The sequence below is a fragment of the Sinohyriopsis cumingii genome, chromosome 16 (assembly GCF_028554795.1).
Source record: "Sinohyriopsis cumingii isolate HCF-2022 chromosome 16, ASM2855479v2, whole genome shotgun sequence".
NCBI classification, from domain to species: Eukaryota; Metazoa; Mollusca; class Bivalvia; order Unionida; family Unionidae; genus Sinohyriopsis; species Sinohyriopsis cumingii.
This window is the reverse complement of record NC_142976.1, coordinates 99,813,074-100,080,074: the sequence shown is the minus strand read 5'-3', so window position 1 is coordinate 100,080,074 and position 267,001 is coordinate 99,813,074. Positions and strand designations below refer to the sequence as shown.

General features: G+C 37.8%; 2 protein-coding genes, 1 non-coding gene and 1 pseudogene across 6 annotated transcripts; 1 reads left to right on the top strand and 3 right to left on the bottom strand.

Annotated features, from left to right (window-relative positions):
• The first annotated feature begins 69,039 nt into the window (after window positions 1–69,039).
• Window positions 69,040–163,920, top strand: LOC149781062 (protein Abitram-like). 3 transcript variants are annotated; one of them, XM_089938201.1, is made up of 6 exons: window positions 69,040–69,175; window positions 70,848–70,896; window positions 85,982–86,108; window positions 94,329–94,475; window positions 154,434–154,566; window positions 157,922–163,920. In XM_089938201.1, exons 1-5 carry the CDS (start codon window positions 69,091–69,093, stop codon window positions 154,551–154,553), a joined length of 528 nt encoding a protein of 175 aa, XP_089794327.1. In that variant the 5' UTR covers window positions 69,040–69,090; the 3' UTR covers window positions 154,554–154,566; window positions 157,922–163,920. The 3 variants fall into 3 exon arrangements, with proteins under 3 accessions (XP_089794327.1, XP_089794326.1, XP_089794328.1); XM_089938200.1 differs by lacking the exons at window positions 154,434–154,566; window positions 157,922–163,920 and adding an exon at window positions 116,353–117,883; XM_089938202.1 differs by lacking the exons at window positions 154,434–154,566; window positions 157,922–163,920 and adding an exon at window positions 113,998–116,266.
• Trnas-cga (transfer RNA serine (anticodon CGA)) lies at window positions 114,176–114,252 on the bottom strand. Its single transcript has one exon. It is a non-coding gene; the product is annotated as a tRNA-Ser (tRNA).
• A 480-nt stretch (window positions 163,921–164,400) lies between the features above and the next one.
• LOC149781060 (growth/differentiation factor 8-like) lies at window positions 164,401–219,284 on the bottom strand. Of its 2 annotated transcripts, XM_089938198.1 has the most exons (4): window positions 219,060–219,284; window positions 190,380–191,705; window positions 168,192–168,568; window positions 164,401–166,299 (listed from the first exon to the last, which is right to left on the bottom strand). In XM_089938198.1, the coding sequence occupies exons 2-4, from the start codon at window positions 191,044–191,046 to the stop codon at window positions 165,910–165,912; spliced, it is 1,434 nt and encodes a 477-aa protein (XP_089794324.1). In that variant the 5' UTR covers window positions 191,047–191,705; window positions 219,060–219,284; the 3' UTR covers window positions 164,401–165,909. The 2 variants fall into 2 exon arrangements, with proteins under 2 accessions (XP_089794324.1, XP_089794325.1); XM_089938199.1 differs by lacking the exon at window positions 219,060–219,284 and having other exon boundaries at window positions 190,380–191,814.
• Window positions 194,179–195,282, bottom strand: LOC149781061 (uncharacterized; annotated as a pseudogene).
• Window positions 219,285–267,001: the final 47,717 nt, after the last annotated feature.

Genomic DNA, 267,001 nt, shown 5'->3' with positions numbered 1-267,001 from the left:
CATTCAAAAAGGCACAAACGTCTATGAAATAATATAAAACATAAAAGCGATTGTGGTTGCAGATAAGATAAAACAAATTTTACAGACCCCCATTACCTGATAAAGCAACAAAACAATAAGGATTGTATAAAAACAACTTCAATATTGGATTAACAATTAATTACAGAATCATTATTACAAATATGACTACCGTGAACACGCTCTAACAATTCGCGCAACCATGAACTAAAACTGAAAAGATGTGCTAGAGAAGCAGAGTTGTTTACACAGTTAAGAATCACAAACGAACTACGGCTAGTGGTGAGAAAACTTTCATTGGATGAACCACAGCTGGTGACGAGAAAAGCTGTGAACCAGCTCAAACAATTTGCGTGATACCGTAAAATAAAGATAACGAGATGAGTGAGAAAATCGGATTTTGTTGCGTTATTATGACTCGTGGATGAGCCGAAAACGACCAAGAACCAGTGTTTCGTGAAAAAAGCAGGCTAGTTACATATTACGATTCCTCCACGGACAAAGAATGTGAAATCACAAGAATGGTTGTTGATCAACAAGACCACTGCCGCCGTATCACAGCCACTATTGCCGCATATGCTGCTGCACAAGCATTACGACTACCAGTTTCAGAGTTTAGATTACACAAGCGCGTTGGTGCTTGACAAAATTATCGTGCCATTATTCCCATCGAATACGCACCTGGCAATTAAGCTGTGAAGATGAGTCTGAGAATCGTATTAACATTTCAGCAAGCGGGTACCTCCGTTTGCAAGATCAACAATACTACTTACCGACGGTTCCGACGATGGTTGTAATAGCATGCGCCAACACTTTCGATATGGGACCCGCAGTATCATGAACCGCGAAGTCATCCAAACCATTAATTATGAAAGCGATAAAGGTTTTGCATTGATCCTTGAGAGTTTTGACACTTACACTTATGGACTCTGTGCAAATGCGTGGAAGTTGATGTTTCCCCCCATAGGCCTTTTCGTGGATCAAGTAAATTCTAACATCAAAATTATGTTCATCCGCGGTCGTCCATAAACGTGATAAAAGATGACACCCAGTGTCTTGCATGGGGGTTACTGTCCGTGTTGGATCCCGTGCGTGATAATACGGATCAATCTCGAAAATACCTACAATGCCTGGATAAAATAAAATTATGTAACCGAATTTCTTGCAAAGGCTTCTGATGCCATGATGCCATATTCGAAGAGCATGAAGAACTCAAACCTGGTATAGCCGTCAATGTATTCTCTTGGGACAAAAACTTTCATCATCAGCAACTATCCCTACATGTATATTTCAAAGATTTATATGGTTAGACTGAGGTTGATCTACTGTTGCTGAATAACATTGATGGTCCAGAGGTGCACCACCATTATGTTTGGATAAAAACATTTCCCTGTCATTTTCCGACCGAACACTCATAAGAGGAAAAAGTTACCGTGTCCAAGCTGTCTGCATGTATTTACCACCTAACAGCTGCCTACCGGACACAGCTTTTTTCTGCAGGGGAGTTATCAAAAAGCTGAAATATGCCATCATGCCGGCAAGAATATTGTGAAATTGAATGAGATGCAAGGGATGATAAAGTCCCATATGTCATATTTACACGAATTCTAAATGCTCGTGGTTGCTGCCCAGTGAAATACGATGAAACTGCAGAAAGTCTCATGCGGATTGAATTATAAATTGGACGGAGCGAATGAGTTGACAATTTTATACCACGGCAAGAATTCAATTAATGTGTCTTTTAAAACGCTCGAAGTTATCACGAAATGGATCTAGCAACCTGTACAAGTATATGAGCGACATGGAGAGGATCTCTGGAACTCGGTTGCCACCTATTGATGCCGTCTCTTAATTTCCGACGACGACTACGCGCACGCGAACAATGTCTTCTCCCCGTTTGGTTGTTGTAATCCCGGTGACTGCGATAATCTGTACCTACGCACCGACGTGCTACTGCTCGTGGATATCTTTCAGCCATTTCGCGATATTGCCTTCCACTTGTACAAGCTGGACGAGAATTACATTGAAACTGCTCACTGATAAATATTTATTCGTCAAACATGGTATCTGTGGTAGGTTTTCACTGGCGGACCATCGTTAGTTCTTGCAAATAACCTGGCTGTAAATGGATACAATCAGAGGAAATCAAACAGTTACATTATATAATTAGATGCTAAGAATTTAAAAAGGGGGGATGATGATGCAGGTTACCAACACATAAATTTCGACGGATGGATCAAAACTGCTACCATCCGAGTTTTACTATGAAACGCTTAAATAGAGGTACCGTTACCGTGTCAAGATTCTACACATGGACACAGAGCTGTTACTGATGGACATAACCACCGATGGCGTGTACTCGGATATGGGCGGGACGTTGCTGATAAACAGTTTGACACCATTGAGTGCCCGAAGGACCATCTACTGCTCATCAGAGTCTAAAAGAAAGTCGTTGCAATATTCATAAACTAGTGCACAGGAAAGCGCTTCTATGTATACATGAGATTGTGACCCAAATTGTACTCGATCATGGTAGGAACGGTAGCCTGCGGTTCCACGGATGGAGATGAAAGTTCCAGATCTGCAAAGAATATATATTAATAAAGCCAAAGGAGTCCCACGTATGTTTATGCAAAATGCTCTCAGGGAAGACATGCAAGTAAATTGCTTGGCGACCGGTGTGAATTCATGCAAGCGGAAAACCTTAAAAGGTCGAGGAAAGAGCACATCGACGTATACCGTTGCACCAAGGCGAGTTGGTCCATCCGAGACAACAGGCAATAGATTTTCCCTGACGAGATCACCACTCACGCGCACAGGCACCAAGCGATCGAGCGCTGACTATATTTGCCGACGAGAGTTCTGCATTAGCGCGAATGTCTTGTTTTTGTTCACATACGTATGCCCTGATTGGTGGCTTTGCCGCTCGTTGTCACAAAGCTGATAGATGATAGAGTTCTTTATTTACTGAAATATCAATCTGGCTTGATGTCATCTATACATCAACTGATAGTACCGTTGCACGACGTTATCCTCTTTCAAGCTCTGCCGAGGAGCACAGGTACCGAACCAAATTCATCCGGACGGGTCTAACGATGATGGATAAAACCATGTTTTATGAGGGAGATTCCGTCACAGTGTTCCAGCCTAATGACGGGTGTAATTTCATTGTTCAACGCTCATCACCCACCAAAAAAATACGATTCACGATTCATCATCAATTCATGCACGTACTGGTGTCCGATTAATCGTTCCACACGTGTACGGTACAACCGCTCTACGATGGCTTGGTCGCAATACATGCCATGTTTGTCATACCGAGCATTTGCCTCCACGTGCAATCTTGACCTTCATGCATCCTTTGATGATCGATCTCACGTTTCTTTCTCTGAGTGTCGGGTTAATTGAATTCAACTCATGGATGAGACACACGGCACCACGTTGATCCACATGGATAGTGTCTGATCCTTTATACACGAGATCATGTCAGTAACATGCAGCATAGACACGGTTTATATGTTCTTCTCCGAGATTTGTTTGGTCACTGAAATCCAGTCAGATATACAGTCGTGTTCTAGATCAGCAAGAATAGTATATAGATCCAGGAGGGATACATATATGGATACATACTCCACAATATCCCAAAATACCCGGGGAGTTTAATCAGCACAGCAGCATATCACCGTCGAGATTTTCTTAACCAATGGACCTGGGCTGATCACCCACGAAAATAAGCAATTTCTCGCGATTACCACTCGACCATTACGTGTTTGAAAACGTGTTGGATTCGGGGTATGTGTTTGTGGAAAGCATCAAAGCAATAGCAACTCATGACGATTTGTATATATCACAATCACATTTGCAAATTGCAAGTTTTCTATTTTAGTTTCTATTTTTATTTACATTGATTAAATCAATATAAGACACACTTATGATTTATACTTGAAAGATTGTTTTTATGATGAACGTAGAGCACTACGAACACACTGAACGTTAAAACATTCACGTAACCCGCTGGCACATGGAAATTAGCCTGGATTAGAAGCTAAGCGAAACGACGAACCATCAAGAGGTAATTTAAACATTTTAATATATTTACAGTTGATCTATGATATTATTCTGCTTTAATTAACATAACTACTGACCATAAAATTCTCTCTTTCTCTCTCTCTCTCTCTCTCTCTCTCTCTCTCTCTCTCCTTTTCCTTATGACGGTTTAACTTAACTTTACCATCATTCATAGGTCCAGAGACATTGTCGTATGACATAAGCGAAAATCTCCAACGCTCGTATTTTCATGGATTTTCCTCCATATCTTGCTACGATGGTCCAGGGAGGAGGGTTTGCCGTTTGTACATTTCATATTTAATTAATAATAATCGATTTTTGGAACATTATAATAGGTTTAAGAAACAACAAGAACAACAATACATCATTAGATACGTTGTTGTTGTTGTTGTGGGGTTTAACGCCATTTTTTAGCACACGATAGGTTATACATGGCGGCCAGTATTATTGGTGGAGTAAGAACCAGGAAAAACCCCGGAAAGAACCAAAGACCCACGAGAAACTACTGGCAAGCTTTCTCACATATCCACATTAGCCGAATCCGAGACTAGTATTTTTTGGTGGTATATATATATATATATATATATATATATATATATATATATATATATATATATATATATATATATATATATATATATATATATATATATTGTAAACATGTATGTATGTGTATATATGTATTGGCCGAATCCGCATTAGATACGTTACAGTATGTAAGCTTGGTAACCGACAAATTAACTTATAGTGTCGATCGGCTATTGCAACTATGTATCATTGATATTATGAACACTGTAGATCGATCCAAAGGAAGGTGTAAACACACCTATACGACAAGCCATATTCTTCTAGGTTACTTGGCGCAAAATCAGCTTTAAGGTTTTCGTCCAATCCTAACTGTTTTCCTCTCTCACTCCATTTTTCTGCGTTTGTTGCCCCTTATGCATTATAGGGGAGAGGGGAACTGAGAAAAGAAAGGATTCCGATGAAATTGTGTCCCATTTTAAATTCATTTCTAAAACTTGGACGATTAATACTTTTTATCGTTATTTTCTTGCGTCATTAATGAGTAATGAGTGAAAATTCATCATTGATCTCAGTTGAAAGAATGTTTATTTATTAGTATTTATGCGCCATGGGCGGATCACAATTTGATATACCAATAGTATTGGTATGTCAATTGGCTTTATACCAACACTTTAAATGTCACGTTATTTTAATGTACGTGGTACGTGTGAATGTTGCACTCTGCCGTGATGCATATGGCTACTGTCTGTCTGCGGGGCAATTATACTTAGTAATGACATTATTGACTGAAGAACTGTGGTGGATCCTCCAAAAACCCAACGCCAGAAATAATTTAAGTTAAACAACAGCTGCGAGACAAAATCTTCGCGCGTGTGTTATTGACGATGCAATATGTGAACTCGCCGCAGCGACCACCGTTGGCCCTTGGCGTGGAGAGAATGACGACCACGATAACAACCATAGGTACACCAATTGGAATTGCTGTCGGTGATATATCGATAGCAACTGGTGTCGCATGTGATGCTGAACAAAATAATTTAATTACGATTGTATTCTCAAAACTTGTCGATTCAGATATTCTCGCGGCTATTGATAATCATCAACCAAACCAATAATAGTTTACTGGACGAAAATTCGAAACCGGGGACACATTTGCGCTTCTCTCGCGAGGAGGGCAAAACGGCTAACGTAATTGACCGGATCTGGAACGCAAATCTAAAAGACTCAATGCCACACTATTAAAGGTTTGGGAGCCCCCTACCACCCACTTCACCGCCGAAAGAAAATAAAAAATAAAGAAAACAATAAAAAATAATGTTTAAAGTATGAGCGTGAAACAACTGCAACGTTTCCAAGAGTATGCTTACTTTTAACGTTAGAGGGCTACAATTATGATTTCAATGCTTCAAATGCAGAAGCTCCTGAGGGCTTTGCCCTCTATGCCCATTGCACGGGATCCAATCCCAGAAACCCCGTGTCTTCTTGTTTACGCACACCAGCCTCCCCCACCCCATCGATATTCCTGGATAAGTCCCGCTAGACCATACGGGATTAACAAACGGTAGTTAAAATGGAATTAACCGAAATAAAAAGGAAGTTTGTTCCTATTTCTATGTTTTCTCCCTGAAAGACGCTAACTTCATTTCGATTTTTCATGCAGAATAGTGCAGAAGATCTATTGCCTTTATACGGCGTCAATGTTGATACTGTTGTCTTCACATATGAGGGTGGGGGTATACTGCAATAACGTTAGTTTGTGCATGCATTCAAAAGAATTAAGCTTTTTTTCAATCAGAGTTTGGTCGTTGCGACCAAGATTTCATGCTTTATTAAGTAAAATTACTTTTTGCGTGTAAATTCATGTATGCAAGAGTGTTGCCCTTGTTGATACGGACTTCATTCTTTATAAATCCGACAGCTACGTTTCTTTTTGACTAAATGCTTTATTCTATTAAGACTGTTTCAACGCATCGCGACTGATTTCGTACCATACCACTACAAGTTATTATTTTAGACTTAAAATCCTTTCACACTGAATGCGTTATCATAAGATATTTAATAACTGGATGGCGATCCGTCCTTTAGGTATAAAGTTTAATCATCATTCCTTTTGTTCACTCCTTCTGATTAAATTGCCAGTGCTACAAATATTCATTGAAAAGGAATGTGTAAAAAACGAATGATTCTGCTTCAATGATTCAATAGTAAATAAAAAAGTGAGACTTTGTGATTCGACTGAGCGTAAATAAATCAAACGTTTTCATTGCAGTGCATCATACAGTAGCTGAGCTTAATGAGTTAAGACTGTTGCTAATGAAAAACGAATTATCGGCCCTAAAAAAATTTAAAAAGATGTAACGAACGTGATAAGTAAGAACATATAAAGAATTAGTGTATGTTGACCTTCTCAACAAGCTGCTTATTTTTTGTAATTAAATAATTTCTGCACTAATACATGAGTGACAAATATCAAAATTGACTTCGATGGCTACGGCACTAATTGTACTCTTTAAAGGTCCTCTAAAGCGCATCCCATTAATTTTCGATAGTGCTCCCTATATGGAAAACCGGTACCGGGCATACAATAGTTATGTATTTGTTCTCTGTCAACCTTCTTGGCGATTAAAAGCAAATGGGCTGCTTTTTGCATTATCCTTTGAAGCTTGGACAACGTCTCCCACCAATGCGCTTGGTCCTGGTCCATCAACCAGGTATGTCGCTGTTAAAACCGGAAACAGAACCAATGACGATAATGGCGTTTTCGAGTTCATCCAAGATATGGGAAATTGCATAAGTTGAAAACGATTTTGTTTGTGGGGATATTGAGGATGAATCGTATGTTAAGCTGCCTTGTTCCAGTGCCTTTTCATAAGTGGAATAATTAATCACGTAAATCGTAAAATCTGAGCGCTTTCACTGTCGATACACCCATCCTATTTTGTTATATCTATCACACAAATAGACACTTAATGGCAGAAATTTTGTCATCAGCTACTATCGGACAGTATTTATAATTTACAAAAGCGGATATGAAGAACCAAGCGACAATATTTTGCATAATACCTGCAGATTTTCTAGAGTGAAACCTATACAACAGTGTGAATTAAGTTGGAATCAATATTTTATTCAGGTTGGATGACATAGACATGTTAATTAAATGTAACTTTATAGATTGCTGGATCCAATTATCTCATGCTTTATTACACTATTGTTGTTTTACAAGATATATGAAATAGTTGCGATACTGAAGTTACCTTTGATATAAAGAAAGCACTTTAAATGAATGGTCATCGAATATAGATAGCCTCACTTATATATTTATCTATTTTCGGGGTGGGGGACGGTAGAAAAGGAAAGGCTTCTTTTATTAGAATGTTATGATATTTTCTCTAAATGTTTATTGAAAACATTTAAGTTCACATATGTACAAATAATCACTCTAACCAACTGGAAAATGTAAAATGTGAAATTTTCGATAAGGTAAATATTACAGCAAGGCTGTTTGTGAGTTTGTTGACGTTTTTGCTGTCTCGGGCAGCTGTTTTCTTAATTTTTCTTTGATGTTTATGATTTATTTAAAAACAATCAATACTTACTGGAGAACTATTTGTTTATTCAATTAATTAACAACCCAAATGAAATGAAGCGGTGTAGTGCAAGTGGAGGTTACATACCTGTCTGATAAGTACACGTCAATGTTTTTTCACTTTCAGCTGAAAAGGTAATAATGCTGTTTTTTGGTTTTCAAAATACCCAATAAATGTAGCCAGGTGCTGAATTAATCAAAATTTTAGGGCGAAAAGCAAATCCAATTTTCCTACACCTTTATCTAGCGTTTCTGAGTGTGTGAATTTCGTGAGAGAGGAAATGCAAATTTGAACATATTTGAAAAGTGTACCTTGATTTAAATCTGATTGAAAAGATGCGCATAGTTCAACTGGAACATCCGATGCCTTTTTCATGAAGCCAAGAAAGAACCCCGGATGTAATTCGCCGCCATTGAGAACTAAATTCGGGACTATAGTAGTGAAAGGAGACGAAGTAACTTTTAGAACGTTATTGCCTTTTCGGTCGGAAAATATATGGTGAACTCCGCGAGAGGTAAATCAAAATCCATCAAATGGATGTAGTAACGTTGTCCTCTTAGTAATAGGTGTGGTTAATTGGATCTGGCTGGCGTTATCTAGAGGATGACCTCCCTCGATATTATAGCCCGGTGGGAGTGGAAAGATAGAATTTAAACAGAGAACTGTGCAAGACTATTGAGAAGAAATAATGTAATACGAGCCCCTTCGACAAGAAAAATAACAAAATTTAATCAACAACAATTAATATCAGCACCTCCAATTCAATCTAAGTTATCTCAACAGAATTTAATAGCAATGTCTAATTTAGATTTATTTCATCATAATAACGAGTGGCGAATAGAGTCCAATGTCCACGACTGATTGCATCACATTCCTCCGTTGACCGTGTATTTTCGTCTTCCTATTTCCTCGAGCCTTCTTATTCTGTACGATTCACCTCTTCCGGGACTTCCTAGTCCTTTATTCTGAACTCGTCACTTTTTTTCGGACTGGCGTCTTCGGACTGCCCGTCTGTCCCGAGAAAGCTGTTTCTTAAAGGACAAAATTACCTCTAAATCTCTATACTCTATATGTACCACTTTCCATACGTACATAACCTTCCCTCACTTATGTTACTCAGAAGCATACAAGCTATCCACACAGCATAAATTCTGACGTAATTGGATAGAACATCACCCTCGCTTCACAGCGACCGGCATAAATTAACACGTGAGAGGTATATACAACATTACCGTATCTCTTTATCTACGCTATCACATACTCGATTACTATTGCGTAAAATTCAGAAACTTCTAGCTCGCAGCAATCCCTAACTTACAAGATTATTTAAACATTACAAAATCAGATATAAATTTGCGATTACCATTAACTCACGGTAATCAGTATCGTCCTAATAGACCAAGAAAATTATTTCATATAACCCTACGAAATACTAAAAATATGAAAATTTGGATAGCATGCAATCGTCAATACTATCAATGAACTAGTTACTGTGAAATTAAAGAGACAAATTGCCTCACAACTCTAGCATCAACATATGTCCATGAAATTGAATAAACAGTACGTAATATGAATCCTAGTCATATCAAACACATTTGCACAAAACGAACAATCAAAATAAAAGATTATGTGGAAAATTAAAATTGCGCACCTAAATGCTGTTCTCTTTCAGAAATTGTGCGTCATAGCACTAAACCATGTCTTTTCATACAAGACAGCCACCCGGTCCTCTTTTCTTGTTTAACGAGGAAAGCACTATTCTTTTTAGGCTCCCTCGGGGTAAAACTACTCTCTCTCTCTCTCTCTCTCTCTCTCTCTCTCTCTCTCTCTCTCTCTCTCTCTCTGTCTCTTTCTCTCTCTCTCTCTCATGAATTTTAAGACTAAAGAATTTCGACCAAGGTCGTCACTTTAAATTCACATTACTTCTAAAGTGTACGCCTTAATTTACTCTGACCAATCGTAAGCAGCGGTTCCTAAATTATCACAAGATAATCATTTCGTTCGTCAGATTTTAGATAGCCTGGAATCTGTGAACTACGGTGCACATCAATTTCCCTTTAAAAAATGATAATTTGACATGGGTTCCTATCAAGCGGTTATGGTTGGTAGCCCAAATGTTTACTTTCTCAAGACAGCGTAGCAATGACCTGGTCAATATCACTGAGTCATGCATGCTAGCCTTTCAAGTTTTAACACTGACATGGGTGGAAGAAAGAAGAAAGATCAAAGTGACCCTTCACAAAGACTTTTCTGGCTTAAATGTGATAAAATTGTAATACTCAATGCATTATAATTTAAGGTTCAATACAATTCAAAATTCGACACTTTATATTGGCCCCCGCCCTTTAAGTGTAAAATCTAGGATTTTGCTCTCCGAATTTTGAAGTTGCATTTTAAGTTATTGCTGCCATGTCTCGAAGTGTCCCCTCCACATCAGAATCAATTAGTCTGCTCAGATAATCTGCTCATACACTGGCGCTTCCCCTCATGAAACTCAATTGAACTTGATATTGCTGAAGAAATAATGACCATCTCATTAAACGTCCATTTGTCAATTTAACTTGGGCCGGATAAGCAAGTGTTTGGTGATCAGTTTCCAGAATAAACTTTCGTCTATACAGATAGTGCTAAAATTTAGAGATCCCAAAGATAATCGCTAGGCTTTCTCTTTCGGTAACAGAATAATTACGCTCTGCTTGCGACAACTTCCTGCTACCATGAGCAACCGGAAATAAGTTCCCATCATGCTCCTGTTGTAAAACTGCACTAAGACCCCTGTCAGAATCATCGGTACGAAAGACAAAGTCCTTTGTCACGTTCGATAGTCTCACTACGGCGTATGAGGTCAACCTATTCTTCAACGTATGAAATGCTCTCTCACACCCGTCTGTCCAAAATACCTTCGTCGGAGCCTTCTTCCTTGTCAATCAGTCAACGGATTAGCAATAACGCTGACGTTTGCGACATTCTTACGATAATAACCTGCAAGGCCTAAAAAAGATTGCAAAAAAGATTGCACTTCTGTCTTCGTAGTTGGACGTGCGGCGTTCCGAAGTTGGTCGACTTTAGTACTGTCTGGGGTTAATGTATCTTCATTGAGTGTATGTCCTAGATAAGTCAGTCTCCAAAATCATATGTGACATTTAGATGGTCGGGCAGTGAGCCCTGTCTAAGTCGTTCCAGAACTTTGTTCATTAAGACCAGGTGTTCTTCCAAAAAAAAATCGTTCATGAAATTTGAAACTCCGGCTCCTTTTAGAGGTTCTCCTCATCAATCAGGTGCAGATGTTAGGTGCATTCTGGACCACGAACGGCATGACTACCCATTGGTATGTCCCTTCTGGTGTTGCAAAGACAGGTTTTGGACGGTCTTCCCTACGAACTGGAATTTGTCAATATCCCTTGGACAAGTCTATTTTAGAAAATATTTGGCGTTGGTTACTCAGGCAAATATGGACTAAGGATCCGGTAACATTTCGACCTGAAATTCTGTGATCCTGTCTAATTTCCGATAGTCATTACAAAAGCGGTCATCACCTGCCTTCTCCTGGACCAAAACAACCGGTGAACTATATGCAAATTCGGCTGGTTGAATGACCCCTGTGTCAGGCATAGTTCTAATTTCGTCCCGTACAGTTTCTAACTTCGCATGAGGTAGTGGATACGGTTTCAGTTTCACAGGCGTTTCATGCAGCAACTTCAAACTGACCTCTTCCAAATCCGCCATGCCTGGTCTTTTTGTAAAGACATTTGAGTAGTCGTGGAGTATCTCATCCATGTCTTCACATTGTCTGACGTTAACGTTACGTCAAGAACAACATCGACGTTGGTTTCATCTTTCTTCAAAGGACAACTAGGAAGTGCTTCCCCCACTCCTCCGTTGTCGTCGGGTTCTTCAGTCACAACTGTAGCAGCCACGAACCCAGTGGTTATCTCCCTTTCAGGATAGGATTTAAGAAGGTTAACGTGCTACAATTTCTCTTTGGGGGCTCTCACCAGTTGATATGTACTTTTGAGAGAGTGACGTATGTAAGGTGAAGTTGTTCGCATTTAAAACATGCACAATGGAGAGAATGTTGGCATACCTCTATACTACATTAATGTAATGTGGATGATATTTCTTTGGATATTGTACTTTTGATAATTGTACATGATTTAAACACACTGCTAACTAAAATGACTGCTCCCTTGTGCTAAAAAATCAGCCTGAATTAGTCAAAAGTACACTATCCATAGCAGCTATTAAAATAGGGAAAATGAATTTTGCCAGACTAGACAATACCAACTTTTGAAAGTGCAATGAATGAATTACCAAATATATCAAATGTAAAAAGTTATCGGCTCTTTTTTATACAATTTACCTCTGAAGTTGAGGAAGTGAAAATGACGAAGTAGAGTTAGCACTTTTTTGAAAGGTGCACATCTGGAGTAAGGCCAAGCTGTATACTCTATAACCCATATTACACCCATCAATCATACATCAAAATAAAGGGAATTAAAGGTTCTTTGAATTATACCTAAGATATACAAGGTCTTTTTTAAACAGCCAGTATAACCAGTAAGGAAAGCCGAGGAAATTCTTTAACTTTAAAATTCTAAACCTATGCAAAATACGAAATTGTAGAGCGCCACCTTTATCTCCTACCTGGAAAATATCGTTCTGTCCATTCTTCTGTTTCGTTACAACGAACGGTCCCCTCCAGGATACTTAAATTTTGTTGTGCTCCAACGGTAACAACAACAACAGCACCTTGTCACCCACTTCAAACCTGACGACCCCGTGCGTCACAGAGATTCTTCTGGGCCAAGTTGCAAACTTCCTCCAGCTTGTTACGGAGATCAACAACATACTGATACGGTGTTCGTACTTCCTCGGAAGCCTTTTCATCCGTCCGTAATTGTTTCAATACAGCCATGGGCCCTCTCACTGTCCCTCCATAAACTATTCCGAAAGGTGAAAATCCTATACTAGCTTGGGGTACTTCGCGTTACGCGAAAAAGTATCGCGGGAAGGTATCGACCCCAGTCCTTGGGTCGACCATCGCACAACTGCTTCCGAGCTTGCTTCAACGTCCCATTGAAACGCTCTTCTAGACCATTGCACTGCGGGGATACGGGGTAGAAGTCAGGTGCCTAACGGAAAGTAACTGGTTCACTTCTTCCATCACCTGGTTAACAAACTGCGTCCCTTGGTCAGTTAGTATCTCTTCAGGAACAACAACTCTGGACCAAACTTCTAACAAAGCCTCAGCCACCGTAACTGAATCAATGTTTTTCAACTCAATGTCCTCCGGGTATCGGGTAGTGTAATCAACAATCGTTAACACATAACGATTACCACGTTCTGACACAGGTTTTATCGGACCTATCGAGTCCATCGACACCCTCTAGAAACGATTATCAATCAATCAGAGTGGTTCCTAGTGGCACTGGGTGATATGAGAATTTAGGTGCCACCCGCTGCCACTTTTCACACAACAGACAAAACCTTCTTACATCCCCATACACACATGGCCAGTAGAATTTCCTCACTAACCTATCTCTCGTCTTTGTCACGCCCATGTGACTACCAAGTAGACTCTCGTGTTTTGCCTAAGCACTTCTCCCTTAGAACGAGGTACAATCTCTTCCTTTTTCTTATGTCACGTGTTTGGTCTCGAATAAACAGTAACACAAGAAAGAGTGAAAACAACAAGCTTTGAAAAAATATAATAAATTTTGGAAAAATTCTGCAAAAATAAAAACAGTATGAACTTATGGTTTTATAGAATCAAATCCAAAATAATCCAAGAATAATCCAAGAATAACATTTTTTAAGTCCTAATAACAAAATGTTCTACTGATTTCAGGTTCGAATCCCGACGAAGAATTCAAGATGGAAGACGATAACGTATGCTGCAATATGTAGTGTTGAAGTCTACAGTTCCTTGTAGAAACAAGAATTATCACTCCGTTTTCGGATATTTGAATACATTTTTATCTTTTAAAAAAACTGTCTTTGTTCAACAATTTCACATGAGCACACGTATTTTCCAGAAAAATAACAGAACTAATTCTTTTGAATCCAAGTAATTTGAAATAACTCCAAACAGCACAACATACAACTTCCAGTGTAAGAGAACGCCCAGCTGAAACTGAGACTAATTCTCCAACACAGAGGTTATATCTTCTCCTAAAACGTAAACAAGGGATCACGTGGTCATGTTCTAAAAGCTTATAGAAATTGGGTACTTGTTAAAGGTCACGTACACCCAGTGTGACCCTGACGAAAACCAATCATTTTACTCTAAGAAATAAAAAAATAAATAAAATTGTTTACATTTTATACACGAAGTCGCATCATGACCTCGACAACAACCAATCATTTTAAAATATATAAAAAAATTGTTTACGTAATTGCTACAAATTTTGAAACTTGTTCGGGATTTAGAATAACACCTGGTGTTTATAAACGAACAGTCAAGGTCAAACCATTTTCTGAAAAAGTATGATATCTTAGGAATACATTTACATTACAATATCATGTAATGAAAAATTAAAAACTGACAAACAATTAAATTGAAAAACAATATTTATTAAATCAGATGTAAGTAAATCAAACATACATAACACTTTTGAAAATGATAATTTGACATGGGTTCCTATCAAGCGGTTATGGTTGGTAGCTCAAATGTTTACTTTCTCAGGACAGTGTAGTAATGCCATGAAAAATCTCGCTGAGTCATAAATGCTAGCCTTTCAAATTTTAACACTGACTCGGGGGAGAAAAGAAGAAAGGTTGAAGTTACCCTTCACAAAGACTTTTCTGGATTAAATGTGATAAAATTTTAATGCTCAATGCATTAAACTTTTAGGTTCAATACAATTCAAAATTCGACACTTTACAGTGGTAATAAATCACAAATGATTACTCCCAAAGAATCAACCACCAAACCGTTTCGAGATTACTAACACATTACAGTTCTGACTCAAAATTGTTGATCTCATCCCTTTGATCCACCACTCTCCATCGAACTAAAGATGAGACATACTCACTAATCGACTACAAATAAAACATATAAAAACCAGAACAAGCTCAAATAAACATAGACATTGTTTTGGCTTGGTATATCAAAGCTGCAAACTCTCTTATGTTCATAACAGGTTAAAAGTCCATTCAAACAAATGAAGATCATCTGAAGCTAACTCATTAAAAAAGAAAAGACGACAGTCACGCCAGAGTAACTTCGATATCTTACTAGTTGTAAAGACGATAGTCACGTTAATGTAACTTCGATATCTTATTAGTTGTAAAGACGATAGTCACGTTAGAGTAACTTCAATATCTTATTAATTGTAAAGACGATAGTCACGTTAGAGTAACTTCAATATCTTATTAATTGTAAAGACGATAGTCACGTTAATGTAACTTCGATATCTTATTAGTTGTAAAGACGATAGTCACGTTAGAGTAACTTCAATATCTTATTAATTGTAAAGACGATAGTCACGTTAGAGTAACTTCGATATCTTATTAGTTGTAAAGACGATAGTCACGTTAGAGTAACTTCAATATCTTATTAATTGTAAAGACGATAGTCACGTTAGAGTAACTTCGATATCTTATTAGTTGTAAAGACGATAGTCACGTTAGAGTAACTTCAATATCTTATTAATTGTAAAGACGATAGTCACGTTAGAGTAACTTCGATCTCTTACTAGTTGTAAAGAAGATAGTCACATCAGAGTAACTTCGATATCTTACTAATTGTAAAGACGATAGTCACGTTAGAGTAACTTCGATATCTTATTAGTTGTAAAGACGATAGTCACGTCAGTGTAACATAGATATCTTACTAGTTGTAAAGACGATAGAGTAACTTCGATCACTTACTAGTTGTAAAGACGATAGTCACATCAGAGTAACTTCGATATCTTGATTGTTGTAAAGACGATAGTCACGTCAATGTAACTTCGATCACTTACTATTTGTGAAGACGATAGTTACGTTAGAGTAACTTCGATATCTTGATTGTTGTAAAGACGATAGTCACGTCAATGTAACTTCGATCACTTACTATTTGTGAAGACGATAGTCACGTTAGAGTAACTTCGATATCTTATTAGTTGTGAAGACGATAGTCACGTCAGAGTAACTTCGATATCTTCTAATTGTAAAGACGATAGTCACGTTAGAGTAACTTCGATATCTTATTAGTTGTAAAGACGATAGTCACATCAGAGTAAATTCGATCACTTACTAGTTGTAAAGACGATAGTCACGTCAGAGTAACTTCGATATCTTCTAATTGTAAAGACGATAGTCACGTTAGAGTAACTTCGATATCTTCTAATTGTAAAGACGATAGTCACGTTAGAGTAACTTCGATATCTTATTAGTTGTAAAGACGATAGTCACGTCAGTGTAACTTCGATCACTTACTATTTGTGAAGACGATAGTCACGTTAGAGTAACTTCGATATCTTATTAGTTGTGAAGACGATAGTCACGTCAGAGTAACTTCGATATCTTCTAATTGTAAAGACGATAGTCACGTTAGAGTAACTTCGATATCTTATTAGTTGTAAAGACGATAGTCACATCAGAGTAAATTCGATCACTTACTAGTTGTAAAGACGATAGTCACGTCAGAGTAACTTCGATATCTTCTAATTGTAAAGACGATAGTCACGTTAGAGTAACTTCGATATCTTCTAATTGTAAAGACGATAGTCACGTTAGAGTAACTTCGATCTCTTACTAGTTGTAAAGAAGATAGTCACATCAGAGTAACTTCGATATCTTACTAATTGTAAAGACGATAGTCACGTCAGAGTAACTTCGATCTCTTACTAGTTATAAAGACGATAGTCACGTCAGTGTAACTTAGATCCCTTACGTGCTATAAAGATGATAGTCGCGCCAGATTAAATTATATCTCTTACTAGCTGTAAAACGATAGTCATGTCAGTTTAACTTCGATCACTTACTTGGTTTTAAAGACGATAGTCACGTCAGAGTAACTTAGATATCTTACTAGTTGTAAAAACGAAGTCACGAAATGTAACTTCGATCACTTACTAGTTGTAAAGACGATAGTCACGTTAGAGTAACTTCGATCTCTTACTAGTTGTAAAGAAGATAGTCACATCAGAGTAACTTCGATATCTTACTAATTGTAAAGACGATAGTCACGTCAGAGTAACTTCGATCTCTTACTAGTTGTAAAGACGATAGTCACGTCAGTGTAACTTAGATCCCTTACGTGCTATAAAGATGATAGTCGCGCCAGATTAAATTATATCTCTTACTAGCTGTAAAACGATAGTCAAGTCAGTGTAACTTCGATCACATACTTGGTTTTAAAGACGATAGTCACGTCAGAGTAACTTCATTATCTTACTAACTATAAAGATGATAGTCACGTCAATGTAATTTCGATCACTTACTACTTGTAAAGACGATAGTCAAGTCAGTGTAACTTCCATCACATACTTGGTTTTAAAGACGATAGTCACGTCAGAGTAACTTCATTATCTTACTAACTATAAAGATGATAGTCACGCCAAAGTAAATTCGATCACTTACTAGTTGTAAAGACGATAGTCACGTCAGAGTAACTTATATATCTTACTAGTTGTAAAGACGATATTAACGTTAATGTAACTTCGATATCTTACTAGTTGTAAAGACGATAGTCACGTCAGAGTAACTTCGATCACTTACTAGTTGTAAAGACGATAGTCACGTCAGAGTAACTTCGATCACTTACTAGTTGTAAAGACGATAGTCAAATCAGTGTAACTTCCATCACATGCTTGGTTTTAAAGACGATAGTCACGTCAGAGTAACTTCATTATCTTACTAGCTATAAAGACGATAGTCACGTCAGAGTAAATTCGATCTCTTACTAGTTGATCGAAATCTCGTCGACAGCTTCTTCCTTCTGCTACAGCTCTACACCCTCCGTTCAACCAGCACGTGACTAACAATTTGACAAACACTAGGTAACCTCCTACCACCAGGAAAAGATACAATACATAGAGTGATGATGCCAGTTCTTATGTACAACACAACATTTTTCGGCGTAAACCATGGCATATTGTAAACTTCCTACTTTTGACAAGTTTGCGACATCACATCCTCTCTGCCAGCTACAAGTCACCCCAAGACAAAGGCAACGAAACATGGTGCTTCCAAATTAAACATCACCTAAAGCACTCTGTCGCTTTTGGACCATGACACGTTGCACTGCTGCTCACATGCATATATTCACGTTACCATGACAGCCAAGAAGCTGCCTTGGAAAGTTAAACTCTTCCACCAGTATCAGCTCTGCCAACAGCGATGCTGTCACTCCTGATGGTACTTCCAAAAGAGATCCCGACATGCTCGAAGTAATTCAAACCAAACCATTCCGTCATTCTCTGACCGAACCAAGACTTCTAACGTATGAGAGCACATTCCAAAATGCAGTCAAAACATAATATGAAATAGATTGTAACAAACAGTCAGGAATATGCAGTATGACCTCTCCAATAGCAGAAGAAACAAGTTATAATCATACGAGAGAGAGAGACAGACAGACAGACAGAGACAGAGAGAGAGAGAGACAGAGAGAGAGAGAGTTAGTTCTCGTATCTGAAAGTGCACATAAAGCAATGGTTTCATGAAATTTTCGACAAGTAAAATTCGATTAACAAGTTAAAGAGGAACATTGGAAATTATAGACCGAATTAAATGCTGGGAAATTTAAACATATTCTTCTGAAAACGTCAGATACATTATTCCTTAAAAATATAATTCATTTCCTTGAAACAAAAATGACAATCCATAAAAAAATAAAATAAATGTATCCACAATCAGCTGCTAACGTAACAGCTACATCCTGAAACAGAAATTCATTTAATACTGTTACATCGGGCAAATGAACAGTAGTACATATACATATATTGTCTCTTTTAAAGTTAGAAACTGTTCAAAAATGTATCCTTGTCATTCATTCGATTGCTAGTGGCAATACAAAGTCAATCAAAATGTAAGTATTTCATATGAAATACAACTGTGACAGGTCATCAAACCTTGGAAGTATATCATATAAAAGACGCAATTGACGTGGATGAGTTTTTATGACCAGATTAATAAACATCATTTGACAATGGATCTTGGTAATAAAAAAGCAATAAAAAAACAGCACGTTTTAGATCATCACATCTTTTGTTAAAGCATTAACACGAAAGAGAATACAAATATTCGTCATTGATTTTTCTTCTTTAAATACATTTAGGAAAGTGTCGAAATTGTCTTTTTTCCAGATAAGTAATAAAGATAACGGTTTCGCTCTATTGACACACGAGAACTTGATAGCATCATTGTGTAGGAGGAAGAAATTTAGATGAAAACGTGCTTTTAATATTCAATATGATAGCTCTCTGCGCAAATTGCTTCATTTTCTATTTTAAAAAAGTTGAATGAAAATAAATTTTAGCAAGGAATACAAAGGAGATAATCTTTGGAGAATATTATTCCGTGTGTAATAAGATTTAGGTTTGCCAGTAAAAAAATAAAAAGAAAGAAAGAAAGAAAGGAAGAAAGAAAGAAAGAAAGAAAGAAAGAAAAAGCAACTGGTTCTATGTACATAGCTTTACGCTTAAATGTACCCATGGCACCCGGTTACTAACTACCCCTTTAAATTGTGGACCCCTCTCAAGCTTTTAACTATGTTAACTAATAACCGTGGAGTTGTCCTCTCTTGGTTTAGGATGCTAACCATTGCTTGGGTGTTGATTGATTGATTGATTGATTGATTGTATTTTAACGGCGCATCAGCACTGTTTGGCTTTTTAGTGCCATACAAAATATTATATGTATAATCTTTTAAAAAATATAAAATATCTCATATCAACCGGCGAAATAAAAACCAGATAGTTGAATTTAAAACGTTAAGATGGTAACGGTGAAAAATAAAGCTTCCCGATCAACGGGGGATGTAAATGGTGTATGTTAATGAAGAGTGATAAAAGGGTATTAAAAAAATAGATAGTATATATTGCATAAAACTGCTCTAGGTGATAGCATCAAAGTTTAGAGTAAATGTTCACTGCTTTCAGGAACTCTATAATACAAGTGATGTTTATTGTATCAAAAAGTTCCTTCATGTCATGCACATTGTAATATTGATTGCGCGTAGGTTGCAAGTCAAAACACTCTTATCATAAAGTGCTTAACAGTGAATGGTTCATTGCAAGAAACGTACTCTGGTGGGTCTTCACCTTTTAGGATGTGGGAGTGGGTTATATAAGTATGTCCTATTCGAATTCTTGCAATGACTACCTCCTCTCTACGGATAATTCTATAGGAAGGAGTCCATTCTCCTAGAGTTGGCTTGATTGCATGAAGTTCGTTATTCACTGCATCATTCCATGATGCCTGCCACTTTTGACGTAAGGACTTTCTGATACTTGGTTTAAAATCAGTATACGGTGTTTTAAAATAAGATGGTTCATGAGATAGGGCCATTTTAGCAGCAGGATCTGCTTTTTCGCTACCTTTAATACCAGTATGACTGTGTAACCAACAGTATATTATATTGTGGGAGACACTCAGCTCGGTTCTTTTGACGAGTATGTTTTTCAATAATGGATTTTCCTGTTTTCTATTGTGTAGTGACTGAAGTCCTGATAGTGAGTCGGAGAAGATGATGCTGTTTAAAATAAGTTTGTTTTCGATATATTACAGAGCAAGATCTATTGCTCTGATTTCGGCTGAAAAACTTGATGTGCCATTTGGTAAGCGAACTTGCGTTGTGTGATTTCCACAAACGAAGGCTGCAACAGTCTTTTCCTCATCCTTTGATCAGTCGGTGTAAATTCTTGTGTAGTTTTTAAATTCGGTGAGGAGTTCGTGATAAGAGTTGTGGAAGACGGAAGGGTTTGTCTCAGATTTTGTTCCATCGTGTAGCGTAAAAAGTACTTTTGGTTGTTTAAGTAGCGGTGGTGTTTCAGAGATGGACGTTTTCTGAATTTTAGAAAGATCAATTTTTGTACTCTCAAGGCTGGATGATATTCTAATGCCAAAGGAAAGTATGGCGTTTGGTTTATTTTCGTACAAGGTTTAATATTTGGGTTGAAAAACAGCTGAAACAGCAAGGTTCAGAGGGTTTGATTTTAATTTGAGAACATACTGTGCGGAAAGCATTTCTCTACGATGTGATAACAGTGTTTCGTTCGCTTCAGACATTAGGCTTTCACACGAGGGTGTCTTAAATGCTCCCAGAGCGAGTCTTATTCCCTGATGATGAATTGGATCAAGCATTTTCAAATATGACTTTCTGGCTCAACCATACACAACGCAACCATAGTCCAGTTTGGAGCGAATAAACGTTCTATATAAAGTGGGTATGACTTTTCTATCAGCACCCCAGTCAGTGTGCGCTAATACTTTAAGCAGATCTAGAGATTTTAAGCATTTAGCTTTTAAGTTCTTTAGGTGTGGAATAAAATAAAAGTCAGTTTTCTGTCGAAGATAATACCTAAAAACTTTGTTTCCTCAGCAACTGGAATAGGTGTTCCGTCGAGCGTGAGTTTAGGTTCATCGTGTTGCCTTCGTAACTGACAGAAATGCATACGGTATGTTTTGGATTTCGAAAATCCGAAACAGTTAGTACTGGCCCAATTTTGTAACTTGTTTATATTTTGCTGTAGTTGTCTTTCAATTGTATGCATGTGCTTTGATCGATAACATATTAGAAAATCATCAACGTATATGGAGCAATCAACACCAGGAGCCAAACACTCGGTGATGCTATTAATTTTGATGTTGAAAAGCGTCACAGATAAAATACTTCCCTGGGGCACACCCATCTCTTGCTCGTGCAGATCTGAGAGAGTAGAGCCCACTCGTACTTTGAATTCTCTGAGAGAAAGTTTGATATGAAATAGGGTAGACGGCCTTTTAGATCTAGATCGTGCAGGTCATTTAGTATCCCGTACTTCCATGTCGTGTCATAGGCCTTTTCTAAGTCAAAGAAAACAGCTACTAAATGTTCCTTCTTGATAACTGCATCGCGAATAAATGTTTCCAGTCTAACCAGGTGATAATTGGTACTCCGGCCAGATCGGAAGAGACTTTGGAAAGGAGATATTAAAGCTGTTAGTTTCCAAGTACCATACAAGCCGAGAATTGATAATTCGTTCCATCGTTTTGTACACACAACTTGTGAGTGCAATATATCGGTAGTTGGCAGGATCTGCGCTATCTTTACCTGGTTTGGGGACTGGTAATACTGTTGCTTCTTTCCAAATATTAGATAGATTACCAGCAATCCATAAATCATTGAAGATTTGCAAAAGAGGTGTTAATGATGATTCTGGAAGGTGTTTCAATAACTGGTAATGTATTTCGTCAGGCCCAGCGGATGTATCATGGGCCTTGTCTAAAGCCTCCATAAGCTCCAATAAAGAGAACAGTTGTGTATAAGTTTCTGAGTTGTTGGATATGAATTTTAAACGTGACTTTTCTGTTTGAGGTTTTTATCTTCGGAAGGCTTCTGAATAATTAGATGATGAGGAATTTTTAGAGAAATTGTCAGCAAGAATATTTGCTATGTCTCGTTTTGAACTAAACGTGTTTTTGTTAAGTCGCAGATGTCGGAGAGAACTGTGTTTTTTTCTTTCCGTTTATTCTACGAATAGTGTCCCAAACTTTCTTAATAGAGGAACGAGGAACGAGAGCTTAAAGAAGAAATATATTTCTTCCATGATGCTCGTTTACTTTCTTTTATTGTGCGGCAAGCTTTGGCCAGGAAAATACGATATGAACTTAAGTTTTCGGGCGTCAGACAATTGTGTATGTACCCGTTCCTGGGTGTAAATATGTCGGTGTTTTGGTGTTATATAGACACAGATCGTGTCTAGAAATAAAGTCTTCAACTTTGTTACCTCCGTCCTTTATATGATTTGATCCCCATAAAATGTTATGGGCATTTAAATCCCCGAGTAAAACAAAGGATGCGGAAGTTGTTTAACAAGATTGTCTAATTCGTTTGGTACTAGGTTGGAGTTTGGTGGTATATTAATAGAACAAAAGGTAATCACTCGATGTAGAGTGACGCTTACACCAATGGCTTGTTGTTGTTGTTGTTGTAGGGTTTAACGCCATATTTCAGCACACGATAGGCTATACATGGCGTCCAGTATTAATGGTGGAGGAAGAACCCGGGAAAAGCCCGGAAAGAACCACCGACCCACGAGAAGCTACTGACAAGTTTTCTCACATACCCTCATTGGACGAATCCGAGACTCGAACTCGAACCCACGCAGACAGAGGTGAGATGACAGTGATCCGTAACGGAGAGCGCTTTAGACCACTCGGCCACTCGGGGCCCCGCAATGGTCTGTAAATTTGTGTTTAAAGGGATGACGCTATGAGGGGGTCTGTTGTTCACAATAACAGAGACTCCTCCTGATGCCCTGTCAACATTTTGAGAGTAGGTGTTAAACAGGGAGTAGTTTTTAAGTGTGATGTTATCCGTATCTTTCAAAAACGTTTCCTGAAGGTGTAGTACTACAGGATCATGTTCGTTTAAAAGCAGAAGAATATCATGGTAGTTGGCTTTAAGTCCTCTACAGTTTCATTTTATTATGGTGTTCTTCATTACAAGTTTATACTGAAGATTCTGGAGCTAGGTTAGACCTTTCTCAGAGGCAATCTGTTTGGTTATTTCTCTGGAGGAAGTACGGGGGTATATTTTTTGTTGTTAGATCTGGAGCCACCTTGAGGACATGGAGCAGTTTTTTCTGCATCCATATCCTCAAAGTCTCCAAACCAATTGTGTAGCTTTATGGGGTCATCAGACCCCTTTTGCTCCCTATTTGTTTGCGACTTTGTTTTACTGTTTGGTGATACTGGCGGTGGAGTGTTGTTGAATGTTGTTTGAGTCGATATTGAGTTTTTCGGGGGTTTGTAATGCAGAATGTTCGAGCTGGAAGGGGATTCAGGTGGGTTTGTTTTGGTTTGGGAGTCTCTCGTTGCTTTTTGGTTGCTTTTCACTACAGTTGAGAAGGACGGGCCGGGGAGTGATGTTCTAGCCTGTACAAGCTTCCTGGTCTCTGGATAGGGGATGTTTGATGTGTATTTAATCCTCTGTATTTCCTTCTCCTGTTTCCAGGTGTCACTTTCCTTTGAATTAGCATGGTGTTCCTTTCCGCAGTGGACGCAATGCGAAGTGGCTTTGCACTCGCATTCCCGATGAGAATGGTCTCGGCATCGGCCACATATTTGGCTTCTGGACCATCGGTCTTCATGATGACCGTATTTTTTACATTTGTAGCATCGGAGGAGATTTGGTATGTATATCTCAACCTTAACTTGTAGGAATCCAACTTTGACCACTTTAGGTACTGTTGGTTTGTTGAAGGTGAGTATAATGGTGTTGGTGTCCTGCAGATTGTTGTTTCGTTTGATACGAATTCTACGGACTGCAGTGACACCTTCATTTTTCATCCCCTCGACGATTTCTTTGTCGCTGACTCCGGCTAATTCACGGCAACGAATGACACCTTTTGATGTATTAAGTGAAGAGTGGCCGAAACAGGTTACTGGAAGATCGTGAAAGGTTTTAATTTTGTGGGTATTATCGGTATGTGCTTTGCGCTCGCACTCTACAAGAAGGCCACCTGATTTTAGTTTTTTGACAGTTTTTGGCTTGCTGACTAATCCAAGTCTTTTCGACTATAAATGACGATAGTGCAGTAAGTGGTTTAGATTCGTCTTTTGATTTGGATGACCATGAAGCGATGAAAGGATTCCACACTACATGGTTTATCATCCGACTCAGATCCAGTTTCAGTGCGTTTATGTTGATTTTTTGTTTGATTTTCCATGTTGGATTGTATAAATTTCAGCACCCATGCTCCCCACCCACCATGGAGCCCAACAAGGGGACACTTTGCAAGTGCCAGGGATACACAGATGCCATACTCAGTAGATAAAATTACCTATGATTGACCCGTGAAGAGACCACGTACTAGGGTCGGTAAAATTACCTCCTGATTGACCCGTTAAGCCACAGCCTTCTAGGAAGTCTTCTAAGACTTGGGAGAGGGAAAGATATAGGAATAGAATGTAGGGGTAACGGTGGTATCAAGAAAGATAGAAAAAGAAAGATAAAGAAGGTGAGCGAGTAGATAAAAAACTTCCTAGGGCTCGGCGTGACCAGCCGATTTGTCGAGACAGGGCCCATCCCAACCACCCGTCTAAGAGAAGTAGAGGCCAAAGTAGTGTAATGCATCGGAAAGCCTCTGCTCAACTACCAGGATCCTTTCCTCCCCCGACACGGGATGCAAACCCACGGCAAACAGGTTGCCTCTACTTAGTCGCCTCTTATGACACGTAGTGAGGCAAATCGGGCCAATTCTACAACCCCCGACCCGCAGAGAGTACTTGGGTGTTGTTGGTTTAATGTATTTATCAGATCAAATCCTATGAAAATTGACGTTATCTCACGCCATAATAAAGTTTCACTGAGCCGTACAACGGGGCAGACGCACACACTAAAGTAAGTGCTTTTAACATCAAACTTCCTAGCAAGCATAGGAACAAACCGGAAGCTGAAGAACGAGACAAGTTCATAAAAAGTACGTTCATGTCCTAAATTTTTTTGTTGTCTCAAACTTCGTCCCATTTTAGGACTAAAATATTAAATAACAATATATTCCTCTATACATTTGGTGGTTCTACATAGATGTTTCTGAATGCGGACACCTGAATGTGGACACCTGAATGTGGAAGCGAATTAACACATATAATAGCTTTCCAGAAAGCTTCAAGGAACCACTTTCATTCATTGCTTGGAAAAGAAAGAAAGAGGTTGTGTTTTTTTAAATAATTGGTCGGGGGAAGAAGAACAGCACAAGTTGGTCGGGTAGTCTAATAATCTATTTAAGGCAGGGATAGTTTTGTTATTGTTGTGCAGTTGCGGGATCGTGCTTTTAGTAGGAATGCCTATATCTGTACAAATGAGGAAATAGTGACCTACTTTTATGCATTAATGATCACATGTACATATATTTAGTTGCATACTTAGGCTGAATAGGTTAACTAGTACAGTTGGATGTTACCTCCCCTATCTATTGGGTAAACATAAACGTCAGAGATAAGTCCAAGCATACATATTAGTCTAGTGCCTTGTATTTAAAGTTATTACCCAAAATTCCTCGGTGCGTGAGATAACGTCGATGTAGATCCTGCGAATATAATTCTACCAAAGACCGTGCTATATGACCTTTTAACATTTCTGAATGCAAAATAGACTGACATCACTGGTTCGGATCTTGTACATATGTCAATATGTATAGAACCCAAATCGGTGAGTGCAAAAAATTTGGACCTGTTTGCAATTGACACGCTTAGCTGTATCTAATGTAAGAAAAAGCCCGTAAACCCGGATATTTGGCGGTAATACCCCATTGGACGGATATAAAAGCTCAGTCTTTATCCTCACAATAATCATGCAGTTTCGAACCACACCTGTTGATTAAAACTTGTTAAATACAGAGAAAGTGCTTTTAAAGTAATTACAAAAAGACAATGTCTTACAAATTTTTTACATAAATGTCCGGTTGCTATGTAACGTTCTAATGTCGTAAAAGACTATGGTATGCACGACGTTAAAGACCGAACCTTTTAATGTGCCGATTATCGCAGTCACTCCTAAACGATAAAATAACAAAATACCACCCCAAAAAGAAAACAACCCAGTCTATAACATCATTCAAAACTGAGGGGGAAAAAAATTGTTCTTTTTATAAAATTCTTCATGGGACCAAGATAACAGAACCTTTGTCCCAGATTTCTTTTGCTAACGTTTTATCGTGCAATTCCCACTACTATCGTTCTGTACATAATAATAAGCTCAGCGTAATGCTTTTGCAAAAATGAAAAAAAATCAGTTGCTAAGCTGTTTGGGCTTTCTTTGCGGCTGGGGGTGGTGGTATTCCAAATAAAACAAATCCCTTACAACTGAAATTTACTTGGCATGTTTCATTTTTGACTGAAAACAAGTTATCTCGTTATTGTAATAAAAACTGAGTACACTAGGCGGGTCTCACGATATCTAACGTAAGCTAATAAAGTGATCTGAAGTCAGGGTAACAGGGCGAGGGCAGCATAATCCACCCTATCAGTAAAATGATCATGTTGTCACTTTAACACAAATTACAGCATTGATTATCTTAGAGCACGGTCTTTATCGACCACTCCAGCAAGTGTTTGATGGGGGCAATACTTTATCACACTCTAGATAGGGTTATCATATCGGAACCGTGGCTAGCGAAGATGGGTTTTCATCTGAATTTATAAACAGTCTCCTTTTAGACCCGTGTCTTGTTTGCATGTCTTAGGTCAATCTCCATGATTTTGTTTTTCTAGAAGAAAAACATCGACTGAAAAAACCCACTGATGCTAATTAAGTTGGTAGAACATTAAAAGTAGAAAGTTAATCTAACAAGAAGGCGGAGCATTCTTCATAATACACATAGGTCAAGAAACGTACATAATTAAACTAATTAGTGGGTGAAGCATTCTCTGTTACTACAATAGGTCAATGTGAAACGTACAGAGTCAGGCTAAGTGTGGGCAGAATATTATTATTCCCAAAGATCAATAAAACGTAGAGAAAAGAAAAAAGAAAAGAAAAAGAAAGTAAAGGAACGATGACATACATACTATTCGAGCATTCCTCAACGAATACAGAAGACGGTGACAAATACTGGCAGAAACCGATTTTTCATATCGTGTTCTTTCACATCAGATGGAAAGGTCCAATTAATATATATCTGTGTGAATGTGATCAACTTGATCTTTTAAAAGATGTTTTTTTTAAAAAAACGCGGCTTTCAAGGCAACGGAAGAATCGTTTTGATAATTCTGTCTCGGTGCTTTATAGAATTTATTTCAAAAGGAAAGATACAGTAGCTTACTTCAGCATTCATTAGAGGATGCGGGTGGTCGTGGGTTCGAACCCCGGCCAAACATACCATAGACTCACAAAAATGGTACTAACAGCTGCCTCGCTTGGCGCTCAGCATTAAGAGGTTAGTGTTAGGACTGGTCGGCCTGGTGTCAGGAAAATGTGACCGGGTGGGACATCATGCTACGTGTCTGCGGCATGATGCCCCAGTGCTAGACATGACTATAAACTGCCACACTGGGGACATCGTAGCGATATGACTGAAAAATTGTTAAAAGCTACGTTAACAATCTTAATCACAGACACACACACGCAAACACGCATTCATTAGATAGGATTTATAAATAATTGCACATGCCACGAGGCGATAACATAACAACAATAACTTTGCGTAACTAAATAAGACACTAATCAGTAATGCTTAGTTTAATATCACAATTTAATATACATTTTTTTATATAGTACAACGTTATAAAACTTGCGATAATAAAAAAAAATGAAAACGTGTCGCTTACCACAAAGTTTGGACCAATGAAAAGTGTCTGACAGATGTCTATTTCCTGCATGCATAATTGGGTGGTCATGTGATCATCTGTGGTTGCATCACGCACACCCTATCTCATGTATGCAAACTGCAATTATGTGAAATGTTAAAACTGTGAAGAAGAAAAAAAATACCCACAAATATGTGAAAAAGTTAAAACTCTTTGGGGAAAAAGACAACCTACAATCCGAGTTAAAATTGTATTCTTATGTGAACAATCCTGCTTCATCTGGTACGACAGGTGCGTTTTGATTATGTCGGTCAATCTAAAATATGTGAATAACAGCACAGGGGATCGTATCACTGCTTACAAATTAAATGATCAGTCATACATATAGTATATTGCATAAAGGAAGACACTTCTCTCCTTTCTCGCGCGACCTATTTAAGAATCAATGCTGATATTTCAAGCTACATTTCGCACAGCGTAATGAATTTGGTACCGATGTTCAGGCATTCGACTCTGTATGCCTATCCAAAGTTTGACTTAGAAACTTATCTTTAAGAAATGCAAGACCATCTTCACATGATACTTCTTGAGTGGTCATGATCGTGCCTACTTAATAGGCAAGAGAAATCCAGCTGAATGGAATACTGTGCTCTCATTGGTTAAAAGAACATGACGTGCTGCATTTATTTATTACTTATTTTCAGTTGGCCAATGAGAAGGCATTGTTCCATTAAGCGCGTTGTTCTTGTATATTAAACGAGCGCGATCCTGGCCATGTCGAGCAGTAGCTTGTGAAAATGTTTTCGTATAGTACACTAATGTATGGTAAACACAAGGCCCAATTTTGGCACCATTGTATTATGTTTGGGGCAATAAAACATTTTTTCATAATTGTGCGCGATTTTCACAATGGATTGATGTCATATTTTCTCAGTCATCATTTGTTTTAATCGTTTCTTACTTGCCTTGTTCGCACCACGGCATATGCACATTTTTATAAGAGTTTGACATTGGATAAAATCATATCATGTGACTCAAGAAAAATCAGTCATTAGTTCATGTAACCAGAAAGGAACTACTCATTTGTTCATGTGCCCTTCTTAATATGTTTGTAAATATTTATTATCAATGATTAAAATATGCTGTTATTTGTTTCTTCAGATTCGTTATTATTTTTACTATTTGTATTTATAAAAATCAAACTTCTTATTTTACAGATTTATGACGTCATAAAGCTCCTAAAAATATGAAGTTCAATCTGAAATGAAAACCTAAATATCCATTTTATTATCTTGCGTAATTTCGTCAGCAAATTTCTAGTCAAGAGAAACCAAAACAATACAGCTATCTGCATGCTTTTGCGGTGTATTGCAGATTAAAAAACATCTTTTTTAAATGTATCAGATATATATTTTTTAATCTTCTTTCAGCTTAGTAAAGTCTGTAGGCGTAAAATTACAAAGAAAACGCAGGATGTATGCATCAACTGGACATTAATAGTGGAAGTAGAAATAGTCAGGATTAATATTTTTCCGGACTGACCATTTTTCTTAGTCCCCACTAGGCATTAAAGTTTCATTATTTTATTCTTTCTTCATGACATAAATTTCATAATTCTAATTACGTCTTTTGACCAGATTATGGATGATTTCAATTCCTGACTTTTTTTTAAAGCAATTTATTGACTGAATGTCAGTCTTTCTAATATTATCTTCATAAAATGTCAATTTTGTCACAGTTGCGTACACACCAAGACCGAAAATGCATGCTCTATTGCCAGTATCTCCAAACTGAACTCGTTAATGAGTAGAATATGGCGAAATATGGAAAACTGTCCATCTCTGATAACACTATTCGTAGGGGAAATTATTGAATTCAATTAAATATGGACCCCTACATCGCTTGTTATCTTTTGTCATGGCCAATTTGGCTAAAGATCTCGACTGTAAAGCATTGACTAAGAATTGACTTTAAGCATACCAAACATACTGATGTTATGGCACGTGCCATAAATTGACACGTACCAGTATGAGAAGATATGGGGGTGAGGGTGTATAGAAATAAGATTTCACTAATTTAATCGTATCAGACCCCAAATTATTTTAAATCAATCTAATATTTCAATCTAGAATTGGAGAATCAATATCTGAATTCTTCGTTGTTGTACATTGTTTTTCTGACTTAAAATTCAAGTGTTCTTATTTGCCCGTAGTGTAGAAAACTTAACGTAAATTCTAGGGCCGGTGTTCAAGACTTAACGTAAACTCATTCTAGGCCAGATGTACAAAACTTAACGTAAACTCATTCTATGCCAGGTATACAAAACTTATTGTAAACTCATTCTAGGGCAGGTGTACAAGACTTAACATAAACTCATTCTAGGGCAGGTGTACAAGACTTAACGTAAACTCATTCTAGGGCAGGTGTACAAAATTTAAGGTAAACTCATTCTAGGGCCGGTGTACAAAACTTAAGGTAAACTCATTCTAGGGCAGGTGTACAAGACTTAACGTAAACTCATTCTAGGCCAGGTGTACAAAATTTATTGTAAACTCATTCTAGGGCAGGTGTACAAGAATTAACGTAAACTCATTCTAGGCCAGGTGTACAAGACTTAACGTAAACTCATTTTAGGGCCGGTGTACAAAACTTAACGTAAACTCATTATAGGGCAGGTGTACAAGACTTAACGTAAACTCATTTTAGGGCCGGTGTACAAAACTTAACGTAAACTCATTCTAGGCCAAGTGTACAAGACTTAACGTAAACTCATTTTAGGCCAGGTGTACAAAACTTATTGTAAACTCATTCTAGGGCAGATGTACAAGACTTAAGGTAAACTCATTCTAGGGCAGGTGTACAAAACTTAACACAAACTCATTCTAGGCCAGGTGTGCAAGACTTAACGTAAACTCATTCTAGGCCAGGTGTACAAATCTTATTGTAAACTCATTCTAGGGCAGGTGTACAAAGCATAACTTAAACTCTTTATAGGCCAAGTGTACAAAACTTAACGTAAACTCATTCTAGGCCAGGTGTACAAACCTTATTGTAAACTCATTCTAGGCCAGGTGTACAAAACATAACGTAAACTCATTCTAGGCCAGGTGTACAAAACTTATTGTAAACTCATTCTAGGCCAGGTGTACAAAACTTAACGTAAACTCATTCTAGGCCAGGTGTACAAAACTTAACGTAAACTCATTTTATGGCAGGTGTACAAAACTTATTGTAAACTCATTGTGGGCAGCCCATGGCGTACGAAACATAATGTAAACTCATTATGGGATAGATCAGGGTGTACAAAATCTATGTAAACTCACTGTGGGCAGCCCAGGGTGTACAATTTAAACGCATTCTTGGGCAGGCTTACGGTGTACTTAAAGTCAACTCATTCTGGGACATCCCTGGGTGTACCAAACTTAATGAAAACGCATTCAGGGACAGCGATTGTAAATGCATTTCATGTTATTTCTATATTTAGTCATGTTGCTCTCTCTCTCTCTCTCTCTCTCTCTCTCCGTCAGGATGTACAGATTTTAAATTTAGAACGTCAAGTACGCATTATGCAATCAATGACGTATTCTGCCAAAAACATTATTTGTAAAAACAACTCCAACACACCAAAATCTACCTCTGAAACAATCAATGAGCACCAAAACTCTCCACGCAGAATCAGAAGGGAAAACATTGCACCACAAAACGTACCCTCGAATCAGGAAACAAAAGAACCAAAAACTACAACCCACATTGTAACAAACCATGACCACCCTGATAACACTCCAGATACAAACAAAACTGTCACCCCAAACATCCCCAAATCTAACACACACCCCAACACAGAATTAATACAGGAAGTAATGAACCTAACAAAACGAACCATAATGCAAGATCTCAGTAGCATAATCAGAACCCTCAAAACCATTTTCACCATACTAGCTGATTGGACCACAAGACTAACAGATAAAGACAACGTCAAAAATGAATAGTACAAAAACTAATAAAATCACCATCTGGCAATGGAACTGCAGAGGAATCTTTAAAAACCTATCAGAACTGCAGAACAAACTGAATAATACGGCCATAAAACCAGACGTAATCTGCCTACAGGAAACCCTCATAACACAAGAACAAAAACGCCTGCCCAAACTACAAAGCTATACCCAGGGAATCTTTAAAAACAGACCCATGGGGCAGAAAGGGGGTGGACTAGCAATTTTTTTAATAGATACACTAATCTACTATGAAGTAAAAGAAGTACCCCCTAACCTAAACATCAATAATAGCATCGAAATAATGTCAGTAATGATAAATATAGGAACCACAAACATTCAAATAATAAATGCATACGACCCAAGGGGTACCTTCTGCCCTACCAACCTAATCTCACTAAAGGCAATCACTAATAACAACAACAACAATCTAATGATCTGTGGCGACTTCAACGCACACAGTGAATTATGGGGAGGTAAAAAGAAAGATCAAAGAGGAAAAATGGTTGAAAAATGGATAACTGAGAACATTCTGGTCACCTTAAATGACGGGTCGAACACTAGATTAAACCCTGAGGATGGCACTCTCTCAGCCATAAACCATCACTACCCCAAAATTGGCTCAAATCACAAATTGGTGGGTGGATCAGGAAGATACGTTAGGAAGTGACCATTTTTCCATCACAATCAATATTCAAACAAAAACTCAACACATTCCTAACGAAACCCCACCTAAATGGAGGTACCAACAGGCAGACTGGGACCAATTCCAATTATTACTAGCTAGAGTAAATCCAGATAACTTAGAAAGCCCAAGTATTGACATGTATTATGATAACATAACAGACACAATTATAGAAGCAGCTAACCGATGCATACCAAAGACAACTAATATCCAAAATAAAAACCCTGTACCATGGTGGACTAAACAGTGCACTATAGCACATAAAGACAAAAAAGGGCCTTAAATAAATATAAACGCACCAAAAATTCTATCTACTTCCAGCAATATAAAGATAAAGAAAAAGCACTAAAACAAACTATAAAAACTGCTAAAATTATTCTATGGCAAACCTTTTGCTCTAAACTGAGTCTAAAATCAAACTCAAAACAAATATGGGACAAGATAAAAGCCATAAAAGGGAAAGCAACTACCTCAGCCCCAAAAATTAAAAATGCCATAACAAATAAAGATAAGGCAGACCTCCTAGCGAAGCATTTTTCGAACATGAGTAGCAACAATAATCACACCAAAAACTTTCAAGAACACAAAAAACTAATGGAGGGAACCCAACCTCAAATGTTTCAAGACCAAGGAACAAAAGAATCTCACCTAAATAGCGACATCACAGTACATGAATGGAAGATAGCCCTACGATCCAAAAACGAAACATCCCCTGGTAAGGATTACATTATCTACAAAAAACTACCTATCAATATAACAATAGCCATAATCAAACTCTTTAATAGGATATGGGATAAAGGCCAACTACCCACCAAATGGAAACAGACCATAGTAATACCAATCCCCAAGCTAGGTAAAGATCCCAACAACATAAATTCGTACCGACCCATCTCCTTTACAAACAATATTTGCAAAATAATGGAGACAATAATCGCAAATAGGTTAAAACACCACCTAGAAACCAATAACCTACTCTCCATAAATCAATGTGGCTTTCGGAACAAACGGTCCACAACTGACCAACTTCTCAGATTGGAAACAGACATCAAACTCGCTTTTAACGCACATAGGAAAACCGATCGCAACCTCGTAGCGGTTTTTTTAGACCTAGAAAAAGCGTTCGACCTAGTATGGACCAATGGACTAATGGCCAAATTAAACCAATTCGGAATAACTGGACGCTTGTTCAACTGGATTGGCGATTTCCTCACAGGCCGGAAAATTACCACAAGAATAGGTAACACCCATTCGGAAGAATTTTCACTTGAAAATGGAACACCGCAAGGCAGTGTAATAAGTCCGTTACTATTTAACCTAATGGTAAACGACCTTGACCTCAATGTAGCCTCCACAAAAATAAACTTGTCACAATTTGCAGATGATAGTGGCATATGGAGGAATGGAAATCCTGCCAATAACACAGTAGTTAAAGAAATCCAGCAGAGCCTAGACAACATAGGGAGATGGGCGGATCAATGGGGTTTCAAAATATCTCATGAAAAAACTGTGGCAATCATATTCACCCCCAAACGAAATAACAACCTAGTCTATCCAAACTTCTATATACAAAATCAATTAATCAAATACGTAACAGTAGTAAAATTCCTAGGAATGTTCTTTGACAACCACCTCACATGGAAACAGCACATTGAACAACTCACCCAGAATTGTAACAAAGATCTCAATTTACTCAGGAACATCACAGGGACTGACTGGGGATCCAACCAGAAAACCCTCCTCACGATATATAAAAGCCTAATTAGATCAAAACTGGATTACGGTTGCCAAGCATATAACTCGGCTAAGCAGCCTGTACTACAAAAACTTGACACTATGCAGCGAAAAGCCTTGCTATTATGCACAGGAACACTCCCCTCAACATCATTAGAAGAACTACAAACACTAACAGGAGAACTACCCTTAAAATTACGTAGGCAAGAACTGCTCTTCCGATACTCCATTCGATTAGATACCCACCCAGACAATCATCCCACCAAAATAGCTATAAATAAGTGTAAAGTTGTCTTCAAACCCAAAATCATACCTATCACACCACGTGGCAAGGTAATCCTTGAACTAAGAGAAAAGATACCTCTACTAAAAAAAACAGGTAACAAACAATACAGACCAGAACAAATCACCATGGTTACAAAAACCACCAAGGATTAACATTGAACCTGTACTGGTAAACGAAATCAACCAAAAATATCCGGACTATGTTAAAATATATACCGATGGATCAAAAACAAACAACCCACCAAGAACAGCAGCAGCAATGGTCTTCCCTGAATTCAATATACAAACGGGATCCAGATTACCTGACTATTGCTCCATTTACACCACTGAATTCTGAGCTATACTTGAATCACTACAATGGAGCAATGACAACCAAATACCTAAAGCAGTCATTATAAGCGATTCCCTAAGCGTTATCAAATCGATCCAAAATCGCAATACACACTCTAAGGAACAATTCCTCGACAGAGCATGCCAATTAATCGACGATATCACCACAGCACATCAATTAGTCGAGCTCATGTGGATACCGTCGCACATTGGAATCTCTGGCAACGAAACAGCAGACAAAATTGCAAAAACCAAACTTGGAGATCAAAACTCTATCAAGCTTAACTATAGCTCTACAGAAGCAATAAGCTTCGCACAAACATATATAGACCAAACATGGCAAGATTTTTGGAACTCCTCCGCAAAAGGTAAAAAGCACCATGAAACCCAAAAAAACGTAGATAGGAACATACAGCTACATAAGGTACCTATTTAGAACAGAAAACCATAAACAGGATAATAACTGGAAAAACTAAACTAGCAAGCAGTTTTGGAAGGTTTATAAGACCCAAACCAGCAACCATTAACTGCTTTAACTGCCACACCACCGAAGATCTACACCACGTATTCAATATATGCCCAAAATATCAACCCGCTCGGAAAATATTTATCAAAAACCACCACACACATACCCAGAGTTACTTATGGACTCTAATAAAAATAAACAATCAGCATATAAAAATATAAATCAATTCATAGACTCAGCAGGACCTAGGAACAAAATATAATTACTATCCCCACAAAACCAAAAGACCCACTAACTAGCTAAATAAATTTAGAAGCCACCACATAAAAAACCATAACATATCATTCAATTTTATAAAAGTATTAATAAATAATTCACTTACGAAGCACCTATAAAAAACTAAAGAAACAGCAAAATCGGATGTCCTAGATGTCCTTAACGAACCGAGTAATCAGCTAGGATTCCTGTCCTAGATGTCCTTAACGAACCGTGTAATCGGCTAGGACTCCGGTTTCTTGCTAAATAAAGTATAAATAACATTCAATCTCTAAAAACATCAATTAATAAATAACTTAAAGAGGTAATATCTAAAACCTTATAAATAACATAACGTAGGAAACACACCCTAAACACCTCGACTAGTAATACCATAATAACCTTGAAAATCTCTCTTCATACATGATATCTACTAAGAACCTCTATAAACAGCATAGAACATCCCCCCTCCTTTTAGAACATTTTGAAGAAGAAAAAAAAATCTCGAAAAAAACAAACACCAGGCAAATGCAACAAGAAACCAGCGATGTAAAGCAAGCAGAACCGTTCCCGAGCTCTCCTTCCCACTAATGACAGCCAACCATTCAACTGTAGGGACCTTTATGGACCCACAGATTGAGGCCAAACTATCAGGGTTCCTTGAATCCATAAAAGCCTGGGGGAGGTGGCACCATCCCCTTCCCCAGGAATAACTAGCAGGCTGCGGTGCAGTCAGAAAAAAGTGGCACATGCACAATTGTGCGAACGCTACTATAATTAAACTCAGCAACAACAACAACCATCAAGAAATACCCCAGAAAAACAGCAGTCTAGTACGCATTATACAATTAATGACGTACCATCAAGAAATACCCCCCAAAAAACAGCAGTCTAATATGCATTATACAATCAATGACGTACCATCAAGAAATACCCCCCCCAAAACAGCAGTCTAGTACGCATTATACAATCAATGACGTACCATCAAGAAATACCCCCCCCCAAACAGCAGTCTAATATGCATTATACAATCAATGACGTACCATCAAGAAATACCCCCCAAAAACAGCAGTCTAGTACGCATTATGCAATCTATGACGTACCATCAAGAAATACCCCAAAAAAACAGCAGTCTAATATGCATTATACAATCAATGACGTACCATCAAGAAATACCCCCAAAAATAGCAGTCTAGTACGCATTATGCAATCACTGACGTACCATCAAGAAATACCCCAAAAAAACAGCAGTCTAGTACGCATTATGCAATATGTGACGTACCATCAAGAAATACCCCCAAAAACAGCAGTCTAATACGCATTATGCAATATATGACGTACCATCAAGAAATACCCCCCAAAAACAGCAGTCTAATACGCATTATGCAATCTATGACGTACCATCAAGAAATACCCCCAAAAACAGCAGTCTACTACGCATTATGCAGTCACTCACGTACCATCAAGAAATACCTAAATAAAAAACAGCAGTCTAGTACGCATTATGCAATCTATGACGTACCATCAAGAAATACCCCCCAAAACAGCAGTCTAATACGCATTATGCAATCACTGACGTACCATCAAGAAATACCCCCAAAAAACAGCAGTCTAATACGCATTATGCAATCACTGACGTACCATCAATAAATACCCAAATAAAAAACAGCAGTCCAGTACGCATTATGCAATCTATGACGTACCATCAAGAAATACCTAAATAAAAAACAGCAGTCTAGTACGCATTATGCAATCTATGACGTACCATCAAGAAATACCCCCAAAAAACAGCAGTCTAGTACGCATTATGCAATATATGACGTACCATCAAGAAATACCCCCAAAAAACAGCAGTCTAATACGCATTATGCAATCTATGACGTACCATCAAGAAATACCCCCAAAAACAGCAGTCTACTATGCATTATGCAATCACTGACGTACCATCAAGAAATACCCCAAAAAAACAGCAGTCTAATACGCATTATGCAATCAATGACGTACCATCAAGAAATACCTAAATAAAAAACAGCAGTCTAATACGCATTATGCAATATATGACGTACCATCAAGAAATACCCCCAAAAACAGCAGTCTAATACGCATTATGCAATCACTGACGTACCATCAAGAAATACCTAAATAAAAAACAGCAGTCTAGTACGCATTATGCAATATATGACGTACCATCAAGAAATCCCCCCCAAAAAACAGCAGTCTAATACGCATTATGCAATATATGACGTACCATCAAGAAATACCCCCCCCAAACAGCAGTCTAGTACGCATTATGCAATCTATGACGTACCATCAAGAAATACCCCCAAAAAACAGCAGTCTAATATGCATTATACAATCACTGACGTACCATCAAGAAATACCCCCAAAAAACAATAGTCTAGTACGCATTATGCAATATATGACGTGCCATCAAGAAATACTCAAAAAAACAGCAGTCTAGTATGCATTATGCAATCACTGACGTACCATCAAGAAATACCTAAATAAAAAACAGCAGTCTAATACGCATTATGCAATATATGATGTACCATCAAGAAATACCCCCAAAAAACAGCAATCTAATACGCATTATGCAATATATGATGTACCATCAAGAAATACCCCCAAAAACAGCAGTCTAGTACGCATTATACAATCAATGACGTACCATCAAGAAATAACCCCTCCCACCCCCCGAAAAAAACCAGCAGACTTCGATCATTAACTGTTTATAATTAGTTTTGTACATGAATGATGGAAATTGCCAGTGACTGAACTTGCATGACCTGTTACTATGTGTCGCCAATACAGTATTGTATACATGTAATACTCCATGACAAAAGCTACAAATTTGTGACGGAAAAATATCGTGTGTAAATATTGTATCGCACTTATTTAAGGATCGAGTTTAACTCGCACCACAGTCATGTTTGAAAACGATGGATAACTCTCGCGTTGATTAGTGTTGATTGCAAACCGACGTGATGTAGCTGTTAAATACACTGGCACAGAATGCAACAACAACAACAACAACAAAACCCACAACAACAAAAAACATGCATATCGGATGCTTTTGCCTTAAATATATATATAAGAAAAAGAAAATCTACGCCTTTAAAACAAACATTTCACGAGTGAAGTGGAAACACTGTAGTGTCACGAGAGTCATCATGACTCAAATATTTCCGTCTCAAAAAACGTAGATATCCACTATTTAACATTGTATTCTTTTATTATTTTAATCTTAGGAGGTTTATATATTACGAAGACACTGCATCTTGATCAATCCCCACACCAACCCTCCATCCCGATATATGGGGGGGGGGGTAAGGAAGATCAGTATTAAACAATGCTTATGCATGCAAATTGATTAGTTTTGCCATTTTCCCTCATGATTAATCAATAGCGTAATAAAACCATATCGGCAATGCTTTATGTTTTCCTGTTTTCTTCGTTTATGATGAAAGAAAAGTTAAAACCACGTAACTAATAAGCTGTATGCGATACTGTATCGATATACACGTGACCAATAATCTGTGTGCTGTACTGTATCGATAAATTAAGACAAGTTGATTGGAAAACACCCAGATATATGCTTTTTAGGACGTCATACCTCTGTTGTTTCCTTCTGGGATGGAGGAGGTACGAAGAAATTTAGTTGTCTTAAAATGACATTTTTATCAGAATAACTTTAATTTAAAAAGATAATCTTTGTCAAAAATATGCCTTAAAAAATTTAAAATTTATATTTTCTTCCAAAATATTCTAAACATTTGCTCCTCGTTTCTTTTTATATTGACTGATTCTTTTTTAAAGAAAGAAGCCACAATTAATAAGAAGAAGAAGAAGTAGAAAAAGAAGAATAAAGCGGATGGGTTAAAGAAGGAAGAAGAAGAAGAAGAAGAAGAAGAAGTAGAAGAAGAAGAATAAAGCGGATGGGTTAAAGAAGAAATGAAATAGCTAACCCATGGCACTCTCAGGACGAATATAGCCGTCAAAAACTGTTATAAAAGAAAGAAACATGTACTCTTCTGAGAAGAGTTACGTTGCTTGCGATCTTCCGGTAAAACTGCGAAGCTATATTTCGTCGACCTCCTTATTACATCCTATTTTTTGTTTCTCAATAAAATTCATATTTGTATATATATTCATATATATATATATATATATATATATATATATATATATATATATATATATATATATATATATATATATATATATATATATATATATATATATATATATATATATATATCTATATATATAGATATATATATCTATATATATATCTATATATGTATATCTATATATATATCTATATATATATATCTATATATATATATATCTATATATATATCTATATATATCTATATATATATAAATATATATATATATATATATCTATCTATATATATATATATATATATATATATATATATATATATATATATATATATATATATTCGTGTGGTACCCCAAAAAAACGTGATATTTTAACGAATGATGCAGCCACGAGTCAAAATGTCGTCGTTTGTTTGAAATACATGAGCTATGTTACTGCGGAAAATGGACTTTTCTTTGAATTATATGCCAAACGTGCTTCTGAGTCAGATTTCCAAAAATTAAATTCACTCTTCAACACGCCAACCTTTTCATAAGTTCACTTTAATTTCAATCGAATTTATCTGGTGATTATTAAAATATTCAGAGGTCTGAGACGAATATAGGGTTTTCGACAAACAAATTCTACGTCATATTTTCATATTGGCGCCTTGACTAGTCTGAAATAAAATGTTAATTGTCTCCTGAAATTTAATGCTGAAGTAGTTTTACCAAACTGTTAATTCATTTTTGCTGAATGATTTGTACCTTAGTTGTTATTACAAAACTTTCGGACGAAAATTATCGATTGCTATGGATTTTGACAATGGCAGACTAGATTGGCATTCGCTATTTTACCTTTTATTACAGCAGAAGCAAAATCCATCTGAGCGATGCAGCAAACCTGATTTGTTTACATTATTGCCATGGGTGTTAAAATTAAATAACTTCCCAACAAAGCAAACACATTCGCAACTTCGAGGTCAGTCACACGGATCATGCTTTAAATGTATGTCGATAGCTACCATTCGGATTACTGCGGATATTTACGAAACAAAGATTGACCGAGATCTTACGAATGAACGAACATTTGTTTTAATTAGTAACCTTCTTGTCAACCATACAGCGAATCCAATTATATAAAAAGTGGAGGTAATGCGAATAGATTGGTTTTCTTTTTGTATAGATATTTCCAGCGAACAAAGTACATGATTTTTATGTTGTTTACCGCACCGACATATATCCGAATCAAAATTTTGTCTCGTATCGTCGTCACGCGATAGATTTTGTAAATAAGGACGAACTACTTTTTATTGCTGGCAATCAAGAGAACGGCTGACCATTTAGATGCCGACGTCGGCGTCTTCGATCTTTGGGCACCTGAACAGCCCGAGGATCTTCTTGTTGCTTTTGAAGCTAACCTTGAAGCAGTTGTAAATGATGTTAATAAATCGAGGGTCAGAAATATAGACTATAGACCTATACACTTCATAGCCTCCTAACTCTCTTAACAACTATGGACAACTTTGTAACAGCCAGAAACGTGTTATATCAAACATGCTTTTTTTTCTAACTTTGTTAACCATCTCCATTGTGCCCAGGTTGAATCAAAAATATACCTACAATATTTAATGACAAATAATACACTTACCAGCCAGAAGGAATCATTTATCCGTCAGCACATAATTCCATAAGCAAATTTCACTGTAGCACTTGCTATATTTCCAGTACAGAAAAATAAATGTTCAAAGAATCCGTGAACTTGAAAGTTTAGCACATGGTTATCTGCTAGAGTCCGTTTTTGGAGGGTCTTTTATAAACGGGGGTAATTTTAAAATCAATATTAAGGACAACACAAGTATGTCACAAACAGTTTCAACTTCTCCAAAGAAAAGAACAGTTATATACGACAGTGACACAGATCTCTAATTACTCATGAAAAATCTAAAGAAAGATGTTACTCTTCGTTACAGACTGTACTAAGTATAACTACAGTAGAGCTGAGTAGCCAATATCGTTTTATTATTTACAATATAACTTTACAAAATTGGAACTGATGAAAATAAAACAGTTTCTTGTAATAAATAATGATTTAATGTCAATTTCAAATAACATCCATATATTAAATGTGATAATACCTCATTATTATGCTACGTTTTATGTTCTTATTTTATTTTTGCTCACGCGTATAAACAGTGTACTTCGGACGCAACGATCACACCACAGCCCTCATTAACATATTTATATTCATGCGCCGCATGTAAACATTGGACGTGAACGCTACCTAGTGAAGAATTTTGTTTTTACTTTAAAGGAAAATATTGGGTGAGAAAAATAATCTACGTTGGGGTTTGGACCGAGACAAGGAAATCTCAGTCGCGGGTGTATATTATTTGTCTCCCCACGAGGTTTGCCCGAGTGGGGAGACATATAATATACACCCGCAACTGAGATTTCTTTGTCTCGGTCCAAACCCCAACATAGATCCTATATGTCAACATTCTTGCAATATTACTAGAGCAGACGCCGTTTGAAACAATTATCTTGCGTCCTTTTCTTCCTCTTGCATCCTTGTGATTGCGTCTGTCCTGATCACTTGTTTGGTTGGCTTTTCGTCATGGTCTTGAAATCTTTAGCTGAATACGTTGCAAATTTGTCCGTATCGTTGCATTTTTCCGTTTCCGAAAAATCGGTACCATCGATGAACGCTTGGAATTCTTATTTTAACTGTGACGTCAGGGTGAGATATTATTCGGAGGTAAAAGAGGTGTCCGTTGTTAGTGCCAACGATGAAAATCCATCCAACGTTTTTAGAGCACTAAATCCAGCATTCATTCTTCCGTGAGATTCCTAGAAACACGTATGACGTCTATCCAGAAAAAGGGGTCGTTTTAATTTTCTTCCTGCTTATTTCTTGATGCTTCCGAACACTTGTCCAATAATCCCCATCCCTCAAACAAAGGAGCAGCCACTCCGTTTTGCAATGTTCCTATCAGCAGGGATAGAAGTTGACCCCGTTGCACCATCATTTGTGTTTCTTTTTACTCTTGGTCGTTTTCTTTTTGACCATTGACTAAGAACATTTCGATGCTTTCCTGCGCATTCTTTCTGGTACTCGGACAAAGGTACCGTTACTTTCAAGACAATAAAATAACATTCACACACGATATCGGTGATTTCTTTAGGCGCTGTCTAAATGGTTTGTTTTCGCTCGGTGGGATAAACGTTGGTCAGTACTAACAACACATCAGAATGTTTGGCTAATTGAAGTCAGTCCCTTTCTTTTTCCTTTTTTTTCGGAGAAGAGTGGTGTTGTGTACTTCTTGGAGTGACATCGTTTTGTTTAGGATTGAAAAACACTGAAATTCTACTCTCATTACGATAATGTTCTTTGCATGTAAACCAAAGTTTTCTTCGTCTTCTCTTAACATATCATCGAAGATGACCCAATGTGTTTGACTAGAATCAAACACGATCCTGTCGTCTTCGCGAGTAATGCCTTCGTCAAAGACAATGGATTCTCCTGTAGGTTCCTTTTAAATTTTTAGTTTGTATTCTAGGGAAATTAATTATTTGTTGAATTTTACTAAACTTGTTGTTTTCGCTCCTTTCTGTTCCTTTGTTTAGGACCACAGAATCGTACCACTTTGCACATTCGTAAGAATCTAGATGGGTTTTTGTAAGCAAAATAGTCTCAATCTCTAACGGTTCTTTTCTGACTCTGGTCGTGTGAGTTATTAAGTAGAAGAGATATCAATGTCTGCGACAGGAGTGTGCAGCGAATTTAAATAGAGTGCCTTAGCGACCCAAGAGTTCTTTTTCTGTTTGAGTAGACATTTTTTATTCCTGCTTTCATTCGTTGAGGACTTTACTGGTTGACCAATCCTTTTTGTCAAAGTTCTTTTCCTTGACTCAATGCGCAGATTGTAAAGGATGCAATCCTTGAGTGATCATAGGTTTCCACATTTTTAATACCGTACAAACAACAGACTTTAAAGTATCTCCCCAACCACGTCATCTTTTCCAAAACCATCTCATTTTTCCCAGACCCAAACCACCATTGCCGAGCTACTCAGATTTATCTGTTATAATTCACTGGATAATCTTTTTCTTAAACGTAGTTTCAGGGTGATTTTACCCTTTGTAGAATAGTTTGTCCTCCATCTCCTTTTACACTCATACTGATACAGCAAAAATGAAAGACAGTGAATTTCCCTTTAACACTTCTCCGCTCAGAATTTTCAATTAATAGACAGACGTTTCGCGTCCACGTATTGGCTCTGTGACAGGAAAAATTATGTCGTCTAATTGGGTAAATAACCTTTGTTAAAAGTGCATGCTGATGTTCGAATGAAAACACAATCTCCCATTCTTAACACTTTTTTCTTTTTAATATGTTTACTGTTGTAAACAATTTATCAAACGCGTTCATTTTCGTTTTGAGGTGTCACTTCTTCTGTTGTACATCCGATGTTATTATGTTGCAAATGAGTGTTCGCTTTGACCTAGCATTTCAACAAGTCCGTGTATTAACTGATAGGTGCAAAATATGTTCACATCTCAGACGTTCTTTCCAAGCCTTCCACGACTTTGGATTTTGTTTCAGCATTGTCAGTGGTGAAAAAATCAATGTGTCTTTTTCAGTTCTCTTTTGAAAAACTTGTTTTAGAAATTAGAAGCCTTAGTCTGATTGCCATCATAGTTGGTGTCAACAACTTTGTTTCAAGACAACTTGTAGGGCATTGACTCTGAACTTCCGTTAGAAGCCTAAGGAACAACGCAAGCTGATTTGGATACGACATGGGTGACACAAAACAAATATTTGAAATCTAGGTTATACGAAACTAAACGAGAGATATAGGTTGATTATCATCGTTTGACCCAGGCCAGGCTTTCAATTTGTCTCTTCTAGGAGTAGTTTCTTTTTTTTTTCTTCCATCCAAGCGTTTGTTTCTATCAAAGTGGTTTTCTTTGCTTTTCTTGATTCCTGATATCTTCCAGAGTTTAGGCACCTGATCAGAAGCTTTTTGATGAAACGTTTCAAGTTCTTGTAATGATTGGCCATAGTGTTTTCTGACAAATCTGATACATCAAAGAGTGTTGGTCTTGTTGTAAATATGACATTACAGTGAGATTGTGATTCGGTGGTAAATGTGGTATTCGTTGTTCGTACCAATGATGGAATTCCGTCCACTGTTTGGTAAATATGTATAGGTAATGTTCGTCCTTCCATAAGATCCACGGTACAAATGAATTTCCAGGAAGTGTTTCTCCTTATCCCCATTTCATCACTCTAATCCTTCAAAACAAAGGATTCGTTAATTTTAGCAACAGCATGGGTAGAAATCCTCTTCGCTGAACACGGATTTTTTTTTCTTTTGACTGAATTAAATTTTCAATTTTTCCCTTTCTTGAAAGCGTGACAATTTCATCCTAACTAATGTTTCTGTCTCCGTATCGATGGCACAGTTCCTTTCAAGAAACTGAAACAACGCTCACCCAAGGTATCAATGTTTTTATTTTATGCTTGTTTTATTTATTTGATTTTGTATCGGAGCATTGGATTTGGTAAATACTGGCAAAAGATCCCAATGATTAACTAACTTAGGAGTGAGAACATATTTTCCTTTCTTGGAAGGTTTCTTTGGACGATGGTGTGAACTTTAAGACGTTTTGGTTCAGGAGTGAAACTGGAGTAAATCTTGTTCAACACTTCTTTCAACTTAAATTCGTCTCCACTGATTATGTCTGCTTGATTTTAGGCATTATGGTGTTTCCAGTGGTCTAAATCGTGCCATTTCTTGCTTAAACAAACCAAGCACACTTTGTGAAATTCCTGTTCTGTCTTGTACTTTTATCTTAGGACAGGCCACCTGTTTGACTGCAGCGGCAGTCCTAGATCAGAAGAAGAAGACGTCGACAAGTAGAAGTTTCCCTTTTCTTATAAAAATGTTGTTAGTGAATCGGGTTTACATGGGGTCATTATTAACATCGGTAGAATGAAAGGATCGACAGTTGTAATGTGACCTTTTCGCTGAAGCATGCGATACGGACTTAGTTATGTCTTAAAAGAAAATAATAATCGTAAATGCTAACCCGAGTGCTGCATCACATAAACACAAAATTAGATTAGAGTACCACATAGGGATCAACTATCGTATCCGACATAGCGTGGTGTTGGCTTATTATATTTACAACGGTGACGTCATCAAATCTTGTGTTCCCGCTTTCGACTGAAATCGATTGATCCACGGATGTCGCATATCAACATCGGATTGATTCGTACACATGTAAAAAAATGGCAGGGTTTCTCATGTTGAAGGAGAAATTACAAGGCACACAATGTGAATAAAGTCGATAATATCTGGTTGTAATACTTATGACCAATATATTTAAAGATTCAGTATTATTCAGATGAATTGGCATATACGACTTTTTGCACTTTACGGCGGCATTGGGGGTTTAAGGCGACATCTTTTTACATTGGTTATACGAGTCATTGGTGTATATTCTGTAGGAAATATTGTAGTGTACAGTGATTGTATACGAATTATTGTTGTACCAGAAGGTATATTCTGTGGGAAATATTGAATGAACATTAAAAGGATGTAAAACTAGGTAAATAATGCGAAATATAAAAGCAGAGATTTTGTGTCGGCCAGTTACAGCAGCCAGAAATTACAAGGATTTACGTTCATGCATCTGACCTTTCCATTGGACGATGTAGCTCAATGGCTTATGTGAAGTCCAAACGCATTGTGTATATATATAACGCTCAACGGCAATGAATATGTGTCACCCAGTGGTATCACATGCAGTGAAAATTCACTATCACTACCTGTTATATATATTTAATTTTATTATTTTTTGGCTTTTCTTAATAACTGTATGTCATGTATATCTGTGTTTTGTACTTGACCTTGTCCAGAATCAAGTTCATGGTGTATCTGTCGAGTGACATTGATTTTATAAACAACACTGCTAGTACTTCTCTTTGAGTGTGGATCATCATTCGTGTAAACATGCTTACCTGAATTTTAGTTCAAATGACGCAGTCCTGATTCTGACTTTAGAATCTTCTAGAATGGAAAATTCCATTAAGTAACATAGTATTTCCAGAAAATGATAATTGCGACTTAGGTCAGGTAGAGTGGTATATAATTTTGACTATCTAAAATTTATTCATTCTTGCCTTAGCATCTCTAGTAGAAGCATTCTTATTATCGTTTTTTTTTTCTTCTTCAGTTTTTTTATTCGGGTGGATTAATTCATTCATAATATTATTCACTGGAATAACAAAGTACTCATCTATAAAATTATTGAACATTATTTTGGAATATTGGTCAATTCAGACAAGGACATTTTTGGATTATATTATTGTAATACATCGAAAGACTATTCGCACATCATCACAGTAGTGAAGGGGGGCACCCTACGGACAATGGGAATTAGCATTACAGGGACCCCTGGGTCACTCTACGGACAATGGAAATTTAACATGGAGAAAAATCGTGGGTCACTCTACGGACAAGGGGAATTAACATGGAGAAAATCGTGGGTCACTCTACGGACAAGGGGAATTTAACATGGCAATAAATCGTGGGTCACTCTACGGACAAGGGGAATTTAACATGGGATTTTTTTTTAAAAATTTTTTTAAAAAAGGGGTAGGCAATTCAAAAGACTATCTCTTTTCGAGAAATATGGCTGGCCCTGAAAAGGGCCTTTGGGTTTTCTTCTTCTTCTTCTTCTAATTTCTCCTTTTCCTCCACCAACTTCTTATTTTATCTCCAACACTCTTTCTCTTCTTTTTTTTCTCCTTCTCTTCTTTCTTCTCTTCCTCCTCTTCTTTCTTCCTCTTCTCATTTTCCTCTTCTTTTTCAATTTTTTCATTCCATTCTCTCATCCTTATCCTTTCCTCTTCATCCTCCTTTTCCTCCTTTATTTCTTTCAACAGATCACTAATGATTACCTTCATTTTTCGTAAATTGTTTATCTCCATCTTCACTCTATGGGGACTATATGAGTAGTGATCCTCGTTTAGGTTAACCAACATTTGCTCAAACATTCCTAAATTGTCCATCACGTTTTGCAATTTTTCCATTTTGTTAAGGTGGTTTGATGCCATCTTCTTTTTATTCTTTGCAGAATGGTTTGAACAACTAATACTGTGGGTTCTTATACGAAAAGCGCGAACGTGAAGGAAAACATCCCCTAAAAACATAAAATGGATCTTACCTAGATCATGACCCAACAACGCGCGGACGTGAAGGAAAACATCCCCCTACTTTCTCATTTCATATAATATAACCCTAACTATACTCTCCACATTTTTGCTAAGAAACCCATAATCTACTATTCACACAAACTTACCTGAGCTCTTACTAACACACAAACACATACACTTCTACTATTAATAAAGAGTTAGTGTTTATTTTCACACTACTCTACCTACTCACATTGGCAAATTAATAGTTATTTCTTTTCTAGAGTATTGGGTAGCCCTAAAAAGGGCTGTTTTTTTTAAACTCCAGATGCACCTATCTAATGGTTGCACCTTCCTGGCCTTGCGCCGCACACGCATCTTCTTCCCCAGTCTTCTTTCACCTTTCTTCTGGGGAGCGCAGAGGGAGGATGGTTCGCTTCAGCACCCCAATCCTCTGTTTCAGGAATATTAAATGACATCCTCTCTTCTCTTTTCTTTTCCTCTTCTTCCCTCTGTCTTCTCTCCTCTTCTTCCTTCTTTATTCTTGCTTCTTCTACTATAGCCTCCGCTGATAGTTCGTTTACTATCCGCCTGGCATATTCCAGGTGCATCTGGAGTTCTAACAGTTTCACTATTCTGCTAGTCATTCTTCTGGCTGTGTTGATCAATCAACAAGGGTAGCTGGACTGCCCAACGAGTTTCAATTTATACTGAAAGCGCGGACGTGAAGGAAAACATCCCCCTAAAAACATAAAATTTATCTTACCTAGATCATCACCAAAAAAAACAACAACAACGCGCGGACCTAAAAGAAACACTCGCTCACTTTTTTATGCTACCCATCACTTCAATAGACTATCCACATACGCAAAGCAATCCAATCTAACCCTAATATACACCTCAAACAGCCCAAAAAACAAACATCATTTTAATCTACTATCCACACCAACCTACTTTATCACTTACAAACACAATCACACAAACTCATACGCTCACATTTTTTTTAAAAAAGAGTTAGTGTTTATTTTCACACTACTCTACCTTCACACATTGGCAAATCGATCGTTATTTCTTTTCTAGAGTATTGGGTAGCCCTGAAAAGGGCTGTTTTTTGCTATGGCATTCTTTTAGTTTCTAAGAATGCGATGTCCTCTGAGGATAGACTTTCTGGCGATAGGTCTGCTTCTTCGGAACGAGAAGAAGAATTCTTTGGTGTCGATACGACAATCGACAAAGCCCCTGTCAGCTTCAGGTTGCTGCTGCTGCTGTTGCTGTTGTTGCTGCTGTTGCTGCTGTCTCTGAAGTCTGTACTTTTCTGTCCATTCTTCTTTCTCCCTGTTCATTTCTTCTCTGAAGAGCTCTTCTATCAGGTCTTCAGTGATTTTTAACATTCTCACATTCTCTATTTCTTCTGGTTTCGGTATCAGACTGTGTCTGACCCTATGCAGATTCACGTAGGCTTCGTTGAGCTTAGCTAGTTTGGAGCACATCTTCTTAGGAGGATGAGTCGACAATGGATGGCTAGACTGGGAACAACCCGGTTCTTAAAGTGAAAGCGCGGACGTGAAGGAAAACATCCCCCACACGGTTTTCGAGCCGCAACGTTCATGAGAGGGATAGTAAGAAATGAAAGAGCATCAATTCAACATTCTTATAGCTAAACAAACCACAAAGGCATTTTTTTTCAAAACACAACATTTTTTATTCAAAAAATCACTTAACACTAACTAACAACAACATTTTTAATAATAAACCAACACTATAACATCAAACCATTTTTTTTTCAAATCACAAACACTTTTTTTCTTTAAATGCAATCTACTTTAAACAAGGCTGACAACGTTGTGAATGAAATTGTGATTTCCACTGTTGGAAATCATTAGGCCATTGATGGACACTACGTTTCCTAGCTTGAGACAAAAGATAAGCATAATGGTCACAAAACCATCGATCTACTTTCACATCGTTTCTAGCAGAAGAACGAGGATCGAAATGAGTCACTAAATGTTCTAAGGAATAGCCCAGGCTGCGATGATGCAGAAAATACACACAATATTGTCCACACACCAAGGAATCTGTGCCTTGTAATTTCACGTTATTGAATCGGGTGGTTTGAGCATTTCTTCTCATAAAGTCGATGATATCGTCTTCCAAAGGCGGCAATCCGTACGAATCGAAATATTCCACACATCCTTCTTGAGGAAAGTAGACGGCTACCCAGTGGGTTCCTGGGAGATGACTATCGTCCGTGTTGATCACGTAAGCTTGATGGTCTTTAGGTTTGCGATGAGGGAGTTCATCTTTAGCACAGACGACGGGATTCCAAGAAGACGTATACGAACTGTGGTTCAAAAGGTAATAAAGTTCCCAGGTATCCATTGTTTTGTGTTTGTTTTCTTTACAGGTAATAATAAGTCGTCAATTCGATCCTGACTTTTTGCTTGAAAATGTCTGACGAATAAACGGTTATTCGTTCTGTTTCTTCACTCTGATTCAGGAGAGCTTCGATACGATGGATCTCTTGAGTGGTTAATGGTGGACAAGAATGTTCACGCAAGTCTTTATACCACTGGTGCAACACGTCTTTGTTCGAGATGAGACTCCAAGCTTCGTCCAGATACTCGTCCAATTTTTCTTCTTGACTCAACATCAGGCATTTATCGTGTTGAATTTGACTGGGATGATCGTTTTGACATCCATAGCAATTTTTCTTGATCAATTCCGTCATTTTGTCCACCAAGTGTTTGGCAAAACAGGAGACTAAATGGGCTTCTTGTTCTGGCCATCTCGACTTCATCAAAACTTCTTCGTCTTTGTCTTGAGATTCTTCTCCTTCCACGGTCTCCTTACATTCCATCTCCAAAGTTTCTCCACTAGGTAAAGAGGGATAACAGTCTTCCATGGCTTTCTAATAATCTAGAATGACTTCTCTCAAACTGTTGATTTCTATGGTATTATCGAATTCTGCATACAGGATGACGTTCACTGTATGGTCCAGTTGCTTTGCAAACTGAAGTTCCACACGAATCTGGCCAGATTTTATAGGGTGGAAATGTCCCTCGTCGCTGCCTTGGTCTGGAGTGAAATCGAAAGCCCACAAAGCATAGCCTCCTGCATAATCGTCATACTCAATGCCGTGACTGGTGTTGGTTCCTAACTGACCGGTGGCTTCGTACAGGGACAAGTACGATCTCAAGTAATTCATTTTTGTGGGATCAAAGTTAGGTTCGAAAGGTCGGGTACACAAGGTCTTGCCATCACGACTGACTTCGATCTTGGTCACGTCAAAGTGTTGAAAGTTGAACGGATTTAGTTTGATGGCTCCGTTGAAGGCTGAATTCGAGACCATACCAAGGATTAAACGCTTGGGTAGCTGTCCTTGGAACAGATGATCTTCGGTTATGGATTGCAGTCCAGCTGAAATGGTGAACGTTTTCACTTCCACACGTCGGATGGGATACTTGGCTGTCGTTCTGCTCAACGTTTGACTGATGTCGTTTGCCACTTTAGGTAACACTTCTACGCGTCGTACGTAGAGTTTGGCTTCTTGGATTATGCTTTTAGGAGCCTTGTCAAGATTAGCAGCCTGCAAATGGAAAGTGGCACTGCTGCGATTCAGTCTCAAGCGGACATTGACCCCGTTCAGCAAATATTTCTCTTGCAACCACATGTCCAAATGCAAACGATCCATCAGTTCTAAACTCTTCTTGTCTAAGATTTTGTTTTCTCTTGCCTCAAAGCCTTCATTGCTTGTATCTATTGTGTCGAACTTGCCCGCTGTGTCATCTGCCCACAGCACACAGGCATTGAGATGACTTGTCTTGGCATCTGGTCCGTACGTCAAGAGATTTTCCAGGTAGGCACGGTAAGGGTAAGTATCCATGCTGCTGCTGACCAGTTTGTTATTCAAGTACAAATCCACTGAGCTGAACAAGGAATGCATGAAATTGTTGACGGGAGCTATATTATCATCGTCTTCTACTCCTTTATTATCTGTTTTTAGAACTTGGACTTTCAAGTACAAGTAACTGCTATTCAGATCGATGTAATCTTCGGGCTGTCCTTTGATTTCAAACTCGATGGGAGCGGAATCGGTCAATGAGGAGATGGGATGAAATTCCACCCATTGGGATTCTTGCATGGTCATCATGGTGGGGGGCATGGCAAACAGATCCAGTTCCGTCTTGGAACAGGCGCAAGACTCTCGGTGCATCATTTTGTTTTGTGTTTCAATAATCGAAAACGTCTAAGTCTCGAACGGTTCTTCTTTTCTTGGCCTTTCTCGCTTGAAGTCTGGTGAAAGGGTGTTTTCTTCTTCTTCGTCTCTTTCTGCCTTGTCCTTGCTGAATGCTTGACTCGGTAGCGTGCAGGGCATTTATAGGTGTCTCTCGTCGGCCTAAAATGTCTTTGTCCGTTTGCAGCAAGACATTTTTGCCTGCCCTCATGAAGGCTTCTTTAGGGTTTTGTTTGTCGATGATGACATTTTGGAGAAATTCTTTGCCTTGTGTCAGTGCCGCATCTTTCAAGGCGTGCAATCCTCGTGTCACCATCGGTTTTAACACCGGGGCCACCGAACGAAAGGCCGATTTTAACATGTCTCCTAAACCGTGTCCTCGCTGTCGAGCCACCCCTTGGTACACTGGATACATGACTTGCTTACGAGTCGTGAGAGAACCGTTTTCGAAAATGGAGTTTCACCGTGACTTTTCCTTTGGTGAATGGAATATTTTGTCCCAAATCTCCTTTTATAGTAATGTTGACCGTGTCCAAATACGACTTGCTGACCGGCAAATAGTGAGGATGGACAAATTCGCGGTGGACGTGATAAGTGTTTCCACCTTCCTCGTCAGCGTTTGTGGCAGAATCCACTTTGAAAGGAATGACACGCAGTAACGGCACGGAGGTGTGTCCCACCACGTTGTACTCCACCACATCGGAATACACGAAGATCAAATTCAGTCCCTGGTTCAGTTCTACCGGGAAACGAAAATACCTCGCAAAAGAGTCGTTGTCATGAATGACTGCTAATTCGGGGCTTTTTTTTCGTTCTCCTATCTTCCTCATCTCCGTGTCACCACCCAATATGTCAAACAATTCAGGACAAAATAAGAAAGACATGAATTTTTTGGACCCCTCAGAAAATTTCATCAGAAAGCGACGAGCTATTTTGTGGTATTCCAGGGTGACACTTTTTTGGACATTACTCAAAGCTTTATGGAACACGCCATTAAACCTGGAGGCTATGGCGCTGACCAAATGATCACCACTGAAATAATAGCCTGGGAGAATGGACAAGTTGTAGGTCCATGTTTTAGTTTTGTCATCATAGGTTTTATTGGTATATGTGCCAATCTTATCCAACTCATCTTGCAATTGTTTGTCATAAACTTCCACCTTAAACCAATTTTGCTGGGCAGTGATATTGTGGACTTGGGTTGGGTGAATCATTTCTACTAAAGCCACTTCCCAATGGGCTTCGTGATCTAAGGGGATGGCTTGAGGTAATTTGGCCGTGTAACAGCACAACGTGTTGTTGGGAAACACCTCCATGGAACTGTCACTGGGTAAGGTTAAGTAAAATTGGTTTTGGTGACTCATAATTCCAGAGTTCTGTGGCTGTCCGAGGGAATATTAGTGGATGTCAGAGGTGTGTCTCCGCCCAAAATGGGGTTCTGATTGTGGTTGGAGTGGTGACTGGCACTGGCACTGGACACAACGTTCCCGTTCGAGGAGAATTTCAGGGAGGGATTGGGAAGCAGGTAACCGATGCAACTGCTCAATAAAATGGTCCACAATTGTTTGTCTCCTTGTTGCAAACTCAAATTGGCGATGGCTGCCCCGATGACACAATACACCACGAAGATTTGGCAGAAAAAGACGATTTGCGTTTTAGGCACACGTTCTCCACACCACACCCACAAGGGTTGTTTTTGTAAATCTTGCACAGAAGAACTAGGGGAAGAAGGAGTGGTCGACGTAGCTGCGTCTGATGTGTGAAAGGGCATGATGGTCACTTCTTCTTTTTATAGTCGATGACTTGCGAAGCGTCGATCCAAGAATCGAAACTGGGTGGATATCCTTTCCAACGTACTTTGACTTCTTTGACACGTCGTTTGCCCACTTTACGGGTTCTGCGTTCGAGAATGCTTTCGATGTCGTACACGTCGTCTTCTTTTTTGGTGACACGTTGTAACTCGGGCAAATAAAACGTTCCTTTGAGTACTTCTCCGTTCATGTCTTCCAATTTATAGACGGCAGGATGACGGCCATGCACTCGTCCAGTGACGCGAAACAGTTCGGTCGTCCAGTTAGGTAAGTAACCTTTGTCGAAAGTGCGTTTGGTTTTGCCAATGCGCACCCAATCTCCTACGGCCAACTCTCCACTTTTCTTGGGGACAGCCCTCGTCGGGGACGTACCAAACAGGCGCTCAAACACCAACACTTCGTTGTCGGGAGTCACGTCTTGCGGGGCACGTCCGATGCTTCGATGGTAAGATTGGTTGTACGCTTGCACCAGGTGCGGTAAGATGTCGATGTACTTCAGAGTGTGGTGATGCGTAAAATATTTCCACATGCGTTCTTTCAAAGTGCGTTGAAAACGTTCCACGATGCTGGCTTTGGTTTCGGGATTCTCGGTGGTAAAAAAATGAATGTCACGTTTCTTTAATTCTTTTTGGAAAGCTTGGTTCAGAAATTCGGTGCCTTTGTCCGTTTGCCATCGAAGAGGGTGACGACCGCTTTGTTTCAACACTCGTTGCAGGGCTCGCACTAACTCGCTGCTCGATTTGGAAGTCAAGGGCACGACCCAGGCAAATTTGGAAAAGACGTCGATGACACAAAACAAATATTTGTAGCCGCGATTGTAGCTGGCCAAATGAGAGACATCGGCTAAATCGGCTTGCCATTGATGATCGATGCCTTCCACTCGGGTGCGACTTCTGGCAAACTTGCGTCGAATGGGTTTGTGTAAAGTGTAGGTAGCTTGTTCTTGTAACCATCGTTGCACTTGAGGTAAACGGAGACTTTTCAGTCGCGTTTTGGCAGCACGATACAATTTTTGAACTCCTGCGTAACCTGCAGGATGCGAGGGATCGTAGTAAATGCTGGCTAAGACTTTTTCCATTTTTGTGTTAATAAGTCACCCACTCTTCGGTGATGCTACTTTGGGTGGGTCGAAAGGGTGGTTTGGAAACGGATTTACGTGTCCGATGGGCTACGGGAGTAGAAGTCGAAGGTAGTGGTGACGGTGGAGGTGGCAATGGAATGGCTTTGGTTTTCTTTTCTTTTTTCGCTTCTGGTTTCCCTTCTTTCTTTTTCACTTCTGTCGAAGGAGGCGTGGACATCATCTTTTTAACCCAAGCTTTCATTTCTTCTCGTTGGGGTGTGGGGGACGGGGTCAATAAGGATGCTGCAATCTTACTCGAAATGGGAGCTGCTGACGGTGTTTGAAACACTTCGCGCATCTCTTCTTCCTCAGGTCTTTGTGGGGTAGCATCTCTGGTGACCCTTGGGGATGGTAGTGGTGGTAATGATGATGATGGTGCTGGACTTTTCATCAAGGTCTTAAAATCTTTTAGAGTGGGTAAAGCTGTTTCGTCTAAAGCTTTCTGGTGAAAGAGTTGCAGTCGTTGCAAGAGTTGACCGTACTTTTGCGATTTTTCTGTTTCGGACAAATCTTGGCGATCCATCAAGGACTGCAATTCGTGTTGTAACTGGGACATCTCGCTCAAATTGGGATTGGGAGGTAAATGCGGGGTGCGTTGTTCTTGCCACCGATGGTATTCCATCCATCGTTTGTAAGGCACTAAAGCTAGTTTTCGTCCTTCCATGGGGTTGTCAGGGGTGAATTCTGAGATCTTGGGACTTCCGAAGGCCTTTTTATCTTGCTCCCATCAGTCCTCCCAACATGGTTCCCAAGACTCCTTTTAGTATGGGGCCTAACAAGAGAGGTAAAATGCCTCCACGTTGGACCAACATCTTCTTTTTTTGACGAATGGGAATTTTCTTTTGAACCATTTTCCGAAGAACGTGACGATGTTTGCCTAAGCATTGTTTCTGGTGTTTGGACAAAGGGATCGTGCCTTTCAAAACGTTCAAACAACATTCGCACACGGTATCGATGACCTCTTTGGAGGCTGTTTGAATGAGTTTTTTTCGTAGGGGTGGAGAAGCTTTGGACAGGACAGATAACATGTCCCCATGTTTGGCTAAACGTGGTGGCAGTCCTTTCCTTTTTTTTCCTTGGGGTTTTCTGGAGGGTGACATTTTTTTGCTTGTGGGTTCCGGGACATTCACCGAACAGACACTAACGTCGATGACTTAACGCACACCCTTTTATCTTTTTTTTGGGACTATCGCTTTGTCATAAAGGTAACAATGTTTTTCCGAAAATCGCCAAGGAATCCTCCCCTTTGTTGGCGCCTCTTTTTCTTGGAACGACTGTGTCTTTTTTTAGGGTAACGTCGATGCTTGGCTAAGCGCTTTGTCGGATGACGCGTCTGCCTTTGTCTCTTTCTTTTGTGGCTTTTTGGAGGTGACATCTTTTACAAGTTCACTGATACCCCCGACTTGGTCACAGGTCTTTTTATACTGGAACGCGTCGCCACTGATTGTCTTTACGTTTTATCAGTTTGAGGACAGGCATGACACGTCGTGCAGGGGTACGTAACGGACTAAATCGAGCCAGTTCTTGTTTGGACAAATCCAGTAAACTTTGTAACATGCCCGATCTTTCTTGGACTTTGATTTTGGGAGAAGGTACTTTGTGAGCAGCAGCCACTGCCGCTAAATTGGAAGGTCCTGCCACTGGGGAAGTTCTTTTGGGGGTCATCAACGGAGAAGTTCTTGGTGTAATCAACGTCTCCAAGTACTCTTCAGTTCCTGGTGACATCAACGGAGAAGTGGACAAACGTGAGGCTGCCGGAGACGCTGTGGCAGGTCGTGGCTTGCGAGTGTAAGGTTGCGTCCTGGCCGAAGTGCCTCTCTTGCGACTAGTTTTCTTCTTCTTCTGTGGACTTTTCTTTTTCTGGGGACTTTTTCTCTGTTTCTTTTTCTGGGGGCTTCTTTTCTTTTTCCGGGGTGATGGTGGTGGTGTCTGGTAAGAGGAGGGTCCTGCCACTGGAGAAGTTATTCTTCTTGGGGACCTGGTCTTTTTCTTTTTCTTCTTGGGGCTTCGTTGGACTTTTGTCTTGGGGATAACTTTGGGGGCATTAGGATCCCATCTTAAGAGTGAGCGAATGATGACCCCTCCTAGAGTACCGCTCCCTCCAGGTTTCAAAATGATTTGTTTTTTGGTTTGAGTGTCGATGCGGGGATCGGCCAGTTGGACCAAAGCGACTTTGTTTCGATCGAAAAAGCGTTGGGTTTGATGAGGAATCTGAATGATTCCTTGGAGTAATTGACGTGCCGTCACCGTGAACCATCGTAAGACTTCTTTGAGACTAGCTTCTAAGACACGAGCTCGTGTTTGTGGATCTTTTTCTCGGCTGATGCCATACAAGGCACGAATCAATTTGACGGGAAGATGCGACTGAAGGGACGTCATGTTCACACTGTGTGAGACAGACGAAAAAGGGTCTGAGGTTTTTATAGATTTTTTTCATGGGAGGAGTGAAATGAAGTCGAGGACGGAGACGTGTACAGGACAGGCCCTCCGTCTTGGCACCAGTGGTGAAACAAGTGGGTACGAAATCGCAAATCCTCGGGGGTCGTAGGTTTCAAATCGACGAGTAAATAGGCGTGTGGAGTTTGAGTGGCATCGTCGTACGCCTGAGTCAGCCAAGGCGTTCCTAACTGTTTGGCTAAGACTTGCACTTGCGATTTATCTCGAGGGCTTTTAAACAAGACCACGTAATGCGCATTGAGACTGATGGTGCGATGGGCTTTACTTTGTTGAAACAAATTTTGGGTGATGTAAACGACACTGGCATTACGGTGATGCCCTTTGCGCGTGAACCACAATTTAATTTCTTCTTCGTCTTCTCCTAACATGTCGTCGAAAATGACCAAATGGGTTAGACGGGAGTCAGAGACGATGCCATCGTCTTCTTTAGGAATGCCTTCCACAAACACGATGGAATCGCCTTGACTTTCTCGCAAGAGGCTGTACGCCGATTGCCACTCTTTGTAACACCACACGATCCGTTGAGGGGGTCGATCGATCAAATGATGTTTATGTTCGATCAAACGTTTGACGAATTCGGTTTTGCCCGAACCGCTAGGTCCAGCAATGAGCATGTTAAAGGGATGGCGAAGATACAAAGCCTCCCAACTGGCACGATCTAAGTGTTCGTCGATGACTTTGACAGTAGAGGAAGAGGGAGCAGAGACAGCAGAGGTAGCCATGGTGTGAGAAATGTCACTTGTGACACGAAAAACAAACAAGACAAGAGTTTATATACTTTTTCAGAACACGTTTATTGAATGTTTCAAATATGAACACGAAAGACAAAAATACATACAACCCAAATAGTGATGTACAGGAATATAAAACACAGCAAAGCGATCAAAGTGAAATATAAACAAGTGTCTGTACAACATGTTTTGGGTAACCAAGATGTCCTAGGGACAGTGTGTAATGTTCTTACAGTCTCTACATGAGGTATTGTCACACAAGTGCCCTCCCGGAATGACCTTTCAGGCATGTCCATGACAGTCCTGTCCTGAAGCGAGTGGTTGTTCTCGGTGACGGGTTCTTCTGGCACCGTCACTAACACAGGTTGAAAAGTAACTTTTTTCCTTGAACAACTCTTGTGCATACTGGGCCACTTCTTGGGTCCAAGCCTCAAAACCCCCCTTTTTCCAATCACGAACATCTGTCCAATGAGGGTGTAAGTCACAAGCTACACACACATCGTCATACACGTCTTGGGTCGCTAAAAGTTGACGAATCTTTTTTTCCTGTTGAGGTCGAGAAGTATCCAGATGAAAACGCAAGGCTTTGAACAAAAGGAGTTTTTCGTGACCATTTAAGGCCATGGAGGTGGTAAGTACTGATCGTAAAGAGTCCACAAAGAATCGGCTGGTAAACGAAATCCCAGAAAACAAGTCACTAAGACACACACCACTTGTCGTCCCAAATTGAATGGATACAGTTCTTGTAATAATTGATGGTAATGATCCACGGTTTGAATATGGTCATTGAGTTCCTTCCACGGAATCTGTTGGATGACATGTGACATAAACCGTGGCATGACAGCCTCTTTTTATATTCTCTTTTTTTCGGATGCAATACACGTACTTTCTAGCCAGAGATCTTCGTTCTCCAGTAGGGAATCTAAATCTTTCATACTGTAACCGAAACGTCAGAGTTCGTTTAGGTGTTTCCTCTTCCTCTAAGTAGATTCCACGTGAAATATGTTGGTAATCCTTTAACTTGTCTTCCTCAATGCATTGCACTAGCTGAATCTCGAAGTAACCATAATCATGAACATGTCGATCATTAGCGACCTCAAAGTTTTGAACAATGTCTGACCATTGAAAGAATTTCTGACGAATCAGTTCTCTTATACCATTCAGGTACCAGTGGTTAAAGATCTGGTGACGTATCGGATGCAATTGTTCTTTACGTTTCACTTGTATTTTGACCAGCTCTCGGTAAATGCGTTCTCTCAACTCCACAGGCAAAGCACGAATGTTCTCTTGTAAAGTATCCATGAATAGGTCATACTAAATCCTCTTTGGTCTGACACAAGAAATGTACTCTTTGCACAAACATGGTTTCACTTCAGTGTCGAATTTAAATCGTTGAGTCACTAATCTACACATTACAATTCGTTCAGAAGTTTCCTCTTTCACCAAGTTGACATTGTGTTCAAAAAGTTTGTAATTCGTTAACTCTTCCTCTGGAATTCGATGCAGTACGTTTACAATGTAGTAGATAGAATCGTCAATACCAAACCATTCCTTTTTATAACCAGGAGGTCGTTGATCAATGTCTGTCCAATGGAACACTTTCAATTGAATCAGTCCTTGTATAGCCTGAAGGTACCAGTGGTTCAAACACCGGTGACGTATCGGATGCAATTGTTCTTTACGTTTCACTTGTATTTTGACCAGTTCTCGATAAATGCGTTCTCTCAACTCCACAGGCAAAGCACGAATGTTCTCTTGTAAAGTATCCATGAACAGATGATTATGGTAAAAAGTTTCTTCAATGTCTCGGTCCCACTAAGGGTAAGTAATGACAATTCGGTGACCATCGAGCATGTTCAACGTAGGCCGAATCTTGCGGTTCCCAGTGGTGAAGTGACACACCGCAACTGAAGCACTTGACTTTATCTCCTTCGCCCAAGTAGAAAAATCCGGCTCTGGCTAATTCTTCGGGGGTCGGTCCTCCCAGATACTTTGGCCATTTTCCTTTGAACGATTGAAGACGATTTTCAAAGTCGCAGTATTCCGACAAACGCACAGGAAACGAATATTCGTCTTTCACAGGTTCGTTTCGATAAGGGTTGGGTGACAGGAACAGGAGTTTGCTCAGGGCTGGATGACATCCGTAGGGGGGTAGACGTGAAGGTGAACATTCCCCTTTAAACCCGGTAAAATGTCTAAGAGGACGAGCGGCATCGCTTTCGCATCCCTCAGGTTTGACACGCACAGCATCACTTTCCATGACAGGGGTAGTGAAAACAAAGTTCCCATGATGCTTTACGGCATCACTCAGGTCACAACGTGCAGCATCGGTCCCATCGCAAGGCTCACAATCGCACTCGTCTGCAAACTCCGTTACGCAATTACAATGGTAACCACATGGACAATCGCAGTTTCCTTCCGGACATTTTCCGTCGCAATGCATGGGTCTTATCCATCCAGTATTAGTCACACTAGAGGAAGATACAACTTTTTTACAATCCCCAAACTGGAACGATGTCTTTTTCAAAGTATTCATCTTGTTCGCTCGGTCTTGGTAGTCACAATGAACTATCGATCTTGACCATAGCCCTTTTTTATACTAGTCTCAATGCAGTCTCCAACTTGTACATCTTTCCTTTTTTACGTTTTTTATGTCCTGTTCTGGAAGGTACCGTCTCTAAGGTACCGTCAACATTGTACCGTAGTGTGATGGATGGAAAGGCCATAGAAAGGTAAGGGCAATTCGGAGACCATCGAGTATGCTCCAGAATAGCTGAATCTTTATAGATACATAGATCCATTCGTAACTTCAGTCCGCAAGCGAAACACTGTACCTCGTATCCCAATCCTGACTCAGGTCCCAAGTAGACAAATCCTGTTCTAGCTAAAACATGCGAAGAAGGTAATCCTTCCCTATCCGTAGGCCATTTCTGAAACGTGTCCAATCGACGGGCACAATCACAATAGTCAGGTAAGAAGACTGGAAAATGGTAGGGTTTGAACTTGGAGTTCTCATCGGGTTTCTCACTCGATTCTTGCTGTGGCGAAGTCATCTTTCTGGTGGGTGGCTATCCTCTTACAACCAATGTTTTATACCAACGTGTCCATACGGTAAGGTGAAATGATTGGGAAGTCGAACTCGCTTCTGGTATACAATTTGATAGACTTTTTCCAAGGGTCGACTGACGATGTGGTGAGTGGGTAAACGTACAATCTTGTTAGGTTGATAGGTGGTCACTTTAAAGTTTCCATCCTCTCCCGATTGCAAGGCTTCTTTCATTACCCCAAAGTTGACCACTCGACTGGTACGATAATTCAGAGTCAGTCCTTTCACTTTGCACGTCGTGTGCACTTCTCCTTGTTTGTCACGGTATTCGTAGCCGTAATTTTTGGGACCGCCACTGACAAAACTTAGAATCTTGTCGTCGGGATGCTCGTCTGTCCAGGCTCCTAAACGGTCTCCTTCGATGCTAGGGTGATGTTGAATCGGGTGATGGATGTAGATGCAACTGTCCGTGTCAAAGTACAGGACGCGTTCTTCTAACAGTTCTAAAGCTTCGTACAATTTTAAGCGAGCATGGGCTGTCACGTAAGCCGCAATGATGACATTTCCAAAAGGGTCGTCTTGTACAAAGTCCAGATCTTCTTCGTAATTGACCAAGATCAAATTCTCTCGAACGACGTCCACGTGTTTCATGTATTTGGTTTTGTCGTGAATCATCTGGAAGTAGCGGGAAGGTTCTGTCAAATATTCCGTCTTGGGTAAACACGGCCGTTGTGCCATTTTACCCCACAAGCAATTTAACATCACTTTGGCAAACGATCGCCTGCCTTCGTTTTTCTCGATGTGGTCTAAAGTGATGCCTTCTTGTTCGTAATATTTCTCTTTGAATTGTATTTGGTCTTGGGGAGTGTGACACCAGGAAGGATAGCCGCTAGCTTCTTGCTTCAGTTTCAAAAAGGCATCCACGTAGTCGGCGAAAATGCCTTTCTGAGTGGGGTCACCCTTGCGATACTGTTGTGTCTTGGGAAAGTGGCAAATTTCGTACACTTCTAACAGTTGGTATCCCATGTCCAGAGCTTTGAACAATTCCACGCTGACCCAGGTTCCCGTCAAGGCCCGTTCTTCCTGGCTGTGCTGACAAGGCTGGTCTTGGTTGCACGTTTCGGCACAAGTACGGCACAAGGGAAACATCAGTTTGCCTTGACAATGGTGAGGTAAGACGGGATGGTATAGGTTCGTGGGAGGCAAAACTTTGCACTTGATCAAGCCTTCGTATTGTCGAATGTTTTTCAGGTCGATGTGTTCCGTCAGCAATTGCGGGTGCCCTACGGGAAAGCGACAATATTTGCACACGTAGGGATACAGCGAACACACGTCCAAGTATTTGATTTCTTCTCCTTTCTCTTCGTCGGCTTGGTACAGCAAACAGGTGGCATTGGTCCTTCCTCCGTACAAACTATCCCTCGGATTCAGCGGGTCCACGAACTGGTAACTTTCCACGGCACGTTTAAACTTGGGATCGGTTTTCATACGGTGATCGTACTCGTGTTCCCACATTTCCACCACTTGGTATCCTTGCTGTTCTAACTTTAGGCGTCGCTGACAAGTGTCCTGGTACAAGTCTTCCATGGTTCGTTGCAAAAACTGATTTTTAGTGCCACGGTCAGGGTAACAGACGGGACATCCGTGAAATAAGCAACCGTTAAACTCGTACACGATCTTGGGGTTTTCTAAGTCCCAGCCATCGACCGAATACGTTCCGATGGTCTTTTCACCCCCTCCGTTGCGGGCATGCTGAATCCACTTGTCTTCCTTGTCGCACAAGTAATGTAACCAACGTAGGGCTTTGACCGAGTATTGACGTTTGACAAAGTGGGTCGTTTGAGGACTGATGACAGCCACGGTCTTTTCAGGCATGAATCGTTGTCGATACACTAAGGAACACGCTTTGGCAATGGTGCAAGCTTCTTTCAAAGGATCGACCCCTCCGTGTTCCATGAACAGTTCTCGAAATTTTCCACAGCAACGCCGTAAAATGTCCACGTCGGAACGACAATACTTCAGCATTTCTTCCTGAAAGTCGAAAGGGTCCGAGGCGTGAGCCTGGTACCAAGCGTAGAAAGCTTCTCGTTGTTCGGTACGCATGTTGTCGGGGTCGTAATAGTGAGCCTCAGGTAAATGGGGTAGAACGGCATGTTGATTGGCTTCCGTATTGAAAAAGTGTGGAAAGTACCCTTTAGCCATTTCTGTCATTCCAAACGTTTTAGGCATTCGACTCAAAGGCATGGCCAAATAGCTCATCGAATCTTTAAACTGTACTTGTCCCACTTGCATGAAAATGATTTTGGCCCCGTTCAAAGTCACTTTAGGACGTTCGGTGCCTTGTTCCGTATAGTACCTCAAAAGAAACTGTCCATCGTATCCGGAGAAATTGTGAGCCATCACCGTGGCATGACGATGACAATCTCCGTAACGTTCGATGTCCTCTTGGCTCCACGTCTTGTCGACGGGGTCTAAGACCCATTGGGCAAAATCGGCTAACGTGTTTGGTCCCCGAAAGATTTTTTCACGCCCTCCAGGAATCTTGCTGCAGTGAGGGCAATGACTGAAGATAGGTTCTTGAATGCACTTCTCGCACGCTCGATGAGACACGCAGAAATTAGGAATGTGAATGCCAGTCTCTTGCATGCATTCGAAATCGAAAAAGATGAAATTGCCTTTCTTCTTGTGACCGTCCTCTTTCTCTGGTGGGGGTTGGTATTTTTGCACGTAACATTGGTGTTCCAAGTCCACGATGTGGTGACAAATGTGACATTTTTTCTTTCCTGAACATACGTGTGCCTTGGTATTATTGGTACGTATGACTTGTTCACACGTAGAGCACAATCTCAGCAGTTGACAAGCACATTTCTGCTGTGAACCTTGCGTCTTCAAATGTTGTTGGTAACATTTAGGGCTGACAAACGTGCGCAGACAAGTGGAACAAGGCACTGGTTCTTCGCTCAGACAGGGTGGAGAGGCCAAACATCCTGAGCATTTCCATCCACAATGTTTGTGTTGCTCTCGATTATTATAACCATGGTCACATTTCTCACAATAATAAACATATCTCAGGAATCCAGTGATACTGGTAATGGTATCGAAATGGTCATCGTGATGATAAAGGTGAATGTATTTTCCGTCCTTAAAGTCTTGGCCTCGAAACAACAGAGGTCCGCGCACTTCTTGAGGGTGCACTTTCAAGGTGTAGCGTGGAGCTAGGGCATCTTGCAATTTTTGCATCTCAGGAATGCCACAGGGTGTGTCTTTGGGCAGTCCGGCTTGTTGTAACAGGAGTTCTGCTTCGTTTCGTTGTTTGGCTCGGTCGGAACGTTGAATAGTGTCCCAGGTTCTTTTCCATTCTACCGTGTCGTTCTTGTTGGCATAGGTTCGTCCCACCACGATGGCACGGGCTAAACACATCTGGTCATGAGGGTTGTTAATTCGGACGAGACTCGTTTTGGTGTTGCGAAGGTCGTCCACCAATAACATCTTTTTGCGTCCTGTCCCTTGAGGAGGAGAGACGTGGGTCATGTCCAGTGTGGCTTTACCATCGGTGATGTCAAACTGATCGTTAGATTGTTGTACGTGTTGAATCTTGTCCATGACTTTGGAAGCAGTCAATTCTGCAGGGGTGCTAAACTCGATCCAAACAGGGGATTTCAAACCGTCGTGTTGTATGGAAAGTCTCAAGCGATCGTCTTCTTTGGGTTGACATTGCTGCTTGAGTGAAGTGAGCAAAGAATCCCACACCTCGGTGATGAACCCTTCTGCTTTCTCTAACGGCACTTCAGCCTTGAAATCTTTAAACTTCACCGTGTATTTGTAAGCCGTGGTTCTAAATTTTCTAGAGGAGCGCTTTTCCGTCTCTCGAATGGAATAGTACTTTTCAGGGTTGACTAAGGGTGGTGAACTTGGTTTAGAGGGTTCTGATTCTGGTTCACTCATGTCCTCTTCAAAATCACTGGCATGAATTTGTGCCAAGATTTCAGCCCTGGTACGAGGCGATAGATCACGTTTCTGCCTCTTACTTTCTTCTTCTTCTTTCTTCTCGAATGAATGGGATCGTTTCATCTTGAAAGCAAAAAGTCAAATGACTCAAGTTCAAACACCATAAACTACTTTATAGTCATAGCAAACCAGCGTATATAAAAGGGTGTGTGTCTTGTCCTTTCACTATTCATTTCACTCTCAAACCAAGCACAACGATGGAAGAGACTGACCAGATGGAACGTTTCGTCAGAGCTTTGCGAGGGGTCATTAGAAAATTCTCTTCAGACCAGCCTACGGACTACTCTCCTTCCTTTAGAGATAAAAGTCAAGATACTTGCTATATCTGTCAGAAGAAAGGGCATTGGTCTTCAGAGTGTCCAGACCGTCAAAAAAGAAAAAAAACAGGGGATAAAAAAGACAAAAGTCAAGATACCTGTTATTATTGTAAAGAAAAAGGACATTGGTCTCCAGATTGCCCAAAAAAGAAACAAGAGGAGTCAGAAGAAAAGAGGAATTCTTCAGAGGAAGAGAGGGATTCTTCTGAGGAAGAAAGAAGACAGGTGAAGAAACAGGAGAAAAAAAGAAGAAGGGAAGAAAGCGAGGAGGAAGAAGAAGAAGAAGAGGAAAAGAGTGTGACGGTGAAGAAATTCAAAAAACAGAGAGACTAAACAAGGAGAAAAGAAGAAATTAATGAACTTTTCATTAAAGTGTTGTGTTATAAATTGTGAATTGGATTGTAAAAAATGGAGAAAAGAATAAATGAATGATATAAGGTAAGTGTCTTTGAGTTGTGATTTTAAAATAAGAAGCTACACTCACGCACTCATACACAGACACGTACTAAAAGGGTAACATGGGTGAGTTTTTTTGAGTTATTGGCAAATTGAAATTGTATTTCTTTTCGAGAAATGTGGGTGGCCCTGAAAAGGGCCTTTTTTCTTCATGGTGTAGGGGTGAGTTTAAGCAATCAATTTTAACTGCCTTAAGCCTTTGCCACGGCCAAGGCCTACTTCTGGACTGCGTAATGTTGATGATGATGATAATGATTGGGTTGAAATAACTAAGGGTGGTACGGTAGGCTTAGTCACAGGGTTGACGTGTTTAGCTCGGGAAGGTCGTATTCTCTTCGGTCGTGATAAAGAAGTCTGATACATTTGTTTCAGACTTCTTAACTCCGCTAAAATGTCCAACAGTACCGTGACCGTTTGATTTTCACCCTCTTGTTTCTTTGCTGCTACTTCTTCTTGCTGTTGTTGCTGTTGTTTTTTTCTTACCTCTTCTTCTTCTTGTTGCTGTTGCTGTAGGAGAAAAGTCTGTTCCGCTTCCTTTTGTCGTTGTATAAATTTCTCCAATTCTTCTTTCTGTCTCTGTCTAAAATTCTCCACTTGCGGTAATGAAGAAAGTAACGAAGGTTCCGGAACAAATTCTTGCGAGGAGAGAAAATCCACAAAATCCCAATTCACCTCTTCTGAAAGTAAGTCCGGGTTCCCTTGGGCAGTCTCCCCTGCTGGTGCACCCCACTGGATCGTTTTCTGAGTTTCCGTCATGTTGAATCACTGTCGCATAGATTGACTGCACACAAGCGCTAGCGAATCTATATTGACTACGTGACGTCACAGACTGCTCTCTTCGAATTGGATGCGGCTGGCTGAATTTTGTAACGCGTGTTCGGATTGGTAAATGAACTCAATCCGTTTCAATCCTTCCTCCGCCTATAAATAAGCGCCGTTGACTGCATTGATTCACCTGTTCTCGTCGCTTCAAGATGTGGACTACAGTTGAGTCATCCACCCTTGTGTCTTCCATGATGTTTCGGACAGACTTGCTCATGTATGTCCGATCGAAGTGGACCGTTGTCCACAGGACCAACACCAGCCTGTGGATACGTAGGATCTACGTTGAAAGACAAGGATGCCTAAAAAGAGTGCTGATGTACGGACCAACAGTGAGACGTAGCCTAAGAACAAGAAGAAGACCAATGCGGTGCCATTTATGTTAATGAATACATTAACATAAAACCCAAAGGCCCTTTTCAGGGCCAGCCATATTTCTCGAAAAGAGATAGTCTTTTGAATTGCCTACCCCTTTTTTAAAAAAATTTTTTAAAAAAATCCCATGTTAAATTCCCCTTGTCCGTAGAGTGACCCACGATTTATTGCCATGTTAAATTCCCCTTGTCCGTAGAGTGACCCACGATTTTCTCCATGTTAATTCCCCTTGTCCGTAGAGTGACCCACGATTTTTCTCCATGTTAAATTTCCATTGTCCGTAGAGTGACCCAGGGGTCCCTGTAATGCTAATTCCCATTGTCCGTAGGGTGCCCCCCTTCACTACTCATCACACTCCAGGTCATTGGTAAATTAGCTGGTTCGAGACTACAGGCACATTTACAAATTATAGGACACACGGTACTAATGGTATGTAAAAATGGGAACCAGCCTGGAAATGGGTAACCTAAAATAGAGTATAGATGGGTTAGGCTGACCAGGATTGGTTAATAATGTAAGTTATGTTTTAGGAAAAACGATCTTTTGAGAGCTTATCTTAGTTGTAAGTGGGGGAAAAAATAGAGACATCGTTTTATTAACGGAATTTCAGTCCTTTAACAGTCTTGAGTTTGGAACACTCATTACTAAAATTAGCTCCGGACTCTTTGGTGCGGAATTGAAAGCACATGTTTCAAACACGTGCAGGTCCAGAAAAAGCCGCGGCTCATATCCTTTCCTCAACACAGAAGCTGGCATACAGGTTTCATCTATACTGATAAATATAGGTTTGATCACGAGCACTAAAAATTTTTAAGTTATTTAATTTTTAATATCATGGTGTTTGCATAGGTTTACTATGGGAACTGAATTAGTACCGTGCGTCTTTCGAGTTCGAAGTTATTCGACTCGCATAGGAAACAGACCATAATGTTCCGAATGTTGAACACGCGTGTGGTTAAATTTTTCAAGGGAGCTGACTCTTTTAAATTCACCGATTCTAAAAAAGTTACCGTGAAATGGAAGTTACAAAATCTCAGGAATCACATCAGCAGAGATATCCTTCTGTTGTAGACAGATACTTCAAAAAGAAATACTATTTACGTTAGTAATTGGTTTTTGTTGGTGATATTATTCTCATGAAAAACCTGATTTATTATTTTCACTACGAAAGTTATATATTTTCGCGGTTATTATTATTATGTTACTGTATATGTTCTAATCCCCTTTTGGGATTTTGGCTCACAATTTTTATATGGTTTTTCAATGGCAATCCATAGGATGTATTCATAATCAAAAACAAAATAAGCTGTGATTCTGTGATTTTGATACTACGTTTATGGTTTTTTTTTGGTTTACCTATTTATTGCAGTTTCAGTGAATTTGTGCACAGGAGTCTGACATTTTATCAATAAAGTCAATGGGCTACTTCCGTCTGGTGGGTTCTGTATGAAAGGGTTTGTGACTGCAATGGTGAAAATAAAGGTTAATTCGCTGGATTGGATTCATGACATAGTTGTCAGATAGTTATGCATTGGTACGTCGCTGTCTTTTCAATTTATATGTGTAGTTTTTCAGTCTCCTTACGATTCTGAAGCGATAAAAGACGCATGAGAAAAGTCGAATCGAGCAGAGGGTTGTGGTCACCATTGCACTCCTTTGTTCATTTATATTACCGATAAGGTGATTTCATGTCGCAGATTTCGCCATACTTTATTGATAAAACGACTCCTGTGGTTTATGTAATGACATCACTCGGTCGTAGTTTATTGAGAGATAATGAATGATGAAACAAAACTGAATGAAAGCAAAAAGTTTCAGAATCCAGACCAACAGCTTCTAAAAGATTTAAGGCAAATACATGGTATTATAAACAAAACTAAACTTGCTGATCATGCATGTATTGAAATGTTCATTGTCATAATATTGAGATTCATTAATTTTGTTCTCAATCTGTTATAAGCATATTTAAGAAGAAGGAACATTAATATAAAAATAAATCAATCAACTAATGTACAGGAATAATATGAATTAACAACAACTGAACAACTATAAATGTTTCTGATTAAGAAAAGAAATAAATTGTTTCGCATTGGTCAAAGACATTTTATGCAGTGTAATTGCCTGTTTCTTCAGTAAATATAATTTTGTTGAATGCTCAGGAAGACTGTTATAAAAAAATTGTCTCAGTTTAACTAATTAGTCATTATCTTCCTATCCCAAGGAATTTTAATTGTAGATTTTGTCATATTGACTTTAATGTTTATCTCAAAGTCCACAGAAGGAGTATAATTTTTGGATAAGTTTTATTTATCATCCAAAAATGTTCACTTTACAGAAAGAAAACAAAATCAGTAAAAAGTTGCCCATCTTTATATTTTTTGATTAATTTTTCAGCCAAATACTTTCTACGTTTGTCTGTTGACTGATCCTAGATTGCACCACATTATCCAGAAAAAGCAATTGGTGACATGCTAATTTATTTTATTCATTTTACTGAGCCACTTGCACAATATAATTTCAGGAAAATTGCAATTGTAAATATGAATAGTGTAATTTGCTCAAAGCCTTTTAAAAAGTCTGATACCAGCAAGGTGGATGGACACTGTTAATTCTCACATTTTATGACATTCATTATAGGTGAGACCAGAAAACACTGGATCTCAAACAGAATGCTCTTGGGAGCTAGTGATTTCCAAAATGGGGGCAGAAATTCATGACTGTACAAATCTGCATCAATATTTGTTTTATGGGTACATTTATTTTATTGTTACAGATGAAAACAGACAGAAGGAAGCATTCTGTATTCTAGTCCATTCCAATAGGTAAGAATATTTATTTCCTAACATCAAAGGGAATAAAAATAATTTCTCTTTTGTAACCTGCTTCTATAGAGACTGGCATAGAAAACAACTGTACCTTTGTTTGAGTTTATATTGTTCATCCATTAACATATGTTGTTATTGTTCTGCTAAATTACTCGGAGGATTGCCATGAAACTTTACAGATGCATTCATTATTGTACATGGCCTAGGTGGTCCTGAATGAAGATGGTGTAAATCTAGCATCCAGTATGTATATCGTGGCTGCCATCTTAAAAATCTTGTTGTTGCTCCTTCTGCATGGATGGTCATTAAATGTGGGGTTTTCCATAAAAGACTTTATGAGATCTAGTTGAATCTTGCTGAATATGGTGCCCTCAGACATCCAGTGTGGTTGCTGCAGTGACCATTTTAAAATCCTCTTTGCGCTTGCTTCAACATATTAAAAGACGTCTGTGATGTCATGTTGGTCCTAAATGAAAATGTTGGATTTTGGACTTCCAAAGTAGCTGCCATCTTGAAATTCATGTTATTGCTGCTGATTCTGACTTTATTGTCATGTGTGCTTTTGCTTTTCACTGCAAGACTTCATATAATGTCCTGATGCCAGTCAGAAAATGTTATTGCAGCTCCCAAGGTTGGCGTTGGCTTTAAAAAAAAGTTGTCGTCCCAAAAATCGCCAACCTTAATATTTTGTTGCCAATTTTCATAATACAGTACTATCCATTTATCTCGACATACTCAGGACCAAGGTAATATTGTCGACAAATGGATGTTTACTTGGGGGGGGGGGCTGAAAATAAATTGAAATTTAGCATGCAAGTGAAATTTTTAAGAGATGACCTGTTGTCAGTGACTAGGATTTACACAGAGAGAAAAAAATGGAAATTTTGATTAAATGGAGACAACTAGTCTGAAATACACTTGTGTATTGACAGCTTACTTTTGTGTAATACACTCCACAATGTGTTAACTAATATACATATGAAAAATCCATGAATTAGATTATGTTATAAAATTCATGTATAATTTCAAGTCCCATTAGAAAACACAACTAAAACTTATATACAAAGAATGGTAGTTCTCATTTGATCTGTATTCCGTTGTCAATAAACACGTTTCACAAAACAATTCACTCTGATATTTATTATCCTAGTAGCTACATGTACATGTTCTCAAATTGGCCTAGATTTTGGTCAGCCAGATTCAACTACCATGATGTAGAGGCTGCCAAGGGGATGAGGCTATTCATAGGGAAATGACAACATGTCAGTAAATTAAAATGTTTAACATCCTTGCAAGATGAATCACCTTCATTTAACTCGATGGCCAGATATCTGTGGTTTCAAAATATTACAAACTTAATTTGGGTTTTAGGGGCCCTGATTGGTCTAAAGTGCTCTGTATTATGGATCACTGCCATCTCACCTCTGTCTGCATGGGTTTGAGTCTCAGATTCGGCTAATGTGGGTATGTGAGAAAGCTTGCCGGTAGCTTCTCATGGGTCGGTGGTTCTTTCCGGGGTTTTCCCTGGTTCTTCCTCCACCATTAATACTGGCCGCCATGTATAGCCTATCATGTGCTGAAAAATGGCGTTAAACCCTACAACAACAACAACATTTGGGTTTTATGCTGCCATTGGTAGCAATTCTTTGTTTTAACAGGAAACATTCACAACACAATAAATATGTTCCAATCAGTATGAAAATGAAACATTGTTTTTATTTATGTTTGTTGCTGACTTCCTTTGATCAAAGGTCTTCAGCTTGCTTTGATGAAGGTTCGTGTATTTTTTAAGGTGTCACTAAAGGACCTTTCTGAAGGACCAAACAAATGCCAGTTCATTATTACTGCAGCAACATCAAATAAATGAAAAATATTGTCTGAGACAATTTTTGTATTTCATTTCATTAGTATATATATAGAACGAACAATGCTTCAAAAGTAATAAGTTTTCTCTGAAGTTTCAGCAAAACTATTTTTGTCTGGTATATTTCTCAACACAAAAAAAATTGCCATCGTCTGGTAGATTGGTTCTCGCTTTCAGAGGTGGCCAACTTTAGTTAGTCAGGTAGCCTGACTATTTGGGTTATATTACAGCAGACATCAATATAAGTGGATTGTGGTATAACAATGCCATTTTAGGGTTGTTTGTCAATATGAACAAGATATTTGTTTATGTAACAATAGATTCCAGTGCAGTTTTAAATCCAAGTTTGCAGCTTCCTGTCATGGGGCCTTTGAATTTGTCAAGTCCAAGAATGTACAATTTTTAACGGCCAAAAATGTTGTCACCAAAAAATCGCCAGATGGTATATTTTTGTCATCAATAAGGATAAAAAAATATTGCAGTTTGCAATATTGGTGAAGCCCAGCACAATCCCTGAACTCCTCTTCATCAACGTTCATCTCTACCTGAAGTTTTCATGAAAGACTTATTATGATACCTATTTGGTTTTTAAAAAAAGTCATGCTGTTATTTCGAATATGGAGTCCATGGTATCAGTCTTGAAAATCTTGTTGTCCAAGTGAATGTGGTTTTCATATCAGCTTGAAGTTTTCATTAAAACAAACTTTGTTCTTGGGAAAAATAAAAAAATTTTATGAATCGGATATCAAATACCATTGTTGTGGTGGCTGTCTTGAAAGTCTTGTTAATACTACTCTTACTGAATGGAATTATATTGACATATCACCAAAAAACTTTATGATTTCTAGTTGGTCCTAAATGAAACAGGTGCTTGTCAAACATTTATTATGGCCAGCGCAAAATTTATGGTCACCATGACATCCATTATGGTCACCATGGCATCCATTACGGTCACCATGACATCCATTATGGCCACCTTGGCGTCCATCTTGAAAATATGCTATCGCAAATTCCTCCTGAACAGATGTTCATATCAACATGGGCATTTCACTAGAAGATTTCTAATTATGCCTAGTTTGGTGTAATGGGGGGAGAATTGTCCCTGGTGGGTGTCCCGCCAAATTTGGTTTTCGTTATCTAGGGGTTGACCGCCCTCAATGTTATTACCCGGTTTGAGTAAATATAAATATAAGTGGTGAAACTTATAGGTGAAATAGATAGAGATCTGAGCAGGTATATAGAACAAACCAACATGAGCCCCCGTACATGTAAACAAACAATTTAATCAATTACATAAAAACACTGTGAAAATTCATTACATCAGGAATATACTCTGCTTTTAGAAATTTAAACTTTCACCGAAATACAAAGAAAACGTAAATAGATTTAAATAAAATAGCCGATCTGTTTACTGATGGATTTAGTTCATCATAGGATCGAGTGAACAATCGAAGTCAACGTCTTGTACAATTGCATAACCTGTTCATCCTCAGTTGTTCTGCTGCCACTGCAGCTGTTCAGATACTCGGATCTCAGGACGATACTTTCCACCATCCGTCTCAGGATACTCTCATAATACGTTTCAGAAATTAATACGTCGCAGGATTGCGTCACAGGATTATACGTCTCACTGCACTTCTCTCTATACTTCTCAGTATACATCTCAGAATAACATCACATCATACATCCCAGCATAATACGTCTCAGGATTATACGTCTCAGGAGCTGTTTTCTCCCTTTTAAATAAATATAAACAGAGACAACCTAAATTTCCCGTTATTTATGAAACAGTTAATTCTTCATTATTCTCCCTCGTTATCAAATTTTATTATCAGTGCTCGACAGATGCTAAGGCTATCAATTGACTCCACATGTTCTATAATGACCCTAGTTAGTCAAATGGCTAATTTGTTACGCCTTGACCTTACACATTAACACATACGCAAGGCCTGGGGTTCTGAGCCAGCCTCAATTTACACAGCGAATAAATAGGTTACATCACATCAATCAATTACTAGATCATTCCAGTCAATGCACACTTATTCTTAATCATACTTGAAATCTTCTAAATTCGGCGAATTCACACGGATTCTTGTAATCAAATTAACTAATGTAATGTATTAAATTCTTAGAACATAATTCTTATGTGAACAAGACGACAAATTCAAACAATTCGTCAGACTTATCTAAAGAAGATTAATGTACGACTTCCTATGCATAAACTCAACACAGTTATACTTCATAAAGCAAATTATTACACAAATGTAGAAAAAAGATTCATGCAACTACAAGTAAATAACCTCAGCAAAGCATTATATATGGCATCAACAAATTACATGGAATTGTCACACTACCTTTGCTTTCAACGTTCCTCCCTCTAATCGGTAAATTAGTTCGTTGGTTCCTTTCGACAATAGTCCCCTTTGGACAACAGTTCTTTTACGAGGAATTTCTTGCAAATCCCAAGGAGTCCTACTTTTTGGGTTTCCTCTTATAGGAAAAGCTTAGACTGATTAGAATTTCTGATGTGGGAATTTTTAAAACCTAGAAATTTTGTGTGGGAAACACGCTCCTTATTTAATGTAACCAATCAGAATCAAATATCTCTGCCGCCCTTTTCCAGAGGCACCAAAGTCAGGGTCAGCTGGACCTGGTAGTTTGAGTAACAGAGTTTCTGCGATTCGTCAATTGTGACAGCTTTACCATGAAAATGAAGTTTTCCTTGTCCCTAATAGTCCGCTTGGCTGCTGTATAAACAAATGCTTAATTAGGAACAAAATTCTCCCTCTAAAGGACATTACCATACACGGTAGTATGGCGATATGATATGCGCTTGTCTCCATAAATCTAATTAATGGTTCTCTGGTCTCAACTAACGTATTCTTGTTAGATCACCAAAAATTTGCCACTTCACATAGGCCCCTCCTTGAAGAGTAAAATCAGGGATTTTGCTCTCCAAATTTTTGGAGATCTAATCTTATTCAGTTACACGACCTCAGGTGAACCTTTCACTTCAGACGTCCCTAGTCTACTTAAGCAGTCAGCTCCTACATTCTCACTGCCTTTAATGTATCGTACCTGGACTTGGTACTGCTGTAGAAATAATGACCATCTCATTAGTCATCCATTTGTCAACTTAGCTTGAGCTAAATAAGCTAGTGGTTGGTGGTCAGTTTCCAAAATAAATTTTCGTCCATACAAGTAACGTTGAAATTTAGTTATCCCAAAGATAATTGCCAAGTATTCTTTCTCAGAGACTGAATAATTGCATTCTGCAGTCAACAATTTTCTGCTACTGTAAGCAACTGGGAATAAGCTTCCGTCATGCTCTTGTAATAACACTGCCCCTAAACCTCTATCACAAGCGTCATTACATAGGACAAAATTTCGTGTCACATCAGGCAATTTCACTACTGCGTCTGACGTCAGTCTGTCCTTTAACGTCTGAAATGCTCGTTCACATGCGTCTGTCCGTATAACTTTCGTCGGAGCTTTTTTCCAAGTGAAGTCAGTTAAAGGGCTTGCAATAGCGCTGAAGTTTGCAAATATCAACGATAATACCCTGCCAGTCCCAAGAAAGATCGAACTTCCGTCTTAGTGGTCGGTCGTACTGCGTCCCTAAGTTGGTCGACCTTTGAGCTATCTGGGGTTAACGCGTCTTCGCTGAGGGTATGACCTAAGTAGGTTAGTTTTCTAAACCCTATATGGCACTTAAATGGTCGTGCGGTCAGTCCCGTTTGTCGAAGTCACTCCAAAACATTTTTCAGCAGAATGATATGATCGTCCCAAGTAGCTGTCGCTAACAGTAAATCGTCCATGAAGTTTAAAACTCCAGTCCCTCTTAATGGTTCAAGTAGTTTTTGCATCATATGTGTGAAGACACTCGTCGCATTCTGGACCCCGAATGGCATGACTACCCACTGGTAGATCCCATCAGGAGTTGCGAAGGCGAGTTTTGCTCTGTCTTCACTTCGAACTGGTATTTGCCAGTATCCCTTGGACAGATCGATTTTCGAAAAATACTTCACATTGGTCACCCCGGCAAATATGGACTCAGGGTCAGGCAAAAGTTCCACTTGAAATTCCATGATCCTGTTCAACTTCCTGTAATTGACGCAAAATCTGTGTGTACCGTCTTTCTTCTGCACCAGCACAACAGGAGAGCTATGCGCCGACTCTGTGCGTTCTATAACTCCCAAGTCTAACATAGCTTGAATTTCATTTCGAACTGTTTCTAATTTCGCATAGGGTAGCTGATATGGTTTTAACTTCACTGGTTTCTTATCCAGTAATTTCAGGGTGAACTCCTCCAACTCCATCTTGCCAGGTTGTTCTGTCAAGACGTTTAAATAATCTTGGAGTAATGACTCCACTTCCTTACGTTGCTCTGACGTTAACGTCCCGTCAAGCACAACGTCGACGTAGGTTTCTTCCCTTGTCAAAGGACAACTAGGGAGTGCTTCTGCCTCCCCTCTGTTGTCGTCGACTTCTTCCGTTACAACTGTAACTACCACGAACTCTGTGGGTGTTTCTCTTTCACGATAACGTTTCAGGAGATTTATATGGTACAACTTCTCCTTGTCTCCTACCCGGATACGGTAGTTCTGTCCACCCTTTTTCTCTGTTACCACGAATGGTCCCTTCCATGAGACTTGAAGTTTGTTGTGCTCTAACGGTAGCAACAACAACACCTTGTCGCCCACCTCGAAGTGACGTTCCTTCGTCCTTTTGTTGTAATATTTGGCTTGATGCCCCCTTCCGTCACAGAGATTCTCCTGAGCCAATTTCTAAACCTCTTCCAGCTTGTTGCAGAGATCAGCAACATAATGGTATGTTGTTCGCACTTACTCCGATGCTTTCTCATCCATCCATAATTGTTTTAACACAGCCATGGGTCCCCTGACTGTTCTTCCATATACTAATTCAAAAGGTGAAAACCCCAAACTTGCTTGTGGCACTTTTCGATACGCAGACAGTATCGCGGGAAGGTATCGATCCCAATCCTTGGGTCGACCTTCACATAGCTTCTTCAGAGCCTGTTTTCTGATGTCCCATTGAAACGCTCCACCAAACCATTGCACTGCAGGTGATATGGGGTAGTCATCAGGTGTCTAACAGATAGTAATCTATTTACTTTCTCCATCACCTGGCTCACGAACTGCGTCCCCTGGTCAGTCAATTTCTCCTCAGGGACACCAACTCTAAACCAAACTCCTAACGAGGCCTCAGCCACCGTGACTGAGTCAATGTTCTTCAAGGCCACTGCCTCTGGGTACCGGGTGGCGTAATCTACTATTGTTAATAGATAACGATTACCGCTTTCTGCCGCCGGCTTTATCGGACCTACCAGGTCCATTGCCACCCTTGAGAAAGGCTCGTCAATCAGTGGGGTGGTTCCTAGTGGCACCGGGTGATGGGAGGTCTTAGGTGCCACCTGCTGACACTTGTCGCACGACAAACAATACCTCCAAACATCCCCATACACACCTGGCCAGTAGAACTCCCTTGCTAACCTATCTCTGGTCTTAGCCACGCCCATGTGGCTTCCAAGTAGACCCTCATGTGCCAGCCTAAGCACTTCTGCCTGCTTCACTCTGGGCACAACAACTTGCTTGAATGTATCGGTCCCTTTCTTGGCGTACCGATACAAAATACTGTGTTTCGTCGTGAACTTCACCTTGCCATCTGGCATTCTTCGTATAGACCCATCCTTTGTGTACCTTGTTGAGAGACAAATCTTCCTCTTGAAGTTCCCTCAACTCGCCAGGTAGCAAATTGTCTATGGGCGAAGTCGTGGGTCGTAGTGGCTTTGACCCTGACCTACGCTTCATAGCCCTCGTCTCAACAGACCCGACGTATACAGGTGTACACGTCATTGGGTTAGGTTGCGGCAACACATACCTACACCCTAATATTACATCATAAGACAGTCCCGACAAACACGATGCTTGAATTCGTCCCTTTACATACGGCGAATCAAGATCAATGCTGACGACCGGAAGCGAATCCTTTGTCCAGTTAGCAAACTGGACCTCAACCGTCTCGCCTGTATAATCCCCAGGCTTGACATACTTACCATCCACCAAGGCAGGATAACTGCAGCCAGTATCATACAGGACGGTTGCCCTCTCACCGTTAACCATAGCTACCGCTCTGTTAGTCAACCCCACTGTTTCTTGTCTCTTAACAGCATTCGGAGTTACCAAATTAATTGTTGTCAGACGATACTTCCTACAATCCTTAACAACATGGCCTGGTCTGTTGCAGCCGTAACACACCGGCTCACCTTTCCTCCCCGTGGCATCTTTCTCTACCCCCTGAGTCTTCCCCGACCCACAGAAATGTTCTCGGCTGGGATTTCCAGCCCCTGGCCTCCCACCATTCTGTACATTCCGTCTTTGCTGTGCCACGTCAGTGGTCTTTCTATGCTTGCCGATTCCATATCGGTCCCTGCCACCCCAGGTGGTTGGATGCTAGTGCACGCTTTCATAGCCATCATGCTTATGTCATCCAAGGTCGAGAACTCACGCTCCGCTAAGAACACTATTAAGTCCTGCCTGTACGTACTTAAGACATGCTCTTTCAAAATTTCTTCGCGTATGCCTTCATACGTTAGTGTGGTGCCAGACATTTTCATCCATTTATAAAAAATTATGCGTACTCGGCTATGGAATTGCGCGTGCGTTTCGGTACCTGTCTTCGACGATTCTCTAAAGAGTTTCCAGAATGTTTCTGCTGACAGCTTATAGTGCCGTAGTAGTTCTTTCTTCAGAGCGTCGTAGTCGTCTATCTCCTCCAGTGTCATATTGTGGTAAATGTCTTTCGCGGCTCCCTGTAAGAATGCTGAAACATTGATAGCCCACTGGTCTCTGGGTAGCTAATGAACCAGTGCCAACTTTTTGTACTGTGTCAAAAAGTTGTCAACAATTTCGTCCTTGTCATTGAAAATGGGCATGGTGATCTGTATTGGTCGTCTGTTTTTAGATGGTCTGTATTCGGACCCTGGACGTTCGTTCATATCTTCACCCCTCCTGAAGTCGGCTTTGATCCTTAGTCTCTCCATGGCTAACATATGTTCGCGTTCTCGATTTCTCCTCGGCCTGTAATCTGGCTAGTTCGAGCTCTTGCTCACGCTCAGCTGCTTGTCTGTCTTTCTCTCGTTCCCTTTCCTTGGCCTGCAATCTGGCTAGTTCGAGCTCTCGCTCATGCTCAGCTGCTTGTCTGTCTTTCTCTCGTTCTGTGGCTAATTGCTCCTTGTGTTCCCTAACACTTCTTTCGACAAATTCAGCTAACTGGGTCCCATCGTAACCTAACTCTTCTTTTCCTATTGACTTAAATTCCCTAACAAATTGTCTGTCGCCATCCTGGTCTACTTGTAAGGTGACACAAGAATGAAGTCTTTTACCTATAACTTAAGTTTTACTGTCCTATTTGAAAATAGCACCTCACGTATTTATCATATGCCTGACGCAGTGAAACCAGACGGTCCCTGTACCAATCAGTCAATAAATAAACGGGCAGTACACAGCTGGAATGCCTCCCCAAATTAACGCAGCGCTTACCCACTAACAAGGCGTAATTTATTACTGCGGGCTTTGCCTAAATATCTCTTCTCACAAGAGAATACAAAGGACATTTCCCACTTGACTCCACAAATTTAGAATACGACTTGATAGCAAAGGTATGTGTCTCAATTCTTACAATATTCTCATCACAATATGAAAAGAAATGGCAAGAAATTAGCATGCACAATATATATATATATATATGGAAAAAAAAATAGCAGACAATGACACGATTCACTCTGATCCTTATTTCTTATAGTAATAATGGAATTATTACTATATAGATACTGATTTTGTTCTATATTTGCTCAGACTTTTTTACGCGAATGAAAAAGTTCTGATATCCCGGACGAAAGCTCCCAACTTATAATGGGGGGAGAATTATCCCTGGTGGGTGTCCCGCCAGATTTGGTTTTCGTTATCTAGGGTTTTACTGCCCTCGATGCTATTACCCGGTTCGAGTAAATATAAATATAAGTGGTGACACTTATAGGTGAAATAGATAGTGATCTGAGCAGGTATATAGAACAAACCAACACGAGCCCCCGTATATGTAAACAAACAATTTAATCAATTACATAAAAACACTGTGAAAATTCATTACATCAGGAATATACTCTGCTTTTAGAAATTTAAACTTTCACCGAAATACAAAGAAAATGCAAATAGATTTAAATAAAATAGCCGATCTGTTTACTGATAGATTTAGTTCATCATAGGATCGAGTGAACAGTCGAAGTCAACATCTTGTACGATTGCATAACCTGTTCGTCTTCAGTTCTGCTGCCACTGTAGCTGTTCAGACGCTTGGATCTCAGGACAATACTTTCCAACATCCGTCTCAGGATGCTCTCAGAATACGTTTCAGAAATTAATACGTCACAGGATTGCATCACAGGATTATACGTCTCACTGCACTTCTGTCTATACTTCTCAGTATATGTCTCAGAATAACATCACATCATACGTCCCAACATAATACGTCTCAGGATTATAGGTCTCAGGATTATACGTCTCATGAGCTATTTTCTCCCTTTTAAATAAATATAAATAGAGACAACCTGAATTTCCCGTTATTTATGAAACAGTTAATTCTTCATTATTCTCCCTCGTTATCAGATTTTATTATCAGTGCTCGACAGATGCTAAGGCTATCAATCGACTCCACATGTTCTATAATGACCCTAGTTAGTCAAATGGCTAATTTGTTACGCCTTGACCTTACACATTAACACATACACAAGGCCTGGGGTTCTGAGCCAGCCTCAATTTACACAGCGAATAAATAGGATACATCACATCAATCAATTACTAGATCATTCCAGTCAGTGCACACTTATTCTTAATCATACGTGAAATCTTCTAAATTCGGCGAATTCACACGGATTCTCATAATCAAATTAACTAATGTAATGTATTAAATTCTTAGAACATAATTCCTATGTAAACAAGACAACAAACTTATCTAAAGAAGATTAATGTACGACTTCCTATGCATAAACTCAACACAGTTATACGTCATAAAGCAAATTATTACACAAATGTAGAAAAAAGATTCATGCAACTACAAGTAAATAACCTCAGCAAAGCATTATATATGGCATCAGCAAATTACATGGAATTGTCACACTACCTTTGCTTTCAACGTTCCTCCCTCTAATCGGTAAATTAGTTCGTTGGTTCCTTTCGACAATAGTCCCCTTTGGACAACAGTTCTTTTACGAAAAATTTCTTGCAAGTCCCAAGGAGTCCTACTTTTTGGGTTTCCTCTTATAGGAAAAGCTTAGACTGATTAGAATTTCTGATGTGGGAATTTTTAAAACCTAGAAAATTTTGTGTGGGAAACACGCCCCTTATTTAATGTAACCAATCAGAATCAAATATCTCTGCCGCCTTTTTCCAGAGGCGCCAAAGTCAGGGTCAGCTTGACCTGGTAGTTTGGGTAACAGAGTTTCTGCGATTCGTCAATTGTGACAGCTTTACCATGAAAATGAAGTTTTCCTTGTCCCTAATAGTCCGCCTGGCTGCTGTATAGACGAATGCTTAATTAGGAACAAAATTCTCCCTCTAAAGGACATTACCGTACACGGTAGTATGGCGATATGATATGCGCTTGTCTCCATAAATCTAATTAATGGTTCTCTGGTCTCAACTAATGTATTCTTGTTAGATCACCAGAAATTTGCCACTTCACATTTGGTTTGAATGAAAATGATCACACTCTGACATCCAGTATGGCTGCCATGGCATCCAGAATCTTTAAAATCTTGTTATAGCTATATTGATGTGTATTTTCACTGAATGACTTCTTATGGTATCTGTTTGCAGTCATAAATGAAAATGGTGTACATCTAACCAGCCCTTGGACAGCCAATATGGCTTCCATGGAGGCCATCTTAAAAATTTATCATTACTGAGGTGAACCTGACTTTGACATGGGGATTTCATTAAAAGACTTCTTGTCTAGTTGATTGTAAATGAAAATGGTGGCATTTAGACATTAAATATGACTGCCATCTTGAATTTGTATAGACATCTAAACATTTGCTTAGCTAATGGAGGTTTCACTTACAGATATGGTGTCTAGTTGGTCCTAAATGGGAATGATGCTGATCTATCAAACATTAAGGACACCATGGCAGCCATCTTTAAAACCTTAACGCTGGGTTTTCAGAAAAGGACTTCTTATGTCTAACTGGTCCTAAACAAAAATGGTGCCCCATACACATCCAGTATGCCTTCACAGTTGAATTCTTGAAAACCTTCTTACTTCTAATCCACCTGAAGAGATATTCATATCTGTAATAATCCTCATATCTACATCGCTTTTTAATAAAAGACTGATGGTGTCTACTTGGTACTTAATGAAAATTGTGCTTATCAAACAAACAACCAACTTGGCTGCCAATTTTAAACAAATGGACAAAGCTGCAGGGTCATTTTTGGCAAAAGTATTTTGATTGGTTGATATTAAAGACAAGGATGCTGATCTTACATAAAGTATGGCTAACATGTGGCATTACGAAATTTTGTCATGGCCACTTTTCTTAAATGGATATCTGCAGCAATATGGGTTTTTTGCTAACCAATTTATTAGCATGTCTTGTTGGTCCTAAATGAAAATGATGTTGATCAGACCTCCAAAATCGCTGCCATTGTAGTCATTTTTAAAATCTTGTTATAGTTGATGTATTTGGTCATGCAGGCATGGGGTTTTCACTCAAAGATTTCTTATAATATCTATAAAATTGATAAAGCTATTTTAAAAATTCATCTAACACACAGACACACATACACACACACACAGAGACACACATATACACACATTAAAAGATTTCTTATAATATCTGGTTGGTCCTAAAGAATAATGATGCCAATCGTACCTCCAGTATGATGGCTAGAGTGGCCAGCTAAAAAATGTTTGTATCACTAGTCCTCTTGAAGGGATTGTCTTACTGACGTGTGGTTCTCTCTAAAACAGTTTTCACTATATGATGCTGGTCCTAACTGAAAATAGTTCCTGTGTGACCCCCCAAAATTGGAGAGCTCTGATAAATACTTGTCCAGAATTGGTGGGCCTAGTGACATTTTTTATTAAATTTCATATTTATCTTTCAGTATCAAAACAATGTTGACACAACCTCCTAAATGGCTGTCTTGATAATGCTTTCAGGGCTGTGTGGATGGTCATCCTGATGTTATGACTCATTGGTCTTAAACTAAGTAACAGAAAAGAGCGAAAATCAAAATTTCACTCTTTTCTGTTCCTTAGTTTAAGACCAGAGTCATAACACTGGAAATTCATTTTCATCAGTAGAGTGTCAGTCTCTTTGTTTAGTTAGCTAGAACTGTGAAAAGTATTATTATTTAGGCATGTAATCCAAAGCTTCATAATGTGTAGCAGTCCTAACATGTTACTCTTCCAGTCGCCTTAATCGGATATACCTAGGTAGGAGCTTCTGAGTGACAGGTGTGAGGTTCATTTGTTTGCATTTACAGCATGTACAATGAAGAGAATGTGAGATTAGGCACATTCTGAAAGTGCAATGAATGAATCACAATATGTATAAAAAGTAAAAAAGTTATTGGCTCATTTTTTGCAATTTACCTTTGAAGTCCAGAATGTGAAAATGACTAACTGGAGCTAGCAGTTTTTCTTATGTGTGTACATCTGAAGTAAGACCACACTGTTCCTATAACCCCAGTTGCACACATCAACCATACACCAAAATGATTGATTGGTTGATTAATTGATTGATTGAATATATTTTTATGGTGCATCAGCAGGTTTGGGCTATTTAGCGCCATATAAAATGTTATATGTAGGGTTATTTAAAAGTGGTAAAAGGTTTCGTATCAACCCAGCGATATAAAACCAAAGAGTTGAATGTAAAACAACAAGATGGAAACAGTAATAAATAAAGCTTCCCGATCGACGGTGAATGTAAACGATGTATCTTTATGATGACAGATGACACCAAAATAAAAGGAATTAAAGATTCTTTGGACAACATATAAGATCTATGAGGTCTTTTTTAAATAACCATTATAACCAGTGAAGAAAACAGGGGAAAGTCTGTTTCTTTAACAATTAAACCCTATGCAAAAGACAAAACTGTAGAATGCCACCTTAGTTACATTACGTTGTTTGGCCAAGGGACAATAATCCATTTTAACATTACGTTGTTTGGCCAAGGGACAATAATCCATTTTAACATTACGTTGTTTGGCCAGGGGACAATAATCCATTTTTACATTACGTTGTTTAGCCAGGGGACAATAATCCATTTTTACATTACGTTGTTTGGCCAGGGGACAATAATCCATTTTAACATTATGTTGTTTGGCCAGGGGACAATAATCCATTTTAACATTACGTTGTTTGGCCAGGGGACAATAATCCATTTTTACATTACGTTGTTTGGCCAGGGGACAATAATCCATTTTAACATTACGTTGTTTGGCCAGGGGACAATAATCCATTTTAACATTACGTTGTTTGACCAGGGGACAATAATCCATTTTTACATTACGTTGTTTGGCCAGGGGACAATAATCCATTTTAACATTACGTTGTTTGGCCAGGGGACAATAATCCATTTTAACATTACGTTGTTTGGCCAGGGGACAATAATCCATTTTAACATTACGTTGTTTGGCCAGGGGACAATAATCCATTTTAACATTACGTTGTTTGGCCAGGGGACAATAATCCATTTTAACATTACGTTGTTTCGCCAGGGGACAATAATCCATTTTAACATTATGTTGTTTGGCCAGGGGACAATAATCCATTTTAACATTACGTTGTTTGGCCAGGGGACAATAATCCATTTTTACATTACGTTGTTTGGCCAGGGGACAATAATCCATTTTAACATTACGTTGTTTGGCCAGGGGACAATAATCCATTTTAACATTACGTTGTTTCGCCAGGGGACAATAATCCATTTTAACATTACGTTGTTTGGCCAGGGGACAATAATCCATTTTTACATTACGTTGTTTGGCCAGGGGACAATAATCCATTTTATAAGGAGAATAGGTTATAACCATGACCTTTGTTCTTTCATGGTCCCTTGCTATGGTCTTAACGCCTTAAGAGATTTTCCATCCATTACAGTTCTCAATGATTCTTTTATTTTTCTTTCAGGATTTGTATTGTGACATTAGGAGAAACACATCCAATTCTGTCCCAAAGCAAGAGTATACAGAGCATCAGCTTTACGATAGGTGATGTCAACAGGCTGGACAATAAAGTCTCAGGGAAAGCCAAGCGGGTAAACATGCATAACTTCTGGTTTGTCTTATTAATTGGTCTTTTAATATGTAGAATATTTCTGATACACCCTTGTGTCTGTTGTAAGAATTGACTTATGTACTTCTTTTTATGCCCAACTTGCAACCAAAAGGAAGTGAGTTTGAATCCTAGCTTCAGATCAGTCCAGATCGACTACTGTGGTATGTCCTTAGTATTTAGACAAAATACTTTACTACACATCTCTTGGCACATAATACTTGATGAAGAAGTGGGTATATTATTTTTTAGTCCATACATTTGGTTGTCCTTGTGTAACATCCTTGATGAAGTGTGGGTATATTATGTTATAGTCCATGCATTTGGTTGTCCATGTGTAACATCCTTGATGAAGTGTGTTGTCCATGTGTAACATCCTTGATGAAGTGTGGGTATATTATGTTATAGTCCATGCATTTGGTTGTCCATGTGTAACATACTTGATGAAGTGTGTTGTCCATGTGTAACATCCTTGATGAAGTGTGTTGTCCATGTGTAACATTCTTGATGAAGTGTGGGTATATTATGTTATAGTCCATGCATTTGGTTGTCCATGTGTAACATACTTGATGAAGTGTGTTGTCCATGTGTAACATCCTTAATGAAGTGTGTGTATATTATGTTATAGTCCATGCATTTGGTTGTCCATGTGTAACATCCTTGATGAAGTGTGTTGTCCATGTGTAACATCCTTGATGAAGTGTGGGTATATTATGTTATAGTCCATGCATTTGGTTGTCCATGTGTAACATACTTGATGAAGTGTGTTGTCCATGTGTAACATCCTTGATGAAGTGTGTTGTCCATGTGTAACATTCTTGATGAAGTGTGGGTATATTATGTTATAGTCCATGCATTTGGTTGTCCATGTGTAACATACTTGATGAAGTGTGTTGTCCATGTGTAACATCCTTGATGAAGTGTGTTGTCCATGTGTAACATCCTTGATGAAGTGTGGGTATATTATGTTATAGTCCATGCATTTGGTTGTCCATGTGTAACATACTTGATGAAGTGTGTTGTCCATGTGTAACATCCTTGATGAAGTGTGTTGTCCATGTGTAACGTCCTTGATGAAGTGTGGGTATATTATGTTATAGTCCATGCATTTGGTTGTCCATGTGTAACATACTTGATGAAGTGTGTTGTCCATGTGTAACATCCTTAATGAAGTGTGGGTATATTATGTTATAGTCCATGCATTTGGTTGTCCATGTGTAACATCCTTGATGAAGTGTGTTGTCCATGTGTAACATCCTTGATGAAGTGTGTTGTCCATGTGTAACATCCTTGATGAAGTGTGGGTATATTATGTTATAGTCCATACATTTGGTTGTCCATGTGTAACATCCTTGATGAAGTGTGTTGTCAATGTGTAACATCCTTGATGAAGTGTGGGTATATTATGTTATAGTCCATGCATTTGGTTGTCCATGTGTAACATCCTTGATGAAGTGTGTTGTCCATGTGTAACATCCTTGATGAAGTGTGTTGTCCATGTGTAACATCCTTGATGAAGTGTGGGTATATTATGTTATAGTCCATGCATTTGGTTGTCCATGTGTATCATCCTTGATGAAGTGTGTTGTCCATGTGTAACATCCTTGATGAAGTGTGGGTATATTATGTTATAGTCCATACATTTGGTTGTCCATGTGTAACATCCTTGATGAAGTGTGGGTATATTATGTTATAGTCCAAGCATTTGGTTGTCCATGTGTAACATCCTTGATGAAGTGTGTTGTCCGTGTGTAACATCCTTGATGAAGTGTGTTGTCCGTGTGTAACATCCTTGATGAAGTGTGGGTATATTATGTTATAGTCCATGCATTTGGTTGTCCTTGTGCAACATCTTTGATGAAGTGTGTTGTCCATGTGTAACATCCTTGATGAAGTGTGGGTATATTATGTTATAGTCTATTCATTTGGTCATTCATGTGTAACATCCTTGATGATTGTTGTTGTTGTAGGGTTTAACGCCATTTTTCAGCACACGATAGGCTATACATGGCGGCCAGTATTAATGGTGGAGGAAGAACCCGGGAAAACCCCGGAAAGAACCACCGACCCACGAGAAGCTAATGGCAAGCTTTCTCACATACCCACATTGGCCGAATCCGAGACTCGAACCCACGCAGACAGAGGTGAGATGGCAGTGATCCGTAACGGAGAGCGCTTTAGACCACTCAGCCACTTGGGGGCCCCCATCCTTGATGAAGTGTGGGTATGCTATTTTTTAGTCCATGCATTTGGTTGTCAGTGTGTAACAATCTTGATGAAGTGTGGGTGTATTATGTTATAGTCCATGCATTTGGTTGTCCATGTGTATCATCCTTGATGAAGTGTGTTGTCCATGTGTAACATCCTTGATGAAGTGTGTTGTCAATGTGTAACATCCTTGATGAAGTGTGCGTATATTATGTTATAGTCCATGCATTTGGTTGTCCATGTGTAACATCCTTGATGAAGTGTGGGTATATTATGTTATAGTCCATGCATTTGGTTGTCCGTGTGTATCATCCTTGATGAAGTGTGTTGTCCATGTGTAACATCCTTGATGAAGTGTGTTGTCCCTATGTAACATCCTTGATGAAGTGTGCGTATATTATGTTATAGTCCATGCATTTGGTTGTCCTTGTGCAACATCCTTGATGAAGTGTGGGTATATTATTTTTTAGTCCATGCATTTGGTTTGTCAGTGTGTAACATCCTTGATGAAGTGTGGGTATATTATGTTATAGTCCATGCATTTGGTTGTCCATGTGTAACATCCTTGAACTCCTTCATAGTTAAAGCTATACACATGAAACTTGGTTACATTATAGTCCTTTGGGTGTGGATTGTTCCCATATGTTGATAATTTTGTATAGATGTAATGAATTATCAATAGTATCAATACTTTTGAGTGTGTGTGATTTGGATTTTTAACATAGCTTTAACAATGTTTCAGTTATATGGTATTGTCTGCATTGTGGTAGTTTACAGTGATGTCTAGCACTGGGGCATCATGCCACAGACATGTAGCATGTCCCACCCTGTGACATTCTGATTCCAGACGGACCAGTCCTAAATCTAACCTCTTAGTAGCTTCCCTTAGGTCAGTGGTTAATCATAGGGTTTTCCAGGATTCTTCCTCCACAAAATATACTGGCCACCATTATAGCCAGCCTGTCATGTGCTGAAAAATGGTAGTAAACCCACAAAAAACAAGTAAAACAGTACCCTGATGGTAGATCAAGTTGTAGGGATGACTTTTAAATTCAAATAAATCCTGAGTTATTTATCTGAGGATTGGCCTGTGTTACCAGTGACCCAAGTGTAAAAAATAACACACTTTGACTATGTCTTTCCAAACCTACCCCCACATAACTTAATCCCGTGGCATTAAAACCATTGAGATCTCCATCATGTAACCATTTATTAACTTTCTGAGCATGACAAGGAAAATGTCTACATGTTACAAACATTGACCTTGGAGTGTCTGCATGTTACAAACATTGACCTTGGAGTGTCTGCATGTTACAAACATTGACCTTGGAGTGTATCCTAACACTCATTGACCTAGTCCTAGGGTCACACCTTGAAGACTTGTGAGATTCTCAACTTGTGACTACATATGCACATGAAAAGACAAATGTATGCAACTGACATTGGCCTTATGGTCAGACCCCACCCACCCCACCCTCATGGGACTTAACCCTTGCATGACATCTTGGAAACCATCGAGATCCTCACCTAATAACAGTATAAATAATTATTGAGCATGAGAAGATGGGGGTGTCGGTAAGAATGAAGGCAGAGAAAACATTGTTGGGGTCAACATCCCAGAGGTGGATATTCTAAGAAGGTGGCATGGTATAGGTGCATTAACCCAAGTTACTGTCTTACCTTGATGGAGAAGTTTTAAATTAGATTTAACACTTTTTAATTGTTATATACTTTTTTTTATAAAATTCATATTGATAATTTATATTGTGGGATTTTCATTTCTTGATCTTATGGGTTACATGCTGTTAATAAGGAAAAAATGTAAGATGCAAATCTGAGAGAAAGAAGTATGAGAATATGCAGGGTTTAGAAAAATATGGGGAAAAACCCACAATGTGTAAAACTGAAAGCAATGTTAGTAACAAAAACACCTACAAAGGGGAGACAATCAGAGCATCATTATCCATGTATTATTGTGTGGAAAAGATTCTGAGCAAAAGATAATATACTCAAAAAATATTTTATATGTGCAGAAACTGTTACAAATTATAAATAAATTACAGATCCATTTGTTAAAAACATTGGACGAGGTAGAGTCACCTTCAGTAAATGTTTAATATACTGTATGACACAGCATGTCTGTTTTATTCATATTGTATTTTATGTTCATTTTTGTGTGAGTTTATATTTTGTGCAGTATTTAGGTTCAAGTCCAGGGGTTACACTTCCAGGCAAAATAGGTGACTGAACCACTAAAAAATGGGAAACTTTGTGTCCTTTTATTAGCAAAATGAATATAACATGCTTTTTAAAATGTACACTGAATATAGTATTTTACAACACTGAGCTGCTTCCACTACCCAGTATTGTCGTACCCACCTGCAAATTGTATTGTAGCCTTGGACTGACCATTAAAATGGAGTGTACATGTGTCATGTGTTTTAATAGCTTACTGACACTGTGGTATGAATTGATGAATATTAGGTATGAATTAATGAACACTGGTGTATGAATGGATGAATATTAGGTATGAATTAATGATCACTGGTATGAATGGATTAATACTGGTATGAATGTATTAATACTGGTATGAATTGATTAATACTATGGTGTAAATATATGCATACTATGGTATAAAGATACCTTGTGTTGCCATGCACATCATTAAAGGTGCTGCTTGAAAAACTTCTTTGGAAATGTTTTTTTTAAAATTCTGGTCATTTTCTGGTGAAGTTTTAGAAAATTAAAAATTTAATTGCTTGTTTAAGCCGCAGTGTTTCTTTTACCTGTTTATACTTACAGTGTTTGTAATCTAAGTACACCTATATGTTAAAATTAATTACAAGGTATAGTTTCTTCTCATTGAAGATATATGGCCAAAAATAACATTGCTTATATTTTTTGTCATACAAACATATAAACTTTCAAAATATAAATACATTGCATGTGAATATGATACGTTCATACACTTAACAAAATGATTTTATTATAAATACGACACAGAGAATTCTCTACTGTCCAAATGAAGTCACTTCTTCCTACAGTTCAAGTCTAGCTAAACCTCTTAAAGTATAAGAGAAATATTGCATATTTGCCCACATGGCAGTCTTTGTTCTCAGGGACGATCCAAAAACCACAATTTCATGGGTATGTCAAAATGATGGATATTTGAACCTTTGGGACATTTTTTTCCTTCTCAGGAACCTTATCCAAGAAGTTCAGACTTTGTTGTGAATCAGAATGCATTTTATGGCAGTCTTTACTTTTAGAGATCTTTCGTGGTGAAGTCAGAATGTTGGAAATATGCCTTTTGGGGCAGTCTTTTCTCTCAGAGATGTACCCAAAAGCTTACATTTCGTGGTGAAGTCAGAATGTTGGAAATATGCCTTTTGGGGTAGTCTTTTCTCTCAGAGATGTACTCAAAAGTTTACATTTCTTGGTGAAGTCAGAATGTTGGAAATATGCCTTTTGGGGTAGTCTTTTCTCTCAGAGATGTACCCAAAAGCTTACATTTCGTGGTGAAGTCAGAATGTTGGAAATATGCCTTTTGGGGTAATCTTTTCTTTCAGAGATGTACCCAAAAGCTTACATTTCGTGGTGAAGTCAAAATTTTGGAAATGTGCCTTTTGGGGCAGTCTTTTCTCTCAGAGACCTAATCAAAAAGTTTACATTTCATGGTGAAGTCAGAATGTTGGACATATGTCTTTTGGGGCAGTCTTTACTCTCAACGACTTGCCAAAAAAGCTTACAGTTCATGGTAAAATCAAAGTGGACATATGCCAGTTAGGACAGTCTTTACTCTCAGGGACTTACCCCCAAAACTTACATATCATAGTGAAGTCAAATGGAGAAACACAATGATATTTATTTTATAGTCTCAGAATTCTGGTGTATTTATTTGCTGGTACATTACAACAAGCAAATTTCCTAGTGAAACATTTTTTATATATTTGGGTTTGGGATCTTTAAGTCACTGACCTGATATATCTTTTAAGTTAATTAATGTACAGTGGAACCCCGCTATAACGCGCCCTGCCATAACGCGAATTCGGATATAACGCGGTTGTAGCATGGCTCCCGAAATTTCGTATATTCATTCACACATGGAGAAAAAAATTTGGAGAAAAGTAAAAAAAAACAAAACAAGAAATTAACTTCATTTTGGGCATGAGATTAGTTGTGACTTTTAAAATAATATGATCGTGGCATGGTTCCTGAAATTTGAAATTCATTTACGTGTATTTTTATCGGACCGTGAAAATATTTGTTTAATATACGAGAAATAGTGTGTAAAACGTTTATTATAATTTGGTGGAAGAATTCGCGTATGACTTTTAATAATAAACGATCGGAACTTAACAATTTATCCAGGTTCTTTAAGTGATTTTGGAGAAGTGATCGTGTATGAATTCTAAAATAATACGATATATATAACGTATGAGAAATAGTGTGTACAACGCTTGGCTTCTGAAATTTATCAATTTGAACAGGTTGTGGTGAAGCTCCGTATTCTACTCTAGAAGAGAAAACTGGTTTCATTAGGTTTTTGAATTGTTAAGCCGAAGTAAACATTATCGGAAGTGTTACTTATTACGGATCCATGAGTAAAGCCAGTAAATCGTCTTTGTGATTGTCTTCCATGAAATCTGTATACAGTCGTTGCTCAAACAATAGCCGACATGGGCTTCTTATTTAACTGCAATCACAGCCAAGCAGCAGACAAAGCTGTGGTTGATACAAGAGTCGCACAATTTAATAAACATCAAAGGATGAAAACCGCCAACATGTATGCTGTGCTTGGCGGTGTGATCAAACAACAAACAGTTGAAAGTAAATAATATCCACTTTATTATCTGTAAATTAAAAGGGTATGAAATTGTACATCCGTTCAGCTTAATTTTGTTTTATATAAAAAGTGATTCGTAACCATTGCAGGCCTTCATTACTTAGTTATCGAGCTTTATCTGTGTACGTTGTTTGCTTATATAAAAAAATATTTTACTGTTATGGAAAAGCAAGTTCAAAAACGCAAGTCGTTTTCTGCTAAAGAGAAACTGTGTGCCCTAGATCAACTAAAGACTTTGCGCAATGATTAATTTAGCAGTTTTCACATGTTTCTTTTGATGTTCACAAAATCTGAAATAAAAGTTATTTGCACGCTGAAATCATGCGTTGATTGTTAATTATTCTTGCAGTTGTTGCATATGATAAAATTTTAGCGGTATGAAATTTGTACAGACACCGTATGTAGACCCGGGAATAGCTGCATGCAATGACCGTACGATATCAGACGGCAAGTAAATGGTTTCAATATTTTGTTCATCCTATATTTTACACGACGAATTCAGACTATTACAAAATTATTGAATATTTTAAATCTGTACGATTTTCAATGAAATTACATCCATTATGGATGAACTGCATGCCACGACGGCACGGTAGCATACGGTGTTGATACACTTTTCATGATATAGCGATAGTCTGGTATTATCGGTCAATCTGTATTATCGTTCAAACAAATAAAAATTAGTAAATGTTTTTAATGCACAGTAATAACCTATAAATATATTAGCCATCGATTATTTTGAATATATCTTAATTAATGCATTCCAGTTAATATTCATCTGATGATAAGCCGACTTTTGATCATTGTACATGTATACACATATATGTTCTCGGAAAAAAAGTTAAATATTGTAAAACCCCGCATTAACGCGACCCCGCTTTTAACGCGATCCGATTTTATGGACCCCGATCATCGCGTTATAGCGGGGTTCCACTGTACATTGCTGATTAATGGTGTTCAAGTCATTAAGGTTTAGAATTTGGTTTAATTTATTTTATCTGTATTTTAGTTTGTCTAAACGACACAACTGCTAACCTGCTTCATAAAGTGTGTTCACATAATCGTTAAATGGTTTTTTATTGTTCCATTACAATAAGCATAACTCAATGCATTTTTGTATTAAATTTCTGTATTTTTGCCTTAAACTAGGGTGCCCAGACTTTAACAGCCACTTCCCCACTGTGTGAGATTACATGTAATGATGGGGAGAAATATGTTGTGCCGGCGGGCATGAAGGGTCAACTTGTAGAGGTCAATGCGCAGCTGTTAAACAATCCAAGTCTTCTCACCCTAAAGGTACATTTACTTAAACATAGACATTTGGCTTAAGCATCATAATCACTCCTGTGGCCTAGTGGTTAGAACATTTGTATTTAATGTGAGAGGTTGCAAGTTCGAATCCCAGCCAAGTCATACCAGAGACTTGTAAATATGGTACTTGCAGCTGCCTCAGTCAGCTCTCAGCATTAAGAGGTTATTGTTAACACATTAACCCCTAGCAATGACTTAACGGGGCAGGAGGTGGTAGCCTACTGCCGAGCTCTGTAGCATCATGGTCATGCATGATACACTAAAGTGGGTGGTATTATAGAAAGGTAGACAGATGTAGCCAACAATGATACCAAATAATCTAGAATATCTAGTTGCACTACAAAGTACAGATAAAAAACCTCGATTTTTGGACCTGACTTTTTTCTACCAAAAATTTTCCCGTGGTCAGAATCCGACTTTGTGTCTGGATTTTAGACTTTTTGGTCTCAGATCTAAGGCAAACCAGTATGAACTGCAAACAGACAGATGAGCCTTTGGAAGAAGTACAATACGATGGGCATTTGGAATAAAGAGTGGTCTCCATACAAAAAAATAGCTCCGTTTATCAAAAAATAAAAAATAAAAATAACTCCAACTTTTACCCTTCTGCTGATGCACTAGTCAAATAGCCAATGAAAAATGATGTTTCTAACACAACTAGGCAGTATGTTATTGAAAACTGACCTGGGGATTTGATGTTTTCGAGTCTATTCAGAAATAGCTTTCAAAATGTGTGTCCTACTCGATTTTCAGGCAAAAATAACAAAAAGCTCCAGGGGTTAATGTGTTAAACAGTGCATTTTGATGACATCACCAAATTTGAATATTAATTGCATATTTAATCACTTGTGCAACAACATTGCACATAAATTACAAATTTAGTAATTCCTTGACGATTTGTATTTAAAAAATCCTTGTTAACACATTAACTCCTAGCGACGACTTAATGGGGCAGGAGGTAGTAGCCTACTGCCGAGCTCTGTAGCATCATGGTCATGCATGATACACTAAAGTGGGTGGTATTATAGAAAGGTAGACAGATGTAGCTCTACAATGTTACCAAATGATCTGGAATATCTAGTTGCACTACAAAATACAGATTTTAAAAAACTCATTTTATGGACCCGACTTTTTTCTACCAAAAATTCGCTAGTGGTCAGAATTCGACTTTGTGTCAGGATTTGAGACTTTTTGGTCTCGGATCTAAGGCAAGCCGGTATGAACTGCAAACAAACAGATGAGCCTTTGCATAAAGTAGGATAAGATGGTCATTTGGATTAAAGAGTGGTCTCCATACAAAAATAATGACTCCATTTAGCACCAAAAAAAAAAAAAAAGAACTCTAACTTTTGCCCTTCTGCTCATGCATGAGTCAAATAGCCACTGACAAATGATGTTTCTAACACAACTAGGCAGTAAGTTATTGAAAGACCGGGTTTTTGATGTTTTCAAGTCTGTTCAGAAATAGCTTTCAAAATGTGTTTCCTACTCGATTTTCAGGTGAAAATGACACAGCTCGAGGGGTTAATGTGTTAAGACTAATTGACCTGGTGTCAGGATAATGTACTTGAGTGGGACGTCATGATACATGTCTGCAGCATGATGCCCTTGTGCTAGATGTCACTATAAGATGCCACACTACAGACATTGTAGCAATTTTACTTAAAATTTTTTAAAGCTATGTTAAAATTCCAAATCATACACACATTTACTTCAATTTAGGGGAATCTGTCTCACTTTCCCATTGTTCCATACTCCTGGGTTTTGATGTGTGAATTTCATATTTGACCTGAAACTGATGCTTGTGTATTCCGACATATTTGTTGTTTAATTCACAGAAATTTTGCCTAAAGCGTCAAGCGCTCTAATTAGTACCAAGTTATAACCTTTGTCATTTTTGTTATTTGAATGCTGGTGCCAATGCACCTACATCACCCACTAATTAATTAGCATAATTAATTAGCATTGTTTTCATGAGTAGTTGTAAGTCATGAAGGGTTATCCAATAATTAAAATAGACGTCAGCTTTGAACTTTTTTTTTGAGATGATAAATGCACAATTTTAGAGGCACATCTCCAAATAATTTAAATTTTAAACCTCTTTGTTAAGTAAGAATGTGAATCAGTCATGATGACTAGAAATTGAAAATGGTGGACAGAAGTTAAAGAGAATAGGTTTGGGATAATGTGTTTTGATGATGTTATATTATACTTTTACAAGAATTATGATTATCGATTTCAGTTGATTCTCTTTTAAATGGTTGTACTTCTGGTTTAAGTTAATTATTTCCTATTTGATCTTTTCCAATGTTACTGCTATATTGTTTACATCATTCTATTGTTGATATCGCAACATCATGTTTCAATTAATTAGACTGTCGGATTGACATATTACATATAAATAGCATTGCTATGCAGCTTGTTTCAAAGAGAAATGTCGCTATGATACTATTAGTAACAAATATAATGAAGACACTTCTTCAAAATTCACACGAAAATTTGAGGATGTGTGGAAGAAAACTGCATTGCTTTTTTCGTAAGTGCTATACAGATTGTTGTAACTTATGTATCAGTTCATAATACAAAATATTTTTATGTGGTGTTTTATAAATACTATAAAATGTTATTTTCTTCTTAGATAATTTTTTGTTACAGTTGTGTTGTTTGTGTAATTGCCTTCTGTGTTCGACAATAAATGTAATTGAGTTTTAAAAATATGTTTTCTTTCTCCGTGTCATTTGTAGGACTGTTGGGTATACAGTTTTCACTCTTAATCTTCAAAATAAATTTCCGCACATGAGTCAGAGACCTGTCTGTTTCAAGCCATAAGGGAAATCCTGCTGTCTATTCTTAATACCCTTTGGCTTGTTGTGATCAGAAGATGTCCAGACTAGGCAGTGAATTAGATTAGAAATGGACATTGTATCTCAATTTTGCTCTGTTGTTGCTTCACAATGTATAATGAAATATAATATATAACTGATGCCATACACAGTATAATATACAGTACAACCTGCCTTAGTGGACACCTGTATAATCGACATCTCTTCAAAAAGACCTTAGTGTTATGATCCATTGACTTTCCTTTAATGACAGTTGTCATATTTTGCTAGGATCTTGTTGGATGGATTCTGTGTAGTTAGGTTGCTGAATGCTGGAGAGTTTCTATTTAGCCAGGTTGTGGAATGTTGAAGTGTTTACATGTAGTAGTGTTGCTGAATGCTGGAGGGTTTCTGTGTAGTAAGATATGGTTGCTGAATTGTAATTTTGGAAAGTGAAGCTTCATGAATATAGCATGACAGTAAGAAAAAGCAAATGTCAATGCCAGAATGGAGTGACATCTTTATGATTTAAGAATATTCACACGGGTAACTTTAAAATCCCAGTAACACAACAAAGTTTTAAACATAAAAATCTTGCGTCAGATGGATAACCATTTCTGGAAAGTGCAATGCTATGATCGCATACATGTATTAAAATGATGCTAATTTTTATGGAGGTCCAATGCTATGATCAAATACATGTATTAAAATGATGCTAATTTTATGGAGGTCCAGTGCTATGATCACATACATGTATTAAAGTGATGCTAATTTTATGGAAGTCCAGTGCTATGATTACATACATGTATTAAAATGATGCTAATTTTATGGAGGTCCAATGCTATGATCACATACATGTATTAAAATGATGCTAATTTTATGGAAGTCCAGTGCTATGATCACATACATGTATTAAAATGATGCTAATTTTATGGAAGTCCAGTGCTATGATTACATACATGTATTAAAATGATGCTAATTTTATGGAGGTCCAATGCTACGATCACCTACATGTATTAAAATGATGCTAATTTTATGGCGGTCCAATGCTATGATCACATACATGTATTAAAATGATGCTAATTTTATGGAGGTCCAGTGCTATGATCACATACATGTATTAAAATGATGCTAATTTTATGGAAGTCCAGTGCTATGATTACATGCATGTATTAAAATGATGCTAATTTTATGAAAGTCCAGTGCTATGATTACATACATGTATTAAAATGATGCTAATTTTATGGAGGTCCAATGCTATGATCACATACATGTATTAAAATGATGCTAATTTTATGGAAGTCCAGTGCTATGATCACATACATGTATTAAAATGATGCTAATTTTATGGAAGTCCAGTGCTATGATTACATCACTGTATTGAAATAATGCAAGTTTTATGGAGGCCAGAAGCTACAATATAAAAATACATAGTCTATGCTCTAATATCTTTAGCGACCACTCTGGTGGCCTAAGTGGTTTAAGTGTATATCTTGGATGCGAGAGGTCCCGGGTTTGAAACCCAGCAAAGTGATCACAAAGACTTATAAAAATGTTACTAGCAGCTGCTTCACTTAGTGCTCATAATTAAGATGTTAGTGTTATAACTGGTTGGTCTGAATAATGTGACTGGGTGGGACATCATGCTACATGTCTGTGGCATGATACCCCTATGCTAGACATCACTATAAACTGCCAAGCTGCATACATCATAGTGATATGGCTGGAGAATTTTCGAAGTTTTGTTAAAAGTACAAATCACATACATGTACATATATCTTTAGTTTTGATTTTTCACTTGTTCACATTTTTATTGCAGAAATACCTACTGTCAAATATGATTCCTTAAAATTAATTTCAGTTTAGAGAATGAGAACCTTCCGTCCACGTTTGGAAGCTGATATGTGCTATACGAATTTGACACCTTTATTTATACCTTTTGTATTCATTACACCATTTGACACTGCCAGAAAAGAGCATATTTTGTAACAAGAATTTAAGACACAAGAGATATATTGTGATTCAAAACTAAAATTGAATGCCTAATTATAGCGTTCCACTCATAATTACAATTAAATAACTCCTTGCCTACGATGTCCTGCAGCAAATGCTGGACTCCAGCCAGTGGGTGGGTGGGAAATTCACATATTCGATATTGCATGTCACCGTAAGTAGATTATTGTAATGTTGGTATTTATTTTATTTTAAAAAAAGTACTTATTTTAATGTTAAGTATAACTTATTCCATGCAAAAATTTGTTTCACAAATAGCCTGTTATTGTGAAACTACACTTAGATGCATCTCTTACTGAAAGTTGGAGGTGCCTCTGTGGCACAGATTGCATCCAAAATCAAAATGGAATATGGTGTAAAATACATATAGAATATAGATCATTTGTCAGCTATCTGGAACATGAATTTGTTAGAATAAATATTATATTTAAACAATGTAAACAAATGATGTGAACAAAATGTACATGTGATTTGGACTTTTAATTTAGCTTTACCAATTTTTCAGTCATCGCTATAATGTCTGCAGTATTGCAGTTTATAGTGATGTCTAGTACTGGGACATCATGCCGCAGACATGTAGCATGATGTCCCACCCAGTCACATTATCCTGACACTGGGCTGACTAGTCCTAACACTAACCTCTTAATGCTGAGCGCCTAGCAAGGTAGCTGTTGGTACCATTTTTATAAGTCTTTGATATGACTCAGCCAGGGTTTGAACCTGCAACCTTCTACATGCAATGCTGATGCTCTAACCATTAGGCCACCAGAGCAGTCGACCAGGAAATGGTACAGAACAGGGAGTAACAAGAAATTAAAGAAGTAAACAATTTGAATTCCAGTGAAATTTACCACACTGTTAAAATCCATGTTAAAATGTCTGAAATGTTCCTGCAATTGTAATATAATGTTAAAGTGACTGAAATGTTCCTGCAATTGTAATATAACGATAAAGTGACTGAAATGTTCCTGCAATTGTAATATAATGATAAAGTGACTGAAATGTTCCTGCAATTGTAATATAATGATAAAGTGACTGAAATGTTCCTGCAATTGTAATATAATGATAAAGTGACTGAAATGTTCCTGCAATTGTAATATAATGATAAAGTGACTGAAATGTTCCTGCAATTGTAATATAACAATAAAGTGACTGAAATGTTCCTGCAATTGTAATATAATGATAAAGTGACTGAAATGTTCCTGCAATTGTAATATAATGATAAAGTGACTGAAATGTTCCTGCAATTGTAATATAACGATAAACTGACTGAAATGTTCCTGCAATTGTAATATAACGATAAAGTGACTGAAATGTTCCTGCATTTATAATGTTATGATGTTTGCTATAGCATTTATTGCACTATCTTTATAAAAGTTTTTAAAAACGTGCTGAAAAAGTCATTTTAAAAGCTGGAAAAAAAATTGTTGTTCACCAAGTACATACATGTATGTTAGTAAGCAGATTTCATATGTACATACATGTATGTTAGTAAGCAGATGTCATATGTACATACATGTATGTTAGTAAGCAGATGTCATATGTACATACATGTATGTTAGTAAGCAGATTTCATATGTAGATACATGTATAAGCAGATGACAAATGTACATAGATGTATGTTAGGAAGCAGATAACAGATGTACATACATGTATGTTAGGAAGCAGATAACAGATGTACATACATGTATGTTATTCAGCAGATAACTAATGTACATGTATGTTATTCAGCAGATGACATATGTACATGTATGTTAGTAAGTGGATGGCATAAGTACATGTATGTTAGTAAGTGGATGGCATAAGTATGTCTGTTAGTAAGCAGATGACAAGTATATACATGTACCTTAGCAGACAACATAAGTACATATATGTATGTTGGTATGCAGATGACATAAGTACATGTATGTAAATAAATATATCTATGTTAGTAAGCAGATAACATAACATTATTTAATCCTTGTAAGTACATGTATGTATGTATGTATGTTACAGCCATTTTAGAGGCACTTTTTCAGAGATGAATTATGTGACTTTTAGATGAAGTAAAAGTACAGTCCCATTATGAACCATGTAATATGTATATTTTGTTTTATTTTAGCTGGATTGTTTTGCACTTTTTTTTAAGAACAATGACAACAATAATGCAGTCTGACTAGAAAACACAACACAAAGTAGAAACAAGGTTACAAATAAGATTATAGCCGTGATCAGTAAAAAAGTAAACACTAGTTTTTAGGTTTTTTGAATTTAACTTTTTTGTAACATTAGCACCTTGTTCCACAGTAAATAGACATATTGTTTCTGACATCAGCACACAATTACACTGAGAACAGCGATATTGTTTTTTTCTGACATCAGCAAGTAGTTACACTGAGAACAGCGATGATGTTTTTGTCTGACATCAGAAAGTAAGTACACTGAGAATATTATTTTTGTGTGACATCAAGTAATTCCACTGAGAACAGTGATATTGTTTTTGTCTGACATCAGCAAGTAATTACACTGAGAACAGTGATATTGTTTTTGTCTGACATCAGCAAGTAATTACACTGAGAACAGCGATATTGTTTTTTTCTGACATCAGCAAGTAATTATAGAGAACAGCAATATTGCTTTTGTTGGACATCAGCAAGTAATTACACTGTGAACAGTGATATTTTTTGTCTGACATCAGCAAGTAATTATAGAGAACAACAATATTGTTTTTGTCTGACATCAGCAAGTAATTACACTGAGAACAGCGATATTTTTTGTCTGACATCAGCAAGTAATTATAGAGAACAACAATATTGTTTTTGTCTGACATCAGCAAGTAATTACACTGAACAGCAATATTGCTTTTGTCAGACATCAGCAAGTAATTGCACTGAGAGCAGTGATATTGTTTTTGTCAGACATCAGCAAGTAATTCCACTGAGAACAGAGATATTGTTTTTGTCTGACATCAGCAAGTAATTATACTGACAACAGTGATATTGTTTTGTCTGACATCAGCAAGTAATTACACTGAGAACAGCAAAATTGTTTTCATCTGACATCAGCGAGTAGTTACACTGAGAATAGCAATATTGCATATGGCAATGATGTAACTCTGGTCCTAAATGGAAGGGGATCCAAATTGAAATAGGATGGTTTCTCCGCAAAGCTAGTATTTACACTTATTTCATGTGAATGTTATAACTGACAGCGGCAATAAACATTGGGTACATTCTCTTTGTCAAACAAGGGAAGTAACAGTGCTCAAATACTGTACAAAGGCTGAATCAGATTTATGTCCCTTGTATTTGCTGCGTAGGCTGCAATATACAGGGACTATGTTTGTTAGTTTTTAATTTTGTTTTTAGATGCAGTTATTTACAAATGATTGATCTGCATCACTTCTAAATAATTTGCTTATTTAGAATGCTCATTAAGCCATCGAATTGCTAAACAATATCAGAGATTTAGGGTCTTTTACCAGTTAAAAACATAAATAACCAACCATGAATTTTGGAATTGTTCTTACATTTACTTATATTCTGAATACTTTTTTTATAAACCGCTATGGAGGTAGGGATATACAGTAATCCTAATTTGCATCTCTCTCTGTTCTTCCATCCAGATACAATCTCGTTAGCATAAATTTGGAGTAAATAAACATATTGATGAAAGAAACAAATAATTATGAATAATGAAAAACAGTATTAGAGGTTCATTGTGTTTGCACATGAAGAGACAGTTTCATATATCAAGTATAGGTGAAGATTGTTAAACAGAATAAATTGTGTCAAGGAGATGCATGTACTGCCTTTATGTACATGATATAAATAATGGACTATTGGCCTTAAGTCAAACTTTTTTATATGTCAGCGTTGGACAAAATATGAATTAATGGATAACGGCATGAAAAAACTAACAAGCAGTACCCACATTTTTCTTGTTCTGAAATTAAGTTTGATGACACATTAGTCAAACTTACTGTACACACTTAAAGATGTTTTAGACATATTTCAGAAGAGAGCTATAGGGACACTGAAGTTAGTATTTTGCCTACAAAACATTAAACCATTTTTTGTAAATACACGTAAAATTGACATCAGTGAATATATAAATAGGTTCAGATTTAACATTTTAAAAAAGTTCACATTAATCTAAACATAGCAGTGTGGATACCAGTGTGTGGTTGTGGTATGTCGTACTAATATTTATAAAACAATGGAGTTCAAGGGTTAAACCTGTTTACATATTCATGTTTACTTCTAGATACCAAAATTAGGAAAATACTTTTTTATCAGGGCAAGGTCATTGTGAAATATACTTGTTGACTGGTTATGCAATATATGCCTTGCTTGTAGGCCTTCCCGCCATTGGTCAGCAGGTGATGATTCAGGGACCAATCAGGATTCACTTTATATGACTAATCAGAGATGCAAACAATCACTGATTGCATCGTCTTATTCTGTATCAAATCTACACATGAAACATAATGGCTACATCAGATTTCAAGTATCTGCCATTCTGTTTGAACCCACCACGGAAAAATTGTTCAGTGATGTTAAAATAATTAGTAATTGTCTTGCCATAATGTTTTACATAATAGAGTATCGTCATTATGTGTTTTTGTTCATCGGTTAAATCATCTTACAGAAAACTTTTTAAAAATAAATACAAGGTTTCCACGCTACCGGGAATACGTCAGGAGAAATGATAATTTTATCCCGATTGTGAAAAGTCCTTGAATTTCGCAAAAATTGATGAAAGTCGGGAAAAACTCGGGTATTTTCCGCCACCACTTTGACGCCCGAAACAATCACGTAATTAATCTTCAGTTAAATGTATAGAGTTCTAACCAAAATATTCGGAGGGTGCAGTATGGATCATTTAGTTGGTAATGGTTGCTTACAATAAACATATGCCGAGTCAATCCAAATTTCCAGTGGATTTGATTCGTCTAGTAGACTTTTATTTTAAAAGTCAGCTTTTTTCTTACATGGAAGGTATGAAAACCAGTCTAGCATTACAAGAGGCCAATATGGTGCTGAGAAAGCGTAGCCCCTTACCGCATGGCCTAGCAAACTTGAAACGTTGTTAGGTCGAGTGATACATGCATGAAATCGATATGAAAATTACTTATTTTCGCAGAAATTGTGAGTAGTAAAATCGTTATGTCTTTAATCTGCTGAAAGTCAAGATAAAACTACGCCGTTGATGAAATGTGACCTGGTACTCGTGATTTGCATTGCTAGTCGCATGAGTACGCAAATCTAACATCCCACATTTTCAAATGTAGTAGAGAAGAAAAAAAAATATTAAATGACTGGTTGTAATAAAAATTAAAAAACGAAAGAACATGAAATAATCCATATTTATATATTCCGAGAATAACTTCTGGAGTGTTGTTGTATTACGTGACTACCACGTTGACATGTGTGCTCTACTTGATAAATCAGACTGGCCAGATTGTTGATTTTTACAAAACGTATCTGACTTTCATCTAATATAATTAAATTTCTGTACAACATTATACAGGATTTTGTTGTTGATATCACGTGACTAGTGGACTTTTGATGTCGTCATTTGAGATTTGTGAAGTCATGTGACTATTAATGCAAACGGCGAGTACTGCGTCAGGTTTCATCTATGCCTTAGTTTCGTATAGTCTGTCAGCGGATTAAAGACAAAAAATTTATAATACTTGCCATTTCTGAGAAAATAAATCCTTTTCCTATCGATTTCATGCAGGTATGAGTCAATATAACATAAGTTTAAATTTGCTGGGCCGACTGGTAAGCGACTACCATATGGCGCTACCGCACGGTTGCGACAAAATTCCAAATTTTCGAGATGCAGTTGCAATGACCCACACACACACACACACACACACACACACATCCCCCAACCTAAATGTCCAAATTTCACAAATGGGGTGGGAGTATTCGGAGGAAACTCGGATTAGAAAACGGACTGATATTTGTTTTAAGCCAAATGTGTAGTCCAGATTGTTGAATCTCAGAGCTAAAATGTGATATTGTCGTCCCTTGTATTATATTAAAAACGGTACGTGTCCCTGTATCAATACAGGTTTGGGGACTGGTTTAACGAATTGCAAGAAGACAAGTTAATTTTAGAGAATATTCAGTCCTTGTTTATACAAAAGTATATAACTTTGAAGGGTCTTTTGTCAAAATTTAAATCATCCCTTTTGAAAAATTTTTTTTTTAAATGATGGATTTTTAACCAGATCGTCTTAAGGATATTCAGTTCTTTGAAAAATCTTGTTTGGGATTTTTGTTGGCACAGATAAATTCAGGGTTAAACTCTTTTCGTTACAAGACAAGATTCTAATTATTTGCTTTTTTGTTTTTTATACTGTAAAACGAAATGTTACTATCCATATCTATATATCTATATTTTTCTTAAGAATTAAAAGTTTGAAAGGGAGAAAAAAAAAACTAATTTATGTTCATTCTGTTGTTCTCACTTGGCAACATAATGCAGGTCAGCAAAATAAAGTTAGAATTTTTATTCTGTACATTGAAATGACTTTACATGTCAATTTATAGGAATATAATCAAACTTGTGTCGTGCGATACATTTTGTGGTTTTGTGCATGATCGTGTTTTCTGACTTCGATGTTTTTGGAGAGTCTTGAAAGAGAAACATCTTTAGATTGAGAAAATGCATATTTTATAATCTAAAATATTCTTTATTTCCATTCAGTAATGGTCACATGTGAACCTTGAAAAAAGTAATTTCATCCTGTAAAAACCCTGGAAATGACCTGGAAGTTTATCTTTAGAAAAGCGTGGGAACCATGTAAGTAATCGCAGTTATCATCACCATCAGGTGATTAAGGCTGTGATTAATCATTATACATTGTTGCTCCATGACAATTCTGCATGGTAGGTGTATGCTATTTATCAGCTATTCAGATAGCTAAGAAATGGTCAGTAAGCTTTACAATTCCCTCTACTGTACTAAATGCCCACAGTATTTATTGGATCAGTAGCTAATGATCTTGCATTTACAGGAAGTAACTGTAAATAAAAATTATTTGATGCTGATTAAGTTGATGAAGAAAACAAATATTAGATATTTAAAAAAATTATTGAAAGACTGCGACATTTAATAAAAGTTGATGAAATTTAATGACAGTCTGAAAGTTAATGAAAGACTGGGAAATTTAATGATTGTCTGGGAAGTTTAATAAAAGACTGGGAAAACAAGGTTTGGTGGCTCGATATTTAAACGAAACTGGATGATACTTTTGTTCTATACACTTCTACTTGACCCTAAAATAATATAAAACTTGAAATAATTAGGACCATCTAAACTTAGTGGCCTTTACTAACATTTAATTTAAAGACATACATTGTCAATGCACTTGTGATGGGTGCTAGAATATAAGTTGCTTACTAGTTCTTGTAGTTAATAATTTTTAAAAAAATGTCACTGTATTATAAGTATGTAAACACTCTTAAGCAGAAAGAGATGTTACCTAACATCAGTATATCATTGTAGGGGCCCCGAGTGGCCGAGTGGTCTAAAGCGCTCACCGTTACGGATCACTGCCATCTCACCTCTGTCTGCGTGAGTTCGAGTCTCAGCCTCGGCTAACGTTGGTACGTGAGAAAGCCTGCCAGTAGCTTATCGTGGGTCGGTGGTTCTTCCCGGGGTTCTTCCTCCACCAATTATACTGGCCGCCATGTATAGCCTATCTTGTGCTGAAAAATGGCGTTAAACCCTACAACAGCAACAACAACAACAGCATATCATTGTATCATAAACACCTTGACCAACATTAAATCAGATTTTTTTTAGCAACTCCACCTTTAAGCCATTTTTTAGTACATGATATGCTGTACCTTGTTGCCGGTATATTTGATGGAGGTAGAACCCTGGGTGACCCCAGGAAGAACCACCGACCCACAGGAAGCTACTGACAGACTTTCTCATGTACCCACTTTGGTCAAGTCGAGACTTGAATTGACGCTGAGATGATGTGTGTGAGTGACCTGTAAGGGCAAGTGTTTTAGACCACACAGCACCCTCCCATCAAGTGTTTGAAGGTTAGAATGTGCCATGATAACAAGGAAGTACTGGTAATCATTTTCGAATATATTGTTTAGAACTGAATTGGATTTGACTATCGACACATAGATGTAGTTGTTTCATGAACATTTCGCAACTAAGCTCATCCGCCTTGGATGCGAGAGGATGCGGGTTCGAACCCTGACCGAGTCAGACCAAAGACTTATAAACAAATATGGTACTAACAGCTGCCTTGCTAGGTGTTCATATTTAAGATGTTAGTGTTAGGACTGGTCGGCATGGTGACAGGTTAATGTGACTGGGTGGGGTATCATGCTACATATCTGCGGCACGATGCCCCAGTGCTAGACGTCACTATAAACTCACACTGCAGACATCGTAGCGATACAACTGAAATTTTTTTAAAGCTGCATTAGAACTCAAAACACACACACACAAAAACACACACACAGAGAATTAAACATATAATCATTGCAATAAATGTAATTCCTCAGACTTGAAATTGTGGTAAGTGCCTGTTTACATTTTTCATTGCCTGTTTTTCTAGACAGCTATTGTATAGATTGCAGCATAAATCTCAAGCCGTGTTCAGACCCAATTGTCCTTTTGAATATTGTGTTTATTTCCTTGAAACCATTACCTATGAAGTTCCTGCTAAATGAAATATATTGTCATTGTTTGATATGATTTTTACTGGATAATTTAACAACTATTTTGACCAGTCAGGTTATAAATGAACAACAGCATTTGTGTGGGGTAATTAACATTCTAAATTGCATTCCTTATCTGTTGGGCCTATGCATTTTACATGTTAAGCATTTGTGTGGGGTAATTAACATTCTAAATTGCATTCCTTATCTGTTGGGCCTATGCATTTTACATGTTAAGCATTTGTGCGGGGTAATTAACATTCTAAATTGCATTCCTTATCTGTTTGGCCTATGCATTTACATGTTAAGCATTTGTGTGGGGTAATTAACATTCTAAATTGCATTCCTTATCTGTTAGGCCTATGCAGTTACATGTTAAGCATTTGTGTGGGGTAATTAACATTCAAAATTGCATTCCTTATGTGTTGGGCCTATACATTTACATGTTAAGCATTTGTGTGGGGTAATTAACATTCAAAATTGCATTCCTTATGTGTTGGGCCTATGCATTTTACATGTTAAGCATTTGTGTGGGGTAATTAACATTCAAAATTGCATTCCTTATGTGTTGGGCCTGTGCATTTTACATGTTAAGCATTTGTGTGGGGTAATTTAACATTCAAAATTGCATTCCTTATCTGTTAGGCCTAAGCAGTTACATGTTAAGCATTTGTGTGGGGTAATTAACATTCAAAATTGCATTCCTTATGTGTTGGGCCTATGCATTTTACATGTTAAGCATTTGTGTGGGGTAATTAACATTCAAAATTGCATTCCTTATCTGTTAGGCCTATACATTTACAGTTTAAGTGATCATGGCTTTCTGAATTAGTTTTCAGTTAATTCTGTTCCACAACTGTAGCATGTTTGTTAGGTTTAAATGTTTTTAGTTTTTTCTGTAAACACCGTGGTTTTGAATTTATTGGCCTTAATTTTGGATTCGTACCTAACGTATTGTACATTACTTTAATACAATCCTTGTCTCAGGAGACGAACAGTTTTTATGATGGGAATCGATTTTGAGGTATGTAGTTGTTTCTATTGACAGGCTTGCTCTTGGCACAATATCTGCCTTTTGAATTGTACCAAAATGGCGTGTGCCATGGGAACATCATTTGGGGCACACCATTTGTATCATACTTCCAAGTTTACAGGACTATCTTACGTAACTTTTAATTAGTGTATACATGTATATAAGTTAAATTACTAGCTAAGAATTCTCATTTTGATTCTTTTTAACGTTTGTATATTGTTGGAACAGGAATTAAAGGTGTCGGGTTTCATTCCTTGCTTTGATATTGTTTTATCAGTTATAAAAGGTTTAATTTTAGTTTATTTAGGAGAGGATATGGATATATATATATATATATATATATATATATATATATATATATATATATATATATATATATATATGATCATTTCAATACATATTTAGCTATTTTGCGTTTCTTTTACCTACTATTTACTATGTCCACAATTGCATCATTGATTATATGTAATGTTACATTTTGCGCAGGTGGAAATCATTTGGACTTCAGCATTGCGCCATTATGTTTACGTGCTGTAACGCAGAATGCAAAGCGGAATAATTGTTAGGATTTTAATTTGTGCATTATACAATAGTTTCTGTGTCTTGTTTCGTAGAACTCAAGTTAAAGTCATAATTGGGATTTTAAGATGTATATTTCATAACTATTTAAGTGAACCATGAAGTTGAACTGCAATAGACATTATAACTATTAGCTAAATGTGTATTACGTCACTGTTTATGTCAGCCCAGCTTTTCTGTAAGTTTTTAACCCCACTATTTCCCCAAGGTGCAATCTCCTTACCTTACTGTTACTTATTTATATTTATGATTTATGATTTTTACATAATGGATATCCAGTTCAACTGATGGTGTTCATGCTGTAGGGAAATTTGCATACGTCTTACTCTGGGATAAATAATTTTTGTCAGTGGAAGCAACTGGTAATAGCATAACTATCCCTTCCAGCACACTAGATTTATCTCTCTTGGTCATTTAGGTCGCTGTATTTGACTCATTTGTATGTCTTGCAAATAATTTCAAATTGGTGTTGTGCTTTTAAAATATCCTTCGTAGTGTGAGAGGCCTTGTAATTATGACTGGTCCAAAACCGTTGTTATATCCCTACATCAGATTTTAAGTGCGCGACAGATATTAGTGGTCTAGTTAAAAAAAAAAAAATCGTTTAATTTCAACTTTTAATCTCGAATCTGTAAAAACGCAACCACTTGTATGAACGTAAATGTTACTTGCATAGTTTGTAAAACTACACGAACAGCTCTAAAGGAACTCAGTAGTAATATGTATTATGATTGATTCAATCAATTTGCACCCTATTAAATCAACCTTCGTCTCCATAGCAAACTTGGTAATAGCCTATTATCAGTATTTCTGTAAACATTGGGCAAATATGATTGATTGATTTTTTTTTAAAGGAAGAAACATTCCTCATGACATTTTAACAACATTATTTTTCTTGTTGCACGACCATTTGGCGTATATAATAATCGTGTGTCAAGTATTTATTTATTCCATTGTCAGAACTAATGTGTCGGCTATTATCATACGTTGTGAGAATATATCCTTCCTCGCTTTCTGCCAAATAAATAACATGGAGCCTCTGTTTAAAGTCTCCGTAGCAGCCATTTGTAAAATCTGTGTTCTGCCATCACAGAACTGCCGTATATTGATAAGCTATATTAGATACTGTGTGTTACGACGAGCACGAAGGCCAAGCGGGTTGTTTTATCCCGTGAAAATTAACTCGAAATCTCCACTAGTATCGTGGAAATTTGAGATATTATCTTGACTCAGTATAAAAATTTCGAGCTATTTTTTTCAACATAGTATTTGTAAATTATGAACTAATAGCTCGAAATGCTAACGGGAAATTTAGAGAAATTAGTTCGAAATTTACAAATACAGACTCAACGTTAAGAGATACTATCACGAAATTTCGAGATAAAAAGCCGAACTTGACAGTAGACACAAACATGACGTTTTGAGATTGTAAGTAGAAATTTTGACTTGGTATCTCGAAATTCTGACTTAGTATCTCGAAAATTTGACTTAGTATCAAATTTTGACTTAGTATTTTGCGGGAACGAAGCTGTTGGGGCCCAATGCGGTTTTGTTGTTATGGGGGAAAATTTCCGCGTTTCATTTCGTGACTTCTGCAACTGGTTGACAAAGTGCACAAATTCAGCTTGGCATAACTGAATATAAATAATGGAAGTTGCAGACTCGCTAAACGTAAGCATACCATTGTTCCTAATTGTATATTTATGAAAACTGTGCCCATTCAAAATTGGCCAGCATTCATTGTTTGGAAGAAATCAACTCATGTCACGTGGCAGTAAACGAAAGTGTTTTCGGTAGAATGTAAACGTTTTGCACATCCTTCATTTTGGAATTAGACAGTGTTAGCGCTGTTTAACTCCGCTGGACTTAGTTTTTAACAGAGTCATCTGATGCAATGTTATACGAAAAGCCGAAGACATTCTTTATACTAAATACGTGGAGGATGCCTGAGTCTGAGTCTTCGAGATATAAATTTTAGGGTAAAATTAACGTTTTCTGTATGTATAAAAAATATAAAAATAAAATAAAAACCGTTGTTTGCATAAATAATCTCATCTTTTTAACTCTGTGCATGGGAGCCATAAATGTGGTACGTGTTTTATGTGCGGATGGCATAATCTGAGGCAAATTGCAATAAATTTATGTTGTGATAAGTTCAGCGAAAAAGTGGAAGAGAGTATTTATTGATCTAGCAATCACATTTCAGTTGGCCTTTCTGAGTTAAGAAACAAAAAGTGAAATAAATTTAATAGCATCGATGAAGCAAGATTTCACCACCTCGTGGGCTCCGTGTCCATACCCGCAATATGAGAGTGGCAGTAGTACTCTGAGAGGCGTTATAACGAGTGACCACAATTTCATTTGCTTTATCTTGTGCAATTATTTTTTGTACTCAGTATTACAAATATTCATACGAAAACACTGCCAGTGTTGGTTCCTTTTTAATGCTTTAAATTTATGTCATTCAAAAGAGATGTGTTTCCTTTTTTTCCACCTCACTAACCCTTGTGGATGAGGAATGCATCAGTCGAAAAGTAAGATGGTTTTTACTATACCATTCCTCCCAAGGAAGAAAAAAAAAACTATTTAATCTGAGATATGAGTCTGATTCATTTTTCCTGATAGGGATGTGTCGTAAATTACATATTTAAAAGATAAAATATTTGAATGTACCTATATTTTTCTGTAAAACTGGCTCCTGAATGTATATCAGAAATCCATTTAGATAATATGATTTAAGGCAAGATGTCATGTCAGTAACTTACTCATGCCCTTTGATTTATTCCTCACCATTTATGTTTTTGTTTATGTAATATTCCTTACTTCGTAAGATGACGTATCAGTTTTTTTTTTTATCAGATCGAAGACACATCGCATAACTCAGTTCTGTATCAAATTTATGACACATCTCATAACTCAGTTAAGAAGGGTCAACAAAGGGAGGTAAATTGTTCCCGCTGCGGTACACTTTATCTATAGAGCCTATCTTTTGCCTGTCCCTTCATTTCGTTTTGTCAATTATTCATCACCTAATTAGTTTCAACTTCCTTTAAACCAGTGTTAACGTAACCATGAGAAAGGCGGCGATAAGGTATATATATATATATATATATATATATATATATATATATATATATATATATATATAATTGTAGAAGAGCGAGAAATTGTACATTCTAAACCTCTAACCTAGTTATTTATCTCCCATTCAGTCACCACTTTGGTCTTCAGCTGCCAAATGGTATTTTTTTATGTCGACTTAAAATACCTACTCCTAGCTGATAAGCGTGAACAGTCTAAAACTACATGATTGTGTATATCTTTTTTCTTCATTTCCTCAGTTGGTTACATTTTTGTAGAAATGATTCAAATAAATATTGTCCACTTTCTTATCTCCCTGACATGTGTTGGATATAAGTTCATGGAAAAAATAGTAAATTCTAACGTGAAGTTGTGGTCCGTGTTTCATATAGTTAGCATGTCCGCTGCATGACTGACTAGTCGATTTAGACTCGCAATATACCATAGCTTTAGAATGTGTCACTTATTAGAGGTCAAAAAAATTCATGAATTAGATCTGCGGTAGACCAGTTGATAGGGCGTTGGACACGGAATTCAAGGGTCGTAGGGATTTTACATATCCGCCAGTACTAGCCCGCGATTCAACCTTAGTGCCATTTTGAGAAAGGCATTAGTTGCAATTTTCACGGCTTGATATAGTCAGAAAATAATCTAAACATGAAAACCAGTCAACAATCAATCTCTCTCTCTCTGAATTTCTTTTTATATATATATATATATATATATATATATATATATATATATATATATATATATATATATATATATATATATATATGGTGGGAGTGTAAAAGTGTAAAAACGAGATCGAAGAAAACAGGGTAGTGGTTATAAATGTAAAACAAGATCAAATGAATCGAACCAGCAAGCGAAGCTAAGCGTATATGAGAGGTAGGCGCTGAGTGTCGTTACTAGCAATGTGGGTTGGATTCCTGTATTAAATAAAGTCTCAAACCGGTTTGATTAAATATGTGTGAAATTTATTTCATATAATCATTTATCCATAGATGTGTGATCCAGCAGGGATAAGCGTATTCCTCTATTTGGTATATAGCTTGGCCTTGGTTAGGTGTTTTACGGTACGGCAGCAGAAGCAATTAGAGTAATGTGCCTTGCCGAAGGACACAATACGGTACTCAACCCCGGCTAATACAAGAGCCATTGTGTGCAAATGGGCATATTCTAAATGCATGGTCTTGCAGTGTTGTTCGCGAGGGAGGGAGGGAGAGAGACAGAGACAGAGAGAGATTAAATGAGTGATTTGTATTTTTAACGTTGCTTTAACAATTTTTCAGTCATATCGCTACGATGTCTGCTGTGTGGCAGTTTATAGTGATGTATAGACATGTAGCATGATGTCCCACCCAGTCATAGTATCCTGACACCAGGCCGACCAGTCCTAAGACTAACCTCTTAATGATGAGCGCCAAGCGAAGCAGCTGTTAGTGCCATTTTTTAAAGTTAATTTTGGTATGACTCGGCTGGGGATTGAACCCACGACCTCCCGCATTCGAGGCGGACGCTCTAACCACTAGGCCACCGGAGCGGTCGAGAGAGAGAGAGAGAGAGAGAGAGAGAGAGAGAGAGGGAGAGAGAGAGAGAGAGAGATTAATTTCTCATTTGTTAATAAAAGCTCTTAATTAGTAGAAATGCCATTTCAATTTTAATTACATGTCACGCTGACGACTTTCAGGAATATGCAAATAGGAATAATATATTATTTCAGAACAACACTTTTTGGTATCGAGCATGCTTAAATTACATGAGAACAGGAAGATTTATAGTAGTTTTCGTTCTTTACTTTTTCTGTGGTTTTAAATTTCCGTAACATATGATTCATATTGCTTTCCTGTATAATAGCCTGCCTGCCAAGTCCACATTCACTGCTGTCATGATTGCATGATTTTCCAACCACATGCCATACTTTCTCCAGTTTAGTGTCCCTTGCCACGATTTAAATAAAAGTTTAAACTGGAAATATTTTTTACATTTCCATCGTTTTTAGCTAAAAGAGAATAAAATCTGTGTATCAGGAAGGGTTGATGTGTTGGTCAGGTGTGAAATGCACGAGCAATACACATCAGAGGTAATGAGTGAGAGCTGACAAAGGTAATTGCAAAGAAACACATTACGACTACAGCATTCAGAGGGTTAAATTTAGTCTAAAATTATCTCAGCAAAGATCCGGGCACAGAAAAAGGATTTCCACCTGTATACAACTGCCAGTTGTCATGATGTCTAAATTTTACCCGATAATTGCCAGTTATACAGTATTGAGATTTTTATTGGAGCTTATTACGGGAATGGAGTAATTCAACTACGTAGTTCAAAAACAAAAGACATAACCCTTTGGATAGAAATAGCTCTGCATTAGTCATTATTTTCTGTGATTATGTGCGTTTGTGTTGCGGTTATTGTATTTTGCTTGGGATTTTATGTTAGAAAGTAATAAAGAATACTCACACCGTCCTAGTTTTAACTTTTAACAACAAAACGGAACGGGATAAAAGCAAGTCTACATAACTACATACCTACTCACCTACCTTAATTATGTATGCAGTCTTACATTCAAACTTACATGCAGCTGCCGGCACACATTGATATATCCATGCATAAGTATACGTACGTGCATAGCTATGATCAACTTTTACGTAACAACATTTGAGTTCGCCTTCCGGCAAAGACAAACATACTCTGGCAAAGACAAACAGAAAAACTTATTTTTTATTAATTAGAAATATTAATTAGAAAATAAGCAAGACATATGTTCAGGATACAAGCTTCTTGGCATTGCGGAGAGACGGCCTCGTACAAATTAAATACACGTGCACAGCACAGGTAACCAAGATCGTGGTTCAACATCCAAAATTTCATAATTCTTAAGGCAGCGTATTGACATGGAAAACATAAGCGAAACAAAACCAGAAATGAGTGGAGAGAGATGAAAGGTGGTGCGGGGTTCTTCAAAATACTTGTTGGAGAGAGAGAGAGAGAGAGAGAGTCTTTGACAGGTTAATTGCAGTTAATCACATAGTGAAGGAAGTGTAGTGATTAGAGCTCATGATACATACAAAGATGTTCAAGATGGCAGGTGTTGAGTTTCGTTTCATTCAAAATATGCTTGGATTGTTTGTTGCGTGTCAATAATGACTGATCGCTTTCGTACCGCACATATTGCTCCAGACCTTACGTCACATGTCTGTCTTTTTCCCATTGTCATATACCGTCTATCAGTCTGCGTAAGATTGCACAATTAACATGCATAACCCGCGCATGCCTACCAAATATTCTTCCAGCTTGCCTGGATATCTCTTGTATATGTTAAAAAGCTATTCCAAACTTTATTGTCAAACATCTAACACTTTTTGTTATTTCCCAATATTAATTTGTACTTCAGAGTCCAGGGAAAGGATGTATTTCGACGTGCAGTAATGTTACTTAATGGGTGACAGTATTGTGGATGTAGTTTTTATTTCGATTACATGGTTTCGAACTTTAGAAAGATGTTAAAATTTCATTTTTAAATGCGCATAATAATTTTTCATGTTTTCAAAGTTACTTAACAAGAACATTTTAATATTAAATTATGCTTGACAAAATGTGTTGCTTGTGTTGTATTTGTTGTTGTAGTGTTTAACGCCATTTTTCAGCACACGATAGGCTATACATGGCGGCCAGTATTAATGGTGGAGAAAGAACCCGGGAAAACCACGGAAAGAACCAACGACCCACGACAAGCTACTGGCAATCTTTCTCACATACCCAGTGTAGCCGAATCCGAGACTCGAAGCCACGCAGACGAGGTGAGATGACAGTGATCCGTAACGGAGAGCGCTTTGGACCACTCGGGGCCCCAGTTGTAGTTGTTTCTCTTGTCCTTGTTTTTTATTTGCCTCTGAAAAAGATTCATTAAAAGACAAAAGCGGTTAGGCTAGTTAGATACTAGTTTTGCACTGTTCGCTGTCAGTTTGTGTGTGTGTGTGTGTGTGTGCAGCAATTGATATTTTAATCCCAGTTAAAATACAACAGAAACAGCTTTCTTTTGTTGGCAAGTAAAGTAAGTTATCAGTCTTTCTTGCAGTAGAACATGTTTCCTGTATGTCATATAATGGCATGTTAATTTGTCAATGACAGAATATTTCAGATTATTTTCAGCATATGCTTTTCTTTCTGCACTGAAACCAGTTACCGGAGGAAAGGTTGCCATGCCTTTGTACCGTCTCTGTGTCAACATTTGCATGTCCCGCACCCACCTCCCAGTCCAATTCCTCCATAGTTAATAAGCGATGTTGTTTTATATTATAATAATCTCTCCTTATGCATTAAATTGTGTAGAAACGTTACACCATGTATTTGCACGTCCCTTCTCTAGACCTAAAAGGTACGAGACCTCATACAAGATGGGCTTGACTGGAAAACATAGGAAGCAGTTGTACCAGACCGTTTGGTTTTAAGTTTTACGGCACATCAACACAAGCAGGTTATTGTTTCAAGGCAGTTGGAGTAAGGTGCCTTGCCCCAGCACACACTGTGATCGCCGACCTCGGCTGTTAGCCTATCTGGGTTGATGCTATACGCGATTTCCGTCACGTGTCTGACACACTCCTGAGCCATAGTGGCTTCAGTCTCATCAGGTCGAGGAAAAATGTATTTCCCATATATCTTAAACAGAAGAAGAAGAAAAAAATGTCTAGCATGATGTCAGTTCCCATTGGATTTTAAACTTGCGATTTTGTAACGTCAAGTTTTGCTCAAAGATCATACTTACACGTGCCGATTATTTTCACGTTTACTTTTGTTTGTATTTCTGTAAACTCCTTTTTGCAGAAAATTTATAAAGAATGTGACCTTCGGTAAGAATAGCATTCATGCACATTTAAGTTCGATACAACACGTGTTGGAAATTTTCAAAAAGACTTTGAAACGCCAGTCTTCGGTCTTAATCTTATTCTGTTTGTTACAATGTTTGAACTGAACAAAGTGTATAAGACACACTGATATTTTAAAAATGCCTTGTTCGGGGTGATGCTGGTTTATTTTGCTAATATGTCGTGGACTTTAACGAGCATGAATAAAAGATCATTTTAATGTAACTTTAGTTCTAAAACATGGATTTATGGGCATAGTGAAGCTAATCGTAAAAAACATGAAGCACTATGATCTGTGAACCGATCCGGTGGCCTAGTGTCATATCAAAAAAAACTTTTAAAAAATGGTACTAACAGCTGCTTCGCTTGGTACTCAGCATTAAGAGGCTGGTCTTAGAACTGGTCGGCCTGGTGTCAGGATACTGTGACTGGATGGGACATCATGCTGCATGTCTGCCGCATGATGCCCCAGTGCTTGACATCACTTTAAACTGTCACACTGCAGACAACGTAGCGATATGACTGAATTTTTTTAAAAGCTACGTTAAAAATCCAAATCACACACACACACACACACACACACACACACACACACAAATACTATTATCTGTGTCAGAAACACTGCTACATGGATATTCCCTGTAGACTTTTCTATGTTTGGAAGGTGCACTTCTAGGAAAAAATAATGAAACATATTTGTATTTTATTTTATTTTTAAAAATCTTTTGCATCTACATTATCGTTGAAGCTGACGATCGATAACTGTTGATTTTGAAAAGAATTTGTCGTCTTTTCGTTAACATATTTTTTTCTTCTCAAAAACCCATCTCTGATTCAGACCAAATTTGTCAGAGAGCCTGCTGGCACCATGGACTGTCACGTGTGTACAAAACTATAAATTACACTGACCTGACACTCACTATTCCTTGCAAAAAAACTAAACAAGTTTTGAATTAATTCTAGCTATATTGAGGACAAATACAGTGTCAGACATTGCCGCCATCACTAAAATCGAAAATCAAAATTGTATCGACTTCTCATAAGCATCCAGAAAAATGCGAAATAATTTTACAGAATACATTGAGGCAAAAAACACGTTTCAAACTGAAGAAAAATGAAATCCATCCATCCACCCTCAGTAAACATAATTAACGAAATTTATAAAAGCCATTTTAGGAAGAAAATCTCTTCAAATGACCATTTAAAATATACTGAGAGATGAACATGTAATACAAGTATAGTCAAATCTTTCGCTTAGACACAAAGACACGGTGATCACATTCAAGAGGGCTCTCAAAACTCACTTATTTCGACTGCAAGAACAAACTTAAAGACCTAATAATGTTTCCTACCTGAAATATTATCAGCATGTTTTTTATTTTTTTAATATTTTTCTGGTTTCATGGTGTTTGTTTTTGTAATAATATTATATGTTGTTTTTTTTATCGTATAGGTGTTGTCTAATGTTGTAAAGCGCTTAGAGCTTCTAAAGATTAGGCGCTATACAAAGTCCTCGTTATTATTATTATTATTATTATTGCATATAAGATATTGATAAATACAGTAAAATATTTGAATACGTTATAAAACGTCTTAAATTTATTAATCCTTTAAGCATGAGTAATAATAGACACATATGAAGTTCAGCGTGCTAAAAATATATGATATTTTTGGGAAGTTCTAAAAACATAAAATTGATAATTATTTTAAGGCCACCATGAATAAAACTTTAAAATTAGTATTTCTGTTCTAGAACACCACCATCGCATTGTTACCATAAAAAAATCAAGTTCTAGAAAAATAAACCCCAATGATGTTCAATGTTTTATACGCACGGCCTACTCAGGTGAGATTGGTTACTCGCTTAAATTGTGTAAAACGTTGCGACTTTGTTTATGTGTAAAGCAAATTGGGAAACTTATCAGATATGAACTAGATCAAGAAACTGTAAAATGATTTACCACCCGAAAAAAATATTGGCCTTCTCAAGAAAAGATGGTATATATAACAAATTGTGACCATATATTTTAAGTGTTTCACGGGTGTTTTGTTTATGTTTGTTTTTTAAAATGCCTTTTACATATAATATTAACATGTTTGTCCTTTTATATTTTATGGTGTTGTACTTCATGCATTTAGTTGGATGCGTTTATCTTTTTACATTTATGTGCGATTCTTTATTTTTAAAATGTTTGGAACGTTACCTTTAAGTTGGCACCATATATCCACTGTTTAAGTTGGCACCATATATCCACTGTTATGTTGAGGTACCGATATCAGCATCAAGTGCCACGTTAGAATCATTCAGATAAATAATTGTCAAGAATCCAGCAGGAAGAAATAAACACTCAGAAACAAAACATAAATAACATGGAAAATGAATGTGTACTGAGTGCATTGCAATCAATGCATATTTGAAATTCACCCAGTTGTGGTGAAGATCAGTAGGTGGAACACCTGACATTTTAACATTGCATATGATTAGACTTTTCTTATTGAATTCCAGTAACATTATAGTTTAAACTTCTATAATTGCGCTATTTTTCTTTCCAGTACTTTATCGTCTTTACTCTAGTGTTCTGTGTGTGTGTCTGTTTGTGTTTGTGTGTGTGTTTCTTTCGTTTGTAAGGCAGTCTTTATTTTCTTCTCCAGTTTCATGGACCAATTCATACACGTGATTTCCCGTAACAATGACGTCATTTATTTTCTCTTTCTTTCGCATTTTGAACATGTCTTTGCATCCATAGCGTATATTGTAGTTTTTTCGCATTTTGAACATGTCTTTGCATCCATAACATATATTTTACTATTTTGTTTTAATCAGTTTTTACTGTTCATTTTCAGTGTGACTAAAACAAAATACTTACAATAGAAAAAGATTAGATAAAAAAAGATTGATAATTTTTTTAGATAAAATAGATTGATAAAATAGATTGGATAAAATATATCCGTTTATAAACTAGACTGGATAAAATACATAATAAAATAGATTGGATAAAATACAGTGCTGACTAATTAATAATCAGCTTTGGAGTCATTTCGCAGTAGTTGTATTCTTTCGTGAAAGAAAAGAAAGTATACCAATAAACACCTTTGTAGGCACAAATAAGACTGAATCAAACGTTGAAACAGTAACTGCACTAAAGAACACAACATCTGCATAGAGTTGACCATGAAGGCAGTTTTGATTAAGATTTTAAAAAGTTGTTTGTAAAAAGTAGAAAGACTTGACAAGAAAAATCAACAGCAGATAAAAATGGTGAAGAAAAACGTTTGTTCAAACGAGTGCGTGTAGTGCTGTATAGGAGGTTACATTCATTTTCCTTGTTATATACAAAGAGCTCAGTTCGCTACACTGTCAGTACCTCACACACCAGTTCGCTACACTGTCAGTACCTCACACACCAGTTCGCTACACTGTCAGTACCTCACACACCAGTCCGCTACACTGTCAGTACCTCACACACCAGTTCGCTACACTGTCAGTACCTCACACACCAGTTAAATTAGTTACTTTAACAAAAGAATAGCAGAACCCTAATCCAAACAATATTGCTTGGAAAGTGGAACGTATTGTGAAATTAGATAGGAATACACAAGCGAGGCAAGCACTATAATTAATATAATTAACATAATTAATATAATTAACATACAGCATATCCAAGCTGTATCATATTTGATTGCATGTCTTTGAAATTATATTTGGGATGAGAGTATGTTTTGTATTTTGTCAACAATTAAGGACTATTGTTTCAGTTTCATTTTCGCAGTTTGCAGTTGGTTTCTTGGTGCACCACAGTTGATACTACCGAGCAAATAATTCAGTTTAGCTGCTTGTTTCATTTGCATAATTGGTAGATGAATAACGCAAATTATACTGATGGCTGCCATACATGTTTGCGAAGCTGATCATACTCAAGTTTGCACAGCGTTTGTCCGGTTCATAGTTCAGTGAACGTGAGAAGAAAAAAAAGATCAATCCTTATTATTAAATTTTTAACTAGTAAAGACAAATATCTAAATTCATTTAGAAACTGTGTTAATTAGATTATTCAAACCTTGTATATAGCTGTGCATGAATATATGCAAAATAGTAATTCTATCCGTAATTTGCATCCAACCAATCGGAAGAGAGTAAACAGTTCGCTCACAACATGGCACAAAATGACCCCCTGGTCATTATAGCATTTTATGAGAAGCCTTCATTGAAATATGTAGACCAAGTACCCAACATTCAATATTAAAGTTTTTTTTTAAAATTCCTTAATATTGTTTATAGTATATTGGGTTTTTATCATGATCTTTTTCAGAGAGAGAGAGAGAGTGAGAGAGAGTCGCATTTGTTTAAGGACCTTACCCACACATGAAGTGATCAAAACATTAGGACTTGAATCAATTGGAGTTGACAAGAGCTGGTAGCAACTCTTTTTTTTTTCCGAACACTTAAGCGCATGGGGTGGATGTGGTTGCTCATGATTATTACCAATGAAGAATTGTTTGTTAAACAAAAAAATCAAAGCAGTTATGTTGTTTAAAAATATACTCCATAAATGACAAATTAAATGGCAGCATACAGTTTGGATTTGTGGACTTTGATAGACAGCGTGAATGTGGGAAGATATAGTGCCAGTAGGCGAGGCGAAATTATGTTTCTGTTATGAGACGGTTTGTATCATAACCTTTTTCTCATCTCTTGCTATGAGAAGGGATTACTCATACGTTAAGAAATGTCTTTGCCCATGGTTAGAGAGAGAGAGAGAGAGAAAAAAAAGAAGTAATTCAGGCTCTCTAACAAGGGTGTCACCAATAACCGTGAAGATACGACTACATCTTGGGGAATGAAGTACGGAATCGCTGTAAGGAAAAGACAGAGCTGTTCTGACTGGAGCAACGAATGAATTCTTCGTAAGCCTGATTCGCTATTTATACGGTTTTTTTTCCTCGTTGGCCCAGTGTTAGTGAAAACATGCCCCTTTGAACTTTTCCATGGCGATCGTGTGAACCATCTGCGCAACGCATCCAATATTGATATAATAATTTGTATGTTCTGCAGCTTCCCCCCAAATCTAAATTGATGACATTTAGATACGAGCGAAATGTATTTTGTGCTGGCAATTGTTGATTTTTAGTTACGAACGAAATATATTGTATATTTTGTGCTGACAATTTGTTGATATTTAGTTACGAGCGAAATATATTGTATTATTGTATGGGTTTCTGCACCTGCTTGTAAAGTGCGATCTTTATAAAATAGCATACGGTTATATTTCACAGATATATAAATTTTATCTCCATATGTTTTAGTGGAAAATTATTTTCAATATAAATTAATGAAAAATTACTTTTAATGCAATTAAGAATAAATTTCAATCGTAATACTTTTACTTAAAAGTTCTGTCCTAATATTTCTTTTCGGTTCATACATGTGAAATTTCAAAAGGACCTGGCCAGGAAGATTGCTGGAAGTCGTCATAACTAAAAAAGAAGAAAGAAAAAAAAAGAATTAGTGTAGATTTAATCAACCATGCATGTAATGATATATTATCATTGTCTGAGACAAGGTCGGTCATTTCATATCCATTATTAATCTGGTTCAGGATAAAAGGCTATCACGTGGAATTGTATAGCTACTTTTATCTTGTCAACATGCTGTCTTGGACAAGTAAGAAAATACCTTTGTTACCACACTTGGTATATTGGAGTTCCTAAAGAATATCAGGTCTCAGTACTCAGAAACAAAAAATAAAATTAAATTAAATTAAAAAACCCCATAAGATAACGGAAGAGGACCTAGCTTAGACTGGTATAATTTATTTTTATACAGTGGAGAGTCAGTCTCCTGGAAGGGTTTCTTGTTTATTCTCCGTCCTTACCAAACACAGAATTCTGTTTAATCTTTCTTTTTAAAAAAATTTATGTTGGAACACATATTGAAGATTAACAAATTTTCTAAACTCATTTGTTGTGATCTTGCATCAGTCGTGATTTATTGTACTGTACAACCTACTTTTCTGTAAGCAAGAACTGAACTTTTAATCATAGCTTTTCCGTGTTCATGTATAATATTCTTTAGGTTTTTTTCTCACATGATAAAATTTCCACCACTATAATACCCACTTTACTTCATAATACTTTAATACATTTTACATCTGTTTTGTTCTTCCACTTGCGTAATTGGTTTGCTAATGTTACACTTATAACATCTAATAGTTGTCAGTTATGTCACTTGTATATTTGTTACAGTTGATCTAATATTTAATTATTTTCTATGGTCATTGTACGACAAACATTTAAAAATAAATATGAGAGAATCAGTTTCTGGTGCCCATTGAAGGCATTAAATAGAAAATTAAAAAATTAAAATATATTCAGTTTAATGAATTGTCATCCAGACAATCTACCTACAGATTACAAAACGTACCAAAGTAGGTTTCCATAGAAACAGGGATAATGTTAATGACATTGATTCCTTATGCCCTAATGGCATATGTATCTTTTTCAATGTGAATTCGAACTGTTTTGTTGCTGATGTGTCAGCTGGGATTTTCACTGCTGATACATCTTCCATGGTTGTTATTATTTTGTACTGGTAATCAATAACAGCGTGTAGAAGTGTTGGCATTATTTTGTACTGGTAATCAATAACATCGCGTAGAAGTGTTGGTATTATTTTGTACTGGTAATCAATAACATCGCGTAGAAGTGTTGGTATTATCTTGTACTGGTAATCAATAACATCGTGTAGAAGTGTAAGCATTATTTTCTACTGGTAATCAATAACAGCGTGTAGAAGTGTTGGTATTATTTTATACTGGCAATCTATAACATCGCGTAGAAGTCTTGGTATTATTTTGTACTGGTAATCAATAACGTCGTGTAGAAGTGTTGGTATTATTTTGTACTGGTAATCAATAGCATCGGGTAGAAGTGTTGGTATTATTTTGTACTGGTAATCAATAACATCGCGTATAAGTGTTGGTATTATCTTGTACTGGTAATCAATAACATCGCGTAGAAGTGTTGGTATTATTTTTGTCCTGGTAATCAATAACAACGCGTAGAAGTGTTGGTATTATTTTGTACTGGTAATCAATGACATCGCGTAGAAGTGTTGGTATTATTTTGTACTGGTAATCAATAGCATCGTGTAGAAGTGTTGGTATTATTTTGTACTGGTAATCAATAACATCGCGTAGAAGTGTTGGTATTATTTTGTACTGGTAATCAATAACATCGCGTAGAAGTGTTGGTATTATTTTGTACTGGTAATCAATAACATCGGGCAGAAGTGTTGGTATTATTTTGTACTGGTAATCAATAACATCGCGTAGAAGTGTTGGTATTATTTTGTACTGGTAATCAATAACATCGCGTAGAAGTGTTGGTATTATTTTGTACTGGTAATCAATAACATCGCGTAGAAGGGTTGGTATTATTTTGTACTGGTAACCAATAACATCGCTTAGAAGTGTTGGTATTATTTTGTACTGGTAATCAATAACATCGGGTAGAAGTCTTGGTATTGTTTTGTACTGGTAATCAATAACATCGCGTAGAAGTGTTGGTATTATTTTGTACTGGTAATCAATAACATCGCTTAGAAGTCTTGGTATTATTTTGTGGTGGTAATCAATAACAACGCGTAGAAGTGTTGGTATTATTTTGTGGTGGTAATAAATAACATCGTGTAGAAGTCTTGGTGTTATTTTGTACTGGTAATCAATAACATCGCGTAGAAGTCTTGGTATTATTTTATACTGGTAATCAATAACATCGCGTAGAAATGTTGGTATTATCTTGTACTGGTAATCAATAACATTGCGTAGAAGTGTTGGTATTATTTTGTACTGGTAATCAATAACATCGCGTAGAAGTGTTGGTATTATTTTGTACTGGTAATCAATAACATCGCGTAGAAGTGTTGGTATTATTTTGTGGTGGTAATAAATAACATCGCGTAGAAGTCTTGGTGTTATTTTGTACTGGTAATCAATAACATCGCGTAGAAGTCTTGGTATTATTTTATACTGGTAATCAATAACATCGCGTAGAAATGTTGGTATTATCTTGTACTGGTAATCAATAACATTGCGTAGAAGTGTTGGTATTATTTTTGTCCTGGTAATCAATAACAACGCGTAGAAGTGTTGGTATTATTTTGTGGTGGTAATAAATAACATCGCGTAGAAGTCTTGGTGTTATTTTGTACTGGTAATCAGTAACATCGCGTAGAAGTCTTGGTATTATTTTGTACTGGTAATCAATAACATCGCGTAGAAGTGTTGGTATTATTTTTGTCCTGGTAATCAATAACAACGCGTAGAAGTGTTGGTATTATTTTGTGGTGGTAATAAATAACATCGCGTAGAAGTGTTGGTATTATTTTGTACTGGTAATCAATAACATCGCGTAGAAGTGTTGGTATTATTTTTGTCCTGGTAATCAATAACAACGCGTAGAAGTGTTGGTATTATTTTGTGGTGGTAATAAATAACATCGCGTAGAAGTGTTGGTATTATTTTGTACTGGTAATCAATAACATCGGGCAGAAGTGTTGGTATTATTTTGTAGTGGTAATCAATAACATCGCGTAGAAGTGTTGGTATTATTTTTGTCCTGGTAATCAATAACATCGCGTAGAAGTGTTGGTATTATTTTGTACTGGTAACCAATAACATCGCGTAGAAGTGTTGGTATTATTTTGTACTGGTAATCAATAACATCGGGTAGAAGTCTTGGTATTGTTTTGTACTGGTAATCAATAACATCGCGTAGAAGTGTTGGTATTATTTTGTACTGGTAATCAATAACATCGCTTAGAAGTCTTGGTATTATTTTGTAGTGGTAATCAATAACATCGCGTAGAAGTGTTGGTATTATTTTGTACTGGTAATCAATAACATCGCGTAGAAGTGTTGGTATTATTTTGTGGTGGTAATAAATAACATCGCGTAGAAGTCTTGGTGTTATTTTGTACTGGTAATCAATAACATCGCGTAGAAGTCTTGGTATTATTTTATACTGGTAATCAATAACATCGCGTAGAAGTGTTGGTATTATCTTGTACTGGTAATCAATAACATCGGGTAGAAGTGTTGGTATTATCTTGTACTGGTAATAAATAACATCGCGTAGAAGTGTTGGTATTATTTTTGTACTGGTAATCAATAACATCGCGTAGAAGTGTTGGTACATCTAAGTGTAATTCTGAAATAACATTCGTTTTATCTTAATCCTTTATAAACTAACTGATAGTTTTAGTAAATATTGATAGAACCTTTATGTGCATTTTTTCTCCGTAAATCGTATATTCATAGTATGTGCTTTGTCCTTATATATGTGCAGTATCCAGGTTAAATAGGTTTCGCTTTTTATTTATCCAGGAATCAGCACTACCTTATTTACAATCTTGTTATTTGCATATTACTTTAAAGACCGTGATAAATTACAAGTGGATGGTAATAATTTCTAAATTCTACAACAAACTATTAGGTGTCATGTCGATTGAATAATTTATCTGATTACACAATCTCATAGGTTCAGTTGATGTTAATTAATAGTAGAAATTATTTAAACACTTTTTTTATAAAAAAAAAAGATACTTATGTTTTTGTTGGTCTTAAATGACGCCAATCTTGATAAATCATTTATTCCACAATATCTTTTTCTCCGTCAAGTCAAATCCTGTCAACGGGGATCCCTTTCTGTTTCGCTCTTTTTGCCCATTCTTATGTAGCATATGTGTTCTCGTACACATTGACAGCTATAGCAGATTCTTTCTTCAGACTTATCTTTATAGTGTATCTTTATTGGGCACTTGTTTAACTTGTGTTCGTGCATATTAAGGTTTTGATAGTCTGTAGTTGTTATCTGCAGGAGGCGATAAAATTGTATGAGGATTTATCCCCATTATTTTTAACAGTAATACGAGCTTTTCTCCTTTGACCCATCTTCTAATTATATACGTCATATTCCTCTACCAGGTTGCACTTAATGCTTAGTAATACGTTGTTGGCTTTTTCATTTTTTTTTTAAAAACCAGTCTGTGTCTACTTATTTCCTGACTCACATTTTGTGTGCTGATTTTTTAATACACTGAATCAAATTTTGTGTACTAAACTTTTAATAGGCTATCAAATACATTTTTTGTTTCATTTTTATTTATTATATTGAACTCATTGTTTTCAGTGGTACCTGGTAATAGTGATACCTGTTCTTTCCTGTTGGCATCTATTATTTAGTTGCGAAAGAAAAATCTAGCAGACCTTTTCACGATACAAGTCTCCGAACCTTGTAGTAACTATCTTTCGTCAACGTTGTTTTGATTATCCTTTTTTTCGTTTTGTTCAATCTTTTCTTGGATTTTACGTTGGAACACGTATTAGAGGTCGGACTAATTTTATTAATTAGTGTATTTTTTTCTCTCGTATTTTTCTCTTTGCATCGGATATTTAGTAACCTTCTGGAAAACTTACTCTTGCCATGAACAAGAAATTATTCTTTAATTGTAACCTTTCCACGTTCACTTGTAATATTCATTTGATTATTTGTTCATGTGATAATATTTTATTTTTCTACTCTAATACAATACTATTGACGTGATTTTTCGAAACCCCACGCTTTGTGGTATGAGACGAGAGTGGAGAGGATTAAGAAAAGAAACTCCATCATCTCTCTACTTGTCCTTTCGGAGTTGCCCTGGTATCTTGCAGATAACAGCTCTTGACACACGCTTTCTCGCGTAGTCTCATCCTATGACCACAGACGTGCCTTCCGTATTATGGGCGTGGTTTAATGTATATATGACACCCTCCCAAGCATGCTCTAAAGAGGTTGAGAGAGAGAGAGAGAGAGGCACCGATTTATTTACATCGTTATCTTTTTCAGAAGTACTTTGTTTACTTTTTCATTCTGACAAAAACTCGATCATTCAGTTAATTATAAACATTTCCTAATTCTGACGAAGAAAATTTGATACAAAATTCTAAATCAGTTTTAGATAATATTACTATAATGACATATTCCTCGCATATTGTATTAGTACTAAATTTTGCGCAACGAATCTAATGCTTTTTTCAGTAAGACGTTATCGGAATCCACATATGCATTCATGTCTTTTTTTCTGTTGCAGTTTGCGTAATTTACTTTTTTAATGATCATATTAAAGTCGGTTTTATTGTACTCCATGGAGTGAAAAGAATGATAAACGTTGGACAAATTAATAACAAAATCGCATTCATACCTGGCCGAAGTGAAACAAAATCGTACAAGTTCCTATTGTTGGGATGGTTACCCCATGCACGAGTTCTCATTAATGTACAATTTCTTCTGACATCCAAATCACATCATTATTGAGGGGTAATTGAAATTTGAGAAAGCATTGTTCTGGCGGATTGTTTATGATCATGCACAAGAAAAATGTACTACTAATAAAAGCATTGTTAAGATTTCGTATCTTTATTTGGGTTTAAACTCCCATTTTGTAATAATTGTCAATGTGGAGAGTGGTTTCTTGTCGCAAAAGGTCATCCTTTGTGCATGTAGGTTGACACTGTTCGAAGGTAAATGTTGATTTGAAGATTAATAACCTTAGAGAAGAGAAACCAGCAACACAGTTTTTCTTTGCTATTGACGTGTTAATTTCATGTGCGAATTGATAACTTGAAAGCACGACAGCTGCTGTTCTGCTTTTTTTGTTTTCTTTGCAGTTTGTGTTAACGATAAAACTTTGTACTCGGGGATAAGTGAATCACATCATAGAACCACGGGTTATTCCCATGTTTAATGCCCGTAAAAGAACAATCGCTGATTTTAAAAAATTGTTTAGGAACGAATCAATACACTTATTATAAAGTGTAAATGTATCTTTCTTTTCTTCTATTCCTTGCATCAGCCAGGTCAGTTATTTAAAACCGACAATGGTCTTGCTCGTCCGTCTGTTTTTAACAATGAGACCTATATCATTCGATCATATGGCTTCCGTTCTGTGAAACTACCTTTTATCAAAATTAATTCTTGCCTTTTACAACTTTACCAACATAAAATATAAGTAACTATTTTATGCAAAATATCAAAACTTGCTTGTACATGGATAAACATATACCCATTTATTGTATGTAAATACTGTAAATCAATTACATATTCACAGTAAATACTGTACATTTAGTTACACATAGACTGTAAATAATGTACATCGTAGAAAGTAAATACATCTGTTTATAAAGTCCGAGTTTCCTCTGACCCATGACACCCCATTTTTGATATTTGGACAATGATGTTGGCTTGTAGGGTCAGAGTGTACTACGTATCGAAAAGTTGGAATTTGCCGACACTATTTGGTGTCGGCATAGGGTAGCCACTTACTAGCGACATTTGTAATGTCATGTGACTCGGAATGCAAATGACGAAATCCGGGTCAAATTTCAGCAACAATGTACTTTCGTCTTGTCTGTCAGCGGATTAAAAATCTAATAAATGCTGTGCTTGCAATTTCTGAGAAAATATTTCATATTCCTATCGATTTCATGCAGGTATATCTCGATGAAAGTTCGTTCAAATTTGCTAGGACGGCTACTAAGCAACTACCCTTTGCCGACACCAAATAGTGTCGGCGAATTCCAACTTCTCGACTGGGAGTGGACTCTGACCCTACACCCGAACATCAGTGTCCAAATATCAAAAATGGGGTGGCAAGGGTCAGAGGAAACTCGGACTACTATTCATATAGACAATTATGGACATGAAATGTCAGTAGTTAAGGGGGATCTTATAGCGTCAATGGGAATTAGCATTACAGACCCCCTTGGGAACATATAGCGTCAAGGGAAATTTAACATGGAGAAAAATCGTGGGAACATATAGCGTCAAGGGAAATTAACATGGAGAAAAATCGTGGGACTGTTGAGCGTCAAGGGGATTTGAACATGGGAATAGGGGACTGTATAGCGTCAAAGGAATTTAAACAGGGTGGGACTGTATAGCGTCAAGGGAAATGGAACATGGGATTTTTTTTTTTAAAAAATAAAAAAGGGGTAGGCAATTCAAAGACTATCTCTTTTCGAGAAATATGGCTGGCCCTGAAAAGGGCCTTTGGGTTTTCTTCTTCTTCTTCTTCTAATTTCTTCTTTTCCTCCACCAAGTTCTTATTTTATCTCCTACACTCTTCTTCTCTTTCTTTTTTTTCTTCTCCTCCTCTTCTTTCTTCTTCTCTTCCTCCTCTTCTTTCTTCCTCTTTTCATTTTCTTCTTCTTTTTCAATTTTTTCATTCCATTCTCTCATCCTTATCCTTTCCTCTTCATCCTCCTTTTCCTCCTTTATTTCTTTTAACAGATCACTGATGATTACCTTCATTTTTCGTAAATTGTTTATCTCCATCTTCACTCTATGGGGACTATATGAGTAGTGATCCTCGTTTAGGTTAACCAACATTTGCTCAAACATTCCTAAATTGTCCATGACGTTTTGCAATTTTTCCATTTTGTTAAGGTGGTTTGAAGCCATCTTCTTTTTTATTCTTTGCAGAATGGTTTGAACCACGAATACTGTGGGTTCTTATACAAAAAGCGCGGACGTGATGGAAAACATCCCCTAAAACATAAAATTGATCTTACCTAGATCATAACCTAACAACGTGCGGACGTGAAGGAAAACATCCCCACTTTTCTCATTTCATATAATCAAACCCAAACTATACTCTCCACATACTCTAAGAAACAATAAAGAAACCCATAATCTACTATTCACACCAACCTACTTCATCATTTACAAACACAAACTCACAAACACATACACTTCCACTATTAATAAAGAGTTAGTGTTTATTTTCACACTACTATACCTACACACATTGGCAAATCGATAGTTATTTCTTTTCTAGAGTATTGGGTAGCCCTGAAAAGGGCTGTTTTGTTTGGAACTTCATGGGCACCTGGTTAATGGTGGCACCTTCCAGGCCTGGCGCCACATACACATCTTATCCCCCAGTTACTTTTTACCTTTTGGGGGGAGAGAGCAGAGGCAGGATATGTCGCTTCAGAATCCCAATTTTCACTCTCTGGGATTTTGAAATTTCTTCTCTCCTTTTCCTCCTCCTCTTCTTTGTTTCTTCTTTCCTCTTTATATCTTCTTTCTTCTTCTTCTTTGTTTCTTCTTTCCTCCTCTCTTATCCTTCCCTCCTCGACAATGGCTTCCGCGGCCAGTTCATTTAATATGCGCCTGGCATATTCCAGATGCACATGAAGCTCCAACAGTTTCTCAAGTCTCGTGTTCATTTTTGGTGTTGATCAATCAACAAGGGTAGCTGGACTGCCGAACGAGTTTCAATTTATACTGAAAGCGCGGACGTGAACTAAAACATCCCCTAAAAACATAAAATTCATCTTACCTAGATCATGACCAAGAAACAACAACAACGCGCGGACCTAAAAGAAACACTCGCTCACTTTTTTATGCTACCCATCACTTCAATAGACTATCCACATACGCAAAGCAATCCAATCTAACCCAAAATATACACCTCAAACAGCCCAAAAAACAAACATCATTTTAATCTACTATCCACACCAACCTACTTTATCACTTACAAACACAATCACACAAACACACAAACTCATACCTTCACATTTTTTAAGAAAGAGTTAGTGTTTATTTTCACACTACTCTACCTACACACATTGGCAAATGGATCGTTATTTCTTTTCTAGAGTATTGGGTAGCCCTGAAAAGGGCTGTTTTTTTGTTGTTTTTTTTGCTATGGCATTCTTTTTTTAGTTTCTAAGAATGCGATGTCCTCTGAGGATAGACTTTCTGGCGATAGGTCTGCTTCTTCGGAAAGAGAAGAAGAATTCTTTGGTGTCGATACGACAATCGACAAAGCCTCTGTCAGCTTCAGGTTGCTGCTGTTGCTGTTGTTGCTGCTGCTGTTGCTGTTGCTGCTGTCTCTGAAGTCTGTACTTCTCTGTCCATTCTTCTTTCTCCCTGTTCATTTCTTCTCTGAAGAGCTCTTCTATCAGGTCTTCAGTGATTTTTAACATTCTCACATTCTCTATTTCTTCTGGTTTCGGTATCAGACTGTGTCTGACCCTATGCAGATTCACGTAGGCTTCGTTGAGCTTAGTTAGTTTGGAGCACATCTTCTTAGGAGGATGAGTCGACAATGGATGGCTAGACTGGGAACAACCCGGTTCTTAAAGTTAAAGCGCGGACGTGAAGGAAAACATCCCCACACGGTTTTCGAGCCGCAACGTTCATGAGAGGGATAGTAAGAAATGAAAGAGCATCAATCCAACATTCTTATAGCTAAACAAAAGACAAAGGCATTTTTTTCTAAACACAACATTTTTTATTCAAAAATTACTTAACACTAAACAACAACATTTTTAACAATAATCCAACACTATAACATCAAACAATTTTTTTCAAATCACAAACATTCTTTTCTTCAATGGACAATCTACTTTAAACAGGGCTGACAACGTTGTGAATGAAATTGTGATTTCCACTGTTGGAAATCATTAGGCCATTGATGGACACTACGTTTCCTAGCTTGAGACAAAAGATAAGCATAATGGTCACAAAACCATCGATCTACTTTCACATCGTTTCTAGCAGAAGAACGAGGATCGAAATGAGTCACTAAATGTTCTAAGGAATAGCCCAGGCTGCGATGATGCAGAAAATACACACAATATTGTCCACACACTAAGGAATCTGTGCCTTGTAATTTCACATTATTGAATCGGGTGGTCTGAGCATTTCTTCTCATAAAGTCGATGATATCGTCTTCCAAAGGGGGCAATCCGTACGAATCGAAATATTCCACACATCCTTCTTGAGGAAAGTAGACGGCTACCCAGTGGGTTCCTGGGAGATGACTGTCGTCCGTGTTGATCACGTAAGCTTGATGGTCTTTAGGTTTGCGATGAGGGAGTTCATCTTTAGCACAGACGACAGGATTCCAAGAAGCCGTATACGAACTGTGGTTCAAAAGGTAATAAAGTTCCCAGGTATCCATTGTTTTGTGTTTTTTTCTTCTTCTTCACAGGTAATAATAAGTCGTCAATTCGATCCTGACTTTTTGCTTGAAAATGTCTGACGAATAAACGGTTATTCGTTCTGTTTCCTCACTCTGATTCAGGAGAGTTTCGATACGATGGATCTCTTGAGTGGTTAATGGTGGACAAGAATGTTCACGCAAGTCTTTATACCACTGGTGCAACACGTCTTTGTTCGAGATGAGACTCCAAGCTTCGTCCAGATACTCGTCCAATTTTTCTTCTTGACTTAACATTAGGCATTTATCGTGTTGAATTTGACTGGGATGATCGTTTTGACATCCATAACAATTTTTCTTGATCAATTCCGTCATTTTGTCGACCAAGTGTTTGGCAAAACAGGAGACTAAATGGGCTTCTTGTTCTGGCCATCTCGATTTCATCATGACAATTTCTTCGTCTTTGTCTTGGGATTCTCCTTCCACGGTCTCCTCACATTCCATCTCCAAACTTTCTCCACTAGGTAAAGAGGGATAACAGTCTTCCATGGTTTCTAATAATCTAGAATGACTTCTCTCAAACTGTTGATTTCTATGGTATTATCGAATTCTGCATACAGGATGACGTTCACTGTCTGTTTCAGTGTTTCTGCAAACTGAAGTTCCACACGAATCTGGCCAGATTTTATAGGGTGGAAATGTCCTTCGTCGCTGCCTTGGTCTGGAGTGAAATCGAAAGCCCACAAAGCATAGCCTTTGTCATAATCTTCGTACTCAATGCCGTGACTGGTGTTGGTTCCTAACTGGCCGGTGGCTTCGTACAGGGACAAGTACGATCTCAAGTAATTGTTGTTGGCAAAGTCAGGTTCGAAAGGTCGGGTACACAAGGTCTTGCCATCCCTACTGACCTCGATTTTCTTCACTAAAAAGTGTTGAAAGTTGAAAGGATTTTCTTTGATGGCTCCGTTGAAGGCTGAATTCGAGACCATACCAAGGATTAAACGCTTGGGTAGCTGTCCTTGAAACAGATGATCTTCGGTTATGGATTGCAGTCCAGCAGAAATGGTGAAGGTTTTCACTTCCACACGTCGGATCGGATACTTGGCGGTCGTTCTGCTCAACGTTTGACTGATGTCGTTACCTACTTTGGGTAACACTTCCACGCGTCGTACGTAGAGTTTGGCCTCCTGGATTATGCTTTTAGGAGCCTTAGCAGGATCAGCAGCCTGCAAATGGAAAGCGGCACTGCTGCGATTCAGTCTCAAGCGGACATTCACCCCGTTCAGCAAATATTTCTCTTGCAACCACATGTCCAAATGCAAACGATCCATCAGTTCTAAACTTTTCTTGTTTAAGATTTTTTCTTCTCTTGCCTCAAAGCCGGAATTGCTTCCATCTATTGTGTCGAACTTGCCCGCTACGTCAGGTACCCACAGCACACAGGCATTGAGATGACTATCCTTGGCATCTGTTCCGTACGTCAAGAGATTTTCCAAGTAGGCACGGTAAGGGTATGTATCCATGCTGCTGCTGACTAGTTTGTTATTCAAGTACAAATCCACTGAGCTGAACAAGGAATGCATGAAATTGTTGACGGGAGCTATTTCGTCAGCGTCATCTACTCCACCATTATCTTTTTCTAGAACTTGGACTTTCAAGTACAAGTAACTGCTATTCAGATCGATGTAATCTTCGGGCTGTCCCTTGATTTCGAACTCGATGGGAGCGGAATCGGTCAGTGAGGAGACGGGATGAAATTCCACCCATTGAGATTCTTGCATCGTCATCATGGTGGGGGGCATGGCAAACAGATCCAGTTCCGTCTTGGAACAGGCGCAAGACTCTCGGTGCATCATTTTGTTTTGTGTCTCAATACTCGAAAACGTCTAAGTCTCGAACGGTTCTTCTTTTCTTGGCCTTTCTCGCTTGAAGTCTGGTGAAAGGGTGTTTTCTTCTTCGTCGTCTCTTTCTGCCTTGTCCTTGCTGAATGCTTGACTCGGTAGCGTGCAGGGCATTTATAGGTGTCTCTCGTCGGCCCAAAATGTCTTTGCCCGTTTGCAGCAAGACATTTTTGCCTGCCCTCATGAAGGCTTCTTTAGGGTTTTGTTTGTCGATGATGACATTTTGGAGAAATTCTTTGCCTTGCGTCAGTGCCGCATCTTTCAAGGCGTGCAATCCTCGTGTCACCATCGGTTTCAACACCGGGGCCACCGAACGAAAGGCCGATTTTAACATGTCTCCTAAACCGTGTCCTCGCTGTCGAGCCACCCCTTGGTACACTGGATACATGACTTACTTACGAGTCGTGAGAGAACCGTTTTCGAAAATGGAGTTTCACCGTGACTTTTCCTTTGGTGAATGGAATATTTTGTCCCAAATCTCCTTTTATAGTAATGTTGACCGTGTCCAAATACGACTTGCTGACGGGTAAATAGTGAGGATGGACAAATTCGCGGTGGACGTGGTAAGTGTTTCCACCTTCCTCGTCAGCGTTTGTGGCAGAATCCACTTTGAAAGGAATGACACGCAGTAACGGCACGGAGGTGTGTCCCACCACATTGTATTCCACCACATCGGAATACACAAACATCAAATTCAGTCCTTGGTTCAGTTCTACCGGGAAACGAAAATACTTGGCAAAAGAGTCGTTGTCATAAATGACTGGTAATTCGGGGCTTTTTTTTTGTTCTCCTATCTTCCTCATCTCCGTGTCACCACCCAGTATGTCAAACAATTCAGGACAAAATATGAAAGACATGAATTTTTTGGACCCCTCAGAAAATTTCATCAGAAAGCGACGAGCTATTTTGTGGTATTCCAGGGTGACACTTTTTTGGACATTCCCCAAAGCTTTATGGAACACGCCATTAAACCTGGAGGCTATGGCGCTGACCAAATGATGACCACTGAAATAATAGCCTGGGAGAATGGACAAGTTGTAGGTCCACGTTTTAAGTTTGTCATCATAGGTTTTATTGGTATATGTGCTACTAGTCTTATCCAACTCCTCTTGCAATGGTTTGTCATGAACTTCCACCTTAAACCAATTTTGCTGGGCAATGATATTTTGGACTTGGGTTGGGTGAATCATTTCCACTAAAGCCACTTCCCAATGGGCTTCGTGATCTAAGGGGATGGCTTGAGGTAATTTGGCCGTGTAACAGCACAACGTGTTGTTGGGAAACACCTCCATGGAACTGTCACTGGGTAAAGTTAAGTAAAATTGGTTTTGGTGACTCATAATTCCAGAGTTCTGTGGCTGTCCGAGGGGTTAGTGGACGTCAGAGGCGTGTCTCCGCCCAAAATGGGGTTCTGGTTGTGGTTGCTGGAGTGGTGACTGGCACTGACACTGGACACAACGTTCCCGTTTGAGGAGAATTTCAGGGAGGGATTGGGAAGCAGGTAACCGATGCAACTGCTCAATAAAATGGTCCACAATTGTTTGTCTCCTTGTTGCAAACTCAAATTGGCGATGGCTGCCCCGATGACACAATACACCACGAAGATTTGGCAGAAAAAGACGATTTGCGTTTTAGGCACACGTTCTCCACACCACACCCACAAGGGTTGTTTTTGTAAATCTTGCACAGAAGAACTAGGGGAAGAAGGACTGGTCGACGTAGCTGCGTCTGCTGCTGTGTGAAAGGGCATGATGGTCACTTCTTCTTTTTATAGTCGATGACTTGCGAAGCGTCGATCCAAGAATCGAAACTGGGTGGATATCCTTTCCAACGTACTTTGACTTCTTTGACACGTCGTTTGCCCACTTTACGGGTTCTGCGTTCGAGAATGCTTTCGATGTCGTACACGTCGTCTTCTTTTTTGGTCACACGTTGTAACTCGGGCAAATAAAACGTTCCTTTGAGTACTTCTCCGTTCATGTCTTCCAATTTATAGACGGCAGGATGACGGCCATGTACTCGTCCAGTGACGCGAAACAATTCGGTCGTCCAGTTAGGTAAGTAACCTTTGTCGAAAGTGCGTTTGGTTTTACCAATGCGCACCCAATCTCCTACGGTCAACTCTCCACTTTTCTTGGGGACAGCCCTCGTCGGGGACGTACCGAACAGGCGCTCGAACACCAGCACTTCGTTGTCGGGAGTCACGTCTTGCGGGGCACGTCCGATGCTTCGATGGTAAGATTGGTTGTACGCTTGCACCAGGTGCGGTAAGATGTCGATGTACTTCAGAGTGTGGTGATGCGTAAAATATTTCCACATGCGTTCTTTCAAAGTGCGTTGAAAACGTTCCACGATGCTGGCTTTGGTTTCGGGATTCTCGGTGGTAAAAAAATGAATGTCACGTTTCTTTAATTCTTTTTGGAAAGCTTGGTTCAGAAATTCGGTGCCTTTGTCCGTTTGCCATCGAAGAGGGCGACGACCGCTTTGTTTCAACACCCGTTGCAGGGCTCGCACTAACTCGCTGCTGGATTTGGAAGTCAAGGGTACGACCCAGGCAAATTTGGAAAAGACGTCGATGACACAAAACAAATATTTGTAGCCACGATTGTAGCTGGCCAAATGAGAGACATCGGCTAAATCGGCTTGCCATTGATGATCGATGCCTTCCACTCGGGTGCGACTTCTGGCAAACTTGCGTCGAATGGGTTTGTGTAAAGTGTAGGTAGCTTGTTCTTGTAACCATCGTTGCACTTGAGGTAAACGGAGACTTTTCAGTCGAGTTTTGGCAGCACGATACAATTTTTGAACTCCTGCGTAACCTGCAGGATGTGAGGGATCGTAGTAAATGCTGGCTAAGACTTTTTCCATTTTTTATTTTGTGTTGGCGTTTTAATAAGTCACCCACTCTTCGGTGATGCTACTTTGGGTGGGTCGAAAGGGTGGTTTGGAAACGGATTTACGTGTCCGATGGGCTACGGGAGTAGAAGTAGAAGGTAGTGGTGGTGGTGGTGGTGGCAATGGAATGGCTTTGGTCTTCTTTTCTTTTTTCGCTTCTGGTTTCCCTTCTTTCTTTTTCACTTCTGTCGAAGGAGGCGTGGACATCATCTTTTTAACCCAAGCTTTCATTTCTTCTCGTTGGGGTGTGGGGGACGGGGTCAATAAGGATGCTGCAATCTTACTCGAAATGGGAGCTGCTGACGGTGTTTGAAACACTTCGCGCATCTCTTCTTCCTCAGGTCTTTGTGGGGTAGCATCTCTGGTGACCCTTGGGGATGGTAGTGGTGGTAATGATGATGATGGTGCTGGACTTTTCATCAAGGTCTTAAAATCTTTTAGAGTGGGTAAAGCTGTTTCGTCTAAAGCTTTCTGGTGAAAGAGTTGCAGTCGTTGCAAGAGTTGACCGTACTTTTGCGATTTTTCTGTTTCGGACAAATCTTGGCGATCCATCAAGGACTGCAATTCGTGTTGTAACTGGGACATCTCGCTCAAATTGGGATTGGGAGGTAAATGCGGGGTGCGTTGTTCTTGCCACCGATGGTATTCCATCCATCGTTTGTAAGGCACTAAAGCTAGTTTTCGTCCTTCCATGGGGTTGTCAGGGGTCGATTCTGAGATCTTGGGACTTTCGAAGGCCTTTTTATCTTGCTCCCATCAGTCCTCCCAACATGGTTCCCAAGACTCCTTTCAGTATGGGGCCTAACAAGAGAGGCAAAATGCCTCCACGTTGAACCAACATCTTCTTTTTTTGACGAATGGGAATTTTCTTTTGAACCATTTGGCGAAGAACGTGACGATGTTTGCCTAAGCATTGTTTCTGGTGTTTGGACAAAGGGATCGTGCCTTTCAAAACGTTCAAACAACATTCGCAGACGGTATCGATGACCTCTTTGGAGGCCGTTTGAATGAGTTTTTTTCGTAGGGGTGGAGAAGCTTTGGACAGGACAGATAACAGGTCCCCATGTTTAGCTAAACGTGGTGGCAGTCCTTTCCTTTTCTTTCCTTGGGGTTTTCTGGAGGGTGACATTTTTGCTTGTGGGTTCCGGGACATTCACCGAACAGACACTAACGTCGATGACTTAACGCACACCCTTTTATCTTTTTTTGGGACTATCGCTTTGTCATAAAGGTGACAATGTTTTTCCCAAAATCGCCAAGGAATCCTCCCCTTTGTTGACGCCTCTTTTTCTTGGAACGACTGTGTCTTTTCTTAGGGTAATGTCGATGCTTGGCTAAGCGCTTTGTCGGATGACGCGTCTGCCTTTGTCTCTTTCTTTTGTGGCTTCTTGGAGGTGACATCTTTTACAAGTTCACTGATACCCCGACTTGGTCACAGGCTCTTTTTATACTGGAACGCGTCGCCACTGATTGTCTTTACGTTTTATCAGTTTGAGGACAGGCATGACACGTCGTGCAGGGGTACGCAACGGACTAAATCGAGCCAGTTCTTGCTTGGACAAATCCAGTAAACTTTGTAACATGCCCGATCTTTCTTGGACTTTGATTTTGGGAGAAGGTACTTTGTGAGCAGCAGCCACTGCCACTAAATTGGAGGGTCCTGCCACTGGGGAAGTTCTTTTGGGGGTCATCAACGGAGATGTTCTTGGTGTGATCAACGTCTCCAAGTACTCTTCAGTTCTGGGTGTCATCAACGGAGAAGTGGATGAACGTGAGGATGCCGGAGACGCAGTCACTGCTGTGGCAGGTCGTGGTTTGCGAGTGTAAGGTTGCGTCCTGGCCGAAGTGCCTCTCTTGCGACTAGTTTTCTTCTGTGGACTTTTCTTTTTCTGGGGACTTTTTCTCTGTTTCTTTTTCTGGGGGCTTCTTTTCTTTTTTCGGGGTGGTGTCTGGTAAGAGGAGGGTCCCGCCACTGGAGAAGTTATTCTTCTTGGGGACCTGGTCTTTTTCTTTTTCTTCTTGGGGCTTCGTTGGACTTTTGTCTTGGGGATAACTTTGGGGGCATTAGGATCCCATCTTAAGAGTGAGCGAATGATGACCCCTCCTAGAGTACCGCTCCCTCCAGGTTTCAAAATGATTTGTTTTTTGGTTTGAGTGTCGATGCGGGGATCGGCCAGTTGGACCAAAGCGACTTTGTTTCGATCGAAAAAGCGTTGGGTTTGATGAGGAATCTGAATGATTCCTTGGAGTAATTGACGTGCCGTCACCGTGAACCATCGTAAGACTTCTTTGAGACTAGCTTCTAAGACACGAGCTCGTGTTTGTGGATCTTTTTCTCGACTGATGCCATACAAGGCACGAATCAATTTGACGGGAAGATGCGACTGAAGGGACGTCATGTTCGCACTGAGAGTGAGACAGACGAAAAAGGGTCTGAGGTTTTTATAGATTTTTTGATGGGGAGTGAAATGAAGTCGAGGACGGAGACGTGTACAGGACAGGCCCTCCGTCTTGGCACCAGTGGTGAAACAAGTGGGTACGAAATCGCAAATCCTCAGGAGTCGTAGGTTTCAAATCGACGAGTAAATAGGCGTGTGGCGTTTGAGTGGCATCGTCGTACGCCTGAGTCAGCCAAGGCGTTCCTAACTGTTTGGCTAAGACTTGCACTTGCGATTTATCTCGAGGGCTTTTAAACAAGACCACGTAATGCGCATTGAGACTGATGGTACGATGGGCTTTACTTTGTTGAAACAAATTTTGGGTGATGTAAACGACACTGGCATTACGGTGATGCCCTTTGCGCGTGAACCACAATTTAATTTCTTCTTCGTCTTCTCCTAACATGTCGTCGAAAATGACCAAATGGGTTAGACGGGAGTCAGAGACGATGCCGTCGTCTTCTTTAGGAATGCCTTCCACAAACACGATGGAATCGCCTTGACTTTCTCGCAAAAGGCTGTACGCCGATTGCCACTCTTTGTAACACCACACGATCCGTTGAGGGGGCCGATCGATCAAATGATGTTTATGCTCGATCAAACGTTTGACGAATTCGGTTTTGCCTGAACCGCTAGGTCCAGCAATGAGCATGTTAAAGGGATGGCGAAGATACAAAGCCTCCCAACTGGCACGATCTAAGTGTTCGTCGATGACTTTGACAGTAGAGGAAGAGGGAGCAGAGACAGTAGAGGTAGCCATGGTGTCAGAAATGTCACTTGTGACACGAAAACAAACAAGACAAGAGTTTATATACTTTTTCAGAACACGTTTATTGAATGTTTTTTATCAAACATGAATACGAAAGACAAAAATACATAAAAGCCAAAGGCTTAAGTACAAGAATAAGAGGCACATGATAACGATGAACGTGGAATAAACACAAGTGTCTGTACAACAATCACATGTTTTGGGTAATGTTCTAACTAGTTCAACAGGGGGTAAAGTCACACAAGTGTCCTCCCGAAAAGGTCTTTCAGGTCTGTCCACGACAGTCCTGTCTTGGGTGACGGGTTCTTCTGGCACCGTCACTAACACGGGTTGAAAAGTAACTTTTTTCCTTGAACAACTCTCGTGCATACTGGGCCACTTCTTGGGTCCAAGCCTCAAAATCCCATTCTTTCCAGGCACGGACATCTGTCCAATGGGGATGTAAGTCACAAGCTACACACACATCGTCATACACGTCTTGGGTAGCTAAAAGTTGACGAATCTTTTTTTCCTGTTGAGGTCGAGAAGTATCCAGATGAAAACGCAAGGCTTTGAGCAAAAGGAGTTTTTCGTGACCATTTAAGGCCATGGAGGTGGTAAGTACTGATCGTAAAGAGTCCACAAAGAATCGGCTGGTAAACGAAATCCCAAAAAACAAGTCACTAAGACACACACCACTTGTCGTCCCAAATTGAATGGATACAGTTCTTGTAATAATCGATGGTAATGATCCACGGTTTGAATATGGTCATTGAGTTCCTTCCACGGAATCTGTTGGATGACATGTGACATAAGTCGTGGCATGGCAGCCTGTTTTTATAGTCTCTTTGTTTCGGAAACAATACACGTACTTTCTAGCCAGAGATCTTCGTTCTCCAGTAGGGAATCTAAATCTTGCATACTGTAACCGAAACTTCAGAGTTCGTTTAGAAGTTTCCTCTTCCTCTAAGTAGATTCCACGTAAAATATGTTGATAATCCTTTAACTTGTCTTCCTCAATGTATTGCTGTAGGTGAATCTCGAAGTAACCAAAATAATGAACATTTCGATCATTCACTAACTCAAAGTGTTGAACAAGGTCTGACCACTGAAACAATTTCTGACGAATCAGTTCTCTTATACCATTCAGGTACCAGTGGTTAAAGATCTGGTGACGTAACGGATGCAATTGTTCTTTACGTTTGACTTGTATTTTCACCAGCTCTCAGTAAATGCGTTCTCTCAACTCCACAGGCAAAGCACGAATGTTCTCTAGCAAAGTATCCATGAATAGGTCATACTAAATCCTCTTTGGTCTGACACAAGAAATGTACTCTTTGCACAAACATGGTTTCACTTCAGTGTCGAATTTAAATCGTTGAGTCACTAATCTACACATTACAATTCGTTCAGAAGTTTCCTCTTTCACCAAGTTGACATTGTGTTCAAGATGTTGGTAATTCGTTAACTCTTCCTCTGGAATTCGATGCAGTACGTTTACAATGTAGTAGATAAAATCGTCAATACCAAACCATTCCTTTTTATAACCAGGAGGTCGTTGATCAATGTCTGTCCAATGGAACACTTTCAATTGAATCAGTCCTTGTATAGCCTTCAGGTACCAGTGGTTCAAACACCGGTGACGTATCGGATGCAATTGTTCTTTACGTTTCACTTGTATTTTGACCAGCTCTCGGTAAATGCGTTCTCTCAACTCCACAGGCAAAGCACGAATGTTCTCTTGTAAAGTATCCATGAACAGATTATTATGGTAAGAAGTTACTTCAATGTCTCGGTCCCACTAAAGGTAAGTAATGACAATTCGGTGACCATCGAGCATGTTCTACGTAGGCCGAATCTTGCGGTTCCCAGTGGTGAAGTGACACACTGCAACTGAAGCACTTGACTTTATCTCCTTCGCCCAAGTAGAAAAATCCGGCTCTGGCTAATTCTTCAGGGGTCGGTCCTCCCAGATACTTAGGCCATTTTCCTTTGAACGATTGAAGACGATTTTCAAAGTCGCAGTATTCCGACAAACGCACAGGAAACGAATATTCGTTTTTCACAGGTTCGTTTCGATGAGGGTTGAGTGAAATGGGCAGGAGTTTGCTCAGGGCTGGATGACATCCGTAGGGAGGTAAACGTGAAGGTCGACATTCCCCTTTAAAACGAAACCCAGTAAAATGTCCAAGAGGACGAGCAGCATCGCTTTCGCATCCCACAGGTTTGACACGCACAGCATCACTTTCCATGATAGGGGTAGGGGCACTAAAGTTCCCATGATGCTTTACGGCATCGCTCAGGTCACAAGGTACAGCATCGTATCCATCGCAAGGCTCACAATCGCACTCATCTGCAAACTCCGTTACGCAATTACAATGGTAACCACATGGACAATCGCAGTTTCCTTCCGGACATTTTCCGTCGCAATGCCTGGGTCTTATCCATCCAATATTAGTCACACTAGAGGAAGATACAACTTTTTTACAATCCCCAAACTGGAACGATGTCTCTTTCAAAGTATTCATCTTGTTTGCTCGGTCTTGGTAGTCACAATGAACTATCGATCTTGTCTAGGGTTCCTTTTTATATACAGACCAATACCGACGTGACCGTACGGTAACGTAAAGTGATTGGGAAGTCGCACTCGCTTCTGGTACACAATTTGATAGACTTTTTCCAAGGGTCGACTGACGATGTGGTGAGTGGGTAAACGTACAATCTTGTTCGGTTGATAGGTGGTCACTTTAAAGTTTCCATCCTCTTCCGATTGCAAGGCTTCTTTCAATACCCCAAAGTTGACCACTCGACTGGTACGATGATTCAGAGTCAGTCCTTTCACTTTGCACGTCGTGTGCACTTCTCCTTGTTTGTCCCGGTATTCGTAGCCGTAATTTTTGGGACCGCCACTGACGAAACTTAGAATCTTGTCGTCGGGATGCTCGTCTGTCCAGGCTCCTAAACGGTCTCCTTCGATGTCAGGGTGATGTTGAATCGGGTGATGGATGTAAATGCAACTGTCCGTGTCAAAGTACAGGACGCGTTCTTCTAACAGTTCTAAAGCTTCGTACAATTTTAAGCGAGCATGGGCTGTCACGTAAGCCGCAATGATGACATTTCCAAAGGGGTCGTCTTGTACAAAGTCCAGATCTTCTTCGTAATTGACTAAGATCAAATCCTCGCGAACGACGTCCACGTGTTTCATGAATTTGGTTTTGTCGTGAATCATCTGAAAGTAGCGGGAAGGTTCTGTCAAATATTCCGTCTTGGGTAAACACGGGCGTTGTGCCATTTTACCCCACAAGCAATTTAACATCACTTTGGCAAACGATCGCCTGCCTTCGTTTTTCTCGATGTGGTCTAAAGTGATGCCTTCTTGTTCGTAGTATTTCTCTTTGAATTGTATTTGGTCTTCGGGAGTGTGACACCAGGAAGGATAGCCACTGGCTTCTTTCTTCAGTTTCAAAAAGGCATCCACGTAGTCTGCGAAAATGCCTTTCTGAGTAGGGTCACCCTTGTGGTATTGTTGTGTCTTGGGAAAGTGGCAAATTTCGTACACTTCTAACAGCTGGTATCCCATGTCCAGAGCTTTGAACAATTCTACGCTGACCCAGGTTCCCGTCAAGGCCCGTTCTTCCTGGCTGTGATGGCAAGGTTGGTCTTGGTTGCACGTTTCGGCACAAGTACGGCACAATGGAAACATCAATTTGCCTTGACAATGGTAAGGTAAGACGGGATTGTATAGGTTCGTGGGAGGCAAAACTTTACACTTGATCAAGCCTTCGTATTGTCGAATGTTGACCAGGTCGATGTGTTCCGTCAGCAATTGCGGGTGCCCTACAGGAAAGCGACAATATTTGCACACGTAGGGATACAGCGAACACACGTCCAAGTATTTGATTTCTTCTCCTTTCTCTTCGTCGGCTTGGTACAGCAAACAGGTGGCATTGGTCCTTCCTCCGTACAAACTATCCCTCGGGTTCAGCGGGTCCATGAACTGGTAACTTTCCACGAGGCGTTTAAACTCGGGATCGGTTTTCAAACGGTGATCGTACTCGTGTTCCCACATTTCCACCACTTGGTATCCTTGCTGTTCTAACTTTAGGCGTCGCTGACAAGTGTCCTGGTACAAGTCTTCCATGGTTCGTTGTAAAAACTGATTTTTAGTGCCACGGTCAGGGTAACAAACGGGACATCCGTGAAATAAGCAACCGTTAAACTCGTACACGATCTTGGGGTTTTCTAAGTCCCAGCCATCTACCGAATACGTTCCGATGGTCTTTTCACCCCCTCCGTTGCGAGCATGCTGAATCCACTTGTCTTCCTTGTCGCACAAGTAATGTAACCAGCGTAGGGCTTTGACCGAGTATTGACGCTTGACAAAGTGGGTCGTTTGAGGACTGATGACAGCCACGGTCTTTTCAGGCATGAATCGTTGTCGATACACTAAGGAACACGCTTTGGCAATGGTGCAAGCTTCTTTCAAAGGATCGACCCCTCCGTGTTCCATGAACAGTTCTCGAAATTTTCCACAGCAACGCCGTAAAATGTCCACGTCGGAACGACAATACTTTAACATTTCTTCCTGAAAGTCGAAAGGGTCCAAAGCGTGAGCCTGGTACCAAGCGTAGAAAGCTTCTCGTTGTTCGGTACGCATGTTGTCGGGGTCGTAATAGTGAGCCTCGGGCAAATGGGGTAGAACGGCGTGTTGATTGGCTTCCGTATTGAAAAAGTGTGGAAAGTACCCTTTAGCCATTTCTGTCATTCCAAACGTTTTAGGCATTCGACTCAAAGGCATGGCCAAATAGCTCATCGAATCTTTAAACTGTACTTGTCCCACTTGCATGAAAATGATTTTGGCTCCGTTCAAAGTCACTTTAGGACGTTCGGTGCCTTGTTCCGCATAGTACCTCAAAAGAAACTGTCCATCGTATCCGGAGAAATTGTGAGCCATCACCGTGGCATGACGATGACAATCTCCGTAAAGTTCGATGTCCTCTTGGCTCCACGTCTTGTCGATGGGGTCTAAGACCCATTGGGCAAAATAGGCTAACGTGTTCGGTCCCCGAAATATTTTTTCACGCCCTCCAGGAATCTTGCTGCAGTGAGGGCAATGACTGAAGATAGGTTCTTGAATGCACTTCTCGCACGCTCGATGAGCCACACAGAAATTAGGAATGTGAATGCCAGTCTCTTGCATGCATTCGAAATCGAAAAAGATGAAATTGCCTTTCTTCTTGTGACCGTCCTCTTTCTCTGGTGGGGGTTGGTATTTTTGCACGTAACATTGGTGTTCCAAGTCCACGATGTGGTGACAAATGTGACATTTTTTCTTTCCTGAACATACGTGTGCATTGGTATTATTGATACGTATGACTTGTTCACACGTAGGGCACAATCTCAGGAGTTGACAAGCACATTTCTTCTGTGAACCTTGCGTTTTCAGATGTTGTTGGTAACAGGTAGGGCTGACAAACGTACGCAGACAAGTTGAACAAGGCACTGGTTCTTCGCTCAGACAGGGTTGAGAGGCCAAACATCCTGAGCATTTCCATCCACAATGCTTGTGTTGCTCTCGATTATTATAACCATGGTCACATTTCTCACAGTAATAACCGTATCCCAGGAATCCAGTGATACTGGTAATGGTATCGAAATGGTCATCGTGATGATAAACATGAATGTATTTTCCGTCCTTAAAATCTTGCCCTCGAAACAACATAGGCCCTCGCACTTCTTGAGGGTGCACTTTCAAGGTGTATCGTGGAGCTAGGGCATCTTGCAATTTTTGCATCTCAGGAATGCCACAGGGTGTGTCTTTGGACAGGCCAGCTTGTTGCAACAGGAGTTCTGCTTCGTTTCGTTGTTTGGCTTGGTCGGATTGTTGAATAGTTTTCCAGGTTCTTTTCCATTCTACCGTGTCGTTCTTGTTGGCATAGGTTCGTCTCACCACGATGGCACGGGCTAAACACATCTGGTCATGAGGGTTGTGAATTTGGACAAGGCTACGCTTAATGCTGCGAAGGTCGTTCACCAATAACATCTTTTTGCGTCCGGTCCCTTGAGGAGGAGAGACGTGGGTCATGTCCAATGTGGCTTTTCCATCGGTGATGTCAAACTGGTCATTAGATTGTTGCACGTGTTGAATCTTGTCCATGACTTTGGAAGCGGTCAATTCTGCAGGGGTGCTAAACTCGATCCAAACAGGGGATTTCAAACCGTCATGTTGTATGGAAAGTCTCAAGCGATCGTCTTCTTTGGGTTGACATTGTTGCTTGAGTGAAGTGAGCAAAGAATCCCACACTCCGGTGATAAACACTTCTGCTTTCTCTAACGGCACTTCAGCCTTGAAATCTTTAAACTTCACTGTGTATTTGTAAGCCGTAGTTCTAAATTTTCTAGAGGAGCGCTTTTCCGTCTCTCGAATGGAATAGTACTTTTCAGGGTTAACTAAGGGTGGTGAACTTGGTTTAGAGGGTTCTGATTCTGGTTCACTCATGTCCTCTTCAAAATCACTGGCATGAATTTGTGCCAAGATTTCAGCCCTGGTACGAGGCGATAGATCACGTTTCTGCCTCTTACTTCTTTCTTCTTCTTCTTTCTTCTCGAATGAATTAGATCGTTTCATCTTGAAAGCAAAAAGTCAAATGACTCAAGTTCAAACACCGTGAGCTACTTTATAGTCATAGCATACCAGCGTATATAAAAGGGTGTGTGTCTTGTCCTTTCACTATTCATTTCACTCTCAAGCCGAGCACAACGATGGAAGAGACTAACCAGATGGAACGTTTCGTCAGAGCTTTGCGAGGGGTCATTAGAAAATTCTCTTCAGACCAGCCTACGGACTACTCTCCTTCCTTTAGAGATAAAAGTCAAGATACTTGCTATATCTGTCAGAAGAAAGGGCATTGGTCTTCAGAGTGTCTAGACCGTCAAAAAAGAACAAAAACAGGGACTAAAAAAGACAAAAGTCAAGATACCTGTTATTATTGTAAAGAAAAAGGACATTGGTCTCCAGATTGCCCAAAAAAGAAACAAGAGGAGTCAGAAGAAAAGAAGGATTCTTCAGAAGAAGAGAGGGATTCTTCAGAAGAAGAGAGGAATTCTTCAGAGGAAGAAAGCAGACAGGTGAAGAAAAAGAAACAGGAGAAGAAAAGAAGAAGGGAAGAAAGTGAGGAGGAAGAAGAGGAAAAGAGTGTGACAGTGAAGAAATTCAAAAAACAGAGAGACTAAACAAGGAAAAAGAAGAAGTCAATGAACTTTAAATTAAAGTGTTATGATGTGAATTGTGAATTGGATTGTAAAAAATGGAGAAAAGAATAAATGAATGATATAAGGTAAGAGTCTTTGAGTTTTGATTTTAAAATAAGAAGCTACACTCACGCACTCATACAAAGACACGTACTATAGGGTAAAATGGGTGGGTTATTTTTTTTTTTTTTTTTTTTTTGAGTTATTGGCAAATTGAAATTGTATTTCTTTTCGAGATATGTGGGTGGCCCTGAAAAGGGCCTTTTTTCTTTATGATGTAGGGGTGAGTTTAAGCAATCAACTTTAACTGCCTTATGCCTTTGCCACGGCCAAGGCCTACTTCTGGACTGCGTAATGTTGATGATGATGATAATGATTGGGTTGAAATCACTAAGGGTGGTACGGTAGGCTTAGTCACAGGGTTGACGTGTTTAGCTCGGGAAGGTCGTATTCTCTTCGGTCGTGATAAAGAAGTCTGATACATTTGTTTCAGACTTCTTAACTCCGCTAAAATGTCCAACAGTACCGTGACCGTTTGATTTTCACCCTCTTGTTTCTTTGCTGCTACTTCTTCTTGCTGTTGTTTTTTTCTTACCTCTTCTTCTTGTTGCTGTTGCTGTAGGAGAAAAGCCTGTTCCGCTTCCTTTTGTCGTTGTATAAATTTCTCCAATTCTTCTTTCTGTCTCTGTCTAAAATTCTCCACTTGCGGTAATGAAGAAGGTAACGAAGGTTCCGGAACAAATTCTTGCGAGGAGAGAAAATCCACAAAATCCCAATTCACCTCTTCTGAAAGTAAGTCCGGGTTCCCTTGGGCGGTCTCCCCTGCTGGTGCACCCCATTGGATCGTTTTCTGAGTTTCCGTCATGTTGAATCACTGTCGCATAGATTGACTGCACACAAGCGCTAGCGAATCTATATAGACTACGTGACGTCACAGACTGCTCTCTTCGGATTGGATGCGGGCTGACTGAATTCTGTAACGCGTGTTAGGATTGGTGAATGAACTCAATCCGTTTCAATCCTTTCTGTCCCTATAAATAAGCGCAGTTCACTGCATTGATTCACCTATTGTCGGAGCCTCAACATGTGGACAGACGTTGAATCTTCAACCCTTGTGTCAACAATGATGTTCAGGACGGACATGCTCATGTATGTCCGATCCAAGTGGACCGTTGTCCACAGGACCAGCAGCAGCCTGTGGATAAGAAGAGTCTATATAGAGAGACAAGGTTGCCTCAAGAGGACTCTGATGTATGGCCCTGCTGTAAGACGAAGTTTGAGGACAAGAAGATGTCGCAAATGCCCTTTATGTTAAGGGCATATTAACATAAACCAAAGGCCCTTTTCAGGGCCAGCCATATTTCTCGAAAAGAGATAGTCTTTGAATTGCCTACCCCTTTTTTATTTTTTAAAAAAAAAAATCCCATGTTCCATTTCCCTTGACGCTATACAGTCCCACCCTGTTTAAATTCCTTTGACGCTATACAGTCCCCTATTCCCATGTTCAAATCCCCTTGACGCTCAACAGTCCCACGATTTTTCTCCATGTTAATTTCCCTTGACGCTATATGTTCCCACGATTTTTCTCCATGTTAAATTACCCTTGACGCTATATGTTCCCAAGGGGGTCTGTAATGCTAATTCCCATTGACGCTATAAGATCCCCCTTAACTACTAATGTCAGTTTGCCAAAATGACTAGTCCATACCGCGTTTAAAGAATTTTAGCGAATTTGAATGTATTTATTCATACGGACCGTTAAAATTGGTATAAAGGATGCCGTTCTGTCATAATTTCAGTTAAAACCAAGATATGGTCGACGTTTCTAACAAGAAGAAACCCTTGTGACGACATCTAAGAGCATCTAGGAACCATTTGATTCACATGACCTTGATTGTTGTAATATAGTTTTAGTGCAAATGATCTCTCTTAACCGTCAAATCTTACCATATTTTCTAACGCATAAGAAACCGACAGGAGGAATACTACATAATATGAAAAATATAACATTCCAGACAACTCTGGGGAATTGTAGTCCTTGTAGGAATAAATTTTCTGACCTATAAAGTACTGCCAAACACTTCGATTTACATAGATAATCGAAGTCAGTGAAAAGTGTCATCGTCGGGTTTTAGTTCTATAAATAGGGCATGTGAATAATATATACATATTCGAGCAACTCCTGTAGCTACCGTAGATGCTGACCCCATATGAATATGAATGTCGAAGATCCTCGTCGTATAAGAAGCTAGTTTTATTAGGTATGATCGCCTGTACAGATGGGATTGGCTTCATCAAGGAGACTCAGAAAGAAGATAGTGCCACAGTTACAACGAGAAGTAGAACACGTATTACAAATGGAGGATATTAATGATATCGTTGATAGCATGATTTCCAATTAATGTTTGCAGCTAATTAAGATGATAATGGTAGATTTAAATAAATTTGTGATCGAGAAATGGATGCTTTCGATATAATGGATATGATTTCGATATAATGGATATGATTTAGATATAATGGATATGATTTCGATATAATGGATATGATTTCGATATAATGGATATGCTTTCGATATAATGGATATGATTTCGATATAATGGATATGATTTCGATATAATGGATATGCTTTCGATATAATGGATATGATTTCGATATAATGGATAAAGCTATTATTACTGGAACTTAACGCCGTGAAAGTGTACATATACCCTTTTGACCCTTAAAACTCGGTGCATGACTATGGTGCATACTGTCTGCATAACCAGAAACTGTTTCTCATGTCATTACTTTTATTTAATTCAGAAAACTCTTACTGCAAAACTCCAATTTAATTACTTTGCTCAACATTTCTTCATTATGCGTGGAATGTACTGCAGATGCATTCAGCACGGTATCTTACTTCATAAATCTGTTTTAGTTTATCTTATTTCTTCATTATTTTTCGGGATTAACGTCGCATTAAAGACACTTAAAGCCAGTGTTGAAGAGAACTACTCAAGCAAATATAACAGAGACCTGACAGTTGGAGAGAACTACTCAAGCAAATATAACAGAGACCTGACAGTTGAAGAGAACTACTCAAGCAAATATAACAGAGACCTGAAAGTTGAAGAGAACTACTCAAGCAAATATAACAGAGACCTGACAGTTGAAGAGAACTACTCAAGCAAATATAACAGAGACCTGACAGTTGGAGAGAACTACTCAAGCAAATATAACAGAGACCTGACAGTTGGAGAGAACTACTCAAGCAAATATAACAGAGACCTGACAGTAACTCTCGTATTTAAGAATCCAAAACTCATGTGTCCATTTAAACTCACTGCGACCTTAGCTTACATAGAAGTGTAGTTGTTATGGTGAATGATTCTTTGTATACTTTTACTCTGATGCATCCAAATCAATAGGTTTTGTTTTCTGTTTACAAAATACATTTAGAATGGTTGTTTTTATGAATGTTTCTGAAGTCTTGCTATACAGTATCGTACTATAGATAACAACTGCATTATTATTATTTAAAATCGCCATTAGTAGGTAAAAAATAAAGTTGTATTGCTGCCATCTTTAGTGGACTTCAAATACCTAGAGCGGTGTTTCCCAAACATTTAACATTGGCTTACCCCTGTTGGGACATCGGTCTTATCGGCAAACCGATTCTTCCAAAGCTGTACTGTATATATTTTTTTCGTGCGAATTCTAGTGGTTTATTTTCTGCCGCTTACCCCCATGGTTATCGTTAACTAGAGTAAAATCGACTACGTAGTTATTGCCCGGATCGAGTGCATAATCAAAATATAAAATTAATGGAAGGAATAAGTATAGATCTGAGCAGAGATATAGAATAGAAGAACACACCCCACCCCCCATGTAAACTATAACAGCTTAATCAATTATACTAAAAAAATAAATTGTACAGGACACTTGAATGATAAACTTCAATTAGGAAATAATTACCAAAACGTTAGTACAAAATACAATTAGCCATTCTGTTTCTACCGATGTGACAAATTTCATCAGAAAATGGAGTGGGCGATCGAACTCAATTGTCCAGCATGCCAGTATCATGTTTTGTGTCAAGGCTGAGACTCGCAAATTCTCGTGTATAGCGAGATGAAATAGTGAATATTCATGCATTATTGACATGCCACATAACTAGAACACACTTTTATGGTGCAGTTTTAAATGGCATTGTCATTTGTTATGGCTGGGCTGTAAATCAGATAAAATATCAAGGTCCTGACTGCAAAGTTAAAGATAACGTTATTAAACATCATACAATTTTATATTTCGACTTTTGTGATTTTTTTTTAAATTATAATTTTATCCACAAAGTTACAGTCGCATACCATTATACTTATACTTCTTGCCAGGTTTCAAATGTAAAATCCATATTTACAGAGATGAAACTGGCTATGCTGATATTCAGATATTCATAATAACCAGTGTTTCATATATCACTTTATGGTTCTATTTTTAATGTTATGGCATGCAGTTGTTGTATCCAGGCTGTTGTTCTGAAGCTACTTTGGATATTAGGAAGAATGTGTGCATTGTGCTGAATAGAGTGTGTTGCATAACATGTTTTATTATATGCTTCTTTTCTTTCTCCGTTAACTATACATTGTCAGAATCGTGCAGTATTCTACGATATTGAACACCTTGATATTGCACGCACGTGTACGACACTTGTGCCTAAATATATTATAATGTATTAGGAACTAATTTATTTACAAACCATGTACATTCATGATTTAGTTTATTCGATTTGTTTGTGGATGAACTAAAGCATCTGTTTCGTCTATTTGAAAGTAGAGCTGAAAAAGTGAATAATTTGGACTAGTTTACTGAGTCACAAATTAAGCTTTCAAACAAGCAAATGAATGAATGTGTTATTCGCAGTGTCCACAACGAAGAAGCTTTCCTCTGCCAAATAAAACGCGATTTACAGCCGTTTTAGATCGACCACAGGATTAATTTCAACATTATCGACATTTGGAATCTAACAGAAAATACGAAATGATAAAGCAGAATAAAAATAATGACAGTGTATGCAGAAGTGCACATTAAATTACTGTTATCGAAAAACAATTTTTACTTGACTAGTTTTAATTAAATTTGCGATAGTACATGGGCATGCAAACGTTTGAAGTTCGTGCATATGATTTATTTTGTGTTTGATATAGCTGTCATCACGAAAAGCGTAAAAGAATTAAAGATTTATAGAAAAGATTGACTAGTTTAAAACTTAATGGAGATCGGGCTGCACGAAGCTGAATGCCAGTACATGTTACGTCAGGTCCTTATGCGCTGGAAATTCAGCCAGGAGCGATCTCTGGCCTACCGACGTTTCATGATTTCAGTTTTCAACCTTTGTTGAGACAGTATCTGACTGACATCGGCTGCATTGATAACTGTACGAATTTTACTACAACATTCCTTTTTACAGTGGTGTATGTATTATTGGATGAAATATTTAATTTTCTGTTCATAAATATATACCCTCAGTGCAGGTCACGAGTCATGAACTCAGACTTTTAACAGAATGAAAGTAAAACAATATTTAATGAGTGTGTTTTATCTTTCGTTTTATCTTTCGATTGGTTGTGTTTTTCGAGTGATTGTGTTTTATCTTTCGACAGCCACAGACCAATGGCTACATTGCCATAATTTTACCGAAACTAAAGGAATTCGAAAGTGAGATGGAAAGGTTGTTAACACGTGAACAATATTTGTCCGCTGCAGAAATGACACCAACTTGATGCCGTATTGCAGGTAACTTCTTTAAGGGGTTTCACTATTATTGATACAGAAAATTCACAGCCATTAGCAGAATTAATATACATTTCCCTCCACAGTGTCGTTCACATTTTTCTCAAATTTTCACTATTGACACAAAGCAATGCATAATAAGATTAGAGAATATCAATTTTTACTGTTTAAAAGCAACAAGAAAAAGAAATACGGGACAAATCATGGTAAAATAAACAATTTTTGCAGTATTACAAATTGTAATTTTGGAAAGAATTGGCAGAAAGAACGTGAATTCTGATACACGTGTCGTTTCCTCCATAAGTGTACGACCATACACCGTGTGTATTATGTGTTAAAAGTGCCGTCAAAATCCATGAAAAACAATACCAAGTATTCTATGCCCTAAGGTTATGAGCATCTATTACACAATTTGATAAGTTTCTTTTTTTTTTTAAAGAAATCCAAGCTTTCCAGTCGTAAGACTTTTTAACCTAACCTGTTAAACCATGTGAATAATGCTTGGTAAGTGCTCAACAGATGGAATAACAATTCTATTGCAGGGAAAAATTTCGCCCAGAATAATACATTAAGCAGCAGTTTCGTGTGTCTGTATGTATTAGACATGTTTTCTCGTCTGCAAGAATTTGGTCAAAAAAACCTTCCAATAATTTTGAGGTTTCATAGTCTGAAGTCTTCAGGAAAACGGACGCTTCAAAGTCTTTCTTTAGTCTTCCGCAAAACCACGGTCTATGAGTCTTTCTTTAAGTCGTCCGGAAAACTGATGGTTCAGTCAATTATGTCTTGCAGCAAAAGTTTGAAATGAGTTGTCATGTATGGTCCAACTATATTTCAATCATATATGAGACCTCTCCAGTGGCCTTAGTGGTTAGAGCGTCCTCCTCGAACGCGAGAGGTCGCAGTTTTGAACCCCAGCCGAGTCATACCAAAAGCTTATAAAAATGGTACTAGCAGCATTAAGAGGTTAGTGTGTTAGGACTGGTCGGTCAGGATTATGTGACTGGATAAGACATGATGCTACGTGTCTGCGGCATGATGGCCAATTGCTCGACATCACTATAAACTGTACACTGCAGACATCGTAGCGATATGACTAAAATTGTTGAAGCTACGTTAAAAATCCAAATATCACACACACACACACACCTGACTTGGAGAATGTGACATTTTTTCACACAAAGTCTATTAATAATACTATTAAAAATAGATATTCCCACAACCATTTTTGTAGAACTTTAGTTCGTTGACAGTCACACGAAATTGGTTTCAAATATTCAAACTGTTAAGACTAAATTATATTATTTCACTTCCACATAGTGCTGTAACTAAGATACCAATCCTTGACCAAGTTTTAAAATTTGTATCAGATTTTATGTTTTTATAATTATGTAATGTTATACGCTGTAAATATAATCTAGTGACGTATCTAATGCGTTGCGTATAATATTGTTATCAAATCTGTTTTGAAAGGTCAGAGGTGTTTCCATTTTTCATAAAAAAGCTAGTCATTTGTCGTTAACATGCTATGCATGAGTTGGTTACTCTAAGTATATTATATTTGCTGCTATTGAGAGATTTAACTTTCTCTTCATAAAAATTACTGCTCATTATTTCAAGCACTTGCAGAAGCATTGTTTCCATGAAAACCAGAAAACTTCCTTAATTAGCTATGGCAAACAGTTTGCGTACACTTTAACAGAGCAGTGCTAGTTTTCAGGTTCCGATGCTGTGTTACTCACGTAAAGCACTGCGACACACTACCATTTTCATCAATTTGTCTTTAGAAATTTAGCATCCCTATCGCATGACTAGCTTGATTAGCACGTTAATGACACTATATTCAAAGCAAGATGCCAGAACTGATTAAAAGTAGATTGTACTGTATTGCACCAGCAGTCAATTTACTTCATGGCTCCTAGTGCACCAATTACATGTAATAGCTCTAAATTGACGGTTTGCAGCTGTCCTCATGCGCGCATTTAGTTCCTTGCAGATTGCGCGTTTACTGAAAAAGGTGGAGAGAAGGTAACTTTTGTACATGAATTTAGGTTTTCATCCGGTCCATGATCAAATCTTAATTGAGTTGGATTTTTTTAAAAACCCTTACTAATTGAACCATGAACCGTGTGATAAATTATTACGAAGTAAAATCAATAATTTAGTTTTCAGAGAAACCTTATAGCTCATTGACTTTCTGATCTCTCCAAAACTATGTATGTATGTATGTATGTATGTATGTATGTATGTATGTGTGTGTGTGTGTGTGTGTGTGTGTGTGTGTGTGTGTGTGTGTATTTATGTGTGTGTGTATGTATGTATGTGTATGTATGTATGTATGCATGTTTGTATGTATGTATGTATATCTCCAAAACTTTTTTTGAGGATTATAAAAATTAGAAACTAACGTCCAACTTAATTTTTCATACTGGATCGCTATCGCTTGGGATTCAGTTTTTTTTTATATATCAATGCACTCGTTAATCAAATACAAGCACACGTGTTAATAAATCACCAATTTATAATGATGACATTCGATCTATATAAAATATCTTGCATTGCAAATGTATTTTTTAAAAGGAAAAACTGTAATTTTTATCCTCAGATTAAGGCAAACTAAAAAAAAAATGACTAGATGAAAATGTTTCAGATAGTACAAATTACATAGAAATCTAATTTAAGTTTTCTTTATTATAATTGGATTCATACGTTGCCTCTGTTGAATACTGGTGGAGCCCAAAAGCTATTATGCTAACTGCTTATATTATTTCTACTCTCAGCGTAACACAGTCGTGTCCTTAGTAATTTTATTGAATTCTACACAAGGTTTGCTGTATGTGCTTGCTTATAAGTCGAGTAAAACTGCAAAACAACAAGGATCCTGATATGCCGTACCATAATGCGGATACAGATCAGGGTCTGTGTTGTTTGTTCTACTGATTACTCATATCAAACTGCATAGACCCATATATGATGGCGTATTATACGACGGCAATCAGGGTCTGTGCAGTTTGTTGATGGACTGGAGCTATAAGTGAGTACACACGATACGTATGTCAACTTTTTTACTTGACATAACATTTAGTCAGAAATATTGAGTGTAGGACAATCTATCTTCCAAATTTTAATATCCGGTATTTAAAAAAAATAAACTGACGGAACGATCATTAACGCTAATTAGCTCAATTAGCTTGCGTTTTTCACGCATATAGTTATCCCAGTTTGCATTTCAATATAGTTTCCAAACTCGGAACACCGTCACTAAAAATATTTTATATTACAGCATTCACGCGTACCTTAAAACTAAATAATTCCAATACGACAAAAAACTTCCATTATGAAAATATCTTTCTTTTTACAGATTTGCTGTTTTGGAATGTGCCAGTGAAGATTTGCAAACCAGAAGGCAATTTCGCCTCTTGCTTTTAGTTCTACTCCAATGATTTATCTGGATTAAATTGGCTTTGTCGGAATATGAAGCCCTCCTCAGTTCATCTTTTCGTTTTCTCATAGGACATCATACAACCAATTTGGACAATGTCAAGGTCAGGAGAGGCAACTGAACGCTATCGAAAGGTCAGATACGGTACACTGGTAGTGAATCATTTCTTGTACGTAATGAGGTGTTTATGGCACATGTTTAGGCTTCTGTTGTTCATTCAATCTAAAACGTACAAGGAAACCTGATCTTGAGTTATCTCTGATGTAAAACCAGATCCCTATTAGCGGTCCTTCCTAAATGACCCGTTACTCCAAATTAATGCGCCACTCTTTGAAAGAGGACTTACTCGTAACTTCATCTTGTTTCTCTGATTATTGTTTTACAAATCCAATTTCGTTTTACCTGCGTGAATACCTTATTTATCTAAAAACACGCATGTATTTAAATTATTTCGGTTATTGGCCATGTATTTCAGTGTATGTATATTCGTTGATCTATGTTGATGCAGTGAATCTATCTTATACATTTATAAATCGAGTTCATGGTCTAAAAAATCTTGTGAGCGAGAATAGCATTCATAAAATGGTTCAGCCGATAATAACATATTTCCGTCTGCAACTACGCAGACATGTTTGACTTGTATGAAAAATTGGGCTTAACTTTTATGAAAAATTGGGTTTGAATTGTTTCCTGTCGCGTGTTCGTAATATTTCCCTATTTTATAACTTTTATGAAAAATTGGGTTTGAATTGTTTCCTGTCACGTGTTAGTAATATTTCCGTATTGTTTTTAGTTTTACATTATATGCTATAGCTATGTTCATACGTATACATTATATACTATGTTTATACGTATACATTATTTACTATGTTCATACCGCTCCGGTGGCCTAGAGGTTAGAGTGTACGCCTTAGATGTGGGAGTTCGTGGGTTCGATCACCGACCGAGTCATATCAAAGACTTATAAAAGTGGTACTAACAGCTGCCTCGCTTGGCACTCAGCATTAAAAGGTTAGTGTTAGGACTGGTCGGCCTGGTGTCAGGATAATGTGACTGGGTGGGACATCATGCTACATGTCTGCGACATGATGCCCCAGTGCTAGACATCACTATAAACTGCCACACTGCAGACATCGTGGCGATGTAACTGAAAAATTGTTAAAGCTACGTTAAAAAATCCAAATCACACATACACACTTAATATGTTCATAAATATACAACATATACTGTGTTCATACTTGTACATTGTATACATTATATACTATGTTCATACACATACATTATATACTATGTTCATATGCATGCATTGTATACTATGTTCATATGCATGCATTGTATACCATGTTCATATGTATACATTATATACTATGTTCATACGTATACATTATATACTATGTTCATACGTATGCATTATATAACTATGTTCATATGTATCCATTATATACTATGTTCATACATATACATTATATACTATGTTCATATGTATGCATTGTATACCATGTTCATATGTATGCATTATATAACATGTTCATACGTATCCATTATATGCTATGTTCATACGTATCCATTATATACTATGTTCATACATATACATTATATACTATGTTCGTATGTATGCATTATATACTATGTTCATATGCATGCATTGTATACCATGTTCATACATATACATTATATACTATGTTCGTATGTATGCATTATATAACTATGTTCATACGTATCCATTATATACTATGTTCATACGTATACATTATGTACTATGTTCATACGTATGCATTGTATACCATGTTCATATGTATGCATTATATAACTATGTTCATAAGTGTCCATTATATACTATGTTCATGCGTATACATTATATACTATGTTCATATGTATGCATTGTATACCATGTTCATACATATACATTATATACTATGTTCATACGTATACATTATATACCATGTTCATATGTATACATTATATACTATGTTCATACGTATACATTATATACTATGTTCATACGTATACATTATATACTATGTTCATACGTATACATTATATACCATGTTCATACGTATACATTATATAGTATGTTCATACGCATATATTGTATACTATGTTCATATGTGTACATTATATACTATGTTCATACGTATACATTATATACCATGTTCATACGTATACATTATATACTATGTTCGTAAGTAATTAGTAATGCTTCGACTTTCATAAATTTTCATTTTCTTTACAATTTGTATTAATGTAGAGAAGACAATTAACGTCATGTGAATAATAAATAAGTAAAGTAATACATAAATAAAGTAATAAATAAATAAAGTAATAAATAAATAAAATAATAAATAAGTAAAGTAATAAATAAATAAACTAATAAATAAGTAAAGTAATAAATAAATAAAGTAATAAATAAGTAAAGAAGTCTTGGGCTTTAAAAATTCTAAATTAGTTCAACTCATCTCGAATTCCAATAGACCGTCAAAACGTTTTCCAAGAAGGTTAGCTTTTCTTTCTTTTTAAAATGATTTATTTCTTGTGATTAAATGTTAGGTTATATTTTGTGTGATACGTGGTATCAAACTGTAAAAAAAATTCCTAAAATGACTGAAATTGTTTCTGTCCCGCTCTGACAAACGTACAGCCGATCACGAGGATGCAGTTTGAAGCCGAGGATTGAAAATTTCCATACTGCTTCTGCAAACATTTACCCGATAACGAATTGAGTTGGAATCCGAGAATTGAAAGTCCTTCCATAGCACCTCGGCAAACGTTTGCCTAATCACAAGGAAAAATGGAACCCAAGGATTAAAAATTCTTCGCCTAACGCTTCGGCAAATTTTTACACGATCACAAGGAAAAATGGACCCCCAAGGATTAAAAATTCTTCGCCTAGCGCTTCGGCAAATTTTTACCCGATCACAAGGAAAAATGGACCCCCAAGGATTAAAAATTCTTTGGCAAATTTTTACCCGATCACAAGGAAAAATGGACCCCCAAGGATTAAAAATTCTTCACCTAGCGCTTTGGCAAACTTTTACCCGATCACAAGGAAAAATGGACCCCAGGATAAAAAGTCGTTGCCTAGCGCTTCGGCAAACTTTTATCCAGTCACCTTAATATTGCGCTTCGGCAAACGTTTGCAAACAGCAGACCGTATAGAATTGTTATTGTTCCATGATCAGTATTTTATAAAAGTTTTAGTTTTGTTTTCAACGGATTTGTGTGCTTCTGTTGTGTGTTGTTCTGTGTTTGATTGTTCTGTCGTTTCCGTCATTTATGTGATGAAGAGGTAAGCACGATGACTCTATTTTGTCGTTGTTGTTCTTGGTTTAACGCCATGCATACGATAAATGACGGCCAGTATAACCTCGATGAGAACCAACTTCCCACTGGAAGCTAGGGGCAAGCTTTCTCACAAACCTGAGAATCCAACCCATGCGGACAGCGGTGAGATGGCAGTGAATGGCACACGGACACTCGTTAAGTTTCATGAAAAAAAAAAGTTTGGGGTGACAATGACGTTTCTGAAGAAGCGAGAACACCAGTTGACATGCAAAGTACTGTCAGAACTGACTCCGTGACATGCGTCACTCTCTTTGACGTAGTTCTTGGCAAATTTACATTTTTGACTATTTTTCTACGTATTTTTCAATTTTTTTAAAATGTGGGTGCATATTTTAGGACATAAATGGTGGCTTTACTGTCGGAAATATCCATTTTACAGCCAATATATTGATGTCGTCGAATAAAAATACTTAATTTACGATAATGTAAGCACTATTCATATCGTCAGATAAAAAGCCGGTTAATTTGAGAACGCGTAAACACTATTCATGTCGTCAGAAAAAAAGCCTGTTAATTTTAGAACGCGTAGGCACTATTCATGTCGTCAGATAAAAAAACCTGTTAATTTGAGAACGCGTAAGCACCATTAATGTCGTCAGATAAAAAGACCGTTTGATCCTAATAGTGGTGCGAAGTTAATGGATATTCAAAAAATCTTACATTACTGCAAACCCATCAAGATATATCACGCATACGAAAAATAGTCTGGAATGTAATCTTTTCTGAAATTCAAATACCAACAACGACATGAAGAAAACATGACAAACAAAGATGAACCATTGAATACTTTATTTCATCTGAGCATCACTAACAAGGAGCCATTATTTTATGCTAGGCTGTGAGTTACTGGATTTTCCAAGAGAAATGATTTTGATAATTCACTGAGTGGAATACCTGGAATATTTTTCACTGCACCGTAATTAGACATTTACATCATTATGGTCAAGGCATTCTAGCAAAGTTTAGCCGCCCACTTTGTCTAATGGTAACTCTGGCGACCTCACATGCAGGCGAAACAAATTCAAATCCACAATGTAGTGTTTGACCTAGTAGATGAAATATATTCCTTAGCTCTTTTCAAGCAAATATCCTCACTAGATTTAATTTTAAATTTGGAAATACCTTTGTATTTTAATATGTAACGTGCCGTGCAAAGTCATACGTTAATTAAATACCCAACATCGCATGTTGATAAAAAAATGTACAAATTGAGTGAGTAACATTTTATTTGTAAAAATGGAGAATTATATAAGCTGTTTAGTTTCTGTTTAAGAAGCACAATACATTGTAAATTGCACAAAATAACCAATTTATTATTTTTACAAATGAAAATATTCGAATAGTGTTAGGTAATTTAGTTGACTACGTACATTGTCTTTGAATCGTTAAACAAACTGTGGAGGGCTCAATTTATTTGTGCATCGGTAATGTTTCTGACGTCCTATTTTCTGATTATAAAGTAAGGACTGTATGCAAAAAAATAGTATGACCATGCTATTATCTTTACAGCTGTACTAAATTCCTCGACGCGTTTTTTTTTTTGTTTTTTTTTTAGTTTTTTGTTTGTTTGTTTGTTCCATTTGTATCAATAACTAAAACAAAAACATTTCTCGTCGTAAATAAACCTTTCTTGACAAATCCTGTTTTATTGAAAGCGTCCGATGAAGTGTCCAAAGATAATACAGTAAATAATTTTAATTCATGTTGGGATTTTAATTGTAATACAGTAATTCATTTTAATTCATGTTGAGATTTTAATTGTAATACAGTAATTCATTTTAATTCATGTTGAGATTTTAATTGTAATACAGTAATTCATTTTAATTCATGTTGAGATTTTAATTGTAATACAATAATTCATTTTAATTCATGTTGAGATTTTAATTGTAATACAGTAATTCATCATAATTCATGTTGGGATTTTAATTGTAATACAGTAATTCATTTTAATTCATGTTGGGATTTTGATTTTGATTGTAAGACATGTAGTTGTAAGTATTTTGATGGTTTCTATGACAGTCTATTTAAAGCTGTAAGTCTTAAGTCACTGATTGCAAATGTCTTTAATTTTCATAAAGTTTATTGATTACAAAGGACATCAGTTCCTATGTCTTTGGTTTATTCGATCGTTTGATCGTAATTGTATATGTTCTTATTATACAATTGTATGTTGCTGATATGACACATCGCGCTTTATCTAAGAGAAAGGTTAACTTTCTTTTTTTTATTGTATGATGAGAACGTTAAAGTGAACTGAGGGCGTCCTCTTACATTTTTTTTTTGGGGGGGGGTATAGTTGTTTATATATTTGCACTATAACATAGCTTAGAGTTGGTTTCTTGGATGAGATTCGATGTGTCAAATGCACTTGGGTTTCTAATAAGGAAGATGATTGGTACATGTTTTTAAGTTAATTTAAACAGAAATAGCAGTAAAAATTAGTGAGATTTTACTCATAGTATAATCTCGATCTTGACGTTGCAAATAACAGTGGAAAAGTGGAAAACAGCCCATTACTTGCCTATTTTTTAGATGATCATTTTGTTTTTGAAAGTGAAATATACGAACATGTTATATTCCAAGTGTTTTGTTCTTAAAACGAAACGAATTAAATTTGTATACCTTGCTATTTACCCTCTAATTTGAGGAAACAGTAATGAAACTCAAGCGTAATGAAGAATTAAATATTTAACAACAATTAAAGCTACCAAATTTATTCTAGTGGCTTTAGACGTTAAGACACAAAGACGTGCTTCTTGTAATAATGCCATTTTGGTCATTTGAATATCACAGTCGGTTTGTTTCGCATGAAACCAGTTTTGCATCATTTTATTGTTTTGAAAGATCCTTTCCAACTCAGTGATCGAAATGTATTCGATGAAATTTGGCTCAGAACTTATGATACTTTTTAAGCACAACTTAATTGTTGAACATTGCACGTGGTTACGATTGCACGCGCCAAGTCGGAAATCATGACAGATACCCATAAAATGCAATAAATGAACATAGTATCACAAACAGATAAGAAATTCTGCCAGCAAAATATCGTCAAACAATTTTTATAACAAAATATTTATTTTCATGTATATATGCATTTGCCTTTAGCCAAGGTCAAACATGTAACTCTTATCTCCTGTCTTGGCTTGCGTCGATTCTTTAAGTGTTGCGTTTCACGTCTTCATTCGTACTAGCTTAAATTATATACGCATGCGCACCCTCCTTGTCAGTTTTCACCACGACATTTCATGCCTTTATAATAGGAATGCAGTTTCAATGCTATACAGTGCAAATGTACATTCTAGTTAGGCAAATTTTTATATGCACTTATTTGGAAAGACTACTTGATTTTATATCGATATAATGGCTTGCGCCACGTCATAGAAAATCTCAGTGGTATGATACGATCTGGTTGAAGCATAGTAAATTTGCATTGGCAACACATATTGACAACGTACACGCTCATGGTTAATTATGTACGTTGAAAAATCAACTTAAAGCTTATTATACATAATAAATAATATACATATGGTAGAAAACAACAAATATTTCTATACATTTAATACTCCTCTGTCTGAGACGTCAGAGTACACATTTTTATCAACTTTTGGGTGTGTTGAAGAGAAAAGAAATTCCTCTTGCCTGTGACAGTATCACCCATCTGACGTCAGAACCGGATATTCCAGTGGCATAACATCACAATTTGCAGTCCCAGGATCATTTACTAGATAATGTTTTGTCCCACAATTCTTTCGAGATCCATATTTCATTTGCCTGACACTTAACACGTTTAGAACAGGCGTCCAGCACATCATAATCCTAAGCACTGATACCTGGGGTTTTCCGATTTCATTTTTCTGGAACAAAGTCCAACAGTATGAGGCGCATACATTGGACAGACTGTCTCAACACAAAGATATCGTGTGAATTTATGCTTGAAGCGTGTCATTTGTCCTCACATCCGTCATACTACCGAAAATGTTTGTTTGCACCAAATATAGCACTATTACCTCTGTTACGAGCAATACTAGCTGAGTTCTGCAATGTTCCTTCCCTGACCAAACAACTGCAGTTATGCGGACATTGTAACCAAGCTCACTTCGCCATATTCTTAAAAAAAGGTGTAGTATTTTCATACAAAGCATTTGCAACATATTAAAATGTCGTTTTCATACTGTTTTGTTTAGCCCTTTCAATATGCTACCATTCTTTGCTTGGTTTTACAATTCGTATATCTTAAAGCTGCTCTTACGAAGTGGCTTGGTTACAAATCAGCTTTTAAAGCCTTTGGGCTTGTGACTCGTATACAAAACAATCATCGGTGAACATTCAGTACATCTTTGAGCCTCATACAAGGCACAAAATCACGTAAAATAAACCCTTGAAGGGTCTTGGCATTAGCAAAATATTATTATTTTTTTTTACATTTTCTAGAGAAAATGGCATGTTGACTGTAAACAGAATTCTTGCTGAACAGATTTCTTGGAATCCTTGAGGGATCCCGAAATTTTAAACTAGATAACATTAAAGCAAGCACCATCTGTACTCGTACAGTGTAAACCAAGTATTTATGCACAACCACAACGAACAACAATCATTCTTTGCATATATGTATATAACACGGTATGGGAATGGTCAAAGTATAACAATGCCAAAGGGGCCATTTTTGTTGGAGTACAGCATGGACCTCCGCCGTCTATGTTTTTATCAGGAGCTTGCTGCAGAACCCATGAAAACACAGAAGAGTCCTGATGCCGGTATTGACACTCCCCGGTACAGTAATTTGCCACATAACCGGTAGGTGCTATGACCCAGTCCCATCCAAACTGGACAAAGTCCACTGTTAGAGGGTATCTGCAACATGTCTCTATCTTTTCTTCTTCCGTGCATATCATGGGATATGATCTTTTCACTCGGCGTGAATGGTATTCCACCGTTTTCATTTCGAGCATGGGGACCTGAAAGAAAAAGCATCTTTGCTGCAATGGATTTAACTCTAACTTCAGAACTAAACAGCTTCACAAAACTTTAGTTTTAGTGTGCCATGTGTTTTGCAGCTGCAGTGACCCTGTAGTTTGCATGTTGACTCCTACACAGTGGATTACGGGTTCGAATCCTGCCCAGAGCAAGCCGACTTGGCTGCTGTAGTGTGTATGGGGTGAAGGCACATTATTCCTTTTGCCTTTGCACCAAATATTATTTTTATATGTAAATGTATCTTTAAACACCAGTTAACCGTATGAAAACGGTGAATTTCGAGATGTACTGAAAACAATACAGCAATATAAAAGGTATTGAAATCGTCATGTTCCTATGTATCACCTGTATTTGCAGGACATTCCTCTACTTAGCCGACATTCCTTAATTCTGAGATGAAGGCAAATGTAAACCAAATTATGTGACGAATTAGAAATAAGATTGTCTGGTGTTAATTCAAATGGATTTCATATCGTCCTAGTTTCATTTGTATTTAATTAGTTCTTCTTTATGTTTATTTCAAATAGCAAACAATTCAGCGTAAAAAAAAATCTGCCAAGATCTATGAATACTTTACTAAATCCTTTAAGAGGTTTTGTAGTTCTTTATAAGAAACCCCATTGGCTAAATTATAATTGATTCCCCCCCCCCATGCCCCCCCCCCCATCAAACATTGATCACATTTAAGTTCACATGTATGAGATAACATTGACTGAAAGTGATGCTGACATTTAAGTTCACATGTATGAGATAACATTGACTGAAAGTGATGCTGACATTTAAGTTCACATGTATGAGATAACATTGAAAGTGATGCTAACATTTAAGTTCACATGTATGAGATAACATTGACTGAAAGTGATGCTGACATTTAAGTTCACATGTATGAGATAACATTGACTGAAAGTGATGCTGATATTTAAGTTCACATGTATGAGATAACATTGACTGAAAGTGATGCTGATATAAATGAGATAACATTGATCATCATTTATCCATCGCTTCTGAAATGTTATTGGCTGAATCTCACCAATCTTTTCCTTTTTCAAATTATTTTTTTTTTACGGTAACAACAGACCTGTTCAGAATAGTTTAAGGAATCTATCAGGTTTCGTGACAATGTCTTATTAAAAACATTCACCCGTCTTATTCGCTGCTTTTAATAGTATACCTCAGTGTGCAACCGCTGCTTTGTTTTAACATGAATGCTAATTTTTCATGGGAAATTTTTAAGAGTACTGGAAATCCAAAAGTGAACTGCCAACAATTGTAATTAAGACTGTAAAGAAGCGCCCACTATACATGGACACCACCATTCCGAAAGTTTATCTGCTTTGACCTTAATTTTAATTGTTGACTTAATAACATATTTAGACTAATCCAACATTTCGGAGATACTTCTGACATCTTCGGCAAATCAGAATACTTGTAATCTGTAATCACATGTCTTGTTGTCTCCTCGTTTATAATTCCCGGAATTTATTTTTCCTTGAATCAAGCTGCCATGCAAGTTTTGAAGTTGAGTGTACGATATTAAGCTGACTCTATCGGATCTAGAGACTTCAAAAGGAAATTTGCAGTTTCGAAAGGTGAGAATTATATTAAAACAAACACTTTTATGGAGCTCGTTTTCAATCACTACAAGATATTTATTATAGTTTTTTGGAATTCATGGCCCAATTCATAAGAAATTTCTGTACCGTATGCTTCAGAAATCATAGGAATGCCAGCTGTTATTTATTGCTGTAACAACCGTGGACAAAAGAGACTAGAAGCATGTAAAAATTCAAACACTCTTTTCCACAATAAAGATAAGCACGAGTTTAAAATATGAATAAGAAATGGTTTGCACATCTATCATGAGAAAACTTACATAGCTTTCATCATCAGCTCTGGCGTTTCCTGGTGTAACTACAATAGCTTTTTCTCTCTTGTCGATGGCTTGTATGTAGAGGCCATAGTTCAAGTCTGGATGACGCATCCAATGATGAACAATATGACCAACTTCAAATTCATGCCATCCGTAGGAACTCACTTTCTTGTAGCGAATGGGGCTTCTTATTAGTTTGTCCCCTTTCTTCTTGGGAGGTAGCAACTTATAGACAAACAATTCAATAGGCTGTTTCGGTTTACCTCGGTGTGGAAGGAGATATATCCAGAGTGTTGCATTCTGAACCTTTCTTGATGAAACTGACTGTGAGATTTCGAAGTATACAATGTCGGGTATTGGTGCCTCGAATTCGGCAGGGGCTGCAAGGTAAGTTAAGAAAAGCGTAATGAAGTGAAAAATCTATGAACCAGATTCTTAGAATATTGAATGGCCGGTATGTTATTGAAATATAAGGTCTACATAATTTCTCCTTGAACCAACAGCTCTAAAGATTTCTCAAATGGACCAACAAAATCCCAGAATGTTTCGGAGTAATAGGTTCTTAACTCGGTTGCCGTCATCGCAAACTTTGTTTCAGATGGTCCTTGACTTTTTTAAATGCTGTCAGTATTTTTAATTGTATTGCTATGAAAGGAAAAGGTTTATTTATTTTGTTGCTAATGCGAAGCCGGATCAGTGGCGTCTTCCCCATTAGGCAGACGAGGCAGCTGCCAGAGAATCAACATTAACGAAGCGGCAGATTACGAAATACGAAAATCTGGCACTGCAAGAAAAAATATTTATTTTGTAAAATAAAAAAACTATGATACCACAAGAAAGAAAGGGTCTAGTTAAATTTGCCTTTATATAAAGTACAAGTCTTTAAAAAGTTCATGTTTTAAGGCTTTGTTTTGGACGGGGTTAGGCGGCATTGAAAGTGAAGAGGAAGGGGGGCGGTAAAATCATAAATCTGTAACCGAGCTAGATATCAGTCACATTTTTCCGACGGTGCCGGCATCGTCAGAAGTTTCAGGTTTTTGTTTTAAGTATTTCATTTGCATATATTTGTTACACCCCTTATGAAACTGACAATTCATTCTACAGCATGCTCTGTCGCTGCTTTTACCTTTCAGTCAAGTCCCAGTTATTCAAAATTTTCTTTCAGATGTTGGTTAAAGTTTTAATTTGCCATTATTTCTTAAACCGTTAAATCTATTTGGTTAATACTTTGAATCAGTCATACAGAAACTAGGAAAATCTATTCGGTGACATGCTTACTTGCTCCTCTGACCTTGGGATCAAGGTCACAGAAAATTTGGGTAGTGTTTATGGGTTAAAGTTCTTTTCGTTTGTTTATGTTTCCTAAATTTGGTGCTTTATCAACATATTTCGAAACTAATCATTTTGCAGCTATAAAAAAATTCATTCCGTGACATTTATGCTTTCCCTCACGAACGTAGGGTCAAGGCTATAGTCGCAGATACGTTTTGTTAATGTCTTGGTTAACATTTCTCATCCTGCTAATATTTCCTAAATACTGGGGGTGAATCAATATGAATCAAAAGACAATTCACTGTGCGACCCTTCGATCCGAGAATCAATGTCACCGTGATGGAAAATCTGAGTCAAAGTTTTGACTAAGATTTATTTTCATCGGCTTGTATTTCTTAAATTACTTGATAAATTGTGTTCATATATTGGATGAAGCATTTCAAAGCTAAAACAATTTATTCTGCCACATGCTTGCTTAAATTTTTGAACTTTGGGGGAGGGTCACACATTTCACACTAGACAAATGACTTCTTGTTTAGTGTCTTGAATTTGTAAAATAATAATATCATTTATTTACATTAAAAACAAAGTTTACATGTATTACTGTGACGCTGTTTTTTATTGGCACACGTTCACGTAGCTAAAAAAAATGACGTATGCATACAACTCTGACGTTAACCGTTAAACAATTAATCTGGTGCGATGTTTTGGTTTTTAAAGTTTTCATCAGCTTATATTCCTAAACTCCTTAAGAGATTGTATTCTTATATGGGATGAATAATTATGAAACTAAGGCAATTCATTTAATGATTTAATCCTTGAAACGGTCATATCAAAAGTTTACACAATGGTTAACTTTTTTTATCCATTTGCTTCTTTTTTCTAATTCTCTTCATATCATTTCTTCCAACATTTCATGAATCACCATGACGTAAAGACAATTCATTCTGCGATATACGCACTCTCGACTTTTGATGTTGGGCTTAAGGTCGCGCGTTTGACGGCAATGCGTTGATTAAAGTTCGACATGAAAGATTATGTGTTCTTATAATAATAATAATAATAATAATAACAATAATTGTTCTAGGAGGAAAACGAAGCACACCTTTTTATGATGTTCCTTAATTTCTACCTTGTCTGTTGATTTCTAACAACCAGATATCACACATAATTATTTTTACAATGCTGCAGTGGCGTCACTCGGGTTGGTGTCAGCCAGTGTGGTAGCTCATGGTGTCACCCCCATAGTCCTCCTACTGTAACAGACCATACAGAATCCTTAGTAATGTCATTTTGGTGTCACCCCCTCTGATGGTGTCACCCGGTGCAGTCCGCACCTCCCGCATCCCCCTAGCGACGCCACTGCTGTTCCTACTAGTCATGTATTTAACTATGATCGGTTATCCGCTTATGAAATCCGACTAGACAGAGCAGTGTGTGCTCTGTAAAATTTGCAATTTTTCATTTTGGTGTCACCCCTCTGAGATGGTGTCACCCGGTGCGGTCCCCCCCCCCAACGCACCCCACTAGCGACGCCACTGCAATGCTGCTATGTCGGTATATATCGAATAAAATGACTGTCTGTCGTTCAGTCAGGTTCTTTTTTTGTAGGGTTAATTTTGTCACTTTTTTAAACCCATCAGGTTGTGTTATAGAATAATTATTTGTTTTGATAGATAAAGCAAACAAACCCTTACTTTAAGGTTACGGATGAACTATTAAGGTTACAGATGAGCTATTAAGGTTACAGATAAGCTATTTGGTGATAGATACAGAAAACAAACCCTTTACTGTAAGATTACAGATGATCTATTTTGTAATTGATAAAGCAAACAAATCGTTTACTGTAAGGTTACGGATAAGCTATTGAAGTTACAGTTGAGCTATTAAGGTTACAGATGAGCTATTTTGTTATAGATACAGCAAACAAAGCCTTTACTGTAAGGTTACACAGAAGATAACTTTGTAAACAATTGTCCAGGATTCAAACGAGTACAAATTTCAAAAGTATCATGTTTCCATAACAGACAAGGAAAAATTTCTAAATAAAGAATATATAAATTTTCCCTTGGCGTCTTCAAGTCTTAGTTTATAATACACTACTATCTATTAGTAGTGTCAACAAGAATAAATGAAATTAGTTCGCACCTTAGTTTGCCTCATGTTAAACACCAGGAATGCTGCGGTTAAGGAAGCAAGGGTCATAAGTTTAACCTACTGCCGCCAGAGAAGATTTACGAGTCCAATGTATAATGATGATAAAATGTTGGGAAGGAGATCTGGAAAAAAAATAGGGGCTGAGGTGATTCCTATGTAGCTTTTAAATTCAAGGAACGTGGCGCTTTAGATCGTTCATTTGGTGGTATCATAATTTAACGGCTATCAATTAAGCAATTTAAGATGTGACCATAAACACCAATTGAAACCATTAGTAAGGTCTCCGATCTGAAGACAGATGCGAGGTCCCGTGTACAACTAGTGGTCTTAATAATGTCTGTCATTTTATTTAGAAATTTAAGGATCTTCAAGCATTGGCTGTACTCCAATCTACTTAAAATCAGATTTCCACTTTTATGCACGAAGATCGGACAGCGACCCTTTAGGAGTCATGTTCTGGCAACCATTGTTATTACCATAATCGCTAATTGTATCAGCCAATCAGATGAAGTCTTATATCTTCGCGTTTGGAAACTGAGCAGTGTGGATGAAAAGCATGAATGTGTACCGAACGATTTAATTCACGTTAAGATTTTTGAAAGCTGCATTTCCATTGGATAATTCAAAGGTCACAAGAATATGACCCCTACGCGGTCGTCGTCAGGACATCACGTTGGATAGCGGAGATCTGATTTTAATCAGATTGAATTTTACTCTATGTATAAGACGCAAAGCTTAATTTTTTCAGTTGTTAGAATAGTGTGCAAGTGTGATTAATTTTTTAAGGCAATTTACTAATTTATCAGCAAAGCCAGCAAAACCCAGCAAAATTAAATTTCAGCACTCCTTGTTGACGGAGTTTTGCTTTGTGAAGCAAAACGGAGGGGATGGGGGGGGGGGGGGCATTTAATTACTTTCATATACTGCAAACAAATATCGACATAAATCATTCCTGGGTGTACCATGTCTGTCGAAATAGGAGCACCACCTGTATGCAACATATCGATTCGACAAGCTGAATTGAATATTCAGATTAGTTCTCTTTTTTTTTATTCATTATCTAAAACTTGTTCAAAATATTAACTATTAATTTGCCTTTGCTTTTCCGGAGGCTCTTTAGCCTTGTCTAACAATGGGTTCTCCGTTTTGTTTTGTTTTTTCTTCCTGACATTACTGGTCATGGACGTTTTAACTAGCATGCATATTAGTAATGTCCGATAAAAAGCACTAATCTTGTTTGTCCAGATGTTTGCCCTGAAACAGTCCGATTGAATACAATAATAAGCACACGTTCGTGTTTGCACAGTTGAATTGTGTTGATAAAGTGTTACAACCGGTATTTGACAGGTGCGTTTATTGCTGCTGTTTTACCTGTAAAGCCCCCATTAAACCTGAAAATATTATGTCCCAACCCCCTCATCAAATGTGACGTAAATTCATCTTTTTATACAGACAGCACGTCTCGTGATTAGACTGCATCCGATTCAGTTTTGACAATGCTAGCGTTACTACGGTCATAGAGAAGAACTTGATTTCTGACCAGAATTCGCTCAGAGAATCAGTCCAGCAGATGAGTTTTATCACCAGTACCGTCCAGTTTAGTGGAGTGATGCATTACCTTTAAATACACCGATCGAATTTATATCTGAAATGTAGCAACTAATATTAAACAGGGGTAATTTTGGGCATATGGAAATTGGAATGAGGGCTTGTGTTACCAGCCCAGAGTCTGTGTCTAAACGAAATTTCTTTGAGGCCTTGACAGGCCTGAAGGACTGTTTCATTTGTAACTGGAAAGGACGATATGAACATTATCGAATTAATGTGCAGAAATCACGTACGACAAATGCCAGTTTCCATTCAACTTTGTATAGTCTATATCTGTCCACCCCGACCAAAGTAGGTGATGCGCGAGGAGGGAGTATATCGATATTGATAACCGTCTGCCCGTAGACGATGTGGTTTCCGCAATATACGTCTCAGATCTCATATATGGCTTACTCGTAACTAGAAGTCTAAGCTCGTTGATTTTGTCAACTTAACTGGAGCTGAAATTGTGATTTTCCTTTGTGCATGATAACTCTTTTTTATTTGCACCAATTTCATCAAACTTCATCTGTATTCAACGCTTGGCCAGAGGCAGTTTCTTGTTGATTCTGAGGCCGAGAGATAAAAGGTCAAAATGACGGAAGCCAACATTTAAATTTTTTTGTTTTGTTTCAGCCCGTTTAGTAAGTATTCTTGGATCCAGATTTTATCAAACTTCGTACGCAGTCTATGCTTCCGCAGAGGCGCCTCCATAAAGATTCTCGAACTCACAATTCAGATGTCAAGGTCAAAGAAGCTACAATTGTCGATTTGGGTTGCATGCGATAAGTCTTCTATCCTGAAATGCCTTGCACTCAGTATTTTTCAACCTAATGGTTGCAGTACATTTGAGGAACGGCAGATTAACGACGTGTTAATGTAAAATTATATTAATAGCTACTGCCAGGGTGGGCCATTCTTCTGGTGGATTTTTCTCTAGTGATGTAAACACCTTAAGAAAAAGATCCATTGTAAAAAGAAAGGTCTTTGTCAATTCCATTACATAAGATACCTTACAGTCCTTTATTTTGAGTTGGCAGGTCCAAACACATAAGCATGTTAATAAACACCTGTCTACATATCATGGGAGATCTATTGTAGCATAGGTTTTCCAGGTATGATCATGAGTACCTATCGAATGCAACAACTTCAACTGGCCTTTAAGACCTATACTTACGACTACAGTTCATTTAATCCTCATTCGAAGGTTTTCCTATCTACATATTATATAATCCACTGTATTTCATTTTTCACAGGAAGATATTTGTCCTCAACTGAAACGGAATATCTTGGATACCAAGTACACTTCCTTTCCTAAATCGTAAAGCATCGTAAATCGTTTACTTGACCCTGAAGTCTCCCTCACCTTTGTCCTGTCAATCAATAATTTTATCAAATATTGTCTTTTAAATTCTACCCTGTCAGTCGACAAGTTTTTGTCAACAAACCTCTTGTACTTTTTTCTTCCATCGTTCTTCTCTTTTGCACTTTGCATCCCTCTTCCGTTGATAATATATTCCAGTGGCTATCCGTCTTGCAAATAAAATTGCCTATTTATTATGTAGTTTCTAATCAGGTACTACAGATCCAAATAAAATTAAGTGAAGGTTATGAAATTAAAGGAATATCAGAAATGAAGGCATTCAAAACAATATCCTGAATGAAAGCAATTGATACAATGAAAACCATCATAAAACAAATAATCAAATATAGGATAAGAGAAATCAGTTATATATATATATATATATATATATATATATATATATATATATATATATATATATATATATATATATATATATATATATATATATATATATATAAACAGTTCTATGAACAAGAAGATATTCGTTTCAAAGTAAACTTTGAAACGATATGATACAGTATTGAGAGCAGAAACTGTAGACAACTTTAGGACATGACAAGTGGGCTACAACATTTTATTTTTAGACAGGCAAAGAGGGCGACTAGATGATTCAAAGTACGTAGTTACTTTTAATTATGAAAATCAGCTTCACAATTTCACTGCTGAACTAAGCTCAGTAATTCAAATTTAAAAAACTCTTGGATGGGGGGGGGGATTCGAGAATGCAGTATGTCTTATCGAATTTAATCCTACTACAAGAATTACAGTATTCGTGAAGATGACAACACAGACGACGTATAAAACGTGTCCTCGAACAACAAACTTGTATCCTCTTTTAGAAGCGATACATTAAATTTTGCGTAAACAAACTAAATGTACTACTTAGAATAAATTTTGCATGGTACACAGATTAGGAATCCCAATGCCTGTTTTATTTCCAAACTACCTTTAAAAATTTTGTTATGGCTATTCCTCCCGTGCGGATGGGCATATCTATATGGGTTTTCATTAAATTAATTTGCGTGACAATTGTTGATCCTCTACAAATATTGTTCCATTCTGACCACAAACAAGGATAACATGGCAGCCATCTTAACAATATTGGCAATACTACGATTCATCAACGTATAGTTGTATAGCCATGAGGTTCTAGTAAAAGACACCTTATATTTAACTGGTCGTAAAAGATGTTCCAGTTCTGTTTTGCAACACAGCTCCTACAGCAGCCATCTTGAAAATAATCGTATGCCTTACTCCTCCTACATGTATGATTCCATCGACATGGTGGTTCTCACTAAAACTTCTTGTCTGGTAGGGCCGCTCCGTTGGACTAGTGGTTAGAGCGTCCGCCTAGGATGCGGAAGGTCGCGGGTTGGGTTCGAACCCCGTCCGAGTCATACCAAAAAAGGTACCTACAACTGCCTAGCTCAGCATTAAGAGGTTAGTGTTAGGACTGGTCAGCCTGGTGTCAGGATAATGTGACTTGGTGGGACATCATGCAAGATAGTTCGGCATGACGCCCCAGTGCTAGTCATCAATATAAGCCGTCACACTGCAGACAACGTAGCAATATGACTGAAAAATTGTTAAAGTTACGTTGAAAAAAAAAAACACAACAGATACAAAATTAAAAATCCAACCTTGCCAATATCTGTACGATGCTTGTTGTTGAGTTTAATTATAGTAGCGTTCGCACAATTGTGCATGTGCCACTTTTTTCTGACTGCACCGCAGCCTGCTAGTTGTTCCTGGGGAAGGGGATGGTGTCACCTCCCCCAGGCTTTTATGGATTCAAGGAACTGTACGATGCTGATCAAACTTTCGTAAATGGATGGTGGTATCCAGATTTGGTTTTCATTAGAATACAATATCTAGCTCGACCCCAGTGAAAATGGTGCTCTAACCTCCAACGTGGAAACCATACCGGCTATTTCAAAATCATTTTATCACTATTCTATAATGAACGGTGCGACAACATGGCCTTTTCATTCAAACACGTGTATGTACAATGCTTGGAATGAAAATGGTGCAGATCTGACCGTCATCATGTGTGATTCACGATTGTGAAAACCAGACGTATTTGATCATGGAGTCGAGTCAAAAGTAGCACGTGAGTATATCTTCACAGTATCTCAGAAGAGTTCAATGAACCTCTATCCATGGTATCGCGTTTAATGTTAAGGTCAAAGGACACGACACGTTTATGTTTACTGCACTTATCTTGCGAACACGATAATTCAAACAGATAAGAAGATTTTGGTTACCAAATTTTGTATGTTGAAGTTTTTCAAGAGAATCTGAGACGGTATTGGTTGCCAGCAATTCGGAGAGAATAAAACGAGAAAGTAACGACTTTAGTGGATTGCTGCAAATACATTTATTTCAGTATAGCATCGGTATTTTTGAGGAACTCGTCTTACATTTTGTTATTTTTCTATATGAAACGATATTCGTTGGTGTCTTTCTGGTGTTAATGAAAGAAAAACGTATATAAATTCCAAATGGTAGGACTTAAACACGATTTAAAAAAGGTGATTCCATAGTATTAATGATCGTCCAGCACGTAAAATATGCACAAAAGACAAAATTACGATCAATTATTTTGATAAATATTTGAGTTGTTTTTGAGTAAATCAATGAGTGTACACAATCAGACCTTCTTCCTTCCGCTGAAATCAAGCCACGATACCCTTGTATGAAATTTTTATGAAGTTCAGAAAGAAATATGGAAAATAAGTGATACTTAAAATTCGAAAGAAATGAAAACTCTTTCTTCTTGTAAAACAGCACGTTTATTAATATAGATACACGTGTCAATGTTTAGTTATTAGTTTTAGAAATCACTTTTGCGTTTGTTTTTCACGAGCAATTTTAGTGTCGTTGACATTGTTACGAAGCTGCTACAAGATAGCTGGATGTTGAGTTTGTTTACTAATTTCCGAAAGTCCGTCCGTCGCATTTTCCCATCCACGATTTAACTTTGAGATTAAGGGATGAAATTTTGTTTACTAGTATATTTTTGCCAGAAGGTATGTCGTGTACCACGTGTAAGCAGAGGTGGGGCGGGATGCTATCTTTAAGATGACGGTGACTGCTCAATAGTTACAAGTTTTCCATCACACTTTTCCTGTTCCGCTCTTAATCTATAAACCCGTTTGAGATTACAGGATAAATAGTTCAATGTCTTCGTTTCATTTGTTGAATTTGTATCCTTTCCTTTTAGAGCCATTCGAAATTAAGGGATGAAACTTGGTATGACGATATATCATCAATACAAGTTGTGCCCTTTACATATGGAGGTGGCCCTAATGTCAGGGTCAAGGTCACATGTCAGTATTTTAGCTTTCCACATTTGTCATTCTTTTTAACTTGACGGCTGGTTAAGATAAGTGGATGGTATTCGTATATATTCTCACTAGAAGCTGCGTTGCATTGCATGTTTGAGAACTGATCATAAGGACCAATGTCACGTGTCATTATTTTTAAGTGGGTTGGGGGAGTGTGCATTTAGTAATGAAAGCTGATCCAGATACATGGATGAACCATGGTGCCCATATGCTTTTCATTTGGATGGCATTTCATGTATCACAGCCTAGACCAGGGGTCTCAAACACGCGACCCGCCAAGCCGTATCCAAAGTGATTGGCTTCACAAGGTGTCATGAGATCTAACGAAGGTGGTGCGGCCCTTAGGCCATGAAAAATGCCCTCATGCGGCCCTCAGGTGGTTTGAGTTTGAGACCGTTGGTGTATACTTTATCTTCAGGGTTAAGATTAAGTATTAATTATTGTATGTATTTTCTTTACTTTTCTTCTAATGCATTTTAAGACATAGCAATTAAACTTGGTTAATTTCCATATCTGGCCAGTAACTTTACAACAGTGTCTTAAATGTCATATATAACATTACTGTAGACCGTTATGGTGGGCGGGGACGAATATTCCATTAACTGACTTCTTTAAATTAGTTTAGTATGTATGCGTTTAATTTGATGAGCGCTTATTAGTAGTGACTTGAAATGACGAAGAAACTTAGAAGGATCAATATGAAAACTCAGTATCAGTTGTAATCAGCATATCAGATAGTTGCAGCTATTCTGACAGAAAAAAAGCAAGAATGAAAATTAAGGATGCAGATAAAACATTTTGCTTATCACTTACATGGAAAAAAGGGTCGTTAGAAGAGCCAGTTTAATGTAACGAAATTATAGGAGTTTTTTGTGCCTTTATTTAGACATATATGCCCCACTTTCAGTTTGGTATCATTTTGGTGTTTTATTACACAACAAGATACGACAGCTATGTAGTGCCGATGCAACTTGATTGGAGTACCTTTTAGTGCCGATGCAACTGGAGTGGAGTACCTTTTAGTGCCGAGGCAACTGGAGTGGAGTACCTTGCTGTAGTGGCCGACAGGAACTTGTCCTATGTTAGGATTTCTAGGTGACTAGTCCTACACGATTGGTCCATGCGCGTCTAAATTACTTGTTCTTTTAATTTCGTGGTAATGCAAATTATAGGGTTACAGCTAACCTGTCTTGCAGAGTAATAACAAAATACAGAAATAAATCGATATGACGAATATTTACCTCCCTCAGAAAAGATTAAGAGAGCAAGACTTCAGAATAATACGTCGCAAGACTTAAGACTAATACGCCGTAAGACTTCAGACTAATACGTCGCAAGACTTCAAACTATTACGTCGCTTTGACACAAAAATCTCTTGTTCTCAATTCAGATTTAGGCAATTTGAAAATGTCTCTAGTAAACATTTTGTATTTTTAAAATACGTCTCACTGGCTTACTCATACACGGCGAAACGATGGTAGTATGCGATATCTTTATTGATACGTCCTTTATTGATACGTCCTTTATTGATACATCCTTTATTGTTACATCCTTTATTGTTACATCCTTTATTGATACGTCCTTTATTGATACATCCTTTATTGTTACATCCTTTATTGGTACGTCCTTTATTGATACGTCCTTTGTTGATACGTCCTTTATTGAAACATCCATTTTGTACCTTTACTCATTCTCTACAAGCAAGTATTGTTTTAGTTTATTTTCAGCACGGTCGCTTATGAATTTTATTTTTGTTTTTCCAAAACTTATTTCATTTAAATTATTTATGCTAAATATTTTCAAACTCGGGATGTGAGAAATAAGTGAGATATCGTAATAGCATCTCCTCCATGGCAAAACTCCGTTGACTCAACAGAAAATCCGACCAAGAGGGCCACAGAACAGTGACGTCATTAAGGACAAAACTAGTTCGGTGACAACCCGCAACCCACCCACGTACCCCACACCATGACGTGCATAAGGACGAAAGTAGTTCGGTGACAACCCGCAACCCACCCACCTACGCCATGACATCCATAAGGTCAAAACTAGTTCGGTGACAAACCGCAACCCACCCACCCCACACCATGACGTGCTTACTTCGGTCCAATCTTCAACTTATTTCAGTGTGAGTAATTTCCGGATGCCATTCGAGTGTAAATGTACCTTAAAAGCTATCACGCCGATCAGCCATCACTACCACGTACAATTATCAGAGACCATTGTGTCCGTTATGTACAAGATTATTCCATGCATATCCGCCTGCGAGATTTCTGGTTGCAACCTTCCCCCTGGATTTGCCAATCCCGCATTACTAGTGTAATATTTAATTTAATTGTGATGCATATTGGTTAATTGCAACCTCATGGAGGTGTTAATGTGTCATCGGAAATCCTGCAGCTGTCAAAACAGGTTTTTATTTAATTGAACCCGATTCGCGTGGTAACATAATTAAATTCTATGGCCTATATGACCTTTCCAACGGTACACTCGATTCTCTATATATTTCATTTTAAAATAATCCCTTTAACGTAATAGTGATTGTCAGATTCAAATCAAATTCCTTTACGAGATAAAGCCTCCATTGCATTATCATAACCTGTCCAAAATCACGCGAAGCTTACAAGTCCTTGAACTTCACACACCACTCTGCCTTTTATAGTGCTTAAACCTTCTTTAACGTTTTTCACCAATTCTTGCATCATAAATAATTTTAAGAGATCGATACTTATAGTTAATATATTTTCTACTTCGCATATAGATCGATAACTGCGAAACTACACGAAAACATTTGCGTGCTGGGTGATTTCTAATTTCCTAAAACCAGTATTGAAGTATTGCATGTTTGATTTCTCTGTAAAAATACGGAAGTTAGAAAATCAATATCAGAACAGATTTGTTTTTTCTCAGTGTTTCAGCTTGAATACCGTTGTACTGTAGCCCGTGCCTGAATGGCATGGATCTTAAATCATATAATGTAATCCTATCTTTTTAAATTTCTGACGATCTTTTCTGCTTGGGAAAATTATATTTTGCAGATTCTCCTGGTATCAGTTTTTTTTTTTTTTTATAGCGACCATTAGTATAATCTTTTATTTTATAATATTACTTAACGTTCTTATTACGTCCCCTGGTGATACATCTGAATAGTGCATGCGATGACATGTCGTCTGTCCGCTGTCCGTTAGCACGTTTGTTATCTCTGCCTATTCTAAATTATACTGAGATGATTGGCACCAAAATCTACAAACGCATTCATCCCAATGTAAAATTGGTCCTGGATTAAAATGATGACCTTTAAGGCATCACATATGACAGCCATCTTGATAATTTTGTTTTCGCTACAACTCCTGATGGATAGTCATATAAACACGGGCTTTTCACATAAAGATGTTGGAAGTAAAGCTGGTACTAAATAAAAATAGTGACGATCTGATCTCTAGCATGACAGCTCAAATTTCTTACTGTTACTTCCCTTAAATGAATGTAAATAACTAGATGGGGTTTTCACCCAAAACACTACTTTTCGTGTCAGGTATGTCTTAAATAAAAATGATCATCTATCCGAAGCACAGTATAAAAGTCACTTTTGTTATCTTTATTACACTGTTATTTCTACATTTCTGTACAAGGTGGCCTTAGCGACATAAAGTTTTTAACTAAAAGTCTTCTTGTGTAATTACCAGTAGTGTCTAGCTGATCGTAAAAGTGCTGATCTGATATCCAAAATGGCGGCTACCGTGGCCATCATTGAAAATCTTATAATACTAACTTCTTCCGAATAGATTATCGTGGCAGGCATGGGGTTTTCACTGTGATGCTTATGATGTCTTGTTAGACGATAGTTATTTTGTGAACACGCTAACTCAAACATAAGAAATAGTTTTGTACCAAATGTTGGTGTTTTTCAAGATTATCATTTTTTCGACCAGTAAATCGTCAGTCACTATTAGAGACTCGAGTATTAAAGTAATTTCTGTATGACTTCGTGGGATTATTTTTAATCATTGCTACCGTTTTTCTTTCAACCTCTTTTTGTAACATGTAAAGAATTTTACCTGTACTCAACACAACGCAGCGGCAGAGTCTAAACAGAAAAAAATATGTTTGTTGAGTTCAGCCTGTTGGCTTTTTTGTTGACTGACAGCGCAAACAGGTGTGATTCGGCCAGTTCCGGAAAGGTCAGTTGCTCTAAAACTTCAAGTCATTTAATTTAAATAATTATAATTCTTACCAAAAAGCAACATGACCAAGTTTATTTCTGCCAAACGTAAGCAAGAGGGTCTTTTTGTCCACGTTAGTGCCAGACAAAAGTAAGACGGTCTTGATGTCCACGTCAGAGCCAGACATAGGTAAGACAGTCTTGATGTCCAGTTTAGTGCCAGACATAGGTAAGAGGGTTTTTATGTCCACGTTAGAGCCAGGCATAGGTAAGACGGTCTTGATGTCCAAGTTAGTGCCAGACATAGATAAGACGGTCTTGATGTCCACGTTAGTGCCAGACATAGATAAGACGGTCTTGATGTCCACGTTAGTGCCAGACATAGATAAGACGGTCTTGATGTCCACGTTAGTGCCAGACATAGGTAAGACGGTCTTGATGTCCACGTTAGAGTCAGACATAGGTAAGACGGTCTTGATGTCCACGTTAGAGTCAGACAAAAGTAAGACGGTCTTGATGTCCACGTTAGAGCCAGACATAAGTAAGACGGTCTTGATGTCCGCGTTAGTACCAGACATAGATAAGACGGTCTTGATGTCCACGTTAGAGCCAGACATAGGTAAGACGGTCTTGATGTCCACGTTAGAGCCAGACATAGGTAAGAAGGTCTTGATGTCCACGTTAGTGCCAGACATAGGTAAGACGGTCTTGATGTCCACGTTAGAGTCAGACAAAAGTAAGACAGTCTTGATGTCCAAGTTAGAGCCAGACATAGGTAAGACAGTCTTGATGTCCACGTTAGTGCCAGAAATAAGTAAGACGGTCTTGATGTCCACGTTAGTGCCAGACATAGGTAAGAAGGCCTTGATGTCCACGTTAGAGTCAGACATAGGTAAGACGGTCTTGATGTCCACGTTAGTGCCAGACATAGGTAAGACGGTCTTGATGTCCACGTTAGAGTCAGACATAGGTAAGACGGTCTTGATGTCCACGTTAGAGCCAGACATAAGTAAGACGGTCTTGATGTCCACGTTAGTGCCAGACATAGTTAAGACGGTCTTGATGTCCACGTTAGTGCCAGACATAGATAAGACGGTCTTGATGTCCACGTTAGAGCCAGACATAGGTAAGACGGTCTTGATGTCCACGTTAGAGCCAGACATAGGTAAGAAGGTCTTGATGTCCACGTTAGTGCCAGACATAGGTAAGACGGTCTTGATGTCCACGTTAGAGTCAGACATAGATAAGACGGTCTTGATGTCCACGTTAGTGCCAGACATAGGTAAGACGGTCTTGATGTCCACGTTAGAGTCAGACAAAAGTAAGACGGTCTTGATGTCCACGTTAGAGCCAGACATAAGTAAGACGGTCTTGATGTCCCCGTTAGTGCCAGACATAGTTAAGACGGTCTTGATGTCCACGTTAGTGCCAGACATAGGTAAGACGGTCTTGATGTCCACGTTAGAGCCAGACATAGGTAAGACGGTCTTGATGTCCACATTAGAGCCAGAAATAAGTAAGACGGTCTTGATGTCCACGTTAGAGCCAGAAATAAGTAAGACGGTCTTGATGTCCACGTTAGTGCCAGACATAGGTAAGACGGTCTTGATGTCCACGTTAGAGCCAGACATAGGTAAGAAGGTCTTGATGTCCACATTAGAGCCAGACATAGGTAAGAAGGTCTTGATGTCCACATTAGAGCCAGAAATAAGTAAGACGGTCTTGATGTCCACGTTAGAGCCAGAAATAAGTAAGACGGTCTTGATGTCCACGTTAGAGTCAGACATAGGTAAGACGGTCTTGATGCCCACGTTAGAGTCAGACAAAAGTAAGACGGTATTGATGTCCACGTTAGAGTCAGACATAGGTAAGACAGTCTTGATGTCCACGTTAGAGTCAGACAAAAGTAAGACAGTCTTGATGTCCAAGTTAGAGCCAGACATAGGTAAGACAGTCTTGATGTCCACGTTAGTGCCAGAAATAAGTAAGACGGTCTTGATGTCCACGTTAGTGCCAGACATAGGTAAGAAGGCCTTGATGTCCACGTTAGAGTCAGACATAGGTAAGACGGTCTTGATGTCCACGTTAGTGCCAGACATAGGTAAGACGGTCTTGATGTCCACGTTAGAGTCAGACATAGGTAAGACGGTCTTGATGTCCACGTTAGTGCCAGTCATAAGTAAGACGGTCTTGATGTCCACGTTAGAGCCAGAAATAAGTAAGACGGTCTTGATGTCCACGTTAGAGCCAGACATAGGTAAGACGGTCTTGATGTCCACGTTAGTGCCAGACATAGGTAAGACGGTCTTGATGTCCACGTTAGAGCCAGACATAGGTAAGACGGTCTTGATCTCCACGTTAGTGCCAGACATAGGTAAGACGGTATTGATGTCCACGTTAGTGCCAGACATAGGTAAGACGGTCTTGATGTCCACGTTAGTGCCAGACATAGGTAAGACGGTATTGATGTCCACATTAGAGCCAGAAATAAGTGAGACGGTATTGATGTCCACATTAGAGCCAGAAATAAGTAAGACGGTCATGATGTCCACGTTAGAGCCAGACATAGGTAAGACGGTCTCGATGTCCACGTTAGAGTCAGACAAAAATAAGACGGTCTTGATGTCCACGTTAGTGCCAGACATAGGTAAGACGGTCTTGATGTCCACGTTAGAGCCAGACATAGGTAAGAAGGTCTTGATGTCCACATTAGAGCCAGAAATAAGTAAGACGGTATTGATGTCCACATTACAGCCAGAAATAAGTAAGACGGTCTTGATGTCCACGTTAGAGCCAGAAATAAGTAAGACGGTCTTGATGTCCACGTCAGAGCCAGACATAGGTAAGACGGTCTTGATGTCCACGTTAGAGTCAGACATAGGTAAGACGGTCTTGATCTCCACGTTAGTGCCATACATAGGTAAGACGGTCTTGATGTCCACGTTAGAGCCAGAAATAAGTAAAACGGTCTTGATGTCCACGTTAGAGCCAGACATAGGTAAGACGGTCTTGTTGTCCACGTTAGTACCATACATAAGTAAGACGGTCTTTTTGTCCACGTTAGAGCCAGACATAAGTAAGACGGTCTTGATGTCCACGTTAGAGCCAGACATAAGTAAGACGGTCTTGATGTCCACGTTAGAGCCAGACATAAGTAAGACGGTCTTGATGTCCACGTTAGAGCCAGACATAAGTAAGACGGTCTTGATGTCCACGTTAGAGCCAGACATAAGTAAGACGGTCTTGATGTCCACGTTAGAGCCAGACATAAGTCTTGGTGCATCTGAACTACAAGTAATGCACTGGATTTCATCGGAAATGTTGAGATAAAAAAAAATATAAAAAATTAATGAACTTGAAAAGTATAGTTATACTTTTTCAAACGTATGTCATACGTCAGCAAGTGTACTTTGTTCTCGATCGTCTTCTTAGGAACGATTCAATTCTCTAGGGTTAATCAGTAAAAAAATGTTGCACATCAAAACTCTGCTTAAGATATAAATAAAAAAACTAAGCTCTCTCACACCATAGGTTTCTTATAAGAAGTTATTGTTTAATCCGTTATATATATATATATATATATATATATATATATATATATATATATATATATATATATATATATATATATATATATATATATATATATATATATATATATATATATATATATTCCAGTATTCTAGATCGTTTAGCACAACCCTCATGCTCACTCCCAAAGCCCAAAACCTTTAATGTTATGTAACTGAATCATTGATCCTTAACTCTGGTTTCCTTCTTATGATGCTAAATATTCTAAATTCAGTTATCCTTATCGTTTGTGAATATCATGATTTAGGCTAAGAAAGGTTTAGTGATATCCTTACTTACAGGCCAAAAGTGAAAATTTATAATTAAATATTTCGTACCCAAAATTTCTTAAATATTGCCTTAGTAACAACCTTTGCTTGATCTATTTTGATGTCTTCCAGATAAGTTTGTATGACTTTCAAATGATGAACCAGTTTGTAGTTAGCGCTGAAAATTTCACTGGTCGAATCCTACGCCAAATTTGTTCACAAAACATGGACTTTTATTAAGGTCTATTTCTGTACTGTCAAGTTGGTATACCCTTCTAGTTTTCTCAAGAAAAAATTGTCGCGTCATCAAAATTGGTCTGTTGAATTTAGTTTTATTTATAAACAAGGCTGCGAAGCAACATCACTGAGAAAGGCAAAGTCCTATTCAATCTCACATTCGGGTTCATTTTACATAAAATTTATTAAATTCGTTCACATAAAACACATCACTCGCTTCAGGTTCACTACGTATAATATTTCGAAACGTTTCGTAAATTTCCTTTCAAATGGACACCTGTGTGAAATCATGAATTGGTTTGCATTCTGTTCTGTGTGTTCTAATCTGGTTTACATTTTGATCTAGTATTGGATCAGAGGCATAATTCAAATGAAGTCGATGGAGGTACTTCATAGTTACCATTTGGTTCAAAAAAGCTTGAACATGCTTACGTATTGCACATTTTTAAAGTAAATTCATGAAATGCTCAACACATGTTGAACCTCATCGTTGCGCTCTTTTCTATTTGGCGGACAAACCTTTTGTTTGATTGAAGATACGAGTTAACCCAACATTGTGTCTTGTTTATTTATTACATTTTTTCCCTTGCTTATACATTCCTTGTACTTAATTTTTGAACCAGGGAATATCTACTGTCAGAGTTGGGGATAAATCTGGTGTAATGTACACCAATTAATATAAACTGGCATTTGACAACTTAACAATGTTCTTATTAACACTGTCGGGTTTACGATGTGTAAATTATACATCATTAGCCAGCATTAAAAAAAATGTTTTCTTTTTATGTGGTTATCATAAAGAATCAAGAATGCCAGGTATTGCTCTTTGGCCGTTGCCTGTGTGAATAACAGGCAAAAAAGCATCAATGCGACACGTTTTCTGACATTTGTCACTCAGGAAGCTTCTTTGCAAGAACTATAAATTTGCCAGAATTGCTTATCTTAGCTTACCAGTACGTACGACGCCGATCCGCATTGTATTCATTTAATGTTTTCGCTATAATAAAACGAGAGAGAATATCTGATTGCTATCTCGCGTAATGACATTTAATACCTTTTAATCGCTTCATTAATCTCAAGGCAAGGCAGTTTTAATGAGTGACCTCCCCTTCAAGAGCTAAGCATAAGAATTTATTACGGCCTCATTAAATAAATCCGACGAGCTATTCTATTAGAAGTTACCAAAGTAATTAATTAAAAATAAGAAAAAGGACTGACTTGAGAACGGTTGGATAGATATTTTAAAATAAATATATTTGTATCAGTGTGACCCATAAAATGCTTTTTGACACATTTTTTGTTGTGCTCTATATAGAATTATTATTATTATTATTATTATTTCTTGGTACATCTAAGTCTATTCCAAATGCATTCGTATATAATGAAGTAGGAAGAATTAGTATTTCGAAATATTGGCTAAGAATTCTAAAAATGCCAGAAGACAGGTATCCTAAACAGTACAACTATTTACAGTTAGGATTGGGGGTGAGTTATGATTGCTGCGCTAACAATGTTAAAAAGCTTCTATTTACATCTGTAATTTGGCAATGTTTGGTGAACCCAGGGCGTAAATGATGAAAATGTATTTCTTAGATTGTTCAGTCAGAAGTGTGAAGATAGTTTTAGGTAAAAGCTGCAGGATGAGATTAAATCGATAGAAAGACTGTGTTTTATTGGTCATTGGAAGCAGAATTAACTTATCAAAGATATCTAGAAGATAGCGACTTTTTAAAATAATCACTATACTTAGAGAGGGCGAACTTTCTAATCAGAGGTAACGCAGAAATATATATATATTTGTTATGAAGAATTACTGTGTCAAATTTGTAACTTTATTATCGAAAACGAGTTCCATTACTGGCTGTCCGCTATATGGAGAATTATGAAGAAAATACTTACCCTCCTCTGTATATGAAAATCCAGCATTAGACAAATTTAGGCCTTTTAAACAAAATTATACCAGTAAAATTATGATGACTAATTTAGCGATGTTTACCATAAAAGCCTTAAAAATTGGAGAATCCGTTTTATCAACGACTCCTGCTACATAAGACTCTAGATCAATATCACAAAACTTGTTCCACCCAGTTTTTAAGGTTTCCCTTAAATTCGTTTGTGTAATTACTCTGTAATATATATTTGTATCTCATCCAATTCGAAAAAAGAAATACTGATTACTTTCATGTATATCACTTCCAATGGACACGATGTTCTTTTGTTACGTACCACAGCATATTTTTGTACCATATGATGTATGGTTATGTATCATGGCCTAGTGGCCTGTATTACAAATAAACACTATTATTATTATTATTATTATTATTATTATTTACAATTTCTTTAATTTGTGTCGCAAAAACATAGCCATTATAAAGCATTTTTTGTCTAGATTTCTTTTTAAAACATTATAATTATTATTCATCAATGAAGGCGCTGATATATATATATATATATATATATATATATATATATATATATATATATATATATATATATATATATATGGGGGCGTGTGTATATGACAAGTATTAAGCAAATGAAGCATTTGATTGCGCCGCAGACATTTATTACATACCGACAATACCTGGACTAATTAATATTGACTAATTAACTCTGATACTTTATAGACATGCGTGTGTTAATTGTTGTAACCCAATTATGAAGGAACGGCCTGCGTATACTACCTTCCTTTTCTCCAAGTTCAGCCAGGTAACCGGTACTGAGAACTGATATTATAGGTTAATTTTTTCTGATAATGTTACTATTAATTTTAATTGAAAACAAATAATAAGAATTACTGATTTTGTAATTCAGAATAATTACTGATATTGTAATCAACAATAATTACTGATCTTGTAATCAACAATAATTACTGATTTTGTAATCAACAATAATTACTGATCTTGTAATCAACAGTAATTACTGATCTTATAATCAACAATAATTACTGATCTTGTAATCTCTCACAATAAACGAGTCTTTAGAGGCAGTACAATGCAATTTATCAGGAACCCGAAACACTCGGTATCTGAACACGCAACGTTCCGTATCTGAACATGAAACGTTCAGTATTTGAACACGGAACATTCCGTATCTGAACACGGAACATTCCGTATAAGTTTTAAAGTCAGGCGGCCTCTATTGTATATTGAGAAGCAAGATATATAACCCCCCGCCAGTGCTTCAGTCACATGATCAGTCGACTGAATAATCTGAACAATTGTATCGTCAGAAATCGGAATTAAATTTAGTACAGATATCACAATATCCTTGATTACAGATAGATTGTATCTCAGTTGTCATGGCAACATATGAATTGCATATATGTTTTGCATTTTTCATAGATTGGTCTGTATGACGTGATCACATCAGCGTCGCAGTCGTATTTAAATTGATGTCATTTGCCAGAATGTGATCACAGGGAATTGAATTGAGGCCAAGTCGATATCTATATTTTTGCTCGAATTTGTGCATCGAGTAAGTAATTTAATATTTTTCAAAACAGCATGTCATGAGTTCTGCCAGATTATCCAGTATAGAAAAACTTGTCAACCTGTTTTTAATCCAGGAGTCGCACATCTAACTTCTGTTCATTTCAGAAAATTACGAACTCCGTTTTCCTGTCAACCATCATACCCCAGAATGCGAGATAATTAATGAAGAGAGAAAAGAACAAGGATTTTAAATAAAATACGCTGAAGCAGCGATTCACGATAAACTATTAACCTGAAATACTTCAGAAATGTTGCAAAATATTTAAATAATTGTTAAGTAAACTATCGGATTTTATCTATTATTTCAAATACTGCCGCTTGAAGTCGAGAATAATTGATTGAAATTCGGGTTTTCAGTTTATCAAATCAACACCTATTTGATTTCGACTCCCATTTTCATAGGTAGGTCAAGAAATCATACCATTATATAAAGATAAAAACTCAGTCATTAAAGACCGTAGGTTTACGTCACACATTTAAATATGCAAATAATTAATGGTTTTTTACCATAATTTTTTTTAATTCTTGGTTCCGTCGGTATTGCCGAGGGTTCAATCAAGAAATTATGAAAAGTTTACGAACCTAATCAAACAAATTTCTTTACATCCATACGAAAGTTTTCAATGATAGTAAACCTCTCATAATTTGAAGAAAAAAAGTATCTTAAACTGCTTTATCAAAATCCATTTTTGTCATTAAAAAACGATATTTTGAATATAAGTATACTTACGTATTTGCGAAATACTGTATGCTCTTTCCACTTTGCCATAATAATCGTCTTCGTCGTAGTATTCTTCTTCTATCACATAGGGTGAATCTGACTGCATTTCAAACTGTTCTATTAAGCGATATAAAGAGGGATTTCTGGGAATCTTTTTGCCTGTCATATTTGGCATATTGGATGCCGAAAACCCAATTTTCCTTAAAATTTCGTCTTTAATTCTGCTGAGCCTGTAGTCTTTTTCATCTTCTCTCAGTCTACACCTATTATCACAAGAACTGTTTGTCCTGGTGTCATTTTCCACAGTTTCCTGCGTTGTAGAATTTGTTTCTAATTCTCCTTTTGCTCCTGGAATTTCACTATGGGAGTCATTTTTCCCCACCTGAATTTCAGTCTCCGCAACCTTAAAAGTTTCAACTTCGGGTTCCGCGTAATGGTACGGGTAGTCATAAAAGTCTTCCGCTAAGGACTCCTTAATTCCTAATTTCGCCTTTAAACTGTCGATATAATCGGGATCGATATCGTCTTTGGATTTCCAATAACGTCTTCCATTCGATCCTATTTGTCCATTCTTCAATTCAGTCTCCTTTGTCTCCTTTAATTCGTGTGACTTTTGTGTCGCAGTGGTGAGAGACAAACATAGGTAGAGCCAAATTATCGATATAAAGGACTGCATGGTTGTAGTAGTGGCACCTCGGTTGTTTGCAATCGGCTGATCGCTCACCGCTATTACGTTGTCGTCATACCTTATTCTTCCAAGCTATACGTAGCCGTGCTTTTATACTGAATGGTCAAATCTTTCACGTATCAATTACTCGACTCGATTGCCAGGGCTGACAACTGCTGGCTTGCAAAAAGAAAAACTGGCGAAGAGGCATCTAGCGGCATGGAAAGTTTTTGCTCTTCGTTCATTAAATTTGCACGTGTCGGCTGCAGATATTCTCGCTGAAAATGAAGTCGGACTCTGACATGGATTCGACTTGAAAGATTTGCGCTCTCTCAGAATAATTTATCACAAAAGCTTTAAGAGTATCATGTGTTATCTTGTTTACATTACGCAGAACATCTGTTTTCGTACGCGTAATGTTACACTACAATCACTGAGGCAGCCATCGCTCCCAATTGAGTTAGAATTTTTTTTATTACCTAAAACACGCCTTTTACAATTCAGTCCTCACTACAACAAGTTTTCCTCTGCATCATGTCTACTTGTCAGTTCCCTTTTCTGTTCCCGGCTTTAATGCAGTGCATGCACATGATTTGCGTTCTCGAGTTCATTAAGTTTTAGGAATTCCAGGAGTGTTCTTGCACAGCGCCTATCGACTCCATCCAAACCTGTAAGAAGCATTGAAACAAACTTGAAACGTAATACAAGCTTTTATCAATCGGAGTTTTACTTGTCCTGATCGCCTGAAGTGGATCTCATTAATACTGGAAAAGATACTGACAAACTGCAGCACGCGCTGATTTATAGCATGTTGGTTTGATCAACTATATAGCTTACAGTAACATTGCGCAACCAGCAAACTGTTGATTGATAGGCGGTCAAAGTCTTATATTAGTATGACTGTTCGCTGGAATCATCCGTTTTTAGCAGGCGCATACAACAGGTGGAACAATTAGATTTGCGAAATTTAGATCAGTAGGTTAGCGGGCCGAAAACATCTGCAGTCGGTTTATAACGAGCAAATAAAACTCGGAGTTTCTTTTTACAAGATTAAAATCTCAGACGCTAGGTAGTGTAACATAGGTAAATGCCAATGACAAGCAGCAGTTACTCAGTGGCTAGGGCGTTCGACTCGTGACCAGAAGGACACGGGTTCCATTTTTTACAACTAAATCAGCCCGTGCAGGCTTCCTTGGTATATCTTAGACAACGCATTTATCTCTATTAATCTTGGTGTGATATACCCTATAAACTATTTGCTCTGCCCTAAACACACACACACACACACACACACACACACACACACAAGAAAATCAAACTAGCTAAAGAAATAATAAAAGGAGTCCACACTAGTTTAGTAAAAATTCACGGGTATGGTCAAAGTTGACTATGACATCAAACACACATTTACTTCATATAATACATTAGTCATAAAAGAACACAAAAGAACATACATGTAGCGAGTTAGTCTGAACTCAGATAGGTCCACGATATCGTTGTCTGTGTTTATGCACTATCAAAGACCACTGTTGTGTCTTCAGTGAAAAAATAATATTTATCTTTTAATTCAGTTAGGGTTAGACTTTATATTTAATGGCATGGAAATGAGTTTATGTGTAATGGCATGGAAATGAGTTTCTATTTAATGGGCATGGATTCGAGTTTATGTATAATAGGCATGGATTAGAGTTTATGTGTAATGGGCATGGGTTAGAGTTTATGTGTAATGGGCATGGATTGGAGTTTATGTGTAATGGGCATGAATTGGAGTTTATGTGTAATGGGCATGGATTGGAGTTTATGTGTAATGGGCATGGATTCAAGTTTATATTTAATGGGCATGGATTCAAGTTTATGAGTAATGGGCATGGATTCAAGTTTATATTTAATGGGCATGGATTCAAGTTTATATGTAATGGGCATGGATTAGAGTGTATGTGTAATGGACATGGATTAGAGTTTATGTGCAATGGGCATGGATTGGAGTTTATGTGTAATGGGCATGGATTAGAGTTTATGTGTAATGGGCATGGTTTGGAGTTTATGTGTAATGGGCATTGATTGGAGTTTATGTGTAATGGGCATGGATTCAAGTTTATATTTAATGGGCATGGATTGGAGTTTATGTGTAATGGGCATGGATTAGAGTGTATGTGTAATGGACATGGATTAGAGTTTATGTGTAATGGACATGGATTAGAGTTTATGTGTAATGGGCATGGATTAGAGTGTATGTGTAATGGACATGGATTAGAGTTTATGTGTAATGGGCATGGATTGGAGTTTATGTGTAATGGACATGGATTAGAGTTTATGTGTAATGGACATGGATTGGAGTTTATGTGTAATGGACATGGATTAGAGTGTATGTGTAATGGGCATGGATTAGAGTTTATGTGCAATGGGCATGGATTGGAGTTTATGTGTAATGGGCATGGATTAGAGTTTATGTGTAATGGGCATGGATTAGAGTTTATGTGTAATGGGCATGGATTAGAGTTTATGTGTAATGGTCATGGATTAGAGTTTATGTGCAATGGGCATGGATTGGAGTTTATGTGTAATGGGCATGGATTAGAGTTTATGTGTAATGGGCATGGTTTGGAGTTTATGTGTAATGGGCATTGATTGGAGTTTATGTGTAATGGGCATGGATTCAAGTTTATATTTAATGGGCATGGATTGGAGTTTATGTGTAATGGGCATGGATTAGAGTGTATGTGTAATGGACATGGATTAGAGTTTATGTGTAATGGACATGGATTAGAGTTTATGTGTAATGGGCATGGGTTAGAGTGTATGTGTAATGGACATGGATTAGAGTTTATGTGTAATGGGCATGGATTGGAGTTTATGTGTAATGGACATGGATTAGAGTTTATGTGTAATGGACATGGATTGGAGTTTATGTGTAATGGACATGGATTAGAGTGTATGTGTAATGGGCATGGATTAGAGTTTATGTGTAATGGGCATGGATTAGAGTTTATGTGTAATGGGCATGGATTAGAGTGTATGTGTAATGGACATGGATTAGAGTTTATGTGTAATGGGTATGGATTGGAGTTTATGTGTAATGGACATGGATTAGAGTTTATGTGTAATGGACATGGATTGGAGTTTATGTGTAATGGACATGGATTAGAGTGTATGTGTAATGGGCATGGATTAGAGTTTATGTGTAATGGGCATGGATTAGAGTTTATGTGTAATGGGCATGGATTAGAGTGTATGTGTAATGGACATGGATTAGAGTTTATGTGTAATGGACATTGATTAGAGTTTATGTGTAATGGACATGGATTAGAGTTTATGTGTAATGGACATGGATTAGAGTTTATGTGTAATGGACATGGATTAGAGTGTATGTGTAATGGACATGGATTAGAGTTTATGTGTAATGGACATGGATTAGAGTTTATGTGTAATGGGCATGGATTGGAGTTTATGTGTAATGGGCATGGATTCAAGTTTATATTTAATGGGCATGGATTCAAGTTTATGTGTAATGGGCATGGATTAGAGTTTATGTGTAATGGGCATGGATTGGAGTTTATGTGTAATGGGCAATGATTGGAGTTTATGTGTAATGGTCATGGATTAGAGTTTATGTGTAATGGGCATGGATTGGATTTTATGTGTAATGGGCATGGATTAGAGTTTATGTGTAATGGGCATGGATTGGAGTTTATGTGTAATGGGCATGGATTGGAGTTTATGTGTAATGGGCATGGATTAGAGTTTATGTGTAATGGGCATGGATTGGATTTATTGTGTAATGGGCATGGATTAGAGTTTATGTGTAATGGGCATGGATTAGAGTTTATGTGTAATGGGCATGGATTGGAGTTTATGTGTAATGGGCATGGATTAGAGTTTATGTGTAATGGACATGGATTAGAGTGTATGTGCAATGGACATGGATTAGAGTTTATGTGTAATGGACATGGATTAGAGTTTATGTGTAATGGACATGGATTAGAGTTTATGTGTAATGGGCATGGATTGGAGTTTATGTGTAATGGGCATGGATTAGAGTTTATGTGTAATGGACATGGATTAGAGTGTATGTGTAATGGACATGGATTAGAGTTTATGTGTAATGGACATGGATTAGAGTTTATGTGTAATGGACATGGAATAGAGTTTATGTGTAATGGACATGGATTAGAGTGTATGTGTAATGGGCATGGATTGGAGTTTATGTGTAATGGGCATGGATTGGAGTTTATGTGTAATGGGCATGGATTTGAATTTATGTTTTTCCGCGAACAACAAAGATTGCAGCTCCCTGAGATTTTAATCAGCATCTTGTAAATTATTTATTAAAGATACATGCATTTTATGTTTTGATCATTCGCATAAAAGGCGTGGGAGTATACATAATTCATAATTAGAGAAATGCCCTTAGTAGGTCACAACTAAACACACGTGTGGACGAATTTAAGTAAAATGCATTTAAGTAAATGAGAGTGGAGAATGAAGACTGAAGTCGGGAACACTGCGACATGATTGTCCTTATAGCAGCACTTCTGTATCAGTGAGGATAAATTTTAGTGTGAACTTCCTCGGAAGAATCGCCTAGCCCCTGGAAGCTACTAGCAAGGTCATTCGCATACCCACTATTGTAGAGTCAAGATTGGAACTCAGGTGGACAGAGGTGAGATATGTGATTGATCTGTGAAGGAAAGCGCCTTTGATCAATCGGCCACTTAGACCACTCGGCCAGCGGATGTCCCGAAAAAGAACTAATGAACGTACAATGTAAAATCCTAAAAACTGCTCACGTTCATTATCCTGTATGAAGCATGCCTAATTAATAAGGTTGATAAGTAATAAAGTTTCATAGAAGATCTTTGAAGTCTTCACTAATTATTCCTTGACTTTCTTTATTTTATGGAAACATATATTGACAGTGCTTGCTTTTAAGAAACTGTGCTGGTGAAGGTCAAGTATTTCGTCACAAGACAAAGATGGATTGAGCATTTACCAAAATAAATAAGAACAGCAAATTGCCGAGATAGGAATATTGCTTTGTATCCAAATATTATTTTCTAATTTTGTTCTAAGTTGTGAAGTAGATAATTATCAGCTTTAAAGGATCTACGACTGGCAAAGGAAAAGTGTTATATTTATCTGAATAAAGGTTGTCAAAACTTATTGTCCTCGACATTATTATGATTTCATCGATCTTTTAATATATGGAAGTGAGCGTTCATTAATACAATGAAATATATTGGGTTTAATATAAATAATACTGCTTCGGATTGCCTTCGTCAGTCTTCAAGATAACTATGCTAAGGTTGATTGGTACTGTAAATTAGGATCAATAGTGCACTGTAAAATGTTGAGGAAACTGACTCTGGCAACATCTAATGGCTACGCAAATAGGCATTTGGATGACCTCGTCATTGATGGTGTTTTATGCCTTCTTTGTGGCCAAGTATGTGCCATCAGGAGCGCTCAGGTACCAACCTTCAGACATACCTAAGATTGGTGGAATTTTTCAACCGGTAACTGGGTCACCCGTAATTGGATATTTTAAGAATGGTGTACATGTCTATGGCCGAGTGTTATACTTAGATGCTTATTACATGGATGGTTCAAGAAATTTTATTAAACCATTTTGAATCGATGAACAGTAAGTTATGTAGTTTAGCGAAACGTAAGCCACTGGCCAACTCATTAAAAATCGGCTGAAAACGACCTAGTTTTCTTTTTGGCTCCTGCTTAAACGTTATTATCACATTCTTTCGTCTGCTTTATGTACAAGAATTCATAAGGATATACGTGTTTAAATATTAATCAACGCACGTCTTTCAAGGCAGTGAGAGTTTTACTGGTATCCAGATCGCCAGCGTTCAGTTTTAAAAGATTGATTCCATCTGGCAAGCAAAACCTGTTGGCAGATACCTTAAAAACATTATAAATAATTTTATTTGCTTTTTACTCTTTCAAAGATATGTAGATAATGCAAAAGCTTTCGCTTAAAGCAGAACAGATTTTATTTTCTGTAAAAGTGAAAAGATTGTAACTGACATTGGTACTGAAATAGTTTACCAAACAAGACAGTTACTGTGTTTTTATTTCAAATGTGTTACGTAATGGCGATCGCAAGTTTACCCTTAGAAATTTTGACAGACTTTTACTAAAAGCAGATCTGACTATTATACGATATATATATATATATATATATATATATATATATATATATATATATATATATATATATATATATATATATATATATATATGCATTTAATTTCTTAGAATGATTAGTACATCTAAACGTTCCGTCCTTAAAATTTGTTTAAAGCGAAAATAAGTTTGGCTTCCACTAGCTCTCTCACGTTCACTGTAGATTAGACTCGGCCGTTAAATAAAAGTAGTCCGTCAAGGATATGTCACGCGAGATAGTAATACATCGTGTATTCTCTTCGTCTTCGTACATCATTCCTGTGTCTTGGAAATCATGGTATCCCAGAATATATCTTGGCATATCGATATGCATCGAGTCAGATTCCAATCAAGCCACTGGATTCTATTGCTATTGCGAAATATGCTATGTTAATTTTGTTATACTGAAAATTAGTATGTACGTAAGCTATTTCACTTTCTGCTCTAATAAAGAATAATGTCAGAAACTATATAAGTCATTTTAACCTAGAAACCTCGAGTGAGTTAAACTGATAAATTCTCTTGAAAATATAAAAACAATGTATTTCGAAAATTAAAAAAGTTACATTCTGTTGTGGTTGTAATTTTCAGTGAATTATCGTTAATGTCTCACGTCGTATAATTTCAGTTCTAAAAGACAGATTTAGTTTTTGGATTAATTCGTGAAAAAGTATTGTACCAACAACGGTTGTCGCCGAAGAAACCTTTATGTTCATTTTCTTCTAAGGTTAAATTTTACCGTAAATTTGCACACCCAAATAACCGGCAAAGAGTAATAAATTGTTCTCCATTTCTTTTCTTCGGTTAATATTACTCAGTTGTCTCTGGAATTTGACTGTTCCTATTCCGGTGATTATTTAAATGGATTTTATTCGTAATTAATGAAAACATTGATTGGTTTATATTGCAATTTACGAATTGATAACTAGCCAGTCTTTTAGGAGAAATTTCTCAGGAAAAGTGGACAGTGTTGACCAAAGTGTTGATGCATTTATATTATCGTTACAGACTCGTTAATCTTCGTGTACTTCGTGACGTAACTGTTTTTCGTGTATGCTTGGTTACTAAAAGATGTTTGTGATTTGGATTTTTAACGTAGCTTTAACAATTTTTGAGTCATATCGCTACGATGTCTTCAGTGTGGCAATTTATAGTGATGTCAAGCACTTGGGCATCATGCCGCAGACATGTAGCAGACCAGTCACATTATCATGACACCAGGCCGACCAGTCCTAACACTAACCTCTTAATGCTGAACGCCAAGAGAGGCAGCTGTTAGTACTATTTTTGTAAGTCTTTGGTATGACTCGACCGGGGATCGAACCCACGACCTCCCGCATCCGAGGCGGACGCTCTAACCACTAGGCCCCCGGAGCGGTCCTACTAAAAGATGTATTATGTAAAACATGTAATATGTAAACAATGAATGGGAAAGTTTTAACTCTTATATGATCACTGCTAGAAATGCTTCTCACGTTTGACTCCGCGTAGTTTTACGGACATTCTTTGAATTTACTACGGTTACCTTGTGCCATGCTAATTAAATAATACCAATTTTCAAAGCGTAAATGGAATTAATGACTTTGATGTTTGATTTACTATTTAAATGTCACTATATTCTCTAGATGATAATACTTCCCATGAATCATAAAAAAATTCACATGATCATCATTCCTTCTCCCACCAGCATGGGTTACCGTTTGCATAATAGAGGCATTGTACAATTACAGAATGCAATAATTCATATTCTCTACGTACATAAGTGCTCCCACTCTATATGTGGGGGAGTTTTTTTATTATGCAAGATGACTGTTAAACGTTACATAATGGACAACTGTCGGCAGATAAAAAGGAAATAGCATGTGACAGGAATCTGACAGATACACCGTCATGATTGCCATACATAACATTTGTGCTAGCTATGGGAAAAACGATGCTTTCGTGGTCATTTGAGATGAAAAATGGTAACTTGCCACTTTTTGTAAAACGTGTCAAACGCTTTTGTCAATGCAATAATATTCTCTTCTAAAAGGGTAAATTAGCTTTCTTCTGCTACCAACACGTGGATGCGAAACAAACAGATATAACTAACTTCGTAATTGCAATAACCGTACATGCGATGTAAATGTCAATCTTAAAGGTAATAACTGACAGAGCTTAGTACTATCATCCAAAAATGTGATAGACTGTATTAATCATAAATGGAACAAATATTCCAGAACTTTATTCATTTGACGGGTTAATACATGTTCAACAAAAGGAAAATTCCTTCACTGTAATTTAGAGAAATATAAACACATTATGGTGTAAACCTACGAAAAAAGTCTATCTTTCGAAAAACTACATGCAAAATAAACAGTACATACTATATGCTTTATTTCCTTGTAATACTTACCTAACCTTTCATTTACCCAAGAGATAAGACCACTCAAACTGTATCGCCTGTGTTACTTAGAATCTGCTCGTAAGTTCAACTGCGCAGCAAGGCATGTACGTTGTGGATAACTTATGGTGAAAGTCGTGTAAGTCGTGTAAGTGGTGTAAGTCGTGTAAGTGGTGTAAGTCGTGTCGTGTAAGTGGTGTAAGTCGTGTAAGTGGTGTAAGTGGTGGCTGGATGCTTTGTTGTTTATTTTTACTTATGTTGATATAAGTAGTGTAATTAACTCCGACTCTATCTGCTACTGGATTACTTAATTGGTATTCATCTAATACCGGATTACTTAATTGGTATTCATCTAATACTGGATTACTTAATTGGTATTCATCTAATACTGGATTACTTAATTGGTATTCATCTAATACTGGATTACTTAATTGGTATTCATCTAATACTGGATTATTTAATTGGTATTCATCTAATACTGGATTATTTAATTGGTATTCATCTAATACTGGATTATTTAATTGGTATTCATCTAATACTGGATTATTTAATCGGTATTCATCTAATACTGGATTACTTAATTGATATTCATCTAATACTGGATTATTTAATTGGTATTCATATAATACTGGATTAATTAATTGGTATTCATTTAATACTGGATTACTTAGTATTCATCTAATACTGGATTACTTAATTGGTATTCATCTAATACTGGATTACTTAATTGGTATTCATCTAATACTGGATTACTTAATTGGTATTCATCTAATACTGGATTATTTAATTGGTATTCATCTAATACTGGATTATTTAATCGGTATACTGGATTACTTAATTGATATTCATCTAATACTAGATTATTTAATTGGTATTCATCTAATACTGGATTACTTAGTTAGTATTCATTTAATACTGGATTACTTAGTTGGTATTCATCTAATACTGGATTACTTAATTGGTATTCATCTAGTACTGGATTACTTAATTGGTATTCATCTAATACTGGATTACTTAATTGGTATTCATCTAATACTGGAATAATTAATTGGTATTCATCTAATACTGGATTACTTAATTGGTATTCATCTAATACTGGATTACTTAATTGGTATTCATTTAATACTGGATTACGTAGTTGGTATCCATATAATACTGGATTACTTAATTGGTATTCATATAATACTGGATTACTTAATTGGTATTCATTTAATACTGGATTACTTAGTTGGTATTCATATAATACTGGATTACTTAATTGGTATTCATATAATACTGGATTACTTAATTGGTATTCATTTAATACTGGATTACTTAGTTGGTATTCATATAATACTGGATTACTTAATTGGTATTCATATAATACTGGATTACTTAATTGGTATTCATTTAATACTGGATTACTTAGTTGGTATTCATATAATACTGGATTACTTAATTGGTATTCATTTAATACTGGATTACTTAGTTCGTATTCATATAATACTGGATTACTTAATTGGTATTCATATAATACTGGATTACTTAATTGGTATTCATTTAATACTGGATTACTTAGTTGGTATTCATATAATACTGGATTACTTAATTGGTATTCATTTAATACTGGATTACTTAGTTGGTATTCATATAATACTGGATTACTTAATTGGTATTCATTTAATACTGGATTACTTAGTTGGTATTCATATAATACTGGATTACTTAATTGGTATTCATATAATACTGGATTACTTAATTGGTATTCATTTAATACTGGATTACTTAGTTGGTATTCATCTAATACTGGATTACTTAATTGGTATTCATCTAATACTGGATTACTTAATTGGTATTCATCTAATACTGGAATAATTAATTGGTATTCATCTAATACTGGATTATTTAATTGGTATTCATCTAATACTGGATTACTTAATTGGTATTCATTTAATACTGGATTACTTAGTTGGTATTCATATAATACTGGATTATTTAATTGGTATTCATCTAATACTGGATTACTTAATTGGTATTCATTTAATACTGGATTATTTAATTGGTATTCATCTAATACTGGATTACTTAATTGGTATTCATTTAATACTGGATTACTTAGTTGGTATTCATATAATACTGGATTACTTAGTTGGTATTCATATAATACTGGATTACTTAATTGGTATTCATATAATACTGGATTACTTAATTGGTATTCATCTAATACTGGATTACTTAATTGGTATTCATCTAATACTGGAATAATTAATTGGTATTCATCTAATACTGGATTATTTAATTGGTATTCATCTAATACTGGATTACTTAATTGGTATTCATTTAATACTGGATTACTTAGTTGGTATTCATATAATACTGGATTACTTAATTGGTATTCATATAATACTGGATTACTTAATTGGTATTCATTTAATACTGGATTACTTAGTTGGTATTCATATAATACTGGATTACTTAATTGGTATTCATTTAATACTGGATTACTTAGTTCGTATTCATATAATACTGGATTACTTAATTGGTATTCATATAATACTGGATTACTTAATTGGTATTCATTTAATACTGGATTACTTAGTTGGTATTCATATAATACTGGATTACTTAATTGGTATTCATTTAATACTGGATTACTTAGTTGGTATTCATATAATACTGGATTACTTAATTGGTATTCATATAATACTGGATTACTTAATTGGTATTCATTTAATACTGGATTACTTAGTTGGTATTCATCTAATACTGGATTACTTAATTGGTATTCATCTAATACTGGATTACTTAATTGGTATTCATCTAATACTGGAATAATTAATTGGTATTCATCTAATACTGGATTATTTAATTGGTATTCATCTAATACTGGATTACTTAATTGGTATTCATTTAATACTGGATTACTTAGTTGGTATTCATATAATACTGGATTATTTAATTGGTATTCATCTAATACTGGATTACTTAATTGGTATTCATTTAATACTGGATTATTTAATTGGTATTCATCTAATACTGGATTACTTAATTGGTATTCATTTAATACTGGATTACTTAGTTGGTATTCATATAATACTGGATTACTTAGTTGGTATTCATATAATACTGGATTACTTAATTGGTATTCATATAATACTGGATTACTTAATTGGTATTCATCTAATACTGGATTACTTAATTGGTATTCATCTAATACTGGAATAATTAATTGGTATTCATCTAATACTGGATTATTTAATTGGTATTCATCTAATACTGGATTACTTAATTGGTATTCATTTAATACTGGATTACTTAGTTGGTATTCATATAATACTGGATTATTTAATTGGTATTCATCTAATACTGGATTACTTAATTGGTATTCATATAATACTGGATTACTTAATTGGTATTCATATAATACTGGATTACTTAATTGGTATTCATTTAATACTGGATTACTTAATTGGTATTCATCTAATACTGGATTACTTAATTGGTATTCATCTAATACTGGATTACTTAATTGGTATTCATCTAATACTGGATTACTTAATTGGTATTCATCTAATACTGGATTACTTAATTGGTATTCATTTAATACTGGATTACTTAATTGGTATTCATCTAATACTGGATTACTTAATTGGTATTCATTTAATACTGGATTACTTAATTGGTATTCATCTAATACTGGATTACTTAATTGGTATTCATTTAATACTGGATTACTTAATTGGTATTCATCTAATACTGGATTACTTAATTGGTATTCATTTAATACTGGATTACTTAATTGGTATTCATCTAATACTGGATTACTTAATTGGTATTCATCTAATACTGGATTACTTAATTGGTATTCATCTAATACTGGATTACTTAATTGGTATTCATCTAATACTGGATTACTTAATTGGTATTCATCTAATACTGGATTACTTAATTGGTATTCATCTAATACTGGATTACTTAATTGGTATTCATCTAATACTGGATTACTTAATTGGTATTCATCTAATACTGGATTACTTAATTGGTATTCATATAATACTGGATTACTTAGTTGGTATTCATCTAATACTGGATTACTTCATTGGTATTCATCTAATACTGGATTACTTAGTTGGTATTCATCTAATACTGGATTATTTCATTGGTATTAGTCCTGTTCCTTATATAAGTTCAAGAATAACGAAGCATGTCAAGTCATGTGTTGGATAAATATAAAGTTTTCATATCAGATTCACGTTCAGTCGCTAACGTAATGAGCAGACGATATTGCCTTTAAATGAGTGAATAACGGATATGTTTCATTCAGTGGTAAAATGTTTGGTATTTTCACGAATGGCGAAGCAAAAATTCTTAAGTTTTTAACCCATAAGACTAAATATATCCTTTATTCACTCGTAACAGCAGTATTTTCTTTTTATGTTACGCTCAAACTTATTGACTAGTTTGATGTCAGTGCCGTATCAAAGATATCGAAACAGCAGATTTCTAACTGGATAGCAGCGGTTTACCATGTATGTTCTGTTCTGTTTTGTGATTATTCGCACAGAAAAAAAAAGTAACATAATTCTCCTTCCCAGTTCGATGTAAAATACCACATTCATAAAAATAATAATGGTCTCCGCCTTGTTGGATTTGAACTCTAATTGTCTTTCTAATGTAAAGTCTAAGAATAGCTTCGAATTTCTTGGTTATATTGTTATCATTGTCTGTTGACAGCCAATGAAAATTTGTTTCACTCCAGTAATGTATCAAGATTTTCTCTCTCAGTAATCTACTTCAACATAATTTTTTTTCTTTTCCATACAATTTTAAGGGAGACAACAACAAAAAAAAGAAGAAAAAAGGACGATTCTTGCATAAAATTATAGACCTAGTTCAGACATCCAAAATATTGGCATATGTGGGTCTTCTGTCGCAATAATTTTTTCGTAAAGCTATAGCCCTATTTCATACACCCAAAATATTGGCATATGTGGGTCTTCTGTCGCAATAATTCTTTCGTAAAGCTATAGCCCTATTTCATACACCCAAAATATTGGCATATGTGGGTCTTCTGTCGCAATAATTCTTTCGTAAAGCTATAGCCCTATTTCATACACCCAAAATATTGGCATATGTGGGTCTTCTGTCGCAATAATTCTTTCGTAAAGCTATAGCCCTATTTCATACACCCAAAATATTGGCATATGTGGGTCTTCTGTCGCAATAATTCTTTCGTAAAGCTATAGCCCTATTTCATACACCCAAAATATTGGCATATGTGGGTCTTCTGTCGCAATAATTTTTTCGTAAAGCTATAGCCCTATTTCAGACATCCAAAATATTGGCATATGTGGGTCTTCTGTCGCAATAATTCTTTCGTAAAGATATAGCCCTATTTCATACGCCCAAAATATTGGCATCTGTGGGTCTGCTGTCGCAATAATTCTTTCGTAAAGCTATAGCCCTATTTCAGACATCCAAAATATTGGCATATGTGGGTCTTCTGTCGCAATAATTCTTTCGTAAAGATGTAGCCCTATTTCATACACCCAAAATATTGGCATATATGGGTCTTCTGTCGCAAAAAATTCTTTCGTAAAGCTATAGCCATATTTCAGAACAATTTATTTGCAAATCCAGTCCTATATGAAAGCTGTTTATTTAAAAAGAATACATATGACGGTATCTAAGCTAATTTGTACGAATACATATTATTATTTTTGCTTTCTCACTCTTATCAATCGTTACCACAAAATCAAGGAACGATTAAATTATAGTGACTATATTTTGTTCCACAGAGTGTTTCAGTTTTTAGATCTGATACAACAGTCATGATGTATTGCTACAAATAGGATATTCTGTATAAAAGATTGCGTGTTTTATCAAGTTGCCAAGAAAACAATAAATATATCCCCATCCTGAACTATTATATATATATATATATATATATATATATATGTGTGTGTGTGTGTGTGTGTGTGTGTGTATCGTACAATCAATCTATAAACAATAGATTTAACGTGTATATTAACTAATTTATACTAGGGGACTGGAATCTCTATCTAACCCATCAAATGTCAACCATTTTCAATGTAGACGAGATTCACGGTGCACTGTTAATCTGCAGGTGGATTTGTCGAGGAGTTTATCTAATGTACATATTTTCCAAACCACACTACACCAATATTTCATCGTGAACATAATAAATAAATACATCATTTTTTTTTTTTGCAATCTGTGGGAAAGTGTATTCGCATAGTATATTTTGGATTCTAAAGCAAAAGTTTCGAAAATGTGAGCTAGAAGATGAATTATAACTTTTCATTGAAAATTTACAGCATGGCTTTCTGTAAATCATTTTACATAATTTGCATACAAGAAATGTGGCCTGCATACACTTTGCATTGCAAAAATGCATTCATATCATTTGTATGTCAATAATTTATTTCAATACCTATAAACAATTGAAAATAATGTTATTAAAAGTTGAAAATTTAGATCATTTAATTGACATCAGTTTGCAGCATACAATTACCCAAACAAAATGTTAATATGGATGGAAGAGATAAAAATAACCGGCTGTTTTTTTTTTTTGTACTTATAGCGATACATTTTAATTTAAAATGGGGAATATTAGTTGCTTTCCAGCATAACATTCTTACGGCCGACTTTGACTTTTCACCTAGATAAGAACAGTTAGGATTGTAGGATGAAGAGAAATTCGTCCATGTTGTTTCGTTAATCTTACTGTACAATCAAGCACAGGCACGTGTGATATCTAGAAGATTGTTGGAGTTTTCTATCCAGGTGTTATATCACTGTTAATTGTGTGAATAATAATAATAATAATAATAATAATAATAATAATAATAATAATGATGATGATGATGATGATGATGATCATCATCATCATCATCATAACGATGACGACGATCATGATGATGAGAAAATGAGAAGAACGGAATGAAAATGTTGAAACCTTGATTCCCAAAGGAATATCTCTTTACAGACAAGTTGATTATTTTTAGACGAATTTTTTTTTTTGTAACATGAAACGTCATCATAGAAATTGTCTTCATAGTGATTTTAGCTTGCAGAAGACCGCCATAGTTAAAAATATTCTGTACCAAAGTTCATTACCTCTGCTTTTATAAAAAATGTTTTGTGTCCATAACTATTCAGAATTTTTTTATATCTTATACTACATTTTCCAGATTCGATTCATGTTGTGATCGTTTATAAAGGCCCGGTGATCGTTTATAAAGGCCCGGTGATAGTTTTTAAAGGCCCGGTGATCGTTTATAAAGACCAGGTGATAGTTTATAAAGGCCCGGTGATCGTTTATAAAGGCCAAGTGATAGTTTATAAAGGTCCGTTGATCGTTTATAAAGGCTAGGTGATCGTTTATAAAGGCCCGGTGATTGTTTATAAAGGCCCAGTGATAGTTTATAAAGGCCCGGTGATCGTTCATAAAGGCCAGGTGATAGTTTATAAAGGCCCGGTGATCATTTATAAAGGCTAGGTGATCGTTTATAAAGGCCCGGTGATTGTTTATAAAGGCCCAGTGATAGTTTATAAAGGCCCGGTGATCGTTCATAAAGGCCAGGTGATAGTTTATAAAGGCCCGGTGATCATTTATAAATGCCCGGGCCATACATGCTTTCAAGATTAGAGATGATATATTACCCATTATTATAAAAATAGGAATGGGTTCTATTTGCAGGAAAGAATTCAAATTTTCATTCAACAGAAAATCAAACATTTGCGACATAAGCCATTAAAATTCACATTGACAGAACTCCCTTTCTGCGCAATCGGTAAACTATGCTTTTCGTGCCAGGCCGGCTAGTACTCGGTCACTTAGTCCGGCCGGCTTGTACTCGGTCACTTAGTCCGGCCGGCTTGTACTCGGTCACTTAGTCCGGCCGGCTTGTACTCGGTCACTTAAAAGCTGTACATCATATTTTATAGGGTTCAGCAACTCGTGAAGGTTTGAAATCGAGTAGACAGCAAGAACGGACATGTAAAGAAGGCTGTTCGTGCTTAGTGTGTGCTTCAACGGTCATATGGAAAAGAAGGCCGTTCATGCCTAGTGTTTGACTGAACGGTCATATAGAAAACGTCATTCATGCATAGTGTTTGACTGAACGGCCATATAAAAAAGAAGACTGCTCGTGGTTAGTGATTGACTGAATGGCTATATCGAAAAGAATGCCATTCGAACCTAGCGTTTGACTAAACGGCCAGATCGACAAGAAGGCCGCTCATGTTAAGCATGCTTAATGTTTGCTCTGTTTTCAGGATTTGTGATTTCACGCATCATGTAAAATGGGAAATTCGATTCTCATAATTACAAATAATTTCAACAATAATAAATGAATAAATAAGTAAAACAATGCTGTATTGTATTGCAAAAGCGCACAAGAAGGACGCATGAATATAGAATACTTCCTTTCTAATGTTATGTCCTAACGATTTCAAGTTAAATGTCAAATGATGTGATTTTTTAGACATTTAAGTATTTGTTCAGAGTTTTCACTATATTGAAAAGAGCTTCAGGTGTTGTGATTAATTTGAAAAGTGCTTAAATTTGTGGTCGGCTTCAAAATGTATTGAAATGAGGCATGAAAAGTTCCCGAATTTCTAAAAACAAACGTATTTTAGTGGAAAACATTAATCTACTGATTTACATCTTAATAACGAAAGAAAAGATCCGTTAAAAAAAATTGAAACTAAATCATCCTGAAATGTTAATTCAGAGTCGGGTGGCTTACGTACCCATTAAGACTTCCGGCTGGATTGCTACGTGCTCACTAGTACTGAGCCTCGTAATGGGATTCAATAGCACCACATGACGTAAATGACTGGATGCTGAGTTGACTGCGCCGCTGAGGCAGACAAAATGTCAGTCAAATGCTTCCCGATGGGATTAATATTTTTCAAAACGAACTGCCATAAACACTATAAACGCTGTATATTATCAATGTGACGTGTTTCTTTAAATATTTTTAGTCTAGGTTAGCCTTGTGTTATACTGACGGTAGGAACGCTAATATCGACTTACGTACCAATCATATTAATTAAAATTAAAAGTTTCAAAATTTGACATTTCAGACCCAGTTGCGTATGCAATCGTTCAAAACAGCAGCAAAATGCTTGTAAATAGAATATTATTTTTAATAAATTACCAACCTCAAGTGCAGAATAGCCCCGATGTGGCTATTCTGCTGAAACTGTATATGCATGAGACCTTAGCTCAGAAGTCTCCACCAAGAGTGTTATGTACATTTAATTTTTATTGTGTGCTTACCTTTTGTTCATGGTTGTAAGTTCTACATAACATGTTTCGTGGCTAACTTTTGTTCATGATTGTAAGTTGTAAACAACGTGTTTACGCAGCAAGAGTTTATGGTCAGTCTTGTATACAGTTAGACTAGACGTTTCCGTTTGGAAATCTTCACATTCTGTTACATTATATGTCCAATGAAAATATGAATAAATAGACGTTTCCGTTTGGAAATCTTCACATTCTGTTACATTATATGTCCAATGAAAATATGAATAAATAGACGTTTCTGTTTGGAAATCTTCACATTCTGTTACATTATATGTCCAATGAAAATATGAATAAACAGACGTTTCCGTTTGGAAATCTTCACATTCTGTTACATTATATGTCCAATGAAAATATGAATAAAAAGGGATTTGATAAATAAATAATTCATTCCTGTTTGAGATCAGTCTCTGGGAATAGAGTTGTGTTGTTGAAGTCAAATTCGAGAGGAATAATATTTTTAATATTTATTGAAATTACCAAAGTGCTCATTCACTTTTGGATTTATGCACAATACTTTTTTATTGTGAATTCAAGCAAAGACATTCTGGATTGAATAATCGTGTTGCACTAAGACATTCAAGACTTATAATTCACTTGGAACATTTTGTATTTTGGACTTTTGTTAGGAAATTTAGGATTATTTGGAATTTAATTCCTAATGCTGTGTCTCTTGAATTATCACTTTCTATTGTAGATACGTAATTTCCTTGTTGATTTTACTTAAAATGTTTGATTTCACTTTCTTTCTATCACATAATCTAAGATCTAGAGTTGTAAGAAAAACTACAGTAACATCAGCTAGATCAGTACATAAGAAAGAGCATGGAGGTCTCAATGGAAATGTGAAAATCATACAGAAATGAAATATTAACAGCGGAGTGAATCGAGAAAATATTTAGCTTAAGCGTGAAAGGTTATTAAGTACTGGTAAATAAGCATGGACATGCGCATACAAGTTTCCGCGTGGGGAGGACAATCCCATTCTACCCCTATTAAAATAGCGTTAAACTCACGAAAACAACACCTTAATTATGTGGACACTATATAATGCAATCAGCATTCTTTCCAAGTATATACACAATTTTAGTGTTTGAAAATTTACTTTTTGTCTTTGAAAAGTGCTTGAGTTTCCAGATGAAATCTGTGCATCAACCATGTTAATGCAGAGACATTTATATAAAAAAATGTATTTATGTTCATACGAGTAGCGTCAGTATGAGATCTCTTGTATTGCCTGCAACCTCTAGTACTTTAAGAATTCACGTTATTGGCTGTACCCATCAACATGGCCGTTGATGAATCGATCATAGGCGGATAAACTATCTTCAGAAACCTTTTCTCAAATTATTCCTTTTATACTCTGGCTTGATATGATTGTTTGTTACCAAATCATTGTTTACTGTGCAGCTCGAAATCGACATGACGTCACTTCCTGTCAGTGTATCTTAACCCTATGTGTTCTGGGAGAGCAAAAGCAACATCGGCTCGATTACAATTTTCTCTGTTTGAATAATTTGTAAATAAAAATTATATAATTTTGTTATTGGCAATTGCATTAAAGTTACGAAAAATTATAAAAGTCAAGAAGTATATAACATCTTGGAAAATCATTGGCGATTTTTCAACCGACGTCAAACAGCTTTGCAGGTTTTCTGCGTGGAAATCAATGTGTGATATAAAAAAAAGGTGCCAAAATGAAGAAATTCACTAACAAACGATCACTGTTCTTGGTGCATCTAATCTTTAAGATGTGCAGTTCACGAATTCGATTGCAAATTTGTTAATAATGTGTTGTTCCCAACATTATTGCAAGTAATAAAACTCTATTTGGGGATAGATATGTCATTTAGAAAATTCACGCCAAACTCTACATTCTATAAATGGATTGGTTATTTTGATCAATATCGCCCTAGAATACGGGAAGATATATATTTTTCCAACAGAAAAATAGTCTGACATTTCACCATTGATAATACTTCATCTAAAGTTGCTGAATATATCCATTCGAGAAATTAATTCCGTAGTGTGTACCTTGCAAAACAGAATGAATTTTTCACTAGTTTGTGTTATTTTTAAGTATATCATACTTTGTAAGCTTTTTTATACTTATTTTCGTCGGCCTAATTAAACTAATCGGCTTGATTGTATATGAATGTAAAGAAGGCAAAAAATATCCGTCTGTGTTATTAATTTAATCAAAATTATCAAATAAAATTGTAAGCATATCTTTCCAGGACTAACAACATTCTTCAAAATGTATATTCCTTTCCGTGATTTATCGGCTATTTGGACCTAACTCTGCAGAAATAATGTCTGATATCGTAAAAAATACAAATCAAAAAGGGTAGAAAATTCTAATTAATGTGACATATTTTTGTCAACAGACTGCTTTTATTACTCATAAATATGGCATACACAGTTTCCGTTTTCAAAGAACAATCCTATATTGTCCGACAGTTTAAATGCATTTTATTGCAAAAAAATAAAAAGCGGTGGGTACAGACAAAAGTTGTAACAGCTTAAAACGCACTCTTTCTGAAAGAAATTTAAATTTCAGAAGAATTAACAACATAACATCATACAACACAATTAGTAATCTGTGGCGCTCTCAAAACAATTCATACTTTTTTCATCGTCCTACTTATTCAGATCAAAGGGCGAAGACTGAAAACTGTTATCTTTGTTTCAATTAGTAATCTAAAACGATAATCACGCTTGCAATCCAGCTGGTACGAAAGCAATATTCTTGCATGTCCCAACATGAACATTACTCGGCACTTCCAATAATACAAGTTACTCCAAATTTTGGATATCCAATATAAAATGTACCAATGCAACGCTCTGATTAGTCAGAATATTTTCGAGTAAGATTTATACCTGACTAATGTTTTATAACGGTGGGAATAGACACATCTCCCCCACCCCTTCTCTCTCTCTCTCTCTCTCTCTCTCTCTCTTTAGTGAAAATTGTGAATTGATTTGATTGAGAGAAAAATGTGGTCTAATATAATGATGTGTGTAAACGAGAAATAGAATATTCATTCAATATTTATTTTATTTTCTATGTGTTTTGCCACCCAAATTGCGCTTTTCAAGTTCGTTGCCCTGATTACTTACATTTATATCTACCTAACATTTCTAATATTTTTGAAAAATGATAATGGCGATAATCAATGTTTTGTTCTTTAGGTTATTTCCATTTCACATATTTCCATGACTGATATATTTAGATTGTACTTTGTCACCTCTGCTTTTAAATACATTTTAGGAACAGGGGATTTTCAAACGGTGCTTTAGTCACCATTTGGTTTGATTAAGTATTCTTAGGGCAAGGTAATTCTATGAAGCAAGCAGAGTAGAATACCAGGACACACCACGATAACTAATCCAAGCTTGTCCTATGGGGAAGTCGAACCTGGGGACTTTTGATCACGAGTCCAACATCTTAACTACTACGGCGTTATGCTTGTTTATTGCTGAATTTACACCTATATTCATTGTTGCATCGGATTCCCGACTATCGAGAATGATCTTCGTGTTCAGACAAACGATCCAATGCCACAAATAGTTTGTATTGTTCACCAACAACAATTCCCAACTGCAATATCGTAACGCTTTATTTCTCTCCCGCAAATGTCTTTTAAATGACATTCTTCTCTTTCGACCAGCATGCCTAATATCTCAACTAAGCACCATAACTTCGTGACAGACTTCTACGCTTAATGATATGTTGGTGTGAAGTTTTAAAAATAAAATAAAATGCTATTTTGAGCAAGGAGATGGCTGATAATTTAAAATTAACCTCCATTCACATTAATGAAGACAATATCTGATCGGAAAATGATTCGAAACGTCATCGGACAAAGATAGCATGACTTGAGATACACACTGTTGATGTTGACTTGAACTTGTTGATTTGAACATGCGATAACCGATTCGAGGCATTGTTCATTTTGTAAAGGACAGGCGTGTAATTCATGAGTTAAAATTATTCCCATGGACCATGTTGTCTATGTTTTAATCTCAGATGTACATCCTTCTTGTCCTTATCTATTTTTAACAAACCGTAATAATTGACTGTGGAAAACATATTTTGTTAAAGCCATTTATTTCTTCAACCGAAAAGTTCTTGTCTTAATTCTTGCAAAAGTCTCCGGGTTAATATTGTATTTTTGTTGCTGTCATGATGGCATAAAATATTTCAAGCTAAACCAAGATGGGTGATTATTTTATAAAATGTTTACAGTAGATCATCAGCTTATACACAGACCTGTATATTTGTCTTGTCCATTCAAACTAATGTGAAATTCATTCCTTTTCCTGAATATAAAATTTAACGTTTATGCGAAGAGGAAAAAAATCAGTTTTCGTCGGTACTTAAATCTATGGTTCGGAGAATACGTCCTTATATTTCCACAGAAGGTCATAGATCATTTGGATTTTTAAATTACTGGTTTGTAAAATGTCGCGAAATCTGGTGCCCGTTAAAAAAGGGAATGTACAGAGAGTGATAGCAAGATATCAAATTTTCACTGTTTTATAAGTTTTCTAGGATATCCAATATTGACCCTTCGAACTGTGAAATTTATGATCCTCATACCTATCGAAATGTGCACAAATAAAACAAACATTCGTTTGAAATCCAGCGCTTCTAATACTATTACAAAACAATTCCTAAATAATATAATCATTTTTAAAAGGGAAATCAAACTATTTAATCGCATTATGTCCAATCTACGCATCTGAGAGTTTATCAAAGTAAATGGCTTTTTGGAATTCGAAATGGCTTTGTGGAAATGACGGGCAGACACCAAACAACAAGCAATCGTACAAGTCAATGTACGCAAAAACACAGACAAGTGGAAGGGAGTCAATGGACAAAGGAGAGGAGTACTGATTCGAATAATGCATTCTACCATAATTTTGTCATTTCAGATTTAGAGTCTTAATGACCTAATACCATAAACCCAGATTATAATATTCGCTTTCATCAGAAACGACGTTAGCATTGTTCAAACATTTACAAACAATACGTTTACCATCTCCAATATGGACGCCATATTCAGTCTAGTCTTCTCCCCAGTTAGATCCCCACACAGACAAGGCTCCCGTTATCCATGAAACGATATCTACTCCTGTGTCTTTTATTTGCTTTTCTTATCTTCCTTTTTTGTTTTCTCTTTCTTTCTTTCTGTCTTTTTGTGCAAATTATACTTCTTGACCATTTGACCTAACCTTGACAGAGGGGGAGCTAAACTATCTAAGTATGTCATCTCCTGTTTTATATCTGGATTTTGTCTGTACAGGATGATGTATAGTGTGCCAGAGTACCTGATATTTTTACGTGTATGAGATTAAAGACAGATATATGTGTGCAGGTTTGTGTGTATTAGGGCTTAAAGGCACGTTAGTACAACACTGGCTACACGCTTCCGATTTGTGTGTAGAAATACAGAAATACATGAATTTAATGGCTCAGTATTCCCTACTTTTCACTAGTATAATCAGAAGAGGAATATACTGAAGAATTATATATATATATATATATATATATATATATATATATATATATATATATATATATATATATATATATATATATATATATATATATATATATATATATATATATGTGTGTGTGTGTGTGTGTGTGTGTGTGTGTTAAAGAATATTTCTTATTTACAAGTAATACAATCTTTTCCTTGACCAACGTATAAAACTATTACGGCAAAATAATGTAAAGTTCCGATTCTGAAATCGGTTGATGTCATAACTGTACAGGTTTCGAACCTACTAAAACTATATTAAATGTGCACTTACAATTTTGAGAGAAGAATATTTATTTGTGGAGTAAGTTTTCCTAAAAAAAAAAACTACAATTGAAGCCATTAAAACCGAATTTTCTAACAGCAAAGAGCTAACCGGATTTAACTGCTATGTGATTATGTGTTGAATAAATAGGAAATGTTACGAACTATTTTTCACGGTGGTGTTCATTTAAAACTAGCGGTTATAAAATGCAGTGTTGTAATGACGAAAACTTATTATATCAAGTGTTAGTTCCATAGCAACTATTTTGTCTACTGTTAGTTCAATAGCAACTATTTTGTCAACTCTTTGATCAATGGCAACTATTTTGTCAACTGTTTGATCAATGTCAACTATTCTGTCGGCTGTTAATTCGACAGCAACTATTTTGTCTACTGTTAGTTCAATAGCAACTATTTTGTCAACTGTTTGATCAATGGCAACTATGCTGTCGACTCTTAGCTCAATAGCAACTATTTTGTCAACCGTTAGCTCAATAGCAACTATTTTGTCAACTCTTTGATCAATGGTAACTATTTTGTCAACTGTTTGATCAATGTCAACTATTCTGTCGGCTGTTAATTCGACAGCAACTATTTTGTCTACTGTTAGTTCAATAGCAACTATTTTGTCAACTGTTTGATCAATGGCAACTATGCTGTCGACTCTTAGCTCAATAGCAACTATTTTGTCAACCGTTAGCTCAATAGCAACTATTTTGTCAACTCTTTGATCAATGGCAACTATTTTGTCAACTGTTTGATCAATGTCAACTATTCTGTCGGCTGTTAATTCGACAGCAACTATTTTGTCTACTGTTAGTTCAATAGCAACTATTCTGTCGACTGTTAGCTCAATAGCAACTATTCTGTCGACTGTTAGCTCAATAGCAACTATTTGTGTTCAAGATGAAACCAACGAGGGAGTGTACGCTTGATGAAACCAACGAGGGAGTGTACGCTTGATGAAACCAACGAGGAAGCGTACGCTTGATGAAACCAACGAGCCAGTTTATGTTTGTTGAAACCAACGAGCCAGCAGTGTACAGTTTACATTAGATAAGTTCTTGTGGATGAACACCACTTGTCTTCAAACTGGTTTACTGCGGTGAAATCATATGAACTTTTCAGCTCTAAATTTAAACAATGGCGATGTAATGGATGTTGCTATGATAAAATGATTTTTTGATATGTCCAAACCTGAGTAGTTTTCCCATAAATTAGACGAAGAGTATGGTTTATCATCAATTAACACTGGATTGGGAGTACATTATTGGTATAGTAATGAAGTGATAGTACATTATTGGCATAGTACTGTACTGAGGGTACATTATTGGCATAGTACTGGACTGAGAATACATAATTGGCATACTGCTGGATTGAGAGTATTTTATTACCATAGTCTTAGATTGAGAGTACATCACTGATATAAGACTGATTTTGAGAGTAGATTATTGGTAAGTACTGGATTGAGAGTACATAATTGGCATAATACTGGACTGAGAGTAGATTATTGGCATAGTACTGGATTGAGAGTAGATTATTGGCATAGTACTGGATTGAGAGTAGATTATTGGCATAGTACTGGATTGAGAGTAGATTATTGGCATAATACGTGATTGAGAGTAGATTATTTGCATAGTGCTGGATTGAGAGTAGATTATTAGCATAGTACTGGATTAGAGTTGATTATTGGCATAGTACTGGATTGAGAGTACATTATTGGTATAATATACACATTTATCGTATTTTATTTGTCATTGCTTCTAACATAAACGAAATGAAACCAAACTAGTATTTAACATTTGCTGAATAAAATGGGAGTTAGTATTTAACATTTGCTGATTAAAATGCGAGTTAGTATTTAACATTTGCTGATTAAAATGCGAGTTAGTATTTAACATTTGCTGATTAAAATGCCAGTTACTATTTAACATTTGCTGATAAAAATACGAGTTAGTATTTAACATTTGCTGATTAAAATACGAGTTAGTATTTAACATTTGCTGATAAAAATGGAAGTTAGTATTTAACATTTGCTGATTAAAATGCGAGTTAATATTTAACATTTGCTGAAGACTTCCCCACGAGCCTCAAATAGACTGAGATTACGCATAAAGTTATAACTATCACTGAATCAATTTTAAACAAAACACTTTGATATTGTTTCTATGGGGATTTACGTAAATAGTTGAAAAACTAGGCAAAAATTCTGAGGAAAGGAAAACTTTTACATTTTTAAAAAATGTGACACATAGTTTCATATTATTTCTCGGAAGTTTTATTCCAATAGTCGAAGATTGGACAAACATTAAAAAGAAAACAACCGCGTTTCAGAGCAGGTAAAACAAATAATGTTATTATGAATAATTTCGTTTCGTGCCAATACACTTTCTATCAACAATCGCTTGGCCAACTTCTTCCACCATATAACTAGACACTGTTGGATAATCTAAAATTTTCAACAATGATGACCACTGTCCTGTTAAAACTGACCGGAAGTCTGCCCTGTGAATTTTACAGACGGGTTAAGTACTGCGCAGTGAGATACGTTGCACCAAATGTGACTGAATCAAACCGTGTGACTGATGAAAACGAATTTCTGACAATTTTCATCATGAATTTGATCGAATAATTTCATTACAAGAAAATGTGTGCCATTGATTTGCAAAAGTCCAAAGCCACGACATCGCTCTTAATCTTGGTACAAACCAATGAGATCATTTTTACAAATCTTGATACAAACAGATGAGATTATTTTTACAAATCTTGATACAAACAGACGAGATTATCTTTACAAATCTTGATACAAACAGACGAGATCATCATTAAAACCACGAAACTTGATGATAACAACGCTAAGAAAAGAAATAAATGTTTATGTTTCCACACTTTCGTGGTAATGGTAATGCCGGTTTTAAATAGGAAACTATCATTAGCTTACTCATAGTAACTTTATCTGAAAATGTTTGGATTTTTTTGTTGTTTTTTTAAGTCGTTTTTTGCTCTGTATAGCAATATAATAAAACAAAACAAGAAGCCAAAAAGCGATGGACGAGACCAAAAGTTGTCCCATATCATTGTGCACATGAATTTACTGGCCAACTTTTTTTAAGATCGATAATATTTTAACCGCTTCTATTTAACATGAGGCATTCAGGGAGGAAGTATTTACCAATATTGAAATTTCCATTACAATCAAGCATTCATTCAATCGGCGCTTTACTTTCATTCCCAAATATTACATATGGCTTTAGGATACCCTTATGTTTTGAAGCTTAACATATCAGAAAGAATAATGCCATATAGATTTCACATCAACAATGTATGTGCAAGTCCAGCATTTACTTGGATATGCCTTCTCTACTTGATATAAAAACAATCGGTACAGTTAGGAAACCGACTTTGAAAAAAAATTGAAGCACTTGCTAATTGTAGCATACGTACGTCGAACGAATCGCAAAAACATGAGAAGAAACAATCATATAAACATTATCAATTATTGGGACTTTCAGTTACATCGCTTTTTATTTATATAAAAAAGGGAACAAGAACTGAGTTTTTATAGTGGCTGAGACAGTACCATAAAGCTCTCTAGCTCTCTCTCTCTCTCTCTCTCTCTCTCTCTCTCTCTCTCTCTCTCTCTCTATATATATATATATATATATATATATATATATATATATATATATATATATATATGGGAGTGGGGTTTATTTTATCGTTCTTATCAAGTATTATGTTTTAATTAAAGAATAAGCACATCTTCTGGGATTGGCTAGAATATATAGTTTTAGTTCTGTTTGGCATTCCTTCAAATATAGCGTCATAAATGATGGTAAACTCTAAGAAATATCTAGATATTTGTTTTATGGAGTTACGTTTCCATGAATACATTGTTTTAACCCGGTATATGTTATTAAAGGTGGTAGGTGGAACAAAGTATTGATTCGGAATATAATTGGTTGGTTCTTCCATTTGGCAGGAGTAGAGTGAAACTAGGCGCTTGAAGATTATAGAATAATGTTATTGCACAAGTTCAAAAACCTTTCTAGCACTTCTGCAAAAGAAAAGTTATTTTTTCCTATTAGAAAGTCGAAATTATAAATTTTGGTCGTAATTTTCCCTATGTATGAATGGCAGAATTTTTTTGGAATAATTAGGTTGTTCTTAAATGTCGACTATTTTTTTAATTAAAATTTAATGTTTGAAAACACTTACATGAAAGTAAATAGGTTATGATAGGTTCAAGGCCACGAAACGAAAGTATATCTTCACCCAATCAATTTTTTTCTGTTTACATATTCTTAGTGAAATGTGAGAAAAATATAATTCTTACCTCAGTGTCTACTTGTGTGACTCCTCAAACAGTTTGAAGCCAATAAAGAAATAATATCGCGAACGTTCCAGATTAACGAGTTTGCATATAAAGTAAGCACTGTATTAATACTAATTTTATGCAATGCGTTCAAGTGGCAGAACAGAATAATACGTCGTGCCGGTTTAAGTAAATCAGAGGGTCCAAGAACGTGTCGTGCTGAAAATATGCTGAATGGAGTCTCTTTCATCATTTGATAATATACCTGTAGGATCATAAACCGTAGCATATGACCGACGTGGATTCTTAATATACATTTATTCAACACTGACAGTGGCAGGCGCCTGACAAATATGGCTTCATTAATTTCCCCTCATTTATTGTGTATATTAATTACATTTTTACTATGACACTGTATTATCAACATGGATAATGTCCCACCTAAATTCATGAAAATGGCATGGTCGGGGTTGCATTTTTTTTTATAAAATACACACCGGGTTAACGTTTCTTTTTAAGTATTGAATTTTTTAAAAAAATTTTTGTAGTATTTAGTCCTCCGTCATCTCACGTGATCGTTGTATTTCGTTAATAATTACGTTACATATAGAGCTTTGATTACTTTATTATTATTAATGTTATCACAGCTTTAATGGTCTCTCTCTTTTTATAGAATTTGATTTTTAGCGTGACACAGGATAGCCTTTCCCTTCTTTTCTTCTTAATTCTGAAGAAAAACAAATCTGATTTCCTGATTCTAAAATGTATCCGTATATTCATTCGGGTTAAACTAATGTATCCGTATATTCATTCGGGTTAAACTATTGTTTCCGTATATTCATTCGGGTAGAACTATTGTATCCGTATATTCATTCGGGTTAAACTATTGTATCCGTATAGTCACCAGGGTAAAACTGTTGTATCCGTATAGTCATCAGGGTAAAACTATTGTATCCGTATATTCATTCGAGTTAAACTATTGAATCCGTATATTCATTCCGGTTAAACTATTGAATCCGTATACTAATTCGGGTAAAACTGTTGTATCCGTATAGTCATCAGGGTAAAACTATTGTATCCGTATATTCATTCGAGTTAAACTATTGAATCCGTATATTCATTCCGGTTAAACTATTGAATCCGTATACTAATTCGGGTTAAACTATTGTATCCGTATATTCATCCGGGTAAAACTACTGTATCCGTATATTCATTCGGGTTAAACTATTGTATCCGTATATTCATTCGGGTTAAACTATTGTATCCGTATATTCATTCGGGTTAAACTATTGAATCTGTATATTCATTCGGGTTAAACTATTGTATCCGTATATTCATTCGGGTTAAACTATTGTATCCGTATATTCATTCGATTTAAACTATTGTATCCGTATATTCATTCGGGTAGAACTATTGTATCCGTTTATTCGCGCGGGTTAAACTATTGTATCCGTGCATTCATTCGGGTTGAACTATTGTATCCGTATATTCATTCGGGTTAAATTATTGCATCCGTATATTCATTCGGGTTAAACTATTGTATCCGTATGTTCATTCGGGTTAAATTATTGTATCCGTTTATTCACCCGGGTTAAACTATTGTATCCGTATATTCATTCGGGTAAAACTATTACATCCGTATATTCTTCCGGTTTATGTAAATCACTTATATTGTGGCATCGTTTAACTGTCTATACCCACTTATAAGACGAGTCCATCTGCAAACAACACAGACCCTGATCTGGCGTCGCATAATGCGCTGACTGGACAGAGTGTATCTTGTTTATTATACTGATTAGACTGACAAAATGCATAGACTAAGAACTACCCTAGCATCATGCGACAACAGATTTGGGTCCATTCAGTTTCAAGTTGGCTTAAACGTATGCGCCATTATAGACGGGTTGTTGTACTGCTGCTCTTCCCGTCCATACCTGACGACCGAAATAGTAAGATATTTCCTGCACTGCATTACCCTATAAAGAAGTCCGATGTTTCTATAATTCATGTCAGGTGCATCGGATACCCCACGACGGTTTGTTTTACTATGACGTTAGGCCCCCACAGATACAGTGATGTATTGAGCATTAAATGTGTTATTTCTTTCTTTTGCTGAACTATCAAAATATCAAAGGGTGAACAGTTTCAAAATCTAAGTAAACTTTGCCTCAAGTTTCAAGTGCTCTAAGTCATTTTAAGGACTCTGGTTGCCATTTATTTAAAATTTATTACTCTTTCTGGTGGTGTTATTCCGTCCGTATCTGTCAGCAAAATGGAGTGACATGACTAAGTTTGTTTGTCCTCTGGCAAACTGGAAGCATGCTCTATGTTTATGACTTGAATAATAAAGTTTAAACGAAGACAAAGTCAGAATTTCAATAAAATCATGTTTTAGCACTCTATAATTCAAAAATAATTTATACATACTAGCGAGCAGACGATAGGGTGGAAACAGAAAAAGAATATAAACTCCAACGGAAGGTACAAACATATAACAACGCAACTAAAGTAGCTAAATGGACACAAGAAAGAAGAAATTTAATTGAAATGTGATTTATATTGTGCTTTTAAATGTGCACAGGGCCAGAAAATTAAAAAAGGGGTGGGGTAGCTAGTCATGACCCCCACTTCCACCCCAGCTGCAGTGTGTGTGTGTGTGTGTGTGTGTGTGTGTGTATCTTTGTGTTCGAGCAAAGATATCAGTTTTTTAAATTTGTTATATATTCCAGCAACGACATCAATTTTAAATTTGTTCAAGGGTATTTAAAATCGATTGAGACGATGACATCGACCCAAGTCTAACCATTCCATTCAAGGACTGGTGGTAAATCATGAAGACAAATCATTCGTTCTGACACATTATTCTGCTCTCAACAATAAGCGATTTAGAGAAACTTGTGTTTTAATTGCGCTAAAATTGTATGTAAAACAAAGAAGTGAACAAAACAGATAGATGTGGACAATAATTCTTCTAAAAAACGAAAAGTGTACAAAATCTGCTGAAAAAATAAGGACTATGCCGATTGAGAAATAATAATTTGTGCAATAGTTCTTTGGTGCCCGAATACACCAAGTTAAAATCAATCCAATCACTTTTTTCCACGTGCATTTCGGCGCCATTTTTTTAAAATTATTTTTTAATCTGATGGAAAAATGAAAGTGACTAAGATTCTTTAGGACAGCTACGTCAAACATCGTAAGAAAGTCCAGTTTTAATAGAACGTGAACGTGCGTCGTCATTCAGATAATGATTTTTGCCCATTTTGGCATTGTCCCAGAGAAACTAGTCCGTAAAGCACGACCAACATTAAGGTCATGAAGTGTGTACACGATGCCTCAAACCGACGCCATGAAATCCCTAAGCAGGTCCAAAGCAAATGGCAGCTGGAATATCAAACGGTTTTAATAGTTTATCAGCTTTATTTTGCCCGAATGGCGTTGTGTAGGCTGTGTAATTCATCAACTGACATTTTATACCAATATGAACGCAAAACAAACATTACATTAAACTCAAAGAAATGCAATCCGGAACTTATTTATAGTCAATGGTGGGGGGTCATGTTATTTTTCTGACCTTCAAAAAGACTGTCGCGTTTTAACTTTTTCAATCAGTTGGCTTAGCATCAAAGAAATACCACAAACCCTTGCGCTGATCGATGTTCCAAAATAAAAACTCCGAGCTGCGTTAACCATCTTCAAATTATTGCGTTGGAAAGAGAAGCAAAAAATTGTGTTTACATAGGTGATGAAATATATTGATGTTGTTTTCTCAATGTAAACAACAACATGAATCCGATTTTAGCTATCACCTGTTACTTCAAAATTGAACTTTTTTCAGCAGATCAATCGGAATCATGGGAAAGGTCAGCACTAGTCATTAGCAAATTCAAGCCTTAAAATGATTCCGAATATCGATTTTCGAACTTCCCTTTCGATGAGGAAGTTTTCTCAATGAAAATATAAGCACAAATCCACATCAAACTGTACGGAGAGAGAGAGAAAGAGAGAGATCACAACATACTACATTTCCCTAACATTCCAATCGATGTCACTGCCCGGGTTCACGACATGCATATATCATATAGATATCTTTTGAAGTATATGGGATCGTCGGAGTGGTTTAGAATTGATTATTATCTTTAAAAAGGAAAAAAATATTTAAAAATACTTATTATTTTTTTCCTTCTCAGCAGCCACCATGGATCTTATCTGAGATTTTGAGTACTCGCTCAGTGAAGTATCAGACTCCCCCTCCCTTTATCATGAGGGTTTAGGTGACTGCCCCTCCCTTTATCATGACGGTTTCGATGATTCTACCCCCCCCCCTCCAATCATAATGGTTTAGCTGCTGACATCGATCGAGATCAGGGTGCCAGTACATGTAGCTGTAAACAATCAATGATTGCATCATTGTCGCTTTTTGTCTTTAACTGAATCTGGAAAATTGTCAAGGAAACTAAAAGTACAGTGTTTTACAGCACCTAAGTACAGCCTGCCAACAACTTGTACATGTCAAAAAATGTAAAATGAATTTACCTAAACAAATGTACAAAATGAAATATAAAATGTAACAACGTTTAAACTTTTTAAAATATTTGTAAAAAAGAAGATAAAGGTAGCACGTGTCAATTCCGTCACAATATGGTCAACATATGTTATATAAACCGCATTCCCTCAAAGATTTTCTCGAGTGGAACGTCGTACAGATTATTCATGCAGTTCGCGTCAAAACATACGTCTGTCTCACAAGGCGGAAGCCAACAGACTGGACAAGAATGTGTTCCGCTGTCAGTGGACAGTCATTCCATGCACTCTGGACAAGGCTGACCTTAGAGGAGGTATGCATGAGTCAGGTGATCGTCACAAAACTACTTCATCTCTGTGATTTGTTCTATACGTGGGATGTCAGTCTCCCAAAAATAATTTCGATATTCTGTTCGCAGAGTTTCCATTCCACATTTTTTGACATGCACTCCGAGCATACTGATTCATACAACATAAGAAGTCAGTAAATACAAATATGGAATCTTCCCTTTGGATAACGGGTGACAGATTTGGCTGATTTTCTACCGATTTTTTAACCCTTTTACTGTCTTAATACCAACATCACCAGGCAGTCACCAATACAAAGTACTTTTCCCAGATTCTATGAGCACATCATGTTTCTGTAAAATCGCAATTAATATCATTCTTTACTAGTTGCTGTCAAACTCAACGACGCTTATTTTCTGAGTATGTTTGCACGGCAACTTCAAACACTTCCCCACCACAAGTGCATGGGCACCCATACATAGGGGCAAATGGGGGGGGGCACTCCCCCTCTATGTCACCTATAAACATATTTTGGCTTATATCCGTAAAACTGAATAGCTGACCAATACGCGTCCCCCCCCCCCCGTTAATTCTGGGGGCGCGCGCGCGCGCACACACACACACACACACACACAAGCGCACACCATCACAGCGTAGAGTTGTCCAGTTCATAATCTCTTTGTAGACGTGATAACACTGATGGATTGAGAGTCTGCTCTGAACACGTGCAGTACTTTCTCCGTGTAAAGATGCAGAGCCAACAAAGTAAACTTTGTTTTGTCCATTTCATCAACGCACGTTTGATATGACTTTCAGACCGAAGGAAGCTTATAAACTTAGATTTTTCATTTTATGGATTTATAATAAGAATAAAGAAACATTTATCAGTTCGAATAAAACACTACGATGGTCTCCGTTTTCGTAATATTCTTTTCACGCTTTTGATTGCACCTCAGAATACTGTCGTATTGTTAACAATTCTAATGAGTGACGCACTGTTAAAACTTAAACAGATAGAAATATAAGAAAACAACAAAAAAAAATTCTTTCCGATACGCTATTTTTGCGAACCATGAATATGCAGTTAATTACTGCCAAGGTAAAAGCATTCAGTAGTGTGTCGTAAATTTAAAGTTGAACTAGTTTTCTATATTGTCGATAAATAATTAAAAAAATAATATAATCATACGGACGGATGTCAAGGCAAATTCTGGTTATTTTGCATTAATTTATTGATAATTAGATGGGTATATGGTGTGGTTGCGTTTTTTTAGTTTCTTCTTCTTGTGAATGTCAAATTGCCTAAAAGTGTTATCTGATCAACGACTTAAGTTTACATTCTATTATGGTGGGTCTTTTTGAGAATTAGGCTTCACTGAACTCGACTGTCCGATTACAAAAAGGGCATTACCGAAAAGATGCAAAAACCTTGCACAGGATCCTGTACCAGTTTATTGTACGGTGTATTACACTGTCAGAACTAGCTATTGTAGGTTTTATCAACATCATCATCATCATTATTATTATTATTATTATTATTATTATTTAATACATTCCATCGATGATTCATAAAGCAATCAGGATCTTGGATACATAGTATTGCTATCATTCTTGTGACATGTGAAATGTCCCAGAAAGTGACATGCCTTTGAAGATAGCGGAACGTGTCACCTTTCTAAGATATTTGTCAATTTTCAAGCCAACATCTTCGTGAATGTGGTAAATCTGATGTCCTTCATGGAGTTATCCTTAAGGCCGTGACACGTGCAACAAAGGACAATGGATTGATTCTATTTACATAAATCACATCATATCTTAAGGCCTTGTCTATCACATTGATACGATATGTTTGGGAGAACTTGACCGATGTGTGATTGATAGAGATGAACCTGCGGGCTAAATGTTTCAACTTTCATCAAATATACAGTTATAAAGAACCCGTCTGTTTGTTTGATTACTACCCTCTGAATACGTTTCTATTGAGACAATCTTAACTGTTAACAGTTATCTCCCTTAGTCTCGCTGCCAAAAAGGTCACGCTGTAGCGTCGGACTGTGACCCTTCAGTTTATGTTGTTATGTGTCGATAATTTTGCTTTCCTCGTCAGTTATTTTTTAATATAACGAAATGTGTGTGTTCTAGAGAATGCATGAAATATATGACTTATGTCAGATTTTTGTTTTTAAAAAGAATCTTGGTATTGATTGACAGATATATTTTCATTAACGTTTTTCTTAGATTGATGAACGTTCATTCTAAAGTTCCTCCATGGAAAGAGATGCGTCCAATTGAAAATACAACGTCTAAACTGATGAACTACAAAATGGCACCCCTCTTCAGTGTTTGTAAATATTAAACTGTGCATTTGTATCACGCACCTTAGCTCGGACTCTTTCAGAATATATCGCTGCCGTCAGCACGCTGTTTTGACCCCTTGGTATTCCAAACCTTACTCCATCGTTTCCATGCACTGGTATACAAACTGACTGGATCCTACTTGACCTTAGTTTATACAGTATGGAATCGAATAAAAAAAGAGGGTACCGGGACCAGACTATGTAAGGCGGCTTTGAAGCGCTTCCATTCGAATCGTCCTTGTCTCTTTCCGATGTGAGACAAATGACTTGGACTTGGAAGCAATCGTAATTATGTTTCCCAAATTGATGAGATTTGGGCGGATAAATATCGGCCTGAAGCGAAGAATAAATCTTCAAAATGAAAAGACGGACGTTAAAAAATACATTTCACGACCTTTAACTATCACTGAAATACCTTCACTTTTAATTTTTCATGTAATTTCTGTAACTTTCTAATAATAAAAAACGGAAGAAATCATTCACAATACGTACCTCCAAACTGTCGCTTGGGTTGCTACAGGTGATTACACGTCACTGAATTGAAGTAACGTCAGTGAGATTGCAATAATGATGACGTTATAACCCCAATGAGCATAAGCGAAGTTTTTGTAGGCCACTAGTACCGTTGGATATTTTTATTATTTTTTTCAAGTATGTGACGGAAAAGACTTAGGAGGTTCCGAGTGATGCGCTTCATAATGACATCGTATAACATTGTGACGTGTACCGTATGCTACATGTGTAACCGCGTAGCCCTGTGCTACGTCACTGCAGACAAAGAATTCCCGACTTTTTTCGTTCAGCATATTAGAACGTACAGTTTTCACCAGATGGCATTTTACCGTAAAAATTAGTGTTATGCCAGAGGGATAATTCCACTTAAGAGAGGCAACCCACGTGATGTAGATGTAGATTCATACGGAAACAGATCACAATTAATAGTTCCGGTTCAGTATCGTTCATCAGAGAAAGTACTTAGCTCCCATTTCCACGTGTGATATAGTACATCTCAATTTTAAAGTGCCGTTAAAAAACACAAAAACAAAACAATCGTCTTCCTCATACTTATCACCATTTTCTGTAGTTGTAGTAATAGTAACGATTAAATTTCAACAAAAATGTTGAAAAAAACTTGCTGTTCTATTTTCTTATGAGTATTTTAAGATTTACAATACATTTTACCATGGCCGTTGCTGCCTTTACATGGGTGATTATGGTTATTATTATTATTATTATTATTATTATTATTATTATTATTTCAATTGCCTTTAGATGGTTTTGGTTTGGTTATTGCACATTTTGAAGAAGAAAAAAAAGACTTCATCCCTATTTCTTAGGGCTGGAGATCTTTCCTTAATATCCTTCCTATATCTTAAGGAGTCGCTCTACCCATGTGTACACGCCAGCAAGATACTTACGCTCCTCTTCTGACAATCGTATACTCATTATTCCCACTATGAAAGCAAAGTCATATGGACAGCGTTCTTTTGCATACCAAGGCCCAGCAACGTGGAATGAATTGCCCACTGAACTTAGACACAAAGACACAGTGATCACATTCAAGAGGGCTCTCAAAACTCACTTATTTCGACTGCAAGAACAAACTTAAAGACCTAATAATGTTTCCTACCTGAAATATTCTCAGCATGTTTTTTTTAATGCTTTTCTAATTTCATGGTGTTTGTTTTTGTAATAATATTATTATATGTTTTTTATCTTATAGGTGTTGTCTAATGTTGTAAAGCGCTTAGAGCTTCTAAAGATTAAGCGCTATACAAAGTCCTCATTATTATTAACCAACACTAGACCATAACGATTTAAAGAACTACCGCCCAGTTTCTAATAAAAAATCTTAGAAAAGGTTGTTCAATCCCAGCTTGTATATCATCTAAATTCAAACAGTCTTTTTAACAATGTACAATCTGCATATCGCCCTTGCCACAGTACTGAAACTACTCTTCTAAAAGTAGTTAATTACATTCTCTCTGCGTAGCATAGCGGAAAGATTACAGTCCTCACCCTCCTTGATTTGTCTGCAGCATTTGACACAATAGACCATGATATATTACTGCACCGTCTCCAACATGTATTTGGCATTCATGATACAGCCTTACTGTGGTTCAAGTCCTACTTGGTCAACAGGACACAAATTGTATCTGCAAATAGAATACACTCCAGCCCAGTTGATCTATGTTGTGGACGCTGATGACACCCAAATATACAAATCTAGCCACCCAACTGAAGTTGATGCTACCATCCAATGTGTAGAGAGATGTATTTCTGATGTGAAATCATGGATGACATGGAGCAAGCTGCAGATGAATGATGATAAAACTGAGGCTATTCTGATCACAACACAAAGACTTTCTCATTCACATCCTTTACCTCGAACAATAAATATCAGCAACGCCAACATTAAATTCACACAATCAGTACGAAACCTAGGTGTTACTCTGGACCAAGGTGTTATTCTCACATTGTACCAACATGTCATGAACATATGCAAGGCTGCATATCTTGAGCTCAGACGCATCAGCTCAGTTCGCAAATATCTTTCAGTTGATGCCACTAAAACACTTGTGTGTTCATTAGTACTTTCAAGACTGGACTACTGTAACTCAATTCTGTCTGGTTCATTTCAATATCTACTCCAGAAACATCAAAAAGTTCAAAATACAGCTGCTCGGATCATACTTAGAGTACCACAATCAGAGCACACCTCCGCTGCTCTGTACCCTACACTGGCTATCCATTCGATCCAGAATCAAGCACAAAATTTGTTCTCTGTGCTAGGTTTCACTGTCGGACGCTAGTCCAACATACCTATCCGATCTCACCCATGTGTACACACCAGCAAGATACTTACGCTCCTCTTCTGATAATCGTATACTCATTATTCCCACTATGAAAACAAAGTCATATGGACAGCGTTCTTTTGCATACCAAGGCCCAGCAACGTGGAATGAATTGCCCACTGAACTTAGACACAAAGACACAGTGATCACATTCAAGAGGGCTCTCAAAACAAACTTATTTCGACTGCAAGGACAAACTTAAAGACCTAATAATGTGTCCTACCTGAAATATTCTCAGCATGTTTTTTATTTTTGAATGTTTTTCTAATTTCATGGTGTTTGTTTTTGTAATAATATTATTATATGTTTTTTATCTTATAGGTGTTGTCTAATGTTGTAAAGCGCTTAGACCTTCTAAAGATTAGGCGCTATACAAAGTCCTCATTATTATTATTATTATTATTATTACTAATGATACGGAAAAATGGGAACCAGTCTGGAAATGGGAAACATGAGAACCAGTCTGGAAATGAGGAAAGTGGGAACCAACCTGGAAATGAGGAAAGTGGGAGCCAACCTGGAAATGGAAAAAGTGGGAACCAGTCTGGAAACGGGAAAAATTAAACCAGTCTGGAAACGGTTAAAATGGGAACCAGCCTGGAAATGGTGAAAGTGGGAACTAGTCTGCAAACGGTGAAAATGTGAACCAGTCTGGAAATGGGTAAAATAGAGTATATAAGGGATTGGCTGACCAAGATTGGTTGATAATGAAAGTAAGAGTTTAGTAAAAGAATCTTTTGAGAGCTTACCTTATATGTAAGGGTACGCGCACCAGTTATTATGTACTTTTGAGAGAGTGACGTATGTAAGGTGAAGTTGTCTGCATTTAAAACATGCACAGTGGAGAGAATGTTGGCATACCTCTATGCTACATTAATGTAATGTGGATGATATTTCTTTGGAGATTGTACTTTTGGAAATTGTACATGATCTAAGCACACTGCTAACTAAAATGACCGTTCCCTTGTGCTAAAAATTCAGTCTGAATTAGTCTAAAGTACACTATCCATAGCAGATATTAAAGTAAAGGAAATGAATTTTGCCAGACTAGACAATACCAGCTTCTGAAAGTGCAATGAATGAATTACCAAATATATAAAATGTATTTTTAAAAAATGTTAACGGTCTTTTTTAAATACAATTTACCTCTGAAGTTCAGGAAGTGAAAATGACCAAGTGGAGCTAGCACTTTATTGAAAGGTGCACATTTGGAATAAGCCCAAGCTGTATGCTTTATAACCCATAGTACACCCATCATTCATACACCAAAATAAAGGGAATTAAAGTTTATATGAATTATACCTAAGATATACAGTGTCTTTTTTAAATAGCCATTATAACCAGTGAGGAAAGCCGGGGAAATTCTTCTTCTTTAAAATTCTAACCCTCCCTATGCAAAATACGAAACTATATAGCGCCACCTAACTGAGAAAAAAAAACCCCAGAGACATTGTTTTATTGATAGAATTTCAGTCGCTTTACAGACTTGATTTTGGAAGACTCATTACTGAAATCAGTACCTGACTCTTTGTTGCGGTATTGAGCACATACAGATCCAGAAAATGCCCCGGCTCAAATAGTTTTCTCTGCACAGAAGCTGTTATCAAGGATATATCTATAGTGATAAATACAATTTTGATTACAAACACTCAGAAATTTAAAGTTATTGAATTTTTAATATCATGGTGTTTGCGTGGGTTTACTATGGGAACTGACTTAGTACCGTGAGTCCATTACCTGGCAACGCTTTTGGAGGACATTTACCAAGGGAACAACAAATTTGTATATCACATTAAATTTCTGCAACTGGATTGCCTTAAGGTATAAGATAACAAGGGTACTTGGCTACAAGTTTTCCCAATTAGTTGTGGTTTATCTCCCTTCCAAGTAATATACACAGATATCTAAATACTGGAGGCGGCACTAAACACACAATGATATAAATGAATTGTAAACAGCAAGATAAAAAACATAGCACAATACTGAGAGAAAAATTTTTTAAAAAACAAAATGGAGAAGAATAATGAGAAGGAGAAAGATGAGAAAAAGAAAGAAATATGAGTGACTGACAGGAAAAAAGAAAACTAGAAGCACCTAGAGCACGCAGCTTACACAGATTAAAGCAATATGTCGAATTTATGAGATTCCTGGGTATACATTTATGTTTTGTTTTCAGGAGAAATTCTTTATCAGTGGGAAGTTTCAGACTGGAATCCCTATGAGCAGGACTGGCCGTTTGTTCGGCTCACTTAATATTGATCGGATTTTAAGCTACGGCAAATCTATCTCAAACTGGTTCAAACAATTTTACATTTTCTTGGGTCTCGAGTAAAATAGTGTGATAGATTTTCACTACTAGGTCATTTATGATTTTTGAACATGCTCAAGGATGACAATTTGTGGCATTCCACCAGAAGAGACGGAATTCCAACATTGTACTGGAAAGAGAAAAAGAAAGGAGTTATTTAAGGTCTATCAAAAGGAGATTATTTGAACACTTCCTCTACAAGACGAGAAAGATTCTCTAACAAATATGGCTGGTCATGCGATTTTATATTACGTAGATAGTTTTGTGAAAATTTCCTCTTGATTTGAGTGTCTTCATTAACTTTTTGAAGCGTGTTTATCAATATGGATTAGCAAGCTGGTATCCATGCTTCGGGTTAAACGTTTCAAGTCTACGGGAGTCGAAGTCAGAAACGATCCAAAACTTTGTATACATATTCAAGCACCAGTCTAATGAGTGGCAACTTGTATTTAAAATTGATTTTGATTGAGTATTTTTAAGCTTTCGACGCATGACAATAATTTTTGCAGTACCAGTAAGACTATTAAAGGTACTGAAAACATATAATTAGATGACAGAGTTATTCAAAGGCGTTTCAGTGTCTATTAGTAATGACAATGATGTCTGGTGTTTCAGTGTCTATTAGTAATGACAATGATGTCTTGTGTTTCAGTGTCTATTAGTAATGACAATCATGTCTTGTGTTTCAGTGTCTATTAGTAACGACAAATATGTCTGGTGTTTCAGTTCCTTTTAGTAGTTGGTGTTGGGGTATCTAGTATTAACCATAGGTTCCTCTATTTGCTAATTAGTACGAATTTCTGGCTTTGAGTCCTGTATTATATGGTAAGCCTGGCTGGTCAAGTGGTCAAGGACTTTAGTAGGTTGCATGCTACATAAGTAACACGGATTCGGTCAATGTGGCTATGTGAGAAAGCTTGCCAGTAGCTTCTCGTGAGTCGGTGGTTCTTTCCGGGGTTTTCCCGGGTTCTTCCTCCACCATTAATACTGGCCGCCATGTATAGCCTATCGTGTGCTGAAACATGGCGTTAAACCCTAGAACAACAACAAGAACAACTTAAGTAACATTTTCTGTGTACCTCTATGGTTGGTATGTAATGAGGCATGTTCACCCTTAGCCAGCTGTGCATACATTCAACTCAGTCCAGCTTTCATATAGTTCTTTTCTATTGCTTTTGATTTCAGTATTGTATCAAATCCGATTCCGGTATTGATAATGTCATTCATTTATTTGTGTCGGCCATTACATGATAATGCGACAAACATAATACCCCCTATATAATGTCCACAGTAATGTGACAGGCAATGACATCTTTCTTTTATTGCTTGTGTATTAAGCAAGTCTTCGTAAGATTTTCGGCACAATTTCGTAACACTTATGTAGTATATGTCAATGTTACGCTACACAGACAGGTTTATGGACATGGTTGTGACATATATAGCATAGTAAATGTCCTGACCAGGCAGCAATGACTGCATTATTACAGAATGTCTTTGATATCTCAACAGACTGAATGTCAGCAGGGCCGACAAGGGGGGGTGGGGTGGCAACCGGGGATATATTCCCGGGGCCCAGGCCGTACAACACTTTTTAATTTTATAAAATATATTTTTTGTTTGAACAAGAACTAGGAGAGGCACGGGTGTTTCTTACCCCAGCGCTCGTGATCGCTCTCTACGGCCGTCAGGGAACATATTTGTATTAGTACACAAGGGGCCCCCGCGTGGCCGAGTGGTCTAAAGCGCTCTCCGTTACGGATCACTGCCATCTCACCTCTGTCTGCACCGGTTCGAGTCACGGATTCAGCCAATGTGGGTATGTGAGAAAGCTTGCCAGCAGCTTCTCGTGGGTCGGTGGTTCTTTCCGGGGTTTTCCGGGGTTCTTCCTCCACCATTAATACTGGCCGCCATGTATAGCCTATCGTGTGCTGAAAAATGGCGTTAAACCCCACAACAACAACAACAACAATTTGCACACAAAAGGCAGCAAACAATCGTCTTAAAGGAATTTAAAGAAAGGGTCGAACTCACGCCATTAAAATAGATACAAATTATATAATCTATATCGATTAGACATTATTATGTTACAAATAAGAGATTTCGCGATACAGCAGTTCTGGTAAACATGGACCGAACCTTTGCCATGTGAATGAAAAACGGTCAACGACAACTCGCAAGTTGTCTGATGGGTGTATTTTGGCCAGAAAATGATATATCAGAACGAACTTAAGACAGATTTTGAGATCTAAAGACGAAATATGAGTAGAGAAGAAATCTGAGTAAAGACTATATATCCTATTCAGTTACAGAGATAGTCTTTTTAAAGGAACCTAAGTAACTTTCGCTTTAAGATGTACACGTAGCTCTTACGGTATTACTAGTTAAAGTGTAAAATTATCTTTCTTAAACTTGTGTAGCAATATTTGTTTCTAGTGCCAATGGTATCATCTGTTAGTGACCCTGATATTTAATCATAGCGCCAGACACTTCTTTATTTCACAGGTCATACGATGCTTCATTTAGAGCTTGTCTCTACCAAGCCCGGTATCCTGGCTTAACCTGTAATTATGACATTTGGAACAGATTTAATAAATTTGCCCGTTGACTCCATACCAATGCTGTGTATATTTATCACACAGACGAGCAAGATTATCATGCTGCCAAACACAGAAGCCGCTCTACAAGCACTGAATCACTCATCAGCTCTCAACACCATAGCTCTATATATATATATATATATATATATATATATATATATATATATATATATTGGGGTGGGTGGGGTGGGTGGGTGTATGTTCTGTTTGTGTGCGCGTGTGTAAGTGTTTAATTTGCATTGTTGTTTGGTTGGGTTCTTTTTACATTAGATTTTCTTTTATTTCATTATTAGCTGTGTGTAACGTAACATTTTATCTAATATGCTGACCTTATCCAAAATAAGTGACAATTTTGTAAACAACTTTGTTTATCTCCGAGTGAGTAGCATCATCTCAAGGCCATTGTAATTTGTATAGCTAGACCACGTCATGATTGTCACGTGTGATTTTGATTATGGACTTTCTAATTATAACTGAGATCCTGCTAGAACAATGTACGATTACCCTTGTCTGGGGTATCTTTAACGTCTTAGTTTAAAATATTTATTTTATTTATTTGAAAATTAGTCATTCGTGATGTGTGATGTGATTTGGATTTTTAACGTAGCTTTAACAATTTTTCAGTCATATTGCTACGATGTCTGTAATGTGGCAGTTTATAGTGATGTCTAGCACTGGGGCATCATGCTGCAGACATGTAGCATGATGTCCCACCCAGTCACATTATTCTGTCACCAGGCCGACCAATCCTAACATTAACCTCCTAATGCTGAGCTCCAAGCGAGGCAGCTGTTAGTACCAATTTTGTAAGTCTTTGGTATGACTCGGTCGGGGATCTAACCCACAACCTCCCGCATCCGAGGCAATCGCTCTAACCACTATAGTCTGACTCTACATCCCCGTTTGTTTGTACCCCGCCAAATGATTTAAAAAACGAGAACGTTTAATGTGATAAAAAGTGCACAGAACTAAGTCAGTTGAATCATTGATTTACAATTTCTACCTGACTGTGACCAGAATGGCACTAATAATGGCATACCCTGTACCATTTCATGCTTATCGGACTTTCCATACTAACACGGCGACATATTGCGTACACTGAAGGCTAGTTTATTTCCATCAGACAACATAATGACGTAGTTCATCTATTTGGTAACTGCTGAATAATTGTGTAAATTACATAAAATGAGAATTTGAAATTGTATCCGTCTGCATATATGAACATAGAAATTAAACCGCTTGTTAAATCCACGTGAAAAGCAAATTTGTAGTTGTCATTATTTTCCTTTGCTTGATTCGACATTGTAATTATCGGAAGCAGACGACTTATGAATATACATCTGTAGTTGTGATACACCCCTTTGCTGAAAATGGACTTGTCCAGAAACTGGAAATGGATTCGAGGATGTCCGTCTATTACACTGAAAACTTCCGTTAAGCATGAAACGCGCGTAAGATGAGGTGTTAGGGCCACTCTACTCAGTCAGGTCAGAAACAATAAATCAGTGAATGAATTGACTAAGTTCCTTGCACTTTTTATCACATTAAAGGTTTTCATTATTTAAATCGGTAGGGGGGTGGGGGGAGTTACAAACAAACGGGTTTGTATTATCAGACTATAAGCCACCGGAGCGGTTCATTCGTGCTGTAAGACCTTAGCAAAATCAATTGTACTTCTGTCCTGTCCAGAAATTCATTTTGGTTGGAATTGTATCTATTCAATTATTTAATTCAAGTAGTTCATCTCTGGAAATACAAGATGCTCTTCAAGAATAACATTCTTGGAAATATAGACATGAATCTATACAGAATTTTCAAATAAGGGTTTAATTCTTGGATTGTATTATTGTGATACAACAATGGATTGTTGGTACATCAGCATTATGCCGACCACGAGGGGGCCCCGAGTGGCCGAGTGGTCTAAAGCGCTCTTCGTTATGGATCACTGCCATCTCACCTCTGTCTGCGGCGGTTCGAGTCTAAGATTCAGCCAATGTGGGTATGTGAGAAAGCTTGCCAGTAGCTTCTCGAGGGTCGGTGGTTCTTTCCGGGGTTTTCCCGGGTTCTTCCTCCACCATTAATACTGGCCGCCATGTATAGCCTATCGTGTGCTGAAAAATGGCGTTAAACCCCACAACAACAACAACCGACCACGAGAGGCAGATCAACACCTTCAGCGTTTGCTTTAATTTGGATTTTCACAAATGTTTATTCAGAACTTTAAAAATTAGGACTTGTGTCTGAAATTTTATGATTATTTGGATTTTTATTCTCAATACCGTAAGTTCTGGTTTTTATATTTTCACTTTGTATTCTAGGGAAGTAAATAATTTGTTGAATTTAACAACAGTTAACTTTATCCGAAAAAGCTTCATTTGGAGCCCGTTTTCGCTTTTCATTGCGATCTTTATTTTCTTAAAATGGTTTACACTTAACCCTACTTTAATTTACTCAATGACCCAAATTCGACCACCTATACCCTCCAACAACAACATGTTATAAGAAAAAACCACAACAATATATCTGTAACTGGTTGTTGTTGTTGTTGTTGGGTTGAATGCCATTTTTCATCATACGATAGGCTATACATGGCGGCCAGTATTAAAGGTGGAGGAAGAACCCGGGAAATCCCCAGAAAGAACCACCTACCCTCGACAAGTTACTGGCAAGCCTTCTCACATACCCACATTGGCCGAATCTGTAACTGGGAATGGAGTCCAAAGTTACACGTGCATGAAAGTGAATGTCGACCACGGACTACATAACCAGGTCAGTAGTGAAGTGGGTCACCCTAGCCTCAATGGGAATTAGCATTACAGAGACCCCTGGGTCACTCTAGCCTCAATGGAAATTTAACATGGAGAAAAATCGTGGGTCACTCTAGCCTCAAGGGGAATTTAACATGGAGAAAAATCGTGGGTCACTCTAGCCTCAAGGGGAATTGAACATGGAGAAAAATCGTGGGTCACTCTAGCCTCAAGGGGAATTGAACATGGAGAAAAACCCTGGGTCACTCTAGCCTCAAGGGAATTGAACATGAGGGGGGGGGGAATAAAGTGTGGGTCTATCTAGGGACAAGGGGGGAATTGAACATGGGATTTGTTTTGTTTTTTTTTTTAATTTTTTTTAAAAAAGGGGTAGGCAATTGAAAGTCATTCTCTTTTCGAGAAATATGGGTGGCCCTGAAAAGGGCCTTTGGGTTTCTTCTTCTTCTTCTTCTTCTTCTTCTAGCTCCTTAACTTCTTCCACCATCCTCTTATTTTTTCCATCATTCCTTTCTTCTTCTTATTTTCTGTTTCCGGCATCCAGTCCGGGTGACCCATGGATCGGAACTTCTCTTGGATTTTCATCCAATTGTTGTTAAGCCGCTCAAACTCTTCCTTTTTCTTTTTGTTTTCCACATCTTTTCTTTCTTCCCTCCATTTCTCTTTAATCTTCTCTACTTCTTCCTCCATTACTTTTCTCATCAGATCTTCCCCTTTCTTCACCTTGTCCAACCCCCATTTTACATTCCTCCACTCTGTCCAGTACAATATTTTTTCTAGGAAGCACCGGATTTTGATGACATGATCCAGTGCTTCCTTCAAACTTCCCACTCTGAAGTAAGGTGGGTTAATGAAGCCTCTTGACTTATTGACTTCTTCTTCAATCATCCCTGCTATGATATCTCTTGCTGTCTTTAGGCCTTGAACTTGACTGGTTACAAAGTCTGTCATATCTCCATGCCTCCATTCCTCTTCTATTCTTCCTACAACATATTCTACATCCATTATCCAAAAATAGATGTCTCTCAATAGATTAAATAGAACTGATACTTGAGTCATTTTGTCTCAGTTATTCCTTAGAATGGTTCCAACATCAAACTTTGTGGGTTCTTATAGTGAAAGCGCGGACGTGATGGAAAACATCCCCCTAAAAACATAAAATTGATCTTACCTAGATCATGACCAAACAACGCGCGGATGTGAAGGAAAATATCCCCCACTTTTCTCATTTCATATAATAAAACCCAAACTATACTCTCCACATACGCTAAGAAACAATAAAAAAAACCATAACCTACTATTCACACAAACTTACGTTAACGGTTACAAACACAATCACTAACACACAAACACATACACTCGCATTATTAAAAAAAGAGTTAGTGTTTATATTCACACTACTCTACCTACACACACACACACACACACACACACACACACACACATTGGCAAATTTATAGTTATTTCTTTTCTAGAGTATTGGATAGCCCTGAAAAGGGCTGTTGTTTTTTTGAACTCCAGATGCACCTATCTAATGATGGCACCTTCCTGGCCTGGCGCCACACACGCATCTTCTTCCCCAGTCTCCTTTCACCTTTCTTCTTGGGAGTGCAGAGGCCGGATGATTGGCTTCAGCACCCCAATCCTCTGTCTCTGGTATCTTGTAAGTCATCCTCTCTCCTATTTTCTTTTCCTCCTCTTCCCTCTCTCTTCTCTCCTCCTCTTCCTTCTTTATTCTTGCCTCTTCTACTATGGCTTCCGCGGATAGTTCATTTACTATGCGCCTGGCATATTCCAGGTGCATCTGGAGTTCTAGCAGTTTCACAATTCTGGTATTCATTCTTCTGGTGGTGTTGATCAATCAACAAGGGTAGCTAGACTGCCGAGCGAGTTTCAATTGATACTGAAAGCGCGGACGTGATGGAAAACATCCCCCTAAAAACATAAAATTCATCTTACCTAGATCATGACCAAAAAAAACAACGCGCGGACCTAAAAGAAACACTCACTCACCTTTTTATGCTACCCATTCCTATTCTAAAAAAATTTTGTTATTAACCACTTCAATAGACTGTGGATACGCAAAGCAATCCAATCTAACCCCAAATCTACACCTCAAACACCAAAAAAGACATCATTTTAATCTACTATCCTCACCAACCTACGTGAGCACTTACAAACACACAATCTTATACACAAACACATACCCTCACATTTTTTTAAAAAAAGTTAGTGTTTATATTCACACTACTCTACCTACACACACTGGCAAATTGATGGTTATTTCTTTTCTTGAGTATTGGGGTAGCCCTGAAAAGGGCTGTTTTTTGGGGGGGGTTTTTTTGCTATGGCAATCTTTTTTTAGTTTCTAAGAATGCGATGTCCTCTGAGGATAGACTTTCTGGCGATAGGTCTGCTTCTTCGGAAAGAGAAGAAGAACTCTTTGGTGTCAATACAACAATCGACAAAGCCTCTGTCAGCTTCAGGTTGCTGCTGCTGCTGTTGTTGTTGTTGTTGTTGTTGCTGTTGCTGCTGCTGTCTTTGAAGTCTGTACTTCTCTGTCCATTCTTCTTTCTTCCTGTTCACTTCTTCTCTGAAGAGCTCTTCTATCAGGTCTTCAGTGACTTTTAACATTCTCACATTCTCTATTTCTTCTGGCTTCGGTATCAGACTGTGTCTGACCCTATGCAAATTCACGTAGGCTTCGTTGAGCTTAGCTAGTTTGGAGCACATCTTCGTAGGAGGATGAGTCGACAATGGATGGTTAGACTGGAAACAACCCCGGTTCTTAAAGTCAAAGCGCGGACGTGAAGGAAAACATCCCCCACACGGTTTTCGAGTCGCAACGTTCAATGAGTGTCATGAGAGGGATAGTAAGAAATTAAAGAGCATCAATCAAACATTCTTATAGCTAAACAAAAGACAAAGGCATTTTTTTCAAAACACAACATTTTTTTATTCAAAAATCACTTAACACTAACCAACAGCAACTCTAACATTTTTAACAATAATCCAACACTATAACATCAAACATTTTTTTCAAATCACAAACATTTTTTCTTCAATTCACACTCTACTTTAAACAGGGCTGACAACGTTGTGAATGAAATTGTGATTTCCACTGTTGGAAGTCATTAGGCCATTGTTGGACACTACGTTTCCTAGCTTGAGACAAAAGATAAGCATAATGGTCACAAAACCATCGATCTACTTTCACATCATTTCTTGAAGAAGAACGAGGATCAAAATGAGTCACTAAATGTTCTAAGGAATAGCCCAGGCTGCGATGATGCAGAAAATACACACAGTACTGTCCACACACCAAGGAATCTGTGCCTTGTAATTTCACATTATTGAATCGGGTGGTCTGAGCATTTCTTCTCATAAAGTCAATGATATCGTCTTCCAAAGGGGGCAATCCGTACGAATCCAAATATTCCACACATCCTTCTTGAGGAAAGTAAACGGCTACCCAGTGGGTTCCTGGGAGATGACTGTCGTCCGTGTTGATCACATAAGCTAGATGGTCTTGAGGTTTGCGATGAGGGAGTTCATCTTTAGCACAGACGACAGGATTCCAAGAAGCCGTATACGAACTGTGGTTCAAAAGGTAATAAAGTCCCCAGGTATCCATTTGTGTGGTTCTTTTTTCTTCACAGGTAATAATAAGTCGTCAATTCGATCCTGACTTTTTGCTTGAAAATGTCTGACAAATAACCGTTTCTTCGTTTCGTCTCCTCACTCTGATTCAGGAGAGCTTCGATACGATGGATCTCTTGAGTGGTTAATGGTGGACAAGAATGTTCGCGCAAGTCTTTATACCACTGGTGCCACACGTCTTCGTCCGAGATGAGACTCCAAGCTTCGTCCAGATACTCGTCCAATTTTTCTTCTTGACTCAACATCAGGCATTTATCGTGTTGAATTTGACTGGGATGATCGTTTTGACATCCATAGCAATTTTTCTTAATCAATTCCGTCATTTTTTCGACTAAGTGTTTGGCAAAACAGCAGACTAAATGGGCTTCTTGTTCTGGTCATCTTGACTTCATCATGATATCTTCTTCGTCTTTGTCTTGGGATTCTTCTTCCACAGTTTCCCCACATTTCATCTTCAAAGTTTCTCCACTAGGTAAAGAGGGATAACAGTCTTCCATGGTTTCTAGTAATCTAGGATGACTTCTCTCAAACTGTTGATTTCTATCGTATTATCGAATTCTGCATACAGGATGACGTTCACTGTGTTCCCTGCATCCAGTGGACTCGCAAACTGAATTTCCACACGAATTTGGCCGGATTTTATAGGGTGGAAATGTCCCTCGTCGCTGCCTTGGTCTGGAGTGAAATCGAAAGCCCACAAAGCGTAGCCTCCTGCATAATCGTCGTACGTAATGCCGTGACTGGTGTTGGTTCCTAACTGTCCGGTAGCTTCGTACAGGGACAAGTACGATCTCAAATAATTCTTCGTGGCACCAAAGTTAGGCTCAAAGGGTCGGGTACACAAGGTCTTGCCATCGCGACTGACTTCAATCTTGGACACATTGTAATGATTAAAGTAGAAAGGATTTTCATTGTAGGCTCCATTGAAAGCTGAATTCTTGACGATACCAACAATCAAACGTTTGGGTAACTGTCCTTGGAACAGATGATCTTCGATCATGGATCGCTGTCCAGCAGGAATGGTGAAGGTTTTCACTTCCACGCGACGTATCGGATACTTGGCGGTCGTTCTGCTCAACGTCTGACTGATGTCGTTACCTACTTTAGGCAACACTTCCACGCGTCGCACGTATAGTCTGGCTTCTTCGATTTTGGTTTTGTAAGTGGCATCATGAGCAGCCATCAAATGGAAAGCAGCACTACTGCGATTCAGTCTCAGGCGGATATCCAGCCCGTTCAGCAAATACTTTTCTTGTAACCACATGTCCAAATGCAAGCGATCCATTAGTTCTAAACTACCACTTCCAGCAATTTTCTTTTGTCGTTCTACAAATCCCGATAAATTTTGAGTATCCCCAGCAAGTGTAATGCCGTTGAACCTAGTCGCTTGGTCAGGTTTCCATACCACGCAAGCATCCAGATGAGTGTTCTTGGCTTCTTTTCCGTACGTCAAGAGATTTTCCAGGTAGGCTCGATAAGGGTAAGTATCCACGCTGCTGCTGACCAGTTTGTTATTCAAGTACAAGTCCACTTCGCTGAACAAGGAATGCATGAAATTATTGACGGGAGCTACTGCTTCATCAGCGTCTATGTTAGCGTTGGGTTCGATCACTTTCACTTTCAAGTATAGGTAACTGCTATTCAGATCGATGTAATCTTCGGGCTGTCCTTTGATTTCAAACTCGATGGGAGCGGAATCGGTCAATGAGGAGACGGGATGAAATTCCACCCACTGGGATTCTTGCATCGTCATCATGGTGGGGGGGCATGGCAAACAGATCCAGTTCCGACTTGGAACAAGCACATGACTCTCGGTGCATCATTTTTTTCCGTGTCTCAATAATCGAAAACGTCTAAGTCTCAAACGGTTCTTCTTTTCTTGGCCTTTCTAGCTTGAAGTCTGGTGAAAGGGTGTTTTCTTCGTCGTCTCTTTCTACCTTGTCCTTGCTGAATGCCTGATTCGGTAGCGTGCAGGGCATTTATAGGTGTGTCTCGTCGGCCTAAAATGTCTTTACCCGTTTGCAGCAAGACATTTTTGCCTGCCCTCATGAAGGCTTCTTTAGGGTTTTGTTTGTCGATGATGACATTTTGGAGAAATTCTTTGCCTTGCGTCAGTGCCGCATCTTTCAAGGCGTGCAATCCGCGTGTCACCATCGGTTTCAACACCGGGGCCACCGAACGAAAGGCCGATTTTAACATATCTCCTAAACCGTGTCCTCGCTGTCGAGCAACCCCTCGGTACACTGGATACATGACTTAAGAGTCGTGAGAAAACCGTTTTCGAAAATGGAGTTTCACTGTGACTTTTCCTTTGGTGAATGGAATATTTTGTCCCAAATCTCCTTTTATAGTAATGTTGACCGTGTCCAAATACGACTTGCTGACGGGCAAATAGTGAGGATGTACAAATTCGCGGTGGACGTGGTAAGTGTTTCCACCTTCCTCGTCAGCGTTCGTGGCAGAATCCACTTTGAAAGGAATGACACGCAGTAACGGCACGGAGGTGTGTCCCACCACGTTGTACTCCACCACATCGGAATACACGAACATCAAATTCAGTCCTTGATTCAGTTCTACTGGGGTACGAAATAACTTGCTAAAAGACTCGTTGTCGTAAACGATGGGTAATTCGTTTTTCTTCATCATGGCCATTCTCATGTTCATGTCTCCGCCCAACATGTCAAACAATTCAGGAGAAAATAAAATGGACATGATTTTACTCCGTTCAAATTTCATCGAGAAGCGACGAGCTGCTTTGTGGTACTCCATGGTGACACTTTTGTTGACATGCTCCAAATCTCTAAGAAACACGCCATTAAACCTGGTGGCTATGGTGTTGACCAAATGTTGACCACTAAAATAATAGCCTGGGGGAATGAACAAGTGATAGGTGGTGTACTTTTGATTTTGTGTAAGGGTTTTCTTGTCATATTTGACATGGGTATCCAAGTACTGTTGCAATTCCTCGTCATGAACTTCCACATCAAAAAATTTTGATTGGGAAGGACATTGAGGACTTGGGTCGGGTGAATGATTTCCACTAAAGCCACTTCCCAATGGGCTTTGTGATCTAAGGGGATGCCCTGAGGTAATTTGGCCGTGTAACAGCACCACGTGTTGTGGGGAAACACCTCCATGGAACTGTCACTGGGTAAGGCTAAGTAAAATTGGTTTTGGTGACTCATAATTCCAGAGTTCTGTGGCTGTCCGAGGGGGTACTGGACGTCAGAGGCGTGTCTCCGCTCAAAATGGGGTTGTTGTTGTTGTTGGAGTGGTGACTGGCACTGGCACTGGACACAAGGTTCCCGTTGGAAGAGAATTTCAGGGAGGGATTGGGAAGCAGGTAACCGATGCAACTGCTCAATAAAATGATCCACAATTGTTTGTCCCCTTGTTGCAAACTCAAATTGGCGATGGCTGCCCCGATGACACAATACACCACGAAGATTTGGCAGAAAAAGACGATTTGCGTTTTAGGCACACGTTCTCCGCACCACACCCACAAAGGTTGTTTTTGTAAATCTTGCACAGAAGAACTGGGTGAAGGAGTGGTCGACGTAGCTGCGTCTGTGTGAAAGGGCATGATGGTCACTTCCTTTTATAGTCGATGACTTGCGAAGCGTCGATCCAAGAATCAAAACTGGGTGGATATCCTTTCCAACGTACTTTGACTTCTTTGACACGTCGTTTGCCCACTTTACGGGTTCTGCGTTCGAGAATGCTTTCGATGTCGTACATGTCGTCTTCTTTTTTGGTGACACGTTGTAACTCGGGCAAATAAAACGTTCCTTTGAGCACTTCTCCGTTCATGTCTTCCAATTTATAGACGGTAGGATGACGACCATGCACTCGTCCAGTGACGCGAAACAATTCGGTCGTCCAGTTAGGTAAGTAACCTTTGTCGAAAGTGCGTTTGGTTTTGCCAATGCGCACCCAATCTCCTACGGCCAACATTCCACTGTTCTTGGGGACAGCCCTCAGTGGGGACGTACCAAACAGGCGCTCAAACACCAGCACTTCGTTCTCGGGAGTCACGTCTTGCGGGGCACGTCCGATGCTTCGATGGTAAGATTGGTTGTACGCTTGCACCAGGTGCGGTAAAATGTCGATGTACTTCAGAGTGTGGTGATGCGTAAAATATTTCCACATGCGTTCTTTCAAAGTGCGTTGAAAACGTTCCACGATGCTGGCTTTGGTTTCGGGATTCTCGGTGGTATAAAAATGAATGTCACGTTTCTTTAATTCTTTTTGGAAAGCTTGGTTCAGAAATTCGGTGCCTTTGTCCGTTTGCCATCGAAGATGGTGACGACCGCTTTGTTTCAACACCCGTTGCAGGGCTTGTACTAACTCGCTGCTGGATTTGGAAGTCAAGGGCACGACCCAGGCAAATTTGGAAAAGACGTCTATGACACAAAACAAATATTTGTAGCCACGATTGTAGCTGACCAAATGAGAGACATCGGCTAAATCGGCTTGCCATTGATGATCGATGCCTTCCACTCGGGTGCGACTTCTGGCAAACTTGCGTCGAATGGGTTTGTGTAAAGTGTAGGTAGCTTGTTCTTGTAACCATCGTTGCACTTGAGGTAAACGGAGACTTTTCAGTCGACTTTTGGCAGCACGATACAATTTTTGAACTCCTGCGTAACCTGCAGGATAGGAGGGATCGTAGTAAATGCTGGCTAAGACTTTTTTCATTTTTTGTGTTGGTTGGTGTGTTAATAAGTCACCCACTCTTCGGTGATGCTACTTTGGGTGGGTCGAAAGGATGGTTTAGAAACGGATTTACGTGTCCGATGGGCTACGGGAGTAGAAGTCGAAGGTAGTGGTGGTGGTGGTGGAGGTGGCAATGAAATGGCTTTGGTTTTCTTTTCTTTTTTCACTTCTGGTTTCCCTTCTTTCTTTTTCACTTCTGTCGAAGGAGGAGTGGACATCATCTTTTTAACCCAAGCTTTCATTTCTTCTCGTTGGGGTGTGGGGGACGGGGTCAACAAGGATGCTGCAATCTTACTCGAAATGGGAGCTGCTGACGGTGTTTGAAACACTTCTCGCATCTCTTCTTCCTCAGGCCTTCGTGGGGTAGCATCTCTGGTGACCCCTGGGGATCTTAGTAGTGGTGGTGGTGGTGGTGGTGGTGGTAGTGATGATGGTGCTGAACTTTTCATCAAGGTCTTAAAATCTTTCAGAGTGGGTAGAGCTGTTTCGTCTAAAGCTTTCTGGTGAAAGAGTTGCAGTCGTTGCAAGAGTTGACCGTACTTTTGCAATTTTTCTGTTTCGGACAAATCTTGGCGATCCATCAAGGACTGCAATTCGTGTTGTAACTGGAACATCTCGCTCAAATTGGGATTGGGAGCATGCGAGGTACGTTGTTCTTCCCACCGATGGTATTCCATCCATCGTTTGTAAGGTACTAAAGCTAGTTTTCGTCCTTCCATGGGGTTGTCAGGGGTCGATTCTGAGATCTTGGGACTTCCGAAGGCCTTTTTATCTTGCTCCCATCAGTCCTCCCAACATGGTTCCCAAGACTCCTTTCAGTATGGGGCCTAACAAGAGAGGCAAAATGCCTCCACGTTGGACCAACATCTTCTTCTTTTCACGAATGGGAATTTTCTTTTGAACCATTTGGCGAAGAACGTGACGATGTTTGCTTAAGCATTGTTTCTGGTGTTTGGACAAAGGGATCGTGCCTTTCAAAACGTTCAAACAACATTCGCACACGGTACTGATGACCTCTTTGGAGGCCGATTGAATGAGTTTTTTTCGTAGAGGTGGAGAAGCTTTGGACAGGAAAGATAACATGTCCCCATGTTTCACTAAACGTGGTGGTAGTCCTTTCCTTTTCTTTCCTTGGGGTTTTCTGGAGGGTGACATCTTTGAGTCTTCAGGAGCACCAAAAAACACTGATACCCCCGACTTGGTCACGGGCCTTTTTTATACTGGAACGCGTCGCCACTGGTTGTCTTTACGTCGTATCAGTTTAAGGACAGGCATGACACGTCGTGCAGGGGTACGTAACGGACTAAATCGAGCCAGTTCTTGCTTGGACAAATCCAGTAACCTTTGTAACATGCCCGATCTTTCTTGGACTTTGATTTTGGGAGAAGGTACTTTGTGAGCAGCAGCCACTACCACTAAATTCGAGGGTCCTGCCACTGGGGAAGTTCTTTTTGGGGTCATCAACGGAGAAGTTCTTGGTGTGATCAACGTCTCCAAGTACTCTTCAGTTCTTGGTGTCATCAACGGAGAAGTGGATGAACGTGAGGCTGCCGGAGACGCAGTCACCGCCGTGGCAGGTCGTGGTTTGCGAGTGTAAAGTTCCGTCCTGGCCGAAGTGCCTCTCTTGCGACTAGTTTTCTTCTGTGGACTTTTCTTTTTCTGGGGACTTTTTCTCTGTTTCTTTTTCTGGGGGCTTCTTTTCTTTTTCCGGGGTGGTGTCTGGTAAGAGGAGGGTCCTGCCACTGGAGAAGTTCTCCTTGGGGACCTGGTCTTTTTCTTTTTCTTCTTGGGGCTTCGTTGGCCTTTTTTCTTGGGTATAACTTTGGGGGCATTAGGATCCCATCTTAAGAGAGAGCGAATGATGACCCCTCCTAGAGTACCGCTCCCTCCAGGTTTCAAAATGATTTGTTTTTTGGTTTGAGTGTCGATGCGGGGATCGGCCAGTTGGACCAAAGCGACTTTGTTTCGATCGAAAAAGCGTTTGGTTTGATGAGGAATCTGAATGATTCCTTGGAGTAATTGACGTGCCGTCACCGTGAACCATCGTAAGACTTCTTTGAGACTAGCTTCTAAGACACGAGCTCGTATTTGTGGATTTTTTTTCTCGACTGATGCCATACAAGGCACGAATCAATTTGACGGGAAGATGCGACTGAAGGGACGTCATGTTCACGTTGTGTGAGACAGACGAAAAGGGTCTGAGGTTTTTATAGATTTTTTTATGTGGAGTGAAATTAAGTCGAGGACGGAGACGTGTACAGGACAGGCCCTCCGTCTTGACACCAGTGGTGAAACAAGTGGGTACGAAATCGCAAATCGTCGGGGGTCGTAGGTTTCAAATTGACGTGTAAATAGGCGTGTGGAGTTTGAGTGGCATCGTCGTACGCCTGAGTCAGCCAAGGCGTTCCTAACTGTTTGGCTAAGACTTGCACTTGCGATTTATCTCGAGGGCTTTTAAACAAGACCACGTAATGTGCATTGAGACTGATGGTGCGATGGGCTTTACTTTGTTGAAACAAATTTTGGGTGATGTAAACGACACTGGCATTACGGTGATGCCCTTTGCGCGTGAACCACAGTTTAATTTCTTCTTCGTCTTCTCCTAACATGTCGTCGAAAATGACCAAATGGGTTTGACGGGAGTCAGAGACGATGCCGTCGTCTTCTTTAGGAATGCCTTCCACAAACGCGATGGAATCGATTTGACTTTCTCGCAAGAGGCTGTGCGCTGATTGCCACTCTTTGTAACACCACACGATCTGCTGAGGTGGCCGATCGATCAAATGATGTTTATGTTCGATCAAACGTTTGACGAATTCGGTTTTGCCTGAACCGTTAGGTCCGGCAATGAGCATGTTAAAGGGATGGCGAAGATACAAAGCCTCCCAACTGGCACGATCTAAGTGTTCGTCGATGACTTTGACAGTAAAGGAAGAGGGAACAGAGACAGCAGAGGTAGCCATAGTGTGAGAAATGTCACTTGTGACACGAAAACAAACAAGACAAGAGTTTATATACTTTTTCAGAACACGTTTATTGAATGTTTCAAACATGAATACGAAAGACAAAAATACATAAAAGCCAAAGGCTTAAGTACAAGGATAAAAGGCACATGATAACCATTAACGTGGAATAAACACAAGTGTCTGTACAACAACATGTTTTGGGTAATGTTCTAACCAGTTCTATAGTAGGGGGTAAGGTCACACAAGTGTCCTCCCGAAAGGGTCTTTCAGGCCTGTCCACGACAGTTCTGTCCTGGGTGACGGGTTCTTCTGGCACCGTCACTAACACGGGTTGAAAAGTAACTTTTTTCCTTGAACAACTCTCGTGCATACTGGGCCACTTCTTGGGTCCAAGCCTCAAAATCCCATTCTTTCCAGGCATGGAGATCTGTCCAATGGGGATGTAAGTCACAAGCTACACACACATCGTCATACACGTCTTGGGTAGCTAAAAGTTGACGAATCTTTTTTTCCTGTTGTGGTCGAGAAGTATCCAGATGAAAACGCAAGGCTTTGAGCAAAAGGAGTTTTTCGTGACCATTTAAGGCCATGGGAGATGTGGCAAGTACTGATCGTAAAGAGTCCACAAAGAATCGGCTGGTAAACAAAATCCTAGAAAACAAGTCACTAAGACACACACCACTTGTCGACCCAAATTGAATGGATACAGTTCTTGTAATAATCGATGGTAATGATCCACGGTTTGAATATGGTCATTGAGTTCCTTCCACGGAATCTGTTCAATGACATGTGACATAAGTCGTGGCATGGCAGCCTGTTTTTATATTTTCTTTTTTTCGGATGCAATACACGTACTTTCTAGCCAGAGATCTTCGTTCTCCAGTAGGGAATTTAAATGTTACATACTGTAACCGAAACGTCAGAGTTCGTTTAGAAGTTTCGTCTTCCGCTAAGCAGATTCCACGTAACAAATGTTGGTAATCCTTTAACTCGTCTTCCTCAATGCGTTGCAGTAAGTGAATCTCGAAGTAACCAAAATTATGAACATGTACATCATCGGCGACCTCAAAGTTTTGAACAATGTCTGACCACTGAAACAATTTCTGACGAATCAGTTTTCTTATACCATTCAGGTACCAGTGGTTAAAGATCTGGTGACGTAACGGATGGAATTGTTCTTTACGTTTGACTTGTATTTTGACCAGCTCTCGGTAAATGCGTTCTCTCAACTCCACAGGCAAAACACGAATGTTCTCTCGTAAAGTATCCATGAATAGGTCAGTCCGTACAATTCACATTCTTCTCCTAGAGCAATAGTAATCCACATAGTGAGTAATTTCTGGCCACTGCCATGCAGGGTAACGTCCAAGAATGTCACTGAACTCTTTTGATGTAAACGGTCTAGAGTAATACAATAGGACGAATGCACACTTGACCCAAAGAAATCTAACACACTGGTTGACTTTTTTCACTTTCCTCTTATGAATTTCTCGGCACAAAAGTTCTACAGTCACCCATTGAGATTTCACTCTGGCAAGTCCCTGCCAAACTTCCTTGTAAATCTTCTCTTGCAGCTCTTTAGGTAATGATTCAATATCGTTTTTGAAATGAAGTTTAAATACTGGTCTCGTTGATGTCCAACATTTGACTCCTAGCCAAACTGGTTTCTTCTTCGTCAACGACATGGTAAGTTACTTTAATGTCTCGGTCCTACTAAGTGTAAGTAATGACAATTCGGTGACCATCGAGCATGTTCTACGTTGGCCGAATCTTGCGGTTCCCAGTGGTGAAGTGACACACCGCAACTGAAGCACTTGACTTTATCTCCTTCGCCCAAGTAGAAAAATCCGGCTCTGGCTAATTCTTCGGGGGTCGGTCCTCCCAGATACTTAGGCCATTTTCCTTTGAACGATTGAAGACGATTTTCAAAGTCACAGTATTTCGACAAACGCACAGGAAACGAATATTCGTCTTTCACAGGTTCGTTTCGATGAGGGTTGGGTGACATGAACAGGAGTTTGCTCGGGGCTGGATGACATCCGTAGGGGGGTAGACGTGAAGGTGAACATTCCCCTTTAAAACGAAACCCAGTAAAATGTCCAAGAGGACGAGCGGCATCACTTTCGCATCCCTCAGGTTTGACACGCACAGCATCCCTTTCCATGATAGGGGTAGTGACACTAAAGTTCCCATGATGCTTTACGGCATCGCTAAGGTCACAACGTACAGCATCGTACCCATCGCAAGGCTCACAATCGCATTCCACTTCCGAAGCCTCACACTTGAATTGTGCCTTTCTAAACAACTTGTTCTGTGTTTCTCTGAAAGTATTCATCTTGTTCCCTCGGTCTTGGTAGTCACAATGAACTATCGATCTTGACCATAGCCCCCTTTTTATACTAGTCGCAATGCAGTCTCCAGCTTGTACATCTTTCCTTTTTATGTTTTTTATGTCTTGTTCTGGAAGGTACCAACTGTAAGGTACCGTCAACATTGTACCGTAGTGTGATGGGTGGAAAGGCCATAGAAAGGTAAGGGCAGTGCGGAGACCATCGAGTATGTTCCAGAATAGCTGAATCTTTATAGATACATAGATCCATTCGTAACTTCAGTCCGCAAGCGAAACACTGTACCTCGTATCCCAATCCTGACTCAGGTCCCAAGTAGACAAATCCTGTTCTAGCTAAAACATGCGAAGAAGGTAATCCTTCCCTATCCGTAGGCCATTTCTGAAACGTGTCCAATCGACGGGCACAATCACAATAGTCAGGTAAGAAGACTGGAAAATGGTAGGGTTTCAACTTGGAGTTCTCATCGGGTTTCTCACTCGATTCTTGCTGTGGCGAAGTCATCCTTCTAGCAGGTGACTATCCTCTTACAACCAATGTTTTATACCAACGTGTCCATACGGTAAGGTGAAATGATTGGGAAGTCGCACTCGCTTCTGGTACACGATTTGATAGACTTTTTCCAAGGGCCGACTGACGATGTGGTGAGTGGGTAAACGTACAATCTTAATGGGTTGGTGAGTGGTCGCTTTAACGTTTCCATCCTCTCCGGATTGCAAGGCTTCTTTCAATACCCCAAAGTTGACCACTCGACTGGTACGATAATTCAGAGTCAGTCCTTTCACTTTGCACGTCGTGTGCACTTCTCCTTGTTTGTCCCGGTATTCGTAGCCGTAATTTTTGGGACCGCCACTGACGAAACTTAGAATCTTGTCGTCGGGATGCTCGTCTGTCCAGGCTCCTAAACGGTCTCCTTCGATGTCAGGGTGCTGTCGACTCGGGTGATGGATGTAAATGCAACTGTCCGTGTCAAAGTACAGGACGCGTTCTCCTAACAGTTCTAAAGCTTCGTACAATTTCAAGGGAGCATGAGCTGTCACGTAAGCCGCAATGATGACATTTCCAAAAGGGTCGTCTTGTACAAAGTCCAGATCTTCTTCGTAATTGACCAAGATCAAATCCTCTCGAACGACGTCCACGTGTTTCATATATTTGGTTTTGTCGTGAATCATCTGGAAGTAGCGGGAAGGTTCTGTCAAATATTCCGTCTTGGGTAAACACGGTCGTTGTGCCATTTTACCCCACAAGCAATTTAACATCACTTTGGCAAACGATCGCCTGCCTTCGTTTTTCTCGATGTGGTCTAAAGAGATGCCTTCTTGTTCATAGTATTTCTCTTTGAATTGTATTTGGTCTTCGGGAGTGTGACACCAGGACGGATAGCCGCTGGCTTCTTGCTTCAGTTTCAAAAAGGCATCCACGTAGTCAGCGAAAATGCCTTTCTTACTGGGATCACCCTTGTGGTATTGTTGTGTCTTGGGAAAGTGGCAAATTTCGTACACTTCTAACAGTTGGTTTCCCATGTCCAGAGCTTTGAACAATTCTACGCTGACCCAGGTTCCCGTCAAAGCACGTTCTTCCTGGGTGTGATGGCAAGGCTGGTCTTGGTTGCACGTTTCGGCACAAGTACGGCACAATGGAAACATCAGTTTGCCTTGACAATGGTGAAGTAAGACGGGATGGTATAGGTTCGTGGGAGGCAAAACTTTACACTTGATCAAGCCTTCGTATTGTCGAATGTTTTTCAGGTCGATGTGTTCCGTCAGCAATTGTGGGTGCCCTACAGGAAAGCGACACTATTTGCACACGTAGGGATACAGCGAACACACGTCCAAGTATTTGATTTCTTCTCCTTTCTCTTCGTCGGCTTGGTACAGCAAACAGGTGGCATTGTCCTTCCTTCGTACAAACTATCCCTCGGGTTCAGCGGGTCCATGAACTGGTAACTTTCCACGAGGCGTTTAAACTCGGGATCGGTTTTCATACGGTGATCGTACTCGTGTTCCCACATTTCCACCACTTGGTATCCTTCCTGTTCTAACTTTAGGCGCCGCTGACATGTGTCCTGGTACAAGTCTTCCATGGTTCGTTGCAAAAACTGATTTTTAGTGCTACGATCAGGGTAACAGACGGGACATCCGTGAAATAAGCAACCGTTAAATTCGTACACGATCTTGGGGTTTTCTAAGTCCCAGCCATCGACCGAATACGTTCCGATGGTCTTTTCACCCTATCCGTTGCGGGCATGCTGAATCCACTTGTCTTCCTTGTCGCACAAGTAATGTAACCAACGTAGGGCTTTGACCGAGTATTGACGTTTGACATAGTGGGTCGTTTGGGGACTGATGACAGCCACGGTGTTTTCAGGCGTGAATCGTTGTCGATACACTAAGGAACACGCTTTGGCAATGGTGCAAGCTTCTTTCAAAGGATCGACCCCTCCGTGTTCCATGAACAGTTCTCGAAATTTTCCACAGCAACGCCGTAAAATGTCCACGTCGGAACGACAATACTTTAGCATTTCTTCCTGAAAGTCGAAAGGGTCCGAGGCGTGAGCCTGGTAGCAAGCGTAGAAAGCTTCTCGTTGTTCGGTACGCATGTTGTCGGGGTCGTAATAGTGAGCCTCGGGCAAATGGGGTAGAACGGCGTGTTGATTGGCTTCCGTATTGAAAAAGTGTGGAAAGTACCCTTTAGCCATTTCTGTCATTCCAAACGTTTTAGGCATTCGACTCAAAGGCATGGCCAAATAGCTCATCGAATCTTTAAACTGTACTTGTCCCACTTGCATGAAAATGATTTTGGCTCAGTTCAAAGTCACTTTAGGACGCTCGGTGCCTTGTTCCGTATAGTATCTCAAAAGAAACTGTCCATCGTATCCGGAGAAATTGTGAGCCATCACCGTGGCATGACGATGACAATCTCCGTAACGTTCGATGTCCTCTTGGCTCCACGTCTTGTCGATGGGGTCTAAGACCCATTGGGCAAAATCGGCTAACGTGTTCGGTCCCCGAAAGATTTTTTCCACGCCCTCCAGGAATCTTGCTGCAGTGAGGGCAATGACTGAAAATAGGTTCTTGAACGCACTTCTCGCACGCCCGATGAGCCACGCAGAAATTAGGAATGTGAATGCTGGTCTCTTGCATGCATTCGAAATCGGAAAAGATGAAATTGCCTTTCTTCTTGTGACCGTCCTCTTTCTCTGGTGGGGGTTGGTATTTTTGCACGTAGCATTGGTGTTCCAAGTCCACGATGTGGTGACAAATGTGACATTTTTTCTTTCCTCGACATACGTGTGCCTTGGCATTATTGGTAAGTATGCCTTGTCCACAGGTAGGGCACAATCTCAGGAGTTGACAAGCACATTTCTTCTGTGAACCTTGCGTCTTCAAATGTTGTTGGTAACAGGTAGGGCTGACAAACGTGCGCAGACAAGTTGAACAAGGCACTGGTTCTTCGCTCAGACAGGGTGGAGAGGCCAAACATCCTGAGCATTTCCATCCACAATGTTTGTGTTGCTCTCGATTATTATAACCATAATCACATTTCTCACAATAATAAACATATCCCAGGAATCCAGTGATACTGGTAATGGTATCGAAATGTTCATCGTGATAATAGACATGAATGTATTTTCCGTCCTTAAAGTCTTGGCCTCGAAACAACAGAGGCCCGCGCATTTCTTGAGGGTGCACTTTCAAGGTGTATCGTGGAGCTAGGGCATCTTGCAATTTTTGCATTTCAGGAATGCCACAGGGTATGTCTTTGGACAGGCCAGCTTGTTGTAACAGGAGTTCTGCTTCGTTTCGTTGTTTGGCTCGGTCGGATTGTCGAATAGTTTTCCAGGCTCTTTTCCATTCTACCGTATCGTTCTTGTTGGCATAGGTTCGTCCCACCACGATGGCACGGGCTAAACACATCTGGTCTTGAGGGTTGTTAATTCGGACGAGACTTGTTTTTGTTTTGGTGTTGCGAAGGTCGTCCACCAATAACATCTTTTTGCGTCCAGTCCCTTGAGGAGGAGAGACGTGGGTCATGTCCAGTGTGGCTTTTCCATCGGTGATGTCAAACTGGTCATTAGATTGTTGTATGTGTTGAATCTTGTCCATGACTTTGGAAGCGGTCAATTCTGCAGGGGTGCTAAACTCGATCCAAACAGGGGATTTCAAACCGTCGTGTTGTATAGAAAGTCTCAAGCGATCGTCTTCTTTGGGTTGACATTGTCGCTTGAGTGCGGTGAGCAAAGAATCCCACACCCCAGTGATGAACACTTCTGCTTTCTCTAACGGTACTTCAGCCTTGAAATCTTTAAACTTCACCGTGTATTTGTAAGCCGTGGTTCTAAATTTTCTAGAGGAGCGCTTTTCCGTCTCTCGAATGGAATAGTATTTTTCAGGGTTGACTAAGGGTGGTGAACTTGGTTTAGAGGGTTCGGATTCTGGTTCACTCATGTCCTCTTCAAAATCACTGGCATGAATATGTGCCAAGACTTCAGCTCTGGTACGAGGCGATAGATCACGTTTCTGCCTCTTACTTTCTTCTCGAATGAATAGGATCGTTTCATCTTGAGTGCAAAACGTCAAATGACTCAAGTTTAAACACCATAGACTAATTTATAGTCATGGCAAACCAGCGTATATAAAAGGGTGTGTGTCTTGTTCTTTCACTATTCATTTCACTCTCAAGCTGAGCACAACGATGGAAGAGACTAGCCAAATCGAACGTTTCGTCAGAGCTTTGCGAGGGGTCATTAGAAAATTCTCTTCAGACCAGCCGACGGACTACTCTCCTTCCTTTCGAGATAAAAGTCAAGATACTTGCTATATCTGTCAGAAGAAAGGGCATTCGTCTTCAGAGTGTCCAGACCGTCAAAAAAGAAAAAAAACAGGGACTAAAAAAGACAAAAGTAAAGATACCTGTTATTATTGTCAAGAAAAAGGACATTGGTCTCCAGATTGCCCAAAAAAGAAACAAGAGGAGTCAGAAGAAAAGAGGGATTCTTCAGAAGAAGAGAGGGATTCTTCAGAGGAAGAGAGGGATTCTTCAGAGGAAGAAAGCAAACAGGTGAAAAAAAAGAAACAGGAGAAGAAAAGAAGAAGGGAAGAAAGCGAGGAGGAAGAAGAGGAAAAGAGTGTGACGGTGAAGAAATTCAAAAAAAAAAAAAACAGAGAGACTAAACAAGGAGAAAGAAGAAGTCAATGAACTTTTAATTCAAGTATTCTGTTGTGAATTGTGAATTGGATTGTAACAATGCATAAAAGAATAAATTAATGATATAAAGTAAGTGTCTTTGAGTTTTGATTTTAAAATAAGAACGTACACTCACGCACTCATACAAAGACATGTACTATAGGGGGTAAAATGGGTTGTTTTTGTTTTTTGTTTTTTTTTGGGGGGGGGGGTTTGAGTTATTGGCAAATTGAAAGGCTATCTCTTTTCGAGAGACGTGGGTGGCCCTGAAAAGGGCCTTTTTATTTTGGTGTAGGGGTGAGTTCAAGTAATCATCTTTAACTGCCTTAAGCCTTTGCCACGGCCAAGGCCTACTTCTGGACTGCGTAATGTTGATGATGATTGGGTTGAAATCACTAAGGGTGGTACGGTAGGCTTAGTCACAGGGTTAACGTGTTTAGCTCGGGAAGGTCGTATTCTCTTCGGTCGTAATAAAGAAGTCTGATACATTTGTTTCAGACTTCTTAACTCCGCTAAAATGTCCAACAGTACCGTGACCGTTTGATTTTCACCCTCTTGTTTCTTTGCTGCTACTTCTTCTTGCTGTTGTTGCTGTTGTTTTTTTCTTACCTCTTCTTCTTGCTGCTGCTGCTGCTGCTGTAGGAGAAAAGCTTGTTCCGCTTCCTTTTGTCGTTGTATAAATTTCTCCAATTCTTCTTTCTGTCTCTGTCTAAAATTCTCCACTTGCGGTAATGAAGAAGGTAACGAAGGTTCCGGAACAAATTCTTGCGAGGAGAGAAAATCCACAAAATCCCAATTCACCTCTTCTGAAAGTAAGTCCGGGTTCCCTTGGGCAGTCTCCCCTGCTGGTGCACACCAATGGATCGTTTTCTGAATTTCCGTCATGTTGAATCACTGTCGTATAGATTGACTGTACACAAGCGCTAGCGAATCTATATAGACCACGTGACGTCACAGACTACTCTCTTCGGATTGGATGCGAGCTGACTGAATTTTGTAACGCGTGTTCGGATTGGTGAATGAACTCAATCCGTTTCAATCCTTCCTCTACCTGTAAATAAGCGCAGTTCACTGCATTGATTCACCTGTTCTCGTCGCTTCAAGATGTGGACCACAGTCGAATCATCCACCCTTGTGTCTTCCATGATGTTTAGGACGGACATACTCATGTATGTCCGGTCCAAGTGGACCGCTGTCGACAAGTCAGATACCAGTCTGTGGATACGAAGAGTGTACGTAGAAAGACAAGGTTGCCTCAAGAGGACACTAATTTATGGCCCTCGAGTACGACGCAGCTTGAGGACAAGAAGATTCCGCAGATGCCCTTTATGTTAATGGATACATTAACATAAACCCAAAGGCCCTTTTCAGGGCCACCCATATTTCTCGAAAAGAGAATGACTTTCAATTGCCTACCCCTTTTTTTAAAAAAATTTTAAAAAAAAACAAAACAAATCCCATGTTCAATTCCCCCCTTGTCCCTAGATAGACCCACACTTTATTCCCCCCCCCCCCCCGCCATGTTCAATTCCCTTGAGGCTAGAGTGACCCAGGGTTTTTCTCCATGTTCAATTCCTCTTGAGGCTAGAGTGACCCACGATTTTTCTCCATGTTAAATTCCCCTTGAGGCTAGAGTGACCCACGATTTTTCTCCATGTTAAATTTCCATTGAGGCTAGAGTGACCCAGGGGTCTCTGTAATGCTAATTCCCATTGAGGCTAGGGTGACCCACTTCACTACTCAGGTCCAAATATTCCAATTAAAAAATATCTGATATTATGTAATGAAGTCGTCCCGGGAAATCTGCAGACCTGTGTCTACGTGTACAACAAGTATTTGTGATTTAAACGTGAGACATGATTGTTTGCGAAATCAAGAAAACAAAATCACAAGGGATCATGCTGACCGTTCAATCGCCTAAAAAGTTCAACACTCCTGACGTGGCAAATATCATCGTATTACCACTGGTCTTTCTGCCGTTTAACTGAGCAATGTCTGAAACGCTATGAACGTATCTCTGCCATAAAAACAGCTGAACTTGGTTTTCATGCGAGTCTTACAGTCAGTACGCCAAATTGAGTCAATGATGTCGCCCTTTCGCTATAACGTGTCTATTGTGTCATCGCGTCTCAGATTTGTAAGGGAAACACTGTGTAACCAAACGTAGACCATACGTTGATTGCGTACACTTAGTCGTAGGCGGAAATGCTTTCGCGAGATAACGACGAATGGAAGGTGTAAATCGCCGGCAGTTGACTTTCAGAAAAAGTATACACAGCGCTCATATGCTCATTTGCGGTTGAGTAAACCGAACTATCACAATCAGCATCTCCACCGTATCAACGAGTGGTTATGAAACGGTCGTCGCCGTTCGCCGCAAGGTTTTGACGAGATTTAGGAGGCTGCAATAATGGAACTGCATCTGACCCAGGCGAAACGTCATGTATTTGTATATGTTGTTGGGATGACACTTTTATTTGTATTAGACGGTCTTGCAACTCCTTTTTATGGTTTGACCATCGTAGGTTATGAAGCACAATATGATTTTTTTGCTGATAAATTCGTAGCTTTTGGTTGCATACACTGTATTCGGCTTCTTGTGGGTTTCTTTGTCCTTGGAACTCACTGAAACGTTTAAAGATTTGAAATACACGTAAACTGAATACAGGTTCCGGTGCACCGCGGTCAATTTCGAAACACTTTTGCATGGCTCTTGCATGTGGTTTCTATCCGATTCCGCGAAAATAAAATGTATGACCATCAGCACCTGTTGGGTGCAACATACATGCGTGTTGCTCTGACATGGAAACATTTTACCTTTGTGCTTCTGGTGACGGCACACCATTTGTGGAAACGTCTTTATCCACACATTAGAATACCGCACCGTTGATACATCAGGGCCGTCCACAGCTTCAGATTAACATCAGTCCGCCTCATAAATTTTTGCATAGTGCGTATGAGGATAGTCGTTTCGCATAAAAGTCTTTGTGCCAAGGGAACACATTGATGGTGATACCGGGATTGAGTTCTTATCATGGTCTCAGAAACCTGAACAGGGAATACTATGGTATCAAAACTTGAGTTGAGTTCACCAAGATCTTGTCGATATTTTCGAGGCTGATGTGTATGATCCACCGCAGAATACAGCGTGGATAACACCAGTTGTCATCATTTACAATATTTATCATTTTCCGCGTTCGAACAAAATTTGGTATTGGAGTATAACTTGACCAGCGAAAAGGAATGTAAGGGGAACTTCAACTTTAACGGATCTACAAAGAGTCCATCCTGATTTGTGTAGTGCATTTTTCCAACGATTTAACAATCTTTGCAAAAGCATTGCCGATTTCATCATTTATGACCTTGGTGTCAAATCGACTCAGAATTGTAAGGGCACCACTGTGTAACCACGGACTTTCGAACTTTAAAATATCATTGTCTGGTAAAACGAGTTTATGTGGTGTTAAGCGGCATAATGATTTTACGACTATATGGTCTTAAACTAAGTAACAGAAAGATGAGAAACCAATAAGTTTATTAAATTTAACAAATAATTTACTTCACTAACTTACAAAGTAAATAGTTAAGAGGAACCTAAAGTATTGCGAAATAAATCACAATTAAAACTAAATGTTCTATCACAAGCCCAGACGTCTAGAATGCTCTGAATGAATTCCAATAATCATGACTGTGCTGATGTACCAATAGTCTTGAATGAACTGATGTGCTAGTAGTCTTGATATATCACAATACTATAATCCAGAATGTCTTTTAATCAATTCACAGTAATCCCAAAGTAATGTTTTCGTCTTAAAATATAAATGAGCACCATGTAATTCCAATGAATAATTGAAATAAAATAATTCCTCTCAAATTATGTCTGAACACAACAGTAATACTTCCACAGAGTTAACTCCCAACAGGAATGAATAATTTTGTTTTCCACATCATTATATACACATCATTATATACTAATTTCATTTGACCTAAGACAAAATAAACTGCCCATTATATTGGTCACAAGTTTGCTTCCAGAACATTCTAAGTTTGTAAATAAGGTTAAGCATTGAATTAAAATTGAAGTACACATCGTTTAAAAAATGGCTAAAGTCAGTTAGTCACAACACTCAACCAAGACAATCACGGACAAAAGCCAAGGACACAAACTTCACTCATAAAAGAAAAAGAAATATTTATACAACTTTTTTCCATATCAGTTGTATATGAATATGATACTGTGATAATTAAAATTACATAGAAAGGTGTATTATAAATTACACAAAATATACATAAATAACGATAGTACTTATATACATGTGCAATCAGATTATCTTTTCCTTTGATGTTCTGAATGTCAGTGTGATATTTTTTGCAACATCAAACTCTCTCTCAACAATCTCTGATTTTTGTTTTTAATTTTCTTAATAAAAGTAATGGGGTTGCGATCAATGCAGACTATCAGTATATAGAGGATATCATGGAACACTTCGGTCTTAATACACAGTGTGATCGTCATTACTATTGTATACTGAAAGACACGTTGATGTCGTGCGACATAAGGAGTTTGTTAAACGCTACAAATTAGACTCCATTTCTTTCTTCACAATGCTCACAGTAAAGCACACGCCAATAATTTTAAGAATTTAAATAACAAAGACATGTGATGTGTAAATAACAAAGACATGTGATGGGCAAATAACAAAGACATGTGAAGGGTAAATAACAAAGACATGTGAAGGGTAAATAACAAAGACATGTGATGGGCAAATAACAAAGACATGTGAAGGGTAAATAACAAAGTAGATGTGTAAATAACAAAGACATGTGATGGGCAAACAATAAAGACATGTGAAGGGCAAATAAAAAAGTAGATGTGTAAATAACAAAGACATGTGATGGGCAAATAACAAAGACATGTGAAGGGTAAATAACAAAGTAGATGTGTAAATAACAAAGACATGTGAAGGGTAAATAACAAAGTAGATGGGTAAATAACAAAGACATGTGCTGGGCAAATAACAAAGACATGTGAAGGGTAAATAACAAAGTAGATGTGTAAATAACAAAGACATGTGATGGGCAAATAACAAAGACAGATGATGGGCAAATAACAAAGACAGGTAATGGCAAATAACAAAGACAGATGATGGGAAGATGATAAAGAAATTTGATGGACAAATAGCAAAGACACGTGATGGGTAAATAACAAAGTAGTAAATAAAACTAAGCAAACTAGGTGAGTAAAATTTCATACTACTGGAATACCATACAAGGTACATTTCACAGATTGATTTGGAATTACCCAAAGAGTTAAACGACTCTTTCAGAACTATTTTGGACCTGAAAAGATGGCTGATCCTTTCAACGAAATGCCTGACCTGCACACACATTTCACTGAGCAAAAGAACGGAATGAAACCAACGGTATAAAACTGTCATGCACTTCGAAAATCAAGACGGAATTCACTAGTTATGCAAAACTGAAGAAAGCTAGTTCTCATTATAAGTAACCTCTAAAATCCTACGTCGACTTCATAATGAAGCAAAAGGACTTTTCAGAATGTTGGATAACAGTGTATGAGGTAAACATAGTCGTTGTTTATACTCATTGCAACTAACAGCCTTTTATGAAGGACACTGTCATTTTATATGATACCGCAGATTACTGGAAGGACAACGCTATCAGAAGTAAACAAAGTGATGATGCGAGATTTCAAATGTGAACTAAACAGCAGAGACCGCTCCCGTGGCTTAGTGACTTGAGCGTCCGCTTCGGATGCGGAGGTCGCGAGTTCGAACCCCGGCTGAGTCACACCAAAGACTTCTACAAATGATTCTAGCAACTGCCAGCTTGGAGTTCAGCATTACGAGGTTAGTGTTAGGACTGTTTAGCCTGTTGTCAGGAAAATGTGACGGGGTGGGACATTATGCTACGTGTCTGTGGCATGATGCCCCAACGCTAGACATCACTTTAAGCTGTCACACTGCAGACATCGTAGCGATATGACTGAAAAATTGTTAAAGCTACATTATAAATCACACGCACATAAACACAAACACTAAATGGCATCATAATTTGTGAGGTTATGTTTTAAGGTCTACACTCTGTTTAAAAATGATCACAAAAAAGAAAAATGTGCAGGGCATAAACAAAGTCTGAAAAAAAGGAAATTTTCATGTATTATGTAGACAAATTGTTTATTTTAATCATGGTAAATTTGACAGAATATGGATTTGTCTTGCTCCACTGTTTCCGCCATCACGTGATACTAGCCAGTCAACCCGTTTATGCTACTATCGACCCTCATTAATTGCTTTAAATGATCACTCCTTGGCTCTCCACACTACACTGTGCTCTAGACTAAACGAACTGGGACTACATTCATCATTACCTAAATGTAAACAGAAGCGAAAAAAGAAGCGTTGTTTCAAAGCTGGCCGGCGTAGAACAGGAAGAAGAATTCCAGTTATCTCCCTTATTTCGGCTCAACAATTAAAAAATAATAATTCGACCGTTAATTTAGCCTAATTCAATTCCCTATTAATTCGTCAACCTTTGTGTCAACTATCCAAGAAATACCTCAGCGCGTTGCATTATTCAACGCCCACTCTGTAGAACCACCGGAAAAGCGCACAGAAATAGATCATTTTATCAACGAACAGAATATTGACGTATTTTACCTGACAGAAACATGGCTAAAAAAACATCAGGCGATGAACCCAAGTGTGCGGATCTAACACCCACTCGTTACTCCATCAAGTTGTTCCCCCGTAATTCTTGCGGAGGTGGAATTACTGTCATCACAAAGAACTCCATGATAAAGCGTCTGAACTACACCACAACATTCAATTTTGACCACACATAGTTTGAACTAGTCCAAACCACACTCACACTGGAGCAAAGGTCCAGTTTTCCTGCCTATACCGCTCTCCTCCTAGTAGAAAAAATAAGCTGGCTGACTCTCTCTTTTTGGAGCAGTTTCCGAATCTCCTAGACTATGGAAATTCGATAGGTGGCAACCTGATTATTCTTGGAGATTTCACCTTTCACTTTGACTGTCCCGGAAACCCAAATACATTAAAACTCATAGATTTCATTAATGTTTTAAACCCGAAACAGTCAGTTAACCAGCCCAGTCATAAACATGGTCACATTTTAGACTGGATTCTTCATAGGCCTGATGATAACATTCTACGGTCCTCTCTGGAATCCAATGAACTTGCGTCAGATCACCTCTGCATTATATGCCATCTTGACGTAGCAGTCCCTAATCCTCCACCTTTATCTGCTACTAAGAGAAACACCGTATGATAAATAGAACCAAACTAATGCACGACATCCAAGCTAACCTAACAACTTGCTTACCTCCTACCGCAGAACAACGCGATAACTGCCTGCGTTCATTGCTTGACAAACATGCCCCAGCAACCAAGTGCAGAGTATCAATTCAAAAGTGTTCTCCATGGTATAGCAGTGTTAGGGACCAGCTTCGCACTGCTAAAAGAGACCGCCGTAAAGCTGGGAGGCTCTGGCTTTCCACCAGACTCACTATTCATAAGCAACTCTATGAAGCCGTTAAGAAGAATGTCACAAATATAGTCCATGCAGCAAAATCAGCCCACTACACTACTAAGATCATGGAAAGTTCCAGCTCCAAAGAGCTCATCGAGATTACTAACAAGCTAATGTCAAGGAACAAATCTACACCACTTCCAACTACCTTCTCTCCAGTCGACCTTCCGGACATGTTTGCAAATTTCTTCCGTTACAACGTACAAACCATTAGAGATAAGCTTGACACCACAATTTCATTTGGCTCTTCGTCACCATACAGTTGGGTAACAGAATTTGAGCGGCAACCATTAGCAGCATTTGAACCTGTCTCTATGGATTTTGTACGTACAATCCTGATGAAGAGTGCACCAAGGTCATGTGAACTTGATCCAATTCCAACATCACTGCCGCTTGAATGTTTAGATCCATTATTGCCTTCACTAATTGATGTTATTTATACCTCTCTCTCATCCGGGGAATTCCCATCATTTTTCAAAACTGCCATTGTAAAGCCTCTGCTGAAGAAACCAACACTAGACCATAACGTTTTAAAGAACTACCGCCCAGTTTCTAATCTCCCATTCACATAAAAAAAAAATCTTAGAAAAGGTTGTTCTATCCCAGCTTGTATCTCATCTAAATTCAAACAGTCTTTTTAGCAATGTACAATCTGCATATCGCCCTTGCCACAGTACTGAAACAACTCTTCTAAAAGTAGTTAATGACATTCTTTCTGCGTTGGATAGCGGAAAGATTACAGTCCTCACTCTCCTTGATTTGTCTGCAGCATTTGACACAGTAGACCATGATATATTACTTCACCGTCTCCAGCACGTATTTGGCATTCATGATACAGTCTTACTGTGGTTCAAGTCCTACTTGGTCAACAGGACACAAATTGTATCTGCAAATGGAATACATTCCAGCCCAGTTGATCTATGTTGTGGTGTTCCACAGGGGTCTGTTCTTGGACCTGTTCTCATCATTCTGTACACTCAGTCGCTCTCGAGTGTCATAGATCATCATCCAGTGTCTCACCAATTGTATGCTGATGACATCGAAATATACAAATCTACCTACCCAACTGAAGTTGATGCTACCATCCAAGGTGTAGAGAGGTGTATTTCTGATGTGAAATCATTGATGACATGTAACAAGCTGCAGATGAATGATGATAAAACTGAGGCCATTCTGATCACAACACAAAGACTTTCTCATTCACATCATTTACCTCAAACAATAAAATCAGCAACACCAAAATTAAATTCACACAATCAGTACGAAACCTAGGTGTTACTCTGGACAGTACTCTCACATTGCACCAACATGCCATGAACATATGCAAGGCTGCATATCTTGAGCTGAGACGCATCAGCTCAATTCGCAAATATCTTTCAGTTGATGCCACTAAAACACTTGTGTGTTCATTAGTACTTTCAAGACTGGACTATTGTAACTCAATTCTGTCTGGTTCATCTCAGTATCTGCTCCAGAAACTTCAAAAAGTTCAAAACACAGCTGCTCGGATCATACTTAGAGTACCACGATCAGAGCACACCTCACCGCAGCTCTGTACCCTATACTGGCTATCCATTCGATCCAGAATCAAACACAAAATTTGTTCTCTGTGCTACATTTCACAGTCGGACTCTAGTCCAACATACCTATCTGACCTCTCCCATGTGTACAAACCAACAAGATACTTACGCTCCTCTTCTGACAATCGTATACTCATTATTCCCACTATGAAAACAAAGTCATATGGACAGCGTTCTTTTGCATACCAAGGCCCAGAAACGTGGAATGAATTGCCCACTGAACTTAGACACAAAGACACAGTGATCACATTCAAGAGGGCTCTCAAAACTTACGTATTTCGACTGCAAGAACAAACTTAAATACCTAATAATGTTTCCTACCTTAATTATTCTCAGCATGTTTTTTTTATATATATAATGTTTTCTAATTTCATGGTGTTTGTTTTTGTAATCATATCATTATATGTTTTCTTTTTATCTTATAGGTGTTTTCTAAAGTTGTAAAGCGCTTAAAGCTTTTGAAGATTAGGCGCTATACAAAGTCCTCATTATTATTATTATTATTTGCCGAGGTCCCATCATTATAACATCAACATGAATAAAGGGCGTTATCAACTCAAGGTCATAGGTAGATTTTAGTTTTGTTTTTTAGTTGTGTTATGTATATTTGATTTAATTTATATCTGGTTTAATATGATTATTAGTTTGTACGTTTTAAATTTTTTATTTCATTACTTTCTACTGTAATGTAACTTTATTCGCTGAAAAAGAGTTCAATTCTAACTGATTGTTTATTTTTTACTTAAACAACTTGATTGAAACGTTGTATCTAATGCTGACCTAGTTCCTGGCATTGATTCAGAACCAGTGATAGTTTGTAGCAAATAACTTTTTTTAAATTCTTTCTCAAAGTAAGATCCATAAAGTAGATTCAAGGACATACTTGGACTACGTGTTAAATAACGTGTGTCAGTTAGGTATTTCCAGAGGATTGACCCACATCCGGGCATCTGTTTTGCGTTGTAGCTAGATTTATTGTTGATGTTTTGAGAAATAATAGTCATACTTGCCTTAACACTAGAAACGTCCAGGTGTTTTATGTTGTGACCAGTTTTAGGCTAATTCCTTTTTTTCTTCAGCTTATCTGGATTTCAAGTATGTTTTCCTTGGAAATACTGGTACTCTAAATTAATTTTTGGACAAGTACAGTTATCAAAATTTACACAGAATTCAAACACTGGAGTATTCTTTTTCTGTGATTCAACAAAAAAAAAACTGTTGACACATCAGTACGATGCTGACCACAGCATACGTCATTGCCTTCCATTTTGGATTACATCGGGATTCGAACTCAGTTTCATTAGAACTTTTAATTACTAGGACTTCTATTTTTTATTTCTTGGATTATTTTTGGACTTGATTCGTAAGTTCTTTTTCTCATTTTTACCTTGGTTTTCTAGGGAAATAAATTATTTGTTAAATTTTATAAAGGTTGTTCTCCTCACTCTTTTCATGTTACTTTTTGTAAGAGCCTAAACACGTAGCAGTTGACACATACACATATTACCGTATAGCTATTTTAGTTGACACATACACATATTACCGTATAGCATTTTAGTTGACACATACACATACTGAAACAATCCTGACTACCTGTCAACTTGTATTTTTATAAAGTGCATTTGCACATATCATTAATGTTGGAGATAATTTATAATCTCCATTTATTGTTTGCATTCCCTTCATGTTAGAAAGCCGTACCTCTGTTTCCAGTGCAAATAATAGTAACTGTAGTATCAGTTTTTGTAATATGACGCTTGGACAAAGGAAAAGTAATTTGATACAATATGTAAATCATATAACAATGATTTGTTTAAATATTTATCATCTGGGTAAAGATTTTTCAAGCCCAGTGTGTACATGACAGGATTGTAAACTGCTATCACTTACCTTCTATTTTGCGAGAGAAATAGGCAATTGTATCCATTTTTCTCCAGGATTAAGGTAAGACTCGTGTATGTTCATAATTTTTCGTCACCAGTGTCATGAAACCGTTCATCATCAATGTTGAATCTTTGTATAATTTATTGTGAAATAATTGCTTTTTTGTCGTTTGAAATCGGGCGCCATTTTTACTACTGTGTGTATTGGGCGCTCGGCTTTCCACTAGGAGGCGCTCAGGTTAATCTTTCCGAATTCTTCCATATTTAGTCATATTCGTGAAAACTTTGTCATGAATTTCCCGAGTGTGTCCCCAAAACCTATAAATAGGGGTGAGATCCGTCGTTTTGGCAGTTGTG

What these genes read in the sequence shown, in the direction of transcription:
- LOC149781062 (XM_089938200.1), top strand. Translation starts at nt 69,091, where the DNA reads ATGGAAGTTACAAAATCTCAGGAATCACATCAGCAGAGATATCCTTCT. An exon ending in CAAAAAGAAATACTATTTAC is followed by an intron (nt 69,176 to 70,847) that starts GTTAGTAATTGG and finishes TTATTGTTACAG; the next exon opens with ATGAAAACAGACAGAAGGAA. An exon ending in TCTCAGGGAAAGCCAAGCGG is followed by an intron (nt 86,109 to 94,328) that starts GTAAACATGCAT and finishes GCCTTAAACTAG; the next exon opens with GGTGCCCAGACTTTAACAGC.
- LOC149781060 (XM_089938198.1), bottom strand. Translation starts at nt 191,046, where the DNA reads ATGCAGTCCTTTATATCGATAATTTGGCTCTACCTATGTTTGTCTCTC. An exon ending in ATACAGTATTTCGCAAATAC is followed by an intron (nt 168,569 to 190,379) that starts GTAAGTATACTT and finishes CTTACCTTGCAG; the next exon opens with CCCCTGCCGAATTCGAGGCA. An exon ending in GAGCTGATGATGAAAGCTAT is followed by an intron (nt 166,300 to 168,191) that starts GTAAGTTTTCTC and finishes TTTTTCTTTCAG; the next exon opens with GTCCCCATGCTCGAAATGAA.